Source organism: Semicossyphus pulcher, unplaced genomic scaffold, assembly GCF_022749685.1.
Source record: "Semicossyphus pulcher isolate SPU_LCO1_2020_fin unplaced genomic scaffold, fSemPul1.0.p SCAF_21, whole genome shotgun sequence".
Taxonomy (NCBI): Eukaryota; Metazoa; Chordata; class Actinopteri; order Labriformes; family Labridae; genus Semicossyphus; species Semicossyphus pulcher.
Window position 1 is genome coordinate 20,959,269 of NW_027211695.1, and position 257,484 is coordinate 21,216,752.

Consider the following 257,484-nt stretch of genomic DNA (forward strand, 5'->3'; position numbering starts at 1 on the left):
TGTGGTTGTTGGAGTAGCTGTTGTTGTTGTTGGAGCAGCCATTGTTGTTGTTGGAGCAGCTGTTGTTGTAGTTGGATTGGCTGTTGTGGTAGTTGGAATGGCTGTTGTGGTAGTTGGAGCCACTGTTGTTGTTCTTGGAGCAACTGTTGTTGTTGGAGCAGCTGTTGTGGTAGTTGGATTGGCTGTTGTGGTAGTTGGAATGGCTGGTGTGGTAGTTGGAGCCACTGTTGTTGTTGTTGGAGTGGCGGTTGTTGTTGGAGCAGCTGTTGTTGTAGAAGCGGCTGTTGTGGTTGTTGGAGCCACAGTTGTTGTTGATTGAGTTGCCGTTGTTGTTGGAGCAGCTGTGGTGGTTGTTGGAGCAGCTGTTGTTGTTGTTGGAGCGACTGTTGTGGAAGTTGGATTAGCTGTTGTTGTGTTTGAAGCAGCTGTTGTTGTTGGAGCAGCTGTTGTGGTTGTTGGAGCAGCCGTGGTTGTTGTTGGAGCAACTGTTGTTGTTGTTGGAGTGGCCGTTGTTGTTGGAGCAGCTGTTGTTATCGATGGAGCAGCCATTGTTGTTGTTGGAGCAGCTGTTGTGGTGGTTGGATTGACTGTTGTGGTCGTTGGAGCCACTGTTCTGGTAGTTGGAGCCACTGTTGTTGTTGTTGGAGTGGCGGTTGTTGTTGGAGCAGCTGTTGTTGTTGTTGAAGCGGCTGTTGTGGTAGTTGGAGCCACTGTTGTTGTTGTTGGAGTTGCCGTTGATGTTGGAGAAGCTGTGGTGGTTGTTGGAGCCACTGTTGTTGTTGTTGGAGTGGCCGTTGTTGTTGGAGCAGCTGTTATTATTGTTGGAGCAGCCGTTGTTGTTGTTGGAGTGGCCGTTGTTGTAGTTGGATTGGCTGTTGTGGTAGTTGGAGCCACTGTTGTTGTTCTTGGAGTGGCGGTTGTGGTTGTTGGAGTAGCTGTTGTTGTTGTTGGAGCAGCCATTGTTGTTGTTGGAGCAGCTGTTGTTGTAGTTGGATTGGCTGTTGTGGTAGTTGGAATGGCTGTTGTGGTAGTTGGAGCCACTGTTGTTGTTCTTGGAGCAACTGTTGTTGTTGGAGCAGCTGTTGTGGTAGTTGGATTGGCTGTTGTGGTAGTTGGAATGGCTGTTGTGGTAGTTGGAGCCACTGTTGTTGTTGTTGGAGAGGCGGTTGTTGTTGGAGCAGCTGTTGTTGTTGTTGAAGCGGCTGTTGTGGTTGTTGGAGCCACAGTTGTTGTTGATTGAGTTGCCGTTGTTGTTGGAGCAGCTGTGGTGGTTGTTGGAGCAGCTGTTGTTGTTGTTGGAGCGGCTGTTGTGGTAGTTGGATTAGCTGTTGTTGTGTTTGAAGCAGCTGTTGTTGTTGGAGTGGCCGTTGTTGTTGGAGCAGCTGTTGTGGTTGTTGGAGCAGCCGTGGTTGTTGTTGGAGCAACTGATGTTGTTGTTGGAGTGGCCGTTGTTGTTGGAGCAGCTGTTGTTATCGATGGAGCAGCCATTGTTGTTGTTGGAGCAGCTGTTGTGGTGGTTGGATTGACTGTTGTGGTCGTTGGAGCCACTGTTCTGGTAGTTGGAGCCACTGTTGTTGTTGTTGGAGTGGCGGTTGTTGTTGGAGCAGCTGTTGTTGTTGTTGAAGCGGCTGTTGTGGTAGTTGGAGCCACTGTTGTTGTTGTTGGAGTTGCCGTTGTTGTTGGAGAAGCTGTGGTGGTTGTTGGAGCCACTGTTGTTGTTGTTGGAGTGGCCGTTGTTGTTGGAGCAGCTGTTATTATTGTTGGAGCAGCCGTAGTTGTTGTTGGAGCGGCTGTTGTGGTAGTTGGATTAGCTGTTGTTGTTGTTGACGCAGCTGTTGTTGTTGTTGGAGCAGCTGTTGTGGTAGTTGGATTAGCTGTTGTTGTTGTTGTTGAAGCCACTGTTGTTGTTGTTGTTGGAGTGGCCGTTGTTGTTGGAGCAGCTGTTGTGGTTGTTGGAGCAGCCGTGGTTGTTGTTGGAGTGGCCGTTGTGGTCGTTGGAGCCACTGTTGTTGTTCTTGGAGAAACTGTTGTTGTTGTTGGAGCAGCTGTTGTGGTCGTTGGCGCCACTGTTGTTGTTCTTGGAGCAACTGTTGTTGTTGGAGCAGCTGTTGTGGTAGTTGGATTGGCTGTTGTGGTAGTTGGAATGGCTGTTGTGGTAGTTGGAGTGGCGGTTGTTGTTAGAGCAGCTGTTGTTGTTGTTGAAGCGGCTGTTGTGGTAGTTGGAGCCACTGTTGTTGTTGTTGGAGTGGCGGTTGTTGTTGGAGCAGCTGTTGTTGTTGTTGAAGCGGCTGTTGTGGTAGTTGGAGCCACTGTTGTTGTTGTTGGAGCAGCTGTTGTGGTGGTTGGATTGGCTGTTGTGGTCGTTGGAGCCACTGTTCTGGTAGTTGGAGACACTGTTGTTGTTGTTGGAGTGGCGGTTGTTGTTGGAGCAGCTGTTGTTGTTGTTGGAGCAGCTGTTGTGGTCGTTGGAGCCACTGTTGTTGGAGCAGCTGTTGTGGTAGTTGGATTGGCTGTTGTGGTAGTTGGAATGGCTGTTGTGGTAGTTGGAGCCACTGTTGTTGTTGTTGGAGTGGCGTTTGTTGTTGGAGCAGCCGTTGTTGTTGTTGAAGCAGCTGTTGTGGTAGTTATAGCCACTGTTGTTGTTGATGGAGTTGCCGTTGTTGTTGGAGCGGCTGTGGTGGTTGTTGGAGCAGCTGTTGTTGTTGGAGCGGCTGTTGTGGTAGTTGGATTAGCTGTCGTTGTTCTTGGAGTGGCGGTTGTGGTCGTTGGAGCCACTGTTGTTGTTCTTGGAGCAACTGTTGGTGTTGGAGCAGCTGTTGTTGTAGTTGGATTGGCTGTTGTGGTAGTTGGAGCCACTGTTGTTGTTCTTGGAGTGGCGGTTGTGGTTGTTGGAGTAGCTGTTGTTGTTGTTGGAGCAGCCATTGTTGTTGTTGGAGCAGCTGTTGTTGTAGTTGGATTGGCTGTTGTGGTAGTTGGAATGGCTGTTGTGGTAGTTGGAGCCACTGTTGTTGTTCTTGGAGCAACTGTTGTTGTTGGAGCAGCTGTTGTGGTAGTTGGATTGGCTGTTGTGGTAGTTGGAGCAGCTGGTGTGGTAGTTGGAGCCACTGTTGTTGTTGTTGGAGTGGCGGTTGTTGTTGGAGCAGCTGTTGTTGTTGTAGAAGCGGCTGTTGTGGTTGTTGGAGCCACAGTTGTTGTTGATTGAGTTGCCGTTGTTGTTGGAGCAGCTGTGGTGGTTGTTGGAGCAGCTGTTGTTGTTGTTGGAGCGACTGTTGTGGAAGTTGGATTAGCTGTTGTTGTGTTTGAAGCAGCTGTTGTTGTTGGAGCAGCTGTTGTGGTTGTTGGAGCAGCCGTGGTTGTTGTTGGAGCAACTGTTGTTGTTGTTGGAGTGGCCGCTGTTGTTGGAGCAGCTGTTGTTATCGATGGAGCAGCCGTTGTTGTTGTTGGAGCAGCTGTTGTGGTGGTTGGATTGACTGTTGTGGTCGTTGGAGCCACTGTTCTGGTAGTTGGAGCCACTGTTGTTGTTGTTGGAGTGGCGGTTGTTGTTGGAGCAGCTGTTGTTGTTGTTGAAGCGGCTGTTGTGGTAGTTGGAGCCACTGTTGTTGTTGTTGGAGTTGCCGTTGTTGTTGGAGAAGCTGTGGTGGTTGTTGGAGCCACTGTTGTTGTTGTTGGAGTGGCCGTTGTTGTTGGAGCAGCTGTTATTATTGTTGGAGCAGCCGTTGTTGTTGTTGGAGCGGCTGTTGTGGTAGTTGGAGCCACTGTTGTTGTTGTTGGAGTTGCCGTTGTTGTTGGAGAAGCTGTGGTGGTTGTTGGAGCCACTGTTGTTGTTGTTGGAGTGGCCGTTGTTGTAGTTGGATTGGCTGTTGTGGTAGTTGGAGCCACTGTTGTTGTTCTTGGAGTGGCGGTTGTGGTTGTTGGAGTAGCTGTTGTTGTTGTTGGAGCAGCCATTGTTGTTGTTGGAGCAGCTGTTGTTGTAGTTGGATTGGCTGTTGTGGTAGTTGGAATGGCTGTTGTGGTAGTTGGAGCCACTGTTGTTGTTCTTGGAGCAACTGTTGTTGTTGGAGCAGCTGTTGTGGTAGTTGGATTGGCTGTTGTGGTAGTTGGAATGGCTGTTGTGGTAGTTGGAGCCACTGTTGTTGTTGTTGGAGTGGCGGTTGTTGTTGGAGCAGCTGTTGTTGTTGTTGAAGCGGCTGTTGTGGTTGTTGGAGCCACAGTTGTTGTTGATTGAGTTGCCGTTGTTGTTGGAGCAGCTGTGGTGGTTGTTGGAGCAGCTGTTGTTGTTGTTGGAGCGGCTGTTGTGGTAGTTGGATTAACTGTTGTTGTGTTTGAAGCAGCTGTTGTTGTTGGAGTGGCCGTTGTTGTTGGAGCAGCTGTTGTGGTTGTTGGAGCAGCCGTGGTTGTTGTTGGAGCAACTGATGTTGTTGTTGGAGTGGCCGTTGTTGTTGGAGCAGCTGTTGTTATCGATGGAGCAGCCATTGTTGTTGTTGGAGCAGCTGTTGTTGTAGTTGGATTGGCTGTTGTGGTAGTTGGAATGGCTGTTGTGGTAGTTGGAGCCACTGTTGTTGTTCTTGGAGCAACTGTTGTTGTTGGAGCAGCTGTTGTGGTAGTTGGATTGGCTGTTGTGGTAGTTGGAGCAGCTGGTGTGGTAGTTGGATTGGCTGTTGTGGTAGTTGGAGCAGCTGGTGTGGTAGTTGGAGCCACTGTTGTTGTTGTTGGAGTGGCGGTTGTTGTTGGAGCAGCTGTTGTTGTTGTAGAAGCGGCTGTTGTGGTTGTTTGAGCCACAGTTGTTGTTGATTGAGTTGCCATTGTTGTTGGAGCAGCTGTGGTGGTTGTTGGAGCAGCTGTTGTTGTTGTTGGAGCGACTGTTGTGGAAGTTGGATTAGCTGTTGTTGTGTTTGAAGCAGCTGTTGTTGTTGGAGCAGCTGTTGTGGTTGTTGGAGCAGCCGTGGTTGTTGTTGGAGCAACTGTTGTTGTTGTTGGAGTGGCCGCTGTTGTTGGAGCAGCTGTTGTTATCGATGGAGCAGCCGTTGTTGTTGTTGGAGCAGCTGTTGTGGTGGTTGGATTGACTGTTGTGGTCGTTGGAGCCACTGTTCTGGTAGTTGGAGCCACTGTTGTTGTTGTTGGAGTGGCGGTTGTTGTTGGAGCAGCTGTTGTTGTTGTTGAAGCGGCTGTTGTGGTAGTTGGAGCCACTGTTGTTGTTGTTGGAGTTGCCGTTGTTGTTGGAGAAGCTGTGGTGGTTGTTGGAGCCACTGTTGTTGTTGTTGGAGTGGCCGTTGTTGTTGGAGCAGCTGTTATTATTGTTGGAGCAGCCGTTGTTGTTGTTGGAGCGGCTGTTGTGGTAGTTGGAGCCACTGTTGTTGTTGTTGGAGTTGCCGTTGTTGTTGGAGAAGCTGTGGTGGTTGTTGGAGCCACTGTTGTTGTTGTTGGAGTGGCCGTTGTTGTAGTTGGATTGGCTGTTGTGGTAGTTGGAGCCACTGTTGTTGTTCTTGGAGTGGCGGTTGTGGTTGTTGGAGTAGCTTTTGTTGTTGTTGGAGCAGCCATTGTTGTTGTTGGAGCAGCTGTTGTTGTAGTTGGATTGGCTGTTGTGGTAGTTGGAATGGCTGTTGTGGTAGTTGGAGCCACTGTTGTTGTTCTTGGAGCAACTGTTGTTGTTGGAGCAGCTGTTGTGGTAGTTGGATTGGCTGTTGTGGTAGTTGGAATGGCTGTTGTGGTAGTTGGAGCCACTGTTGTTGTTGTTGGAGTGGCGGTTGTTGTTGGAGCAGCTGTTGTTGTTGTTGAAGCGGCTGTTGTGGTTGTTGGAGCCACAGTTGTTGTTGATTGAGTTGCCGTTGTTGTTGGAGCAGCTGTGGTGGTTGTTGGAGCAGCTGTTGTTGTTGTTGGAGCGGCTGTTGTGGTAGTTGGATTAACTGTTGTTGTGTTTGAAGCAGCTGTTGTTGTTGGAGTGGCCGTTGTTGTTGGAGCAGCTGTTGTGGTTGTTGGAGCAGCCGTGGTTGTTGTTGGAGCAACTGATGTTGTTGTTGGAGTGGCCGTTGTTGTTGGAGCAGCTGTTGTTATCGATGGAGCAGCCATTGTTGTTGTTGGAGCAGCTGTTGTGGTGGTTGGATTGACTGTTGTGGTCGTTGGAGCCACTGTTCTGGTAGTTGGAGCCACTGTTGTTGTTGTTAGAGTGGCGGTTGTTGTTGGAGCAGCTGTTGTTGTTGTTGAAGCGGCTGTTGTGGTAGTTGGAGCCACTGTTGTTGTTGTTGGAGTTGCCGTTGTTGTTGGAGAAGCTGTGGTGGTTGTTGGAGCCACTGTTGTTGTTGTTGGAGTGGCCGTTGTTGTTGGAGCAGCTGTTATTATTGTTGGAGCAGCCGTAGTTGTTGTTGGAGCGGCTGTTGTGGTAGTTGGATTAGCTGTTGTTGTTGTTGACGCAGCTGTTGTTGTTGTTGGAGCAGCTGTTGTGGTAGTTGGATTAGCTGTTGTTGTTGTTGTTGAAGCCACTGTTGTTGTTGTTGTTGGAGTGGCCGTTGTTGTTGGAGCAGCTGTTGTGGTTGTTGGAGCAGCCGTGGTTGTTGTTGGAGCAACTGTTGATGTTGTTGGAGTGGCCCTTGTTGTTGGAGCAGCTGTTGTTGTTGTTGGAGCAACCGTTGTTGTTGTTGGAGCAGCTGTTGTGGGAGTTGGACTGGCGGTTGTTGTTGGAGCAGTTGTTGATGTTGTTGGAGCAGCTGTTGTGGTGGTTGGATTGACTGTTGTGGTCGTTGGAGCCACTGTTCTGGTAGTTGGAGCCACTGTTCTTGTTGTTGGAGTGGCGGTTGTTGTTGAAGCAGCTGTTGTTGTTGTTGAAGCGGCTGTTGTGGTAGTTGGAGCCACTGTTGTTGTTGTTGGAGTGGCCGTTGTTGTTGGAGCAGCTGTTATTATTGTTGGAGCTGCCGTTGTTGTTGTTGGAGCGGCTGTTAGCGTAGTTGGAGCAGCTGTTGTTGTTGTTGGAGCAACTGTGGTTGTCGTTGGAGTGGCTGTTGTGGTAGGTGGAGCCACTGTTGTTGTTGTTGGAGCAGCTGTTGTGGTCGTTGGAGCCACTGCTGTTGTTCTTGGAGCAACTGTTGTTGTTGGAGCAGCTGTTGTGGTAGTTGGATTGGCTGTTGTGGTAGTTGGAATGGCTGTTGTGGTAGTTCGAGCCACTGTTGTTGTTGTTGGAGTGGCGGTTGTTGTTGGAGCAGCTGTTGTTGTTGTTGAAGTAGCTGTTGTGGTAGTTGGAGCCACTGTTGTTGTTGATGGAGTTGCCGTTGTTGTTGGAGCAGCTGTGGTGGTTGCTGGAGCAGCTGTTGTTGTTGTTGGAGCGGCTGTTGTGGTAGTTGGATTAGCTGTTGTTGTTGTTGACGCAGCTGTTGTTGTTGTTGGAGCAGCTGTTGTGGTAGTTGGATTAGCTGTTGTTGTTGTTGTTGAAGCCACTGTTGTTGTTGTTGTTGTTGGAGTGGCCGTTGTTGTTGGAGCAGCTGTTGTGGTTGTTGGAGCAGCCGTGGTTGTTGTTGGAGCAACTGTTGTTGTTGTTGGAGTGGCCGTTGTTGTTGGAGCAGTTGTTGTTGTTGTTGGAGCAGTCGTTGTTGTTGTTGGAGCAGCTGTCGTAGGAGTTGGACTGGCGGTTGTTGTTGGAGCAGTTGTTAATGTTGTTGGAGTGGCCGTTGTTGTTGGAGAAGCTGTTGTTATCGATGGAGCAGCCGTTGTTGTAGTTGGAATGGCTGTTGTGGTAGTTTGAGCCACTGTTGTTGTTGTTGGAGTGGCGGTTGTTGTTTGAGCAGCCGTGGTTGTTGTTGGAGCGGCTGTTGTGGTAGTTGGGCCAGCCGTTGTTGTTGTTGGAGCAACTGTTGTTCTTGTTGGAGTGGCCGTTGTTGTTGTTGGAGCAGCTGTTGTGGGAGTTGGACTGGCGGTTGTTGTTGGAGCAGTTGTTGATGTTGTTGGAGTGGCCGTTGTTGTTGGAGCAGCTGTTGTTGTTGTTGGAGCAGCCGTTGTTGTTGTTGGAATGGCTGTTGTGGTAGTTGGGCCAGCCGTTGTTGTTGTTGGAGCAACTATTGTTGTTGTTGGAGTGGCCGTTGTTGTTGTTGGAGCAGCTGTTGTGGGAGTTGGAGTGGCCGTTGTTGTTGGAGCAGTTGTTGTGGTGGTTGGATTGACTGTTGTGGTCGTTGGAGCCACTGTTGTGGTAGTTGGAGCCACTGTTGTTGTTGTTGGAGTGGCGCTTGTTGTTGGAGCAACTGTTGTTGTTGTTGGAGTGGCCGTTGTTGTTGTTGGAGCAGCTGTTGTGGGAGTTGGACTGGTGGTTGTTGTTGGAGCAGTTCTTGATGTTGTTGGAGTGGCCGTTGTTGTTGGAGCAGCTGTTGTTGTTGTTGGAGCAGCCGTTGTTGTTGTTGGAGCAGCTGTTGTGGGAGTTGGACTGGCGGTTGTTGTTGGAGCAGTTGTTGATGTTGTTGGAGTGGCCATTGTTGTTGGAGCAGCCGTTGTTGTAGTTGGAATGGCTGTTGTGGTAGTTGGGTCAGCCGTTGTTGTTGTTGGAGCAACTGTTGTTGTTGTTGGAGTGGCCGTTGTTGTTGTTGGAGCAGCTGTTGTGGGAGTTGGAGTGGCCGTTGTTGTTGGAGCAGCTGTTGTTGTTGTTGGAGCAGCCGTTGTTGTTGTTGGAGCAGCTGTTGTGGGAGTTGGACTGGCGGTTGTTGTTGGAGCAGTTGTTGTGGTGGTTGGATTGACTGTTGTGGTCGTTGGAGCCACTGTTGTGGTAGTAGGAGCCACTGTTGTTGTTGTTGGAAAAGCTTTGGTGGTTGTTGGATTGGCTGTTGTGGTAGTTGGAGCCACTGTTGTTGTTGTTGTTGGAGTGGCGGTTGTTGTTGGAGCAGCTGTTGTTGTTGTTGGAGTGGCTGTTGTTGTTGGAGGAGCTGTTCTTATCGATGGAGCAGCCGTTGTTGTTGTTGGAGCAGCTGTTGTGGTGGTTGGAGTGGCCGTTGTTGTTGGAGCAGCTGTTGTTATCGATGGAGCAGCCGTTGTTGTTGTTGGAGCAGCTGTTGTGGTGGTTGGATTGACTGTTGTGGTCGTTGGAGCCACTGTTCTGGTAGTTGGAGCCACTGTTGTTGTTGTTGGAGTGGCCGTTTTTGTTGGAGCAGCTGTTATTATTGTTGGAGCAGCCGTTGTTGTTGTTGTAGCGGCTGTTTGCGTAGTTGGAGCAACTGTTGTTGTTGTTGGAGCAACTGTGGTTGTCGTTGGAGTGGCTGTTGTGGTAGGTGGAGCCACTGTTGTTGTTGTTGGAGCAGCTGTTGTGGTCGTTGGAGCCACTGTTGTTGTTCTTGGAGCAGCTGTTGTGGTAGTTGAAGCAGCTGTTGTGGTAGTTGGAGCCACTGTTGTTGTTGATGGAGTTGCCGTTGTTGTTGGAGCAGCTGTGGTGGTTGTTATTGCAGCTGTTGTTGTTGTTGGAGCGGCTGTTGCGGTAGTTGGATTAGCTGTTGTTGTTGTTGTTGAAGCCACTGTTGTTTTTGTTGTTGGAGTGGTCGTTGTTGTTGGAGCAGCTGTTGTGGTTGTTGGAGCAGCCGTGGTTGTTGTTGGAGCAACTGTTGTTGTTGTTGGAGTGGCCGTTGTTGTTGGAGCAGCTGTTGTTGTTGTCTGAGCAGCCGTTGTTGTTGTTGGAGCAGCTGTTGTGGGAGTTGGACTGGTGGTTGTTGTTGGAGCAGTTGTTGATGTTGTTGGAGTGGCCGTTGTTGTTGGAGCAGCTGTTGTTATCGATGGAGCAACCGTTGTTGTTGTTGTTGGAGCAGCTGTTGTGGTGGTTGGATTGACTGTTGTGGTCGTTGGAGCCACTGTTCTGGTAGTTGGAGCCACTGTTGTTGTTGTTGGAGTGGCGGTTGTTGTTGGAGCAGCTGTTGTTGTTGTTGAAGCGGCTGTTGTGGTAGTTGGAGCCACTGTTGTTGTTGTTGGAGTTGCCGTTGTTGTTGGAGAAGCTGTGGTGGTTGTTGGAGCCACTGTTGTTGTTGTTGGAGTGGCCGTTGTTGTTGGAGCAGCTGTTATTATTGTTGGAGCAGCCGTAGTTGTTGTTGGAGCGGCTGTTGTGGTAGTTGGATTAGCTGTTGTTGTTGTTGACGCAGCTGTTGTTGTTGTTGGAGCAGCTGTTGTGGTAGTTGGATTAGCTGTTGTTGTTGTTGTTGTTGAAGCCACTGTTGTTGTTGTTGTTGGAGTGGCCGTTGTTGTTGGAGCAGCTGTTGTGGTTGTTGGAGCAGCCGTGGTTGTTGTTGGAGCAACTGTTGTTGTTGTTGGAGTGGCCCTTGTTGTTGGAGCAGCTGTTGTTGTTGTTGGAGCAACCGTTGTTGTTGTTGGAGCAGCTGTTGTGGGAGTTGGACTGGCGGTTGTTGTTGGAGCAGTTGTTGATGTTGTTGGAGCAGCTGTTGTGGTGGTTGGATTGACTGTTGTGGTCGTTGGAGCCACTGTTCTGGTAGTTGGAGCCACTGTTCTTGTTGTTGGAGTGGCGGTTGTTGTTGAAGCAGCTGTTGTTGTTGTTGAAGCGGCTGTTGTGGTAGTTGGAGCCACTGTTGTTGTTGTTGGAGTGGCCGTTGTTGTTGGAGCAGCTGTTATTATTGTTGGAGCTGCCGTTGTTGTTGTTGGAGCGGCTGTTAGCGTAGTTGGAGCAGCTGTTGTTGTTGTTGGAGCAACTGTGGTTGTCGTTGGAGTGGCTGTTGTGGTAGGTGGAGCCACTGTTGTTGTTGTTGGAGCAGCTGTTGTGGTCGTTGGAGCCACTGTTGTTGTTCTTGGAGCAACTGTTGTTGTTGGAGCAGCTGTTGTGGTAGTTGGATTGGCTGTTGTGGTAGTTGGAATGGCTGTTGTGGTAGTTCGAGCCACTGTTGTTGTTGTTGGAGTGGCGGTTGTTGTTGGAGCAGCTGTTGTTGTTGTTGAAGTAGCTGTTGTGGTAGTTGGAGCCACTGTTGTTGTTGATGGAGTTGCCGTTGTTGTTGGAGCAGCTGTGGTGGTTGCTGGAGCAGCTGTTGTTGTTGTTGGAGCAGCCGTTGTTGTTGTTGGAGCAGCTGTTGTGGGAGTTGGACTGGCGGTTGTTGTTGGAGCAGTTGTTGATGTTGTTGGAGTGGCCATTGTTGTTGGAGCAGCCGTTGTTGTAGTTGGAATGGCTGTTGTGGTAGTTGGGTCAGCCGTTGTTGTTGTTGGAGCAACTGTTGTTGTTGTTGGAGTGGCCGTTGTTGTTGTTGGAGCAGCTGTTGTGTGAGTTGGAGTGGCCGTTGTTGTTGGAGCAGCTGTTGTTGTTGTTGGAGCAGCCGTTGTTGTTGTTGGAGCAGCTGTTGTGGGAGTTGGACTGGCGGTTGTTGTTGGAGCAGTTGTTGTGGTGGTTGGATTGACTGTTGTGGTCGTTGGAGCCACTGTTGTGGTAGTAGGAGCCACTGTTGTTGTTGTTGGAAAAGCTTTGGTGGTTGTTGGATTGGCTGTTGTGGTAGTTGGAGCCACTGTTGTTGTTGTTGTTGGAGTGGCGGTTGTTGTTGGAGCAGCTGTTGTTGTTGTTGGAGTGGCTGTTGTTGTTGGAGGAGCTGTTCTTATCGATGGAGCAGCCGTTGTTGTTGTTGGAGCAGCTGTTGTGGTGGTTGGAGTGGCCGTTGTTGTTGGAGCAGCTGTTGTTATCGATGGAGCAGCCGTTGTTGTTGTTGGAGCAGCTGTTGTGGTGGTTGGATTGACTGTTGTGGTCGTTGGAGCCACTGTTCTGGTAGTTGGAGCCACTGTTGTTGTTGTTGGAGTGGCCGTTTTTGTTGGAGCAGCTGTTATTATTGTTGGAGCAGCCGTTGTTGTTGTTGTAGCGGCTGTTTGCGTAGTTGGAGCAACTGTTGTTGTTGTTGGAGCAACTGTGGTTGTCGTTGGAGTGGCTGTTGTGGTAGGTGGAGCCACTGTTGTTGTTGTTGGAGCAGCTGTTGTGGTCGTTGGAGCCACTGTTGTTGTTCTTGGAGCAGCTGTTGTGGTAGTTGAAGCAGCTGTTGTGGTAGTTGGAGCCACTGTTGTTGTTGATGGAGTTGCCGTTGTTGTTGGAGCAGCTGTGGTGGTTGTTATTGCAGCTGTTGTTGTTGTTGGAGCGGCTGTTGCGGTAGTTGGATTAGCTGTTGTTGTTGTTGTTGAAGCCACTGTTGTTGTTGTTGTTGGAGTGGTCGTTGTTGTTGGAGCAGCTGTTGTTGTTGTTGGAGCAGCCGTTGTTGTTGTTGGAGCAGCTGTTGTGGGAGTTGGACTGGCGGTTGTTGTTGGAGCAGTTGTTGATGTTGTTGGAGTGGCCATTGTTGTTGGAGCAGCCGTTGTTGTAGTTGGAATGGCTGTTGTGGTAGTTGGGTCAGCCGTTGTTGTTGTTGGAGCAACTGTTGTTGTTGTTGGAGTGGCCGTTGTTGTTGTTGGAGCAGCTGTTGTGTGAGTTGGAGTGGCCGTTGTTGTTGGAGCAGCTGTTGTTGTTGTTGGAGCAGCCGTTGTTGTTGTTGGAGCAGCTGTTGTGGGAGTTGGACTGGCGGTTGTTGTTGGAGCAGTTGTTGTGGTGGTTGGATTGACTGTTGTGGTCGTTGGAGCCACTGTTGTGGTAGTAGGAGCCACTGTTGTTGTTGTTGGAAAAGCTTTGGTGGTTGTTGGATTGGCTGTTGTGGTAGTTGGAGCCACTGTTGTTGTTGTTGTTGGAGTGGCGGTTGTTGTTGGAGCAGCTGTTGTTGTTGTTGGAGTGGCTGTTGTTGTTGGAGGAGCTGTTCTTATCGATGGAGCAGCCGTTGTTGTTGTTGGAGCAGCTGTTGTGGTGGTTGGAGTGGCCGTTGTTGTTGGAGCAGCTGTTGTTATCGATGGAGCAGCCGTTGTTGTTGTTGGAGCAGCTGTTGTGGTGGTTGGATTGACTGTTGTGGTCGTTGGAGCCACTGTTCTGGTAGTTGGAGCCACTGTTGTTGTTGTTGGAGTGGCCGTTTTTGTTGGAGCAGCTGTTATTATTGTTGGAGCAGCCGTTGTTGTTGTTGTAGCGGCTGTTTGCGTAGTTGGAGCAACTGTTGTTGTTGTTGGAGCAACTGTGGTTGTCGTTGGAGTGGCTGTTGTGGTAGGTGGAGCCACTGTTGTTGTTGTTGGAGCAGCTGTTGTGGTCGTTGGAGCCACTGTTGTTGTTCTTGGAGCAGCTGTTGTGGTAGTTGAAGCAGCTGTTGTGGTAGTTGGAGCCACTGTTGTTGTTGATGGAGTTGCCGTTGTTGTTGGAGCAGCTGTGGTGGTTGTTATTGCAGCTGTTGTTGTTGTTGGAGCGGCTGTTGCGGTAGTTGGATTAGCTGTTGTTGTTGTTGTTGAAGCCACTGTTGTTGTTGTTGTTGGAGTGGTCGTTGTTGTTGGAGCAGCTGTTGTGGTTGTTGGAGCAGCCGTGGTTGTTGTTGGAGCAACTGTTGTTGTTGTTGGAGTGGCCGTTGTTGTTGGAGCAGCTGTTGTTGTTGTCTGAGCAGCCGTTGTTGTTGTTGGAGCAGCTGTTGTGGGAGTTGGACTGGTGGTTGTTGTTGGAGCAGTTGTGGAAGTTGTTGGAGTGGCCGTTGTTGTTGGAGCAGCTGTTGTTATCGATGGAGCAACCGTTGTTGTTGTTGTTGGAGCAGCTGTTGTGGTGGTTGGATTGACTGTTGTGGTCGTTGGAGCCACTGTTCTGGTAGTTGGAGCCACTGTTGTTGTTGTTGGAGTGGCGGTTGTTGTTGGAGCAGCTGTTGTTGTTGTTGAAGCGGCTGTTGTGGTAGTTGGAGCCACTGTTGTTGTTGTTGGAGTTGCCGTTGTTGTTGGAGAAGCTGTGGTGGTTGTTGGAGCCACTGTTGTTGTTGTTGGAGTGGCCGTTGTTGTTGGAGCAGCTGTTATTATTGTTGGAGCAGCCGTAGTTGTTGTTGGAGCGGCTGTTGTGGTAGTTGGATTAGCTGTTGTTGTTGTTGACGCAGCTGTTGTTGTTGTTGGAGCAGCTGTTGTGGTAGTTGGATTAGCTGTTGTTGTTGTTGTTGAAGCCACTGTTGTTGTTGTTGTTGGAGTGGCCGTTGTTGTTGGAGCAGCTGTTGTGGTTGTTGGAGCAGCCGTGGTTGTTGTTGGAGCAACTGTTGTTGTTGTTGGAGTGGCCCTTGTTGTTGGAGCAGCTGTTGTTGTTGTTGGAGCAGTTGTTGATGTTGTTGGAGCAGCTGTTGTGGTGGTTGGATTGACTGTTGTGGTCGTTGGAGCCACTGTTCTGGTAGTTGGAGCCACTGTTCTTGTTGTTGGAGTGGCGGTTGTTGTTGAAGCAGCTGTTGTTGTTGTTGAAGCGGCTGTTGTGGTAGTTGGAGCCACTGTTGTTGTTGTTGGAGTGGCCGTTGTTGTTGGAGCAGCTGTTTTTATTGTTGGAGCTGCCGTTGTTGTTGTTGGAGCGGCTGTTAGCGTAGTTGGAGCAGCTGTTGTTGTTGTTGGAGCAACTGTGGTTGTCGTTGGAGTGGCTGTTGTGGTAGGTGGAGCCACTGTTGTTGTTGTTGGAGCAGCTGTTGTGGTCGTTGTAGCCACTGCTGTTGTTCTTGGAGCAACTGTTGTTGTTGGAGCAGCTGTTGTGGTAGTTGGAATGGCTGTTGTGGTAGTTCGAGCCACTGTTGTTGTTGTTGGAGTGGCGGTTGTTGTTGGAGCAGCTGTTGTTGTTGTTGAAGTAGCTGTTGTGGTAGTTGGAGCCACTGTTGTTGTTGATGGAGTTGCCGTTGTTGTTGGAGCAGCTGTGGTGGTTGCTGGAGCAGCTGTTGTTGTTGTTGGAGCGGCTGTTGTGGTAGTTGGATTAGCTGTTGTTGTTGTTGACGCAGCTGTTGTTGTTGTTGGAGCAGCTGTTGTGGTAGGTGGATTAGCTGTTGTTGTTGTTGTTGAAGCCACTGTTGTTGTTGTTGTTGTTGGAGTGGCCGTTGTTGTTGGAGCAGCTGTTGTGGTTGTTGGAGCAGCCGTGGTTGTTGTTGGAGCAACTGTTGTTGTTGTTGGAGTGGCCGTTGTTGTTGGAGCAGTTGTTGTTGTTGTTGGAGCAGTCGTTGTTGTTGTTGGAGCAGCTGTCGTGGGAGTTGGACTGGCGGTTGTTGTTGGAGCAGTTGTTGATGTTGTTGGAGTGGCCGTTGTTGTTGGAGAAGCTGTTGTTATCGATGGAGCAGCCGTTGTTGTAGTTGGAATGGCTGTTGTGGTAGTTTGAGCCACTGTTGTTGTTGTTGGAGTGGCGGTTGTTGTTTGAGCAGCCGTGGTTGTTGTTGGAGCGGCTGTTGTGGTAGTTGGGCCAGCCATTGTTGTTGTTGGAGCAACTGTTGTTGTTGTTGGAGTGGCCGTTGTTGTTGTTGGAGCAGCTGTTGTGGGAGTTGGACTGGCGGTTGTTGTTGGAGCAGTTGTTGATGTTGTTGGAGTGGCCGTTGTTGTTGGAGCAGCTGTTGTTGTTGTTGGAGCAGCCGTTGTTGTTGTTGGAATGGCTGTTGTGGTAGTTGGGCCAGCCGTTGTTGTTGTTGGAGCAACTATTGTTGTTGTTGGAGTGGCCGTTGTTGTTGTTGGAGCAGCTGTTGTGGGAGTTGGAGTGGCCGTTGTTGTTGGAGCAGTTGTTGTGGTGGTTGGATTGACTGTTGTGGTCGTTGGAGCCACTGTTGTGGTAGTTGGAGCCACTGTTGTTGTTGTTGGAGTGGCGGTTGTTGTTGGAGCAACTGTTGTTGTTGTTGGAGTGGCCGTTGTTGTTGTTGGAGCAGCTGTTGTGGGAGTTGGACTGGTGGTTGTTGTTGGAGCAGTTCTTGATGTTGTTGGAGTGGCCGTTGTTGTTGGAGCAGCTGTTGTTGTTGTTGGAGCAGCCGTTGTTGTTGTTGGAGCAGCTGTTGTGGGAGTTGGACTGGCGGTTGTTGTTGGAGCAGTTGTTGATGTTGTTGGAGTGGCCATTGTTGTTGGAGCAGCCGTTGTTGTAGTTGGAATGGCTGTTGTGGTAGTTGGGTCAGCCGTTGTTGTTGTTGGAGCAACTGTTGTTGTTGTTGGAGTGGCCGTTGTTGTTGTTGGAGCAGCTGTTGTGGGAGTTGGAGTGGCCGTTGTTGTTGGAGCAGCTGTTGTTGTTGTTGGAGCAGCCGTTGTTGTTGTTGGAGCAGCTGTTGTGGTGGTTGGATTGACTGTTGTGGTCGTTGGAGCCACTGTTGTGGTAGTAGGAGCCACTGTTGTTGTTGTTGGAAAAGCTTTGGTGGTTGTTGGATTGGCTGTTGTGGTAGTTGGAGCCACTGTTGTTGTTGTTGTTGGAGTGGCGGTTGTTGTTGGAGCAGCTGTTGTTGTTGTTGGAGTGGCTGTTGTTGTTGGAGGAGCTGTTCTTATCGATGGAGCAGCCGTTGTTGTTGTTGGAGCAGCTGTTGTGGTGGTTGGAGTGGCCGTTGTTGTTGGAGCAGCTGTTGTTATCGATGGAGCAGCCGTTGTTGTTGTTGGAGCAGCTGTTGTGGTGGTTGGATTGACTGTTGTGGTCGTTGGAGCCACTGTTCTGGTAGTTGGAGCCACTGTTGTTGTTGTTGGAGTGGCCGTTTTTGTTGGAGCAGCTGTTATTATTGTTGGAGCAGCCGTTGTTGTTGTTGTAGCGGCTGTTTGCGTAGTTGGAGCAACTGTTGTTGTTGTTGGAGCAACTGTGGTTGTCGTTGGAGTGGCTGTTGTGGTAGGTGGAGCCACTGTTGTTGTTGTTGGAGCAGCTGTTGTGGTCGTTGGAGCCACTGTTGTTGTTCTTGGAGCAGCTGTTGTGGTAGTTGAAGCAGCTGTTGTGGTAGTTGGAGCCACTGTTGTTGTTGATGGAGTTGCCGTTGTTGTTGGAGCAGCTGTGGTGGTTGTTATTGCAGCTGTTGTTGTTGTTGGAGCGGCTGTTGCGGTAGTTGGATTAGCTGTTGTTGTTGTTGTTGAAGCCACTGTTGTTGTTGTTGTTGGAGTGGTCGTTGTTGTTGGAGCAGCTGTTGTGGTTGTTGGAGCAGCCGTGGTTGTTGTTGGAGCAACTGTTGTTGTTGTTGGAGTGGCCGTTGTTGTTGGAGCAGCTGTTGTTGTTGTCTGAGCAGCCGTTGTTGTTGTTGGAGCAGCTGTTGTGGGAGTTGGACTGGTGGTTGTTGTTGGAGCAGTTGTTGATGTTGTTGGAGTGGCCGTTGTTGTTGGAGCAGCTGTTGTTATCGATGGAGCAGCCGTTGTTGTTGTTGTTGGAGCAGCTGTTGTGGTAGTTGGATTGACTGTTGTGGTCGTTGGAGCCACTGTTGTGGTAGTTGGAGCCACTGTTGTTGTTGTTGGAGTCACTGTTGTTGTTGGAGCAGCTATTGTTGTTGTTGAAGCGGCTGTTGTGGTAGTTGGAGCCACTGTTGTTGTTGTTGGAGTTGCCGTTGTTGTTGGAGCACCTGTTGTGGTTGTTGGAGTAACTGTTGTTGTTGTTGGATTGGCTGTTGTTGTTGTTGGAGCAGCCGTTGTTGTTGTTGGAGCAGCTGCTGTGGTAGTTGGATTGTCTGTTGTGGTAGTTGGAGCCACTGTTGTTGTTGTTGGAGTGGCGGTTGTTGTTGGAGCAGTTGTTGTTGTTGTTGAAGCGACTGTTGTGGTAGTTGGAGCCACTGTTGTTGTTGGTGGAGTTGCCGTTGTTGTTGGAGAAGCTGTGGTGGTTGTTGGAGCAGCTGTTGTGGTAGTTGAAGCAGCTGTTGTGGTAGTTGGAGCCACTGTTGTTGTTGATGGAGTTGCCGTTGTTGTTGGAGCAGCTGTGGTGGTTGTTATTGCAGCTGTTGTTGTTGTTGGAGCGGCTGTTGCGGTAGTTGGATTAGCTGTTGTTGTTGTTGTTGAAGCCACTGTTGTTGTTGTTGTTGGAGTGGTCGTTGTTGTTGGAGCAGCTGTTGTGGTTGTTGGAGCAGCCGTGGTTGTTGTTGGAGCAACTGTTGTTGTTGTTGGAGTGGCCGTTGTTGTTGGAGCAGCTGTTGTTGTTGTCTGAGCAGCCGTTGTTGTTGTTGGAGCAGCTGTTGTGGGAGTTGGACTGGTGGTTGTTGTTGGAGCAGTTGTTGATGTTGTTGGAGTGGCCGTTGTTGTTGGAGCAGCTGTTGTTATCGATGGAGCAGCCGTTGTTGTTGTTGTTGGAGCAGCTGTTGTGGTAGTTGGATTGACTGTTGTCGTCGTTGGAGCCACTGTTGTGGTAGTTGGAGCCACTGTTGTTGTTGTTGGAGTCACTGTTGTTGTTGGAGCAGCTATTGTTGTTGTTGAAGCGGCTGTTGTGGTAGTTGGAGCCACTGTTGTTGTTGTTGGAGTTGCCGTTGTTGTTGGAGCACCTGTTGTGGTTGTTGGAGTAACTGTTGTTGTTGTTGGATTGGCTGTTGTTGTTGTTGGATCAGCCGTTGTTGTTGTTGGAGCAGCTGCTGTGGTAGTTGGATTGTCTGTTGTGGTAGTTGGAGCCACTGTTGTTGTTGTTGGAGTGGCGGTTGTTGTTGGAGCAGTTGTTGTTGTTGTTGAAGCGACTGTTGTGGTAGTTGGAGCCACTGTTGTTGTTGGTGGAGTTGCCGTTGTTGTTGGAGAAGCTGTGGTGGTTGTTGGAGCAGCTGTTGTTGTTGTTGGAGCAGCTGTTGTGGTAGTTGGAGCGACTGTTGTGGTTGTTGGAGCAGCTGTTGTTGTTGTTGAAGAAGCTGTTGTTGTTGTTTGAGCAGCTGTTGTGGTAGTTGGAGCAACTGTTGTTGTTGTTGGAGTGGCCGTTGTTGTTGGAGCAGCTGTTGTTATTGTTGGAGCAGCCGTTGTTAGTGTTGGAGTGGCTGTTGTGGCAGGTGGAGCCACTGTTGTTTTTATTGTTGGAGTGGACGTTGTGGTACTTGGAGCAGCTGTTGTGGTAGTTGGATTAGCTGTTGTTGTTGTTGTTATTGAAGCAGCTGTCGTTGTTGTTGGAGAAACTGTTGTTGTTGTTGGGGAAGCTGTTGTGGTAGTTGGAGCCACTGTTGTTGTTGTTGAAGAAGCTGTTGTTGTTGTTTGAGCAGCTGTTGTTGTTGTTGAAGCGGCTGTTGTGGTAGTTGGAGCCACTGTTGTTGTTGTTGGATTGGCTGTTGTTGTTGTTGGAGCAGCCGTTGTTGTTGTTGGAGCAGCTGCTGTGGTAGTTGGATTGTCTGTTGTGGTAGTTGGAGCCACTGTTGTTGTTGTTGGAGTGGCGGTTGTTGTTGGAGCAGCTGTTGTTGTTGTTGGAGTGGCGGTTGTTGTTGGAGCAGCTGTTGTTGTTGTTGAAGCGGCTGTTGTGGTAGTTGGAGCAACTGTTGTTGTTGTTGGAGCGGCTGTTGTGGTAGTTGGATTGGCTGTTGTGGTAGTTGGAGCCACTGTTGTTGTTGTTGGAGTGGCGGTTGTTGTTGGAGCAGCTGTTGTTGTTGTTGGAGTGGCGGTTGTTGTTGGAGCAGTTGTTGTTGTTGTTGAAGCGGCTGTTGTGGTAGTTGGAGCCACTGTTGTTGTTGGTGGAGTTGCCGTTGTTGTTGGAGAAGCTGTGGTGGTTGTTGGAGCAGCTGTTGTTGTTGTTGGAGCAGCTGTTGTGGTAGTTGGAGCAACTGTTGTTGTTGTTGGAGCGGCTGTTGTGGTAGTTGGATTGGCTGTTGTGGTAGTTGGAGCCACTGTTGTTGTTGTTGGAGTGGCGGTTGTTGTTGGAGCAGCTGTTGTTGTCGGAGTGGCCGTTGATGAAACAGCTGTTGTTGTTGTTGGAGCAGCTGTTGTTGTTGCTGGAGGGGCTGTTGTGGTAGTTGGAGCAGCTGTTGTTGTTGGAGCAGCTGTTGTTGTTGTTGGAGCAACTGTTGTTGTTGTTGTTGGAGCAGCTGTTGTGGTTGTTGAAGCGACTGTTGTGGTTGTTGGAGCAGCTGTTGTTGTTGTTGAAGAAGCTGTTGTTGTTGTTTGAGCAGCTGATGTGGTAGTTGGAGCAACTGTTGTTGTTGTTGCAGCGGCTGTTGTGGTAGTTGGATTGGCTGTTGTGGTAGTTGGAGCCACTGTTGTTGTTGTTGGAGTGGCGGTTGTTGTTGGAGCAGCTGTTGTTGTTGCTGGAGGGGCTGTTGTGGTAGTTGGAGCAGCTGTTGTTGTTGTTGGAGCAACTGTTGATGTTGTTGGAGTGGCCGTTGTTGTTGGAGCAGCTGTTGTTATCGATGGAGCAGCCGTTGTTGGAGCAGCTGTTGTGGTAGTTGGATTGACTGTTGTGGTCGTTGGAGTCACTGTTGTTGTTGGAGCAGCTATTGTTGTTGTTGAAGCGGCTGTTGTGGTAGTTGGAGCCACTGTTGTTGTTGTTGGAGTTGCCGTTGTTGTTGGAGCAGCTGTTGTGGTTGTTGGAGTAACTGTTGTTGTTGTTGGATTGGCTGTTGTTGTTGTTGGAGCAGCCGTTGTTGTTGTTGGAGCAGCTGCTGTGGTAGTTGGATTGTCTGTTGTGGTAGTTGGAGCCACTGTTGTTGTTGTTGGAGTGGCGGTTGTTGTTGGAGCAGTTGTTGTTGTTGTTGAAGCGGCTGTTGTGGTAGTTGGAGCCACTGTTGTTGTTGGTGGAGTTGCCGTTGTTGTTGGAGAAGCTGTGGTGGTTGTTGGAGCAGCTGTTGTTGTTGTTGGAGCAGCTGTTGTGGTAGTTGGAGCGACTGTTGTGGTTGTTGGAGCAGCTGTTGTTGTTGTTGAAGAAGCTGTTGTTGTTGTTTGAGCAGCTGTTGTGGTAGTTGGAGCAACTGTTGTTGTTGTTGGAGTGGCCGTTGTTGTTGGAGCAGCTGTTGTTATTGTTGGAGCAGCCGTTGTTAGTGTTGGAGTGGCTGTTGTGGCAGGTGGAGCCACTGTTGTTTTTATTGTTGGAGTGGACGTTGTGGTAGTTGGAGCAGCTGTTGTGGTAGTTGGATTAGCTGTTGTTGTTGTTGTTATTGAAGCAGCTGTCGTTGTTGTTGGAGAAACTGTTGTTGTTGTTGGGGAAGCTGTTGTGGTAGGTGGAGCCACTGTTGTTGTTGTTGAAGAAGCTGTTGTTGTTGTTTGAGCAGCTGTTGTTGTCGGAGTGGCCGTTGATGAAACAGCTGTTGTTGTTGTTGGAGCAGCTGTTGTTGTTGCTGGAGGGGCTGTTGTGGTAGTTGGAGCAGCTGTTGTTGTTGGAGCAGCTGTTGTTGTTGTTGGAGCAACTGTTGTTGTTGTTGTTGGAGCAGCTGTTGTGGTTGTTGAAGCGACTGTTGTGGTTGTTGGAGCAGCTGTTGTTGTTGTTGAGGAAGCTGTTGTTGTTGTTTGAGCAGCTGATGTGGTAGTTGGAGCAACTGTTGTTGTTGTTGCAGCTGCTGTTGTGGTAGTTGGATTGGCTGTTGTGGTAGTTGGAGCCACTGTTGTTGTTGTTGGAGTGGCGGTTGTTGTTGGAGCAGCTGTTTTTGCTGTCGGAGTGGCCGTTGTTGAAACAGCTGTTGTTGTTGTTGGAGCAGCTGTTGTTGTTGCTGGAGGGGCTGTTGTGGTAGTTGGAGCAGCTGTTGTTGTTGTTGGAGCAACTGTTGATGTTGTTGGAGTGGCCGTTGTTGTTGGAGCAGCTGTTGTTATCAATGGAGCAGCCGTTGTTGTTGTTGTTGGAGCAGCTGTTGTGGTAGTTGGATTGACTGTTGTGGTCGTTGGAGCCACTGTTGTGGTAGTTGGAGCCACTGTTGTTGTTGTTGGAGTCACTGTTGTTGTTGGAGCAGCTATTGTTGTTGTTGAAGCGGCTGTTGTGGTAGTTGGAGCCACTGTTGTTGTTGTTGGAGTTGCCGTTGTTGTTGGAGCAGCTGTTGTGGTTGTTGGAGTAACTGTTGTTGTTGTTGGATTGGCTGTTGTTGTTGTTGGAGGAGCCGTTGTTGTTGTTGGAGCAGCTGCTGTGGTAGTTGGATTGTCTGTTGTGGTAGTTGGAGCCACTGTTGTTGTTGTTGGAGTGGCGGTTGTTGTTGGAGCAGTTGTTGTTGTTGTTGAAGCGGCTGTTGTGGTAGTTGGAGCAGCTGTTGTTGTTGTTGAAGAAGCTGTTGTGGTTGTTTGAGCAGCTGTTGTGGTAGTTGGAGCAACTGTTGTTGTTGTTGAAGTGGCCGTTGTTGTTGGAGCAGCTGTTGTTATTGTTGGAGCAGCCGTTGTTAGTGTTGGAGTGGCTGTTGTGGCAGGTGGAGCCACTGTTGTTTTTATTGTTGGAGTGGACGTTGTGGTAGTTGGAGCAGCTGTTGTGGTAGTTGGATTAGCTGTTGTTGTTGTTGTTATTGAAGCAGCTGTCGTTGTTGTTGGAGAAACTGTTGTTGTTGTTGGGGAAGCTGTTGTGGTAGGTGGAGCCACTGTTGTTGTTGTTGAAGAAGCTGTTGTTGTTGTTTGAGCAGCTGTTGTTGTTGTTGAAGCGGCTGTTGTGGTAGTTGGAGCCACTGTTGTTGTTGTTGGATTGGCTGTTGTTGTTGTTGGAGCAGCTGTAGTTGTTGTTGGAGCAGCTGCTGTGGTAGTTGGATTGTCTGATGTGGTAGTTGGAGCCACTGTTGTTGTTGTTGGAGTGGCGGTTGTTGTTGGAGCAGCTGTTGTTGTTGTTGAAGCGGCTGTTGTGGTAGTTGGAGCCACTGTTGTTGTTGGTGGAGTTGCCGTTGTTGTTGGAGAAGCTGTGGTGGTTGTTGGAGCAGCTGTTGTTGTTGTTGGAGCAGCTGTTGTGGTAGTTGGAGCAACTGTTGTTGTTGTTGGAGCGGCTGTTGTGGTAGTTGGATTGGCTGTTGTGGTAGTTGGAGCCACTGTTGTTGTTGTTGGAGTGGCGGTTGTTGTTGGAGCAGCTGTTGTTGTCGGAGTGGCCGTTGATGAAACAGCTGTTGTTGTTGTTGGAGCAGCTGTTGTTGTTGCTGGAAGGGCTGTTGTGGTAGTTGGAGCAGCAGTTGTTGTTGGAGCAGCTGTTGTTGTTGTTGGAGCAACTGTTGTTGTTGTTGTTGGAGCAGCTGTTGTCGTTGTTGAAGCGACTGTTGTGGTTGTTGCAGCGGCTGTTGTGGTAGTTGGATTGGCTGTTGTGGTAGTTGGAGCCACTGTTGTTGTTGTTGGAGTGGCGGTTGTTGTTGGAGCAGCTGTTTTTGCTGTCGGAGTGGCCGTTGTTGAAACAGCTGTTGTTGTTGTTGGAGCAGCTGTTGTTGTTGCTGGAGGGGCTGTTGTGGTAGTTGGAGCAGCTGTTGTTGTTGTTGGAGCAGCTGTTGTTGTTGATGGAGCAACTTTTGTTGTTGTTGGAGCAGCTGTTGTTGTTGGAGCAACTGTTGTTGTTGTTGGAGCAGCTGTTGTTGTTGGAGTAGCTGTTGTTGTTGTTGGAGTGGATGTTGTGGAAAGTGGAGCCACTGTTGTTGTTGTTGTTGGAGTGGCCGTTGTTGTTGGAGTAGCTGTTGTGGTTGTTGGAGCAGCCGTGGTTGTTGTTGGAGCGGCTGTTGTTGTAGTTGGAACAGCCGTTGTTGTTGTTGGATTAGCTGTTGTTGTTGTTGGAGCAGCTGTTGTTGTTGTTGGAGTGGCGGTTGTTGTTGTTGGAGCAGCTATTGTGGTTGTTGGAGCCACTGTTGTTGTTGTTGGAGTGGCGGTTGTTGTTGGAGCAGCTGTTGTTGCTGTCGGAGTGGCCGTTGTTGAAACAGCTGTTGTTGTTGTTGGAGCAGCTGTTGTTGTTGCTGGAGGGGCTGTTGTGGTAGTTGGAGCAGCTGTTGTTGTTGTTGGAGCAGCTGTTGTTGTTGTTTGAGCAACTGTTGTTGTTGTTGGAGCAGCTGTTGTGGTTGTTGGAGCAGCTGTTGTTGTTGTTGAAGCGACTGTTGTGGTAGTTGGAGCCACTGTTGTTGTTGTTGGATTGGCTGTTGTTGTTGTTGGAGCAGCCGTTGTTGTTGTTGGAGCAGCTGCTGTGATAGTTGGATTGTCTGATGTGGTAGTTGGAGCCACTGTTGTTGTTGTTGGAGAAGCTGTGGTGGTTGTTGGAGCAGCTGTTGTTGTTGTTGGAGCAGCTGTTGTGGTAGTTGGAGCAATTGTTGTTGGAGCGGCTGTTGTGGTAGTTGGATTGGCTGTTGTGGTAGTTGGAGCCACTGTTGTTGTTGTTGGAGTGGCGGTTGTTGTTGGAGCAGCTGTTGTTGTCGGAGTGGCCGTTGATGAAACAGCTGTTGTTGTTGTTGGAGCAGCTGTTGTTGTTGCTGGAGGGGCTGTTGTGGTAGTTGGAGCAGCTGTTGTTGTTGGAGCAGCTGTTGTTGTTGTTGGAGCAACTGTTGTTGTTGTTGTTGGAGCAGCTGTTGTGGTTGTTGAAGCGACTGTTGTGGTTGTTGGAGCAGCTGTTGTTGTTGTTGAAGAAGCTGTTGTTGTTGTTTGAGCAGCTGATGTGGTAGTTGGAGCAACTGTTGTTGTTGTTGCAGCGGCTGGTGTGGTAGTTGGATTGGCTGTTGTGGTAGTTGGAGCCACTGTTGTTGTTGTTGGAGTGGCGGTTGTTGTTGGAGCAGCTGTTTTTGCTGTCGGAGTGGCCGTTGTTGAAACAGCTGTTGTTGTTGTTGGAGCAGCTGTTGTTGTTGCTGGAGGGGTTGTTGTTGTAGTTGGAGCAGCTGTTGTTGTTGTTGGAGCAACTGTTGTTGTTGTTGGAGCAGCTGTTGTTGTTGTTGGAGCAACTGTTGTTGTTGTTGGAGCAGCTGTTGTTGTTGGAGTAGCTGTTGTTGTTGTTGGAGTGGATGTTGTGGAAAGTGGAGCCACTGTTGTTGTTGTTGTTGGAGTGGCCGTTGTTGTTGGAGCAGCTGTTGTGGTTGTTGGAGCAGCCGTGGTTGTTGTTGGAGCGGCTGTTGTTGTAGTTGGAACAGCCGTTGTTGTTGTTGGATTAGCTGTTGTTGTTGTTGGAGTAGCTTTTGTTGTTGTTGGAGTGGCGGTTGTTGTTGTTGGAGCAGCTATTGTGGTTGTTGGAGCCACTGTTGTTGTTGTTGGAGTGGCGGTTGTTGTTGGAGCAGCTGTTGTTGCTGTCGGAGTGGCCGTTGTTGAAACAGCTGTTGTTGTTGTTGGATCAGCTGTTGTTGTTGCTGGAGGGGCTTTTGTGGTAGTTGGAGCAGCTGTTGTTGTTGTTGGAGCAGCTGTTGTGGTAGTTGGATTAGCTGTTGTTGTTGTTGTTATTGAAGCAGCTGTCGTTGTTGTTGGAGAAACTGTTGTTGTTGTTGGGGAAGCTGTTGTGGTAGGTGGAGCCACTGTTGTTGTTGTTGAAGAAGCTGTTGTTGTTGTTTGAGCAGCTGTTGTTGTTGTTGAAGCGGCTGTTGTGGTAGTTGGAGCCACTGTTGTTGTTGTTGGATTGGCTGTTGTTGTTGTTGGAGCAGCTGTAGTTGTTGTTGGAGCAGCTGCTGTGGTAGTTGGATTGTCTGATGTGGTAGTTGGAGCCACTGTTGTTGTTGTTGGAGTGGCGGTTGTTGTTGGAGCAGCTGTTGTTGTTGTTGAAGCGGCTGTTGTGGTAGTTGGAGCCACTGTTGTTGTTGGTGGAGTTGCCGTTGTTGTTGGAGAAGCTGTGGTGGTTGTTGGAGCAGCTGTTGTTGTTGTTGGAGCAGCTGTTGTGGTAGTTGGAGCAACTGTTGTTGTTGTTGGAGCGGCTGTTGTGGTAGTTGGATTGGCTGTTGTGGTAGTTGGAGCCACTGTTGTTGTTGTTGGAGTGGCGGTTGTTGTTGGAGCAGCTGTTGTTGTCGGAGTGGCCGTTGATGAAACAGCTGTTGTTGTTGTTGGAGCAGCTGTTGTTGTTGCTGGAAGGGCTGTTGTGGTAGTTGGAGCAGCAGTTGTTGTTGGAGCAGCTGTTGTTGTTGTTGGAGCAACTGTTGTTGTTGTTGTTGGAGCAGCTGTTGTCGTTGTTGAAGCGACTGTTGTGGTTGTTGCAGCGGCTGTTGTGGTAGTTGGATTGGCTGTTGTGGTAGTTGGAGCCACTGTTGTTGTTGTTGGAGTGGCGGTTGTTGTTGGAGCAGCTGTTTTTGCTGTCGGAGTGGCCGTTGTTGAAACAGCTGTTGTTGTTGTTGGAGCAGCTGTTGTTGTTGCTGGAGGGGCTGTTGTGGTAGTTGGAGCAGCTGTTGTTGTTGTTGGAGCAGCTGTTGTTGTTGATGGAGCAACTTTTGTTGTTGTTGGAGCAGCTGTTGTTGTTGGAGCAACTGTTGTTGTTGTTGGAGCAGCTGTTGTTGTTGGAGTAGCTGTTGTTGTTGTTGGAGTGGATGTTGTGGAAAGTGGAGCCACTGTTGTTGTTGTTGTTGGAGTGGCCGTTGTTGTTGGAGCAGCTGTTGTGGTTGTTGGAGCAGCCGTGGTTGTTGTTGGAGCGGCTGTTGTTGTAGTTGGAACAGCCGTTGTTGTTGTTGGATTAGCTGTTGTTGTTGTTGGAGCAGCTGTTGTTGTTGTTGGAGTGGCGGTTGTTGTTGTTGGAGCAGCTATTGTGGTTGTTGGAGCCACTGTTGTTGTTGTTGGAGTGGCGGTTGTTGTTGGAGCAGCTGTTGTTGCTGTCGGAGTGGCCGTTGTTGAAACAGCTGTTGTTGTTGTTGGAGCAGCTGTTGTTGTTGCTGGAGGGGCTGTTGTGGTAGTTGGAGCAGCTGTTGTTGTTGTTGGAGCAGCTGTTGTTGTTGTTTGAGCAACTGTTGTTGTTGTTGGAGCAGCTGTTGTGGTTGTTGGAGCAGCTGTTGTTGTTGTTGAAGCGACTGTTGTGGTAGTTGGAGCCACTGTTGTTGTTGTTGGATTGGCTGTTGTTGTTGTTGGAGCAGCCGTTGTTGTTGTTGGAGCAGCTGCTGTGATAGTTGGATTGTCTGATGTGGTAGTTGGAGCCACTGTTGTTGTTGTTGGAGAAGCTGTGGTGGTTGTTGGAGCAGCTGTTTTTGTTGTTGGAGCAGCTGTTGTGGTAGTTGGAGCAATTGTTGTTGGAGCGGCTGTTGTGGTAGTTGGATTGGCTGTTGTGGTAGTTGGAGCCACTGTTGTTGTTGTTGGAGTGGCGGTTGTTGTTGGAGCAGCTGTTGTTGTCGGAGTGGCCGTTGATGAAACAGCTGTTGTTGTTGTTGGAGCAGCTGTTGTTGTTGGAGCAGCTGTTGTTGTTGTTGGAGCAACTGTTGTTGTTGTTGTTGGAGCAGCTGTTGTGGTTGTTGAAGCGACTGTTGTGGTTGTTGGAGCAGCTGTTGTTGTTGTTGAAGAAGCTGTTGTTGTTGTTTGAGCAGCTGATGTGGTAGTTGGAGCAACTGTTGTTGTTGTTGCAGCGGCTGTTGTGGTAGTTGGATTGGCTGTTGTGGTAGTTGGAGCCACTGTTGTTGTTGTTGGAGTGGCGGTTGTTGTTGGAGCAGCTGTTTTTGCTGTCGGAGTGGCCGTTGTTGAAACAGCTGTTGTTGTTGTTGGAGCAGCTGTTGTTGTTGCTGGAGGGGTTGTTGTTGTAGTTGGAGCAGCTGTTGTTGTTGTTGGAGCAACTGTTGTTGTTGTTGGAGCAGCTGTTGTTGTTGTTGGAGCAACTGTTGTTGTTGTTGGAGCAGCTGTTGTTGTTGGAGTAGCTGTTGTTGTTGTTGGAGTGGATGTTGTGGAAAGTGGAGCCACTGTTGTTGTTGTTGTTGGAGTGGCCGTTGTTGTTGGAGCAGCTGTTGTGGTTGTTGGAGCAGCCGTGGTTGTTGTTGGAGCGGCTGTTGTTGTAGTTGGAACAGCCGTTGTTGTTGTTGGATTAGCTGTTGTTGTTGTTGGAGTAGCTTTTGTTGTTGTTGGAGTGGCGGTTGTTGTTGTTGGAGCAGCTATTGTGGTTGTTGGAGCCACTGTTGTTGTTGTTGGAGTGGCGGTTGTTGTTGGAGCAGCTGTTGTTGCTGTCGGAGTGGCCGTTGTTGAAACAGCTGTTGTTGTTGTTGGATCAGCTGTTGTTGTTGCTGGAGGGGCTTTTGTGGTAGTTGGAGCAGCTGTTGTTGTTGTTGGAGCAGCTGTTGTTGTTGTTTGAGCAGCTGTTGTGGTTGTTTGAGCAGCTGTTGTTGTTGTTGAAGCGGCTGTTGTGGTAGTTGGAGCCACTGTTGTTGTTGTTGGAGTGGCGGTTGTTGTTGGAGCAGCTGTTGTTGTTGTTGAAGCGGCTGTTGTGGTAGTTGGAGCCACTGTTGTTGTTGGTGGAGTGGCGGTTGTTGTTGGAGCAGCTGTTGTTGTTGTTGAAGCGGCTGTTGTGGTAGTTGGAGCCACTGTTGTTGTTGTTGGAGTGGCGGTTGTTGTTGGAGCAGCTGTTGTTGTCGGAGTGGCCGTTGATGAAACAGCTGTTGTTGTTGTTGTTGTTGGAGCAGCTGTTGTTGTTGCTGGAGGGGCTGTTGTGGTAGTTGGAGCAGCTGTTGTTGTTGGAGCAGCTGTTGTTGTTGTTGGAGCAACTGTTGTTGTTGTTGTTGTTGGAGCAGCTGTTGTGGTTGTTGAAGCGACTGTTGTGGTTGTTGGAGCAGCTGTTGTTGTTGTTGAAGAAGCTGTTGTTGTTGTTTGAGCAGCTGATGTGGTAGTTGGAGCAACTGTTGTTGTTGTTGCAGCGGCTGTTGTGGTAGTTGGATTGGCTGTTGTGGTAGTTGGAGCCACTGTTGTTGTTGTTGGAGTGGCGGTTGTTGTTGGAGCAGCTGTTGTTACTGTTGGAGCAGCCGTTGTTAGTGTTGGAGTGGCTGTTGTGGCAGGTGGAGCCACTGTTGTTTTTATTGTTGGAGTGGACGTTGTGGTAGTTGGAGCAGCTGTTGTGGTAGTTGGATTAGCTGTTGTTGTTGTTGTTATTGAAGCAGCTGTCGTTGTTGTTGGAGAAACTGTTGTTGTTGTTGGAGCAGCTGTTGTGGTAGGTGGAGCAACTGTTGTTGTTATTGTAGGAGTGGACGTTGTGGTAGTTGCAGCAGCTGTTGTTGTTGTTGAAGCAGCTGTTGTTGTTGTTGGAGCAGCTGTTGTGGTAGTTGGAGCAGCTGTTGTTGTTATTGGAGCAGCTGTTGTGGTTGTTGGAGCAGCTGTTGTTGTTGTTGGAGTGGCCGTTGTTGAAACACCTGTTGTTGTTGTTGGAGCAGCTGTTGTTGTTGTTGGAGCAACTGTTGTTGTTGTTGGAGCAGCTGTTGTGGCTGTTGGAGCGGCTGTTGTGGTAGTTGGAGCCACTGTTGTTGTTGTTGGAGCGGCTGTTGTGGTAGTTGGAGCAGCTGATGTTGTTGTTGGAGCAGGTGTTGTTGTTGAAGCAGCTGTTGTTGTTGTTGGAGCAACTGTTGTTCTTGTTAGAGCAGCTGTTGTTGTTGTTGAAGCAGCTGTTGTTCTTGTTGGAGCTGTTGTTGTGGTAGTTTGAGCAACTGTTGTTGTTGTTGGAGCAGCTGTTGTGGTAGGTGGAGCCACTGTTGTTGTTATTGTTGGAGTGGACGTTGTGGTAGTTGGAGCAGCTGTTGTTGTTGTTGTTGAAGCACCTGTTGTTGTTGTTGGAGCAGCTGCTGTGGTAGTTGGAGCAACTGTTGTTGTTGTTGGAGCGGCTGTTGTGGTAGTTGGATTGGCTGTTGTGGTCGTTGGAGCCACTGTTGTTGTTGTTGGAGTGGCGGTTGTTGTTGGAGCAGCTGTTGTTTTTGTCGGAGTGGCCGTTGTTGAAACAGCTGTTGTTGTTGTTGGAGCATCTTTTGCTGCTGTTGGAGCAGCTGTTGTGGCAGGTGGATTGCCTGTCGTGGTAGTTGGTGCCACTGTTGTTGTTGTTGGAGTGGCGGTTGTTGTTGGAGCAGCTGTTGTGGTAGGTGGAACCACTGTTGTTTTTGTTGGAGCGGCTGTTGTGGTTGTTGGAGCAGCTGTTGTTGTTGTTGGAGTGGCCGTTGTTGAAACACCTGTTGTTGTTGTTATTCTTGTTGGAGCAGCTGTTGTGGTTGTTGGAGCGGCAGATGTGGTAGTTGGAGCCACTGTTGTTGTTGTTGGAGCAGCTGTTGGTGTTGTTGGAGTGGCTGTTGTTGTTGGAGCATCTGTTGTGGTTGTTGGAGCAGTTGTTGTGGTTGTTGGAGCAACTGTTGTTGTTGTTGGAGCAGCTGTTGTTCTTGTTGGAGCAACTGTTGTTGTTTTTAGGGCAGCCGTTGTTAATGTTGGAGCAACTGTCCTTGTTGTTGGAACGGCTGTTGTCGTAGTTGGAGCAGCTGTTGTTGTTGTTTGAGTGGCTTTTGTGGTAGGTGGAGCCACTGTTGATGTTGTTGGAGCAGCCGGTGTTGTTGTTGGAGCGGCTGTTGTGGTAGTTGGAGCAGCTGTTGTTGTTTTTGGAGCAACTGTTGTTGTTGGAGCAGCTGTTGTGGTAGTTGGAGCCACTGTTGTTGTTGTTGGAGCAGCCGGTGTTGTTGTTGGAGCAGCTGTTGTGGTTGTTGGAGCAGCTGTTGTTGCTGTTGGAGCAGCCGCTGTTCTTGTTGGAGCAACTGTTGTTGTTGTTGGAGCACCTGTTGTTGTTGCTGTAGGAGTTGCTGTTGTCGTTGGAGGAACTGTTGTCGTTGTTGGAGCGGCTGTTGTTATTGGGGAGGCTGTTGTTATTGCTGGAGCAGCTGTAGTTGGAGCAGCTGTAGTTGTTTGAGTGGCTGTTGCTGGAGCAGCCGTTGTTGATTTTGGAGCAGCTGTTGTTGTTGTTGGAGCCGCCGTAGTTGTTTTTGTAGCAGCTGTTGTTGTTGTTGAAGCAGCTGTTGTGGCAATTAGAGCGGCTGTTGTTGTTGTTGGAGCAGCTGTTGTGGTTGTTGGAGCAGCTGTTGTTGTTGTTGGAGCAACTGTTGTTGTTGTTGAGGCAGCTGTTGTGGTTGTTGGAGTGGATGTTGTTGTTGTTGGAGCAGCTGTTGTCGTTGCTGGAGCAACTGATGTGGTTGTTGGAGAAGTTGTTTTTGTTGTTGGAGCAGCTGTTGTGGTTGTTGGAGGAGCTGTTGTTGTTGGAGCAGCTGTTCTTGTTGTTGGAGCGGATGTTGTGGCTGTTGGAGCAGCCGTTGTTGTTGCTGTTGGAGCAGCCGTTGTTGTTGTTGGAACAGCTGTTGTGGTTGTTGGAGCAACTCTTTTGGTTGTTGTAGCAGCTGTTGTGGTTGTTAGAGCAGCCGTTGTTGTTGTTGGAACAGCGGTTGGAGCAGCTGTTGTTGTTGGAGCTGCCGTTGTTGTTGTTGTTAGAGCAGCTGTTGTTGTTGCTGGAGTAACTGTTATTGTTGTTGGAGCGGATGTTGTGGTTGTTGGAGCAGCTATTAATGTTGTTGGAGCAACTGTTGTTGTTGTTGGAGCGGATGTTGTGGTTATTGGAGCAGCAGTTGTTGTTGCTGGAGTAACTGTTGTTGTTGTTGGAGTTGCTGTTGTTGTTGGACCAGCTGTTGTTGTTGTTGGAGCAACTGTTGTTGTTGTTGGAGCAGCCGTTGTTGTTGTTGGAGCAGATTTCGTGGTTGTTGGAGCAGCCGTTGTTGTTGTTGGAGCAACTGTTGTTCTTGTTGTAGAGGCCATTGTTGTTGGACCAGCTGTTGTGGTTGTTGGAGCAGCCGTTGTTATTGTTGGAACAGCTGTTGTTGTTGGAGAAGCCGTTGTTGTTGGAGCAGCTGTTGTGTTTGTTGGAGCAGGTGTTGTTATTGTCGGAGCAGCTGTTGTTGTTGTTGGAGCAGCCGTTGTTGTTGTTGGAACAGCTGTTGTTGTTGTTGGAGCAGCCGGTGTTGTTGTTGGAGCAGCTATTGTTGTTGTTTGATCAGCCATTGTTGTTAGAGCGGCTGTTGTTGTTGTTGGAGGTACTCTAGTTGTTGGAGCATTTGTATTTGTTTTTTCTGTATTTCGTGCATTTGTTGATCTTGCTGTAGCAGATGTTGTAGCAGCTTTAGTTGTTGGTTTTGGAGTAGTTGTCGTTGTTGGAGCAACTGCTGTTGTTGTTGGTGCAACTGTTGTCGTTTTTGGAACAACTGTTGTTATTGGAGCAGCTGCTGCTGTTGTTGAAGGGGCTGTTGTTGCTGTTGGAGCAATTGTTGTCCTTATAGCAGCTGTTGTCAATGTTTTAACAACTGTCTTCGTAGTTGCAGCAACTGTTGTTGTTGTTGTTGGAGGAGCTAGCGTGGTTGTTGGAGTGCCTGTTGTTGTTGGTGCTGCAGTTTTTGTCATTTGTTCAACTGTTGTTGGAGCGGCTGTTGATGTTGGAGTGGCTGTTGATGTTGGAGCAGCTGGTGTGGTCGTTGGAGTGGCTGTTGTTGTTGCAGTTGGTGTAGTTGTTGTCAATGTTGGAGCTTGTGTTGTTTTTGGAGTGACTGTTGTTGTTGATGGTGCAACTGTTGTTGTTGTTTTTGTTGTTGTTGTTGGAGCAATTGTTGAGGCAACTGTTGTTGTCAGAGCAGCTGGTACTGTTGTTGTTGGTACTGCAGTTGTCGTTGTTTGAACAACTGTTGCTTCTGTAGCATCTGTTGTTGTTGTTAGAGCATCTGTTAATGTTGTTGGAGCGGCTGTTCTTCTTGTTGAAGCGGCTGTTGTTTTTATTCGAGCGGCTGTTGTCGTTGGTGCAGATGTTATTGTTACACCCACAGTTGTTGAAGCTATCGGTGTTGTTGATGTTGCTGCAGCTATTGTCAAGAAAAGAACGTGGCAAACTGTTGACCGTTAGTGACTTAGTGATTAATACTCAAAGTCTCATGGCAACGCCTTTCAAGCAAAGTTTTGTATTATTGTAGTCAATTCATAGTCATACTTTCTCATGCTGCTTTTATGAATTAGTGTTAAGTAAATGTTAAGCTGTTTAAATTATTATCATTATTATTATATTGTTATTATTTTCATCACCATAAATACAAAAGTTGTGCTTCAGAGTATGTTTGAAGGTTATTACCTATGGCACTAAATAATTTTCTTCAAGGCCTGATCAGACAGAGCGTTTTTTTACAGCATGCAAAACGCGAGGTAAAGTTTTTATTCTACTGTTATTAAGGCAACCACCGAATCATTAGCTGTCATTAACCTAACAGTTATATTGTAAACTGACAGAAGCCCGCCTCTCCTTTCATCCGATTGGACAATCAGAAAAACTCCAATGACGTTGGGCGTTTTTTCTGCTTTGAGTTGAAATGATTTCAACTCGAGGCGCTCAGAGCGTTTCCTCTAAAACGCGAGGCGCTCTGCAACACAAAAGCAACGCCCAAAAAGTGTCCATCTCATTGAAAACCATGACAAATAAGCCACCCCCAGCTGCTAAAACACATTCTGTCCGATCAGGCCCTTAGTCATCTTTATTAAGTTTCTTGTATTTTAAAGATAGATAGATAGATTAGATAGCCATAAGCTTACCTATAAGAATCAGGAAAAGTGATATGATCCGTCCGACACCCATTTTTTCTTCCTTTTTTTCTTTTTCCTTTGCTTCTATATGAGATAAACACATAATGCAGAAATTTACTCCCAGAAGCATCATGCCAAAACCTTTTGCACCTCAGTTATCAGTTGTAAGAATGATCAGTTTCTTTATGTATTTGTACCAATGACATTAGTATTTTGTACATTTTACATACAGTCATGGCCAAAAATATTGGCACCCCTGCACTTCTGTCAGATAATGCACCACTTCTCCCAGAAAATTGTTGCAATTACAAATGCTTTGGTATTCACATGTTTATTTCTTTTATTTGCATTGGAACAACACAAAAAAGCAGAGAAAAAAAGTCAAATCTGATATAATTCTACACAGAACTCCAAAAGTGGACTGGACAAAATTATTGGCACCCTCAACTTAATATTTGGTAGCAAACCCTTTGGAAAGAATAACTGAAATCAATCGCTTCCTATAACCATCAATGAGTTTCTTACACCTCTCAATTTTGGACCACTCTTCTTTTGCCAACTGCTCCAGGTCTCTCAGATTGAAGGGTGACTTCTCCCAACTGCTGTTTTGAGATCTCTCCACAGGTGTTCTATGGGATTTAGATCTGGACTCATTGCTGGCCACTTCAGAACTCTCCAGCGCTTTGTTTTAAACAATTTCTGGGTGCTTTTTGAAGTATGCTTTGGGTCATTGTCCTGCTGGAAGACCCATGACCTCTGGTGGGGACCCAGCTTTCTGACACTGGGCCCTACATTGCGCCCCAAAATTCTTTGGTAGTCTTCAGATTTCATGATGCCATGCACACAGTCAAGGCATCCAACGGCAGAAACAGCAAAGCAACCCCAAAACATCTGTGAACCTCCACCATGTTTGACCGTAGGGACTGTGTTCTTTTCTTTGAAGGCCTCATTTCGTTTTCTGTAAACAGTACAATGATGTACTTTACCAAAAAGCTCTACTTTGCAACAATTTTCTGGGAGAAGTGGTGCATTATCTGACAGAAGTGCAGGGGTGCCAATATTTTTGGCCATGACTGTAGATATTCTAGCATTTTGTTAGTTATAACACTTTCAAACTTTTAAACCGCACTGTAAATCTTTGATGTAAATTTACAGTAACAATATTCTACTTTATTAATGTTATACAGTGGTCATACTGTAAACTGCAATGCAATCTGGGAGAAAAAAAAACATTTTGACAGAATCAAATTATTTACAGTATTTAACTCTAAACTTACTTTAAACAGCTGAACATCACGGGAAGGTGAACGAAAATTGTGGGAACTGAAATTTGAAATTCAATTGATGCTACATGAGCATTTTATTTCCTTGAGACGTTAGCTTGAAGCTTTCATTTTTACAATACAATGTTACAATTTGATTTAGCAGATGCTTTTGTCTAAAGCGACGTACATCTGAGAGTTAATACAACACAAGCAACGTAGTAAGTGCCAACAAACAGCTTCAAGTGTGATCTTCCTTTTTTTTTTATAATAATCATCATCAGCAACATCAACAAGGTCAATATGGTCATCATCATGCAAATCCTAATCAACATAAACCACATCCTCAATATCATCATCATCAATAGCATCAATATCAATAAGTGCAGAGGTGTTCATGAAAGAGCTGGGTCTTTAGCTTCTACTTAAAGGTGAAAGGGACTCTGCGGACCGGGGGACTACAGAGGAGAAGAGTCTAGTTAGTGACTTCGAGCCCTGTTGTGATGGGAGTACTAGGCACCTTCCACTGGCAGAGCGTAGTGGGCGGGACGGAGTGTAGACCTGGGGTCCGTTTCAGAAAGCGGGTTTAGTGACAACCCCGAGTTTGTTAACCCTGAAATGAGGGAAACCTCGGGTTTGCAGTTTCAGAAAGAAAGGTAACTTTAACTCTGAGTTGGTTACTATGGTAACTGAGTCTGTGAACCTACCTGGTCGCGAGCAGGTTTTCTTAAGGAAACTCAGAGTTTCGCTCTGTCTCCTCCCTCTAGAATATAAAACCCTCATTCCACTTCCTCATTCATTCAGCCCTTCACGCGTGTGTTTGACCGGTTCCCGAATAAAAGAAGAAATGTTTTTTTTTAAATTTGTAACCGCTCAAACACGCGTGAGACGGGCTGAATGAATGAGGAAGTCGAATGAGGGTTTTTTGTATTCTAGAGGGAGGAGACAGAGCGAAACTCTGAGTTTCCTTAAGAAAACCTGCTCGCGACCAGGTTAGGTTCATAGTCTGTTACTACGGTAACTGACCGAGAGCTTTAGTTACCTCTCTCTGTGAAACAGGCTAGAGTTACCCCTCTTTCTCTGGTTTGAGTTACCTCCCTTTGTGAAATGGAAAACTCAGAGTTTCCCTCATTTCAGGGTTAACAGACTCAGAGTTTTCAATAAACCTGCTTTGTGAAACGGACCCCAGGGGTCAAACTCTGAGTCTTACCCTGAACTGTGAGTCGATGTACTCTGAGATAGGAAACTCTGAGTTTTCGGTTTCAGAACAGCTGATCAGAGTTAGTTCAATCAACTCTGAGTAGGTTCACCCGGAGTTAAGTGCGTGCACGCTGACTGTAAAAAGCCAGCATTAATGGAGCCCCGACACCACGATTCACCATGGCAACGGTACACAAAAAGAGGTCCTCCTACGTCACACCAGTGGAGCTCGAAATCCTCATGCGGACGTTCAGCGAATACGAGCATGTTTTTAGAAAAATAAAGTAACACGGCTGCAGCTGCAAAAGAGAGAGAAGCGGCGTGGGAAGAAACTGCTGCTCGAGTTAATGCGCTAGTTTAAACTGGTCTATTTATTTAATACTTAAACACGACCGGAAGCTAAAATGTATATTAATTTAGGAGCGATGCAGCGGGAGAAAAAAACATACATGGAAGCACTTCAATCATATTTTAAATATTAAACTAATGAAATATAATTCAGTGGCTGTTTTAATGTGCATTAGCTTTATCCCTAACATGATGCTGGCTTCGCATACATTATAATTTATGTTGATTAAACTGAATGTGTTAGTTTAAATAAATAAAAAAATTCCAATAACTTAAGGTGTCTTATTTGAGTGCTCTCGGCAGTGGTGTTGGTAAATCTAAAAATGATGACTTTGACACAGATTTGTGTTTTGATTTTTTTAATCATAATTATAAAAGACTTTTGCAAAGGGATCAGAGCAGCACAGAGACGCAACGTTTCTTCTTTTAATTCGGTAACCGCTTAAACACACGCGTGAGACGGGCTGAAAGAATGAGGAAGTCGAATTGATAGAATATAACAGAATATAAGAGAATATAAAACCGAATCGGTTTTATATTCTAGAGGGAGGAGACGGAGCGAAACTCTGAGTTTCCTGAAGAAAACCTGCTCGCGACCAGGTTAGGTTCATAGAGTCTGTTACTGCGGTAACTGACCGAGAGCTTAGGTTACCTACCTTTGTGAAACGGAAAACTCAGAGTTTCCCTCATTTCAGGGTTAACAGACTCAGAGTTTTCAATAAACCTGCTTTGTGAAACGGACCCCAGATCTACATTGGTGAAAGGTAACCTCCACTGATTAATTTAAGTAGCGTTTATATTCTGCCTTTACCCATCAAAATGTTAAGAAATGGCATACCATTATCCTTTTCAGGAAGAAAAATACAATTTTCTCAAGTTTAATTTTTTGCAATTTAGACCAGTTTTAACAGCTAATGAAAAGCTTAATTTGCAGTGATGTAGTTAACATTAGTACATGTCGACGTTTTGTTTGAGGTGAAATTACCATGAAACAAATACTGCTGCTTTTAATTGACTAATGCAGTAATGTATTAAGTCTAACCTAGTGTTTTGTGTTTTCTACAATTGCAATAAAAAGACATTAATAGCGTCATATGTGAAATGTTTCAGTAATAACTATTTCTATCTTGATTTTATTATTTTTCCTTTTCATTTAACAGTTGAAGTCTTATCTGTTTTCCAGAGGGAACTTTTTGAATTTGGTGGAAAGCTCAGAATAAGAGGTGCTGTGTGAAGATACGTCCTTGTTAGGTATTCTGATGCTGGGTGCACACAGAGGTAGGGCCTTTTTACAGACAAAGCACCACATAGCTTGAGTTGATTGGCTTTTCATGTTGTTCTTTTCCAATAACCTGTTTGTAATCACTGGTGCCTTTGTCAGCAGCGAAAAAACCTCGCTTGCCTACAAACATCCACTATTGTTACAGCTGATACTATGCCCTTTCCATCACATTTTTCTTTTTCATTTTAAAATGGTGTGAATATATATACATACACACATGCTTTGTGAGATGTGACAATGCTTATATATTCAATAACCTGCACTGATATTACAGTAAGCCTGCGAGGGACACAAGCCAGCCATGAGAAGTTGACAGCTCAATTTTTAGAAAGAGTTGCATATCTGTTTTGTGTTTACTTTCTCTAATACAGTCATGCAAACTACAGCCAATGTACAAGGTCATTGTTCAGTGAGCTTCCAAATTTTGTACGCATTGTAATATAAATGAAAATGTCTCACCTTAGAGAGAACGAAACAAAAAACTGTAAATAGGCCGGGCGCCTCAGGCATAGTTTTTTCTTTGCATGAATGTCTTCTTTTTATTCCATTAAATATTTGAAAATCTGGTCACTTTGTATATTGTCTTTATTGTTATCATTTATTAATTTTATTATTATTATTATTGTTAGTAGTGGTAGTACAATATTACCTTCTTTAATTATTATTAAATACAGGATACATACTGTATTGCCAAATACAGCTTGCATTCTGTAAATATAAAGTAGTAGCTTACTGCAATTCTATTTCCAGTACCTGTACTTTTGAAATACAGCAATAAACTGTAACAGTACTTAGCTGGCAAAGCTGTTTCTGGTAAATTGCAGTGTAAAAATGGAAAAACATAAAAATCGAAATGATTAATGTGATATTAAATTAGAAAATTGTTTGTGTTTACTTTATAATAATCCGTAACCTTAACTGTACATAATATAAACTCTCAAATAACACTAATTCAAACGTTTACCTCTGGGAAACTTTCACTATATTTTCAACAACATTTATTTCATGTGCTGTTATCAGAAAAATGCACTAATAATTCACAAAAGGAACGCACGGCTTTTGCGGCTGCTAAACCCTTTAATTTTCAAAGCAGAGGCAAAGCCTTGTAAGCACTCCAAACTTCGCTGCGGAGCAAACAGGGTCTCTGGCTCCGGTGCGTTTGGGACGTATTTTAATAAGCCAGTGTGCTTACATTCGGGGCTAAACTTGCCCAATTCTATCATTCATCATTTAAAATTTATATACATACACATATATATATATAAACGTTTTCAGCGAGTTGCTCCTAACTGCAGCGTTGCCACGCTCAGAATTTCCACTTATCATGACAACAATTCCACCTTTGTGTGATCTGCGGAACAAAAATGCTTTTAACAGCCAACTAGTCGTTAAATAATATTTTGACCAAGAGATAAATCGTCTGGGGCTGTGTGTGCCCCATCTCGGCACACGTTTTCCAGATGTGTTGCGCCAGTCGGGAGCCCTAACGCAGGATTGGAATGGAGGTCTTTTCTTGTCTTTTTTTTTTAATCTTGGCGAGCTGCTTTAACTGGGACATTCTAGAAAGGAGGCTGCGTTACAGACAGGGGAAACATCCTCTCTCAGCTCATTATCTGTAAGTAGATAGGATTCAACTCCGTCAGCATGAGAGTGCGGCACTTTCAGCAGCAGAAAAGAGCTGTAAGCATGTCCACTAACATACGCGCAAGAGTGGCATCGTTGGCGCAATATCCTTTTAAAATTAGACCTTCAAACGAGGGAGATTGCGGTGGAAATGATACGCAGTTCATGATGCTATTAACTGTCGTAATCATCCTTTGTGCATTCACCCCTCTGTGCAAATGTTCACAAATAACCACCATCAACCACCGTCCTCCAAGCAAAGAGCTGAACCCCTCGCTTTCCCTCACATCTATCCCCCTTATGAATAAAAAAAACCAGACAAGATCCAATACTATATTGTTTGTGCATTTATATATTTTAAGTGTCTTATTCTAATTTTATTATACAGTTGTATTTGTACGTAAAACCCTGAGTTTCATCATGCACAATCAAATATTATCAAATATAGATACACATAAATTAAAGTGAAATAGAAATGCCAGTTTGATAAAACTAGGATAGTTTATAGATACACACTAGTTTACATTAGACTTTGAATTGTACTTACCTCAAATCAAAGGTTTTAAGATGAGAAGTTTTTTATTCCACCTTTGTACCTGATTTAGATGTTTTCTTAAATGATAAACATTTCTTTTCATTCAGTTAGGTTAGCCTCTGCGATTTTGTAAACCTTTCACCTCATGTGACAGCCGTCATCTATTCAGGGCTTTATATATTGGATAGGAATATCTGCTCATGACGTGTCTCTTACGAGATAAATATTTCTAAAATGTTGTTACACCTTACAAATGAAAAACACTTAATCCTCAATACAGAATTTCATCTGTCAACCTGTCATATTCTTGGCTTGGTATTGTGGCGTACTCCCTTTTTTTGACCCGGGGAACCAGTTGATGGTGCATTCCACCTATGTGAATGTTGAAAGAAGTTCTACCAGTGTGACACTAAGCAATGACAAATAATGACAGAGCTCGAGTAGAGTGGTGATGCCGATGGAGGAAATGTACCCAAAAATAAGAAGCAATATGATTTGTGTGGCATACTCAAACATGTTGATCAGGTATTGTATACAGTATTTGGAGCTTTAGGGTCAAATTGATAAATAAGTACAAAACAATGGTTACATAAGCAAACCGGCACAAAATAATCTCTGTTTCATTTCCTCATATTTCTCCCATGACACCAACATGATCCATTATGAAATTACTAGCCTTTATGTAATGAATAATTAAGACCTGCCCATGTTTTGCTTCTGATCTAAATTTCAGTGGAAATTAGAGATTTTTAAAGATATCAATTTTATCATATTGTTTTAATATAGATAAGTAAAATGCAGGTGCTTATCCTGGATGCTTCTAGTTAGATTTAAACACTTAAAAAAAACAAAGTACACTCCTTTAGCTGTTCCACCTCTATTCTGGCAAAAGTAAGATGGAAGACCTCTGGGGATACGACCTAATAATGCTATCATATGACTTTTCTTTAAGTATGTCCCAGTTGTGAGATAAATGTGGCCCCCGCCTGGTTAATATTCAAAATGGATGAATGGATGAACCGATGAGAGGTTTTGTAACTAAGTTTTGGATTCTGATGTATTTTGCTTTTGTTAAAGTTGATGTTAATGAGCTTCTGACCTACTTTAGATAATAATAGCAGCAGTGCTTGGTACATGAGCATCTGCTGGTGCCAACTGAAACTCTATTACGTACAATTAAACGGCTTCCTGAACGCTGACTCCTTCGGTCCCAAATATCTGTGTGCCTCCCAATCCCATACAAAAACATTTAATGAGATTACTGCCAGGCAAGAGACAATAATTAGACTTTCATGGGTTACATTTAAGACTTTAAATTAAAAAATATATCATAAGAGAGTTGAGTGATCCTTTTATACAAAGCCACTGATTCGCATTTCATGCAACTACATTTGAATTTCCTCTTCTTTATTGGCTGTGAGTGGAGCATGTTAAAGATGAACATCAGGTTTGTCCGGTTTATGAAAAGTACATTCTCTACCTCTTAAGATAATGATATGCTTCTATTAAATTTCCATTGTTTACTTCAAAGTGAAAATGATCCCACAGTTATTTAAATATAGGGACAATGTAGTTTGCTGCTCAATTTTAGTGTTTATTATCAGGCGCAGTTCTCTGGTGTCTTTGGCAACGTGGTTTTGCATTTCACTTTGAAATCACCCGTCAATCAAACAGTGTTGATCAACCTACCAACATGTGTTTATTCATGCTGGATTTATGTTGTTTTTGTCAAAAATAATATCCGAAAAATAATCATAAAACATCATAAAAACACAGCGATGCACTTTCATAATTTATTTACAATTTGGGTTTGCTACTCCCTCACATAAAGGTTATTGTAGGTCACTGCTTCGCAGGTTCTCATAATTTAGACATGATCATGTGATTATAAATATTATCGCAGCATTTACCTTACAGTCCATTATTGATTTGCATTTATCTTCGGCGTATGTGGAAGATGCTGTTATATCACTTTTTCTTACCGTCTGCCTCTGAAGTAAGAGCTATCAGCACGGTGGAACAACTTTGTTATATTTAGGAAAGTGACACATGGGAAACAGAAAAAATGTTGCATACTGCCTAGAATTATTAAATTTGCTTTTTATTTGGGCTATTTTTGCTTTTATTGACAAAACAGCTGAAGAGAGACACAGGAAATAGTGGGAGAAGAGAGTAGGGGACAGTTCTGATGTACATGTCAAATTCCTTTGAGGAAACAGAATAGTTGCTTGGATCCAGAAGATCTATATCTGTGTTTACTCAACTGAGTTGCTAAAAGATGCGGTATTTAGTCTTTGTTGCTCAGAGGGGTCATTACTCAATCCTTAATCCTCAACAAAGGCAACCATAAAGACTAACACTACTGCACATACACGTGAAACGCACCTGCTGTTTCTGTAGAGACTCCCCAAGGCAGCTTACTGATGAATTGTGAGTAAAATGTACTTGTGAACACCAAATTTTGCTAGTGAACATCACAAGAATTTCTTGGTTAAACTAAATGCTTATTCATATGTGGACTTTACTGAGAATATCCTCTGTTAAATTTACTACAAATTTCTGTGTGGAAATTGAAACCTAGAATTTTAGTAGTAAATGTTAATGGCACTCCCAATTTTTTTCAGTGTATGTCACACCTCTGCCACCCAGCAACCCTGGCGCCAAGAGAGGCATTTCAGAGGCACTAAAGAGACAAAAAGAAAATACCAAAGGGATTACACAGTAAAAGGGCAGGCACAAGATGCTCTTGACATAATATCTGCCACAACATCTTCAGAGCCTATGATGTTGCCAATGTCTAATCAGTAGGATTGATAAAAAAAAAAGAAGAAACTAGGACAGCACACCAATTTGCACTTTTATTGCCACACGAACATTTCGGGCAAGACGCCCTCCTTCAGCGTGTATTCTGGTTGGGAAGCAGTTGTTGGAATGTACTGTAGCGCGGGCTATGGTCATCTATAATTAAACCCACCTGTGCATATTGGATGAAGCTGGTCTCAAGCTGAAATACTTTGTGATAGCTCTAAAGCTAGGGGATATGGGATGATTTATTGGACAACCATCTTAACTAGGTACGCTAAGTACAGCGATCTGATTTACTCAAACGTAGTCCTAGGGACACTGTTTCTCAGGGTCATGCATTTGTATCCACTTATAGTCCCATATCAAAGTCTGTCAACCAACTGGCACATATTGAACAGCGACTCTCAAATTGCAATTTCATTTCAAAATTCACCTAAATATCTTCATAAGAGGTCTTCCAACCCATGTGATAACCTGGCCAAGTCAGATGTACCTAAGAGGCCCAATCATTTCCTATCTCAGATCCCGAGTGGGAATTTTCCTTGTCATAACTACTATTCTATGATTAAGGAATCAATTCACCCATCTGAAGTCTGGTATTGACATAAAGGTTAGGGGCAGAATAAAATGCAACACTAAATATGTAGTTTACCTGTTAAAATGTCCATGTAATTTGTATTATGTTGGGAAACTAAACAGAGTTAAAAACTAGGATCTGTGCTCTATCCGTAATGATAAACCATTAGTGGCTTGACATAACCACAGCTTGAGCCAGCTACACTACATGGGCATTGAGACAGTGATGATGCCACGTAGAGGCGGTAATAGGGACAGAATCCTTCTTCAAAGGGAGGCGCATTGGATACACTTTCTTGATACCCTGATTCCCAATGGGATGAAAGAGGAGATTTAATTTGCCTGTTTATATGAAGTGTATATGATTTACATTTGTGTTGAGTTCAGGTGATTGCAGTATTTTATTGTATTGTTTAATTTTGTCACACTCAAGTATCCTACATCATGAAATAGTGTGCCTAAAAAAAAGGTTGGAGCTCCCCCTGCTGGGATGTACTGGTTGGGAAGCATTTGTTGGAATGTACTGTAGCGCGGGCTATGGCCATCTATAATTAAACCCACCTGTGCATATTGATTGTGAAATTGCCAGAAGGAGGGCTGAAGGAGGGCGTCTTGCCCAAAACGTTTGTGTGGCAATAAAAGTAAAAACTGGAGTGCTGTCCTAGTTTCTTTTTTTTTTTTTTTTATCATTACTTTATTGTGGATTCAGCACCCAGTCCTTAAGGTCTGTCTGTGACGTGAGTGTGTTGTGTCTTTATTCAAAAGGTAGGATTCCGAATACAAACTTTTTCACATCAACCTGGGGTTTGGGCAATGTAGGAATGCATTATTTTTTGTGATCTGTGTAGGCCATCAGAGGTTAAATGGAGATCGAGTAGGCTACCTGCCACAATTGAACTGGTTGAGGTGGCAGATATGGACTTGACTAAGGTAAAAGAATCAGGCTGTGGAGAAGAGATATCCTTGTTTGCATGAGGCTTTAATTGTTTAATTCCACACACATTCTAGTTGTGTACACTTGTGTCTGCATTGATCGTGGTCTAATTCTAAAAGAATACAATTTATAATATCAATATAGGCTACATTGTGGTGACAATCAACACTATCATAATAATAATCACAAGTAAGATATTTGTTGGCTATTAAAGAGGCTAATTTGACTAAACACAGGAGCCATGCAAAATGAGTCGTAGCTGCTCCTGTGATTGATGGAGTTCAACACTAGAGGGCGCAGACAAGCTTTCTAACACAGCTTCCCCCAAATGTCTATCAGGACATTTGTTGTCAGAAAGACAACTGTCAGCAGGATCATCTTCATGATCAAGTTGGGGTATCTTTACCAATTGGGCAACAGGGCAAACATGGGTCCATTCTTGCTCCAGAAAACCAACATGGTGGCAGCCAGTTTGCTGACCGATGGCTTCATAAACAGCTGTTTTTCTCTGGTTCTACTATTTATAGTTTTGTGTTTGTTTAAAATTAACCTGTTTTATTGAATACATTTCTCCCTACATCCAAATAAAATATTCTCATTTAAGGCTTTTTATTTCCAGAAAATGACGACAAGATGCAAAAAAGGTGTTTTTCAGACCTCGAATAATGCAAAGAAAACAAGTTCATGTTCAAGTTTAAACAATAGAATACTAATGTTTTAGGTTGGGAAGAACTCAGAAATGAGAATTTGGGGGAATAACTGTTTTTTAATTACAGCTTTCATGCATCTTGGAAGTCTTAAACATTGTTGTCGGGAACGTTTGCAAGTTTGGCCACTCTTTGTTCGATGGCGTGTAACCGTCCATCTTCCTCTTGATCACATTCAGAAGGTTTCAGGGGTTCAGATCTGGGTTTGGCTGGCCGTCACAATTTTTTAAGAGGGCTGTATATCCAATATATCCTTGATTTTATACAGAGGTGCACAGAAGCAGGCTTTAGTTCATATATATTCGTTTAGTGTGTTATTTTAGTGCTTTATTACTTTACTGTCGTTTTATTTTTCAGTGTTTTATCATCTTATTCTAGTTTATTGTCATGGATAACCTTTTAATGTTTTATTGTCTTATTTATGTTTACTATTTTATTCTGCTATTTTGAGTCTTAACATTTTAATCGTACCTCCAGTGTTTCCTCATTATGAATTCATGATAGCGCTTCCTCAGTTCTGTGCCGCTGCAGAATGGTGTCATAACATGGTAAACTATGTGGAAGGCAGCCCACCTTTCTTGTTAAATAGAAAAGGTGCACTCTAAGGCGAATAAACACAATTAATTCTATTTTCAGACGATTACACCAATGAGAACATAATTAGAGTATTTCATTACTCCCATAAATGCTGCTAAAAATCCACAAAAATGGAGCGACGCCTGTGAACTACTTCGGCAGGCAACTCGAGCTGCCCAAATGTGTTTGGTTACAGTGGGACATTTGAAATGAAAACATCTCATCATCAAAGTGTGCGGTACCAAAAGTGACGTTTATCCATTATAATGAATGGATAAAATAAAGGATGAAACCGATTTACTGCTACAGATATCTGTTACTGAGATTGGGATAAAGTAATTTCTTCTTTACAGTCTCAAGGAATGATGAAAGAATAATAATTTGTTTGTGAATTCATAATTCCTTCTTAAGGCACGCAGATGAAGCAGAGAAATAACTCTGTCCTCACTCTCTGTCAACTAAACTACTCGGAGATATGACATGAATAATCATATTTTAAATCTTTTCTTTTTAAAGTTGTTGTCCCCACCAATGTTACAATGAAAACTACGCCCTTGAATACAAATGTGAGTTGTCTGACTGAACTTAAAGTGGTAATTTTGAAGATTTCAGTTTGTTCTCTTTGGCAGCACCTGTGGCAATAAACGGTAATTGGGTAATTGTGGGAGCACACTTCCCAAATATGTAAAAAGTGTGTGACGTCCACGGTTGGCTCCGTTTGTAACTCTTGATTTTCCTGGCTGACGGTCGCTTTCCCTTTCAGACTGTTTGCTTCATCTGAGCGTCGAGATTGTTTCTTCTTCTTTGGATTTTCACTTCTTGTTGAAGTTGTATCTGTAGTCATCCATCTTTTCTTTGTTTGTTCAGCCATAGTAGATTACTGTTTACTCGCAACACTTGCAGAGAGTGGAAAAGCAGCCGCTTAGCTCCGCCTACCCTCTCTGGCAGACCAACCACAGCTGGCTGATGGGAAACGCGTCACTAACTGGGCGCCGCTTGTGATTTTTTCCACGAAAGTCGCCACAGACACCCAGTCTGTAATACTGCAAATGCAAAGGCTTTCATCAGCGGGCCATAGGCTCAGTCACCATTGTGTTACCTCATTCAGCGATACATAGTGACTTAACAGACATTTATTTACATGAAAATCTTTGAGATTATCACATTAAATAATGGGTCTTTAATTGTTGTTTACATGCTTTTGGGATATTGTTTGCTTTTATTCCCAGCAGTAGTTGACTTCTCTATTAACTTGACAAAAGAACGTTGCATTTAATAAATAAATGTCTTTAGTTTTAAGAAGATTCTTTTGCAGCTTAATTGACTTCTTATTAGAGCGAGAAATCAAAGAAAATTAGGTCTTCAAAAACATGGTTCACTGACACAACAAGGACTGAGACCAACTGCATCTAAGATACAGCAGGTTTCAACAGTGTGTAAACATCACAGGTGCTTATATTAAAGCTCCTGACCTTATTCACTTTGCCTTTCCCCTCGAAATTAAAAAAAAAAAAAAATCACACAGGAGACACATTCTCTTAAAAAACGTTTGTATTCTGGTCATTGTAAAGTTTCTGACAGAAAATGTACAAACAATAAAAATACTCACAGAATACACCTATGCACGATTACATAAATAGTTTGTATAAATAAGGAAAATGACTGTGCATTGTTTTGACATGTATAGTGAACCATAAAATGATTCTTAATAAAACTCAAAGCACTGGTTCAGGGTTGGGATGTTAACTCACTATAAAATAAGTGTGTTCCTTCATGTGATTTAGGGTGCTTGAATTTTTTTACAATATGTCTTATGTTACTCTTTGCCTTTTATGCTGGTATTTTGATGCACCTTTGCTGGTAAAAGTTAAAAAGGACATATTTTGTATTTTGATGAAGAAAAACGTAAAACATGTAATTCAAAATCAACAGCATGAGTCAATAACAATTTCTCAGTAGGCATGTTTCAAAGTAAGCTATGACTGAAGGAGAGTAAATTTACAGTTTGACATCTCAGTGGCCCGAGCTTAATACATTTTTTTTGTTATATTGTTTTGCTAATAATTCTAGTGATGATTAATTGGACCAGAAGTTTAAAATAGGTTTTGTCATTCTGTCCAGCCCAGGATCCTGGAAACTCCCACACAAAGACATGAGCATTTTCTGCAGACATACCTAATCCACGTTCATAACTGTGTCCGGTCAGTACAAAGCTGAATTTCATTGTGAGTTAATCGAAAGCAAAATTGAAGACAATCATGAATGTTTGACACCAAAAGTCCTTGTCATACCAGTATTGGCAGTCATGTTATAGTTGAAATTCAAATGGAAATCAGCACTGATACTATTGCTGGTTTGACAGTAGCCAAGACAATGGTACCAGGCAGAACGCAGTGATGAGACTGATCTTGTGACTCACTCCACTGGAAGCTGTAATGAGGAAAGAAGGAAACACAATTTTAGTTGAATAAACAGTTGTGCAAATTACAATATTATTGATAAAGCAGCACAGAATATTGCTTACTTGTGACATTCATGCCATTCACGAGGATGGAGCTGCCTTCAATGTCAAAGCCATTGACGACTGAAGATGCATTGAACAAAACTAGTGCAATCTGAGTGTTATTAGGAACAGATGTGCTATCAAAGCCAAGCTTCAAATCGTTGAAGATTGATCCACTTCTGCAAAGGGAGAAACAAATAATATTGTTTGACATGCAAGATCAGGCCGTTATTCTTATGTGGTAACTTGATCATTCTTAAAAATTACCTGAAGCGCACCACGTCCAAGGACTTGAACGAGGAGGGGAATTCATTTTGATACAAAGGTGTAAGCTGCAGAAACAGAAAACAATTTGCAGGTTAAATGTGTTTTTGTTTTGTTTTTATTCATGTTAGAATACATAACTGTAAGTGAGATAAGATACTAAGAGACGTTTTATTTGTCTTGAGATACTCCCTTTGGTGTCTCTATCATCTATTCTTATGGTAATTTGAATAAGTCACCTTTTTTAATGGTAATTTATAACAGAGAGCACGGTTGTTGTAATTTTGTTGGAAGCATTCAAGTACTTTAATACTAAACTAAGGGGAACAAGAGGAGTAAGGATTTTTAAGGAAAGAAAAATTTAATTATCATTTAAGGTACTTCTATGAATACTGGTTACTTATAGTTTATAGAACTGGAAAACAAGTCTGGGAGAAATTGATATTGGGCTTCTGTGAAGTTATTATGTACACTCATGACAGTGACAGTAGGGTAAATGTTGTGTTTCCCAGTATTGTAGCACAAGGTAGCCAGGTACCCATTATATACAAAAAATTAATAGTACTTAGAAAATCATTCATTCTTATTTCTTCTGAGATGGTCAGCTATTCTTGTGTTGCCAATAGTCTTGTTTTCTTCGTCTGTATCATGAAATGTTATACTAACATTTCAGTTCTTTGAGTATTGGCTTGAGATCTTCGATAAAAAAAACATGGCACTAGTGTACTAGGAGATTTTGTTGTGCTTTTGAGACTTACCTGTGTCTTTATCATTGAAGAACGATTTTGAGAAGCCGCAGATGATAGATTCAGCAAATCATTTGTAAAAGTAGCTTGAACAGATCTGAAAGACACATTTACAAATGTAACAGCGGCAGTTGCAGGTGTTGCTGTGGAAGGTGCTTGAGTGGCAGGTGCTGGGGTTGTAGGTGCTGCTGTGGAAGGTGCAACTGGAACTGGACCCCCTGCAGAAAGAATTTTTATGGAATAAGTTAATTTAATTTAATTTAATTGTTTGTGCACAAACAAAAAAAATGCTCAGAGTGAAATATTTTGTTATAATCACTTACCTATTGCTAAAATTGAGCTGGGGTTAAAGCTCACAGTAAAGTTATTGTTGGTATTATTTGCAGCTTCTGCAAAGGTTTGAGCAACATCAGCATTCACTGGGAGTTGATTAGTGGGAGTAGTCTGATTGAAGATAATCTCCAGATTTGCTTGAACTCCGTCTGCTCGTGTCGTGGGATCAATACGACTGTATAATAAAACCAAGTGTCAAATAATAACATACGGCAAATATGTTGCTGGATTTAATCTGTGACTCACACCTTTTAACATTGTAAGATCATGTCTCATGTCTATAGTTCTAAAAATATAACAAAAGCAGAGGACCGATGTAAGAAAAAAGTTTACCTGAAATTTTTCACCCTGCATTTGTCAAATAGAGAACCAAAACTTCTTCGGCATATTGTTTCACACTGCAAAAAGAAAGCAAAATTTAGGGACCTTAAGTTGGTTTCAAGAACACATTTCTTAAATTAAAAATACAATGTGCAAAAATGAAAAAAAAATTAATTCTCAGTTTAATTAATTATTAAATCATTAATGCATGGCATGGACACAAACTGTAACCACTATAAAAAACGACTTACTGTATTTACAACTCGACTTTCAAGTTCTTTGAATTTTTGGCTGTTGCGGTCATTGAGGTCGTCTGTAAAATTTTCCCTTTGCAAGTCTGCTCTGACTGTGTAAACAGGTGCAGCGGTAATTGTTGTTGCAGCAGCAGTTGTTGCAGCAGCGGTAGCTGCAGCAGCTGTTGTTGCAGAAGCTGCTGTTGCGGCAGCAGTTGTTCTAGCAGAGGTAGGTGCAGCAGCTGTTGTTGCAGAAGTTGCTGTTGCGGCAGCAGTTGTTCCAGCAGCAGTAGCTGCAGCAGCTGTTGTTGCAGAAGCTGCTGTTGCAGCAGCAGTTGTTCCAGCAGCGGTAGGTGCAGCAGTTGTTCCAGCAGCGGTAGGTGCAGCAGTTGTTCCAGCAGCGGTAGGTGCAGCAGCTGTTGTTGCGGCAGCAGTTGTTTGAGCAGAGGTTGGTGCAGCAGCTGTTGTTGCAGAAGTTGCTGTTGCGGCAGCAGTTGTTCCAGCAGCGGTAGGTGCAGCAGCTGTTGTTGCAGAAGTTGCTGTTGCGGCAGCAGTTGTTCCAGCAGCGGTAGGTGCAGCAGCTGTTGTTGCGGAAGCTGCTGTTGCGGCAGCAGTTGTTCCAGCAGCAGTAGCTGCAGCAGCTGTTGTTGCAGAAGTTGCTGTTGCGGCAGCAGTTGTTCCAGCAGCGGTAGGTGCGGCAGCTGTTGTTGCGGAAGCTGCTGTTGCGGCAGCAGTTGTTCCAGCAGCGGTAGGTGCAGCAGCTATTGTGGCAGCAGTTGTTCCAGCAGAGGTTGGTGCAGTAGCTGTTGTTGCAGAAGTTGCTGTTGCGGCAGCAGTTGTTCCAGCAGCGGTAGGTGCGGCAGCTGTTGTTGTGGAAGCTGCTGTTGCGGCAGCAGTTGTTCCAGCAGCGGTAGGTGCAGCAGCTGTTGTTGCAGAAGTTGCTGTTGCGGCAGCAGTTGTTCCAGCAGCGGTAGGTGCAGCAGTTGTTCCAGCAGCGGTAGGTGCAGCAGCTGTTGTTGCAGGAGCTGCTGTTGCGGCAGCAGTTGTTTGAGCAGAGGTTGGTGCAGCAGCTGTTGTTGTTCCTGCAGCGGTAGTTGCAGCTGTTGTTGGTACCACAGTTGTCGCAGCAGCTGTAGTTGCAGCAGTGGTTGTTCCAGCAGCGGTAGCTGCAGCTGTTGTTGCAGCAGTGGTTGTTCCAGCAGCGGTAGTTGCAGCTGTTGTTGGTACCACAGTTGTTGCAGCGGTAGTTGCAGCTGTTGTTGGTACCACAGTTGTTGCAGCTGTTGTTGGTACCACAGTTGTCGCAGCAGTTGTTGTTGCAGCAGCAGTAGTTGCAGCAGTTGTTGTTCCTGCAGCGGTTGTTGCAGCAGTGGTTGTTCTTGCAGCAGTAGTTGCAGCTGTTGTTGGTACCACAGTAGTTGCAGCAGCAGTAGTTGCAGCAGTTGTTGTTCCTGCAGCGGTAGTTGCAGCTGTTGTTGTTACCACAGTTGTCGCAGCTGTTGTTGTTGCAGCCGCGGTAGTTGCAGCAGTTGTTGTTCCTGCAGCGGTAGTTACAGCTGTTGTTGGTACCACAGTTGTCGCAGCAGTTATTGTTGCAGCATCTGTTGTTCCTGCAGCGGTTGTTGCAGCAGTGGTTGTTCCTGCAGCGGTAGTTATAGCTGTTGTTGGTACCACAGTTGTTCCAGCTGTTGTTCCTGCAGCGGTAGTTGCAGCAGTGGTTGTTCCTGCAGCGGTAGTTGCAGCTGTTGTTGTTACCACAGTTGTCGCAGCAGTAGTTGTTGCAGCCGCGGTAGTTGCAGCAGTTGTTGTTCCTGCAGCGGTAGTTACAGCTGTTGTTGGTACCACAGTTGTCACAGCAATTGTTGTTGCAGCAGCGGTAGTTGCAGCAGTTGTTGTTCCTGCAGCGGTTGTTGCAGCAGTGGTTGTTCCTGCAGCGGTTGTTATAGCTGTTGTTGGTACCACAGTTGTTGCAGCTGTTGTTGGTACCACAGTTGTCGCAGCAGTTGTTGTTGCAGCAGGGGTAGTTGCAGCAGTAGTTGTTCCAGCAGCGGTAGTTGCAGCTGTTGTTGTTACCACAGTTGTCGCAGCAGTTGTTGTTGCAGCAGCGGTAGTTGCAGCAGTTGTTGTTCCTGAAGCGGTTGTTGCAGCAGTGGTTGTTCCTGCAGCGGTAGTTATAGCTGTTGTTGGTACCACAGTTGTTGCAGCTGTTGTTGGTACCACAGTTGTCGCAGCAGTTGTTGTTGCAGCAGGGGTAGTTGCAGCAGTGGTTGTTCCTGCAGCGGTAGTTGCAGCTGTTGTTGTTGCAGCCGTGGTAGTTGCAGCAGTTGTTGTTCCTGCAGCGGTAGTTACAGCTGTTGTTGGTACCACAGTTGTCGCAGCAGTTGTTGTTGCAGCAGCAGTAGTTGCAGCAGTGGTTGTTCCTGCAGCGGTAGTTATAGCTGTTGTTGGTACCACAGTTGTTGCAGCTGTTGTTGTTGCAGCAGTGGTAGTTGCAGCAGTTGTTGTTCCTGCAGCGGTTGTTGCAGCAGTGGTTGTTCCTGCAGCGGTAGTTATAGCTGTTGTTGGTACCACAGTTGTTGCAGCTGTTGTTGTTGCAGCAGTGGTAGTTGCAGCAGTTGTTGTTCCTGCAGCGGTTGTTGCAGCAGTGGTTGTTCCTGCAGCGGTAGTTGCAGCTGTTGTTGTTACCACAGTTGTCGCAGCAGTTGTTGCAGCTGCGGTAGTTGCAGCAGTTGTTGTTCCTGCAGCGGTAGTTACAGCTGTTGTTGGTACCACAGTTGTCGCAGCAGTTGTTGTTGCAGCAGCAGTAGTTGTTGCAGCAGCAGTAGTTGCAGCAGTTGTTGTTCCTGCAGCGGTTGTTGCAGCAGTGGCTGTTCCTGCAGCGGTAGTTATAGCTGTTGTTGGTACCACAGTTGTTGCAGCTGTTGTTGTTGCAGCAGTGGTAGTTGCAGCAGTTGTTGTTCCTGCAGCGGTTGTTGCAGCAGTGGTTGTTCCTGCAGCGGTAGTTGCAGCTGTTGTTGGTACCACAGTTGTCGCAGCAGTTGTTGCAGCCGCGGTAGTTGCAGCAGTTGTTGTTCCTGCAGCGGTAGTTACAGCTGTTGTTGGTACCACAGTTGTCGCAGCAGTTGTTGTTGCAGCAGCAGTAGTTGCAGCAGTGGTTGTTCCTGCAGCGGTAGTTATAGCTGTTGTTGGTACCACAGTTGTTGCAGCTGTTGTTGTTGCAGCAGTGGTAGTTGCAGCAGTTGTTGTTCCTGCAGCGGTTGTTGCAGCAGTGGTTGTTCCTGCAGCGGTAGTTACAGCTGTTGTTGGTACCACAGTTGTCGCAGCAGTTGTTGTTGCAGCAGCAGTAGTTGCAGCAGTTGTTGTTCCTGCAGCGGTTGTTGCAGCAGTGGTTGTTCCTGCAGCGGTAGTTATAGCTGTTGTTGGTACCACAGTTGTTGCAGCTGTTGTTGGTGCAGCAGTGGTAGTTGCAGCAGTTGTTGTTCCTGCAGCGGTTGTTGCAGCAGTGGTTGTTCCTGCAGCGGTAGTTGCAGCTGTTGTTGGTACCACAGTTGTCGCAGCAGTTGTTGCAGCCGCGGTAGTTGCAGCAGTTGTTGTTCCTGCAGCGGTAGTTGCAGCTGTTGTTGTTACCACAGTTGTCGCAGCAGTTGTTGCAGCCGCGGTAGTTGCAGCAGTTGTTGTTCCTGCAGCGGTAGTTGCAGCTGTTGTTGGTACCACAGTTGTCGCAGCAGTTGTTGTTGCAGCAGCAGTAGTTGCAGCAGTTGTTGTACCTGCAGCGGTTGTTGCAGCAGTGGTTGTTCCTGCAGCAGTAGTTGCAGCTGTTGTTGGTACCACAGTTGTCGCAGCAGTTGTTGTTGCAGCAGCGGTAGTTGCAGCTGTTGTTGTTACCACAGTTGTCGCAGCAGTTGTTGTTGCAGCAGCGGTAGTTGCAGCAGTGGTTGTTCCTGCAGCGGTAGTTGCAGCTGTTGTTGGTACCACAGTTGTCGCAGCAGTTGTTGTTGCAGCAGCGGTAGTTGCAGCAGTGGTTGTTCCTGCAGCGGTAGTTGCAGCTGTTGTTGTTACCACAGTTGTCGCAGCAGTTGTTGTTGCAGCCGCGGTAGTTGCAGCAGTTGTTGTTCCTGCAGCGGTAGTTACAGCTGTTGTTGGTACCACAGTTGTCGCAGCAGTTGTTGTTGCAGCAGCGGTAGTTGCAGCAGTTGTTGGTACCACAGTTGTTGCAGCGGTTGTTGCAGCAGTGGTTGTTCCTGCAGCAGTAGTTGCAGCTGTTGTTGGTGCCACAGTTGTCGCAGCTGTTGTTGCAGCAGCAGTAGTTGCAGCAGTGGTTGTTCCTGCAGCCGTAGTTGCAGCTGTTGTTGGCACCACAGTTGTCGCAGCAGTTGTTGTTGCAGCAGAGGTAGTTGTAGCAGTTGTTGTTCCTGCAGCGGTTGTTGCAGCAGTGGTTGTTCCTGCAGCGGTAGTTGCATCTGTTGTTGGTACCACAGTTGTTGCAGCTGTTGTTGCAGCAGTGGTTGTTCCAGCAGCGGTAGTTGCAGCTGTTGTTGGTACCACAGTTGTTGCAGCAGCTGTTGTTCCAGCAGCAGTAGTTGCAGTAGTTGTTGTTCCAGCAGCGGTTGTTACAGCTGTGGTTGGTACCACAGTTGTTACAGCTGTAGTTGCAGCAGTGGTTGTTCCTGCAGCCGTAGTTGTAGCTGTTGTTGGTACCCCAGTTGTAGCAGCTGTTGTTGTTGTAACAGCAGCTGTTGTCGGTACCACAGTTGTTGTTGTAGCAGCTGTGGTTGTCGGCATTGCAGTTGTTGTTGTTGCTGTAGTTGATGTTATGGCTAACACTATTAACAAGGAACAAAAAGTGAAAACAATTAAACTGATCTTAAAAATTACAAAATGTTCACTATTTTATTGTGCCACAAACATAAATATAAAGAAATTTGAAAAGTGAGAGTAAAATACAACTATTCTTTTATCATTTTTTAAAATGATGATCCAAGGGTTTAATGAATATGTCTGACGTGTCTTTGAAAAGGAAATAAAACATGAGGGTTAAACAAAAACTTACCTTTCAGAATCAGGAAAATTGATATGATCCGTCTGAAGCTCATCTTTGCTTTCTTAAGTCTGTAAAACCCAATAATGTGGAGACTTACACACAACAGAAGCATGTCAAATCAATTGGCACTTCAGTTACAAGCAAGTGGAATTAAAACTTTCTTTATTGTGGTGATACTGGTATTTCTGTGAGAAGCAAACCATTAACATTTTTAAATTGACAAAATGACAATCAAAACATTCAAAATGTAATGTTATTTTTTACTTCAGTATTTTAAATTATCGATATGGAACAGCATGTGCCACCTTCATAGAAATCTGTATCTTGAAGCTCATAGATTCTAAGTCTAAAACATCTAATACTTTCACCTTATACTGTACGTTTCTGAATGTTCAATGTACTGTACATCATGTTCCTTAAGTTCTGGTTTAACAGAAATAATAATAGAAACATTGAATTTGATGAAAAAGTCGTGGCAAATATTTTTTTTTCAAATATTCAATACAACTTACAACAGAACATTACTGCAAATTTACAAATCCAAGTCATTGGGAAGAGCCACTGATTTAGCAAAAGGCTAATTCCCCCATCAAAAGACCTTAATACCTGGTTCTTAAGGTTAAACTCTGCAGGTAATTTCACCTCTCTCATTAAATGTTGTCAACAAATGTTTTTGCCTCTGATATTCATTCTAAAATGTCTAGTGTCTTTTCTGTCCATTTCTCCATAAAAAGTTAGATCTCAGGGAATCTACTTCTCTACATGTACAGTACTTGTACTAACAGGTGCACTAAGTGAGTTTACTACACCCTAAACACTCAGTCTGGCAAATGCTGACAACCAACAATCTTCTACCAAATGTATTTGAGCAAAGCACTGAATGCCGGTGCAGGGGTGCTACCCTGATCTCTACCCAAATGATGAAGGGGGAGGAAAAAGACGATTGAGTACAAATATACAATATAATTTCAAATACACATTTTAAATTGAAGTACTTTTTTTTTTTTTTTTTAAATATCTGAATATGATTAAAAGATGCCGCAATATTTGTACCTAAGCTTCAAAAAACTTAGAAGCACTTTGAATGTTAAATAAATGTTAAAAAAACTACACAATTTATAAGGAAACAAATGTATTAACCTTTCTTTACATAAGGAGAGAAACATATTTTTTTAAAAATAGGCGTACGTACAGATTTTAAAATGTACTTACCTTAGCTGAAAGCTGAAATGATGTAAGATGAAAAGTTATAAATTCCCCTTCAATCAGCTCTGGATTTCTCTCTAGCAAAGTTTTTTATTAAGTCAGCCCAGTTCAAGGCTGACATACGGTAAAGGTTTCACCTTGTGTAATTCCCATCAACTAGTGAGGGCTTTATATATTGGAACGGAATAAAGCTAATGACGTGGCTCATAGATGATTAATATTTAAGAAATGTTGTATCACCTGCGTGACAAAACCAAATTACAGGATACATAGGGTCGACTGTGAACCTGTCATTTTCTTGGCTCAGCACTACAGCACACTCCCTCTTTTGTTCTGTGACACATTCCACCATGGAGGAAGTTCCATCAGTGTGACGGTAAGTTATGACGAACAAATAAATTGTGAGGTAGTGAGGTGGAAATCTAGCAGGAAAAGCCATTTAAACATTTATGAATAACATAACCACTGAAACATATTGAACAGGTACTGTAGATGTTGCTTTGAATTGTTAGGGTAAATCTGTAATAAGATAACACAACATAGTTAAGTACAAAACAATAATGTTTGTATGCACACGTCAAACAAAAAGTATCTCAGTTTCATTACATCACATATATTTGCATACGTGTAATACCCTAATGTTAAGGATTCATGATAAGGAATGAATGATGCTAAATCAGTGGGTACAATATGACCTTGATGTTTAATGTCACTCCGGTTATATATATATATATATATATACACACAAGTACAATCGTGTGAAATGCTTGAGCTCGGAGGCTCCATTTAAAAGAGAAAATATTAAATAAACATAAAGACGATACGCAAAAAAAGGATATTTGAGAAAAAATGTACATGTAGAGCTAAATATATACAGTGTATCAAGACAAAATATATACATTTAAGCCAGAGGCAGAAATATAAAAATATACATTTAAGAGTCAGTATTGTGCAGGGGTTGGATTGCACTTGTGTGTTTATGAAGTTTATTTATTTAAAAGTTTAATGGCCTGGTGGAAAAAGCTGTTCCTCAGTCTGCTGGTGTGTGCCTTGAGGGACATGTACCTCTGAACTGAGAGTAGCAGGGAGAGCAGGCGGTTATGTGGGTGTGACATGTGGCTTATCCTTGATTACCCTCAGGGACAAGGGCACGGCTGGGCATACAGCTCTATGCTAGGCAGCTCACACCCTGTGATGTGCCCGGCCATGTACACCAGCCTCTCCAGCGCCTTACGGCCCAGGCTGGTGCAACTGCCATACCAGGTGCTGAAGCAGCCTGCAGGAGGCTCTCTATGAAGTCCCTCAGGAGTTGGGGCCTCACCAAATTTCTTTAGGTACCATGTTGGGCTTTTTTAACAACCACAGCGGTGTGGCTAGCCCATGTTAAGTCCTTGTGAATGTTCACCCCCAGGTATTTAAATCTGCCCACTATCTCCACAGGCATGCCGTTGATGGTGACTGGGGGGTGAGTGCCTCCACTTCTCCTGTAATCCACAATGACCTCCTTGATCTTGGTGAAGTTCAGTGAGAGGCGCCAGAATCCAGTCACACAGTGCAGTGTTCAGGCCCAGATCCCTGAACTTGCTGACGAGCCTGGAGGGCACTATGGTATTGAATGCTGAGCTGTAGTCCACAAAGAGACTCCTCACATAAGTGTCCCTCCCCTGTAATGGTTTGGAGTTCCTGCAAAGGTGCCTGGGGTTGTTGGAGGCAAGGCTGGACTTTAGCAGTTGGTTGTATTCCCTCTTTTGTTGTTGTTCCCCGTTTTACTGTTGTCCTTAATGTGTTGTGTGTGTGTGTTTGCATTCCTCTGGTGATCCTGAGGTAAGGGCTGCTGCGTGAAGAGCTGCATAGACTTCACTGTAAATAAATGTTTTTTAGTTTTCTGTGTGGACTACATTCCCCGTGCATTTTTTTAATGAACTGGTGATGGTGTCCGTGTAGTCAATGATATTGTCCCTGTCAGTCCTGAATGATTCCCAGTCCACGTGATCAAAACAATCGTGCTGGATGGCATCCGATTGGTCTGACCTGGGGTCCGTTTCAGAAAGGAGGTTCAACAAACCCTCAGTCTAACCCCGGACTGTGGTTTGACTTACTCTGAGTTAAAATTCGCTGGCTTTTTGGTTTCAGAAAAGCTGATCAGAGTTAGTTCAATCAACTCTGAGTAGGTTCAGCTGGAGTTAAGTGTGTGCACGCTGACTATAACAAGCCAGCATTAATGGAGCCCCGACACCACGATTCACCATGGCAGCGGTACACAAAAAGAGGTCCTCCTACGTCACACCAGTGGAGCTCGAAATCCTCATGCAGACGTTCAGCAAATACGAGCATGTTTTTAGAAAAATAAAGTAACACGGCTGCAGCTGCAAAAGAGAGAGAAGCGGCGTGGGAAGTAACTGCTGCTCGAGTAAATTTGCAAGTTTGAACTGGTCTATTTATTTAATACTTAAACACGACCGGAAGCTAAAATTTATATTAATTTAGGAGCAATCCAGCAGGAGAAAAAAACATACATGGAAGCACTTCAATCATATTTTAAATATTAAACTAATGAAATATCATTCAGTGGCTGTTTTAATGTGCATTAGCTTTATCCCTAACATGATGCTGACTTCACATACATTATAATTTATGTTGATTAAACTGAATTGTGTTAGTTTAAAAATAAAAAAATCTAATAACTAACTTATTTGAGTGCCCTCGGCAGTGGTGGTGGAAAATCTAAAAATTATGACTTTGACACAGATTTGTCTTTTAATTTTTTTATCATAATTATGAAAGACTTTTGCAAAGGGGTCAGAGCAGCAACGCAACGTTTTTTTTTAAATTTGTAACCGCTCGAACACACGTGAGACGGGCTGAATGGAAAGGAAGTTGAATGAGGGTTTTTTGTATTCTAGAGGCAGGAGACAGAGCAAAACTCTGAGTTTCCTGGAGAAAACCTGCTCCCGACCAGATTAGGTTCACAGACACACCATAGTAACCAACTCAGAGTTAAAGTTACCTCTCTTTCTGAAACGGCAAACCCGAGGTTTCCCTCATGGCAGGGTTAACAAACCAGGGGTTTTCACTAAACCCGCTTTCTGAAACGGACCCCAGTGATGTACGGTCCTATAGGCTGGGGCCTCCTGATTCAACCTCTACCTACAGGAGGGTAGGAGAAGGAGGATGGAGGAGTGATCTAATTTGCCAAATGGTGGGCAGTGGAAGGCTTTGCAAGTCGGAAAGTCTAGCAATGGTCCAGTATGTTTTCTCCATGTGTGTTGAAGTGAATGTGTTGGTAAAGTTTGGGCAGTGTTTTCTTAAAATTGGCCCTGTTAAATTCCCCAACAACAATAAGTGCCGTCTCCAGGTGTGCAATGTCCTGCAGAGCTCTTTTTGATGTTGGAATCGTCCTCTATACCCAGGTCCACTATTCAAGATATTCAGGGGGCCTTTTGTAGAAATAGGAGACTAAACATTTATGATGCACAGTTTATAGAAAAGAGCCATGCATTCTTATTTTTGAGTCTTAGGAGAGCTCTACCACCTCAGGTGAACTGGCTTATTGAGTTAATATGTTTTCATTAATGTTGCTAGTAGTTTGACTGCCATTTCTATCACTGTTTGTCTTTATTCACTCTAGTGGTGAAACATGGTTATCTAATCACCATTGTATTCGTTACTAGGGTGCGGCCTTCATGACATACCAGTGTCTGAGTCTTACGTTGATTATTGACCTTCAAGAAAGCCTGAGGCACAGACGTCATCTGCATTTGGAAACAAAGTGCGAATCCTTCTCTCAAGTTACTTCTGGTAATCAAAAATCCTTACACAATATATTTAAATAATATATATTCAAATGGAGGGCATTCACTGTGCTGAAAGAAATAAAAAACAGGTCTGAATAAATAACACAATTAAACACGAGTGAGTAAAATCCTTATAAATCAGATACATGTTAATGAGATACTTAAAAAAACTGTGGATTAAAGTGCAAACCTGTTAGTCATGTTGCAAGGGTTGGAACAGGACGTTGGTTTATTTTGTTCTCAGAATAGTAATTAAAAGCTGCTTCAGCCTGTGATTCTGACTCATTAAAATTAATGCTAATTTTAGGTTGGTATGTAGGTGGGTGTGTAAGTCAGCTGGTAGGTAAGTTGCGTACCTTGTTTATCTCCGAAGGACAGGCAAAATTTATATAATATATTTGGTTTATTACTATTACTATTACTATGTACAGTAGATCAGAAATGAATCTTGGTCCAAAACTATTGATTGATTTATAAACCAGCAGCAGCTCTGTTAACTTCTTTTTTTTTTTTTTTACTTGAAGCTTAAGATATAAGAACATGAGTTATGTGATTAGTTCTTTAGCTAATTCAGAACACTCCTGCTAGAGTTCAAAGGAGAACCAGAAGTTATTTGTTGGTCTTTTTGGATAGACCAGACAAGTGACCATTACAGTAGTCTACCTAGCTAAGTTGCACTAAATCTTGTCTGAACATGAGACCTCTTATCCTTGCAATTTGATTAGGATCATACAATGCAGATTAAGTGTCTGTTTTGAAGAGCTTCAGAAATGAGTCAATCAAAACACCAACATTTCTAAGAAGTATTTTAGTCTTTACAGCTCTGGACTCAAGCTGAGCATCATCTTTAATATTCTTTCCTATCTATCGCAAATACCGTTTTTTTTCTTTTTATTTAAAAGAAATGTAAATCGCTTCCAGCCATTTCATTTACTTGCTCGAAACAAAAACCTCTTTTCAAGGTTGGGTTATTATGCCTGTTACACCTCATCTTTAATATAAAAAGCATGCAGGCGGAATGGTGGGTCAAAGTGATTCTGCCTCCTAGCCGGCATTGGATGTAGTAACAGAGGAGGTATTAGTGTTACCATCGGAGCAGGCAGAACAGTGCTGTGTGTGTGTATGTGAAGCTCAAGCTGCTTTTTTTTTTATCACATTGCACGCCTATTGCTTCTGCAACACCAGAACACAATGTAAAAACACACACTAGGGTGGCTTTATGTTGGCATTGCTTGGTTCAGTTTAAAATGGCCAGTCAATGTGCCATCAATGGGGGAGCTTGGGGCTATAGATGATAAGTGATTCTTAGTGGCCATAGTGACTTGGTGATAGAGCTATGTAAATCTGAGTGTCTGTATAGCTGTAATACCCAACGTTATTTCCATGTATGATTTTACATTGATGGAACATTTACAGGTTAAATAGGAGTGCCCCAAATATTGAACCCTGGTGGACTCCACATGTTATGGACCTGTCAGATTTATGTTCACAGTCGAAACAACGTAGCCTCTGTCTTTAAAATATGATCTTGTCACAGCCCAAACTGGGTGGAAGCCAGGGGAATGAGGAAGATTGCCACTGGTTTATATGGCAAGCAGCAATGCCAGGTGAGCCAAATGTCCTGATAACCCAACTCTGCCCACCAAGCCTTTGAATGGTGAGGCTTGTTCCCAGAGGGTCGTCACACCTCCCTCTTGAAAAAATGGTTCTACCACAAACTCTGAAACTTGAGAAAACATTCTTACAATTAAAAATGTGCATTTCACATTGAGCCACCTAGTTCATGAAGACAAAAGGCTGACACACGCACACCACAAATAAAGTGCATCTCCCACCAATCTAACCACGACACCCTACTAACACCCCATCTTCAATCCAACAGTTTGTCTGCCCTCAGAAATCCACAACCTTGGTACGAGAGGAATCATTTTTAAGACTAGGAGGACAGACACAATATAGTTACATTAATAATTAGCAGAGGTTAAGTGGAAGAGCAAAACTATGTGGGACAGTACACTAAACAAACAAAGACAATTGTATCATGACAGTGTCTGCGTCAAAGCCCAATTCCTGACTGCATGACACTTACCAACTGGTATGAACCAACTCTTACCATTAAACAAGCCTGATACAAAAACATGAACCTGGAGTGCTACATTCCAAAGTGCATCATCAAATCCAAAGTATATCTCATAACAACAAACTGGAATCTCCCCCACCATAGACTAATTTAATTAACACTCACTACAAAAGCTCAACCCTAGTCTTCCGGCAGCTACTACTACTGATTCACTGGAAAGCAGTGGGTCCAGAATGCCCCTGCTATGCTGTTACCCCCAGATAGCCATGGACGTGATCCACAGTAATAATAATAACAATAATAATAATAATAACAATAATAATAGTAATAGTTATAACTTTATTTATATAGCATCTTTAAAAACAAAAGTTTACAAAGTGCTTTGACAACCAAGCAAAACAAGCAAATCATAAAACCAGCAGATCACAAAACAATCAAGGCACAAAAACAGGCAAAGCACAAGAGCCAACAGGCAACAGGGGAACCCACACAACATAGCCAGACACTAGACCAGTGGGACAAAGCAGGAAGAAGTAGAAACAGTAAATAGAAGTAAAATATCTAAGAGAGATAAAAGAGAGGAAATAAAGCAATAAAAGAAATAAAAGCAATAAGAGATAAAAACTAGTAAAGGCAATACAAACAATAAAACAGCTAAAAGAAATAGAAGCTATAACAGGGAATAAAAATGAGAAAAGCAACAGAAAGAGAATACAGCAATGAAAGAGCTTAAAACAATAGAAGGAAGTAAAGGCACTAAAGCAACAAAGGAGATTAAAGTAATAGAAGCAATAATAATAATAATAATAATAATAATAATTAAAAGCAATAAAAGTAAGAATAAAGTGGAATAACATTTTTTTTGAAAGACGATTAATAGCCAAGAAGAAGAAGAAGAAGAAGACGACATCACTTAAAAGCAAATCTATAAAAGTGAGTTTTAAGAGATTTAAAAGATGTCACTGATGTTGCGAGCCTTATCTCCTCAGGCAGGTTGTTCCAAAGCGGGCAGCTGACAGGATCATTGTCAGTAACAGGTGGCTGGGATAAAACCATTCTGAATTAAACAGCCTTATGATCAGACACCGATATCCTTTGTCTAAAAGTTGTCTTAAACTAGATCTAGAGTGTGGCCCTTTGAGTGTGTGGGTTCCCTTATTGACTGAATGAAGTTAAAAGATTCCAGAGTGTCCATAAAATCACCAGCAAAAGTTTGAGCAGGGCAACAGACATGTATGTTAAAATCGCCTAAAATAAGGATTCTGTCAGATTTAGAAACAAGATGGGATAAAAACTCAAACTCAAAACATGGTTGGGTCTGGGTGGTCTGTAGATAATTAAAATTAGCACAGAATCCTTTAAATGAATCATAAAACAAAGGTGTTCAAATGATGTAAAACTATTATATAAAATCGGGGTGCATTTAAAATCTTTCCTGTAAATGACAGCGACCCCCCCTCCCCTGCCTGACAGCCGTGGGTTGATGGGATAGGGAGTGAGGGAGAAGAAGAGCAACGGCAGTGTGGCAGTGTGGAGTGACAGTGTGGGGCGAGACGGGAGAGGGGGGTTTGGCTGTGGGTCTGTGCGGCGTAAATAGTTACACACATGGAGAGGACTGGACGTGCTGGATGTTGGCCAACATCATTCGGCTACACGCGTGTTGGGATGAATCCCGTCGTTATTAAAAAGTGGAGCACGATTCGAAAACGATACGAATAAAATCCAAGTCGTGAGATCGGCAAGCGGCATGAAGCCAGGTGTGCAGGGCGAGGATACGGCTAAAACGCTCAGGTCTGCGGTTAAAAGTTGGAATGGGTCAGGAGTTAAAAACAGACTTTCCAGTGTCCTTTAAAACATTTAAGGGTTTAAACGTGTAAGAGCTGGTCACCAAAACCTAAGGGGGGGAAAGCTCAAGTTACCACAAAGACACCTGAAACCAAAATGCACGTTGGACTCACACTTGCCAAAAGAGACCAAAAGACCAAAAGAAAAAAAACGACAGACAAAACAGAACTAGAGTATTGCTCTCCCCGCCAAAAAAAAACAAACGTATGTATAATACCCTAAATTTGGAACTAAAGGACAGAGTCTACAATTTTGAAAACTTCCAAAAGAACTAAATGTTTTCAGGTCCGGTCAGGACTGCATGAGTTCATAATGACTCCTCACTTCTCTAAAAATGTCCTGCATGTATTTAATTTTAGAAAATACATCAAAACTTTCAAAGTCTGCTGGGCCCATGCTTGGTCAGTTTGTACCTTCGGGTTTTCAATTCAAACAAAAAGGTAGAGGACCCAGGTGCAGACTTTAAGATGAAGGCAAACAAAAGGCAGAACAAATTAAAAGTTCATGGGGGAACAGCAGAATCCAAAAACTAAAAATGAAGCAAAGTCGAAATCTCAGAGAAACACAAGCAATCACGCAAGTAACATATCCACGAGGATCAAAGGTTAGACAAAGGTTAGACAAGCTGACACTGAAAAAGGGGAACAAAGACTAAATAAACTCAGGAGGTGAGACGAATTAGACACAGGTGAAAACAATAAGGGCAGGGCACAGAATCAAACAAGCGGGAAACACACAAAGGCAGGAAGTAAAACAGGAAATGATATTTGCACCCTAAAAAACACATAAAAAACATAACTAAACTAGAACTAAATCATGACAGAAACACGGAAAAAATTAGATACAAAAGTAAGCATGATAACTCAATAACAAATTAGGTGGGAACAATCGGTGGGAGAGTCTAGGCTACATTATTCGCGGTAAGGAATCCGGATATTACAGAAGTAAAAGTGTTAAGACAGTGAAATGGAGCTTTATAGATTCAAACACTTGGTACAGCCTGTCACCTTCATACAAATGTCTGATACCTCTTTGAGGCTAATTGGTTTAGTTTAAATAGAGGGAACATTTTGACTAAAAGTAATGACTCAGAAGTGATGACTTGATGTTTTAAGTTGTCATCGACTAAAATGTGACCAAAACTAAAGCATTTTCATCTACAGACTAAATCTAAAATAGCTGCCAAAACTAACACAGGTCTATAGTTAAAAGTATTTAACTCTGCTTCACAACAACCTTTAAAGCGTACATGAACCATTAACACAGCCTGCACATCTCTTTCACTGTGTGGCTCTTGTATACTTTGTTCCTCATTCAAGAATGAATTACTGGTTCAGCATTCTGGGCGAGTCATTGTGTTTATGAAAAGGACCAGTCTATTTCACAATAAGTCACAAACCACACCCGATGCCTCGTGCTACGAAGGTGGATTTGACAGTTGAGAAAGGTTATAAATCAAATCAAGTGCACACAGTGTCTCATCATCAGTTTCCACCTGAGGAAATAAGATATTAAAATTGTCTAAGTAATCCATGATAACCAACCAGTGTATGTGACAGGTTGTTTTCACTGTTACCTCTGTATGAATTAGGGTTTGTGTGGATGGTAGCAGCAACACCGTCTCCCCATCAACTGTTAACAAAAGAAAATAACATACCTGTCACCTAATGTGTTTTATTTAAAGCCTAGTAGTTTCACAATGAGTTACTGACACTTTCGCTTACTCTGTACAAATAGCGTCTGTTGAGACTTGCCATAGGCCACGGGTTGGATGAGACGCCCCCCTCCAGCCCTTCCATAAGGGACTATCATCTTTATTGCTGAGGGCCAGCTCCTCAGCAGGAATAAACCCCTGTGAAGGAGGCCCCCTCCTGTCTCTCTCATGTAATTTCTTTGTCCTGTTGGCTGCAGGCAAAGCTGTCATTGTACATCATAATTTATACACATATAATCCTACAACAGAGACATTTTGTTTTACTTGTAAGGGATGAAAGTAGACGTACAGTACTTACCGCTTTGAATTCTGTTTTCATGTATGTTTTTTATTTGCTCCCAAGTACGAGTGACACCACCTGGGTTGCATCAGAAAATACGAGTCTCAAAATGTCATACATACATGTAAGCAACGAAGTAATTTAAGTGTAATAAGAATCAGATTGTTCGTGCCCTCATGATGGAGCAGTGATTTTACAAACCTTCACTTACGCATACACACAGTCTGCAATTTTCCTGAGTCGCTTGCTTTTTCCCCGAATTATTAGTTCACTTCCTCATATTCCTGTAACATTATAGTTTGCTCTTTGTTTGTTAAATATGCTGCTATACTACTGGAAGACATCTCCATGTTTGCGATTTGTCATAAAACTGCACATACCGGCCCTTATTTGAGAATGCACTCATGGCTGGATTAGCAAAACATGGGCTGACTCGCCAAGTTCATAGCCAGCCTTGTTATACCTGCTCAGTGTGAATGCTTTGTTAGTTTAATTGAAGCCAGGTAACGATAAGACACTCTGGGTTTGTTGAACTCACTTTGTAGTACAGGCTTCAGGTTAAAGTACTTCATTCTACTTCAAAACAACCACACAACTGCTGTGGTCTACATGAAGGTAATCAGTGCGGATCTAGAATACTTTGTTACTCATTCAATAATGAATAACTGGTTCTGCATTCTAGGCGAGTCACTGTGTTGTTATTACACCGACTGATGCATTCATCCATGCATTTGTGTGTTTATCTATTATTAGTTGTGTCTGTGTGTAGACTAGACGTTAACATAATGTTGTCGCCTTGTTTTTCTAGCTTTCAGTCACCTTATGAACAGAATACTTTTCAATTTTAACTCAGATTACGTTTGGGTGTTGTCACTCTTGACTGATCACAACATACCAACATAATTATATGCTGACTACAATGACTCTGAAATTGTGCGCTGAATGAATAATTTACAGTCTACAGTTAATCTGATTCATGCTCGACTTTCCCTAAATCAGGGTGACTTTCTCAGCACTCTGGTATACATTTTGTACCTTTTTATTAATAAAACAATAGAGTATCAAAAAAATAGGATTTAAAAAATAATAAAAACACACTTCTAACACACCTAATTGTGGTGCGTTATTACAAAAGTTAGAGAGAAAGTCAATTAAATTAATTTATTCATTACCAACCACATCCAAAGAAGCCATAAGATTTAATATCCCATTTAACCTCTCCATCACTTTCATTGGGCATGTCTGATGCCAAATTCTAGAAGAAACTTTATATAACACTTAGTTCCAGCCAAGTCATCTGACTGGATAACAATCACAACATCACTGGGACTTTTACTGTGGCTGTGTCCCAAACCGCATCCGGGCCGATCTAGTATACATCCGGGCATTTCTCGCATACACAAAATTGCATACCATGAGATGGGAACGCATGACAATTTTACGTCACGGTTAGTATTATTAGTATGATTAGTATACGGTTTGGGACACACCCAAAGTGTCAAAATCCCTCCGCCTCAGCCAGGTGTTCTGAATTCTGTTAGTTAACATCACAGCAGACTGTGTATGTCTACATTGATCAAGCTGGTGCCTCTGAATCACACAGCAGACTCTTATTTCACTGGTTGATGATGAACTAAATCATACAAATAAAAGTACATGATAAAAAAACTGCTGATCGATGGTAAGATAACAGAGTGCAGGACAACGTCTGGGTTGCTTGGCAACAGAAGTCCAGTTTCAGTTAAGTTGTGGAACCGGTTGAGTTGGTGGAGCAAAAAGTAATCTGTTGTTGACTGTTAATTTTTACTACTATTTGCAGCTTGTATAACTGTTGTATAAAAGCAATATCACACTCAAGGTCGTGATGTTGTACTGAATATCATCACGGCTGTGATTATTTGCTGCCTCATGCCTGCGACTGAATCACAATCGTGATGATATTCAGTACAACGTCACAACCTTGACTGTGATATTGCTTAGATAATAATACAATATGAATGCTAGATCTATTGTACATTCAGGGATGCCCAAAACATGTGCCCATGTATATAAAAAGGTTACCAGGGCCTATGAAAAGGAGCAGTCTATTCACAGTAAGTCACAAGCCACACCTGGAATGAATAGTGTACTGTGTGTAATGACACTGATGATGAACAGATTAAAGAGAGATGGCTCCCCCTGTAGAAATATGCGGGAATACTTTGGTGCAAAATGTGTTCCTTACTATTCACAAAACAATATGTACACCAGGGATATCACCAAAGGGTATTAAAAGAGGGTGGATTTATACTAAAGCAATACTGAGTCAAACTAATACATTATGTGCATTTAACAGGTTAAGAGTTAGTCGGTTTCTTTTTATGATTGTGGTATTTCTCTATCGTTAAGAGTGTTTGCAAAGTATATATTGCTAGTCAGAAGTGTGTATCACTAGTTGAACATATTTTATAGTCGTTAATTTTAAGTGTACATGCAGGGATGCTGGGAAACATCTCCCCATATGTCTGATGACGATATTTGTTTGATTGATTATTTGATGACTTCACAAGCAAATAATATACAAAAAGGTTACCAGGGCCTATAAAAAGGAGCACTCTTTGTCACAATATGTCACAAGCCGTAACAAAACAGTTTTTCTGCACTGTGTGTCATGAAACTCATCTTTGAGGAGCAGATTTAAAAAGGAGTGACGGCTCCCCCTATGGATAAACTGGGGTTATTATTCTTTGGTTCACATTCGGTTCCTCTTGATTTACAAAACAAAATGTACACCAGGGATATATTTGAGAGATACTAATGGAAAGTGAATCAATGTAATACATTATGTTAAAATAAAGTATAAACACATCTTCATTACAGCTTTTCTTATTACAAACGGTGAACAGGGAGGTTTGGAGTCATTAAATTAGTCTTTAGGGTTAGGTTAGGCTACTTTATTTGTACCTGTATGTAGATTTGGTTTACAGTGAGTGAGTAAAACAAGGTAAATAAACACAAGATAGAAATAAAATGTGCCATTAGAACTTGCTCTCGCCTTACAAGTGCCCTAGAATCTGATAAAGTTTGTGTGACTTGGCCCATAACCCACAAGTTCCTTGGGGCTGCTTGGAGATGATGTAGCTCCAAATATGTATCATCTTGTACTACTTCTGCTCCATTTCAACATCTCCATCAGGCCACCATGGAAACCACAGGAGGTCAGAGTCGTTGTGTGGTACTCTGACCTGACGGAACATTGCTTCAATGTCAGCCATAAAGGCAACAGGTTTCTGGCATAATCCTTTGAGAATGCCAATGAGACTATTGGTCAAGTCTGGACCTTGGAGAAGTTGAGCATTGAGACTCGTGCCTTGGTATCACAACAATTAAATACCCTCAGTTTCTGTTTCTTAAGGTTGTACACCCCCTGGTGTGGTATATAGGTTTACCAAACTGTCTTTGCTCTGGCTTGCCTTAGCTTTTTCACAGGTGACACAGCGAAGCCTTTGTCCAAAATGTTGGCCATGAACATCTTTCTCACAGAATTTTGTCTTTTTATTCAATTTATTTTTTATTGAACACACATTATTCAACACGCCTGTTTAAAGGAAGTTTTTCCTTGTTGGGTCTCTCTCTAAATAACATAAAAAAAAGAGCACAGTCTAGACCTGCTCTTTCTTGCTCATCAAATTTGATTGATTATACAGAACAAACCACATATAGAAGATGTTTCATGCTCATACCTGTTATCCTTTTCATATCTTCTTACAAAATCGTTTTTTTTTTTTAATGTTTTCTATAATAATGTGTTTTGTTGTACATACAAAATCTTCACATATCAAATCCACAGTCCTCATACAATCACCGACTTAAGAGTAACAGTATACATACTTTGTGTCGGACTTGGCACAAACACTGGACAAAAATGTTCAACTCAAGGCCGTAGAGGTTCAACAAAAACTCGACAAAAGAAGTTCAAACAAGCAGGTAGATGTTCAAAAAGTCTTTCACTAGAAATAAATGTTCAAATGCTAGACACACAAAGGCACTGAGACAAACTAGCACAAAGGGGAAGGAACACAGACTAAATACACATGAGGTAATCAGGACAAGAGAAGACAGCTGGGGGTGATTGATAATTAGAAACACCTGGGAACAAGACACCAACAAAATAGGGTTGGGTGGACGTTGATACATGTGGAAGACACCAGAGGGCAGCAGAGGGCATCTCAAAAACACAACATGAAACAAGAAATTCATTGAAATAAGGAAACAACTTTCTCCGTAGAGAATACATTTTTTACTCTGTCTCTCCATTGCATTATTCAAGGGGGCTGTGGTTTCAGCCAGGATTCTGTAATTGTTTGCTTTGCTATTAAAGTGAGTTCTCATTAAGAAAATCGAATCTTTATCATGAATCGTATCGCGAGGTGTACCCAATATGAAAAGAGATGCATCTAATACATTTATACCCAAAGTTCCTTCTGGATATTCTTCCAAAAATATCCTGACCAATCAACAACCCATCCTACATAGCTCAGATGTATTACTATATATTAAAGTAATGGAAATATATGGTTTGTTTAAGTAACGCATTTTGACCTTCCAGTCAAATTCATTTTAATGATTCCTTCTATTTTTGATCTGTTATGATAATGTTTGTCTCCACTTCCCACTTTACTATGACCTCCATATTGTTGTCTTCCAATTCATGTTGTTATGCTTTATAAAATAATCCCTTTTTTAGTCTCATCTTCTTTAAATGACAAAAGTACTTTCTCTAGTTTGGATACTGTTCTACAAATGTTCCCCTATACCCTATGTTTGTGAAGATAGTGCCTTAGTTGTAGAAATCTATACAATCATGTGCTGGTAGATGAAATTCCTTTTTAATTTGTTAAAAAGACATCATGTTTTGTCTACTGAAAACTTGTGCAATACATTAACCATTAAAGAGCAGCTCCAGTCATGTTTTAAGACATATAAAATGCTCTGCTTGAAATAATAAATTGTGTTTGATGTGTTTTTTCTGCAAAGTACGTTTAATTACCTTGTAAAAATCCTCCCAAGGCGTCTCCTCCTTCTCCCTCATTACAAATCCCTGAATCTGCATAGTCCCCGCCCACAATGCACATTTCCAACCACCCCCTCCATCCCGAAAACAAATCTGTGCCATCGTTTAGTGGCAACTTGTTGAAACTTAGCTAGCTTGAAATTTAGTAATTAGAAGTAGTAACGTTAACGTTAATAGTCAGTAGTGAGTTTGCAAAAATGACGATTACGATGGTTACAGCTGGCTCACGCATCGCCGAAGTGGTTGCCATAGGTTACACATAATGATATGCATAGCGTCACCCCGTCCATTAACGGGATTGGCTCTTTAGGTTTGTGACGTCTCAAACCTGCCAATCTGAAAACGTGTTGTTCAGCCTGTCCTTGGTACGCTGCAGTTTAAAAGCAGACAGGCCCAGCCATGGAGATGACATGCTCATGTTGTCCCTGATATGTCTCGTAGCCCATGAGAAACACCACATACAGATGTTTACAAGGTTAAACACTTTTTTTTTAACTGGAGGGGGAAACTTTAAAGTTTCAGCTGAGTGCTTTACCAGTGTAGGCCTTAGGCTTTATGTTTTTGACCTCATCAGTAGTTATAGCAGTCTCTGCTTTAGGATGGAACCTTGTTATTTTTGTATGTCCTGTATTTGTTTTCTGATCAGCATTCTTATTCAACTTAAGACCTGAGCTTTGTTTTTAAATGTCCACTTTAAGAGGGGGATTTGTATTGGCACAAGCTTGTGTGTATACATTTCTCACATCTTTAAAAAGGTTACTCATTCATCATATCCACTGACAGAGGCACAGTGTATGAGGATTTATATTCCTTGATGAAGCTCAACTTAGCAGTGTTAGCAGTATTGATGATCTGGAAGAATGGGAAGGTTTTGCTGATCATTGTGAGAAAACATTTTTAACTTTGGATACACTGTCCTGAGGTCAAATATTACCATTGCATTCATCAGCATCTGTGCCATCCTCTTCCAAAATTATATTTTTTTTATCCATTCACATTTCTGCTTCTCAGCATCATTGTCAGACAATAAAGCTTGCATTTCTTTACACAGTATGACTGAGCGGCTCCGTCACTGACTGCGGGCAGTGCAGACACGGACACACACACCGACACACATGCACATACACACACTAAACTTTCCCTCTCCGTGTCTCTAATCTCCCTGTAAAACTCTCCATTATCCTTCTTCCCCTCTCCGTTTACGTAGCACGTCCAAGTGTGCACACTTGGAAGTTCTATTTATTTATTTTTTTACCTTTACCTTTTACCACACATTTACACAGCTTTATGTTTCCTTACCTCGCGGGACGCTGCCTATTCGCTCCGCCATCTCCCGTCTGAGTTTGGTGGAGAAACAGAGCGCAACATTTCCGGATATTAAATAGAATATACTCACGCCAATTGGTGATCATGTGAGAGCGTTCGTCTTTTTGTTTGTATCCATAAATTTGCCAAATTTGTTGTTTGGGTTTAAAATGATTATTAAAATGTATTAAATCTTATATAAAAAAAGGTGTTAAAAGTTAAAAAACTCCTACCACTGAAAATATGTTGATTGTAAATAATTATATTATTAATAACGCCCAGTGGGAGGGGCTTCAGGTAGGCTATATAAGGTGCCGCCTTGGACGTAAGAAGGAAGTTTGGAAAGATTAAGTATTTTATTTTTTGTTTTTGTTTTATTTTATTTTATTTATTTTATATATACATTTTTATTATAACTTTTTTGGGGATATATAGTAAAGTTAGATATTTGTTCCACACTCTATATCAGTTGGTGGCGGTAATGCACCAAAATGTTGTTTGCTAACCGCCAAGAAAACACAAGAAGAAGGAGGAAGAAGAAGAAGAAGAAGAAGAAGAAGAAGAAGAAGAAGAAGAAGGAAATCTGGAAGTCTGGAGGTAACTGCAAGAAAAACCTATTATTGCATTGCTGCTATTTTTCGTGTTTTTGTGTCAGTCAAGTGAGTTCATGTGGAACTCTTCCATTATTTTCTTGCACTGTACATTTATTATACAGTATTTTTTTTTTAGTTTTTTTTTTACATTTTCACATTTTTTGTAAATACTCACTGCACTTTGGGAGGCTGGTTAAAAATAAATGACACCATCATCGCATTTTTCAACTACGCCTGTGTTTCTCCCAATTGTTTGGAGGAGTTTGAAAGAGAACCCCACTACACACAGCTTTGTAAACTCAAACTCCATTTTCGATTTGACAAGTTCAACATTGCAAACATTTTCCATCAGTTTTATTAAATCATTTTTTTGTTTTGATTAACAACCCCAATTTAGCTTCTCTTCATATTTTAAGCTGATTAAGTTTTTCCATCAGTGCAGTCTCAATGTCACTTTCCAAACTTTGCAATTCCTCAATTTTTCCTTTTATTTAAACAAATGTCACAGGGAAGAATCACAACAGCAAAATCTTTTTTAATTTTCATTTTTAATTATTCCAATTCAATTCCTTTGTAAATATTCCATGATTTGATTTGATTTTCAAGAGTACATGCTTTAAGACCCATTTTTAAGAAAACAGAAGAAGTTAGTTTGGCATATGTATTCATTGTTTCTTTGACACTTGTGAATGACATTTCAAAGAGGCATGGCCAAGAGCGCTTCATTCACTGAGACAAGAGCTGTTGTAAACAATAGGGACTCTTGTATCTTCAACACTCTGGTAAATACATGTTAGGATCAGCTCTGCGGACATAAACGCCAATGAGATTTAGATAACATTAAACTTTGATTTTCTCTTTTGTGTAACTACATAAATACAGGTTTTATAAATGAGAAAACTGACATCGCATATGTCATCATATATATCTATCATATATACCATTGCCCTTCATAAAATTATATCCAATGGCTCAGGGCTGGGATGTGCGGCCCACTTATGAGCTGCATATGATTCCTTCATTTAATGTTGTTGTTGTTGTTGTTGTTGTTTTTTTGCATTAAATGCATTTGGAGATAAGGGAAATGTTCAGTTCTTTTTAAGTAAAATGACCTAATGATTAATCTTTCCTTTTCAAATTTACAAACAGTAATTTCAAGGATGACAAATATTTTTAAAAAGAGCAGTATTAAATCATGCCTTCAAGTGTCTCACTACTGTGTCAAGTGTCAAACTACTTGTTTGACAAGAAACAAGACAGCATTAAATACTGTGACTATGTTAAATGCTGCCATAGTACAGAGCTCAGTGAAAGAAGATGCATATAAACATTAAAAGTGCAATAGTGAAAAAATATTCTGACAATACAGTGGAAGGAAAGTTTTGTAACATTGATTTGCTTATATTTTACGTGGTTATACACTGGACAATATTTTTTTATAGAAGTCTGTGTTCTGTCTGGCCCAAGATTCCAGATGTTCCCAAACAAAAAACATTTTCAGTTTTGACAGACATACCCGAAAGCCTATCATTAAAGTGACTGGTCATTTTAAACTCCATACAGCACTCAAATCATTCTTGAGTCTTGGATTTTTCTTGTCTTGGATTTTTAACAGCAAAGTCCTTTTTGGTACCAGTAATGACAGACATGTTTTGATTGAAATCTGAATGGAATCAGCACTGATGCTATTGCTGGTTTGACAGTAGCCATGACAACAGTACTAGGCAGAACGCAGTGATGAGACTGAACTTGAGACTTACTCCACTTGAGGCTGTAAATGAGAAAATGAAAGAAAACAGTTTCAGTAACAGTTGTGCAGTGTTTGAAATTTTTCATCAAAAAGTACTTGATATTGCTTACTTATGCCATTTACTGTGATGGCAGTTCCTTCTATGTCAAATCCAACGACTTCTGGAGCTGCATTGAGTAAAACACTCGCAATCTGAGTGTTAGTAGGAACAGATGTGCTATCAAAGTGAAGCTTCATGTGGTTGACGATTGATCCACTTCTGCAAAGGAAGAAACAAATAATATTGTTTCAGATATCTTATTTAGGCCCCTTCTCTTAAAATATAAATCTACTTAAAAACTTACCTGAATGCCACCACTTCCAAGAACTTGAATGAGGACGGGAATGCCCTTTGGAACCTAGGTTGAAGCTGCAGAAACAGAAAGTAAATCGTATTTAATTTTTTTCCCCCTTTACTTTTGCTGTAGAAAAGTGAACTGTGTATTAGTGTTGTAGTTCTTACAAAGAGAAATTCAAATTCTATTTTAAAACTGGTATGGTAAGGGACATCACAAATATGTCTGTGTATTTTATGATTTCAATCATCATTACTCTAACTGGATGCAAAAGATCCTGCTTCCAATGCAGCAAATGATTTGCTTGAGAATCACAAGGATGAGGCAGTCTACACAAAGCTGTAGCTTATGCATAAAAAGTTAGTTTATAAGTTTGCCGTATTACAATGTGAGCCAAAGTTATTTAAGTGGGGGCAATCTGATAAAATAAGTCAGTAGATGTACAAGCAGATTTTCTTAAAAAGTCTGAGACTTACCTGCTCTTTAATCATTGAAGCTCGGTTTATAAAAGTTGAAGATGATGTATTCAGCAATTCTATTGAAAACTGTTGTAGAAGAGATCTGAATGTAACGGTTATTGTTGTGATTCCGTCAGTTGTAGGTGCAACAATTGTAGGACTAGCAGTTGTACGATTTGTAGTTGTAGGTCCAATAGTTATAGGATTGGCAGGTGCATGTGCTGCAGTTGCAGATGCACCAGCTACTGGTGTGGTAGTTTTAGGATTTGTAGTTCCAGGTGTTTTTGTTGTTTTGATTGCAGCTGGAGTGGTTGATTTTAAAGCAGCTGTTGTTGTTGGAGCAGCAGCAGCAATTGTAGTGAGAGCAGTGGTTGCTGTTATAGCAGCTGTTGTTATTTTTGCCATGGTTGTTGTTTCAGCTGTTGTAGTTGTTGTAGCAGATGTAGTTCTTGTTGTAGCAGATGTAGTTGTTTCTGCAACAGTGGTTGTTTTTGGTGTTGCACTGGTTGTTTCCAAAGTAGTTGTTCTTCCACCAGCTGTTGTATGTTTCACAGTGGCTGTTGATTTTGCAGCTGTTGTAGTTGCTACTGCAGTGCTTGTTGTTGAAGTTTTTGATGCTGCAGCACTTGTTGTTGCAACAGCTGTTGTTGTTGGAGCAGCTGTGGTAGTTGTTGTGGCAGCAGGTGTTGTAGCAGGTCTGGTTGTTGTTGGCACAGTGGTTGTTGTTTGTTCAGCTCTTGTGATAGATGTTTCAGTGGTTGTTGTAGAATATGTAGTTGTTGGAGCAGTGGATGTTGGAGTAGCTGTGATAGTTGTTGTAGCACCTGTGGTTGTTGTTGGACCAGTGGTTGTTGTTTGTGCAGCTGTTCTTGTTGTCGCAGACATAGCTGATGCAACAGTGGTTGTTTTTGGTTTTGCATTGGTTGTTGCCAAAGTTGTTGTTCTTCCACCAGCTGTTTTATCTTCCACAGTGGTTGTTGACTTTGCAGCGGTTGTAGTTGTTCCTGCAGTGGTTGTTGTTGAAGTTGTTGTTACTGCAGCACTTGTTGTTGGAACAGCTGTTGTTGGAGTAGCTGTGGTAGTTGTTGTAGCCCCTGTTGTTAAGGCAGCTGTGGTTGTTGTTTGAGCAGTGGTTGTTGTTTGAGCAGCTGTTGTAGTTGATGTTTCGGTAGTTGTTGTGGAAGATCTAGTTGTTGGAGCAGTTGTTGATTTTTCAGTGGTTGTTGCTCCAGCGGCTGCTGTTGTTGTTGTAGTAGATGTAGTTGTTTCTGCAACATTGGTTGCTTTTGGTTTTGTAGTGGTTGTTTCCAAAGTAGTTGTTCTTCCACCAGCTTTTGTAATTTCTGCTGAATTTTCAGCTGTTGTAGTTGGAACTGCAGTGGTTGTTGTTGAAGTTGTTGTTGCTGCAGCTGTTGTTGTTGGAACAACTGTTGTTGTTGGAGAAGCTGTAGTAGTTGTTGGAGTAGCTGTTGTTGTTGTTGAACCTGCTGTGGTTGTTGGAGCAGTGGTTGTTGTTTGTGCAGCTGTTGTAGTTGATGTTTCAGTGTTTGTTGTAGAAGATGTAGTTGTTGGAGCAGTTGTTGTTGATTTTCCAGTGATTGTTGTTCCAGCAGCTGCTGTTGTTGTTGTAGTAGATGCAGTTGTTTCTGCAACAGTGGTTGTTTCTGGTTTTGCAGTGGTTGTTTCCAAAGTAGTTGTACTTTCCCCAGTTGTTGTATGTTCCACAGTGGCTATTGATTCTGCAGCTGTTAGAGTTGGTACTGCAGTGCTTGTTCCAGCAGTTGTTGTTGTTGAAGCAGATGTGCTTGTTTCTGCAACAGTGGTTGTTGCCAAAGTAGTTGTTCTTCCACCAGCATTTATATCTTCTGCTGACTTTGCAGCTGTTGTAGTTGGCACTGCAGTGGTTGTTGATGAAGTTGTTGTTGTTGCTCCAGCACTTGTTGTTGGAACAGCCGTTGTTGTTGGAGCAGCTGTTGTAGTTGATGTTTCAGTGGTTGTTGTTCCAGCAGCTGCTGTTGGAGCAGATATAGTTGTTTCTCCAACAGTGGTTGTTTTTGGTTGTGCAGTGGTTGTTGCCAAAGTAGTTGTTCTTCCTCCAGCTTTTGTATTTTCTGCTGACTTGGTTGGTACTGCAGTGGTTGATGTTGAAGTTGTTGTTGCTGTACCACTTGTTGTTGGAACACCTGTTGTTGTTAGGGCAGATGTGGTAGTTGTTGTAGCAGCTGTTGTTGCTTTTGAACCAGCTGTGGTTGTTGATGTAATTGTTAGAGCGGTTGTTGTTGTTGTTGAGTTTTCAGTTGTTGTTGTTCCAGCAGCTGTTGTTGTTGTAGCAGATGTAGTTAGTGGAGCACTTATTGTTGGAGCAGCTGTGGAAGGTGTTGTAGCAGCTGTGCTTGTTCTTGAACCAGCTGTGGTTGTTGGAGCAGTGGTTGTTGTTTGTGCAAGTGTTGTTGTTTGTGCAGCTGATGTAGTTGATGTTTCGGTGGTTGTTGTAGAAGATGTAGATGTTGTTGATTTTTCAGGGGTTGTTGTTGTTCCAGCAGTTGCTGTTGTAGTTGTAGCAGGTGTAGTTGTTACTGCAACAGTGGTTGTTTTTGGTTTTGCAGTGGTTGTTTCCAAAGTAGTTGTTCTTCCACCAGCTGTTGTATGTTCCACATTGGCTGTTGATTCTGCAGCTGTTGTAGTTGGTACTGCAGTGCTTGTTCCAGCAATTGTGGTTGTTGAAGCAGATGTGCTTGTTTCGGCAACAGTGGTTGTTGCCAAAGTAGTTGTTCTTCCACCAGCTTTTATATCTTCTGCTGACTTTGCAGCTGTTGTAGTTGGCAATGCAGTGGTTGTTGATGAAGTTGTTGTTGTTGCTCCAGCACTTGTTATTGGAACAGCCGTTGTTGTTGGAGCAGCTGACGTAGTTGATGTTTGAGTGGTTGTTGTTCCAGCAGCTGCTGTTGTAGCAGATGTAGTTGTTTCTCCAAGAGTGTTTGTTTTTGGTTGTGCAGTGGTTGTTGCCAAAGAGGTTGTTCTTCCTCCAGCTTTTGTATTTTCTGCTGACTTTGCAGCTGTTGTAGTTGGTACTGCAGTGGTTGTTGTTGAAGTTGTTGTTCTTGCAGCACTTGTGGTTGGAACAGCTGTTGTTGTTGGAGCAGCTGTTGTAGTTGATGTTTCAGTGGTTGTTGTTCCAGCAGCAGTTGTTGTAGCAGATGTAGTTGTTTCTCCATCAGTGGTTGTTTTTGGTTTTGCAGTGGCTGTTGCCAAAGTAGTTATTCTTCCTCCAGCTGTTGTGGGTTCCACATTAGGTGTTGATTCTGCAGCTGTTGTAGTTGGTACTGCAGTGGTTGTTGTTGCAGCAGCACTTGTTGTTGGAACAGCTGTTGTTGTTGGAGAAGCTGTAGTAGTTGTGGTAGCAGCTGTTGTTGTTGGAGCAGATGTGGTAGTTGTTGTAGCAGCTGTTTTTGTTCGTGAACCAGCTGTGGTTGTTGTTGATTTTTCAGTGGTGGTTGTTCCAGCAGGTGTTGTTGTTGTAGCAGATGTAGTTTTTTGAGCAAGTGTTGTTTGTGCAACTGTCGTAGTTGATTTTTTGGTGGTTGCTGTAGAAGATGTTGTTGTTGTAGCAGATGTAGTGGTTGGAACATTTGTCGTTTGTGCAGCTGTTGTAGGTGATGTTTCGGTGGTTGTCGAAGATGTAGTTGTTGGAGCAGATGATGTTGTTGATTTTTCATTGGTTGTTGTTAAAGCAGCTGTTGTTGTAGCAAATGTAGTTTTTGGAGCAGTTGTTGTTTGTGCAGCTGTTGTAGTTGATGTTTCGGTGGTTGTCGAAGATGTAGTTGTTGGAGCAGTTGATGTTGATTTTTCAGTGGTTGTTGTTCCAGCAGCTGTTGTTGTTGTAGCAAATGTAGTTTTTGGAGCAGGTGTTGGTTGTGCAGCTGTTGTTGATTTTCCAGTAGTTGTTTTTCCAACACTTGTTGTTGGAACAGCTGTTGTTGTTGGAGCAGCTGTTGTAGTTGATGTTTCAGTGGTTGTTGTTCCAGCAGCTGCTGTTCTAGCAGATGTAGTTGTTTGTGCAACAGTGGTTGTTTTTGGTTTTGCAGTGGTTGTTTCAAAAGTAGTTGTTCTTCCACCAGCTGTTGTAGGTTCCACATTGGGTGTTGATTCTGCAGCTGTTGTAATTGGTACTGCAGTGCTTGTTGTTGAAGTTGTTGATGCTGCAAGACTTGCTGTTGGAGCAGCTGTGGTAGGTGTTGTAGCAGCTGTGCTTGTTCTTGAACCAGCTGTGGTTGTTGGAGCAGTGGTTGTTGTTTGTGCAAGTGTTGTTGTTTGTTCAGCTGTTGTAGTTGATGTTTCGGTGGTTGTTGTAGAAGATGTAGATGTTGTTGATTTTTCAGGGGCTGTTGTTGTTCCAGCAGCAGCTGTTGTTGTTGTAGCAGATGTAGTTGTTGGAGCAGTTGTTGTTTGTGCAGCTGTTGTATTGGATGTTTCGGTGGTTTTCGAAGATGTAGTTGTTGGAGCAGTTGTTGTAGTTGATTTTTCAATGGTTGTTGTTCCAGCATCTGTTGTTGTTGTAGCAGATGTAAATGTTGGAGCAGCTGTGGTAGTTGATTTTTCGGTGGTTGTTGTAGAAGATGTAGTTGTTGGAGCAGTTGTTGTTGATTTTTCAGTGGTTGTTGTTCCAGCAGCTTTTATCGTGGTAGCAGATGTAGTTGTTTGTGCAACAGTGGTTGTTTTTGGTTTTGCAGTGGTTGTTTCCAAAGTAGTTGTTCTTCCACCAACTGTTGTAAGTTCCACATTGGCTGTTGATTCTGCAGCTGCTGTAGTTGATGCTGCAGCACTTGTTGTTGGAACAGCTGTTGTTGTTGGAGAAGCTGTAGTAGTTGTTGTAGCAGCTGTTGTTGTTGGAGCAAATGTGGTACTTGTGGCAGCTGTTTTTGTTCGTGATCCAGCTGTGGCTGTTGGGGCAGTGGTTGTTGTTGATTTTTCAGTGGTTATTGTTCCAGCAGGTGTTGTTGTTGTACCAGATGTAGTTGTTTGAGCAAGTGTTGTTTGTGCAACTGTTGTAGTTGATGTTTCGGTGGTTGTTGTAGAAGATGTAGTTGTTTCTGCAACAGTGGTTGTTTTTGGTTGTGCAGTGGTTGTTGCCAAAGTAGTTGTTCTTTCACCAGCTTTTGTATTTTCTGCTAACTTTGCAGCTGTCGTAGTTGGTACTGCAGTGGTTGTTGTTGCTGAAGTTGTTGTTGCTGCAGCACTTGTTGTTGGAACAGCTGTTGTTGTTGGAACAGCTGTTGTTGGAGCAGCTGTGGTAGTTGTTGTAGCAGCTGTTTTTGTTCTTGAACCAGCTGTGGTTGTTGGAGCAGTGGTTGTTGTTGATTTTTCAGTGGTTGTTGTTCCAGCAGCTGTTGTTGTTGTAGCAGATGTAGTTTTTTGAGCAAGTGTTGTTTGTGCAACTGTTGTAGTTGATTTTTCGGTGGTTGTTGTAGAAGATGTAGTTGTTGGAGCAGTTGTTGTTGATTTTTCAGTGGTTGTTGTTCCAGCAGCTGCTGTTGTTGTTGAAGCAGATGTAGTTGTTTCTGCAACAGTGCTTGTTTTTGGTTGTGCAGTGGTTGTTGCCAAAGTAGTTGTTCTTTCACCAGCTTTTGTATTTTCTGCTAACTTTGCAGCTGTTGTCGTTGGCACTGCAGTGGTTGTTGTTGTTGAAGTTGTTGTTGCTGCAGCACTTGATGTTGGAACAGCTGTTGTTGTTGGAGCAGCTGTGGTAGTTGTTGTAGCAGCTGTTTTTGTTCTTGAACCAGCTGTGGTTGTTGGAGCAGTGGTTGTTGTTGATTTTTCAGTGGTTGTTGTAGCAGATGTAGTTGTTGGAGCAAGTGTTGTTTGTGCATGTGTTGTTGTTGTTTTTGCAGCTGTTGTAGTTGATGTTTCGGTGGTTGTTGTTCCAGTAGGTGTTGTTGTTGTAGCAGATGTAGTGGTTGGAGCAAGTGGTGTTTGTGCAACTGTTGTAGTGGATGTTTCGGTGGTTGTCGAAGATGTAGTTGTTGGAGCAGTTGATGTTGTTGTAGCAGATGTAGTTGTTTCTCCAACAGTGGTTGTTTTTGGTGTTGCAGTGGTTGTTGCCAAAGTAGTTTTTCTTCCTCCAGCTTTTGTGTTTTCTGCTGACTTTGCAGCTGTTGTAGTTGGTACTGCAGTGGTTGTTGTTGCTGCAGCACTTGTTGTTGGAACAGCTGTTGTTGTTGGAGAAGCTGTAGTTGTTGTTGTAGCAGCTGTTGTTGTTGGAGCAGATCTGGTAGTTGTTGTAGCAGCTGTTTTTGTTCGTGAACTAGCTGTGGTTGTTTGGGCAGTGGTTGTTTTTGATTTTTCAGTGGTTCTTGTTCCAGCAGGTGTTCTTGTTGTAGCAGATGTAGCTGTTGGAGCAACTGTTGTTTGTGCAACTGTTGTAGTGGATTTTTCAGGGGTATTTGTAGAAGATGTAGTTGTTGGAGCAGTTGTTGTTGATTTTTCAGTGGTTGTTGTTCCAGCAGATGTTGTTGTTGTAGCAGATGTAGTTGTTGGAGCAGTTGTTGTTTGTGCAGCTGTTGTTGTTGATGTTCCGGTGGTTTTTGTAGAAGATGTAGTTGTAGGAGCAGTTGTTGTTGTTGATTTTTCAGTCGTTGTTGTTTCAGCAGCTGTTGTTGTTGTAGAAGATGTATTTGTTGGAGCAGTTGTTGTTGTTGATTTTTCAGTGGTTGTTGTTCCAGCAGCTGCTGTTGTTGTTGAAGCAGATGTAGTTGTTTCTGCAACAGTGGTTGTTTTTGGTTGTGCAGTGGTTGTTGCCAAAGTAGTTGTTCTTTCACCAGCTTTTGTATTTTCTGCTAACTTTGCAGCTGTCGTAGTTGGTACTGCAGTGGTTGTTGTTGCTGAAGTTGTTGTTGCTGCAGCACTTGTTGTTGGAACAGCTGTTGTTGTTGGAACAGCTGTTGTTGTTGGAGCAGCTGTGGTTGTTGTTGTAGCAGCTGTTTTTGTTCTTGAACCAGCTGTGGTTGTTGGAGCAGTGGTTGTTGTTGATTTTTCAGTGGTTGTTGTTCCAACAGCTGTTGTTGTTGTAGCAGATGTAGTTGTTGGAGCAAGTGTTGTTTGTGCATGTGTTGTTGTTGTTTTTGCAGCTGTTGTAGTTGATGTTTCGGTGGTTGTTGTTCCAGTAGGTGTTGTTGTTGTAGCAGATGTAGTTGTTGGAGCAAGTGGTGTTTGTGCAACTGTTGTAGTGGATGTTTCGTTGGTTGTCGAAGATGTAGTTGTTGGAGCAGTTGATGTTGTTGTAGCAGATGTAGTTGTTGGAACAGTTGTTGTTTTTGCAACTGTTGTTGTTGATGTTTCGGTGGTTGTTGTAGAAGATGTAGTTGTTGGAGCAACTGTTGTTTGTGCAACTGTTGTAGTGGATTTTTCAGGGGTATTTGTAGAAGATGTAGTTGTTGGAGCAGTTGTTGTTAATTTTTCAGTGGTTGTTGTTCCAGCAGATGTTGTTGTTGTAGCAGATGTAGTTTTTGGAACAGTTGTTGTTTGTGCAGCTGTTGTAGTGGATGTTTCGTTGGTTGTTGTCAAAGATGTAGTTGTTGGAGCAGTTCTTGTTGATTTTTCGGTGGTTGTTGTTCCAGCAGCTGTTGTTGTTGTTGTAGCAGATGTAGTTGTTGGAGCAGTTGTTGTTTGTGCAGCTGTTGTTGTTGATGTTTCGGTGGTTGTTGTAGAAGATGTAGTTGTTGGAGCAGTTGTTGTTGATTTTTCAGTGGTTGTTGTTCCAGCAGCTGTTGCTGTTGTAGCAGATGTAGTTGTTGGAGCAGTTGTTGTCGTTAATTTTTCAGTGTTTGTTGTTCCAGCAGCTGATGTTGGTGTTGTAGCAGATGTAATTGTTGTTTGTGAAGCTGTTGTTGTTGATGTTTCGGAGGTTGTTGTCAAAAATGTAGTTGTTGGAGCAGTTGTTGTTGATATTTCAGTGGTTGTTGTTGAAGTTGTTGTTGCTGCAGCACTTGTTGTTAGAACAGCTGTTGTTGTTGGAGCAGCTGTGGTACTTGTTGTTCCAGCTGATTTTGTTCTTGAACCAGCTGTGGTTGTTGGAGCAGTGGTTGTTGTTCCAGCAGCTGTTGTTGTTGTAGCAGATGTAGTTGTTGGAGCAGCTGTTGTATTTGATGTTTCAGTGGTTGTTGGAGCAACTGTTGTTGTTGATTTTTTAATGGTTGTTGTTCCAGCAGCTGTTGTTGTTGTTGTAGAAGATGTAGTTGTTGGAGCAGTTGTTGTTGTTGATTTTTCAGTGGTTGTTGTTCCAGCAGCTGCTGTTGTTTTTAAAGCAGATGTAGTTGTTGGAGCAGCTGCTGTAGTTGATGTTTCAGTGGTTGTTGTTCCAGCAGCAGATGTAGTTGTTGGAACAGTTGTTGTTTGTGCAGCTGTTGTAGTTGATGTTTCGGTGGTTGTTGTCAAAGATGTAGTTGTTGGAGCAGTTGTTGTTGATTTTTCAGTTGTTCTTGTTCCAGCAGCTGTTGTTGTTGTTGTAGAAGATGTAGTTGTTGGACCAGTTGTTGTTGTTGATTTTTCAGTGGTTGTTGTTCCAGCAGCTGCTGTTGTTATTGAAGCAGATGTAGTTGTTTCTGCAACAGTGGTTGTTTTTGGTTGTGCAGTGGTTGTTGCCAAAGTAGTTGTTCTTTCACCAGCTTTTCTATTTTCTGCTGTCTTTGCAGCTGTCGTAGTTGGTACTGCAGTTGTTGTTTTTGTTCTTGAACGAGCTGTGGTTGTTGGATCAGTGGTTGTTGTTCCAGCAGCTGTTGTTGTTGTAGCAGATGTAGTTGTTGGAGCAGCTGTTGTACTTGATGTTTCAGTGGTTGTTGGAGCAGTTGTTGTTGATTTTGCAGTGGTTGTTGTTCCAGCAGCTGTTGTTGTAGCAGATGTACTTGTTGGAGCAGTTGTTGTTTGTGCAGCTGTTGTTGTTGATGTTTCGGTGGTTGTTGTAGAAGATGTAGTTGTTGGAGCAGTTGTTGTTGTTGATTTTTCAGTGGTTGTTGTTCCAGCAGCTGCTGTTGTTGTAGCAGATGTAGTTGTTGGAGCAGCTGTTGTAGTTGATGTTTCAGTGGTTGTTGGAGCAATTGTTGTTGTTGGAGCAGTTGTTGTTGTTAATTTTTCAGTGGTATTTGTTCCAGCAGCTGTTGTTGTTGTAGAATATGTAGTTGTTGGAACAGTTGTTGTTTGTGCAGCTGTTGTACTTGATGTTTCGGTGGTTGTTGTCAAAGATGTAGTTGTTGGAGCAGTTGTTGTTGATTTTTCAGTGGTTGTTGTTCCAGCGGCTGTTGTTGTTGTTGTAGCAGATGTAGTTGTTGGAACAGTTGTTGTTTGTGCAGCTGTTGTACTTGATGTTTCGGTGGTTGTTGTCAAAGATGTAGTTGTTGGAGCAGTTGTTGATTTTTCAGTGGTTGTTGTTCCAGCAGTTGTTGTTGTTGTTGTAGCAGATGTAGTTGTTGGAGCAGTTGTTGTTTGTGCAGCTGTTGTTGTTAATGTTTCAGTGGTTGTTGTAGAAGATGTAGTTGTTGGAACAGTTGTTGTTTGTGCAGCTGTTGTACTTGATGTTTCGGTGGTTGTTGTCAAAGATGTAGTTGTTGGAGCAGTTGTTGTTGTTGATTTTTCAGTGGTTGTTTTTCCAGCAGCTGCTGTTGTTGTTGAAGCAGATGTAGTTGTTTCTGCAACGGTGGTTGTTTTTGGTTGTGCAGTGGTTGTTGTTGCTGCAGCACTTGTTGTTGGAACAGCTGTTGTTGTTGGAGAAGCTGTAGTTGTTGTTGTAGCAGCTGTTGTTGTTGGAGCAGATCTGGTAGTTGTTGTAGCAGCTGTTTTTGTTCGTGAACTAGCTGTGGTTGTTTGGGCAGTGGTTGTTTTTGATTTTTCAGTGGTTCTTGTTCCAGCAGGTGTTCTTGTTGTAGCAGATGTAGCTGTTGGAGCAACTGTTGTTTGTGCAACTGTTGTAGTGGATTTTTCAGGGGTATTTGTAGAAGATGTAGTTGTTGGAGCAGTTGTTGTTGATTTTTCAGTGGTTGTTGTTCCAGCAGATGTTGTTGTTGTAGCAGATGTAGTTGTTGGAGCAGTTGTTGTTTGTGCAGCTGTTGTTGTTGATGTTCCGGTGGTTTTTGTAGAAGATGTAGTTGTAGGAGCAGTTGTTGTTGTTGATTTTTCAGTCGTTGTTGTTTCAGCAGCTGTTGTTGTTGTAGAAGATGTATTTGTTGGAGCAGTTGTTGTTGTTGATTTTTCAGTGGTTGTTGTTCCAGCAGCTGCTGTTGTTGTTGAAGCAGATGTAGTTGTTTCTGCAACAGTGGTTGTTTTTGGTTGTGCAGTGGTTGTTGCCAAAGTAGTTGTTCTTTCACCAGCTTTTGTATTTTCTGCTAACTTTGCAGCTGTCGTAGTTGGTACTGCAGTGGTTGTTGTTGCTGAAGTTGTTGTTGCTGCAGCACTTGTTGTTGGAACAGCTGTTGTTGTTGGAACAGCTGTTGTTGTTGGAGCAGCTGTGGTTGTTGTTGTAGCAGCTGTTTTTGTTCTTGAACCAGCTGTGGTTGTTGGAGCAGTGGTTGTTGTTGATTTTTCAGTGGTTGTTGTTCCAACAGCTGTTGTTGTTGTAGCAGATGTAGTTGTTGGAGCAAGTGTTGTTTGTGCATGTGTTGTTGTTGTTTTTGCAGCTGTTGTAGTTGATGTTTCGGTGGTTGTTGTTCCAGTAGGTGTTGTTGTTGTAGCAGATGTAGTTGTTGGAGCAAGTGGTGTTTGTGCAACTGTTGTAGTGGATGTTTCGTTGGTTGTCGAAGATGTAGTTGTTGGAGCAGTTGATGTTGTTGTAGCAGATGTAGTTGTTGGAACAGTTGTTGTTTTTGCAACTGTTGTTGTTGATGTTTCGGTGGTTGTTGTAGAAGATGTAGTTGTTGGAGCAACTGTTGTTTGTGCAACTGTTGTAGTGGATTTTTCAGGGGTATTTGTAGAAGATGTAGTTGTTGGAGCAGTTGTTGTTAATTTTTCAGTGGTTGTTGTTCCAGCAGATGTTGTTGTTGTAGCAGATGTAGTTTTTGGAACAGTTGTTGTTTGTGCAGCTGTTGTAGTGGATGTTTCGTTGGTTGTTGTCAAAGATGTAGTTGTTGGAGCAGTTCTTGTTGATTTTTCGGTGGTTGTTGTTCCAGCAGCTGTTGTTGTTGTTGTAGCAGATGTAGTTGTTGGAGCAGTTGTTGTTTGTGCAGCTGTTGTTGTTGATGTTTCGGTGGTTGTTGTAGAAGATGTAGTTGTTGGAGCAGTTGTTGTTGATTTTTCAGTGGTTGTTGTTCCAGCAGCTGTTGCTGTTGTAGCAGATGTAGTTGTTGGAGCAGTTGTTGTCGTTAATTTTTCAGTGTTTGTTGTTCCAGCAGCTGATGTTGGTGTTGTAGCAGATGTAATTGTTGTTTGTGAAGCTGTTGTTGTTGATGTTTCGGAGGTTGTTGTCAAAAATGTAGTTGTTGGAGCAGTTGTTGTTGATATTTCAGTGGTTGTTGTTGAAGTTGTTGTTGCTGCAGCACTTGTTGTTAGAACAGCTGTTGTTGTTGGAGCAGCTGTGGTACTTGTTGTTCCAGCTGATTTTGTTCTTGAACCAGCTGTGGTTGTTGGAGCAGTGGTTGTTGTTCCAGCAGCTGTTGTTGTTGTAGCAGATGTAGTTGTTGGAGCAGCTGTTGTATTTGATGTTTCAGTGGTTGTTGGAGCAACTGTTGTTGTTGATTTTTTAATGGTTGTTGTTCCAGCAGCTGTTGTTGTTGTTGTAGAAGATGTAGTTGTTGGAGCAGTTGTTGTTGTTGATTTTTCAGTGGTTGTTGTTCCAGCAGCTGCTGTTGTTTTTAAAGCAGATGTAGTTGTTGGAGCAGCTGCTGTAGTTGATGTTTCAGTGGTTGTTGTTCCAGCAGCAGATGTAGTTGTTGGAACAGTTGTTGTTTGTGCAGCTGTTGTAGTTGATGTTTCGGTGGTTGTTGTCAAAGATGTAGTTGTTGGAGCAGTTGTTGTTGATTTTTCAGTTGTTCTTGTTCCAGCAGCTGTTGTTGTTGTTGTAGAAGATGTAGTTGTTGGACCAGTTGTTGTTGTTGATTTTTCAGTGGTTGTTGTTCCAGCAGCTGCTGTTGTTATTGAAGCAGATGTAGTTGTTTCTGCAACAGTGGTTGTTTTTGGTTGTGCAGTGGTTGTTGCCAAAGTAGTTGTTCTTTCACCAGCTTTTCTATTTTCTGCTGTCTTTGCAGCTGTCGTAGTTGGTACTGCAGTTGTTGTTTTTGTTCTTGAACGAGCTGTGGTTGTTGGATCAGTGGTTGTTGTTCCAGCAGCTGTTGTTGTTGTAGCAGATGTAGTTGTTGGAGCAGCTGTTGTACTTGATGTTTCAGTGGTTGTTGGAGCAGTTGTTGTTGATTTTGCAGTGGTTGTTGTTCCAGCAGCTGTTGTTGTAGCAGATGTACTTGTTGGAGCAGTTGTTGTTTGTGCAGCTGTTGTTGTTGATGTTTCGGTGGTTGTTGTAGAAGATGTAGTTGTTGGAGCAGTTGTTGTTGTTGATTTTTCAGTGGTTGTTGTTCCAGCAGCTGCTGTTGTTGTAGCAGATGTAGTTGTTGGAGCAGCTGTTGTAGTTGATGTTTCAGTGGTTGTTGGAGCAATTGTTGTTGTTGGAGCAGTTGTTGTTGTTAATTTTTCAGTGGTATTTGTTCCAGCAGCTGTTGTTGTTGTAGAATATGTAGTTGTTGGAACAGTTGTTGTTTGTGCAGCTGTTGTACTTGATGTTTCGGTGGTTGTTGTCAAAGATGTAGTTGTTGGAGCAGTTGTTGTTGATTTTTCAGTGGTTGTTGTTCCAGCGGCTGTTGTTGTTGTTGTAGCAGATGTAGTTGTTGGAACAGTTGTTGTTTGTGCAGCTGTTGTACTTGATGTTTCGGTGGTTGTTGTCAAAGATGTAGTTGTTGGAGCAGTTGTTGATTTTTCAGTGGTTGTTGTTCCAGCAGTTGTTGTTGTTGTTGTAGCAGATGTAGTTGTTGGAGCAGTTGTTGTTTGTGCAGCTGTTGTTGTTAATGTTTCAGTGGTTGTTGTAGAAGATGTAGTTGTTGGAACAGTTGTTGTTTGTGCAGCTGTTGTACTTGATGTTTCGGTGGTTGTTGTCAAAGATGTAGTTGTTGGAGCAGTTGTTGTTGTTGATTTTTCAGTGGTTGTTTTTCCAGCAGCTGCTGTTGTTGTTGAAGCAGATGTAGTTGTTTCTGCAACGGTGGTTGTTTTTGGTTGTGCAGTGGTTGTTGCCAAAGTAGTTGTTCTTTCACCAGCTTTTGTATTTTCTGCTGACTTTGCAGCTGTCATAGTTGGTACTGCAGTTGTTGGTGTTGTTGTTGAAGTTGTTGTTGCTGCAGCACTTGTTGTTGGAACAGCTGTTGTTGTTGGAGCAGCTGTGGTACTTGTTGTAGCAGCTGTTTTTGTTCTCGAACCAGCTGTGGATGTTGGAGAAGTGGTTGTTGTTCTAGCAGCTGTTGTTGTTGTAGCAGATGTAGTTGTTGGAGCAGCTGTTGTAGTTGATGTTTCAGTGGTTGTTGGAGCAATTGTTGTTGTTGGAACAGTTGTTGTTTGTGCAGCTGTTGTTGTTGATGTTTCGGTGATTGTTGTAGAAGATGTAGTTGTTGGAGCAGTTGTTGTTGTTGATTTTGCAGTGGTTGTTGTTCCAGCAGCTGTTGTTGTTCCAGCAGCTGTTGTTGTTGTAGCAGATGTAGTTGTTGGAACAGTTGTTGTTTGTGCAGCTGTTGTACTTGATGTTTCGGTGGTTGTTGTCAAAGATGTAGTTGTTGGAGCAGTTGTTGTTGATTTTGCAGTGGTTGTTGTTCCAGCAGCTGTTGTTGTTCCAGCAGCTGTTGTTGTTGTAGCAGACGTAGTTGTTGGAACAGTTGTTGTTTGTGCAGCTGTTGTTGTTGATGTTTCGGTGGTTGTTGTCAAAGATGTAGTTGTTGGAGCAGTTGTTGTTGATTTTTCAGTGGTTGTTGTTCCAGCAGCTGTTGTTGTTGTTGTTGTAGCAGATGTAGTTGTTGGAGCAGTTGTTGTTTGTGCAGCTGTTGTTGTTGATTTTTCAGTGGTTGTTGTAGAAGATGTAGTTGTTTGAGCAGTTGTTGTTGTTGATTTTTCAGTGGTTGTTATTCCAGCAGTTGCTGTTGTTGTTGAAGCAGATGTAGTTGTTTCTGCAACAGTGGTTGTTTTTGGTTGTGCAGTGGTTGTTGCCAAAGTAGTTGTTCCTTCACCAGCTGTTGTATTTTCTGCTGACTTTGCAGCTGTCGTAGTTGGTACTGCAGTTGTTGTTGTTGTTGAAGTTGTTATTGCTGCAGCATTTGTTGTTGGAACAGATGTTGTTGTTGGAAGAGCTGTGGTAGTTTTTGTAGCAGCTGTTTTTGTTCTCGAACCAGCTGTGGTTGTTGGAGCAGTGGTTGTTGTTCCAGCAGCTGCTGTTGTTGTAGCAGATGTAATTTTTGGAGCAGCTGTTGTAGTTGATATTTCGGTGGTTGTTGTTGAAGATGTAGTTGTTGGAGCAGTTGTTGTTGATTTTTCAGTGGTTGTTGTTCCAGCAGCTGTTGTTGCTGCTGTAGCAGATGTGGTTGTTGGAGCAGTTGTTGTTTGTGCAGCTGTTGTTGTTGATTTGTCGGTGGTTGTTGTAGAAGATGTAGTTGTTGGAGCAGCTGTTGTTGTTGATGTTTCGGTGGTTGTTGTAGAAGATGTACTTGTTGGAGCAGTTGTTGTTGTTGATTTTTCAGTGGTTGTTTTTCCAGCAGCTGCTGTTGTTGTTGAAGCAGATGTAGTTGTTTCTGCAACGGTGGTTGTTTTTGGTTCTGCAGTGGTTGTTGCCAAAGTAGTTGTTCTTTCACCAGCTTTTGTATTTTCTGCTGACTTTGCAGCTGTCGTAGTTGGTACTGCAGTTGTTGTTGTTGTTGAAGTTGTTGTTGCTGCAGCACTTGTAGTTGGAACAGCTGTTGTTGTTGGAGCAGCTGTGGTAGTTGTTGTAGCAGCTGTTTTTGTTCTCGAACCAGCTGTGGTTGTTGGAGAAGTGGTTGTTGTTCCAGCAGCTGTTGTTGTTGTAGAAGATGTAGTTGTTGGAGCAGTTGTTGTTGATTTTTCAGTGGTTGTTGTTCCAGCAGCTGTTGTTGTTGCTGTAGCAGATGTAGTTGTTGGAGCAGTTATTGTTGCTGCAGCACTTGTAGTTGGAACAGCTGTTGTTGTTGGAGCAGCTGTGGTAGTTGTTGTAGCAGCTGTTTTTGTTCTCGAATCAGCTGTGGTTGTTGGAGCAGTGGTTGTTGTTCCAGCAGCTGTTGTTGTTGTAGCAGATGTAGTTGTTGGAGCAGCTGTTGTAGTTGATGTTTCAGTGGTTGTTGGAGCAATTGTTGTTGTTGGAGCAGTTGTTTGTGCAGCTGTTGTTGTTGATGTTTCGGTGATTGTTGTAGAAGATGTAGTTGTTGGAGCAGTTGTTGTTGTTGATTTTGCAGTGGTTGTTGTTCCAGCAGCTGTTGTTGTTGTAGCAGATGTAGTTGTTGGAACAGTTGTTGTTTGTGCAGCTGTTGTACTTGATGTTTCGGTGATTGTTGTCAAAGATGTAGTTGTTGGAGCAGTTGTTGTTGATTTTTCAGTGGTTGTTGTTCCAGCAGCTGTTGTTGTTGTAGCAGATGTAAATGTTGGAGCAGCTGTGGTAGTTGATTTTTCGGTGGTTGTTGTAGAAGATGTAGTTGTTGGAGCAGTTGTTGTTGATTTTTCAGTGGTTGTTGTTCCAGCAGCTTTTATCGTGGTAGCAGATGTAGTTGTTTGTGCAACAGTGGTTGTTTTTGGTTTTGCAGTGGTTGTTTCCAAAGTAGTTGTTCTTCCACCAACTGTTGTAAGTTCCACATTGGCTGTTGATTCTGCAGCTGCTGTAGTTGATGCTGCAGCACTTGTTGTTGGAACAGCTGTTGTTGTTGGAGAAGCTGTAGTAGTTGTTGTAGCAGCTGTTGTTGTTGGAGCAAATGTGGTACTTGTGGCAGCTGTTTTTGTTCGTGATCCAGCTGTGGCTGTTGGGGCAGTGGTTGTTGTTGATTTTTCAGTGGTTATTGTTCCAGCAGGTGTTGTTGTTGTACCAGATGTAGTTGTTTGAGCAAGTGTTGTTTGTGCAACTGTTGTAGTTGATGTTTCGGTGGTTGTTGTAGAAGATGTAGTTGTTTCTGCAACAGTGGTTGTTTTTGGTTGTGCAGTGGTTGTTGCCAAAGTAGTTGTTCTTTCACCAGCTTTTGTATTTTCTGCTAACTTTGCAGCTGTCGTAGTTGGTACTGCAGTGGTTGTTGTTGCTGAAGTTGTTGTTGCTGCAGCACTTGTTGTTGGAACAGCTGTTGTTGTTGGAACAGCTGTTGTTGGAGCAGCTGTGGTAGTTGTTGTAGCAGCTGTTTTTGTTCTTGAACCAGCTGTGGTTGTTGGAGCAGTGGTTGTTGTTGATTTTTCAGTGGTTGTTGTTCCAGCAGCTGTTGTTGTTGTAGCAGATGTAGTTTTTTGAGCAAGTGTTGTTTGTGCAACTGTTGTAGTTGATTTTTCGGTGGTTGTTGTAGAAGATGTAGTTGTTGGAGCAGTTGTTGTTGATTTTTCAGTGGTTGTTGTTCCAGCAGCTGCTGTTGTTGTTGAAGCAGATGTAGTTGTTTCTGCAACAGTGCTTGTTTTTGGTTGTGCAGTGGTTGTTGCCAAAGTAGTTGTTCTTTCACCAGCTTTTGTATTTTCTGCTAACTTTGCAGCTGTTGTCGTTGGCACTGCAGTGGTTGTTGTTGTTGAAGTTGTTGTTGCTGCAGCACTTGATGTTGGAACAGCTGTTGTTGTTGGAGCAGCTGTGGTAGTTGTTGTAGCAGCTGTTTTTGTTCTTGAACCAGCTGTGGTTGTTGGAGCAGTGGTTGTTGTTGATTTTTCAGTGGTTGTTGTAGCAGATGTAGTTGTTGGAGCAAGTGTTGTTTGTGCATGTGTTGTTGTTGTTTTTGCAGCTGTTGTAGTTGATGTTTCGGTGGTTGTTGTTCCAGTAGGTGTTGTTGTTGTAGCAGATGTAGTGGTTGGAGCAAGTGGTGTTTGTGCAACTGTTGTAGTGGATGTTTCGGTGGTTGTCGAAGATGTAGTTGTTGGAGCAGTTGATGTTGTTGTAGCAGATGTAGTTGTTTCTCCAACAGTGGTTGTTTTTGGTGTTGCAGTGGTTGTTGCCAAAGTAGTTTTTCTTCCTCCAGCTTTTGTGTTTTCTGCTGACTTTGCAGCTGTTGTAGTTGGTACTGCAGTGGTTGTTGTTGCTGCAGCACTTGTTGTTGGAACAGCTGTTGTTGTTGGAGAAGCTGTAGTTGTTGTTGTAGCAGCTGTTGTTGTTGGAGCAGATCTGGTAGTTGTTGTAGCAGCTGTTTTTGTTCGTGAACTAGCTGTGGTTGTTTGGGCAGTGGTTGTTTTTGATTTTTCAGTGGTTCTTGTTCCAGCAGGTGTTCTTGTTGTAGCAGATGTAGCTGTTGGAGCAACTGTTGTTTGTGCAACTGTTGTAGTGGATTTTTCAGGGGTATTTGTAGAAGATGTAGTTGTTGGAGCAGTTGTTGTTGATTTTTCAGTGGTTGTTGTTCCAGCAGATGTTGTTGTTGTAGCAGATGTAGTTGTTGGAGCAGTTGTTGTTTGTGCAGCTGTTGTTGTTGATGTTCCGGTGGTTTTTGTAGAAGATGTAGTTGTAGGAGCAGTTGTTGTTGTTGATTTTTCAGTCGTTGTTGTTTCAGCAGCTGTTGTTGTTGTAGAAGATGTATTTGTTGGAGCAGTTGTTGTTGTTGATTTTTCAGTGGTTGTTGTTCCAGCAGCTGCTGTTGTTGTTGAAGCAGATGTAGTTGTTTCTGCAACAGTGGTTGTTTTTGGTTGTGCAGTGGTTGTTGCCAAAGTAGTTGTTCTTTCACCAGCTTTTGTATTTTCTGCTAACTTTGCAGCTGTCGTAGTTGGTACTGCAGTGGTTGTTGTTGCTGAAGTTGTTGTTGCTGCAGCACTTGTTGTTGGAACAGCTGTTGTTGTTGGAACAGCTGTTGTTGTTGGAGCAGCTGTGGTTGTTGTTGTAGCAGCTGTTTTTGTTCTTGAACCAGCTGTGGTTGTTGGAGCAGTGGTTGTTGTTGATTTTTCAGTGGTTGTTGTTCCAACAGCTGTTGTTGTTGTAGCAGATGTAGTTGTTGGAGCAAGTGTTGTTTGTGCATGTGTTGTTGTTGTTTTTGCAGCTGTTGTAGTTGATGTTTCGGTGGTTGTTGTTCCAGTAGGTGTTGTTGTTGTAGCAGATGTAGTTGTTGGAGCAAGTGGTGTTTGTGCAACTGTTGTAGTGGATGTTTCGTTGGTTGTCGAAGATGTAGTTGTTGGAGCAGTTGATGTTGTTGTAGCAGATGTAGTTGTTGGAACAGTTGTTGTTTTTGCAACTGTTGTTGTTGATGTTTCGGTGGTTGTTGTAGAAGATGTAGTTGTTGGAGCAACTGTTGTTTGTGCAACTGTTGTAGTGGATTTTTCAGGGGTATTTGTAGAAGATGTAGTTGTTGGAGCAGTTGTTGTTAATTTTTCAGTGGTTGTTGTTCCAGCAGATGTTGTTGTTGTAGCAGATGTAGTTTTTGGAACAGTTGTTGTTTGTGCAGCTGTTGTAGTGGATGTTTCGTTGGTTGTTGTCAAAGATGTAGTTGTTGGAGCAGTTCTTGTTGATTTTTCGGTGGTTGTTGTTCCAGCAGCTGTTGTTGTTGTTGTAGCAGATGTAGTTGTTGGAGCAGTTGTTGTTTGTGCAGCTGTTGTTGTTGATGTTTCGGTGGTTGTTGTAGAAGATGTAGTTGTTGGAGCAGTTGTTGTTGATTTTTCAGTGGTTGTTGTTCCAGCAGCTGTTGCTGTTGTAGCAGATGTAGTTGTTGGAGCAGTTGTTGTCGTTAATTTTTCAGTGTTTGTTGTTCCAGCAGCTGATGTTGGTGTTGTAGCAGATGTAATTGTTGTTTGTGAAGCTGTTGTTGTTGATGTTTCGGAGGTTGTTGTCAAAAATGTAGTTGTTGGAGCAGTTGTTGTTGATATTTCAGTGGTTGTTGTTGAAGTTGTTGTTGCTGCAGCACTTGTTGTTAGAACAGCTGTTGTTGTTGGAGCAGCTGTGGTACTTGTTGTTCCAGCTGATTTTGTTCTTGAACCAGCTGTGGTTGTTGGAGCAGTGGTTGTTGTTCCAGCAGCTGTTGTTGTTGTAGCAGATGTAGTTGTTGGAGCAGCTGTTGTATTTGATGTTTCAGTGGTTGTTGGAGCAACTGTTGTTGTTGATTTTTTAATGGTTGTTGTTCCAGCAGCTGTTGTTGTTGTTGTAGAAGATGTAGTTGTTGGAGCAGTTGTTGTTGTTGATTTTTCAGTGGTTGTTGTTCCAGCAGCTGCTGTTGTTTTTAAAGCAGATGTAGTTGTTGGAGCAGCTGCTGTAGTTGATGTTTCAGTGGTTGTTGTTCCAGCAGCAGATGTAGTTGTTGGAACAGTTGTTGTTTGTGCAGCTGTTGTAGTTGATGTTTCGGTGGTTGTTGTCAAAGATGTAGTTGTTGGAGCAGTTGTTGTTGATTTTTCAGTTGTTCTTGTTCCAGCAGCTGTTGTTGTTGTTGTAGAAGATGTAGTTGTTGGACCAGTTGTTGTTGTTGATTTTTCAGTGGTTGTTGTTCCAGCAGCTGCTGTTGTTATTGAAGCAGATGTAGTTGTTTCTGCAACAGTGGTTGTTTTTGGTTGTGCAGTGGTTGTTGCCAAAGTAGTTGTTCTTTCACCAGCTTTTCTATTTTCTGCTGTCTTTGCAGCTGTCGTAGTTGGTACTGCAGTTGTTGTTTTTGTTCTTGAACGAGCTGTGGTTGTTGGATCAGTGGTTGTTGTTCCAGCAGCTGTTGTTGTTGTAGCAGATGTAGTTGTTGGAGCAGCTGTTGTACTTGATGTTTCAGTGGTTGTTGGAGCAGTTGTTGTTGATTTTGCAGTGGTTGTTGTTCCAGCAGCTGTTGTTGTAGCAGATGTACTTGTTGGAGCAGTTGTTGTTTGTGCAGCTGTTGTTGTTGATGTTTCGGTGGTTGTTGTAGAAGATGTAGTTGTTGGAGCAGTTGTTGTTGTTGATTTTTCAGTGGTTGTTGTTCCAGCAGCTGCTGTTGTTGTAGCAGATGTAGTTGTTGGAGCAGCTGTTGTAGTTGATGTTTCAGTGGTTGTTGGAGCAATTGTTGTTGTTGGAGCAGTTGTTGTTGTTAATTTTTCAGTGGTATTTGTTCCAGCAGCTGTTGTTGTTGTAGAATATGTAGTTGTTGGAACAGTTGTTGTTTGTGCAGCTGTTGTACTTGATGTTTCGGTGGTTGTTGTCAAAGATGTAGTTGTTGGAGCAGTTGTTGTTGATTTTTCAGTGGTTGTTGTTCCAGCGGCTGTTGTTGTTGTTGTAGCAGATGTAGTTGTTGGAACAGTTGTTGTTTGTGCAGCTGTTGTACTTGATGTTTCGGTGGTTGTTGTCAAAGATGTAGTTGTTGGAGCAGTTGTTGATTTTTCAGTGGTTGTTGTTCCAGCAGTTGTTGTTGTTGTTGTAGCAGATGTAGTTGTTGGAGCAGTTGTTGTTTGTGCAGCTGTTGTTGTTAATGTTTCAGTGGTTGTTGTAGAAGATGTAGTTGTTGGAACAGTTGTTGTTTGTGCAGCTGTTGTACTTGATGTTTCGGTGGTTGTTGTCAAAGATGTAGTTGTTGGAGCAGTTGTTGTTGTTGATTTTTCAGTGGTTGTTTTTCCAGCAGCTGCTGTTGTTGTTGAAGCAGATGTAGTTGTTTCTGCAACGGTGGTTGTTTTTGGTTGTGCAGTGGTTGTTGCCAAAGTAGTTGTTCTTTCACCAGCTTTTGTATTTTCTGCTGACTTTGCAGCTGTCATAGTTGGTACTGCAGTTGTTGGTGTTGTTGTTGAAGTTGTTGTTGCTGCAGCACTTGTTGTTGGAACAGCTGTTGTTGTTGGAGCAGCTGTGGTACTTGTTGTAGCAGCTGTTTTTGTTCTCGAACCAGCTGTGGATGTTGGAGAAGTGGTTGTTGTTCTAGCAGCTGTTGTTGTTGTAGCAGATGTAGTTGTTGGAGCAGCTGTTGTAGTTGATGTTTCAGTGGTTGTTGGAGCAATTGTTGTTGTTGGAACAGTTGTTGTTTGTGCAGCTGTTGTTGTTGATGTTTCGGTGATTGTTGTAGAAGATGTAGTTGTTGGAGCAGTTGTTGTTGTTGATTTTGCAGTGGTTGTTGTTCCAGCAGCTGTTGTTGTTCCAGCAGCTGTTGTTGTTGTAGCAGATGTAGTTGTTGGAACAGTTGTTGTTTGTGCAGCTGTTGTACTTGATGTTTCGGTGGTTGTTGTCAAAGATGTAGTTGTTGGAGCAGTTGTTGTTGATTTTGCAGTGGTTGTTGTTCCAGCAGCTGTTGTTGTTCCAGCAGCTGTTGTTGTTGTAGCAGACGTAGTTGTTGGAACAGTTGTTGTTTGTGCAGCTGTTGTTGTTGATGTTTCGGTGGTTGTTGTCAAAGATGTAGTTGTTGGAGCAGTTGTTGTTGATTTTTCAGTGGTTGTTGTTCCAGCAGCTGTTGTTGTTGTTGTTGTAGCAGATGTAGTTGTTGGAGCAGTTGTTGTTTGTGCAGCTGTTGTTGTTGATTTTTCAGTGGTTGTTGTAGAAGATGTAGTTGTTTGAGCAGTTGTTGTTGTTGATTTTTCAGTGGTTGTTATTCCAGCAGTTGCTGTTGTTGTTGAAGCAGATGTAGTTGTTTCTGCAACAGTGGTTGTTTTTGGTTGTGCAGTGGTTGTTGCCAAAGTAGTTGTTCCTTCACCAGCTGTTGTATTTTCTGCTGACTTTGCAGCTGTCGTAGTTGGTACTGCAGTTGTTGTTGTTGTTGAAGTTGTTATTGCTGCAGCATTTGTTGTTGGAACAGATGTTGTTGTTGGAAGAGCTGTGGTAGTTTTTGTAGCAGCTGTTTTTGTTCTCGAACCAGCTGTGGTTGTTGGAGCAGTGGTTGTTGTTCCAGCAGCTGCTGTTGTTGTAGCAGATGTAATTTTTGGAGCAGCTGTTGTAGTTGATATTTCGGTGGTTGTTGTTGAAGATGTAGTTGTTGGAGCAGTTGTTGTTGATTTTTCAGTGGTTGTTGTTCCAGCAGCTGTTGTTGCTGCTGTAGCAGATGTGGTTGTTGGAGCAGTTGTTGTTTGTGCAGCTGTTGTTGTTGATTTGTCGGTGGTTGTTGTAGAAGATGTAGTTGTTGGAGCAGCTGTTGTTGTTGATGTTTCGGTGGTTGTTGTAGAAGATGTACTTGTTGGAGCAGTTGTTGTTGTTGATTTTTCAGTGGTTGTTTTTCCAGCAGCTGCTGTTGTTGTTGAAGCAGATGTAGTTGTTTCTGCAACGGTGGTTGTTTTTGGTTCTGCAGTGGTTGTTGCCAAAGTAGTTGTTCTTTCACCAGCTTTTGTATTTTCTGCTGACTTTGCAGCTGTCGTAGTTGGTACTGCAGTTGTTGTTGTTGTTGAAGTTGTTGTTGCTGCAGCACTTGTAGTTGGAACAGCTGTTGTTGTTGGAGCAGCTGTGGTAGTTGTTGTAGCAGCTGTTTTTGTTCTCGAACCAGCTGTGGTTGTTGGAGAAGTGGTTGTTGTTCCAGCAGCTGTTGTTGTTGTAGAAGATGTAGTTGTTGGAGCAGTTGTTGTTGATTTTTCAGTGGTTGTTGTTCCAGCAGCTGTTGTTGTTGCTGTAGCAGATGTAGTTGTTGGAGCAGTTATTGTTGCTGCAGCACTTGTAGTTGGAACAGCTGTTGTTGTTGGAGCAGCTGTGGTAGTTGTTGTAGCAGCTGTTTTTGTTCTCGAATCAGCTGTGGTTGTTGGAGCAGTGGTTGTTGTTCCAGCAGCTGTTGTTGTTGTAGCAGATGTAGTTGTTGGAGCAGCTGTTGTAGTTGATGTTTCAGTGGTTGTTGGAGCAATTGTTGTTGTTGGAGCAGTTGTTTGTGCAGCTGTTGTTGTTGATGTTTCGGTGATTGTTGTAGAAGATGTAGTTGTTGGAGCAGTTGTTGTTGTTGATTTTGCAGTGGTTGTTGTTCCAGCAGCTGTTGTTGTTGTAGCAGATGTAGTTGTTGGAACAGTTGTTGTTTGTGCAGCTGTTGTACTTGATGTTTCGGTGATTGTTGTCAAAGATGTAGTTGTTGGAGCAGTTGTTGTTGATTTTTCAGTGGTTGTTGTTCCAGCAGCTGTTGTTGTTGTTGTAGCAGATGTAGTTGTTGGAGCAGTTGTTGTTTGTGCAGTTGTTGTTGAAGTTTCGGTGATTGTTGTAGAAGATGTAGTTGTTGGAGCAGTTGTTGTTGTTGATTTTGCAGTGGTTGTTGTTCCAGCAGCTGTTGTTGTTCCAGCAGCTGTTGTTGTTGAAGCAGATGTAGTTGTTTCTGCAACAGTGGTTGTTTTTGGTTGTGCAGTGGTTGTTGCCAAAGTAGTTGTTATTTCACCAGCTTTTGTATTTTCTGCTGACTTTGCAGCTTTCTTAGTTGGTACTGCAGTTGTTGTTGTTGTTGAAGTTGTTGTTGCTGCAGCACTTGTTGTTGGAACAGCTGTTGTTGTTGGAACAGCTGTGGTAGTTGTTGTAGCAGCTGTTTTTGTTCTTGAACCAGCTGTGGTTGTTGGAGCAGTGGTTGTTGTTCCAGCAGCTGCTGTTGTTGTAGCAGATGTAGTTTTTGGAGCAGCTGTTGTAGTTGATATTTCGGTGGTTGTTGTTGAAGATGTAGTTGTTGGAGCAGTTGTTGTTGATTTTTCAGTGTTTGTTGTTCCCTCAGCTGTTGTTGTTGCTGTAGCAAATGTAGTTGTTGGAGCAGTTGTTGTTTGTGCAACAGTTGTTGATTTTTCGGTGGTTGTTGTAGCAGATGTAGTTGTTGGAACAGTTGTTGTTTGTGCAGCTGTTGTTGTTGATGTTTCGGTGGTTATTGTAGAAGATGTAGTTGTTGGAGCAGTTCTTGTTGATTTTTCAGTGGTTGTTGTTCCAGCAGCTGTTGTTGTTGTTGTAGCAGATGTAGTTGTTGGAGCAGTTGTTGTTTGTGCAGCTGTTGTTGTTGATGTTTCGGTTATTGTTGTAGAAGATGTAGTTGTTGGAGCAGTTGTTGTTGATTTTTCAGTGGTTGTTGTTCCAGCAGCGGTTGTTGTTGCTGTAGCAGATGTAGTTGTTGGAGCAGTTGTTGTTTGTGCAGCTGTTGTTTTTGATTTTTCGGTGGTTGTTGTAGAAGATGTAGTTGTTGGAGCAGTTGTTGTTGTTGATTTTTCAGTGGTTGTTGTTCCAGCAGCCGTTGTTGTTGCTGTAGCAGATGTAGTTGTTGGAGCAGTTGTTGCTGTTGATTTTTCAGTGGTTGTTGTTCCAGCAGTTGCTGTTGTTGTTGAAGCAGATGTAGTTGTTTCTGCAACAGTGGTTGTTTTTGGTTGTGCAGTGGTTGTTGCCAAAGTAGTTGTTCCTTCACCAGCTGTTGTATTTTCTGCTGACTTTGCAGCTGTCGTAGTTGGTACTGCAGTTGTTGTTGTTGTTGAAGTTGTTGTTGCTGCAGCACTTGTTGTTGGAACAGCTGTTGTTGTTGGAACAGCTGTGGTAGTTGTTGTAGCAGCTGTTTTTGTTCTTGAACCAGCTGTGGTTGTTGGAGCAGTGGTTGTTGTTCCAGCAGCTGCTGTTGTTGTAGCAGATGTAGTTGTTGGAGCAGCTGTTGTAGTTGATGTTTCAGTGGTTGTTGGAGCTATTGTTGTTGTTGTTGGAGCAGTTCTTGTTGTTAATTTTTCAGTGGTTGTTGTTCCAGCAGCTGTTGTTGTTGTAGCAGATGTAGTTTTTGGAACAGTTGTTGTTTGTGCAGCTGTTGTAGTTGATGTTTCGGTGGTTGTTGTCAAAGATGTAGTTGTTGGAGCAGTTCTTGTTGATTTTTCAGTGGTTGTTGTTCCAGCAGCTGTTGTTGTTGTTGTTGTAGCAGATGTAGTTGTTGGAGCAGTTGTTGTTTGTGCAGCTGTTGTTGTTGATGTTTCGGTTATTGTTGTAGAAGATGTAGTTGTTGGAGCAGTTGTTGTTGATTTTTCAGTGGTTGTTGTTCCAGCAGCGGTTGTTGTTGCTGTAGCAGATGTAGTTGTTGGAGCAGTTGTTGTTTGTGCAGCTGTTGTTTTTGATTTTTCGGTGGTTGTTGTAGAAGATGTAGTTGTTGGAGCAGTTGTTGTTGTTGATTTTTCAGTGGTTGTTGTTCCAGCAGCCGTTGTTGTTGCTGTAGCAGATGTAGTTGTTGGAGCAGTTGTTGCTGTTGATTTTTCAGTGGTTGTTGTTCCAGCAGTTGCTGTTGTTGTTGAAGCAGATGTAGTTGTTTCTGCAACAGTGGTTGTTTTTGGTTGTGCAGTGGTTGTTGCCAAAGTAGTTGTTCCTTCACCAGCTGTTGTATTTTCTGCTGACTTTGCAGCTGTCGTAGTTGGTACTGCAGTTGTTGTTGTTGTTGAAGTTGTTGTTGCTGCAGCACTTGTTGTTGGAACAGCTGTTGTTGTTGGAACAGCTGTGGTAGTTGTTGTAGCAGCTGTTTTTGTTCTTGAACCAGCTGTGGTTGTTGGAGCAGTGGTTGTTGTTCCAGCAGCTGCTGTTGTTGTAGCAGATGTAGTTGTTGGAGCAGCTGTTGTAGTTGATGTTTCAGTGGTTGTTGGAGCTATTGTTGTTGTTGGAGCAGTTCTTGTTGTTAATTTTTCAGTGGTTGTTGTTCCAGCAGCTGTTGTTGTTGTAGCAGATGTAGTTTTTGGAACAGTTGTTGTTTGTGCAGCTGTTGTAGTTGATGTTTCGGTGGTTGTTGTAGCAGATGTAGTTGTTGGAGCAGTTCTTGTTGATTTTTCAGTGGTTGTTGTTCCAGCAGCTGTTGTTGTTGTTGTAGCAGATGTAGTTGTTGGAGCAGTTGTTGTTTGTGCAGCTGTTGTTGTTTCGGTGGTTGTTGTAGAAGATGTAGTTGTTGGAGCAGTTGTTGTTGATTTTTCAGTGGTTGTTGTTCCAGCAGCTGTTGCTGTTGTAGCAGATGTAGTTGTTGGAACAGTAGTTGTTGTTAATTTTTCAGTGTTTGTTGTTCCAGCAGCTGTTGTTGGTGTTGCAGCAGATGTAATTGTTGTTTGTGAAGCTGTTGTTGTTGATGTTTCGGGGGTTGTTGTCAAAAATGTAGTTGTTGGAGCAGTTGTTGTTGATATTTCAGTGGTTGTTGTTGAAGTTGTTGTTGCTGCAGCACTTGTTGTTAGAACAGCTGTTGTTGTTGGAGCAGCTGTGGTACTTGTTGTTCCAGCTGATTTTGTTCTTGAACCAGCTGTGGTTGTTGGAGCAGTGGTTGTTCTTCCAGCAGCTGTTGTTGTTGTAGCAGATGTAGTTGTTGGAGCAGCTGTTGTAGTTGATGTTTCAGTGGTTGTTGGAGCAACTGTTGTTGTTGAGTTTTTAATGGTTGTTGTTCCAGCAGCTGTTGTTGTTGTTGTAGAAGATGTATTTGTTGGAGCAGTTGTTGTTGTTGATTTTTCAGTGGTTGTTGTTCCAGCAGCTGCTGTTGTTTTTAAAGCAGATGTAGTTGTTGGAGCAGCTGTTGTAGTTGATGTTTCAGTGGTTGTTGTTCCAGCAGCAATTGTTGTTGTTGGAACAGTTGTTGTTTGTGCAGCTGTTGTTGTTGATGTTTCGGTGGTTGTTGTAGAAGATGTAGTTGTTGGAGCAGTTGTTGTTGTTGATTTTTCAGTGGTTGTTTTTCCAGCAGCTGCTGTTGTTGTTGAAGCAGATGTAGTTGTTTCTGCAACGGTGGTTGTTTTTGGTTGTGCAGTGGTTGTTGCCAAAGTAGTTGTTCTTTCACCAGCTTTTGTATTTTCTGCTGACTTTGCAGCTGTCGTAGTTGGTACTGTAGTTGTTGTTGTTGTTGTTGAAGTTGTTGTTGCTGCAGCACTTGTAGTTGGAACAGCTGTTGTTGTTGGAGCAGCTGTGGTAGTTGTTGTAGCAGCGGTTTTTGTTCTTGAACCAGCTGTGGTTGTTGGAGCAGTGGTTGTTGTTCCAGCAGCTGCTGTTGTTGTAGCAGATGTAGTTTTTGGAGCAGTTGTTGTTTGTGCAGTTGTTGTTGAAGTTTCGGTGATTGTTGTAGAAGATGTAGTTGTTGGAGCAGTTGTTGTTGTTGATTTTGCAGTGGTTGTTGTTCCAGCAGCTGTTGTTGTTCCAGCAGCTGTTGTTGTTCCAGCAGCTGTTGTTGTTGAAGCAGATGTAGTTGTTTCTGCAACAGTGGTTGTTTTTGGTTGTGCAGTGGTTGTTGCCAAAGTAGTTGTTATTTCACCAGCTTTTGTATTTTCTGCTGACTTTGCAGCTGTCTTAGTTGGTACTGCAGTTGTTGTTGTTGTTGAAGTTGTTGTTGCTGCAGCACTTGTTGTTGGAACAGCTGTTGTTGTTGGAACAGCTGTGGTAGTTGTTGTAGCAGCTGTTTTTGTTCTTGAACCAGCTGTGGTTGTTGGAGCAGTGGTTGTTGTTCCAGCAGCTGCTGTTGTTGTAGCAGATGTAGTTTTTGGAGCAGCTGTTGTAGTTGATATTTCGGTGGTTGTTGTTGAAGATGTAGTTGTTGGAGCAGTTGTTGTTGATTTTTCAGTGTTTGTTGTTCCCTCAGCTGTTATTGTTGCTGTAGCAGATGTAGTTGTTGGAGCAGTTGTTGTTTGTGCAACAGTTGTTGATTTTTCGGTGGTTGTTGTAGCAGATGTAGTTGTTGGAACAGTTGTTGTTTGTGCAGCTGTTGTTGTTGATGTTTCGGTTATTGTTGTAGAAGATGTAGTTGTTGGAGCAGTTGTTGTTGATTTTTCAGTGGTTGTTGTTCCAGCAGCGGTTGTTGTTGCTGTAGCAGATGTAGTTGTTGGAGCAGTTGTTGTTTGTGCAGCTGTTGTTTTTGATTTTTCGGTGGTTGTTGTAGAAGATGTAGTTGTTGGAGCAGTTGTTGTTGTTGATTTTTCAGTGGTTGTTGTTCCAGCAGCCGTTGTTGTTGCTGTAGCAGATGTAGTTGTTGGAGCAGTTGTTGCTGTTGATTTTTCAGTGGTTGTTGTTCCAGCAGTTGCTGTTGTTGTTGAAGCAGATGTAGTTGTTTCTGCAACAGTGGTTGTTTTTGGTTGTGCAGTGGTTGTTGCCAAAGTAGTTGTTCCTTCACCAGCTGTTGTATTTTCTGCTGACTTTGCAGCTGTCGTAGTTGGTACTGCAGTTGTTGTTGTTGTTGAAGTTGTTGTTGCTGCAGCACTTGTTGTTGGAACAGCTGTTGTTGTTGGAACAGCTGTGGTAGTTGTTGTAGCAGCTGTTTTTGTTCTTGAACCAGCTGTGGTTGTTGGAGCAGTGGTTGTTGTTCCAGCAGCTGCTGTTGTTGTAGCAGATGTAGTTGTTGGAGCAGCTGTTGTAGTTGATGTTTCAGTGGTTGTTGGAGCTATTGTTGTTGTTGGAGCAGTTCTTGTTGTTAATTTTTCAGTGGTTGTTGTTCCAGCAGCTGTTGTTGTTGTAGCAGATGTAGTTTTTGGAACAGTTGTTGTTTGTGCAGCTGTTGTAGTTGATGTTTCGGTGGTTGTTGTCAAAGATGTAGTTGTTGGAGCAGTTCTTGTTGATTTTTCAGTGGTTGTTGTTCCAGCAGCTGTTGTTGTTGTTGTTGTTGTAGCAGATGTAGTTGTTGGAGCAGTTGTTGTTTGTGCAGCTGTTGTTGTTGATGTTTCGGTGGTTGTTGTAGAAGATGTAGTTGTTGGAGCAGTTGTTGTTGATTTTTCAGTGTTTGTTGTTCCAGCAGCTGTTGCTGTTGTAGCAGATGTAGTTGTTGGAACAGTTGTTGTTGTTAATTTTTCAGTGTTTGTTGTTCCAGCAGCTGTTGTTGGTGTTGTAGCAGATGTAATTGTTGTTTGTGAAGCTGTTGTTGTTGATGTTTCGGGGGTTGTTGTCAAAAATGTAGTTGTTGGAGCAGTTGTTGTTGATATTTCAGTGGTTGTTGTTGAAGTTGTTGTTGCTGCAGCACTTGTTGTTAGAACAGCTGTTGTTGTTGGAGCAGCTGTGGTACTTGTTGTTCCAGCTGATTTTGTTCTTGAACCAGCTGTGGTTGTTGGAGCAGTGGTTGTTCTTCCAGCAGCTGTTGTTGTTGTAGCAGATGTAGTTGTTGGAGCAGCTGTTGTAGTTGATGTTTCAGTGGTGGTTGGAGCAACTGTTGTTGTTGAGTTTTTAATGGTTGTTGTTCCAGCAGCTGTTGTTGTTGTTGTAGAAGATGTAGTTGTTGGAGCAGTTGTTGTTGTTGATTTTTCAGTGGTCGTTGTTCCAGCAGCTGCTGTTGTTTTTAAAGCAGATGTAGTTGTTGGAGCAGCTGTTGTAGTTGATGTTTCAGTGGTTGTTGTTCCAGCAGCAGATGTAGTTGTTGGAACAGTTGTTGTTTGTGCAGCTGTTGTACTTGATTTTTCGGTGGTTGTTGTCAAAGATGTAGTTGTTGGAGCAGTTGTTGTTGTTGATTTTTCAGTGGTTGTTGTTCCAGCAGCTGCTGTTGTTGTAGCAGATGTAGTTGTTGGAGCAGCTGTTGTAGTTGATGTTTCAGTGGTTGTTGGAGCAATTGTTGTTGTTGGAACAGTTGTTGTTTGTGCAGCTGTTGTTGTTGATGTTTCGGTGGTTGTTGTAGAAGATGTAGTTGTTGGAGCAGTTGTTGTTGTTGATTTTTCAGTGGTTGTTTTTCCAGCAGCTGCTGTTGTTGTTGAAGCAGATGTAGTTGTTTCTGCAACGGTGGTTGTTTTTGGTTGTGCAGTGGTTGTTGCCAAAGTAGTTGATCTTTCACCAGCTTTTGTATTTTCTGCTGACTTTGCAGCTGTCGTAGTTGGTACTGTAGTTGTTGTTGTTGTTGTTGAATTTGTTGTTGCTGCAGCACTTGTAGTTGGAACAGCTGTTGTTGTTGGAGCAGCTGTGGTAGTTGTTGTAGCAGCGGTTTTTGTTCTCGAACCAGCTGTGGTTGTTGGAGCAGTGGTTGTTGTTCCAGCAGCTGTTGTTGTTGTAGCAGATGTAGTTGTTGGAGCAGCTGTTGTAGTTGAAGTTTCAGTGGTTGTTGGAGCAATTGTTGTTGTTGATGTTTCGGTGATTGTTGTAGAAGATGTAGTTGTTGGAGAATTTGTTGTTGTTGATTTTTCAGTGGTTGTTGTTCCAGCAGCTGTTGTTGTTGTCGTTGTAGCAGATGTAGTTGTTGGAGCAGTTGTTGTTTGTGCAGCTGTTGTTGTTGATGTTGCAGTGGTTGTTGTAGAAGATGTAGTTGTTGGAGCAGTTGTTGTTGATTTTTCAGAGGTTGTTGTTCCAGCAGTTGCTGTTGTTATTGTAGCAGATGTAGTTGTTTCTGCAACAGTGGTTGTTTTTGGTTGTGCAGTGGTTGTTGCCAAAGTAGTTGTTCCTTCACCATCTGTTGCATTTTCTGCTGACTCTGCAGCTGTCGTAGTTGGTACTGCAGTTGTTGTTGTTGTTGAAGTTGTTGTTGCTGCAGCACTTGTTGTTGGAACAGCTGTTGTTGTTGTAGCAGCTGTTTTTGTTCTTGAACCAGCTGTGGTTGATTTTTCAGTGGTTGTTGTTCCAGCAGCTGTTGTTGTTGTAGAAGATGTAGTTGTTGGAGCAGTTGTTGTTGTTGGAACATTTGTTCTTTTTGCAGCTGTTGTACTTGATGTCTCGGTGGTTGTTGTCAAAGATGTAGTTGTTGGAGCAGTTGTTGTTGTTGATTTTTCAGTGGTTGTTGTTCCAGCAGCTGTTGCTGTTGTAGTAGATGTAGTTGTTGGAGCAGTTGTTGTTGTTAATTTTTCAGTGTTTGTTGTTCCAGCAGCTGTTGTTGTTGTTGTAGCAGATGTAATTGTTGTTTGTGCAGCTGTTATCGTTGATGTTTCGGGGGTTGTTGTCAAAGATGTAGTTGTTGGAGCAGTTGTTGATTTTTCAGTGTTTGTTGTTCCAGCAGTTGTTGCTGTTGTAGCAGATGTAGTTGTTGGAGCAGTTGTTGTTGTCAATTTTTCAGTGGTTGTTGTTCCAGCAGCTGTTGTTGTTGTAGCAGATGTAATTGTTGGAACAGTTGTTGTTTGTGCAGCTGTTGTTGTTGATGTTTCGGGGGTTGTTGTCAAAGATGTAGTTGTTGGAGCAGTTGTTGTTGATTTTTCAGTGGTTGTTGTTGAAGTTGTTGTTGCTGCGGCACTTATTGTTGGAACAGCTGTTGTTGTTGGAGCAGCTGTGGTTGTTGTTGTTCCAGCTGTTTTTGTTCTTGAACCAGCTGTTGTTGTTGTAGCAGATGTAGTTGTTGGAGCAGCTGTTGTAGTTGATGTTTCAGTGGTTGTTGGAGCAATTTTTGTTGTTGATTTTTTAGTGGTTGTTGTTCCAGCAGCTGTTGTTGTTGAAGAAGATGTAGTTGTTGGAGCAGTTGTTGTTGCTGATTTTTCAGTGGTTGTTGTTCCAGCAGCTGTTGCTGTTGTAGCAGATGTAGTTGTTGGAGCAGTTGTTGTTGTTGATGTTTCGGGGGTTGTTGTCAAAGATGTAGTTGTTGGAGCAGTTGTTGTTGATTTTTCAGTGGTTGTTGTTGAAGTTGTTGTTGCTGCAGTACTTATTGTTGGAACAGCTGTGGTAGTTGTTGTTCCAGCTGTTTTTGTTCTTGAACCAGCTGTGGTTGTTGGAGCAGTGGTTGTTGTTGCAGCAGCTGTTGTTGTTGTAGCAGATGTAGTTGTTGGAGCACCTGTTGTAGTTGATGTTTCAGTGGTTGTTGGAGCAATTTTTGTTTTTGATTTTTCAGTGGTTGTTGTTCCAGCAGTTGTTGTTGCTGTAGCAGATGTAGTTGTTGGAGCAGTTGTTGTTTGTGCAGCTGTTGTTGTTGATGTTTCGGTGGTTGTTGTAGAAGATGTATTTGTTGGAACAGCTGTTGTTGTTGGAGAAGCTGTAGTTGTTGTTGAACCAGCTGTGGTTGTTGGAGTAGTGGTTGTTGTTTGTGCAGCTGTTGTTGTTGATTTTTCAGTGGTTGTTGTTCCAGCAGCTGTTGTTATTGTAGCAGATGTAGTTGTTGGAGCAGTTGTTGTTGATTTTTCAATGGTTGTTGTTCCAGCAGCTGTTGTTGTTGTAGAAGATGTAGTTGTTGGAGCAGTTGTTGTTGTTGGAACATTTGTTGTTTGTGCAGCTGTTGTACTTGATGTTTCGGTGGTCGTTGTCAAAGATGTAGTTGTTGGAGCAATTGTTGATTTTTCAGTGGTTGTTGTTCCAGCAGCTGTTACTGTTGTAGCAGATGTAGTTGTTGGAGCAGTTGTTGTTGTTAATTTTTCAGTGGTTGTTGTTCCAGCAGCTGTTGTTGTTGTAGCAGATGTAATTTTCGTTTGTGCAGCTGTTGTTGTTGATGTTTCGGGGGTTGTTGTCAAAGCTGTAGTTGTTGGAGCAGTTGTTGTTGATTTTTCAGTGGTTGTTGTTGAATTTGTTGTTGCTGCAGCACTTGTTGTTAGAACAGCTGTTGTTGTTGGAGCAGCTGTGGTAGTTGTTGTTCCAGCTGTTTTTGTTCTTGAACCAGCAGTGGTTGTTCTTCCAGCAGCTGTTGTTGTAGCAGATGTAGTTGTTGGAGCAGCTGTTGTAGTTGATGTTTCAGTGGTTGTTGGAGCAATTGTTGTTGTTGATTTTTCAGTGGTTGTTGTTCCAGCAGCTGTTGTTGTTGTTGTAGTAGATGTAATTGCTGGAACAGTTGTTGTTTGTGGAGCTGTGGTTGTTGATGTTTCAGGGGTTGTTGTCAAAGATGTAGTTGTTGGAGCAGTTGTTGATTTTTCAGTGTTTGGTGTTCCAGTAGTTGTTGCTGTTGTAGCAGATGTAGTTGTTGGAGCAGTTGTTGTTTGTGCAGCTGTTGTTGTTGATGTTTCGGTGGTTTTTGTAGATGTATTTGTTGGAACAGCTGCTGTTGTTGGAGAAGCTGTAGTTGTTGTTGAACCAGCTGTGGTTGTTGGAGCAGTGGTTGTTGTTTGTGCAGCTGTTGTTGTTGATTTTTCAGTGGTTGTTGTTCCAGCATCTGTTGTTGTTGTAGCAGATGTAGTTGTTGGAGCAGTTGTTGTTGATTTTTCAGTGGTTGTTGTTCCAGCATCTGTTGTTGTTGTAGAAGATGTAATTGTTGAAGCAGATGTAGTTGTTTCTGCAACGGTGGTTGTTTTTGGTTGTGCAGTGCTTGTTGCCAAAGTAGTTGTTCTTTCACCAGCTTTTGTATTTTCTGCTGACTTTGCAGCTGTCGTAGTTGGTACTGCAGTCGTTGTTGTTGTTGAAGTTGTTGTTGCTGCAGCACTTGTAGTTGGAACAGCTGTTGTTGTTGGAACAGTTGTTGTTTGTGCAGCTGTTGTTGTTGATGTTTCGGTGGTTGTTGTAGAAGATGTAGTTGTTGGAGCAGTTGTTGTTGATTTTTCAGTGGTTGTTGTTCCAGCAGCTGTTGTTGTTGTAGAAGATGTAATTGTTGGAGCAGTTGTTGTTGTTGATTTTTCAGTGGTTGTTTTTCCAGCAGTTGCTGTTGTTGTTGAAGCAGATGTAGTTGTTTCTGCAACGGTGGTTGTTTTTGGTTGTGCAGTGCTTGTTGCCAAAGTAGTTGTTCTTTCACCAGCTTTTGTAATTTCTGCTGACTTTGCAGCTGTCGTAGTTGGTACTGCAGTCGTTGTTGTTGTTGAAGTTGTTGTTGCTGCAGCACTTGTAGTTGGAACAGCTGTTGTTGTTGGAACAGTTGTTGTTTGTGCAGCTGTTGTTGTTGATGTTTCGGTGGTTGTTGTAGAAGATGTAGTTGTTGGAGCAGTTGTTGTTGTTGATTTTGCAGTGGTTGTTCCAGCAGCTGTTGTTGTTCCAGCAGCTGTTGTTGTTGTAGCAGATGGAGTTGTTGGAACAGTTGTTGTTGATTTTTCAGTGGTTGTTGTTACAGCAGTTGTTGTTGTTGCTGTAGCAGATGTAGTTGTTGGAGCAGTTGTTTGTGCAGCTGTTGTTGTTGATTTTTCGGTGGTTGTTGTAGAAGATGTAGTTGGTGGAGCAGTTGTTGTTGTTGATTTTTCAGCTGTTGTTGTTCCAGCAGCTGTTGTTGTTGTAGCAGATGTAGTTGTTGGAACAGTTGTTGTTGATTGTTCAGTGGTTGTTGTTCCAGAAGCTGTTGTTGTTCTAGTAGCAGATGTAGTTGTTGGAACAGTTGTTGTTTGTGCAGCTGTTGTTGTTGATGTTTCGGTCGTTGTTGTTGAAGATGTAGTTGTTGGAGCAGTTGTTGTTGATTTTTCAGTGGTTGTTGTTCCAGCAGCTGTTGTTGTTGCTGTAGCAGATGTAGTTGTTGGAGCAGTTTTTGTTTGTGCAGCTGTTGTTGTTGATGTTTCGGTGGTTGTTGTAGAAGTTGTAGTTGTTGGAGCAGTTGTTGTTGTTGATTTTTCAGTGGTTGTTGTTCCAGCAGCCGTTGTTGTTGTAGCAGATGTAGTTGTTGAAACAGTTGTTGTTTGTGCAGCTGTTGTACTTGATGTTTCGGTTGTTGTTGTAGAAGATGTAGTTGTTGGAGCAGTTGTTGTTGATTTTTCAGTGGTTGTTGTTCCGGCAGCTGTTGTTGCTGTAGCAGATGTAGTTGTTGGAGCAGTTGTTGTTTGTGCAGCTGTTGTTGTTGATTTTTCGGTGGTTGTTGTAGAAGATGTAGTTGTTGGAGCAGATGTAGTTGTTGGAGCAGCTGTTGTAGTTGATGTTTCAGTGGTTATTGGAGCAATTGTTGTTGATTTTGCAGTGGTTCTTGTTCCAGCAGCTGTTGTTGTTGTAGAAGATGTAGTTGTTGGAGCAGTTGTTGTTGTTGATTTTTCAGTAGTTGTTTTTCCAGCAGCTGCTGTTGTTGTTGAAGCAGATGTAGTTGTTTCTGCAACGGTGGTTGTTTTTGGTTGTGAAGTGGTTGTTGCCAAAGTAGTTGTTCTTTCACCAGCTTTTGTATTTTCTGCTGTCTTTGCAGCTGTCGTCGTTGGTACTGCTGTCGTTGTTTTTGTTCTTGAACCAGCTGTGGTTGTTGGAGCAGTGGTTGTTGTTCCAGCAGCTGTTGTTATTGTAGCAGATGTAGTTATTGGAGCAGCTGTTGTAGTTGATGTTTCAGTGGTTGTTGGAGCAATTGTTGTTGTTGATTTTTCAGTGGTTGTTGTTCCAGCAGCTGTTGTTGTTGTAGCAGATGTAGTTGTTGGAGCAGCTGTTGTACTTGATGTTTCAGTGGTTGTTGGAGCAGTTGTTGTTGATTTTGCAGTGGTTGTTGTTCCAGCAGCTGTTGTTGTTGTTGTAGCAGATGTAGTTGTTGGAGCAGTTGTTGTTTGTGCAGCTGTTGTTGTTGATGTTTCGGTGGTTGTTGTAGAAGATGTAGTTGTTGGAGCAGTTGTTGTTGTTGATTTTTCAGTGGTTATTGTTCCAGCAGCTGCTGTTGTTGTTGAAGCAGATGTAGTTGTTTCTGCAACAGTGGTTGTTTTTGGTTGTGCAGTGGTTGTTGCCAAAGTAGTTGTTCTTTCTCCAGCTTTTCTATTTTCTGCTGACTTTGCAGCTGTCGTAGTTGGTACTGCAGTTGTTGTTTTTGTTCTTGAACCAGCTGTGGTTGTTGGAGCAGTGGTTGTTGTTCCAGCAGCTGTTGTTATTGTAGCAGATGTAGTTGTTGGAGCAGCTGTTGTAGTTGATGTTTCAGTGGTTGTTGGAGCAATTGTTGTTGTTGATTTTTCAGTGGTTGTTGTTCCAGCAGCTGTTGTTGTTGTAGCAGATGTAGTTGTTGGAGCAGTTGTTTGTGCAGCTGTTGTTGTTGATTTTTCGGTGGTTGTTGTTGAAGATGTAATTGTTGGAGCAGTTGTTGTTGTTGATTTTTCAGTGGTTGTTTTTCCAGCAGCTGCTGTTGTTGTTGAAGCAGAAGTAGTTGTTTCTGCAACGGTGGTTGTTTTTGGCTGTGCAGTGGTTGTTGCCAAAGTAGTTGTTCCTTCACCAGCTATTGTATTTTCTGCTGACTTTGCAGCTGTCGTAGTTGGTACTGCAGTTGTTGTTGTTGTTGAAGTTGTTGTTGCTGCAGCACTTGTTGTTGGAACAGCTGTTGTTGTTGGAACAGCTGTGGTAGTTGTTGTAGCAGCTGTTTTTGTTCTCGAACCAGCTGTGGTTGTTGGAGCAGTGGTTGTTGTTCCAGCAGCTGTTGTTGTTGTAGCAGCTGTTGTAGTAGTTGATCTTTCAGTGGTTGTTGGAGCAATTGTTGTTGGTGGAACAGTTGTTGTTTGTGCAGCTGTTGTTGTTGATGTTTCAGTGGTTGTTGTAGAAGATATAGTTGTTGAAGCAGTTGTTGTTGTTGATTTTTCAGTGGTTGTTATTCCAGCAGTTGCTGTTGTTGTTGAAGCAGATGTAGTTGTTGGAGCAGTTGTTGTTGATTTTTCAGTGGTTGTTGTTCCAGCAGCTGTTGTTGCTGTAGCAGATGTAGTTGTTGGAACAGTTGTTGTTTGTGCAGCTGTTGTCGTTGATGTTTCGGTGGTTGTTGTAGAAGATGTAGTTGTTGGAGCAATTGTTGTTGATTTTTCAGTGGTTGTTGTTCCAGCAGCCGTTGTTGTTGTAGCAGATGTAGTTGTTGGAACAGTTGTTGTTTGTGCAGCTGTTGTTGTTGATGTTTCGGTGGTTGTTGTAGAAGATGTAGTTGTTGGAGCAGTTGTTGTTGATTTTTCAGTGGTTGTTGTTCCAGCAGCTGTTGTTGTTCCAGCAGCTGTTGTTGTTGCTGTAGCAGATGTAGTTGTTGGAGCAGTTGTTGTTGATTTTTCAGTAGTTGTTGTTCCAGCAGTTGTTGTTGTTGTAGAAGATGTAGTTGTTGGAGCAGTTGTTGTTGTTGATTTTTCAGTGGTTGTTGTTCCAGCAGCTGTTGTTGTTGCTGTAGCAGATGTAGTTGTTGGAGCAGTTGTTGTTTGTGCAGCTGTTGTTGTTGATTTTTTGGTGGTTGTTCCAGCAGCTGTTGTTGTTCCAGCAGCTGTTGTTGTTGTAGCAGATGTAGTTGTTGGAACAGTTGTTGTTTGTGCAGCTGTTGTACTTGATTTTTCGGTTGTTGTTGTAGAAGATGTAGTTGTTGGAGCAGTTGTTGTTTGTGCAGCTGTTGTTGTTGATTTTTCGGTGGTTGTTGTAGCAGATGTAGTTGTTGGAACAGTTGTTGTTTGTGCAGCTGTTGCAGTTGATGTTTCAGTGGTTGTTGGAGCAATTGTTGTTGTTGGAACAGTTGTTGTTTGTGCAGTTGTTGTTGATTTTACGGTGGTTGTTGTAGAAGATGTAGTTGTTGGAGCAGTTGTTGTTGATTTTTCAGTGGTTGTTGTTCCAGCAGCTGTTGTTGTTGCTGTAGCAGATGTAGTTGTTGGAGCAGTTGTTGTTGATTTTTCAGTGGTTCTTGTTCCAGCAGCTGTTGTTGTAGAAGATGTAGTTGTTGGAGCAGTTGTTGTTGTTGATTTTTCAGTGGTTGTTGTTCCAGCAGCTGTTGTTGTTGTAGCAGATGTAGTTGTTGGAACAGTTGTTGTTTTTGCAGCTGTTTTTCTTGATGTTTCGGTGGTTGTTGTCAAAGATGTAGTCGTTGGAGCAGTTGTTGTTGTTGATTTTTCAGTGGTTGTTGTTCCAGCAGCCGTTGTTGTTGTAGAAGATGTAGTTGTTGGAGCAGTTGTTGTTGTTGATTTTTCAGTGGTTGTTGTTCCAGCAGCTGTTGTTGTTGCTGTAGCAGATGTAGTTGTTGGAGCAGTTTTTGTTTGTGCAGCTGTTGTTGTTGATTTTTCGGTGGTTGTTGTAGAAGTTGTAGTTGTTGGAGCAGTTGTTGTTGATTTTTCAGTGGTTGTTGTTCCAGCAGCCGTTGTTGTTGTAGCAGATGTAGTTGTTGGAACAGTTGTTGTTTGTGCAGCTGTTGTACTTGATGTTTCGGTGGTTGTTGTAGAAGATGTAGTTGTTGGAGCAGTTGTTGTTGATTTTTCAGTGGTTGTTGTTCCAGCAGCCGTTGTTGTTGTAGCAGATGTAGTTGTTGGAACAGTTGTTGTTTGTGCAGCTATTGTTGTTGATGTTTCGGTGGTTGTTGTAGAAGATGTAGTTGTTGGAGCAGTTGTTGTTGATTTTTCAGTGGTTGTTGTTCCAGCAGCTGTTGTTGTTCCAGCAGCTGTTGTTGTTGCTGTAGCAGATGTAGTTGTTGGAGCAGTTGTTGTTGATTTTTCAGTAGTTGTTGTTCCAGCAGCTGTTGTTGTTGTAGAAGATGTAGTTGTTGGAGCAGTTGTTGTTGTTGATTTTTCAGTGGTTGTTGTTCCAGCAGCTGTTGTTGTTGCTGTAGCAGATGTAGTTGTTGGAGCAGTTGTTGTTTGTGCAGCTGTTGTTGTTGATTTTTCGGTGGTTGTTCCAGCAGCTGTTGTTGTTCCAGCAGCTGTTGTTGTTGTAGCAGATGTAGTTGTTGGAACAGTTGTTGTTTGTGCAGCTGTTGTTGTTGATGTTTCGGTGGTTGTTGTAGAAGATGTAGTTGTTGGAGCAGTTGTTGTTGTTGATTTTTCAGTGGTTGTTGTTCCAGCAGCCGTTGTTGTTGTAGCAGATGTAGTTGTTGGAACAGTTGTTGTTTGTGCAGCTGTTGTTGTTGATGTTTCGGTGGTTGTTGTAGAAGATGTAGTTGTTGGAGCAGTTGTTGTTGATTTTTCAGTGGTTGTTGTTCCAGCAGCCGTTGTTGTTGTAGCAGATGTAGTTGTTGGAACAGTTGTTGTTTGTGCAGCTGTTGTTGTTGATGTTTCGATGGTTGTTGTAGAAGATGTAGTTGTTGGAGCAGTTGTTGTTGATTTTTCAGTGGTTGTTGTTCCAGCAGCTGTTGTTGTTCCAGCAGCTGTTGTTGTTGTAGCAGATGTAGTTGTTGGAACAGTTGTTGTTTGTGCAGCTGTTGTTGATTTTTCGGTGGTTGTTGTAGAAGATGTAGTTGTTGGAGCAGTTGTTGTTGATTTTTGAGTGGTTGTTGTTCCAGCAGCTGCTGTTGTTGTAGCAGATGTAGTTGTTGGAGCAGTTGTTGTTTGTGCAGTTGTTGTTGATTTTTCGGTGGTTGTTGTAGAAGATGTAGTTGTTGGAGCAGTGGTTGTTGATTTTGGAGTGGTTGTTGTGCCAACAGCTGTTGTTGTTGCTGTAGCAGATGTAGTTGTTGGAGCAGTTGTTGTTGATGTTGAAGTTGTTGTTGCTGCAGCACTTGTTGTTGGAACAGCTGTTGTTGTTGGAACAGCTGTGGTAGTTGTTGTAGCAGCGGTTTTTGTTCTTGAACCAGCTGTGGTTGTTGGAGCAGTGGTTGTTGTTCCAGCAGCTGTTGTTGTTGTAGCAGATGTAGTTTTTAGAGCAGCTGTTGTAGTTGATATTTCGGTGGTTGTTGTTGAAGATGTAGTTGTTGGAGCAGTTGTTGTTGATTTTTCAGTGGTTGTTGTTCCAGCAGCTGTTGTTGTTGCTGTAGCAGATGTAGTTGTTGGAGCAGTTTTTGTTTGTGCAGCTGTTGTTGTTGATTTTTCGGTGGTTGTTGTAGAAGTTGTAGTTGTTGGAGCAGTTGTTGTTGTCGATTTTTCAGTGGTTGTTGTTCCAGCAGCCGTTGTTGTTGTAGCAGATGTAGTTGTTGGAGCAGTTGTTGTTTGTGCAGTTATTGTTGATTTTTCGGTGGTTGTTGTAGAAGATGTAGTTGTCGGAGCAGTTGTTGTTGTTGATTTTGCAGTTGTTGTTGTTCCAGCAGCTGTTGTTGTTCCAGCAGCTGTTGTTGTTGTAGCTGATGTAGTTGTTGGAACAGTTGTTGTTTGTGCAGCTGTTGTACTTGATTTTTCGGTTGTTGTTGTAGAAGATGTAGTTGTTGGAGCAGTTGTTGTTTTTGCAGCTGTTGTTGTTGATTTTTCAGTGCTTGTTGTAGCAGATGTAGTTGTTGGAACAGTTGTTGTTTGTGCAGCTGTTGTTGTTGATGTTTCGGTGGTTATTGTAGAAGATGTAGTTGTTGGAGCAGTTGTTGTTTGTGCAACTGTTGTTGTTGATGTTTCGGTTGTTGTTGAAGATGTTGTTGTTGGAGCAGTTGTTGTTTGTGCAGCTGTTGTTGTTGATTTTTCGGTGGTTGTTGTAGAAGATGTAATTGTTGGAGCAGTTGTTGTTGTTGATTTTTCAGTGGTTGTTTTTCCAGCAGCTACTGTTGTTGTTGAAGCAGATGTAGTTGTTTCTACAACGGTGGTTGTTTTTGGCTGTGCAGTGGTTGTTGCCAAAGTAGTTGTTCCTTCACCAACTGTTGTATTTTCTGCTGACTTTGCAGCTGTTGTAGTAGGTACTGCAGTTGTTGTTGTTGTTGAAGTTGTTGTTGCTGCAGCACTTGTTGATGGAACAGCTGTGGTTGTTGGAGCAGTGGTTGTTGTTCCAGCAGCTGTTGTTGTTGTTGCAGATGTAGTTGTTGGAGCAGCTGTTGTAGTTGATGTTTCAGTGGTTGTTGGAGCAATTGTTGTTGTTTGAACAGTTGTTGTTTGTGCAGCTGTTGTTGTTGATGTTTCGGTGATTGTTGTAGAAGATGTAGTTGTTGGAGCAGTTGTTGTTGTTGATTTTGCAGTGGTTGTTGTTCCAGCAGCTGTTGTTGTTGTAGCAGGTGTAGTTGTTGGAACAGTTGTTGTTTGTGCAGCTGTTGTTGTTGATGTTTCGGTCGTTGTTGTCAAAGATGTAGTTGTTGGAGCAGTTGTTGTTGATTTTTCAGTGGTTGTTGTTCCAGCAGTTGTTGTTGTTGTTGTAGCAGATGTAGTTGTTTCTGCAACAGTGGTTGTTTTTGGTTGTGCAGTGGTTGTTGCCAAAGTAGTTGTTCCTTCACCAGCTGTGGTATTTTCTGCTGACTTTGCAGCTGTCGTAGTTGGTACTGCAGTTGTTGTTGTTGTTGAAGTTGTTGTTGCTGCAGCACTTGTTGTTGGAACAGCTGTTGATGTTGGAACAGCTGTGGTAGTTGTTGTAGCAGCTGTTTTTGTTCTTGAACCAGCAGTGGTTGTTGTTCCAGCAGCTGTTGTTGTTGTAGCAGATGTAGTTGTTGGAGCAGCTGTTGCAGTTGATATTTCGGTGGTTGTTGTTGAAGATGTAGTTGTTGGAGCAGTTGTTGTTGATTTTTCAGTGGTTGTTGTTCCAGCAGCTGTTGTTGTTGCTGTAGCAGATGTAGTTGTTGGAGCAGTTTTTGTTTGTGCAGCTGTTGTTGTTGATTTTTCGGTGGTTGTTGTAGAAGTTGTAGTTGTTGGAGCAGTTGTTGTTGTTGATTTTTCAGTGGTTGTTGTTCCAGCAGCCGTTGTTGTTGTAGCAGATGTAGTTGTTGGAACAGTTGTTGTTTGTGCAGCTGTTGTACTTGATATTTCGGTTGTTGTTGTAGAAGATGTAGTTGTTGGAGCAGTTGTTGTTGATTTTTCAGTGGTTGTTGTTCCGGCAGCTGTTGTTGTTGCTGTAGCAAATGTAGTTGTTGGAGCAGTTGTTGTTTGTGCGGCTGTTGTTGTTGATGTTTCGGTGGTTGTTGTAGAAGATGTAGTTGTTGGAGCAGTTGTTGTTGATTTTTCAGTGGTTGTTGTTCCAGCAGCTGTTGTTGTTCCAGCAGCTGTTGTTGTTGTAGCAGATGTAGTTGTTGGAACAGTTGTTGTTTGTGCAGCTGTTGTTGATTTTTCGGTGGTTGTTGTAGAAGATGTAGTTGTTGGAGCAGTTGTTGTTGATTTTTCAGTGGTTGTTGTTCCAGCAGCTGTTGTTGTTGCTGTAGCAGATGTAGTTGTTGGAGCAGTTGTTTGTGCAGTTGTTGTTGATTTTTCAGTGGTTGTTGTTCCAGCAGCCGTTGTTGTTGTAGCAGATGTAGTTGTTGGAACAGTTGATGTTTGTGCAGCTGTTGTTGTTGATGTTTCGGTGGTTATTGTAGAAGATGTAGTTGTTGGAACAGTTGTTGTTGGAGCAGTTGTTGTTGTTGATTTTTCATTGGTTGTTGTTCCAGCAGCCGTTGTTGTTGTAGCAGATGTAGTTGTTGGAACAGTTGTTTGTGCAGCTGTTGTTGTTGATGTTTCGGTGGTTATTGTAGAAGATGTAGTTGTTGGAACAGTTGTTGTTGGAGCAGTTGTTGTTGTTGATTTTTCATTGGTTGTTGTTCCAGCAGCTGCTGTTGTTGTAGCAGATGTAGTTTTTGGAGCAGCTGTTGTTTGTGCAGTTGTTGTTGATTTTTCGGTGGTTGTTGTAGAAGATGTAGTTGTTGGAGCAGTGGTTGTTGATTTTGGAGTGGTTGTTGTGCCAACAGCTGTTGTTGTTGCTGTAGCAGATGTAGTTGTTGGAGCAGTTGTTGTTGATGTTGAAGTTGTTGTTGCTGCAGCACTTGTTGTTGGAACAGCTGTTGTTGTTGGAACAGCTGTGGTAGTTGTTGTAGCAGCGGTTTTTGTTCTTGAACCAGCTGTGGTTGTTGGAGCAGTGGTTGTTGTTCCAGCAGCTGTTGTTGTTGTAGCAGATGTAGTTTTTGGAGCAGCTGTTGTAGTTGATATTTCGGTGGTTGTTGTTGAAGATGTAGTTGTTGGAGCAGTTGTTGTTGATTTTTCAGTGGTTGTTGTTCCAGCAGCTGTTGTTGTTGCTGTAGCAGATGTAGTTGTTGGAGCAGTTTTTGTTTGTGCAGCTGTTGTTGTTGATTTTTCGGTGGTTGTTGTAGAAGTTGTAGTTGTTGGAGCAGTTGTTGTTGTCGATTTTTCAGTGGTTGTTGTTCCAGCAGCCGTTGTTGTTGTAGCAGATGTAGTTGTTGGAGCAGTTGTTGTTTGTGCAGTTATTGTTGATTTTTCGGTGGTTGTTGTAGAAGATGTAGTTGTCGGAGCAGTTGTTGTTGTTGATTTTGCAGTTGTTGTTGTTCCAGCAGCTGTTGTTGTTCCAGCAGCTGTTGTTGTTGTAGCTGATGTAGTTGTTGGAACAGTTGTTGTTTGTGCAGCTGTTGTACTTGATTTTTCGGTTGTTGTTGTAGAAGATGTAGTTGTTGGAGCAGTTGTTGTTTTTGCAGCTGTTGTTGTTGATTTTTCAGTGCTTGTTGTAGCAGATGTAGTTGTTGGAACAGTTGTTGTTTGTGCAGCTGTTGTTGTTGATGTTTCGGTGGTTATTGTAGAAGATGTAGTTGTTGGAGCAGTTGTTGTTTGTGCAACTGTTGTTGTTGATGTTTCGGTTGTTGTTGAAGATGTAGTTGTTGGAGCAGTTGTTGTTTGTGCAGCTGTTGTTGTTGATTTTTCGGTGGTTGTTGTAGAAGATGTAATTGTTGGAGCAGTTGTTGTTGTTGATTTTTCAGTGGTTGTTTTTCCAGCAGCTACTGTTGTTGTTGAAGCAGATGTAGTTGTTTCTACAACGGTGGTTGTTTTTGGCTGTGCAGTGGTTGTTGCCAAAGTAGTTGTTCCTTCACCAACTGTTGTATTTTCTGCTGACTTTGCAGCTGTTGTAGTAGGTACTGCAGTTGTTGTTGTTGTTGAAGTTGTTGTTGCTGCAGCACTTGTTGATGGAACAGCTGTGGTTGTTGGAGCAGTGGTTGTTGTTCCAGCAGCTGTTGTTGTTGTTGCAGATGTAGTTGTTGGAGCAGCTGTTGTAGTTGATGTTTCAGTGGTTGTTGGAGCAATTGTTGTTGTTTGAACAGTTGTTGTTTGTGCAGCTGTTGTTGTTGATGTTTCGGTGATTGTTGTAGAAGATGTAGTTGTTGGAGCAGTTGTTGTTGTTGATTTTGCAGTGGTTGTTGTTCCAGCAGCTGTTGTTGTTGTAGCAGGTGTAGTTGTTGGAACAGTTGTTGTTTGTGCAGCTGTTGTTGTTGATGTTTCGGTCGTTGTTGTCAAAGATGTAGTTGTTGGAGCAGTTGTTGTTGATTTTTCAGTGGTTGTTGTTCCAGCAGTTGTTGTTGTTGTTGTAGCAGATGTAGTTGTTTCTGCAACAGTGGTTGTTTTTGGTTGTGCAGTGGTTGTTGCCAAAGTAGTTGTTCCTTCACCAGCTGTGGTATTTTCTGCTGACTTTGCAGCTGTCGTAGTTGGTACTGCAGTTGTTGTTGTTGTTGAAGTTGTTGTTGCTGCAGCACTTGTTGTTGGAACAGCTGTTGATGTTGGAACAGCTGTGGTAGTTGTTGTAGCAGCTGTTTTTGTTCTTGAACCAGCAGTGGTTGTTGTTCCAGCAGCTGTTGTTGTTGTAGCAGATGTAGTTGTTGGAGCAGCTGTTGCAGTTGATATTTCGGTGGTTGTTGTTGAAGATGTAGTTGTTGGAGCAGTTGTTGTTGATTTTTCAGTGGTTGTTGTTCCAGCAGCTGTTGTTGTTGCTGTAGCAGATGTAGTTGTTGGAGCAGTTTTTGTTTGTGCAGCTGTTGTTGTTGATTTTTCGGTGGTTGTTGTAGAAGTTGTAGTTGTTGGAGCAGTTGTTGTTGTTGATTTTTCAGTGGTTGTTGTTCCAGCAGCCGTTGTTGTTGTAGCAGATGTAGTTGTTGGAACAGTTGTTGTTTGTGCAGCTGTTGTACTTGATATTTCGGTTGTTGTTGTAGAAGATGTAGTTGTTGGAGCAGTTGTTGTTGATTTTTCAGTGGTTGTTGTTCCGGCAGCTGTTGTTGTTGCTGTAGCAAATGTAGTTGTTGGAGCAGTTGTTGTTTGTGCGGCTGTTGTTGTTGATGTTTCGGTGGTTGTTGTAGAAGATGTAGTTGTTGGAGCAGTTGTTGTTGATTTTTCAGTGGTTGTTGTTCCAGCAGCTGTTGTTGTTCCAGCAGCTGTTGTTGTTGTAGCAGATGTAGTTGTTGGAACAGTTGTTGTTTGTGCAGCTGTTGTTGATTTTTCGGTGGTTGTTGTAGAAGATGTAGTTGTTGGAGCAGTTGTTGTTGATTTTTCAGTGGTTGTTGTTCCAGCAGCTGTTGTTGTTGCTGTAGCAGATGTAGTTGTTGGAGCAGTTGTTTGTGCAGTTGTTGTTGATTTTTCAGTGGTTGTTGTTCCAGCAACCGTTGTTGTTGTAGCAGATGTAGTTGTTGGAACAGTTGATGTTTGTGCAGCTGTTGTTGTTGATGTTTCGGTGGTTATTGTAGAAGATGTAGTTGTTGGAACAGTTGTTGTTGGAGCAGTTGTTGTTGTTGATTTTTCATTGGTTGTTGTTCCAGCAGCCGTTGTTGTTGTAGCAGATGTAGTTGTTGGAACAGTTGTTTGTGCAGCTGTTGTTGTTGATGTTTCGGTGGTTATTGTAGAAGATGTAGTTGTTGGAACAGTTGTTGTTGGAGCAGTTGTTGTTGTTGATTTTTCATTGGTTGTTGTTCCAGCAGCTGCTGTTGTTGTAGCAGATGTAGTTTTTGGAGCAGCTGTTGTTGTTGATATTTCGGTGGTTGTTGTTGAAGGTGTAGTTGTTGGAGCAGTTGTTGTTGATTTTTCAGTGGTTGTTGTTCCAGCAGCTTTTGTTGTTGCTGTAGCAGATGTAGTTGTTGGAGCAGTTGTTGTTTGTGCAGCTGTTGTTGTTGATTTTTCGGTGGTTGTTGTAGAAGATGTAGTTGTTGGAGCAGTTGTTGTTGTTGATTTTTCAGTGGTTGTTGTTCCAGCAGCCGTTGTTGTTGTAGCAGATGTAGTTGTTGGAACAGTTGTTGTATGTGCAGCTGTTGTACTTGATGTTTCGGTTGTTGTTGTAGAAGATGTAGTTGTTGGAGCAGTTGTTGTTGATTTTTCAGTGGTTGTTGTTCCAGCAGCTGTTGTTGTTGCTGTAGCAGATGTAGTTGTTGGAGCAGTTGTTGTTTGTGCAGCTGTTGTTGTTGATTTTTCGGTGGTTGTTGTAGAAGATGTAGTTGTTGGAGCAGTTGTTGTTGTTGATTTTTCAGTGGTTGTTATTCCAGCAGCTGTTGTTGTTGTAGCAGATGTAGTTGTTGGAACAGTTGTTGTTTGTGCAGCTGTTGTACTTGATGTTTCGCTGGTTGTTGTCAAAGATGTGGTTGTTGGAGCAGTTGTTGTTGATTTTTCAGTGGTTGTTGTTCCAGCAGCTGTTGTTGTTGTTGTAGCAGATGTAGTTGTTGGAGCAGTTGTTGTTTGTGCAGCTGTTGTTGATGTTTCAGTGGTTGTTGTAGAAGATGTAGTTGTTGGAGCAGTTGTTGTTGTTGACTTTTCAGTGGTTGTTATTCCAGCAGTTGCTGTTGTTGTTGAAACAGATGTAGTTGTTTCTGCAACAGTGGTTGTTTTTGGTTGTGCAGTGGTTGTTGCCAAAGTAGTTGTTCCTTCACCAGCTGTTGTATTTTCTGCTGACTTTGCTGCTGTCGTAGTTGGTACTGCAGTTGTTGTTGTTGTTGAAGTTGTTGTTGCTGCAGCACTTGTTGTTGGAACAGCTGTTGTTGTTGGAACAGCTGTGGTAGTTGTTGTAGCAGCTGTTTTTATTCTTGAACCAGCTGTGGTTGTTGGAGCAGTGGTTGTTGTCCTAGCAGCTGCTGTTGTTGTAGCAGATGCAGTTTTTGGAGCAGCTGTTGTAGTTGATGTTTCAGTGGTTGTTGGAGCAATTGTTGTTGTTGGAACAGTTGTTGTTGATTTTTCAGTGGTTCTTGTTCCAGCAGCTGTTGTTGTTGCTGTAGCAGATGTAGTTGTTGGAGCAGTTGTTGTTTGTGCAGTTGTTGTTGATTTGTCGGTGGTTGTTGTAGAAGATATAGTTGTTGGAGCAGTTGTTGTTGATTTTTCTGTGGTTGTTGTTCCAGCAGCTGTTGTTGTTGCTATAGCAGATGTAGTTGTTGGAGCAGTTGTTGTTGATTTTTCAGTGGTTGTTGTTCCAGCAGCTGTTGTTGTTGTAGAAGATGTAGTTGTTGGAACAGTTGTTGTTGGAGCAGTTGTTGTTGTTGATTTTTCATTGGTTGTTGTTCCAGCAGCCGTTGTTGTTGTAGCAGATGTAGTTGTTGGAACAGTTGTTGTTGATTTTTCAGTGGTTGTTGTAGAAGATGTAGTTGTTGAAGCAGTTGTTGTTGATTTTTCAGTGGTTGTTGTTCCAGCAGCTGTTGTTGTTGTAGAAGATGTAGTTGTTGGAGCAGTTGTTGTTGTTGATTTTTCAGTGGTTGTTGTTCCAGCAGCCGTTGTTGTTGTAGCAGATGTAGTTGTTGGAACAGTTGTTGTTTGTGCAGCTGTTGTTGTTGATGTTTCGGTGGTTATTGTAGAAGATGTAGTTGTTGGAGCAGTTGTTGTTGATTTTTCAGTGGTTGTTGTTCCAGCAGCTGTTGTTGTTGTTGTAGCAGATGTAGTTGTTGGAGCAGTTCTTGTTTGTGCAGCTGTTGTTGTTGATGTTTCGGTTGTTGTTGAAGATGTAGTTGTTGGAGCAGTTGTTGTTGATTTTTCAGTGGTTGTTGTTCCAGCAGCTGTTGTTGTTGCTGTAGCAGATGTAGTTGTTGGAGCAGTTGTTGTATGTGCAGCTGTTGTTGTTGATTTTTCGGTGGTTGTTGTTGAAGATGTAATTGTTGGAGCAGTCGTTGTTGTTGATTTTTCAGTGGTTGTTTTTCCAGCAGCTGCTGTTGTTGTTGAAGCAGATGTAGTTGTTTCTGCAACGGTGGTTGTTTTTGGCTGTGTAGTGGTTGTTGCCAAAGTAGTTGTTCCTTCACCAGCTGTTGTATTTTCTGCTGACTTTGCAGCTGTCGTAGTTGGTACTGCAGTTGTTGTTGTTGTTGTTGAAGTTGTTGTTGCTGCAGCACTTGTTGTTGGAACAGCTGTTGTTGTTGGAACAGCTGTGGCAGTTGTTGTAGCAGCTGTTTTTGTTCTCGAACCAGCTGTGGTTGTTGGAGCAGTGGTTGTTGTTCCAGCAGCTGTTGTTGTTGTAGCAGCTGTTGCAGTTGATGTTTCAGTGGTTGTTGGAGCAATTGTTGTTGTTGGAACAGTTGTTGTTTGTGCAGTTGTTGTTGATTTTACGGTGGTTGTTTTAGAAGATGTAGTTGTTGGAGCAGTTGTTGTTGATTTTTCAGTGGTTGTTGTTCCAGCAGCTGTTGTTGTTGCTGTAGCAGATGTAGTTGTTGGAGCAGTTGTTGTTGATTTTTCAGTGGTTGTTGTTCCAGCAGCTGTTGTTGTAGAAGATGTAGTTGTTGGAGCAGTTGTTGTTGTTGATTTTTCAGTGGTTGTTGTTCCAGCAGCTGTTGTTGTTGTAGCAGATGTAGTTGTTGGAACAGTTGTTGTTTTTGCAGCTGTTTTTCTTGATGTTTCGGTGGTTGTTGTCAAAGATGTAGTTGTTGGAGCAGTTGTTGTTGTTGATTTTTCAGTGGTTGTTGTTCCAGCAGCCGTTGTTGTTGTAGAAGATGTAGTTGTTGGAGCAGTTGTTGTTGTTGATTTTTCAGTGGTTGTTGTTCCAGCAGCTGTTGTTGTTGCTGTAGCAGATGTAGTTGTTGGAGCAGTTTTTGTTTGTGCAGCTGTTGTTGTTGATTTTTCGGTGGTTGTTGTAGAAGTTGTAGTTGTTGGAGCAGTTGTTGTTGTTGATTTTTCAGTGGTTGTTGTTCCAGCAGCCGTTGTTGTTGTAGCAGATGTAGTTGTTGGAACAGTTGTTGTTTGTGCAGCTGTTGTACTTGATGTTTCGGTGGTTGTTGTAGAAGATGTAGTTGTTGGAGCAGTTGTTGTTGTTGACTTTTCAGTGGTTGTTATTCCAGCAGTTGCTGTTGTTGTTGAAACAGATGTAGTTGTTTCTGCAACAGTGGTTGTTTTTGGTTGTGCAGTGGTTGTTGCCAAAGTAGTTGTTCCTTCACCAGCTGTTGTATTTTCTGCTGACTTTGCTGCTGTCGTAGTTGGTACTGCAGTTGTTGTTGTTGTTGAAGTTGTTGTTGCTGCAGCACTTGTTGTTGGAACAGCTGTTGTTGTTGGAACAGCTGTGGTAGTTGTTGTAGCAGCTGTTTTTATTCTTGAACCAGCTGTGGTTGTTGGAGCAGTGGTTGTTGTCCTAGCAGCTGCTGTTGTTGTAGCAGATGCAGTTTTTGGAGCAGCTGTTGTAGTTGATGTTTCAGTGGTTGTTGGAGCAATTGTTGTTGTTGGAACAGTTGTTGTTGATTTTTCAGTGGTTCTTGTTCCAGCAGCCGTTGTTGTTGTAGCAGATGTAGTTGTTGGAACAGTTGTTGTTTGTGCAGCTATTGTTGTTGATGTTTCGGTGGTTGTTGTAGAAGATGTAGTTGTTGGAGCAGTTGTTGTTGATTTTTCAGTGGTTGTTGTTCCAGCAGCTGTTGTTGTTCCAGCAGCTGTTGTTGTTGCTGTAGCAGATGTAGTTGTTAGAGCAGTTGTTGTTGATTTTTCAGTAGTTGTTGTTCCAGCAGCTGTTGTTGTTGCTGTAGCAGATGTAGTTGTTGGAGCAGTTGTTGTTTGTGCAGCTGTTGTTGTTGATTTTTCGGTGGTTGTTCCAGCAGCTGTTGTTGTTCCAGCAGCTGTTGTTGTTGTAGCAGATGTAGTTGTTGGAACAGTTGTTGTTTGTGCACCTGTTGTTGTTGATGTTTCGGTGGTTGTTGTAGAAGATGTAGTTGTTGGAGCAGTTGTTGTTGTTGATTTTTCAGTGGTTGTTGTTCCAGCAGCCGTTGTTGTTGTAGCAGATGTAGTTGTTGGAACAGTTGTTGTTTGTGCAGCTGTTGTTGTTGATGTTTCGGTGGTTGTTGTAGAAGATGTAGTTGTTGGAGCAGTTGTTGTTGATTTTTCAGTGGTTGTTGTTCCAGCAGCCGTTGTTGTTGTAGCAGATGTAGTTGTTGGAACAGTTGTTGTTTGTGCAGCTGTTGTTGTTGATGTTTCGGTGGTTGTTGTAGAAGATGTAGTTGTTGGAGCAGTTGTTGTTGATTTTTCAGTGGTTGTTGTTCCAGCAGCTGTTGTTGTTCCAGCAGCTGTTGTTGTTGTAGCAGATGTAGTTGTTGGAACAGTTGTTGTTTGTGCAGCTGTTGTTGATTTTTCGGTGGTTGTTGTAGAAGATGTAGTTGTTGGAGCAGTTGTTGTTGATTTTTGAGTGGTGGTTGTTCCAGCAGCTGCTGTTGTTCCAGCAGCTGTTGTTGTTGCTGTAGCAGATGTAGTTGTTGGAGCAGTTGTTGTTTGTGCAGTTGTTGTTGATTTTTCGGTGGTTGTTGTAGAAGATGTAGTTGTTGGAGCAGTTGTTGTTGATTTTTGAGTGGTTGTTGTGCCAACAGCTGTTGTTGTTGCTGTAGCAGATGTAGTTGTTGGAGCAGTTGTTGTTGATGTTGAAGTTGTTGTTGCTGCAGCACTTGTTGTTGGAACAGCTGTTGTTGTTGGAACAGCTGTGGTAGTTGTTGTAGCAGCGGTTTTTGTTCTTGAACCAGCTGTGGTTGTTGGAGCAGTGGTTGTTGTTCCAGCAGCTGTTGTTGTTGTAGCAGATGTAGTTTTTGGAGCAGCTGTTGTAGTTGATATTTCGGTGGTTGTTGTTGAAGATGTAGTTGTTGGAGCAGTTGTTGTTGATTTGTCAGTGGTTGTTGTTCCAGCAGCTGTTGTTGTTGCTGTAGCAGATGTAGTTGTTGGAGCAGTTTTTGTTTGTGCAGCTGTTGTTGTTGATTTTTCGGTGGTTGTTGTAGAAGTTGTAGTTGTTGGAGCAGTTGTTGTTGTCGATTTTTCAGTGGTTGTTGTTCCAGCAGCCGTTGTTGTTGTAGCAGATGTAGTTGTTGGAGCAGTTGTTGTTTGTGCAGTTATTGTTGATTTTTCGGTGGTTGTTGTAGAAGATGTAGTTGTCGGAGCAGTTGTTGTTTTTGCAGCTGTTGTTGTTGATTTTTCAGTGGTTGTTGTAGCAGATGTAGTTGTTGGAACAGTTGTTGTTTGTGCAGCTGTTGTTGTTGATGTTTCGGTGGTTATTGTAGAAGATGTAGTTGTTGGAGCAGTTGTTGTTTGTGCAGCTGTTGTTGTTGATGTTTCGGTTGTTGTTGAAGATGTAGTTGTTGGAGCAGTTGTTGTTTGTGCAGCTGTTGTTGTTGATTTTTCGGTGGTTGTTGTAGAAGATGTAATTGTTGGAGCAGTTGTTGTTGTTGATTTTTCAGTGGTTGTTTTTCCAGCAGCTGCTGTTGTTGTTGAAGCAGATGTAGTTGTTTCTACAACGGTGGTTGTTTTTGGCTGTGCAGTGGTTGTTGCCAAAGTAGTTGTTCCTTCACCAACTGTTGTATTTTCTGCTGACTTTGCAGCTGTTGTAGTAGGTACTGCAGTTGTTGTTGTTGTTGTTGAAGTTGTTGTTGCTGCAGCACTTGTTGTTGGAACAGCTGTGGTTGTTGGAGCAGTGGTTGTTGTTCCAGCAGCTGTTGTTGTTGTAGCAGATGTAGTTGTTGGAGCAGCTGTTGTAGTTGATGTTTCAGTGGTTGTTGGAGCAATTGTTGTTGTTTGAACAGTTGTTGTTTGTGCAGCTGTTGTTGTTGATGTTTCGGTGATTGTTGTAGAAGATGTAGTTGTTGGAGCAGTTGTTGTTGTTGATTTTGCAATGGTTGTTGTTCCAGCAGCTGTTGTTGTTGTAGCAGGTGTAGTTGTTGGAACAGTTGTTGTTTGTGCAGCTGTTGTTGTTGATGTTTCGGTCGTTGTTGTCAAAGATGTAGTTGTTGGAGCAGTTCTTGTTGATTTTTCAGTGGTTGTTGTTCCAGCAGTTGTTGTTGTTGTTGTAGCAGATGTAGTTGTTTCTGCAACAGTGGTTGTTTTTGGTTGTGCAGTGGTTGTTGCCAAAGTAGTTGTTCCTTCACCAGCTGTGGTATTTTCTGCTGACTTTGCAGCTGTCGTAGTTGGTACTGCAGTTGTTGTTGTTGTTGAAGTTGTTGTTGCTGCAGCACTTGTTGTTGGAACAGCTGTTGATGTTGGAACAGCTGTGGTAGTTGTTGTAGCAGCTGTTTTTGTTCTTGAACCAGCAGTGGTTGTTGTTCCAGCAGCCGTTGTTGTTGTAGCAGATGTAGTTGTTGGAGCAGCTGTTGCAGTTGATATTTCGGTGGTTGTTGTTGAAGATGTAGTTGTTGGAGCAGTTGTTGTTGATTTTTCAGTGGTTGTTGTTCCAGCAGCTGTTGTTGTTGCTGTAGCAGATGTAGTTGTTGGAGCAGTTTTTGTTTGTGCAGCTGTTGTTGTTGATTTTTCGGTGGTTGTTGTAGAAGTTGTAGTTGTTGGAGCAGTTGTTGTTGTTGATTTTTCAGTGGTTGTTGTTCCAGCAGCCGTTGTTGTTGTAGCAGATGTAGTTGTTGGAACAGTTGTTGTTTGTGCAGCTGTTGTACTTGATATTTCGGTTGTTGTTGTAGAAGATGTAGTTGTTGGAGCAGTTGTTGTTGATTTTTCAGTGGTTGTTGTTCCGGCAGCTGTTGTTGTTGCTGTAGCAAATGTAGTTGTTGGAGCAGTTGTTGTTTGTGCGGCTGTTGTTGTTGATGTTTCGGTGGTTGTTGTAGAAGATGTAGTTGTTGGAGCAGTTGTTGTTGATTTTTCAGTGGTTGTTGTTCCAGCAGCTGTTGTTGTTCCAGCAGCTGTTGTTGTTGTAGCAGATGTAGTTGTTGGAACAGTTGTTGTTTGTGCAGCTGTTGTTGATTTTTCGGTGGTTGTTGTAGAAGATGTAGTTGTTGGAGCAGTTGTTGTTGATTTTTCAGTGGTTGTTGTTCCAGCAGCTGTTGTTGTTGCTGTAGCAGATGTAGTTGTTGGAGCAGTTGTTTGTGCAGTTGTTGTTGATTTTTCAGTGGTTGTTGTTCCAGCAGCCGTTGTTGTTGTAGCAGATGTAGTTGTTGGAACAGTTGTTTGTGCAGCTGTTGTTGTTGATGTTTCGGTGGTTATTGTAGAAGATGTAGTTGTTGGAACAGTTGTTGTTGGAGCAGTTGTTGTTGTTGATTTTTCATTGGTTGTTGTTCCAGCTGCTGCTGTTGTTGTAGCAGATGTAGTTTTTGGAGCAGCTGTTGTTGTTGATATTTCGGTGGTTGTTGTTGAAGGTGTAGTTGTTGGAGCAGTTGTTGTTGATTTTTCAGTGGTTGTTGTTCCAGCAGCTGTTGTTGTTGCTGTAGCAGATGTAGTTGTTGGAGCAGTTGTTGTTTGTGCAGCTGTTGTTGTTGATTTTTCGGTGGTTGTTGTAGAAGATGTAGTTGTTGGAGCAGTTGTTGTTGTTGATTTTTCAGTGGTTGTTGTTCCAGCAGCCGTTGTTGTTGTAGCAGATGTAGTTGTTGGAACAGTTGTTGTATGTGCAGCTGTTGTACTTGATGTTTCGGTTGTTGTTGTAGAAGATGTAGTTGTTGGAGCAGTTGTTGTTGATTTTTCAGTGGTTGTTGTTCCAGCAGCTGTTGTTGTTGCTGTAGCAGATGTAGTTGTTGGAGCAGTTGTTGTTTGTGCAGCTGTTGTTGTTGATTTTTCGGTGGTTGTTGTAGAAGATGTAGTTGTTGGAGCAGTTGTTGTTGTTGATTTTTCAGTGGTTGTTGTTCCAGCAGCTGTTGTTGTTGTAGCAGATGTAGTTGTTGGAACAGTTGTTGTTTGTGCAGCTGTTGTACTTGATGTTTCGCTGGTTGTTGTCAAAGATGTGGTTGTTGGAGCAGTTGTTGTTGATTTTTCAGTGGTTGTTGTTCCAGCAGCTGTTGTTGTTGTTGTAGCAGATGTAGTTGTTGGAGCAGTTGTTGTTTGTGCAGCTGTTGTTGATGTTTCAGTGGTTGTTGTAGAAGATGTAGTTGTTGGAGCAGTTGTTGTTGTTGACTTTTCAGTGGTTGTTATTCCAGCAGTTGTTGTTGTTGTTGAAACAGATGTAGTTGTTTCTGCAACAGTGGTTGTTTTTGGTTGTGCAGTGGTTGTTGCCAAAGTAGTTGTTCCTTCACCAGCTGTTGTATTTTCTGCTGACTTTGCTGCTGTCGTAGTTGGTACTGCAGTTGTTGTTGTTGTTGAAGTTGTTGTTGCTGCAGCACTTGTTGTTGGAACAGCTGTTGTTGTTGGAACAGCTGTGGTAGTTGTTGTAGCAGCTGTTTTTATTCTTGAACCAGCTGTGGTTGTTGGAGCAGTGGTTGTTGTCCTAGCAGCTGCTGTTGTTGTAGCAGATGCAGTTTTTGGAGCAGCTGTTGTAGTTGATGTTTCAGTGGTTGTTGGAGCAATTGTTGTTGTTGGAACAGTTGTTGTTGATTTTTCAGTGGTTCTTGTTCCAGCAGCTGTTGTTGTTGCTGTAGCAGATGTTGTTGTTGGAGCAGTTGTTGTTTGTGCAGTTGTTGTTGATTTGTCGGTGGTTGTTGTAGAAGATATAGTTGTTGGAGCAGTTGTTGTTGATTTTTCTGTGGTTGTTGTTCCAGCAGCTGTTGTTGTTGCTATAGCAGATGTAGTTGTTGGAGCAGTTGTTGTTGATTTTTCAGTGGTTGTTGTTCCAGCAGCTGTTGTTGTTGTAGAAGATGTAGTTGTTGGAACAGTTGTTGTTGGAGCAGTTGTTGTTGTTGATTTTTCATTGGTTGTTGTTCCAGCAGCCGTTGTTGTTGTAGCAGATGTAGTTGTTGGAACAGTTGTTGTTGATTTTTCAGTGGTTGTTGTAGAAGATGTAGTTGTTGAAGCAGTTGTTGTTGATTTTTCAGTGGTTGTTGTTCCAGCAGCTGTTGTTGTTGTAGAAGATGTAGTTGTTGGAGCAGTTGTTGTTGTTGATTTTTCAGTGGTTGTTGTTCCAGTAGCCGTTGTTGTTGTAGCAGATGTAGTTGTTGGAGCAGTTGTTGTTTGTGCAGTTATTGTTGATTTTTCGGTGGTTGTTGTAGAAGATGTAGTTGTCGGAGCAGTTGTTGTTGTTGATTTTTCAGTGGTTGTTGTTCCAGCAGCTGTTGTTGTTCCAGCATCTGTTGTTGTTGTAGCAGATGTAGTTGTTGGAACAGTTGTTGTTTGTGCAGCTGTTGTTGATTTTTCGGTGGTTGTTGTAGAAGATGTAGTTGTTGGAGCAGTTGTTGTTGATTTTTGAGTGGTTGTTGTTCCAGCAGCTGCTGTTGTTCCAGCAGCTGTTGTTGTTGCTGTAGCAGATGTAGTTGTTGGAGCAGTTGTTGTTTGTGCAGTTGTTGTTGATTTTTCGGTGGTTGTTGTAGAAGATGTAGTTGTTGGAGCAGTTGTTGTTGATTTTTGAGTGGTTGTTGTGCCAACAGCTGTTGTTGTTGCTGTAGCAGATGTAGTTGTTGGAGCAGCAGTTGCTGTTGTTGTTGAAACAGATGTAGTTGTTTCTGCAACAGTGGTTGTTTTTGGTTGTGCAGTGGTTGTTGCCAAAGTAGTTGTTCCTTCACCAGCTGTTGTATTTTCTGCTGACTTTGCTGCTGTCGTAGTTGGTACTGCAGTTGTTGTTGTTGTTGAAGTTGTTGTTGCTTCAGCACTTGTTGTTGGAACAGCTGTTGTTGTTGGAACAGCTGTGGTAGTTGTTGTAGCAGCTGTTTTTATTCTTGAACCAGCTGTGGTTGTTGGAGCAGTGGTTGTTGTCCTAGCAGCTGCTGTTGTTGTAGCAGATGCAGTTTTTGGAGCAGCTGTTGTAGTTGATGTTTCAGTGGTTGTTGGAGCAATTGTTGTTGTTGGAACAGTTGTTGTTGATTTTTCAGTGGTTCTTGTTCCAGCAGCTGTTGTTGTTGCTGTAGCAGATGTAGTTGTTGGAGCAGTTGTTGTTTGTGCAGTTGTTGTTGATTTGTCGGTGGTTGTTGTAGAAGATATAGTTGTTGGAGCAGTTGTTGTTGATTTTTCTGTGGTTGTTGTTCCAGCAGCTGTTGTTGTTGCTATAGCAGATGTAGTTGTTGGAGCAGTTGTTGTTGATTTTTCAGTGGTTGTTGTTCCAGCAGCTGTTGTTGTTGTAGAAGATGTAGTTGTTGGAACAGTTGTTGTTGGAGCAGTTGTTGTTGTTGATTTTTCATTGGTTGTTGTTCCAGCAGCCATTGTTGTTGTAGCAGATGTAGTTGTTTGAACAGTTGTTGTTGATTTTTCAGTGGTTGTTGTAGAAGATGTAGTTGTTGAAGCAGTTGTTGTTGATTTTTCAGTGGTTGTTGTTCCAGCAGCTGTTGTTGTTGTAGAAGATGTAGTTGTTGGAGCAGTTGTTGTTGTTGATTTTTCAGTGGTTGTTGTTCCAGCAGCCGTTGTTGTTGTAGCAGATGTAGTTGTTGGAACAGTTGTTGTTTGTGCAGCTGTTGTTGTTGATGTTTCGGTGGTTATTGTAGAAGATGTAGTTATTGGAGCAGTTGTTGTTGATTTTTCAGTGGTTGTTGTTCCAGCAGCTGTTGTTGTTGCTGTAGCAGATGTAGTTGTTGGAGCAGTTGTTGTTTGTGCAGTTGTTGTTGATTTTTCAGTGGTTGTTGTACCAGCAGCCTTTGTTGTTGTAGCAGATGTAGTTGTTGGAACAGTTGTTGTTTGTGCAGCTGTTGTTGTTGATGTTTCGGTGGTTATTGTAGAAGATGTAATTGTTGGAGCAGTTGTTGTAGTTGATATTTCAGTGGTTGTTTTTCCAGCAGCAGCTGTTGTTGTTGAAGCAGATGTAGTTGTTTCTGCAACAGTGGTTGTTTTTGGTTGTGGAGTTGTTGTTGCCAAAGTAGTTCTTTCACCAGCTTTTGTATTTTCTGCTGACTTTGCAGCTGTCATAGTTGGTACTGCAGTTGTTGTTGTTGTTGAAGTTGTTGTTGCTGCAGCACTTGTAGTTGGAACAGCTGTTGTTGTTGGAGCAGCTGTGGTAGTTGTTGTAGCAGCTGTTTTTGTTCTCGAACCAGCTGTGGTTGTTGGAGTAGTTGTTGTTGTTCCAGCAGCTGTTGTTGTTGTAGCAGATGTAGTTGTTGGAGCAGCTGTTGTAGTTGACGTTTCAGTGGTTATTGGAGCAATTGTTGTTGTTGATTTTTCAGTGGTTGTTGTTCCAGCAGCTGTTGTTGTTGTAGCAGATGTAGTTGTTGGAGCAGTTGTTTGTGCAGCTGTTGTTGTTGATTTTTCGGTGGTTGTTGTTGAAGATGTAATTGTTGGAGCAGCTGTTGTAGTTGACGTTTCAGTGGTTATTGGAGCAATTGTTGTTGTTGATTTTGCAGTGGTTGTTGTTCCAGCAGCTGTTGTTGTTGTAGCAGATGTAGTTGTTGGAGCAGCTGTTGTAGTTGATGTTTCAGTGGTTATTGGAGCAATTGTTGTTGTTGATTTTGCAGTGGTTGTTGTTCCAGCAGCCGTTGTTGTTGTAGCAGATGTAGTTGTTGGAACAGTTGTTTGTGCAGCTGTTGTTGTTGATGTTTCGGTGGTTATTGTAGAAGATGTAGTTGTTGGAACAGTTGTTGTTGGAGCAGTTGTTGTTGTTGATTTTTCATTGGTTGTTGTTCCAGCAGCTGCTGTTGTTGTAGCAGATGTAGTTTTTGGAGCAGCTGTTGTTGTTGATATTTCGGTGGTTGTTGTTGAAGGTGTAGTTGTTGGAGCAGTTGTTGTTGATTTTTCAGTGGTTGTTGTTCCAGCAGCTGTTGTTGTTGCTGTAGCAGATGTAGTTGTTGGAGCAGTTGTTGTTTGTGCAGCTGTTGTTGTTGATTTTTCGGTGGTTGTTGTAGAAGATGTAGTTGTTGGAGCAGTTGTTGTTGTTGATTTTTCAGTGGTTGTTGTTCCAGCAGCCGTTGTTGTTGTAGCAGATGTAGTTGTTGGAACAGTTGTTGTATGTGCAGCTGTTGTACTTGATGTTTCGGTTGTTGTTGTAGAAGATGTAGTTGTTGGAGCAGTTGTTGTTGATTTTTCAGTGGTTGTTGTTCCAGCAGCCGTTGTTGTTGTTGTAGCAGATGTAGTTGTTGGAACAGTTGTTGTTTGTGCAGTTGTTGTTGATTTGTCGGTGGTTGTTGTAGAAGATGTAGTTGTTGGAGCAGTTGTTGTTGATTTTTCGGTGGTTGTTGTTCCAGCAGCTGTTGTTGTTGCTATAGCAGATGTAGTTGTTGGAGCAGTTGTTGTTGATTTTTCAGTGGTTGTTGTTCCAGCAGCTGTTGTTGTTGTAGAAGATGTAGTTGTTGGAACAGTTGTTGTTGGAGCAGTTGTTGTTGTTGATTTTTCATTGGTTGTTGTTCCAGCAGCCATTGTTGTTGTAGCAGATGTAGTTGTTGGAACAGTTGTTGTTGATTTTTCAGTGGTTGTTGTAGAAGATGTAGTTGTTGAAGCAGTTGTTGTTGATTTTTCAGTGGTTGTTGTTCCAGCAGCTGTTGTTGTTGTAGAAGATGTAGTTGTTGGAGCAGTTGTTGTTGTTGATTTTTCAGTGGTTGTTGTTCCAGCAGCCGTTGTTGTTGTAGCAGATGTAGTTGTTGGAACAGTTGTTGTTTGTGCAGCTGTTGTTGTTGATGTTTCGGTGGTTATTGTAGAAGATGTAGTTGTTGGAGCAGTTGTTGTTGATTTTTCAGTGGTTGTTGTTCCAGCAGCTGTTGTTGTTGCTGTAGCAGATGTAGTTGTTGGAGCAGTTGTTGTTTGTGCAGTTGTTGTTGATTTTTCAGTGGTTGTTGTACCAGCAGCCTTTGTTGTTGTAGCAGATGTAGTTGTTGGAACAGTTGTTGTTTGTGCAGCTGTTGTTGTTGATGTTTCGGTGGTTATTGTAGAAGATGTAATTGTTGGAGCAGTTGTTGTAGTTGATATTTCAGTGGTTGTTTTTCCAGCAGCAGCTGTTGTTGTTGAAGCAGATGTAGTTGTTTCTGCAACAGTGGTTGTTTTTGGTTGTGGAGTTGTTGTTGCCAAAGTAGTTCTTTCACCAGCTTTTGTATTTTCTGCTGACTTTGCAGCTGTCATAGTTGGTACTGCAGTTGTTGTTGTTGTTGAAGTTGTTGTTGCTGCAGCACTTGTAGTTGGAACAGCTGTTGTTGTTGGAGCAGCTGTGGTAGTTGTTGTAGCAGCTGTTTTTGTTCTCGAACCAGCTGTGGTTGTTGGAGTAGTTGTTGTTGTTCCAGCAGCTGTTGTTGTTGTAGCAGATGTAGTTGTTGGAGCAGCTGTTGTAGTTGACGTTTCAGTGGTTATTGGAGCAATTGTTGTTGTTGATTTTTCAGTGGTTGTTGTTCCAGCAGCTGTTGTTGTTGTAGCAGATGTAGTTGTTGGAGCAGTTGTTTGTGCAGCTGTTGTTGTTGATTTTTCGGTGGTTGTTGTTGAAGATGTAATTGTTGGAGCAGCTGTTGTAGTTGACGTTTCAGTGGTTATTGGAGCAATTGTTGTTGTTGATTTTGCAGTGGTTGTTGTTCCAGCAGCTGTTGTTGTTGTAGCAGATGTAGTTGTTGGAGCAGCTGTTGTAGTTGATGTTTCAGTGGTTATTGGAGCAATTGTTGTTGTTGATTTTGCAGTGGTTGTTGTTCCAGCAGCCGTTGTTGTTGTAGCAGATGTAGTTGTTGGAACAGTTGTTTGTGCAGCTGTTGTTGTTGATGTTTCGGTGGTTATTGTAGAAGATGTAGTTGTTGGAACAGTTGTTGTTGGAGCAGTTGTTGTTGTTGATTTTTCATTGGTTGTTGTTCCAGCAGCTGCTGTTGTTGTAGCAGATGTAGTTTTTGGAGCAGCTGTTGTTGTTGATATTTCGGTGGTTGTTGTTGAAGGTGTAGTTGTTGGAGCAGTTGTTGTTGATTTTTCAGTGGTTGTTGTTCCAGCAGCTGTTGTTGTTGCTGTAGCAGATGTAGTTGTTGGAGCAGTTGTTGTTTGTGCAGCTGTTGTTGTTGATTTTTCGGTGGTTGTTGTAGAAGATGTAGTTGTTGGAGCAGTTGTTGTTGTTGATTTTTCAGTGGTTGTTGTTCCAGCAGCCGTTGTTGTTGTAGCAGATGTAGTTGTTGGAACAGTTGTTGTATGTGCAGCTGTTGTACTTGATGTTTCGGTTGTTGTTGTAGAAGATGTAGTTGTTGGAGCAGTTGTTGTTGATTTTTCAGTGGTTGTTGTTCCAGCAGCCGTTGTTGTTGTTGTAGCAGATGTAGTTGTTGGAACAGTTGTTGTTTGTGCAGTTGTTGTTGATTTGTCGGTGGTTGTTGTAGAAGATGTAGTTGTTGGAGCAGTTGTTGTTGATTTTTCGGTGGTTGTTGTTCCAGCAGCTGTTGTTGTTGCTATAGCAGATGTAGTTGTTGGAGCAGTTGTTGTTGATTTTTCAGTGGTTGTTGTTCCAGCAGCTGTTGTTGTTGTAGAAGATGTAGTTGTTGGAACAGTTGTTGTTGGAGCAGTTGTTGTTGTTGATTTTTCATTGGTTGTTGTTCCAGCAGCCGTTGTTGTTGTAGCAGATGTAGTTGTTGGAACAGTTGTTTGTGCAGTTGTTGTTGATTTTTCGGTGGTTGTTGTAGAAGATGTAGTTGTTGGAGCAGTTGTTGTTGATTTTTCAGTGGTAGTTGTTGTAGCAGCTGTTTTTGTTCTCGAACCAGCTGTGGTTGTTGGAGTAGTTGTTGTTGTTCCAGCAGCTGTTGTTGTTGTAGCAGATGTAATTGTTGGAGCAGCTGTTGTAGTTGACGTTTCAGTGGTTATTGGAGCAATTGTTGTTGTTGATTTTGCAGTGGTTGTTGTTCCAGCAGCTGTTGTTGTTGTAGCAGATGTAGTTGTTGGAGCAGCTGTTGTAGTTGATGTTTCAGTGGTTATTGGAGCAATTGTTGTTGTTGATTTTGCAGTGGTTGTTGTTCCAGCAGCTGTTGTTGTTGTAGAAGATGTAGTTGTTGGAGCAGTTGTTGTTGTTGATTTTTCAGCGGTTGTTGTTCCAGCAGCTGTTGTTGTTGTAGCAGATGTTGTTGTTGGAACAGTCTTTGTTTGTGCAGCTGTTGTACTTGATGTTTCGGTGGTTGTTGTCAAAGATGTAGTTGTTGGAGCAGTTGTTATTGATTTTTCAGTGTTTGTTGTTCCAGCAGCTGTTGTTGTTGTTGTAGCAGATGTAGTTGTTGGAGCAGTTGTTGTTTGTGCAGCTGTTGTTGTTGATGTTTCAGTGGTTGTTGTAGAAGATGCAGTTGTTGGAGCAGTTTTTGTTGTTGATTTTTCAGTGGTTGTTATTCCAGCAGTTGATGTTGTTGTTGAAGCAGATGTAGCTGTTTCTGCAACAGTGGTTGTTTTTGGTTGTGCAGTGGTTGTTGCCAAAGTAGTTGTTCCTTCACCAGCTGTTGTATTTTCTGCTGACTTTGCAGCTGTCGTAGTTGGTACTGCAGTTGTTGTTGTTGTTGAAGTTGTTGTTGCTGCAGCACTTATTGTTGGAACAGCTGTTGTTGTTGGAACAGCTGTGGTAGTTGTTGTAGCAGCTGTTTTTGTTCTTGAACCAGCTGTGGTTGTTGGAGCAGTGGTTGTTGTTCCAGCAGCTGCTGTTGTTGTAGCAGATGTAGTTTTTGGAGCAGCTGTTGTACTTGATGTTTCGGTGGTTGTTGTCAAAGATGTAGTTGTTGGAGTAGTTGTTGTTGATTTTTCAGTGGTTGTTGTTCCAGCAGCTGTTGTTGTTGTTGTAGCAGATGTAGTTGTTGGAGCAGTTCTTGTTCCAGCAGCTGTTGTTGTTCCAGCTGTTTTTGTTCTTGAACCAGCAGTGGTTGTTCTTCCAGCAGCTGTTGTTGTTGTAGCAGATGTAGTTGTTGGAGCAAATGTTGTAGTTGATGTTTCAGTGGTTGTTGGAGCAATTGTTGTTGTTGATTTTTCAGTGGTTGTTGTTCCAGCAGCTGTTGTTGTTGTTGTAGTAGATGTAATTGTTGGAACAGTTGTTGTTTGTGCAGCTGTTGTAGTTGATGTTTCGGGGGTTGTTGTCAAAGATGTAGTTGTTGATTTTTCAGTGTTTGGTGTTCCAGAAGTTGTTGCTATTGTAGCAGATGTAGTTGTTGGAGCAGTTGTTGTTTGTGCAGCTGTTGTTGTTGATGTTTCGGTGGTTGTTGTAGAAGATGTAGTTGTTTGAGCAGCTGTTGTAGTTGATGTTTCAGTGGTTGTTGTTCCAGCAGCAGGTGTAGTTGTTGGAACAGTTGTTGTTTGTGCAGCTGTTGTACTTGATGTTTCGGTGGTTGTTGTTGCCAAAGATGTAGTTGTTGGAGCAGTTGTTGTTGTTGATTTTTCAGTGGTTGTTGTTCCAGCAGCTGCTATTGTTGTAGCAGATGTAGTTGTTGGAGCAGCTGTTGTAGTTGATGTTTCAGTGGTTGTTGGAGCAATTGTTGTTGTTGATTTTTCAGTGGTTGTTGTTCCAGCAGCTGTTGTTGTTGTACCAGATGTCGTTGTTGGAGCAGCTGTTGTACTTGATGTTTCAGTGGTTGTTGGAGCAGTTGTTGTTGATTTTGCAGTGGTTGTTGTTCCAGCAGCTGTTGTTGTTGTTGTAGCAGATGTAGTTGTTGGAGCAGTTGTTGTTTGTGCAGCTGTTGTTGTTGATGTTTCGGTGGTTGTTGTAGAAGATGTAGTTGTTGGAGCAGTTGTTGTTGATTTTTCAGTGGTTGTTGTTCCAGCAGCTGTTGTTATTGTAGCAGATGTAGTTGTTGGAGCAGCTGTTGTAGTTGATGTTTCAGTGGTTGTTGGAGTAATTGTTGTTGTTGATTTTTCGGTGGTTGTTGTTCCAGCAGCTGTTGTTGTTGTACCAGATGTAGTTGTTGGAGCAGCTGTTGTACTTGATGTTTCAGTGGTTGTTGGAGCAGTTGTTGTTGATTTTGCAGTGGTTGTTGTTCCAGCAGCTGTTGTCGTTCCAGCTGTTTTTGTTCTTGAACCAGCAGTGGTTGTTCTTCCAGCAGCTGTTGTTGTTGTAGCAGATGTAGTTGTTGGAGCAAATGTTGTAGTTGATGTTTCAGTGGTTGTTGGAGCAATTGTTGTTGATTTTTCAGTGGTTGTTGTTCCAGCAGCTGTTGTTGTTGTTGTAGTAGATGTAATTGTTGGAACAGTTGTTGTTTGTGCAGCTGTTGTTGTTGATGTTTCGGGGGTTGTTGTCAAAGATGTAGTTGTTGATTTTTCAGTGTTTGGTGTTCCAGCAGTTGTTGCTGTTGTAGCAGATGTAGTTGTTGGAGCAGTTGTTGATTGTGCAGCTGTTGTTGTGGATGTTTCGGTGGTTGTTGTAGAAGATGTAGTTGTTGGAGCAGCTGTTGTAGTTGATGTTTCAGTGGTTGTTGTTCCAGCAGCAGATGTAGTTGTTGGAACAGTTGTTGTTTGTGCAGCTGTTGTACTTGATGTTTCGGTGGTTGTTGTTGTCAAAGATGTAGTTGTTGGAGCAGTTGTTGTTGTTGATTTTTCAGTGGTTGTTGTTCCAGCAGCTGCTATTGTTGTAGCAGATATAGTTGTTGGAGCAGCTGTTGTAGTTGATGTTTCAGTGGTTGTTGGAGCAATTGTTGTTGTTGGAGCAGTTGTTGTTGTTAATTTTTCAGTGGTTGTTGTTCCAGCAGCTGTTGTTGTTGTAGCAGATGAAGTTGTTAGAACTGTTGTTGTTTCTGCAGCTGTTTTAGTAGATGTTTCGGTGGTTGTTGTCGAAAATGTAGTTGTTGGAGCAGTTGTTGTTGATTTTTCAGTGGTTGTTGTTCCAGCAGCTTTTGTTATTGTAGCAGATGTAGTTGTTGGAGCAGCTGTTGTAGTTGATGTTTCAGTGGTTGTTGGAGCAGTTGTTGTTGATTTTGCAGTGGTTGTTGTTCCAGCAGCTGTTGTTGTTCCAGCTGTTTTTGTTCTTGAACCAGCAGTGGTTGTTCTTCCAGCAGCTGTTGTTGTTGTAGCAGATGTAGTTGTTGGAGCAAATGTTGTAGTTGATGTTTCAGTGGTTGTTGGAGCAATTGTTGTTGTTGATTTTTCAGTGGTTGTTGTTCCAGCAGCTGTTGTTGTTGTTGTAGTAGATGTAATTGTTGGAACAGTTGTTGTTTGTGCAGCTGTTGTAGTTGATGTTTCGGGGGTTGTTGTCAAAGATGTAGTTGTTGATTTTTCAGTGTTTGGTGTTCCAGCAGTTGTTGCTGTTGTAGCAGATGTAGTTGTTGGAGCAGTTGTTGTTTGTGCAGCTGTTGTTGTTGATGTTTCGGTGGTTGTTGTAGAAGATGTAGTTGTTTGAGCAGCTGTTGTAGTTGATGTTTCAGTGGTTGTTGTTCCAGCAGCAGATGTAGTTGTTGGAACAGTTGTTGTTTGTGCAGCTGTTGTACTTGATGTTTCGGTGGTTGTTGTTGCCAAAGATGTAGTTGTTGGAGCAGTTGTTGTTGTTGATTTTTCAGTGGTTGTTGTTCCAGCAGCTGCTATTGTTGTAGCAGATGTAGTTGTTGGAGCAGCTGTTGTAGTTGATGTTTCAGTGGTTGTTGGAGCAATTGTTGTTGTTGGAGCAGTTGTTGTTGTTAATTTTTCAGTGGTTGTTTTTCCAGCAGCTGTTGTTGTTGTAGCAGATGAAGTTGTTGGAGCAGTTGTTGTTTGTGCAGCTGTTGTTGTTGATGTTTGGGTGGTTGTTGTAGAAGATGTAGTTGTTGGAGCAGTTGTTGTTGATTTTTCAGTGGTTGTTGTTCCAGCAGCTGTTGTTATTATAGCAGATGTAGTTGTTGGAGCAGCTGTTGTAGTTGATGTTTCAGTGGTTGTTGGAGCAATTGTTGTTGTTGATTTTTCAGTGGTTGTTGTTCCAGCAGCTGTTGTTGTTGTACCAGATGTAGTTGTTGGAGCAGCTGTTGTACTTGATGTTTCAGTGGTTGTTGGAGCAGTTGTTGTTGATTTTGCAGTGGTTGTTATTCCAGCAGCTGTTGTTGTTGTTGTAGCAGATGTAGTTGTTGGAGCAGTTGTTGTTTGTGCAGCTGTTGTTGTTGATGTTTCGGTGGTTGTTGTAGAAGATGTAGTTGTTGGAGCAGTTGTTGTTGTTGATTTTTCAGTGGTTGTTGTTCCAGCAGCTGCTGTTGTTGTTGAAGCAGATGTAGTTGTTTCTGCAACAGTGGTTGTTTTTGGTTGTTCAGTGGTTGTTGCCAAAGTAGTTGTTCTTTCACCAGCTTTTCTATTTTCTGCTGACTTTGCAGCTGTCGTAGTTGGTACTGCAGTTGTTGTTTTTGTTCTTGAACCAGCTGTGGTTGTTGGAGCAGTGGTTGTTGTTCCAGCAGCTGTTGTAGTTGATGTTTCAGTGGTTGTTGGAGCAATTGTTGTTGATTTTTCAGTGGTTATTGTTCCAGCAGCCATTGTTGTTGTAGCAGATGTAGTTGTTGGAACAGTTGTTATTTGTGCAGCTGTTGTACTTGATGGTTTGGTGGTTGTTGTCAAAGATATAGTTGTTGGAGCAGTTGTTGTTGTTGATTTTTCAGTGGTTGTTGTTCCAGCAGCTGTTGTTGTTCTAGCAGATGTAGTTATTGGAGCAGCTGTTGGAGTTGATGTTTCGGTGGTTGTTGTTGAAGATGTAGTTGTTGGAGCAGATGTAGTTGTTGGAGCAACTGTTGTACTTGATGTTTCAGTGGTTGTTGGAGTAATTGTTGTTGTTGGAGCAGTTGTTGTTGTTAATTTTTCAGTGGTATTTGTTCCAGTAGCTGTGGTAGTTGTTGTTCCAGCTGTTTTTGTTCTTGAACCAGCTGTGGTTGTTGGAGCAGTGGTTGTTGTTCCAGCAGATGTTGTTGTTGTAGCAGATGTAGTTGTTGGAGCAGCTGTTGTAGTTGATGTTTCAGTGGTTGTTGGAGCAATTGTTGTTGTTGATTTTGCAGTGGTTCTTGTTCCAGCAGCCGTTGTTGTTGTAGCAGATGTAGTTTTTGGAACATTTGTTATTTGTGCAGCTGTTGTACTTGATGGTTTGGTGGTTGTTGTCAAAGATATAGTTGTTGGAGCAGTTGTTGTTGTTGATTTTTCAGTGGTTGTTGTTCCAGCAGCTGTTGTTGTTGTAGCAGATGTAGTTATTGGAGCAGCTGTTGGAGTTGATGTTTCGGTGGTTGTTGTTGAAGATGTAGTTGTTGGAGCAGATGTAGTTGTTGGAGCAGCTGTTGTAGTTGATGTTTCAGTGGTTGTTGGAGTAATTGTTGTTGTTGGAGCAGTTGTTGTTGTTAATTTTTCAGTGGTATTTGTTCCAGTAGCTGTGGTAGTTGTTGTTCCAGCTGTTTTTGTTCTGGAACCAGCTGTGGTTGTTGGAGCAGTGGTTGTTGTTCCAGCAGATGTTGTTGTTGTAGCAGATGTAGTTGTTGGAGCAGCTGTTGTAGTTGATGTTTCAGTGGTTGTTGGAGCAATTGTTGTTGTTGATTTTGCAGTGGTTGTTGTTCCAGCAGCTGTTGTTGTTGTAGAAGATGTAATTGTTGGAGCAGTTGTTGTTGTTGATTTTTCAGTGGTTGTTTTTCCAGCAGTTGCTGTTGTTGTTGTAGCAGATGTAGTTGTTTCTGCAACGGTGGTTGTTTTTGGTTGTGCAGTGGTTGTTGCCAAAGTAGTTGTTCTTTCACCAGCTTTTGTATTTTCTGCTGACTTTGCAGCTGTCGTAGTTGGTACTGCAGTCGTTGTTGTTGTTGAAGTTGTTGTTGCTGCAGCACTTGTAGTTGGAACAGCTGTTGTTGTTGGAACAGTTGTTGATTGTGCAGCTGTTGTTGTGGATGTTTCGGTGGTTGTTGTAGAAGATGTAGTTGTTGGAGCAGTTGTTGTTGATTTTTCAGTGGTTGTTGTTCCAGCAGCTGTTGTTGTTGCTGTAGCAGATGTAATTGTTGGAGCAGTTGTTGTTTGTGCAGCTGTTGTTGTTGATGTTTCGGTGGTTGTTGTAGGAGATGTAATTGTTGGAGCAGTTGTTGTTGTTGATTTTTCAGTGGTTGTTTTTCCAGCAGCTGCAGTTGTTGTTGAAGCAGATGTAGTTGTTTCTGCAACAGTGGTTGTTTTTGGTTGTGCAGTGGTTGTTGCCAAAGTAGTTGTTCTTTCACCAGCTTTTGTATTTTCTGCTGACTTTGCAGCTGTCGTAGTTGGTACTGCAGTTGTTGTTGTTGTTGAAGTTGTTGTTGCTGCAGCACTTGTAGTTGGAACGGCTGTTGTTGTTGGAGCAGCTGTGGTAGTTGTTGTAGCAGCTGTTTTTGTTCTTGAACCACCTGTGGTTGTTGGAGCAGTGGTTGTTGTTCCAGCAGCTGTTGTTGTTGTAGAAGATGTAGTTGTTGGAGCAGCTGTTGTAGTTGATGTTTCAGCTGTTGTTGTTCCAGCAGCTGTTGTTGTTGTAGAAGATGTAGTTGTTGGAGCAGTTGTTGTTGTTGATTTTTCAGTGGTTGTTTTTCCAGCAGCAGCTGTTGTTGTTGAAGCAGATGTAGTTGTTTCTGCAACGGTGGTTGTCTTTGGTTGTGGAGTGGTTGTTGCCAAAGTAGTTGTTCTTTCACCAGCTTTTGTAATTTCTGCTGACTTTGCCGCTGTCGTAGTTGGTACTGCAGTTGTTGTTGTTGTTGAAGTTGTTGTTGCTGCAGCACTTGTAGTTGGAACAGCTGTTGTTGTTGTAGAAGCTGTGGTAGTTGTTGTAGCAGCTGTTTTTGTTCTTGAACCAGCTGTGGTTGTTGGAGCAGTGGTTTTTGTTCCAGCAGCTGTTGTTGTTGTAGCAGCTGTTGTAGTTGATGTTTCAGTGGTTATTGGAGCAATTGTTGTTGATTTTGCAGTGGTTGTTGTTCCAGCAGCTGTTGTTGTTGATGTTTCGGTGGTTGTTGTAGAAGATGTAGTTGTTGGAGCAGTTGTTGTTGATTTTTCAGTGGTTGTTGTTCCAGCAGCTGTTGTTGTTCCAGCAGCTGTTGTTGTTGTAGCAGATGTAGTTGTTGGAACAGTTTTTGTTGATTTTTCAGTGGTTGTTGTTCCAGCAGCTGTTGTTGTTGTTGTAGCAGATGTAGTTTTTGGAGCAGTTGTTGTTTGTGCAGCTGTTGTTGATGTTTCAGTGGTTGTTGTAGAAGATGTAGTTGTTGGAGCAGTTGTTGTTGTTGACTTTTCAGTGGTTGTTATTCCAGCAGTTGCTGTTGTTGTTGAAACAGATGTAGTTGTTTCTGCAACAGTGGTTGTTTTTGGTTGTGCAGTGGTTGTTGCCAAAGTAGTTGTTCCTTCACCAGCTGTTGTATTTTCTGCTGACTTTGCTGCTGTCGTAGTAGGTACTGCAGTTGTTGTCGTTGTTGTTGCTGCAGCACTTGTTGTTGGAACAGCTGTGGTTGTTGGAGCAGTGGTTGTTGTTCCAGCAGCTGTTGTTGTTGTAGCAGATGTAGTTGTTGGAGCAGCTGTTGTAGTTGATGTTATAGTGGTTGTTGGAGCAATTGTTGTTGTTGGAACAGTTGTTGTTTGTGCAGCTGTTGTTGTTGATGTTTCGGTGATTGTTGTAGAAGATGTAGTTGTTGGAGCAGTTGTTGTTGTTGATTTTGCAGTGGTTGTTGTTGTTCCAGCAGCTGTTGTTGTTGTAGCAGGTGTAGTTGTTGGAACAGTTGTTGTTTGTGCAGCTGTTGTTGTTGATGTTTCGGTTGTTGTTGTCAAAGATGTAGTTGTTGGAGCAGTTGTTGTTGATTTTTCAGTGGTTGTTGTTCCAGCAGCTGTTGTTGTTGTAGCAGATGTAGTTGTTGGAACAGTTGTTGTTGATTGTTCAGTGGTTGTTGTTCCAGAAGCTGTTGTTGTTCTATTAGCAGATGTAGTTGTTGGAACAGTTGTTGTTTGTGCAGCTGTTGTTGTTGATGTTTCGGTCGTTGTTGTTGAAGATGTAGTTGTTGGAGCAGTTGTTGTTGATTTTTCAGTGGTTGTTGTTCCAGCAGCTGTTGTTGTTGCTGTAGCAGATGTAGTTGTTGGAGCAGTTTTTGTTTGTGCAGCTGTTGTTGTTGATGTTTCGGTGGTTGTTGTAGAAGTTGTAGTTGTTGGAGCAGTTGTTGTTGTTGATTTTTCAGTGGTTGTTGTTCCAGCAGCCGTTGTTGTTGTAGCAGATGTAGTTGTTGAAACAGTTGTTGTTTGTGCAGCTGTTGTACTTGATGTTTCGGTTGTTGTTGTAGAAGATGTAGTTGTTGGAGCAGTTGTTGTTGATTTTTCAGTGGTTGTTGTTCCGGCAGCTGTTGTTGCTGTAGCAGATGTAGTTGTTGGAGCAGTTGTTGTTTGTGCAGCTGTTGTTGTTGATTTTTCGGTGGTTGTTGTAGAAGATGTAGTTGTTGGAGCAGATGTAGTTGTTGGAGCAGCTGTTGTAGTTGATGTTTCAGTGGTTATTGGAGCAATTGTTGTTGATTTTGCAGTGGTTCTTGTTCCAGCAGCTGTTGTTGTTGTAGAAGATGTAGTTGTTGGAGCAGTTGTTGTTGTTGATTTTTCAGTGGTTGTTGTTCCAGCAGCTGTTGTTGTTGTAGCAGATGTAGTTGTTGGAACAGTTGTTGTTTGTGCAGCTGTTGTACTTGATGTTTCGGTGGTTGTTGTCAAAGATGTAGTTGTTGGAGCAGTTGTTGTTGTTGATTTTTCAGTGGTTGTTGTTCCAGCAGCCGTTGTTGTTGTAGCAGATGTAATTTTTGGAACAGTTGTGGTTTGTGCAGCTGTTGTACTTGATGTTTCGGTTGTTGTTGTAGAAGATGTAGTTGTTGGAGCAGTTGTTTGTGCAGCTGTTGTTGTTGATTTTTCGGTGGTTGTTGTAGAAGATGTAGTTGGTGGAGCAGTTGTTGTTGTTGATTTTTCAGCTGTTGTTGTTCCAGCAGCTGTTGTTGTTGTAGCAGATGTAGTTGTTGGAGCAGTTGTTGTTGATTTTTCAGTAGTTGTTTTTCCAGCAGCTGCTGTTGTTGTTGAAGCAGATGTAGTTGTTTCTGCAACGGTGGTTGTTTTTGGTTGTGAAGTGGTTGTTGTCAAAGTAGTTGTTCTTTCACCAGCTTTTGTATTTTCTGCTGTCTTTGCAGCTGTCGTCGTTGGTACTGCTGTCGTTGTTTTTGTTCTTGAACCAGCTGTGGTTGTTGGTGCAGTGGTTGTTGTTCCAGCAGCTGTTGTTATTGTAGCAGATGTAGTTATTGGAGCAGCTGTTGTAGTTGATGTTTCAGTGGTTGTTGGAGCAATTGTTGTTGTTGATTTTTCAGTGGTTGTTGTTCCAGCAGCTGTTGTTGTTGTAGCAGATGTAGTTGTTGGAGCAGCTGTTGTACTTGATGTTTCAGTGGTTGTTGGAGCAGTTGTTGTTGATTTTGCAGTGGTTGTTGTTCCAGCAGCTGTTGTTGTTGTTGTAGCAGATGTAGTTGTTGGAGCAGTTGTTGTTTGTGCAGCTGTTGTTGTTGATGTTTCGGTGGTTGTTGTAGAAGATGTAGTTGTTGGAGCAGTTGTTGTTGTTGATTTTTCAGTGGTTATTGTTCCAGCAGCTGCTGTTGTTGTTGAAGCAGATGTAGTTGTTTCTGCAACAGTGGTTGTTTTTGGTTGTGCAGTGGTTGTTGCCAAAGTAGTTGTTCTTTCTCCAGCTTTTCTATTTTCTGCTGACTTTGCAGCTGTCGTAGTTGGTACTGCAGTTGTTGTTTTTGTTCTTGAACCAGCTGTGGTTGTTGGAGCAGTGGTTGTTGTTCCAGCAGCTGTTGTTATTGTAGCAGATGTAGTTGTTGGAGCAGCTGTTGTAGTTGATGTTTCAGTGGTTGTTGGAGCAATTGTTGTTGTTGATTTTTCAGTGGTTGTTGTTCCAGCAGCTGTTGTTGTTGTAGCAGATGTAGTTGTTGGAGCAGTTGTTTGTGCAGCTGTTGTTGTTGATTTTTCGGTGGTTGTTGTTGAAGATGTAATTGTTGGAGCAGTTGTTGTTGTTGATTTTTCAGTGGTTGTTTTTCCAGCAGCTGCTGTTGTTGTTGAAGCAGAAGTAGTTGTTTCTGCAACGGTGGTTGTTTTTGGCTGTGCAGTGGTTGTTGCCAAAGTAGTTGTTCCTTCACCAGCTATTGTATTTTCTGCTGACTTTGCAGCTGTCGTAGTTGGTACTGCAGTTGTTGTTGTTGTTGAAGTTGTTGTTGCTGCAGCACTTGTTGTTGGAACAGCTGTTGTTGTTGGAACAGCTGTGGTAGTTGTTGTAGCAGCTGTTTTTGTTCTCGAACCAGCTGTGGTTGTTGGAGCAGTGGTTGTTGTTCCAGCAGCTGTTGTTGTTGTAGCAGCTGTTGTAGTAGTTGATCTTTCAGTGGTTGTTGGAGCAATTGTTGTTGGTGGAACAGTTGTTGTTTGTGCAGCTGTTGTTGTTGATGTTTCAGTGGTTGTTGTAGAAGATATAGTTGTTGAAGCAGTTGTTGTTGTTGATTTTTCAGTGGTTGTTATTCCAGCAGTTGCTGTTGTTGTTGAAGCAGATGTAGTTGTTGGAGCAGTTGTTGTTGATTTTTCAGTGGTTGTTGTTCCAGCAGCTGTTGTTGCTGTAGCAGATGTAGTTGTTGGAACAGTTGTTGTTTGTGCAGCTGTTGTCGTTGATGTTTCGGTGGTTGTTGTAGAAGATGTAGTTGTTGGAGCAATTGTTGTTGATTTTTCAGTGGTTGTTGTTCCAGCAGCCGTTGTTGTTGTAGCAGATGTAGTTGTTGGAACAGTTGTTGTTTGTGCAGCTGTTGTTGTTGATGTTTCGGTGGTTGTTGTAGAAGATGTAGTTGTTGGAGCAGTTGTTGTTGATTTTTCAGTGGTTGTTGTTCCAGCAGCTGTTGTTGTTCCAGCAGCTGTTGTTGTTGCTGTAGCAGATGTAGTTGTTGGAGCAGTTGTTGTTGATTTTTCAGTAGTTGTTGTTCCAGCAGTTGTTGTTGTTGTAGAAGATGTAGTTGTTGGAGCAGTTGTTGTTGTTGATTTTTCAGTGGTTGTTGTTCCAGCAGCTGTTGTTGTTGCTGTAGCAGATGTAGTTGTTGGAGCAGTTGTTGTTTGTGCAGCTGTTGTTGTTGATTTTTTGGTGGTTGTTCCAGCAGCTGTTGTTGTTCCAGCAGCTGTTGTTGTTGTAGCAGATGTAGTTGTTGGAACAGTTGTTGTTTGTGCAGCTGTTGTACTTGATTTTTCGGTTGTTGTTGTAGAAGATGTAGTTGTTGGAGCAGTTGTTGTTTGTGCAGCTGTTGTTGTTGATTTTTCGGTGGTTGTTGTAGCAGATGTAGTTGTTGGAACAGTTGTTGTTTGTGCAGCTGTTGCAGTTGATGTTTCAGTGGTTGTTGGAGCAATTGTTGTTGTTGGAACAGTTGTTGTTTGTGCAGTTGTTGTTGATTTTACGGTGGTTGTTGTAGAAGATGTAGTTGTTGGAGCAGTTGTTGTTGATTTTTCAGTGGTTGTTGTTCCAGCAGCTGTTGTTGTTGCTGTAGCAGATGTAGTTGTTGGAGCAGTTGTTGTTGATTTTTCAGTGGTTCTTGTTCCAGCAGCTGTTGTTGTAGAAGATGTAGTTGTTGGAGCAGTTGTTGTTGTTGATTTTTCAGTGGTTGTTGTTCCAGCAGCTGTTGTTGTTGTAGCAGATGTAGTTGTTGGAACAGTTGTTGTTTTTGCAGCTGTTTTTCTTGATGTTTCGGTGGTTGTTGTCAAAGATGTAGTCGTTGGAGCAGTTGTTGTTTGTGCAGCTGTTGTTGTTGATTTTTTGGTGGTTGTTCCAGCAGCTGTTGTTGTTCCAGCAGCTGTTGTTGTTGTAGCAGATGTAGTTGTTGGAACAGTTGTTGTTTGTGCAGCTGTTGTACTTGATTTTTCGGTTGTTGTTGTAGAAGATGTAGTTGTTGGAGCAGTTGTTGTTTGTGCAGCTGTTGTTGTTGATTTTTCGGTGGTTGTTGTAGCAGATGTAGTTGTTGGAACAGTTGTTGTTTGTGCAGCTGTTGCAGTTGATGTTTCAGTGGTTGTTGGAGCAATTGTTGTTGTTGGAACAGTTGTTGTTTGTGCAGTTGTTGTTGATTTTACGGTGGTTGTTGTAGAAGATGTAGTTGTTGGAGCAGTTGTTGTTGATTTTTCAGTGGTTGTTGTTCCAGCAGCTGTTGTTGTTGCTGTAGCAGATGTAGTTGTTGGAGCAGTTGTTGTTGATTTTTCAGTGGTTCTTGTTCCAGCAGCTGTTGTTGTAGAAGATGTAGTTGTTGGAGCAGTTGTTGTTGTTGATTTTTCAGTGGTTGTTGTTCCAGCAGCTGTTGTTGTTGTAGCAGATGTAGTTGTTGGAACAGTTGTTGTTTCTGCAGCTGTTTTTCTTGATGTTTCGGTGGTTGTTGTCAAAGATGTAGTCGTTGGAGCAGTTGTTGTTGTTGATTTTTCAGTGGTTGTTGTTCCAGCAGCCGTTGTTGTTGTAGAAGATGTAGTTGTTGGAGCAGTTGTTGTTGTTGATTTTTCAGTGGTTGTTGTTCCAGCAGCTGTTGTTGTTGCTGTAGCAGATGTAGTTGTTGGAGCAGTTTTTGTTTGTGCAGCTGTTGTTGTTGATTTTTCGGTGGTTGTTGTAGAAGTTGTAGTTGTTGGAGCAGTTGTTGTTGATTTTTCAGTGGTTGTTGTTCCAGCAGCCGTTGTTGTTGTAGCAGATGTAGTTGTTGGAACAGTTGTTGTTTGTGCAGCTGTTGTACTTGATGTTTCGGTGGTTGTTGTAGAAGATGTAGTTGTTGGAGCAGTTGTTGTTGATTTTTCAGTGGTTGTTGTTCCAGCAGCCGTTGTTGTTGTAGCAGATGTAGTTGTTGGAACAGTTGTTGTTTGTGCAGCTATTGTTGTTGATGTTTCGGTGGTTGTTGTAGAAGATGTAGTTGTTGGAGCAGTTGTTGTTGATTTTTCAGTGGTTGTTGTTCCAGCAGCTGTTGTTGTTCCAGCAGCTGTTGTTGTTGCTGTAGCAGATGTAGTTGTTGGAGCAGTTGTTGTTGATTTTTCAGTAGTTGTTGTTCCAGCAGCTGTTGTTGTTGTAGAAGATGTAGTTGTTGGAGCAGTTGTTGTTGTTGATTTTTCAGTGGTTGTTGTTCCAGCAGCTGTTGTTGTTGCTGTAGCAGATGTAGTTGTTGGAGCAGTTGTTGTTTGTGCAGCTGTTGTTGTTGATTTTTCGGTGGTTGTTCCAGCAGCTGTTGTTGTTCCAGCAGCTGTTGTTGTTGTAGCAGATGTAGTTGTTGGAACAGTTGTTGTTTGTGCAGCTGTTGTTGTTGATGTTTCGGTGGTTGTTGTAGAAGATGTAGTTGTTGGAGCAGTTGTTGTTGTTGATTTTTCAGTGGTTGTTGTTCCAGCAGCTGTTGTTGTTGCTGTAGCAGATGTAGTTGTTGGAGCAGTTGTTGTTTGTGCAGCTGTTGTACTTGATTTTTCGGTTGTTGTTGTAGAAGATGTAGTTGTTGGAGCAGTTGTTGTTTGTGCAGCTGTTGTTGTTGATTTTTCGGTGGTTGTTGTAGCAGATGTAGTTGTTGGAACAGTTGTTGTTTGTGCAGCTGTTGCAGTTGATGTTTCAGTGGTTGTTGGAGCAATTGTTGTTGTTGGAACAGTTGTTGTTTGTGCAGTTGTTGTTGATTTTACGGTGGTTGTTGTAGAAGATGTAGTTGTTGGAGCAGTTGTTGTTGATTTTTCAGTGGTTGTTGTTCCAGCAGCTGTTGTTGTTGCTGTAGCAGATGTAGTTGTTGGAGCAGTTGTTGTTGATTTTTCAGTGGTTCTTGTTCCAGCAGCTGTTGTTGTAGAAGATGTAGTTGTTGGAGCAGTTGTTGTTGTTGATTTTTCAGTGGTTGTTGTTCCAGCAGCTGTTGTTGTTGTAGCAGATGTAGTTGTTGGAACAGTTGTTGTTTTTGCAGCTGTTTTTCTTGATGTTTCGGTGGTTGTTGTCAAAGATGTAGTCGTTGGAGCAGTTGTTGTTGTTGATTTTTCAGTGGTTGTTGTTCCAGCAGCCGTTGTTGTTGTAGAAGATGTAGTTGTTGGAGCAGTTGTTGTTGTTGATTTTTCAGTGGTTGTTGTTCCAGCAGCTGTTGTTGTTGCTGTAGCAGATGTAGTTGTTGGAGCAGTTTTTGTTTGTGCAGCTGTTGTTGTTGATTTTTCGGTGGTTGTTGTAGAAGTTGTAGTTGTTGGAGCAGTTGTTGTTGATTTTTCAGTGGTTGTTGTTCCAGCAGCCGTTGTTGTTGTAGCAGATGTAGTTCTTGGAACAGTTGTTGTTTGTGCAGCTGTTGTACTTGATGTTTCGGTGGTTGTTGTAGAAGATGTAGTTGTTGGAGCAGTTGTTGTTGATTTTTCAGTGGTTGTTGTTCCAGCAGCTGTTGTTGTTGTAGCAGATGTAGTTGTTGGAACAGTTGTTGTTTCTGCAGCTGTTTTTCTTGATGTTTCGGTGGTTGTTGTCAAAGATGTAGTCGTTGGAGCAGTTGTTGTTGTTGATTTTTCAGTGGTTGTTGTTCCAGCAGCCGTTGTTGTTGTAGAAGATGTAGTTGTTGGAGCAGTTGTTGTTGTTGATTTTTCAGTGGTTGTTGTTCCAGCAGCTGTTGTTGTTGCTGTAGCAGATGTAGTTGTTGGAGCAGTTTTTGTTTGTGCAGCTGTTGTTGTTGATTTTTCGGTGGTTGTTGTAGAAGTTGTAGTTGTTGGAGCAGTTGTTGTTGATTTTTCAGTGGTTGTTGTTCCAGCAGCCGTTGTTGTTGTAGCAGATGTAGTTGTTGGAACAGTTGTTGTTTGTGCAGCTGTTGTACTTGATGTTTCGGTGGTTGTTGTAGAAGATGTAGTTGTTGGAGCAGTTGTTGTTGATTTTTCAGTGGTTGTTGTTCCAGCAGCCGTTGTTGTTGTAGCAGATGTAGTTGTTGGAACAGTTGTTGTTTGTGCAGCTATTGTTGTTGATGTTTCGGTGGTTGTTGTAGAAGATGTAGTTGTTGGAGCAGTTGTTGTTGATTTTTCAGTGGTTGTTGTTCCAGCAGCTGTTGTTGTTCCAGCAGCTGTTGTTGTTGCTGTAGCAGATGTAGTTGTTGGAGCAGTTGTTGTTGATTTTTCAGTAGTTGTTGTTCCAGCAGCTGTTGTTGTTGTAGAAGATGTAGTTGTTGGAGCAGTTGTTGTTGTTGATTTTTCAGTGGTTGTTGTTCCAGCAGCTGTTGTTGTTGCTGTAGCAGATGTAGTTGTTGGAGCAGTTGTTGTTTGTGCAGCTGTTGTTGTTGATTTTTCGGTGGTTGTTCCAGCAGCTGTTGTTGTTCCAGCAGCTGTTGTTGTTGTAGCAGATGTAGTTGTTGGAACAGTTGTTGTTTGTGCAGCTGTTGTTGTTGATGTTTCGGTGGTTGTTGTAGAAGATGTAGTTGTTGGAGCAGTTGTTGTTGTTGATTTTTCAGTGGTTGTTGTTCCAGCAGCTGTTGTTGTTGCTGTAGCAGATGTAGTTGTTGGAGCAGTTGTTGTTTGTGCAGCTGTTGTACTTGATTTTTCGGTTGTTGTTGTAGAAGATGTAGTTGTTGGAGCAGTTGTTGTTTGTGCAGCTGTTGTTGTTGATTTTTCGGTGGTTGTTGTAGCAGATGTAGTTGTTGGAACAGTTGTTGTTTGTGCAGCTGTTGCAGTTGATGTTTCAGTGGTTGTTGGAGCAATTGTTGTTGTTGGAACAGTTGTTGTTTGTGCAGTTGTTGTTGATTTTACGGTGGTTGTTGTAGAAGATGTAGTTGTTGGAGCAGTTGTTGTTGATTTTTCAGTGGTTGTTGTTCCAGCAGCTGTTGTTGTTGCTGTAGCAGATGTAGTTGTTGGAGCAGTTGTTGTTGATTTTTCAGTGGTTCTTGTTCCAGCAGCTGTTGTTGTAGAAGATGTAGTTGTTGGAGCAGTTGTTGTTGTTGATTTTTCAGTGGTTGTTGTTCCAGCAGCTGTTGTTGTTGTAGCAGATGTAGTTGTTGGAACAGTTGTTGTTTTTGCAGCTGTTTTTCTTGATGTTTCGGTGGTTGTTGTCAAAGATGTAGTCGTTGGAGCAGTTGTTGTTGTTGATTTTTCAGTGGTTGTTGTTCCAGCAGCCGTTGTTGTTGTAGAAGATGTAGTTGTTGGAGCAGTTGTTGTTGTTGATTTTTCAGTGGTTGTTGTTCCAGCAGCTGTTGTTGTTGCTGTAGCAGATGTAGTTGTTGGAGCAGTTTTTGTTTGTGCAGCTGTTGTTGTTGATTTTTCGGTGGTTGTTGTAGAAGTTGTAGTTGTTGGAGCAGTTGTTGTTGATTTTTCAGTGGTTGTTGTTCCAGCAGCCGTTGTTGTTGTAGCAGATGTAGTTCTTGGAACAGTTGTTGTTTGTGCAGCTGTTGTACTTGATGTTTCGGTGGTTGTTGTAGAAGATGTAGTTGTTGGAGCAGTTGTTGTTGATTTTTCAGTGGTTGTTGTTCCAGCAGCCGTTGTTGTTGTAGCAGATGTAGTTGTTGGAACAGTTGTTGTTTGTGCAGCTATTGTTGTTGATGTTTCGGTGGTTGTTGTAGAAGATGTAGTTGTTGGAGCAGTTGTTGTTGATTTTTCAGTGGTTGTTGTTCCAGCAGCTGTTGTTGTTCCAGCAGCTGTTGTTGTTGCTGTAGCAGATGTAGTTGTTGGAGCAGTTGTTGTTGATTTTTCAGTAGTTGTTGTTCCAGCAGCTGTTGTTGTTGTAGAAGATGTAGTTGTTGGAGCAGTTGTTGTTGTTGATTTTTCAGTGGTTGTTGTTCCAGCAGCTGTTGTTGTTGCTGTAGCAGATGTAGTTGTTGGAGCAGTTGTTGTTTGTGCAGCTGTTGTTGTTGATTTTTCGGTGGTTGTTCCAGCAGCTGTTGTTGTTCCAGCAGCTGTTGTTGTTGTAGCAGATGTAGTTGTTGGAACAGTTGTTGTTTGTGCAGCTGTTGTTGTTGATGTTTCGGTGGTTGTTGTAGAAGATGTAGTTGTTGGAGCAGTTGTTGTTGTTGATTTTTCAGTGGTTGTTGTTCCAGCAGCCGTTGTTGTTGTAGCAGATGTAGTTGTTGGAACAGTTGTTGTTTGTGCAGCTGTTGTTGTTGATGTTTCGGTGGTTGTTGTAGAAGATGTAGTTGTTGGAGCAGTTGTTGTTGATTTTTCAGTGGTTGTTGTTCCAGCAGCCGTTGTTGTTGTAGCAGATGTAGTTGTTGGAACAGTTGTTGTTTGTGCAGCTGTTGTTGTTGATGTTTCGATGGTTGTTGTAGAAGATGTAGTTGTTGGAGCAGTTGTTGTTGATTTTTCAGTGGTTGTTGTTCCAGCAGCTGTTGTTGTTCCAGCAGCTGTTGTTGTTGTAGCAGATGTAGTTGTTGGAACAGTTGTTGTTTGTGCAGCTGTTGTTGATTTTTCGGTGGTTGTTGTAGAAGATGTAGTTGTTGGAGCAGTTGTTGTTGATTTTTGAGTGGTTGTTGTTCCAGCAGCTGCTGTTGTTGTAGCAGATGTAGTTGTTGGAGCAGTTGTTGTTTGTGCAGTTGTTGTTGATTTTTCGGTGGTTGTTGTAGAAGATGTAGTTGTTGGAGCAGTTGTTGTTGATTTTGGAGTGGTTGTTGTGCCAACAGCTGTTGTTGTTGCTGTAGCAGATGTAGTTGTTGGAGCAGTTGTTGTTGATGTTGAAGTTGTTGTTGCTGCAGCACTTGTTGTTGGAACAGCTGTTGTTGTTGGAACAGCTGTGGTAGTTGTTGTAGCAGCGGTTTTTGTTCTTGAACCAGCTGTGGTTGTTGGAGCAGTGGTTGTTGTTCCAGCAGCTGTTGTTGTTGTAGCAGATGTAGTTTTTGGAGCAGCTGTTGTAGTTGATATTTCGGTGGTTGTTGTTGAAGATGTAGTTGTTGGAGCAGTTGTTGTTGATTTTTCAGTGGTTGTTGTTCCAGCAGCTGTTGTTGTTGCTGTAGCAGATGTAGTTGTTGGAGCAGTTTTTGTTTGTGCAGCTGTTGTTGTTGATTTTTCGGTGGTTGTTGTAGAAGTTGTAGTTGTTGGAGCAGTTGTTGTTGTCGATTTTTCAGTGGTTGTTGTTCCAGCAGCCGTTGTTGTTGTAGCAGATGTAGTTGTTGGAGCAGTTGTTGTTTGTGCAGTTATTGTTGATTTTTCGGTGGTTGTTGTAGAAGATGTAGTTGTCGGAGCAGTTGTTGTTGTTGATTTTGCAGTTGTTGTTGTTCCAGCAGCTGTTGTTGTTCCAGCAGCTGTTGTTGTTGTAGCTGATGTAGTTGTTGGAACAGTTGTTGTTTGTGCAGCTGTTGTACTTGATTTTTCGGTTGTTGTTGTAGAAGATGTAGTTGTTGGAGCAGTTGTTGTTTTTGCAGCTGTAGTTGTTGGAACAGTTGTTGTTTGTGCAGCTGTTGTACTTGATGTTTCGGTGGTTGTTGTAGAAGATGTAGTTGTTGGAGCAGTTGTTGTTGATTTTTCAGTGGTTGTTGTTCCAGCAGCCGTTGTTGTTGTAGCAGATGTAGTTGTTGGAGCAGTTGTTGTTGATTTTTCAGTAGTTGTTGTTCCAGCAGCTGTTGTTGTTGTAGAAGATGTAGTTGTTGGAGCAGTTGTTGTTGTTGATTTTTCAGTGGTTGTTGTTCCAGCAGCTGTTGTTGTTGCTGTAGCAGATGTAGTTGTTGGAGCAGTTGTTGTTTGTGCAGCTGTTGTTGTTGATTTTTCGGTGGTTGTTCCAGCAGCTGTTGTTGTTCCAGCAGCTGTTGTTGTTGTAGCAGATGTAGTTGTTGGAACAGTTGTTGTTTGTGCAGCTGTTGTTGTTGATGTTTCGGTGGTTGTTGTAGAAGATGTAGTTGTTGGAGCAGTTGTTGTTGTTGATTTTTCAGTGGTTGTTGTTCCAGCAGCCGTTGTTGTTGTAGCAGATGTAGTTGTTGGAACAGTTGTTGTTTGTGCAGCTGTTGTTGTTGATGTTTCGGTGGTTGTTGTAGAAGATGTAGTTGTTGGAGCAGTTGTTGTTGATTTTTCAGTGGTTGTTGTTCCAGCAGCCGTTGTTGTTGTAGCAGATGTAGTTGTTGGAACAGTTGTTGTTTGTGCAGCTGTTGTTGTTGATGTTTCGATGGTTGTTGTAGAAGATGTAGTTGTTGGAGCAGTTGTTGTTGATTTTTCAGTGGTTGTTGTTCCAGCAGCTGTTGTTGTTCCAGCAGCTGTTGTTGTTGTAGCAGATGTAGTTGTTGGAACAGTTGTTGTTTGTGCAGCTGTTGTTGATTTTTCGGTGGTTGTTGTAGAAGATGTAGTTGTTGGAGCAGTTGTTGTTGATTTTTGAGTGGTTGTTGTTCCAGCAGCTGCTGTTGTTGTAGCAGATGTAGTTGTTGGAGCAGTTGTTGTTTGTGCAGTTGTTGTTGATTTTTCGGTGGTTGTTGTAGAAGATGTAGTTGTTGGAGCAGTTGTTGTTGATTTTGGAGTGGTTGTTGTACCAACAGCTGTTGTTGTTGCTGTAGCAGATGTAGTTGTTGGAGCAGTTGTTGTTGATGTTGAAGTTGTTGTTGCTGCAGCACTTGTTGTTGGAACAGCTGTTGTTGTTGGAACAGCTGTGGTAGTTGTTGTAGCAGCGGTTTTTGTTCTTGAACCAGCTGTGGTTGTTGGAGCAGTGGTTGTTGTTCCAGCAGCTGTTGTTGTTGTAGCAGATGTAGTTTTTGGAGCAGCTGTTGTAGTTGATTTTTCAGTGGTTGTTGTTCCAGCAGCTGTTGTTGTTGTAGCAGATGTAGTTGTTGGAACAGTTGTTGTTTTTGCAGCTGTTTTTCTTGATGTTTCGGTGGTTGTTGTCAAAGATGTAGTCGTTGGAGCAGTTGTTGTTGTTGATTTTTCAGTGGTTGTTGTTCCAGCAGCCGTTGTTGTTGTAGAAGATGTAGTTGTTGGAGCAGTTGTTGTTGTTGATTTTTCAGTGGTTGTTGTTCCAGCAGCTGTTGTTGTTGCTGTAGCAGATGTAGTTGTTGGAGCAGTTTTTGTTTGTGCAGCTGTTGTTGTTGATTTTTCGGTGGTTGTTGTAGAAGTTGTAGTTGTTGGAGCAGTTGTTGTTGATTTTTCAGTGGTTGTTGTTCCAGCAGCCGTTGTTGTTGTAGCAGATGTAGTTGTTGGAACAGTTGTTGTTTGTGCAGCTGTTGTACTTGATGTTTCGGTGGTTGTTGTAGAAGATGTAGTTGTTGGAGCAGTTGTTGTTGATTTTTCAGTGGTTGTTGTTCCAGCAGCCGTTGTTGTTGTAGCAGATGTAGTTGTTGGAACAGTTGTTGTTTGTGCAGCTATTGTTGTTGATGTTTCGGTGGTTGTTGTAGAAGATGTAGTTGTTGGAGCAGTTGTTGTTGATTTTTCAGTGGTTGTTGTTCCAGCAGCTGTTGTTGTTCCAGCAGCTGTTGTTGTTGTAGCAGATGTAGTTGTTGGAACAGTTGTTGTTTGTGCAGCTGTTGTTGATTTTTCGGTGGTTGTTGTAGAAGATGTAGTTGTTGGAGCAGTTGTTGTTGATTTTTGAGTGGTTGTTGTTCCAGCAGCTGCTGTTGTTGTAGCAGATGTAGTTGTTGGAGCAGTTGTTGTTTGTGCAGTTGTTGTTGATTTTTCGGTGGTTGTTGTAGAAGATGTAGTTGTTGGAGCAGTTGTTGTTGATTTTGGAGTGGTTGTTGTGCCAACAGCTGTTGTTGTTGCTGTAGCAGATGTAGTTGTTGGAGCAGTTGTTGTTGATGTTGAAGTTGTTGTTGCTGCAGCACTTGTTGTTGGAACAGCTGTTGTTGTTGGAACAGCTGTGGTAGTTGTTGTAGCAGCGGTTTTTGTTCTTGAACCAGCTGTGGTTGTTGGAGCAGTGGTTGTTGTTCCAGCAGCTGTTGTTGTTGTAGCAGATGTAGTTTTTGGAGCAGCTGTTGTAGTTGATATTTCGGTGGTTGTTGTTGAAGATGTAGTTGTTGGAGCAGTTGTTGTTGATTTTTCAGTGGTTGTTGTTCCAGCAGCTGTTGTTGTTGCTGTAGCAGATGTAGTTGTTGGAGCAGTTTTTGTTTGTGCAGCTGTTGTTGTTGATTTTTCGGTGGTTGTTGTAGAAGTTGTAGTTGTTGGAGCAGTTGTTGTTGTCGATTTTTCAGTGGTTGTTGTTCCAGCAGCCGTTGTTGTTGTAGCAGATGTAGTTGTTGGAGCAGTTGTTGTTTGTGCAGTTATTGTTGATTTTTCGGTGGTTGTTGTAGAAGATGTAGTTGTCGGAGCAGTTGTTGTTGTTGATTTTGCAGTTGTTGTTGTTCCAGCAGCTGTTGTTGTTCCAGCAGCTGTTGTTGTTGTAGCTGATGTAGTTGTTGGAACAGTTGTTGTTTGTGCAGCTGTTGTACTTGATTTTTCGGTTGTTGTTGTAGAAGATGTAGTTGTTGGAGCAGTTGTTGTTTTTGCAGCTGTTGTTGTTGATTTTTCAGTGGTTGTTGTAGCAGATGTAGTTGTTGGAACAGTTGTTGTTTGTGCAGCTGTTGTTGTTGATGTTTCGGTGGTTATTGTAGAAGATGTAGTTGTTGGAGCAGTTGTTGTTTGTGCAACTGTTGTTGTTGATGTTTCGGTTGTTGTTGAAGATGTAGTTGTTGGAGCAGTTGTTGTTTGTGCAGCTGTTGTTGTTGATTTTTCGGTGGTTGTTGTAGAAGATGTAATTGTTGGAGCAGTTGTTGTTGTTGATTTTTCAGTGGTTGTTTTTCCAGCAGCTACTGTTGTTGTTGAAGCAGATGTAGTTGTTTCTACAACGGTGGTTGTTTTTGGCTGTGCAGTGGTTGTTGCCAAAGTAGTTGTTCCTTCACCAACTGTTGTATTTTCTGCTGACTTTGCAGCTGTTGTAGTAGGTACTGCAGTTGTTGTTGTTGTTGAAGTTGTTGTTGCTGCAGCACTTGTTGATGGAACAGCTGTGGTTGTTGGAGCAGTGGTTGTTGTTCCAGCAGCTGTTGTTGTTGTTGCAGATGTAGTTGTTGGAGCAGCTGTTGTAGTTGATGTTTCAGTGGTTGTTGGAGCAATTGTTGTTGTTTGAACAGTTGTTGTTTGTGCAGCTGTTGTTGTTGATGTTTCGGTGATTGTTGTAGAAGATGTAGTTGTTGGAGCAGTTGTTGTTGTTGATTTTGCAGTGGTTGTTGTTCCAGCAGCTGTTGTTGTTGTAGCAGGTGTAGTTGTTGGAACAGTTGTTGTTTGTGCAGCTGTTGTTGTTGATGTTTCGGTCGTTGTTGTCAAAGATGTAGTTGTTGGAGCAGTTGTTGTTGATTTTTCAGTGGTTGTTGTTCCAGCAGTTGTTGTTGTTGTTGTAGCAGATGTAGTTGTTTCTGCAACAGTGGTTGTTTTTGGTTGTGCAGTGGTTGTTGCCAAAGTAGTTGTTCCTTCACCAGCTGTGGTATTTTCTGCTGACTTTGCAGCTGTCGTAGTTGGTACTGCAGTTGTTGTTGTTGTTGAAGTTGTTGTTGCTGCAGCACTTGTTGTTGGAACAGCTGTTGATGTTGGAACAGCTGTGGTAGTTGTTGTAGCAGCTGTTTTTGTTCTTGAACCAGCAGTGGTTGTTGTTCCAGCAGCTGTTGTTGTTGTAGCAGATGTAGTTGTTGGAGCAGCTGTTGCAGTTGATATTTCGGTGGTTGTTGTTGAAGATGTAGTTGTTGGAGCAGTTGTTGTTGATTTTTCAGTGGTTGTTGTTCCAGCAGCTGTTGTTGTTGCTGTAGCAGATGTAGTTGTTGGAGCAGTTTTTGTTTGTGCAGCTGTTGTTGTTGATTTTTCGGTGGTTGTTGTAGAAGTTGTAGTTGTTGGAGCAGTTGTTGTTGTTGATTTTTCAGTGGTTGTTGTTCCAGCAGCCGTTGTTGTTGTAGCAGATGTAGTTGTTGGAACAGTTGTTGTTTGTGCAGCTGTTGTACTTGATATTTCGGTTGTTGTTGTAGAAGATGTAGTTGTTGGAGCAGTTGTTGTTGATTTTTCAGTGGTTGTTGTTCCGGCAGCTGTTGTTGTTGCTGTAGCAAATGTAGTTGTTGGAGCAGTTGTTGTTTGTGCGGCTGTTGTTGTTGATGTTTCGGTGGTTGTTGTAGAAGATGTAGTTGTTGGAGCAGTTGTTGTTGATTTTTCAGTGGTTGTTGTTCCAGCAGCTGTTGTTGTTCCAGCAGCTGTTGTTGTTGTAGCAGATGTAGTTGTTGGAACAGTTGTTGTTTGTGCAGCTGTTGTTGATTTTTCGGTGGTTGTTGTAGAAGATGTAGTTGTTGGAGCAGTTGTTGTTGATTTTTCAGTGGTTGTTGTTCCAGCAGCTGTTGTTGTTGCTGTAGCAGATGTAGTTGTTGGAGCAGTTGTTTGTGCAGTTGTTGTTGATTTTTCAGTGGTTGTTGTTCCAGCAGCCGTTGTTGTTGTAGCAGATGTAGTTGTTGGAACAGTTGATGTTTGTGCAGCTGTTGTTGTTGATGTTTCGGTGGTTATTGTAGAAGATGTAGTTGTTGGAACAGTTGTTGTTGGAGCAGTTGTTGTTGTTGATTTTTCATTGGTTGTTGTTCCAGCAGCCGTTGTTGTTGTAGCAGATGTAGTTGTTGGAACAGTTGTTTGTGCAGCTGTTGTTGTTGATGTTTCGGTGGTTATTGTAGAAGATGTAGTTGTTGGAACAGTTGTTGTTGGAGCAGTTGTTGTTGTTGATTTTTCATTGGTTGTTGTTCCAGCAGCTGCTGTTGTTGTAGCAGATGTAGTTTTTGGAGCAGCTGTTGTTGTTGATATTTCGGTGGTTGTTGTTGAAGGTGTAGTTGTTGGAGCAGTTGTTGTTGATTTTTCAGTGGTTGTTGTTCCAGCAGCTTTTGTTGTTGCTGTAGCAGATGTAGTTGTTGGAGCAGTTGTTGTTTGTGCAGCTGTTGTTGTTGATTTTTCGGTGGTTGTTGTAGAAGATGTAGTTGTTGGAGCAGTTGTTGTTGTTGATTTTTCAGTGGTTGTTGTTCCAGCAGCCGTTGTTGTTGTAGCAGATGTAGTTGTTGGAACAGTTGTTGTATGTGCAGCTGTTGTACTTGATGTTTCGGTTGTTGTTGTAGAAGATGTAGTTGTTGGAGCAGTTGTTGTTGATTTTTCAGTGGTTGTTGTTCCAGCAGCTGTTGTTGTTGCTGTAGCAGATGTAGTTGTTGGAGCAGTTGTTGTTTGTGCAGCTGTTGTTGTTGATTTTTCGGTGGTTGTTGTAGAAGATGTAGTTGTTGGAGCAGTTGTTGTTGTTGATTTTTCAGTGGTTGTTATTCCAGCAGCTGTTGTTGTTGTAGCAGATGTAGTTGTTGGAACAGTTGTTGTTTGTGCAGCTGTTGTACTTGATGTTTCGCTGGTTGTTGTCAAAGATGTGGTTGTTGGAGCAGTTGTTGTTGATTTTTCAGTGGTTGTTGTTCCAGCAGCTGTTGTTGTTGTTGTAGCAGATGTAGTTGTTGGAGCAGTTGTTGTTTGTGCAGCTGTTGTTGATGTTTCAGTGGTTGTTGTAGAAGATGTAGTTGTTGGAGCAGTTGTTGTTGTTGACTTTTCAGTGGTTGTTATTCCAGCAGTTGCTGTTGTTGTTGAAACAGATGTAGTTGTTTCTGCAACAGTGGTTGTTTTTGGTTGTGCAGTGGTTGTTGCCAAAGTAGTTGTTCCTTCACCAGCTGTTGTATTTTCTGCTGACTTTGCTGCTGTCGTAGTTGGTACTGCAGTTGTTGTTGTTGTTGAAGTTGTTGTTGCTGCAGCACTTGTTGTTGGAACAGCTGTTGTTGTTGGAACAGCTGTGGTAGTTGTTGTAGCAGCTGTTTTTATTCTTGAACCAGCTGTGGTTGTTGGAGCAGTGGTTGTTGTCCTAGCAGCTGCTGTTGTTGTAGCAGATGCAGTTTTTGGAGCAGCTGTTGTAGTTGATGTTTCAGTGGTTGTTGGAGCAATTGTTGTTGTTGGAACAGTTGTTGTTGATTTTTCAGTGGTTCTTGTTCCAGCAGCTGTTGTTGTTGCTGTAGCAGATGTAGTTGTTGGAGCAGTTGTTGTTTGTGCAGTTGTTGTTGATTTGTCGGTGGTTGTTGTAGAAGATATAGTTGTTGGAGCAGTTGTTGTTGATTTTTCTGTGGTTGTTGTTCCAGCAGCTGTTGTTGTTGCTATAGCAGATGTAGTTGTTGGAGCAGTTGTTGTTGATTTTTCAGTGGTTGTTGTAGAAGATGTAGTTGTTGAAGCAGTTGTTGTTGATTTTTCAGTGGTTGTTGTTCCAGCAGCTGTTGTTGTTGTAGAAGATGTAGTTGTTGGAGCAGTTGTTGTTGTTGATTTTTCAGTGGTTGTTGTTCCAGCAGCCGTTGTTGTTGTAGCAGATGTAGTTGTTGGAACAGTTGTTGTTTGTGCAGCTGTTGTTGTTGATGTTTCGGTGGTTATTGTAGAAGATGTAGTTGTTGGAGCAGTTGTTGTTGATTTTTCAGTGGTTGTTGTTCCAGCAGCTGTTGTTGTTGTTGTAGCAGATGTAGTTGTTGGAGCAGTTCTTGTTTGTGCAGCTGTTGTTGTTGATGTTTCGGTTGTTGTTGAAGATGTAGTTGTTGGAGCAGTTGTTGTTGATTTTTCAGTGGTTGTTGTTCCAGCAGCTGTTGTTGTTGTAGCAGGTGTAGTTGTTGGAACAGTTGTTGTTTGTGCAGCTGTTGTTGTTGATGTTTCGGTCGTTGTTGTCAAAGATGTAGTTGTTGGAGCAGTTGTTGTTGATTTTTCAGTGGTTGTTGTTCCAGCAGTTGTTGTTGTTGTTGTAGCAGATGTAGTTGTTTCTGCAACAGTGGTTGTTTTTGGTTGTGCAGTGGTTGTTGCCAAAGTAGTTGTTCCTTCACCAGCTGTGGTATTTTCTGCTGACTTTGCAGCTGTCGTAGTTGGTACTGCAGTTGTTGTTGTTGTTGAAGTTGTTGTTGCTGCAGCACTTGTTGTTGGAACAGCTGTTGATGTTGGAACAGCTGTGGTAGTTGTTGTAGCAGCTGTTTTTGTTCTTGAACCAGCAGTGGTTGTTGTTCCAGCAGCTGTTGTTGTTGTAGCAGATGTAGTTGTTGGAGCAGCTGTTGCAGTTGATATTTCGGTGGTTGTTGTTGAAGATGTAGTTGTTGGAGCAGTTGTTGTTGATTTTTCAGTGGTTGTTGTTCCAGCAGCTGTTGTTGTTGCTGTAGCAGATGTAGTTGTTGGAGCAGTTTTTGTTTGTGCAGCTGTTGTTGTTGATTTTTCGGTGGTTGTTGTAGAAGTTGTAGTTGTTGGAGCAGTTGTTGTTGTTGATTTTTCAGTGGTTGTTGTTCCAGCAGCCGTTGTTGTTGTAGCAGATGTAGTTGTTGGAACAGTTGTTGTTTGTGCAGCTGTTGTACTTGATATTTCGGTTGTTGTTGTAGAAGATGTAGTTGTTGGAGCAGTTGTTGTTGATTTTTCAGTGGTTGTTGTTCCGGCAGCTGTTGTTGTTGCTGTAGCAAATGTAGTTGTTGGAGCAGTTGTTGTTTGTGCGGCTGTTGTTGTTGATGTTTCGGTGGTTGTTGTAGAAGATGTAGTTGTTGGAGCAGTTGTTGTTGATTTTTCAGTGGTTGTTGTTCCAGCAGCTGTTGTTGTTCCAGCAGCTGTTGTTGTTGTAGCAGATGTAGTTGTTGGAACAGTTGTTGTTTGTGCAGCTGTTGTTGATTTTTCGGTGGTTGTTGTAGAAGATGTAGTTGTTGGAGCAGTTGTTGTTGATTTTTCAGTGGTTGTTGTTCCAGCAGCTGTTGTTGTTGCTGTAGCAGATGTAGTTGTTGGAGCAGTTGTTTGTGCAGTTGCTGTTGATTTTTCAGTGGTTGTTGTTCCAGCAGCCGTTGTTGTTGTAGCAGATGTAGTTGTTGGAACAGTTGATGTTTGTGCAGCTGTTGTTGTTGATGTTTCGGTGGTTATTGTAGAAGATGTAGTTGTTGGAACAGTTGTTGTTGGAGCAGTTGTTGTTGTTGATTTTTCATTGGTTGTTGTTCCAGCAGCCGTTGTTGTTGTAGCAGATGTAGTTGTTGGAACAGTTGTTTGTGCAGCTGTTGTTGTTGATGTTTCGGTGGTTATTGTAGAAGATGTAGTTGTTGGAACAGTTGTTGTTGGAGCAGTTGTTGTTGTTGATTTTTCATTGGTTGTTGTTCCAGCAACCGTTGTTGTTGTAGCAGATGTAGTTGTTGGAACAGTTGTTTGTGCAGCTGTTGTTGTTGATGTTTCGGTGGTTATTGTAGAAGATGTAGTTGTTGGAACAGTTGTTGTTGGAGCAGTTGTTGTTGTTGATTTTTCATTGGTTGTTGTTCCAGCAGCTGCTGTTGTTGTAGCAGATGTAGTTTTTGGAGCAGCTGTTGTTGTTGATATTTCGGTGGTTGTTGTTGAAGGTGTAGTTGTTGGAGCAGTTGTTGTTGATTTTTCAGTGGTTGTTGTTCCAGCAGCTTTTGTTGTTGCTGTAGCAGATGTAGTTGTTGGAGCAGTTGTTGTTTGTGCAGCTGTTGTTGTTGATTTTTCGGTGGTTGTTGTAGAAGATGTAGTTGTTGGAGCAGTTGTTGTTGTTGATTTTTCAGTGGTTGTTGTTCCAGCAGCCGTTGTTGTTGTAGCAGATGTAGTTGTTGGAACAGTTGTTGTATGTGCAGCTGTTGTACTTGATGTTTCGGTTGTTGTTGTAGAAGATGTAGTTGTTGGAGCAGTTGTTGTTGATTTTTCAGTGGTTGTTGTTCCAGCAGCTGTTGTTGTTGCTGTAGCAGATGTAGTTGTTGGAGCAGTTGTTGTTTGTGCAGCTGTTGTTGTTGATTTTTCGGTGGTTGTTGTAGAAGATGTAGTTGTTGGAGCAGTTGTTGTTGTTGATTTTTCAGTGGTTGTTATTCCAGCAGCTGTTGTTGTTGTAGCAGATGTAGTTGTTGGAACAGTTGTTGTTTGTGCAGCTGTTGTACTTGATGTTTCGCTGGTTGTTGTCAAAGATGTGGTTGTTGGAGCAGTTGTTGTTGATTTTTCAGTGGTTGTTGTTCCAGCAGCTGTTGTTGTTGTTGTAGCAGATGTAGTTGTTGGAGCAGTTGTTGTTTGTGCAGCTGTTGTTGATGTTTCAGTGGTTGTTGTAGAAGATGTAGTTGTTGGAGCAGTTGTTGTTGTTGACTTTTCAGTGGTTGTTATTCCAGCAGTTGCTGTTGTTGTTGAAACAGATGTAGTTGTTTCTGCAACAGTGGTTGTTTTTGGTTGTGCAGTGGTTGTTGCCAAAGTAGTTGTTCCTTCACCAGCTGTTGTATTTTCTGCTGACTTTGCTGCTGTCGTAGTTGGTACTGCAGTTGTTGTTGTTGTTGAAGTTGTTGTTGCTGCAGCACTTGTTGTTGGAACAGCTGTTGTTGTTGGAACAGCTGTGGTAGTTGTTGTAGCAGCTGTTTTTATTCTTGAACCAGCTGTGGTTGTTGGAGCAGTGGTTGTTGTCCTAGCAGCTGCTGTTGTTGTAGCAGATGCAGTTTTTGGAGCAGCTGTTGTAGTTGATGTTTCAGTGGTTGTTGGAGCAATTGTTGTTGTTGGAACAGTTGTTGTTGATTTTTCAGTGGTTCTTGTTCCAGCAGCTGTTGTTGTTGCTGTAGCAGATGTAGTTGTTGGAGCAGTTGTTGTTTGTGCAGTTGTTGTTGATTTGTCGGTGGTTGTTGTAGAAGATATAGTTGTTGGAGCAGTTGTTGTTGATTTTTCTGTGGTTGTTGTTCCAGCAGCTGTTGTTGTTGCTATAGCAGATGTAGTTGTTGGAGCAGTTGTTGTTGATTTTTCAGTGGTTGTTGTTCCAGCAGCTGTTGTTGTTGTAGAAGATGTAGTTGTTGGAACAGTTGTTGTTGGAGCAGTTGTTGTTGTTGATTTTTCATTGGTTGTTGTTCCAGCAGCCGTTGTTGTTGTAGCAGATGTAGTTGTTGGAACAGTTGTTGTTGATTTTTCAGTGGTTGTTGTAGAAGATGTAGTTGTTGAAGCAGTTGTTGTTGATTTTTCAGTGGTTGTTGTTCCAGCAGCTGTTGTTGTTGTAGAAGATGTAGTTGTTGGAGCAGTTGTTGTTGTTGATTTTTCAGTGGTTGTTGTTCCAGCAGCCGTTGTTGTTGTAGCAGATGTAGTTGTTGGAACAGTTGTTGTTTGTGCAGCTGTTGTTGTTGATGTTTCGGTGGTTATTGTAGAAGATGTAGTTGTTGGAGCAGTTGTTGTTGATTTTTCAGTGGTTGTTGTTCCAGCAGCTGTTGTTGTTGTTGTAGCAGATGTAGTTGTTGGAGCAGTTCTTGTTTGTGCAGCTGTTGTTGTTGATGTTTCGGTTGTTGTTGAAGATGTAGTTGTTGGAGCAGTTGTTGTTGATTTTTCAGTGGTTGTTGTTCCAGCAGCTGTTGTTGTTGTAGCAGGTGTAGTTGTTGGAACAGTTGTTGTTTGTGCAGCTGTTGTTGTTGATGTTTCGGTCGTTGTTGTCAAAGATGTAGTTGTTGGAGCAGTTGTTGTTGATTTTTCAGTGGTTGTTGTTCCAGCAGTTGTTGTTGTTGTTGTAGCAGATGTAGTTGTTTCTGCAACAGTGGTTGTTTTTGGTTGTGCAGTGGTTGTTGCCAAAGTAGTTGTTCCTTCACCAGCTGTGGTATTTTCTGCTGACTTTGCAGCTGTCGTAGTTGGTACTGCAGTTGTTGTTGTTGTTGAAGTTGTTGTTGCTGCAGCACTTGTTGTTGGAACAGCTGTTGATGTTGGAACAGCTGTGGTAGTTGTTGTAGCAGCTGTTTTTGTTCTTGAACCAGCAGTGGTTGTTGTTCCAGCAGCTGTTGTTGTTGTAGCAGATGTAGTTGTTGGAGCAGCTGTTGCAGTTGATATTTCGGTGGTTGTTGTTGAAGATGTAGTTGTTGGAGCAGTTGTTGTTGATTTTTCAGTGGTTGTTGTTCCAGCAGCTGTTGTTGTTGCTGTAGCAGATGTAGTTGTTGGAGCAGTTTTTGTTTGTGCAGCTGTTGTTGTTGATTTTTCGGTGGTTGTTGTAGAAGTTGTAGTTGTTGGAGCAGTTGTTGTTGTTGATTTTTCAGTGGTTGTTGTTCCAGCAGCCGTTGTTGTTGTAGCAGATGTAGTTGTTGGAACAGTTGTTGTTTGTGCAGCTGTTGTACTTGATATTTCGGTTGTTGTTGTAGAAGATGTAGTTGTTGGAGCAGTTGTTGTTGATTTTTCAGTGGTTGTTGTTCCGGCAGCTGTTGTTGTTGCTGTAGCAAATGTAGTTGTTGGAGCAGTTGTTGTTTGTGCGGCTGTTGTTGTTGATGTTTCGGTGGTTGTTGTAGAAGATGTAGTTGTTGGAGCAGTTGTTGTTGATTTTTCAGTGGTTGTTGTTCCAGCAGCTGTTGTTGTTCCAGCAGCTGTTGTTGTTGTAGCAGATGTAGTTGTTGGAACAGTTGTTGTTTGTGCAGCTGTTGTTGATTTTTCGGTGGTTGTTGTAGAAGATGTAGTTGTTGGAGCAGTTGTTGTTGATTTTTCAGTGGTTGTTGTTCCAGCAGCTGTTGTTGTTGCTGTAGCAGATGTAGTTGTTGGAGCAGTTGTTTGTGCAGTTGCTGTTGATTTTTCAGTGGTTGTTGTTCCAGCAGCCGTTGTTGTTGTAGCAGATGTAGTTGTTGGAACAGTTGATGTTTGTGCAGCTGTTGTTGTTGATGTTTCGGTGGTTATTGTAGAAGATGTAGTTGTTGGAACAGTTGTTGTTGGAGCAGTTGTTGTTGTTGATTTTTCATTGGTTGTTGTTCCAGCAGCCGTTGTTGTTGTAGCAGATGTAGTTGTTGGAACAGTTGTTTGTGCAGCTGTTGTTGTTGATGTTTCGGTGGTTATTGTAGAAGATGTAGTTGTTGGAACAGTTGTTGTTGGAGCAGTTGTTGTTGTTGATTTTTCATTGGTTGTTGTTCCAGCAGCTGCTGTTGTTGTAGCAGATGTAGTTTTTGGAGCAGCTGTTGTTGTTGATATTTCGGTGGTTGTTGTTGAAGGTGTAGTTGTTGGAGCAGTTGTTGTTGATTTTTCAGTGGTTGTTGTTCCAGCAGCTGTTGTTGTTGTAGCAGGTGTAGTTGTTGGAACAGTTGTTGTTTGTGCAGCTGTTGTTGTTGATGTTTCGGTCGTTGTTGTCAAAGATGTAGTTGTTGGAGCAGTTGTTGTTGATTTTTCAGTGGTTGTTGTTCCAGCAGTTGTTGTTGTTGTTGTAGCAGATGTAGTTGTTTCTGCAACAGTGGTTGTTTTTGGTTGTGCAGTGGTTGTTGCCAAAGTAGTTGTTCCTTCACCAGCTGTGGTATTTTCTGCTGACTTTGCAGCTGTCGTAGTTGGTACTGCAGTTGTTGTTGTTGTTGAAGTTGTTGTTGCTGCAGCACTTGTTGTTGGAACAGCTGTTGATGTTGGAACAGCTGTGGTAGTTGTTGTAGCAGCTGTTTTTGTTCTTGAACCAGCAGTGGTTGTTGTTCCAGCAGCTGTTGTTGTTGTAGCAGATGTAGTTGTTGGAGCAGCTGTTGCAGTTGATATTTCGGTGGTTGTTGTTGAAGATGTAGTTGTTGGAGCAGTTGTTGTTGATTTTTCAGTGGTTGTTGTTCCAGCAGCTGTTGTTGTTGCTGTAGCAGATGTAGTTGTTGGAGCAGTTTTTGTTTGTGCAGCTGTTGTTGTTGATTTTTCGGTGGTTGTTGTAGAAGTTGTAGTTGTTGGAGCAGTTGTTGTTGTTGATTTTTCAGTGGTTGTTGTTCCAGCAGCCGTTGTTGTTGTAGCAGATGTAGTTGTTGGAACAGTTGTTGTTTGTGCAGCTGTTGTACTTGATATTTCGGTTGTTGTTGTAGAAGATGTAGTTGTTGGAGCAGTTGTTGTTGATTTTTCAGTGGTTGTTGTTCCGGCAGCTGTTGTTGTTGCTGTAGCAAATGTAGTTGTTGGAGCAGTTGTTGTTTGTGCGGCTGTTGTTGTTGATGTTTCGGTGGTTGTTGTAGAAGATGTAGTTGTTGGAGCAGTTGTTGTTGATTTTTCAGTGGTTGTTGTTCCAGCAGCTGTTGTTGTTCCAGCAGCTGTTGTTGTTGTAGCAGATGTAGTTGTTGGAACAGTTGTTGTTTGTGCAGCTGTTGTTGATTTTTCGGTGGTTGTTGTAGAAGATGTAGTTGTTGGAGCAGTTGTTGTTGATTTTTCAGTGGTTGTTGTTCCAGCAGCTGTTGTTGTTGCTGTAGCAGATGTAGTTGTTGGAGCAGTTGTTTGTGCAGTTGCTGTTGATTTTTCAGTGGTTGTTGTTCCAGCAGCCGTTGTTGTTGTAGCAGATGTAGTTGTTGGAACAGTTGATGTTTGTGCAGCTGTTGTTGTTGATGTTTCGGTGGTTATTGTAGAAGATGTAGTTGTTGGAACAGTTGTTGTTGGAGCAGTTGTTGTTGTTGATTTTTCATTGGTTGTTGTTCCAGCAGCCGTTGTTGTTGTAGCAGATGTAGTTGTTGGAACAGTTGTTTGTGCAGCTGTTGTTGTTGATGTTTCGGTGGTTATTGTAGAAGATGTAGTTGTTGGAACAGTTGTTGTTGGAGCAGTTGTTGTTGTTGATTTTTCATTGGTTGTTGTTCCAGCAGCTGCTGTTGTTGTAGCAGATGTAGTTTTTGGAGCAGCTGTTGTTGTTGATATTTCGGTGGTTGTTGTTGAAGGTGTAGTTGTTGGAGCAGTTGTTGTTGATTTTTCAGTGGTTGTTGTTCCAGCAGCTTTTGTTGTTGCTGTAGCAGATGTAGTTGTTGGAGCAGTTGTTGTTTGTGCAGCTGTTGTTGTTGATTTTTCGGTGGTTGTTGTAGAAGATGTAGTTGTTGGAGCAGTTGTTGTTGTTGATTTTTCAGTGGTTGTTGTTCCAGCAGCCGTTGTTGTTGTAGCAGATGTAGTTGTTGGAACAGTTGTTGTATGTGCAGCTGTTGTACTTGATGTTTCGGTTGTTGTTGTAGAAGATGTAGTTGTTGGAGCAGTTGTTGTTGATTTTTCAGTGGTTGTTGTTCCAGCAGCTGTTGTTGTTGCTGTAGCAGATGTAGTTGTTGGAGCAGTTGTTGTTTGTGCAGCTGTTGTTGTTGATTTTTCGGTGGTTGTTGTAGAAGATGTAGTTGTTGGAGCAGTTGTTGTTGTTGATTTTTCAGTGGTTGTTATTCCAGCAGCTGTTGTTGTTGTAGCAGATGTAGTTGTTGGAACAGTTGTTGTTTGTGCAGCTGTTGTACTTGATGTTTCGCTGGTTGTTGTCAAAGATGTGGTTGTTGGAGCAGTTGTTGTTGATTTTTCAGTGGTTGTTGTTCCAGCAGCTGTTGTTGTTGTTGTAGCAGATGTAGTTGTTGGAGCAGTTGTTGTTTGTGCAGCTGTTGTTGATGTTTCAGTGGTTGTTGTAGAAGATGTAGTTGTTGGAGCAGTTGTTGTTGTTGACTTTTCAGTGGTTGTTATTCCAGCAGTTGCTGTTGTTGTTGAAACAGATGTAGTTGTTTCTGCAACAGTGGTTGTTTTTGGTTGTGCAGTGGTTGTTGCCAAAGTAGTTGTTCCTTCACCAGCTGTTGTATTTTCTGCTGACTTTGCTGCTGTCGTAGTTGGTACTGCAGTTGTTGTTGTTGTTGAAGTTGTTGTTGCTGCAGCACTTGTTGTTGGAACAGCTGTTGTTGTTGGAACAGCTGTGGTAGTTGTTGTAGCAGCTGTTTTTATTCTTGAACCAGCTGTGGTTGTTGGAGCAGTGGTTGTTGTCCTAGCAGCTGCTGTTGTTGTAGCAGATGCAGTTTTTGGAGCAGCTGTTGTAGTTGATGTTTCAGTGGTTGTTGGAGCAATTGTTGTTGTTGGAACAGTTGTTGTTGATTTTTCAGTGGTTCTTGTTCCAGCAGCTGTTGTTGTTGCTGTAGCAGATGTAGTTGTTGGAGCAGTTGTTGTTTGTGCAGTTGTTGTTGATTTGTCGGTGGTTGTTGTAGAAGATATAGTTGTTGGAGCAGTTGTTGTTGATTTTTCTGTGGTTGTTGTTCCAGCAGCTGTTGTTGTTGCTATAGCAGATGTAGTTGTTGGAGCAGTTGTTGTTGATTTTTCAGTGGTTGTTGTTCCAGCAGCTGTTGTTGTTGTAGAAGATGTAGTTGTTGGAACAGTTGTTGTTGGAGCAGTTGTTGTTGTTGATTTTTCATTGGTTGTTGTTCCAGCAGCCGTTGTTGTTGTAGCAGATGTAGTTGTTGGAACAGTTGTTGTTGATTTTTCAGTGGTTGTTGTAGAAGATGTAGTTGTTGAAGCAGTTGTTGTTGATTTTTCAGTGGTTGTTGTTCCAGCAGCTGTTGTTGTTGTAGAAGATGTAGTTGTTGGAGCAGTTGTTGTTGTTGATTTTTCAGTGGTTGTTGTTCCAGCAGCCGTTGTTGTTGTAGCAGATGTAGTTGTTGGAACAGTTGTTGTTTGTGCAGCTGTTGTTGTTGATGTTTCGGTGGTTATTGTAGAAGATGTAGTTGTTGGAGCAGTTGTTGTTGATTTTTCAGTGGTTGTTGTTCCAGCAGCTGTTGTTGTTGTTGTAGCAGATGTAGTTGTTGGAGCAGTTCTTGTTTGTGCAGCTGTTGTTGTTGATGTTTCGGTTGTTGTTGAAGATGTAGTTGTTGGAGCAGTTGTTGTTGATTTTTCAGTGGTTGTTGTTCCAGCAGCTGTTGTTGTTGCTGTAGCAGATGTAGTTGTTGGAGCAGTTGTTGTATGTGCAGCTGTTGTTGTTGATTTTTCGGTGGTTGTTGTTGAAGATGTAATTGTTGGAGCAGTCGTTGTTGTTGATTTTTCAGTGGTTGTTTTTCCAGCAGCTGCTGTTGTTGTTGAAGCAGATGTAGTTGTTTCTGCAACGGTGGTTGTTTTTGGCTGTGTAGTGGTTGTTGCCAAAGTAGTTGTTCCTTCACCAGCTGTTGTATTTTCTGCTGACTTTGCAGCTGTCGTAGTTGGTACTGCAGTTGTTGTTGTTGTTGAAGTTGTTGTTGCTGCAGCACTTGTTGTTGGAACAGCTGTTGTTGTTGGAACAGCTGTGGCAGTTGTTGTAGCAGCTGTTTTTGTTCTCGAACCAGCTGTGGTTGTTGGAGCAGTGGTTGTTGTTCCAGCAGCTGTTGTTGTTGTAGCAGCTGTTGCAGTTGATGTTTCAGTGGTTGTTGGAGCAATTGTTGTTGTTGGAACAGTTGTTGTTTGTGCAGTTGTTGTTGATTTTACGGTGGTTGTTGTAGAAGATGTAGTTGTTGGAGCACTTGTTGTTGATTTTTCAGTGGTTGTTGTTCCAGCAGCTGTTGTTGTTGTTGTAGAAGATGTAGTTGTTGGAGCACTTGTTGTTGATTTTTCAGTGGTTGTTGTTCCAGCAGCTGCTGTTGTTGTAGCAGATGCAGTTTTTGGAGCAGCTGTTGTAGTTGATGTTTCAGTGGTTGTTGGAGCAATTGTTGTTGTTGGAACAGTTGTTGTTGATTTTTCAGTGGTTCTTGTTCCAGCAGCCGTTGTTGTTGTAGCAGATGTAGTTGTTGGAACAGTTGTTGTTTGTGCAGCTATTGTTGTTGATGTTTCGGTGGTTGTTGTAGAAGATGTAGTTGTTGGAGCAGTTGTTGTTGATTTTTCAGTGGTTGTTGTTCCAGCAGCTGTTGTTGTTCCAGCAGCTGTTGTTGTTGCTGTAGCAGATGTAGTTGTTAGAGCAGTTGTTGTTGATTTTTCAGTAGTTGTTGTTCCAGCAGCTGTTGTTGTTGCTGTAGCAGATGTAGTTGTTGGAGCAGTTGTTGTTTGTGCAGCTGTTGTTGTTGATTTTTCGGTGGTTGTTCCAGCAGCTGTTGTTGTTCCAGCAGCTGTTGTTGTTGTAGCAGATGTAGTTGTTGGAACAGTTGTTGTTTGTGCAGCTGTTGTTGTTGATGTTTCGGTGGTTGTTGTAGAAGATGTAGTTGTTGGAGCAGTTGTTGTTGTTGATTTTTCAGTGGTTGTTGTTCCAGCAGCCGTTGTTGTTGTAGCAGATGTAGTTGTTGGAACAGTTGTTGTTTGTGCAGCTGTTGTTGTTGATGTTTCGGTGGTTGTTGTAGAAGATGTAGTTGTTGGAGCAGTTGTTGTTGATTTTTCAGTGGTTGTTGTTCCAGCAGCCGTTGTTGTTGTAGCAGATGTAGTTGTTGGAACAGTTGTTGTTTGTGCAGCTGTTGTTGTTGATGTTTCGGTGGTTGTTGTAGAAGATGTAGTTGTTGGAGCAGTTGTTGTTGATTTTTCAGTGGTTGTTGTTCCAGCAGCTGTTGTTGTTGTAGCAGATGTAGTTGTTGGAACAGTTGTTGTTTGTGCAGCTGTTGTTGATTTTTCGGTGGTTGTTGTAGAAGATGTAGTTGTTGGAGCAGTTGTTGTTGATTTTTGAGTGGTTGTTGTTCCAGCAGCTGCTGTTGTTCCAGCAGCTGTTGTTGTTGCTGTAGCAGATGTAGTTGTTGGAGCAGTTGTTGTTTGTGCAGTTGTTGTTGATTTTTCGGTGGTTGTTGTAGAAGATGTAGTTGTTGGAGCAGTTGTTGTTGATTTTGGAGTGGTTGTTGTGCCAACAGCTGTTGTTGTTGCTGTAGCAGATGTAGTTGTTGGAGCAGTTGTTGTTGATGTTGAAGTTGTTGTTGCTGCAGCACTTGTTGTTGGAACAGCTGTTGTTGTTGGAACAGCTGTGGTAGTTGTTGTAGCAGCGGTTTTTGTTCTTGAACCAGCTGTGGTTGTTGGAGCAGTGGTTGTTGTTCCAGCAGCTGTTGTTGTTGTAGCAGATGTAGTTTTTGGAGCAGCTGTTGTAGTTGATATTTCGGTGGTTGTTGTTGAAGATGTAGTTGTTGGAGCAGTTGTTGTTGATTTTTCAGTGGTTGTTGTTCCAGCAGCTGTTGTTGTTGCTGTAGCAGATGTAGTTGTTGGAGCAGTTTTTGTTTGTGCAGCTGTTGTTGTTGATTTTTCGGTGGTTGTTGTAGAAGTTGTAGTTGTTGGAGCAGTTGTTGTTGTCGATTTTTCAGTGGTTGTTGTTCCAGCAGCCGTTGTTGTTGTAGCAGATGTAGTTGTTGGAGCAGTTGTTGTTTGTGCAGTTATTGTTGATTTTTCGGTGGTTGTTGTAGAAGATGTAGTTGTCGGAGCAGTTGTTGTTGTTGATTTTGCAGTTGTTGTTGTTCCAGCAGCTGTTGTTGTTGTAGCTGATGTAGTTGTTGGAACAGTTGTTGTTTGTGCAGCTGTTGTACTTGATTTTTCGGTTGTTGTTGTAGAAGATGTAGTTGTTGGAGCAGTTGTTGTTTTTGCAGCTGTTGTTGTTGATTTTTCAGTGGTTGTTGTAGCAGATGTAGTTGTTGGAACAGTTGTTGTTTGTGCAGCTGTTGTAGTTGATGTTTCGGTGGTTATTGTAGAAGATGTAGTTGTTGGAGCAGTTGTTGTTTGTGCAGCTGTTGTTGTTGATGTTTCGGTTGTTGTTGAAGATGTAGTTGTTGGAGCAGTTGTTGTTTGTGCAGCTGTTGTTGTTGATTTTTCGGTGGTTGTTGTAGAAGATGTAATTGTTGGAGCAGTTGTTGTTGTTGATTTTTCAGTGGTTGTTTTTCCAGCAGCTGCTGTTGTTGTTGAAGCAGATGTAGTTGTTTCTACAACGGTGGTTGTTTTTGGCTGTGCAGTGGTTGTTGCCAAAGTAGTTGTTCCTTCACCAACTGTTGTATTTTCTGCTGACTTTGCAGCTGTTGTAGTAGGTACTGCAGTTGTTGTTGTTGTTGAAGTTGTTGTTGCTGCAGCACTTGTTGTTGGAACAGCTGTGGTTGTTGGAGCAGTGGTTGTTGTTCCAGCAGCTGTTGTTGTTGTAGCAGATGTAGTTGTTGGAGCAGCTGTTGTAGTTGATGTTTCAGTGGTTGTTGGAGCAATTGTTGTTGTTTGAACAGTTGTTGTTTGTGCAGCTGTTGTTGTTGATGTTTCGGTGATTGTTGTAGAAGATGTAGTTGTTGGAGCAGTTGTTGTTGTTGATTTTGCAATGGTTGTTGTTCCAGCAGCTGTTGTTGTTGTAGCAGATGTAGTTGTTTCTGCAACAGTGGTTGTTTTTGGTTGTGCAGTGGTTGTTGCCAAAGTAGTTGTTCCTTCACCAGCTGTGGTATTTTCTGCTGACTTTGCAGCTGTCGTAGTTGGTACTGCAGTTGTTGTTGTTGTTGAAGTTGTTGTTGCTGCAGCACTTGTTGTTGGAACAGCTGTTGATGTTGGAACAGCTGTGGTAGTTGTTGTAGCAGCTGTTTTTGTTCTTGAACCAGCAGTGGTTGTTGTTCCAGCAGCCGTTGTTGTTGTAGCAGATGTAGTTGTTGGAGCAGCTGTTGCAGTTGATATTTCGGTGGTTGTTGTTGAAGATGTAGTTGTTGGAGCAGTTGTTGTTGATTTTTCAGTGGTTGTTGTTCCAGCAGCTGTTGTTGTTGCTGTAGCAGATGTAGTTGTTGGAGCAGTTTTTGTTTGTGCAGCTGTTGTTGTTGATTTTTCGGTGGTTGTTGTAGAAGTTGTAGTTGTTGGAGCAGTTGTTGTTGTTGATTTTTCAGTGGTTGTTGTTCCAGCAGCCGTTGTTGTTGTAGCAGATGTAGTTGTTGGAACAGTTGTTGTTTGTGCAGCTGTTGTACTTGATATTTCGGTTGTTGTTGTAGAAGATGTAGTTGTTGGAGCAGTTGTTGTTGATTTTTCAGTGGTTGTTGTTCCGGCAGCTGTTGTTGTTGCTGTAGCAAATGTAGTTGTTGGAGCAGTTGTTGTTTGTGCGGCTGTTGTTGTTGATGTTTCGGTGGTTGTTGTAGAAGATGTAGTTGTTGGAGCAGTTGTTGTTGATTTTTCAGTGGTTGTTGTTCCAGCAGCTGTTGTTGTTCCAGCAGCTGTTGTTGTTGTAGCAGATGTAGTTGTTGGAACAGTTGTTGTTTGTGCAGCTGTTGTTGATTTTTCGGTGGTTGTTGTAGAAGATGTAGTTGTTGGAGCAGTTGTTGTTGATTTTTCAGTGGTTGTTGTTCCAGCAGCTGTTGTTGTTGCTGTAGCAGATGTAGTTGTTGGAGCAGTTGTTTGTGCAGTTGTTGTTGATTTTTCAGTGGTTGTTGTTCCAGCAGCCGTTGTTGTTGTAGCAGATGTAGTTGTTGGAACAGTTGATGTTTGTGCAGCTGTTGTTGTTGATGTTTCGGTGGTTATTGTAGAAGATGTAGTTGTTGGAACAGTTGTTGTTGGAGCAGTTGTTGTTGTTGATTTTTCATTGGTTGTTGTTCCAGCAGCCGTTGTTGTTGTAGCAGATGTAGTTGTTGGAACAGTTGTTTGTGCAGCTGTTGTTGTTGATGTTTCGGTGGTTATTGTAGAAGATGTAGTTGTTGGAACAGTTGTTGTTGGAGCAGTTGTTGTTGTTGATTTTTCATTGGTTGTTGTTCCAGCTGCTGCTGTTGTTGTAGCAGATGTAGTTTTTGGAGCAGCTGTTGTTGTTGATATTTCGGTGGTTGTTGTTGAAGGTGTAGTTGTTGGAGCAGTTGTTGTTGATTTTTCAGTGGTTGTTGTTCCAGCAGCTGTTGTTGTTGCTGTAGCAGATGTAGTTGTTGGAGCAGTTGTTGTTTGTGCAGCTGTTGTTGTTGATTTTTCGGTGGTTGTTGTAGAAGATGTAGTTGTTGGAGCAGTTGTTGTTGTTGATTTTTCAGTGGTTGTTGTTCCAGCAGCCGTTGTTGTTGTAGCAGATGTAGTTGTTGGAACAGTTGTTGTATGTGCAGCTGTTGTACTTGATGTTTCGGTTGTTGTTGTAGAAGATGTAGTTGTTGGAGCAGTTGTTGTTGATTTTTCAGTGGTTGTTGTTCCAGCAGCTGTTGTTGTTGCTGTAGCAGATGTAGTTGTTGGAGCAGTTGTTGTTTGTGCAGCTGTTGTTGTTGATTTTTCGGTGGTTGTTGTAGAAGATGTAGTTGTTGGAGCAGTTGTTGTTGTTGATTTTTCAGTGGTTGTTGTTCCAGCAGCTGTTGTTGTTGTAGCAGATGTAGTTGTTGGAACAGTTGTTGTTTGTGCAGCTGTTGTACTTGATGTTTCGCTGGTTGTTGTCAAAGATGTGGTTGTTGGAGCAGTTGTTGTTGATTTTTCAGTGGTTGTTGTTCCAGCAGCTGTTGTTGTTGTTGTAGCAGATGTAGTTGTTGGAGCAGTTGTTGTTTGTGCAGCTGTTGTTGATGTTTCAGTGGTTGTTGTAGAAGATGTAGTTGTTGGAGCAGTTGTTGTTGTTGACTTTTCAGTGGTTGTTATTCCAGCAGTTGCTGTTGTTGTTGAAACAGATGTAGTTGTTTCTGCAACAGTGGTTGTTTTTGGTTGTGCAGTGGTTGTTGCCAAAGTAGTTGTTCCTTCACCAGCTGTTGTATTTTCTGCTGACTTTGCTGCTGTCGTAGTTGGTACTGCAGTTGTTGTTGTTGTTGAAGTTGTTGTTGCTGCAGCACTTGTTGTTGGAACAGCTGTTGTTGTTGGAACAGCTGTGGTAGTTGTTGTAGCAGCTGTTTTTATTCTTGAACCAGCTGTGGTTGTTGGAGCAGTGGTTGTTGTCCTAGCAGCTGCTGTTGTTGTAGCAGATGCAGTTTTTGGAGCAGCTGTTGTAGTTGATGTTTCAGTGGTTGTTGGAGCAATTGTTGTTGTTGGAACAGTTGTTGTTGATTTTTCAGTGGTTCTTGTTCCAGCAGCTGTTGTTGTTGCTGTAGCAGATGTAGTTGTTGGAGCAGTTGTTGTTTGTGCAGTTGTTGTTGATTTGTCGGTGGTTGTTGTAGAAGATATAGTTGTTGGAGCAGTTGTTGTTGATTTTTCTGTGGTTGTTGTTCCAGCAGCTGTTGTTGTTGCTATAGCAGATGTAGTTGTTGGAGCAGTTGTTGTTGATTTTTCAGTGGTTGTTGTTCCAGCAGCTGTTGTTGTTGTAGAAGATGTAGTTGTTGGAACAGTTGTTGTTGGAGCAGTTGTTGTTGTTGATTTTTCATTGGTTGTTGTTCCAGCAGCCGTTGTTGTTGTAGCAGATGTAGTTGTTGGAACAGTTGTTGTTGATTTTTCAGTGGTTGTTGTAGAAGATGTAGTTGTTGAAGCAGTTGTTGTTGATTTTTCAGTGGTTGTTGTTCCAGCAGCTGTTGTTGTTGTAGAAGATGTAGTTGTTGGAGCAGTTGTTGTTGTTGATTTTTCAGTGGTTGTTGTTCCAGCAGCCGTTGTTGTTGTAGCAGATGTAGTTGTTGGAGCAGTTGTTGTTTGTGCAGTTATTGTTGATTTTTCGGTGGTTGTTGTAGAAGATGTAGTTGTCGGAGCAGTTGTTGTTGTTGATTTTTCAGTGGTTGTTGTTCCAGCAGCTGTTGTTGTTCCAGCAGCTGTTGTTGTTGTAGCAGATGTAGTTGTTGGAACAGTTGTTGTTTGTGCAGCTGTTGTTGATTTTTCGGTGGTTGTTGTAGAAGATGTAGTTGTTGGAGCAGTTGTTGTTGATTTTTGAGTGGTTGTTGTTCCAGCAGCTGCTGTTGTTCCAGCAGCTGTTGTTGTTGCTGTAGCAGATGTAGTTGTTGGAGCAGTTGTTGTTTGTGCAGTTGTTGTTGATTTTTCGGTGGTTGTTGTAGAAGATGTAGTTGTTGGAGCAGTTGTGGTTGATTTTTGAGTGGTTGTTGTGCCAACAGCTGTTGTTGTTGCTGTAGCAGATGTAGTTGTTGGAGCAGCAGTTGCTGTTGTTGTTGAAACAGATGTAGTTGTTTCTGCAACAGTGGTTGTTTTTGGTTGTGCAGTGGTTGTTGCCAAAGTAGTTGTTCCTTCACCAGCTGTTGTATTTTCTGCTGACTTTGCTGCTGTCGTAGTTGGTACTGCAGTTGTTGTTGTTGTTGAAGTTGTTGTTGCTTCAGCACTTGTTGTTGGAACAGCTGTTGTTGTTGGAACAGCTGTGGTAGTTGTTGTAGCAGCTGTTTTTATTCTTGAACCAGCTGTGGTTGTTGGAGCAGTGGTTGTTGTCCTAGCAGCTGCTGTTGTTGTAGCAGATGCAGTTTTTGGAGCAGCTGTTGTAGTTGATGTTTCAGTGGTTGTTGGAGCAATTGTTGTTGTTGGAACAGTTGTTGTTGATTTTTCAGTGGTTCTTGTTCCAGCAGCTGTTGTTGTTGCTGTAGCAGATGTAGTTGTTGGAGCAGTTGTTGTTTGTGCAGTTGTTGTTGATTTGTCGGTGGTTGTTGTAGAAGATATAGTTGTTGGAGCAGTTGTTGTTGATTTTTCTGTGGTTGTTGTTCCAGCAGCTGTTGTTGTTGCTATAGCAGATGTAGTTGTTGGAGCAGTTGTTGTTGATTTTTCAGTGGTTGTTGTTCCAGCAGCTGTTGTTGTTGTAGAAGATGTAGTTGTTGGAACAGTTGTTGTTGGAGCAGTTGTTGTTGTTGATTTTTCATTGGTTGTTGTTCCAGCAGCCATTGTTGTTGTAGCAGATGTAGTTGTTGGAACAGTTGTTGTTGATTTTTCAGTGGTTGTTGTAGAAGATGTAGTTGTTGAAGCAGTTGTTGTTGATTTTTCAGTGGTTGTTGTTCCAGCAGCTGTTGTTGTTGTAGAAGATGTAGTTGTTGGAGCAGTTGTTGTTGTTGATTTTTCAGTGGTTGTTGTTCCAGCAGCCGTTGTTGTTGTAGCAGATGTAGTTGTTGGAACAGTTGTTGTTTGTGCAGCTGTTGTTGTTGATGTTTCGGTGGTTATTGTAGAAGATGTAGTTGTTGGAGCAGTTGTTGTTGATTTTTCAGTGGTTGTTGTTCCAGCAGCTGTTGTTGTTGCTGTAGCAGATGTAGTTGTTGGAGCAGTTGTTGTTTGTGCAGTTGTTGTTGATTTTTCAGTGGTTGTTGTACCAGCAGCCTTTGTTGTTGTAGCAGATGTAGTTGTTGGAACAGTTGTTGTTTGTGCAGCTGTTGTTGTTGATGTTTCGGTGGTTATTGTAGAAGATGTAATTGTTGGAGCAGTTGTTGTAGTTGATATTTCAGTGGTTGTTTTTCCAGCAGCAGCTGTTGTTGTTGAAGCAGATGTAGTTGTTTCTGCAACAGTGGTTGTTTTTGGTTGTGGAGTTGTTGTTGCCAAAGTAGTTCTTTCACCAGCTTTTGTATTTTCTGCTGACTTTGCAGCTGTCATAGTTGGTACTGCAGTTGTTGTTGTTGTTGAAGTTGTTGTTGCTGCAGCACTTGTAGTTGGAACAGCTGTTGTTGTTGGAACAGCTGTGGTAGTTGTTGTAGCAGCGGTTTTTGTTCTTGAACCAGCTGTGGTTGTTGGAGCAGTGGTTGTTGTTCCAGCAGCTGTTGTTGTTGTAGCAGATGTAGTTTTTGGAGCAGCTGTTGTAGTTGATATTTCGGTGGTTGTTGTTGAAGATGTAGTTGTTGGAGCAGTTGTTGTTGATTTTTCAGTGGTTGTTGTTCCAGCAGCTGTTGTTGTTGCTGTAGCAGATGTAGTTGTTGGAGCAGTTTTTGTTTGTGCAGCTGTTGTTGTTGATTTTTCGGTGGTTGTTGTAGAAGTTGTAGTTGTTGGAGCAGTTGTTGTTGTCGATTTTTCAGTGGTTGTTGTTCCAGCAGCCGTTGTTGTTGTAGCAGATGTAGTTGTTGGAGCAGTTGTTGTTTGTGCAGTTATTGTTGATTTTTCGGTGGTTGTTGTAGAAGATGTAGTTGTCGGAGCAGTTGTTGTTGTTGATTTTGCAGTTGTTGTTGTTCCAGCAGCTGTTGTTGTTGTAGCTGATGTAGTTGTTGGAACAGTTGTTGTTTGTGCAGCTGTTGTACTTGATTTTTCGGTTGTTGTTGTAGAAGATGTAGTTGTTGGAGCAGTTGTTGTTTGTGCAGTTATTGTTGATTTTTCGGTGGTTGTTGTAGAAGATGTAGTTGTCGGAGCAGTTGTTGTTGTTGATTTTGCAGTTGTTGTTGTTCCAGCAGCTGTTGTTGTTGTAGCTGATGTAGTTGTTGGAACAGTTGTTGTTTGTGCAGCTGTTGTACTTGATTTTTCGGTTGTTGTTGTAGAAGATGTAGTTGTTGGAGCAGTTGTTGTTTTTGCAGCTGTTGTTGTTGATTTTTCAGTGGTTGTTGTAGCAGATGTAGTTGTTGGAACAGTTGTTGTTTGTGCAGCTGTTGTTGTTGATGTTTCGGTGGTTATTGTAGAAGATGTAGTTGTTGGAGCAGTTGTTGTTTGTGCAGCTGTTGTTGTTGATGTTTCGGTTGTTGTTGAAGATGTAGTTGTTGGAGCAGTTGTTGTTTGTGCAGCTGTTGTTGTTGATTTTTCGGTGGTTGTTGTAGAAGATGTAATTGTTGGAGCAGTTGTTGTTGTTGATTTTTCAGTGGTTGTTTTTCCAGCAGCTGCTGTTGTTGTTGAAGCAGATGTAGTTGTTTCTACAACGGTGGTTGTTTTTGGCTGTGCAGTGGTTGTTGCCAAAGTAGTTGTTCCTTCACCAACTGTTGTATTTTCTGCTGACTTTGCAGCTGTTGTAGTAGGTACTGCAGTTGTTGTTGTTGTTGAAGTTGTTGTTGCTGCAGCACTTGTTGTTGGAACAGCTGTGGTTGTTGGAGCAGTGGTTGTTGTTCCAGCAGCTGTTGTTGTTGTAGCAGATGTAGTTGTTGGAGCAGCTGTTGTAGTTGATGTTTCAGTGGTTGTTGGAGCAATTGTTGTTGTTTGAACAGTTGTTGTTTGTGCAGCTGTTGTTGTTGATGTTTCGGTGATTGTTGTAGAAGATGTAGTTGTTGGAGCAGTTGTTGTTGTTGATTTTGCAATGGTTGTTGTTCCAGCAGCTGTTGTTGTTGTAGCAGATGTAGTTGTTTCTGCAACAGTGGTTGTTTTTGGTTGTGCAGTGGTTGTTGCCAAAGTAGTTGTTCCTTCACCAGCTGTGGTATTTTCTGCTGACTTTGCAGCTGTCGTAGTTGGTACTGCAGTTGTTGTTGTTGTTGAAGTTGTTGTTGCTGCAGCACTTGTTGTTGGAACAGCTGTTGATGTTGGAACAGCTGTGGTAGTTGTTGTAGCAGCTGTTTTTGTTCTTGAACCAGCAGTGGTTGTTGTTCCAGCAGCCGTTGTTGTTGTAGCAGATGTAGTTGTTGGAGCAGCTGTTGCAGTTGATATTTCGGTGGTTGTTGTTGAAGATGTAGTTGTTGGAGCAGTTGTTGTTGATTTTTCAGTGGTTGTTGGTCCAGCAGCTGTTGTTGTTGCTGTAGCAGATGTAGTTGTTGGAGCAGTTTTTGTTTGTGCAGCTGTTGTTGTTGATTTTTCGGTGGTTGTTGTAGAAGTTGTAGTTGTTGGAGCAGTTGTTGTTGTTGATTTTTCAGTGGTTGTTGTTCCAGCAGCTGTTGTTGTTCCAGCAGCTGTTGTTGTTGTAGCAGATGTAGTTGTTGGAACAGTTGTTGTTTGTGCAGCTGTTGTTGATTTTTCGGTGGTTGTTGTAGAAGATGTAGTTGTTGGAGCAGTTGTTGTTGATTTTTCAGTGGTTGTTGTTCCAGCAGCTGTTGTTGTTGCTGTAGCAGATGTAGTTGTTGGAGCAGTTGTTTGTGCAGTTGTTGTTGATTTTTCAGTGGTTGTTGTTCCAGCAGCCGTTGTTGTTGTAGCAGATGTAGTTGTTGGAACAGTTGATGTTTGTGCAGCTGTTGTTGTTGATGTTTCGGTGGTTATTGTAGAAGATGTAGTTGTTGGAACAGTTGTTGTTGGAGCAGTTGTTGTTGTTGATTTTTCATTGGTTGTTGTTCCAGCAGCCGTTGTTGTTGTAGCAGATGTAGTTGTTGGAACAGTTGTTTGTGCAGCTGTTGTTGTTGATGTTTCGGTGGTTATTGTAGAAGATGTAGTTGTTGGAACAGTTGTTGTTGGAGCAGTTGTTGTTGTTGATTTTTCATTGGTTGTTGTTCCAGCTGCTGCTGTTGTTGTAGCAGATGTAGTTTTTGGAGCAGCTGTTGTTGTTGATATTTCGGTGGTTGTTGTTGAAGGTGTAGTTGTTGGAGCAGTTGTTGTTGATTTTTCAGTGGTTGTTGTTCCAGCAGCTGTTGTTGTTGCTGTAGCAGATGTAGTTGTTGGAGCAGTTGTTGTTTGTGCAGCTGTTGTTGTTGATTTTTCGGTGGTTGTTGTAGAAGATGTAGTTGTTGGAGCAGTTGTTGTTGTTGATTTTTCAGTGGTTGTTGTTCCAGCAGCCGTTGTTGTTGTAGCAGATGTAGTTGTTGGAGCAGTTGTTGTTTGTGCAGTTATTGTTGATTTTTCGGTGGTTGTTGTAGAAGATGTAGTTGTCGGAGCAGTTGTTGTTGTTGATTTTTCAGTGGTTGTTGTTCCAGCAGCTGTTGTTGTTCCAGCAGCTGTTGTTGTTGTAGCAGATGTAGTTGTTGGAACAGTTGTTGTTTGTGCAGCTGTTGTTGATTTTTCGGTGGTTGTTGTAGAAGATGTAGTTGTTGGAGCAGTTGTTGTTGATTTTTGAGTGGTTGTTGTTCCAGCAGCTGCTGTTGTTCCAGCAGCTGTTGTTGTTGCTGTAGCAGATGTAGTTGTTGGAGCAGTTGTTGTTTGTGCAGTTGTTGTTGATTTTTCGGTGGTTGTTGTAGAAGATGTAGTTGTTGGAGCAGTTGTGGTTGATTTTTGAGTGGTTGTTGTGCCAACAGCTGTTGTTGTTGCTGTAGCAGATGTAGTTGTTGGAGCAGCAGTTGCTGTTGTTGTTGAAACAGATGTAGTTGTTTCTGCAACAGTGGTTGTTTTTGGTTGTGCAGTGGTTGTTGCCAAAGTAGTTGTTCCTTCACCAGCTGTTGTATTTTCTGCTGACTTTGCTGCTGTCGTAGTTGGTACTGCAGTTGTTGTTGTTGTTGAAGTTGTTGTTGCTTCAGCACTTGTTGTTGGAACAGCTGTTGTTGTTGGAACAGCTGTGGTAGTTGTTGTAGCAGCTGTTTTTATTCTTGAACCAGCTGTGGTTGTTGGAGCAGTGGTTGTTGTCCTAGCAGCTGCTGTTGTTGTAGCAGATGCAGTTTTTGGAGCAGCTGTTGTAGTTGATGTTTCAGTGGTTGTTGGAGCAATTGTTGTTGTTGGAACAGTTGTTGTTGATTTTTCAGTGGTTCTTGTTCCAGCAGCTGTTGTTGTTGCTGTAGCAGATGTAGTTGTTGGAGCAGTTGTTGTTTGTGCAGTTGTTGTTGATTTGTCGGTGGTTGTTGTAGAAGATATAGTTGTTGGAGCAGTTGTTGTTGATTTTTCTGTGGTTGTTGTTCCAGCAGCTGTTGTTGTTGCTATAGCAGATGTAGTTGTTGGAGCAGTTGTTGTTGATTTTTCAGTGGTTGTTGTTCCAGCAGCTGTTGTTGTTGTAGAAGATGTAGTTGTTGGAACAGTTGTTGTTGGAGCAGTTGTTGTTGTTGATTTTTCATTGGTTGTTGTTCCAGCAGCCATTGTTGTTGTAGCAGATGTAGTTGTTGGAACAGTTGTTGTTGATTTTTCAGTGGTTGTTGTAGAAGATGTAGTTGTTGAAGCAGTTGTTGTTGATTTTTCAGTGGTTGTTGTTCCAGCAGCTGTTGTTGTTGTAGAAGATGTAGTTGTTGGAGCAGTTGTTGTTGTTGATTTTTCAGTGGTTGTTGTTCCAGCAGCCGTTGTTGTTGTAGCAGATGTAGTTGTTGGAACAGTTGTTGTTTGTGCAGCTGTTGTTGTTGATGTTTCGGTGGTTATTGTAGAAGATGTAGTTGTTGGAGCAGTTGTTGTTGATTTTTCAGTGGTTGTTGTTCCAGCAGCTGTTGTTGTTGCTGTAGCAGATGTAGTTGTTGGAGCAGTTGTTGTTTGTGCAGTTGTTGTTGATTTTTCAGTGGTTGTTGTACCAGCAGCCTTTGTTGTTGTAGCAGATGTAGTTGTTGGAACAGTTGTTGTTTGTGCAGCTGTTGTTGTTGATGTTTCGGTGGTTATTGTAGAAGATGTAATTGTTGGAGCAGTTGTTGTAGTTGATATTTCAGTGGTTGTTTTTCCAGCAGCAGCTGTTGTTGTTGAAGCAGATGTAGTTGTTTCTGCAACAGTGGTTGTTTTTGGTTGTGGAGTTGTTGTTGCCAAAGTAGTTCTTTCACCAGCTTTTGTATTTTCTGCTGACTTTGCAGCTGTCATAGTTGGTACTGCAGTTGTTGTTGTTGTTGAAGTTGTTGTTGCTGCAGCACTTGTAGTTGGAACAGCTGTTGTTGTTGGAGCAGCTGTGGTAGTTGTTGTAGCAGCTGTTTTTGTTCTCGAACCAGCTGTGGTTGTTGGAGTAGTTGTTGTTGTTCCAGCAGCTGTTGTTGTTGTAGCAGATGTAGTTGTTGGAGCAGCTGTTGTAGTTGACGTTTCAGTGGTTATTGGAGCAATTGTTGTTGTTGATTTTTCAGTGGTTGTTGTTCCAGCAGCTGTTGTTGTTGTAGCAGATGTAGTTGTTGAAGCAGTTGTTTGTGCAGCTGTTGTTGTTGATTTTTCGGTGGTTGTTGTTGAAGATGTAATTGTTGGAGCAGCTGTTGTAGTTGACGTTTCAGTGGTTATTGGAGCAATTGTTGTTGTTGATTTTGCAGTGGTTGTTGTTCCAGCAGCTGTTGTTGTTGTAGCAGATGTAGTTGTTGGAGCAGCTGTTGTAGTTGATGTTTCAGTGGTTATTGGAGCAATTGTTGTTGTTGATTTTGCAGTGGTTGTTGTTCCAGCAACCGTTGTTGTTGTAGCAGATGTAGTTGTTGGAACAGTTGTTTGTGCAGCTGTTGTTGTTGATGTTTCGGTGGTTATTGTAGAAGATGTAGTTGTTGGAACAGTTGTTGTTGGAGCAGTTGTTGTTGTTGATTTTTCATTGGTTGTTGTTCCAGCAGCTGCTGTTGTTGTAGCAGATGTAGTTTTTGGAGCAGCTGTTGTTGTTGATATTTCGGTGGTTGTTGTTGAAGGTGTAGTTGTTGGAGCAGTTGTTGTTGATTTTTCAGTGGTTGTTGTTCCAGCAGCTGTTGTTGTTGCTGTAGCAGATGTAGTTGTTGGAGCAGTTGTTGTTTGTGCAGCTGTTGTTGTTGATTTTTCGGTGGTTGTTGTAGAAGATGTAGTTGTTGGAGCAGTTGTTGTTGTTGATTTTTCAGTGGTTGTTGTTCCAGCAGCCGTTGTTGTTGTAGCAGATGTAGTTGTTGGAACAGTTGTTGTATGTGCAGCTGTTGTACTTGATGTTTCGGTTGTTGTTGTAGAAGATGTAGTTGTTGGAGCAGTTGTTGTTGATTTTTCAGTGGTTGTTGTTCCAGCAGCCGTTGTTGTTGTTGTAGCAGATGTAGTTGTTGGAACAGTTGTTGTTTGTGCAGTTGTTGTTGATTTGTCGGTGGTTGTTGTAGAAGATGTAGTTGTTGGAGCAGTTGTTGTTGATTTTTCGGTGGTTGTTGTTCCAGCAGCTGTTGTTGTTGCTATAGCAGATGTAGTTGTTGGAGCAGTTGTTGTTGATTTTTCAGTGGTTGTTGTTCCAGCAGCTGTTGTTGTTGTAGAAGATGTAGTTGTTGGAACAGTTGTTGTTGGAGCAGTTGTTGTTGTTGATTTTTCATTGGTTGTTGTTCCAGCAGCCGTTGTTGTTGTAGCAGATGTAGTTGTTGGAACAGTTGTTTGTGCAGTTGTTGTTGATTTTTCGGTGGTTGTTGTAGAAGATGTAGTTGTTGGAGCAGTTGTTGTTGATTTTTCAGTGGTAGTTGTTGTAGCAGCTGTTTTTGTTCTCGAACCAGCTGTGGTTGTTGGAGTAGTTGTTGTTGTTCCAGCAGCTGTTGTTGTTGTAGCAGATGTAATTGTTGGAGCAGCTGTTGTAGTTGACGTTTCAGTGGTTATTGGAGCAATTGTTGTTGTTGATTTTGCAGTGGTTGTTGTTCCAGCAGCTGTTGTTGTTGTAGCAGATGTAGTTGTTGGAGCAGCTGTTGTAGTTGATGTTTCAGTGGTTATTGGAGCAATTGTTGTTGTTGATTTTGCAGTGGTTGTTGTTCCAGCAGCTGTTGTTGTTGTAGAAGATGTAGTTGTTGGAGCAGTTGTTGTTGTTGATTTTTCAGTGGTTGTTGTTCCAGCAGCTGTTGTTGTTGTAGCAGATGTAGTTGTTGGAACAGTCTTTGTTTGTGCAGCTGTTGTACTTGATGTTTCGGTGGTTGTTGTCAAAGATGTAGTTGTTGGAGCAGTTGTTATTGATTTTTCAGTGTTTGTTGTTCCAGCAGCTGTTGTTGTTGTTGTAGCAGATGTAGTTGTTGGAGCAGTTGTTGTTTGTGCAGCTGTTGTTGTTGATGTTTCAGTGGTTGTTGTAGAAGATGCAGTTGTTGGAGCAGTTTTTGTTGTTGATTTTTCAGTGGTTGTTATTCCAGCAGTTGATGTTGTTGTTGAAGCAGATGTAGCTGTTTCTGCAACAGTGGTTGTTTTTGGTTGTGCAGTGGTTGTTGCCAAAGTAGTTGTTCCTTCACCAGCTGTTGTATTTTCTGCTGACTTTGCAGCTGTCGTAGTTGGTACTGCAGTTGTTGTTGTTGTTGAAGTTGTTGTTGCTGCAGCACTTATTGTTGGAACAGCTGTTGTTGTTGGAACAGCTGTGGTAGTTGTTGTAGCAGCTGTTTTTGTTCTTGAACCAGCTGTGGTTGTTGGAGCAGTGGTTGTTGTTCCAGCAGCTGCTGTTGTTGTAGCAGATGTAGTTTTTGGAGCAGCTGTTGTACTTGATGTTTCGGTGGTTGTTGTCAAAGATGTAGTTGTTGGAGTAGTTGTTGTTGATTTTTCAGTGGTTGTTGTTCCAGCAGCTGTTGTTGTTGTTGTAGCAGATGTAGTTGTTGGAGCAGTTGTTGTTCCAGCAGCTGTTGTTGTTCCAGCTGTTTTTGTTCTTGAACCAGCAGTGGTTGTTCTTCCAGCAGCTGTTGTTGTTGTAGCAGATGTAGTTGTTGGAGCAAATGTTGTAGTTGATGTTTCAGTGGTTGTTGGAGCAATTGTTGTTGTTGATTTTTCAGTGGTTGTTGTTCCAGCAGCTGTTGTTGTTGTTGTAGTAGATGTAATTGTTGGAACAGTTGTTGTTTGTGCAGCTGTTGTAGTTGATGTTTCGGGGGTTGTTGTCAAAGATGTAGTTGTTGATTTTTCAGTGTTTGGTGTTCCAGAAGTTGTTGCTATTGTAGCAGATGTAGTTGTTGGAGCAGTTGTTGTTTGTGCAGCTGTTGTTGTTGATGTTTCGGTGGTTGTTGTAGAAGATGTAGTTGTTTGAGCAGCTGTTGTAGTTGATGTTTCAGTGGTTGTTGTTCCAGCAGCAGGTGTAGTTGTTGGAACAGTTGTTGTTTGTGCAGCTGTTGTACTTGATGTTTCGGTGGTTGTTGTTGCCAAAGATGTAGTTGTTGGAGCAGTTGTTGTTGTTGATTTTTCAGTGGTTGTTGTTCCAGCAGCTGCTATTGTTGTAGCAGATGTAGTTGTTGGAGCAGCTGTTGTAGTTGATGTTTCAGTGGTTGTTGGAGCAATTGTTGTTGTTGATTTTTCAGTGGTTGTTGTTCCAGCAGCTGTTGTTGTTGTACCAGATGTCGTTGTTGGAGCAGCTGTTGTACTTGATGTTTCAGTGGTTGTTGGAGCAGTTGTTGTTGATTTTGCAGTGGTTGTTGTTCCAGCAGCTGTTGTTGTTGTTGTAGCAGATGTAGTTGTTGGAGCAGTTGTTGTTTGTGCAGCTGTTGTTGTTGATGTTTCGGTGGTTGTTGGAGCAATTGTTGTTGTTGGAGCAGTTGTTGTTGTTAATTTTTCAGTGGTTGTTGTTCCAGCAGCTGTTGTTGTTGTAGCAGATGAAGTTGTTAGAACTGTTGTTGTTTCTGCAGCTGTTTTAGTAGATGTTTCGGTGGTTGTTGTCGAAAATGTAGTTGTTGGAGCAGTTGTTGTTGATTTTTCAGTGGTTGTTGTTCCAGCAGCTTTTGTTATTGTAGCAGATGTAGTTGTTGGAGCAGCTGTTGTAGTTGATGTTTCAGTGGTTGTTGGAGCAGTTGTTGTTGATTTTGCAGTGGTTGTTGTTCCAGCAGCTGTTGTTGTTCCAGCTGTTTTTGTTCTTGAACCAGCAGTGGTTGTTCTTCCAGCAGCTGTTGTTGTTGTAGCAGATGTAGTTGTTGGAGCAAATGTTGTAGTTGATGTTTCAGTGGTTGTTGGAGCAATTGTTGTTGTTGATTTTTCAGTGGTTGTTGTTCCAGCAGCTGTTGTTGTTGTTGTAGTAGATGTAATTGTTGGAACAGTTGTTGTTTGTGCAGCTGTTGTAGTTGATGTTTCGGGGGTTGTTGTCAAAGATGTAGTTGTTGATTTTTCAGTGTTTGGTGTTCCAGCAGTTGTTGCTGTTGTAGCAGATGTAGTTGTTGGAGCAGTTGTTGTTTGTGCAGCTGTTGTTGTTGATGTTTCGGTGGTTGTTGTAGAAGATGTAGTTGTTTGAGCAGCTGTTGTAGTTGATGTTTCAGTGGTTGTTGTTCCAGCAGCAGATGTAGTTGTTGGAACAGTTGTTGTTTGTGCAGCTGTTGTACTTGATGTTTCGGTGGTTGTTGTTGCCAAAGATGTAGTTGTTGGAGCAGTTGTTGTTGTTGATTTTTCAGTGGTTGTTGTTCCAGCAGCTGCTATTGTTGTAGCAGATGTAGTTGTTGGAGCAGCTGTTGTAGTTGATGTTTCAGTGGTTGTTGGAGCAATTGTTGTTGTTGGAGCAGTTGTTGTTGTTAATTTTTCAGTGGTTGTTTTTCCAGCAGCTGTTGTTGTTGTAGCAGATGAAGTTGTTGGAGCAGTTGTTGTTTGTGCAGCTGTTGTTGTTGATGTTTGGGTGGTTGTTGTAGAAGATGTAGTTGTTGGAGCAGTTGTTGTTGATTTTTCAGTGGTTGTTGTTCCAGCAGCTGTTGTTATTATAGCAGATGTAGTTGTTGGAGCAGCTGTTGTAGTTGATGTTTCAGTGGTTGTTGGAGCAATTGTTGTTGTTGATTTTTCAGTGGTTGTTGTTCCAGCAGCTGTTGTTGTTGTACCAGATGTATTTGTTGGAGCAGCTGTTGTACTTGATGTTTCAGTGGTTGTTGGAGCAGTTGTTGTTGATTTTGCAGTGGTTGTTATTCCAGCAGCTGTTGTTGTTGTTGTAGCAGATGTAGTTGTTGGAGCAGTTGTTGTTTGTGCAGCTGTTGTTGTTGATGTTTCGGTGGTTGTTGTAGAAGATGTAGTTGTTGGAGCAGTTGTTGTTGTTGATTTTTCAGTGGTTGTTGTTCCAGCAGCTGCTGTTGTTGTTGAAGCAGATGTAGTTGTTTCTGCAACAGTGGTTGTTTTTGGTTGTTCAGTGGTTGTTGCCAAAGTAGTTGTTCTTTCACCAGCTTTTCTATTTTCTGCTGACTTTGCAGCTGTCGTAGTTGGTACTGCAGTTGTTGTTTTTGTTCTTGAACCAGCTGTGGTTGTTGGAGCAGTGGTTGTTGTTCCAGCAGCTGTTGTAGTTGATGTTTCAGTGGTTGTTGGAGCAATTGTTGTTGATTTTTCAGTGGTTATTGTTCCAGCAGCCATTGTTGTTGTAGCAGATGTAGTTGTTGGAACAGTTGTTATTTGTGCAGCTGTTGTACTTGATGGTTTGGTGGTTGTTGTCAAAGATATAGTTGTTGGAGCAGTTGTTGTTGTTGATTTTTCAGTGGTTGTTGTTCCAGCAGCTGTTGTTGTTGTAGCAGATGTAGTTATTGGAGCAGCTGTTGGAGTTGATGTTTCGGTGGTTGTTGTTGAAGATGTAGTTGTTGGAGCAGATGTAGTTGTTGGAGCAGCTGTTGTACTTGATGTTTCAGTGGTTGTTGGAGTAATTGTTGTTGTTGGAGCAGTTGTTGTAGTTAATTTTTCAGTGGTATTTGTTCCAGTAGCTGTGGTAGTTGTTGTTCCAGCTGTTTTTGTTCTTGAACCAGCTGTGGTTGTTGGAGCAGTGGTTGTTGTTCCAGCAGATGTTGTTGTTGTAGCAGATGTAGTTGTTGGAGCAGCTGTTGTAGTTGATGTTTCAGTGGTTGTTGGAGCAATTGTTGTTGTTGATTTTGCAGTGGTTCTTGTTCCAGCAGCCGTTGTTGTTGTAGCAGATGTAGTTTTTGGAACATTTGTTATTTGTGCAGCTGTTGTACTTGATGGTTTGGTGGTTGTTGTCAAAGATATAGTTGTTGGAGCAGTTGTTGTTGTTGATTTTTCAGTGGTTGTTGTTCCAGCAGCTGTTGTTGTTGTTGTAGCAGATTTAGTTGTTTCTGCAACAGTGGTTGTTTTTGGTTGTGCAGTGGTTGTTGCCAAAGTAGTTGTTCCTTCACCAGCTGTGGTATTTTCTGCTGACTTTGCAGCTGTCGTAGTTGGTACTGCAGTTGTTGTTGTTGTTGAAGTTGTTGTTGCTGCAGCACTTGTTGTTGGAACAGCTGTTGTTGTTGGAACAGCTGTGGTAGTTGTTGTAGCAGCTGTTTTTGTTCTTGAACCAGCAGTGGTTGTTGTTCCAGCAGCTGTTGTTGTTGTAGCAGATGTAGTTGTTGGAGCAGCTGTTGCAGTTGATATTTCGGTGGTTGTTGTTGAAGATGTAGTTGTTGGAGCAGTTGTTGTTGATTTTTCAGTGGTTGTTGTTCCAGCAGCTGTTGTTGTTGCTGTAGCAGATGTAGTTGTTGGAGCAGTTTTTGTTTGTGCAGCTGTTGTTGTTGATTTTTCGGTGGTTGTTGTAGAAGTTGTAGTTGTTGGAGCAGTTGTTGTTGTTGATTTTTCAGTGGTTGTTGTTCCAGCAGCCGTTGTTGTTGTAGCAGATGTAGTTGTTGGAACAGTTGTTGTTTGTGCAGCTGTTGTACTTGATGTTTCGGTTGTTGTTGTAGAAGATGTAGTTGTTGGAGCAGTTGTTGTTGATTTTTCAGTGGTTGTTGTTCCAGCAGCTGTTGTTGTTGCTGTAGCAGATGTAGTTGTTGGAGCAGTTGTTGTTTGTGCAGCTGTTGTTGTTGATTTTTCGGTGGTTGTTGTAGAAGATGTAGTTGTTGGAGCAGTTGTTGTTGTTGATTTTTCAGTGGTTGTTGTTCCAGCAGCCGTTGTTGTTGTAGCAGATGTAGTTGTTGGAACAGTTGTTGTTTGTGCAGCTGTTGTTGTTGATGTTTCGGTGGTTGTTGTAGAAGATGTAGTTGTTGGAGCAGTTGTTGTTGATTTTTCAGTGGTTGTTGTTCCAGCAGCTGTTGTTGTTCCAGCAGCTGTTGTTGTTGTAGCAGATGTAGTTGTTGGAACAGTTGTTGTTGATTTTTCAGTGGTTGTTGTTCCAGCAGCTGTTGTTGTTGTTGTAGCAGATGTAGTTGTTGGAGCAGTTGTTGTTTGTGCAGCTGTTGTTGATGTTTCAGTGGTTGTTGTAGAAGATGTAGTTGTTGGAGCAGTTGTTGTTGTTGACTTTTCAGTGGTTGTTATTCCAGCAGTTGCTGTTGTTGTTGAATCAGATGTAGTTGTTTCTGCAACAGTGGTTGTTTTTGGTTGTGCAGTGGTTGTTGCCAAAGTAGTTGTTCCTTCACCAGCTGTTGTATTTTCTGCTGACTTTGCTGCTGTCGTAGTAGGTACTGCAGTTGTTGTCTTTGTTGTTGCTGCAGCACTTGTTGTTGGAACAGCTGTGGTTGTTGGAGCAGTGGTTGTTGTTCCAGCAGCTGTTGTTGTTGTAGCAGATGTAGTTGTTGGAGCAGCTGTTGTAGTTGATGTTTCAGTGGTTGTTGGAGCAATTGTTGTTGTTGGAACAGTTGTTGTTTGTGCAGCTGTTGTTGTTGATGTTTCGGTGATTGTTGTAGAAGATGTATTTGTTGGAGCAGTTGTTGTTGTTGATTTTGCAGTGGTTGTTGTTCCAGCAGCTGTTGTTGTTGTAGCAGGTGTAGTTGTTGGAACAGTTGTTGTTTGTGCAGCTGTTGTTGTTGATGTTTCGGTTGTTGTTGTCAAAGATGTAGTTGTTGGAGCAGTTGTTGTTGATTTTTCAGTGGTTGTTGTTCCAGCAGTTGTTGTTGTTGTTGTTGTAGCAGATTTAGTTGTTTCTGCAACAGTGGTTGTTTTTGGTTGTGCAGTGGTTGTTGCCAAAGTAGTTGTTCCTTCACCAGCTGTGGTATTTTCTGCTGACTTTGCAGCTGTCGTAGTTGGTACTGCAGTTGTTGTTGTTGTTGAAGTTGTTGTTGCTGCAGCACTTGTTGTTGGAACAGCTGTTGTTGTTGGAACAGCTGTGGTAGTTGTTGTAGCAGCTGTTTTTGTTCTTGAACCAGCAGTGGTTGTTGTTCCAGCAGCTGTTGTTGTTGTAGCAGATGTAGTTGTTGGAACAGTTGTTGTTGATTTTTCAGTGGTTGTTGTTCCAGCAGCTGTTGTTGTTGTTGTAGCAGATGTAGTTGTTGGAGCAGTTGTTGTTTGTGCAGCTGTTGTTGATGTTTCAGTGGTTGTTGTAGAAGATGTAGTTGTTGGAGCAGTTGTTGTTGTTGACTTTTCAGTGGTTGTTATTCCAGCAGTTGCTGTTGTTGTTGAATCAGATGTAGTTGTTTCTGCAACAGTGGTTGTTTTTGGTTGTGCAGTGGTTGTTGCCAAAGTAGTTGTTCCTTCACCAGCTGTTGTATTTTCTGCTGACTTTGCTGCTGTCGTAGTAGGTACTGCAGTTGTTGTCTTTGTTGTTGCTGCAGCACTTGTTGTTGGAACAGCTGTGGTTGTTGGAGCAGTGGTTGTTGTTCCAGCAGCTGTTGTTGTTGTAGCAGATGTAGTTGTTGGAGCAGCTGTTGTAGTTGATGTTTCAGTGGTTGTTGGAGCAATTGTTGTTGTTGGAACAGTTGTTGTTTGTGCAGCTGTTGTTGTTGATGTTTCGGTGATTGTTGTAGAAGATGTATTTGTTGGAGCAGTTGTTGTTGTTGATTTTGCAGTGGTTGTTGTTCCAGCAGCTGTTGTTGTTGTAGCAGGTGTAGTTGTTGGAACAGTTGTTGTTTGTGCAGCTGTTGTTGTTGATGTTTCGGTTGTTGTTGTCAAAGATGTAGTTGTTGGAGCAGTTGTTGTTGATTTTTCAGTGGTTGTTGTTCCAGCAGTTGTTGTTGTTGTTGTTGTAGCAGATTTAGTTGTTTCTGCAACAGTGGTTGTTTTTGGTTGTGCAGTGGTTGTTGCCAAAGTAGTTGTTCCTTCACCAGCTGTGGTATTTTCTGCTGACTTTGCAGCTGTCGTAGTTGGTACTGCAGTTGTTGTTGTTGTTGAAGTTGTTGTTGCTGCAGCACTTGTTGTTGGAACAGCTGTTGTTGTTGGAACAGCTGTGGTAGTTGTTGTAGCAGCTGTTTTTGTTCTTGAACCAGCAGTGGTTGTTGTTCCAGCAGCTGTTGTTGTTGTAGCAGATGTAGTTGTTGGAGCAGCTGTTGCAGTTGATATTTCGGTGGTTGTTGTTGAAGATGTAGTTGTTGGAGCAGTTGTTGTTGATTTTTCAGTGGTTGTTGTTCCAGCAGCTGTTGTTGTTGCTGTAGCAGATGTAGTTGTTGGAGCAGTTTTTGTTTGTGCAGCTGTTGTTGTTGATTTTTCGGTGGTTGTTGTAGAAGTTGTAGTTGTTGGAGCAGTTGTTGTTGTTGATTTTTCAGTGGTTGTTGTTCCAGCAGCCGTTGTTGTTGTAGCAGATGTAGTTGTTGGAACAGTTGTTGTTTGTGCAGCTGTTGTACTTGATGTTTCGGTTGTTGTTGTAGAAGATGTAGTTGTTGGAGCAGTTGTTGTTGATTTTTCAGTGGTTGTTGTTCCAGCAGCTGTTGTTGTTGCTGTAGCAGATGTAGTTGTTGGAGCAGTTGTTGTTTGTGCAGCTGTTGTTGTTGATTTTTCGGTGGTTGTTGTAGAAGATGTAGTTGTTGGAGCAGTTGTTGTTGTTGATTTTTCAGTGGTTGTTGTTCCAGCAGCCGTTGTTGTTGTAGCAGATGTAGTTGTTGGAACAGTTGTTGTTTGTGCAGCTGTTGTTGTTGATGTTTCGGTGGTTGTTGTAGAAGATGTAGTTGTTGGAGCAGTTGTTGTTGATTTTTCAGTGGTTGTTGTTCCAGCAGCTGTTGTTGTTCCAGCAGCTGTTGTTGTTGTAGCAGATGTAGTTGTTGGAACAGTTGTTGTTGATTTTTCAGTGGTTGTTGTTCCAGCAGCTGTTGTTGTTGTTGTAGCAGATGTAGTTGTTGGAGCAGTTGTTGTTTGTGCAGCTGTTGTTGATGTTTCAGTGGTTGTTGTAGAAGATGTAGTTGTTGGAGCAGTTGTTGTTGTTGACTTTTCAGTGGTTGTTATTCCAGCAGTTGCTGTTGTTGTTGAATCAGATGTAGTTGTTTTTGCAACAGTGGTTGTTTTTGGTTGTGCAGTGGTTGTTGCCAAAGTAGTTGTTCCTTCACCAGCTGTTGTATTTTCTGCTGACTTTGCTGCTGTCGTAGTAGGTACTGCAGTTGTTGTCGTTGTTGTTGCTGCAGCACTTGTTGTTGGAACAGCTGTGGTTGTTGGAGCAGTGGTTGTTGTTCCAGCAGCTGTTGTTGTTGTAGCAGATGTAGTTGTTGGAGCAGCTGTTGTAGTTGATGTTTCAGTGGTTGTTGGAGCAATTGTTGTTGTTGGAACAGTTGTTGTTTGTGCAGCTGTTGTTGTTGATGTTTCGGTGATTGTTGTAGAAGATGTATTTGTTGGAGCAGTTGTTGTTGTTGATTTTGCAGTGGTTGTTGTTCCAGCAGCTGTTGTTGTTGTAGCAGGTGTAGTTGTTGGAACAGTTGTTGTTTGTGCAGCTGTTGTTGTTGATGTTTCGGTTGTTGTTGTCAAAGATGTAGCTGTTGGAGCAGTTGTTGTTGATTTTTCAGTGGTTGTTGTTCCAGCAGTTGTTGTTGTTGTTGTAGCAGATGTAGTTGTTTCTGCAACAGTGGTTGTTTTTGGTTGTGCAGTGGTTGTTGCCAAAGTAGTTGTTCCTTCACCAGCTGTGGTATTTTCTGCTGACTTTGCAGCTGTCGTAGTTGGTACTGCAGTTGTTGTTGTTGTTGAAGTTGTTGTTGCTGCAGCACTTGTTGTTGGAACAGCTGTTGTTGTTGGAACAGCTGTGGTAGTTGTTGTAGCAGCTGTTTTTGTTCTTGAACCAGCAGTGGTTGTTGTTCCAGCAGCTGTTGTTGTTGTAGCAGATGTGGTTGTTGGAGCAGCTGTTGCAGTTGATATTTCGGTGGTTGTTGTTGAAGATGTAGTTGTTGGAGCAGTTGTTGTTGATTTTTCAGTGGTTGTTGTTCCAGCAGCCGTTGTTGTTGTAGCAGATGTAGTTGTTGGAACAGTTGTTGTTTGTGCAGCTGTTGTTGTTGATGTTTCGGTGGTTGTTGTAGAAGATGTAGTTGTTGGAGCAGTTGTTGTTGATTTTTCAGTGGTTGTTGTTCCAGCAGCTTTTGTTGTTGTAGCAGATGTAGTTGTTGGAACAGTTGTTGTTTGTGCAGCTGTTGTTGATTTTTCGGTGGTTGTTGTAGAAGATGTAGTTGTTGGAGCAGTTGTTGTTGATTTTTGAGTGGTGGATGTTCCAGCAGCTGTTGTTGTTCCAGCAGCTGTTGTTGTTGCTGTAGCAGATGTAGTTGTTGGAGCAGTTGTTGTTTGTGCAGCTGTTGTTGTTGATTTTTCGGTGGTTGTTGTAGAAGATGTAGTTGTTGGAGCAGTTGTTGTTGATTTTGTAGTTGTTGTTCCAGCAGCTGTTGTTGTTCCAGCAGCTGTTGTTGTTGCTGTAGCAGATGTAGTTGTTGGAGCAGTTGTTGTTTGTGCAGCTGTTGTTGTTGATTTTTCGGTGGTTGTTGTAGAAGATGTAGTTGTTGGAGCAGTTGTTGTTGTTGATTTTTCAGTGGTTGTTGTTCCAGCAGCCGTTGTTGTTGTAGCAGATGTAGTTGTTGGAACAGTTGTTGTTTGTGCAGCTGTTGTTGTTGATGTTTCGGTGGTTGTTGTAGAAGATGTAGTTGTTGGAGCAGTTGTTGTTGATTTTTCAGTGGTTGTTGTTCCAGCAGCTGTTGTTGTTGTAGCAGATGTAGTTGTTGGAACAGTTGTTGTTGATTTTTCAGTGGTTGTTGTTCCAGCAGCTGTTGTTGTTGTTGTAGCAGATGTAGTTTTTGGAGCAGTTGTTGTTTGTGCATCTGTTGTTGATGTTTCAGTGGTTGTTGTAGAAGATGTAGTTGTTGGAGCAGTGGTCGTTGTTCCAGCAGCTGTTGTTGTTGTAGCAGATGTAGTTGTTGGAGCAGTTGTTGTAGTTGATGTTACAGTGGTTGTTGGAGCAATTGTTGTTGTTGGAACAGTTGTTGTTTGTGCAGCTGTTGTTGTTGATGTTTCGGTGATTGTTGTAGAAGATGTAGTTGTTGGAGCAGTTGTTGTTGTTGATTTTGCAGTGGTTGTTGTTCCAGCAGCTGTTGTTTTGGAAGCAGGTGTAGTTGTTGGAACAGTTGTTGTTTGTGCAGCTGTTGTTGTTGATGTTTCGGTTGTTGTTGTCAAAGATGTAGTTGTTGGAGCAGTTGTTGTTGATTTTTCAGTGGTTGTTGTTCCAGCAGTTGTTGTTGTTGTTGTAGCAGATTTAGTTGTTTCTGCAACAGTGGTTGTTTTTGGTTGTGCAGTGGTTGTTGCCAAAGTAGTTGTTCCTTCACCAGCTGTTGTATTTTCTGCTGACTTTGCTGCTGTCGTAGTAGGTACTGCAGTTGTTGTCGTTGTTGTTGCTGCAGCACTTGTTGTTGGAACAGCTGTGGTTGTTGGAGCAGTGGTTGTTGTTCCAGCAGCTGTTGTTGTTGTAGCAGATGTAGTTGTTGGAGCAGCTGTTGTAGTTGATGTAACAGTGGTTGTTGGAGCAATTGTTGTTGTTGGAACAGTTGTTGTTTGTGCAGCTGTTGTTGTTGATGTTTCGGTGATTGTTGTAGAAGATGTAGTTGTTGGAGCAGTTGTTGTTGTTGATTTTGCAGTGGTTGTTGTTCCAGCAGCTGTTGTTGTTGTAGCAGGTGTAGTTGTTGGAACAGTTGTTGTTTGTGCAGCTGTTGTTGTTGATGTTTCGGTTGTTGTTGTCAAAGATGTAGTTGTTGGAGCAGTTGTTGTTGATTTTTCAGTGGTTGTTGTTCCAGCAGTTGTTGTTGTTGTTGTAGCAGATTTAGTTGTTTCTGCAACAGTGGTTGTTTTTGGTTGTGCAGTGGTTGTTGCCAAAGTAGTTGTTCCTTCACCAGCTGTGGTATTTTCTGCTGACTTTGCAGCTGTCGTAGTTGGTACTGCAGTTGTTGTTGTTGTTGAAGTTGTTGTTGCTGCAGCACTTGTTGTTGGAACAGCTGTTGTTGTTGGAACAGCTGTGGTAGTTGTTGTAGCAGCTGTTTTTGTTCTTGAACCAGCAGTGGTTGTTGTTCCAGCAGCTGTTGTTGTTGTAGCAGATGTAGTTGTTGGAGCAGCTGTTGCAGTTGATATTTCGGTGGTTGTTGTTGAAGATGTAGTTGTTGGAGCAGTTGTTGTTGATTTTTCAGTGGTTGTTGTTCCAGCAGCTGTTGTTGTTGCTGTAGCAGATGTAGTTGTTGGAGCAGTTTTTGTTTGTGCAGCTGTTGTTGTTGATTTTTCGGTGGTTGTTGTAGAAGTTGTAGTTGTTGGAGCAGTTGTTGTTGTTGATTTTTCAGTGGTTGTTGTTCCAGCAGCCGTTGTTGTTGTAGCAGATGTAGTTGTTGGAACAGTTGTTGTTTGTGCAGCTGTTGTACTTGATGTTTCGGTTGTTGTTGTAGAAGATGTAGTTGTTGGAGCAGTTGTTGTTGTTGATTTTTCAGTGGTTGTTGTTCCAGCAGCCGTTGTTGTTGTAGCAGATGTAGTTGTTGGAACAGTTGTTGTTTGTGCAGCTGTTGTTGTTGATGTTTCGGTGATTGTTGTAGAAGATGTAGTTGTTGGAGCAGTTGTTGTTGTTGATTTTGCAGTGGTTGTTGTTCCAGCAGCTGTTGTTGTTGTAGCAGGTGTAGTTGTTGGAACAGTTGTTGTTTGTGCAGCTGTTGTTGTTGATGTTTCGGTTGTTGTTGTCAAAGATGTAGTTGTTGGAGCAGTTGTTGTTGATTTTTCAGTGGTTGTTGTTCCAGCAGTTGTTGTTGTTGTTGTAGCAGATTTAGTTGTTTCTGCAACAGTGGTTGTTTTTGGTTGTGCAGTGGTTGTTGCCAAAGTAGTTGTTCCTTCACCAGCTGTGGTATTTTCTGCTGACTTTGCAGCTGTCGTAGTTGGTACTGCAGTTGTTGTTGTTGTTGAAGTTGTTGTTGCTGCAGCACTTGTTGTTGGAACAGCTGTTGTTGTTGGAACAGCTGTGGTAGTTGTTGTAGCAGCTGTTTTTGTTCTTGAACCAGCAGTGGTTGTTGTTCCAGCAGCTGTTGTTGTTGTAGCAGATGTAGTTGTTGGAGCAGCTGTTGCAGTTGATATTTCGGTGGTTGTTGTTGAAGATGTAGTTGTTGGAGCAGTTGTTGTTGATTTTTCAGTGGTTGTTGTTCCAGCAGCTGTTGTTGTTGCTGTAGCAGATGTAGTTGTTGGAGCAGTTTTTGTTTGTGCAGCTGTTGTTGTTGATTTTTCGGTGGTTGTTGTAGAAGTTGTAGTTGTTGGAGCAGTTGTTGTTGTTGATTTTTCAGTGGTTGTTGTTCCAGCAGCCGTTGTTGTTGTAGCAGATGTAGTTGTTGGAACAGTTGTTGTTTGTGCAGCTGTTGTACTTGATGTTTCGGTTGTTGTTGTAGAAGATGTAGTTGTTGGAGCAGTTGTTGTTGATTTTTCAGTGGTTGTTGTTCCAGCAGCTGTTGTTGTTGCTGTAGCAGATGTAGTTGTTGGAGCAGTTGTTGTTTGTGCAGCAGTTGTTGTTGATTTTTCGGTGGTTGTTGTAGAAGATGTAGTTGTTGGAGCAGTTGTTGTTGTTGATTTTTCAGTGGTTGTTGTTCCATCAGCCGTTGTTGTTGTAGCAGATGTAGTTGATGGAACAGTTGTTGTTTGTGCAGCTGTTGTTGTTGATGTTTCGGTGGTTGTTGTAGAAGATGTAGTTGTTGGAGCAGTTGTTGTTGATTTTTCAGTGGTTGTTGTTCCAGCAGCTGTTGTTGTTCCAGCAGCTGTTGTTGTTGTAGCAGATGTAGTTGTTGGAACAGTTGTTGTTGATTTTTCAGTGGTTGTTGTTCCAGCAGCTGTTGTTGTTGTTGTAGCAGATGTAGTTGTTGGAGCAGTTGTTGTTTGTGCAGCTGTTGTTGATGTTTCAGTGGTTGTTGTAGAAGATGTAGTTGTTGGAGCAGTTGTTGTTGTTGACTTTTCAGTGGTTGTTATTCCAGCAGTTGCTGTTGTTGTTGAAACAGATGTAGTTGTTTCTGCAACAGTGGTTGTTTTTGGTTGTGCAGTGGTTGTTGCCAAAGTAGTTGTTCCTTCACCAGCTGTTGTATTTTCTGCTGACTTTGCTGCTGTCGTAGTAGGTACTGCAGTTGTTGTCGTTGTTGTTGCTGCAGCACTTGTTGTTGGAACAGCTGTGGTTGTTGGAGCAGTGGTTGTTGTTCCAGCAGCTGTTGTTGTTGTAGCAGATGTAGTTGTTGGAGCAGCTGTTGTAGTTGATGTTTCAGTGGTTGTTGGAGCAATTGTTGTTGTTGGAACAGTTGTTGTTTGTGCAGCTGTTGTTGTTGATGTTTCGGTGATTGTTGTAGAAGATGTATTTGTTGGAGCAGTTGTTGTTGTTGATTTTGCAGTGGTTGTTGTTCCAGCAGCTGTTGTTGTTGTAGCAGGTGTAGTTGTTGGAACAGTTGTTGTTTGTGCAGCTGTTGTTGTTGATGTTTCGGTTGTTGTTGTCAAAGATGTAGTTGTTGGAGCAGTTGTTGTTGATTTTTCAGTGGTTGTTGTTCCAGCAGTTGTTGTTGTTGTTGTAGCAGATGTAGTTGTTTCTGCAACAGTGGTTGTTTTTGGTTGTGCAGTGGTTGTTGCCAAAGTAGTTGTTCCTTCACCAGCTGTGGTATTTTCTGCTGACTTTGCAGCTGTCGTAGTTGGTCCTGCAGTTGTTGTTGTTGTTGAAGTTGTTGTTGCTGCAGCACTTGTTGTTGGAACAGCTGTTGTTGTTGGAACAGCTGTGGTAGTTGTTGTAGCAGCAGCTGTTTTTGTTCTTGAACCAGCAGTGGTTGTTGTTCCAGCAGCTGTTGTTGTTGTAGCAGATGTAGTTGTTGGAGCAGCTGTTGCAGTTGATATTTCGGTGGTTGTTGTTGAAGATGTAGTTGTTGGAGCAGTTGTTGTTGATTTTTCAGTGGTTGTTGTTCCAGCAGCCGTTGTTGTTGTAGCAGATGTAGTTGTTGGAACAGTTGTTGTTTGTGCAGCTGTTGTTGTTGATGTTTCGGTGGTTGTTGTAGAAGATGTAGTTGTTGGAGCAGTTGTTGTTGATTTTTCAGTGGTTGTTGTTCCAGCAGCTGTTGTTGTTCCAGCAGCTGTTGTTGTTGTAGCAGATGTAGTTGTTGGAACAGTTGTTGTTGATTTTTCAGTGGTTGTTGTTCCAGCAGCTGTTGTTGTTGTTGTAGCAGATGTAGTTTTTGGAGCAGTTGTTGTTTGTGCAGCTGTTGTTGATATTTTAGTGGTTGTTGTAGAAGATGTAGTTGTTGGAGCAGTTGTTGTTGTTGACTTTTCAGTGGTTGTTATTCCAGCAGTTGCTGTTGTTGTTGAAACAGATGTAGTTGTTTCTGCAACAGTGGTTGTTTTTGGTTGTGCAGTGGTTGTTGCCAAAGTAGTTGTTCCTTCACCAGCTGTTGTATTTTCTGCTGACTTTGCTGCTGTCGTAGTAGGTACTGCAGTTGTTGTCGTTGTTGTTGCTGCAGCACTTGTTGTTGGAACAGCTGTGGTTGTTGGAGCAGTGGTTGTTGTTCCAGCAGCTGTTGTTGTTGTAGCAGATGTAGTTGTTGGAGCAGCTGTTGTAGTTGATGTTTCAGTGGTTGTTGGAGCAATTGTTGTTGTTGAAACAGTTGTTGTTTGTGCAGCTGTTGTTGTTGATGTTTCGGTGATTGTTGTAGAAGATGTAGTTGTTGGAGCAGTTGTTGTTGTTGATTTTGCAGTGGTTGTTGTTCCAGCAGCTGTTGTTGTTGTAGCAGGTGTAGTTGTTGGAACAGTTGTTGTTTGTGCAGCTGTTGTTGTTGATGTTTCGGTTGTTGTTGTCAAAGATGTAGTTGTTGGAGCAGTTGTTGTTGATTTTTCAGTGGTTGTTGTTCCAGCAGTTGTTGTTGTTGTTGTTGTAGCAGATTTAGTTGTTTCTGCAACAGTGGTTGTTTTTGGTTGTGCAGTGGTTGTTGCCAAAGTAGTTGTTCCTTCACCAGCTGTGGTATTTTCTGCTGACTTTGCAGCTGTCGTAGTTGGTACTGCAGTTGTTGTTGTTGTTGAAGTTGTTGTTGCTGCAGCACTTGTTGTTGGAACAGCTGTTGTTGTTGGAACAGCTGTGGTAGTTGTTGTAGCAGCTGTTTTTGTTCTTGAACCAGCAGTGGTTGTTGTTCCAGCAGCTGTTGTTGTTGTAGCAGATGTAGTTGTTGGAGCAGCTGTTGCAGTTGATATTTCGGTGGTTGTTGTTGAAGATGTAGTTGTTGGAGCAGTTGTTGTTGATTTTTCAGTGGTTGTTGTTCCAGCAGCTGTTGTTGTTGCTGTAGCAGATGTAGTTGTTGGAGCAGTTTTTGTTTGTGCAGCTGTTGTTGTTGATTTTTCGGTGGTTGTTGTAGAAGTTGTAGTTGTTGGAGCAGTTGTTGTTGTTGATTTTTCAGTGGTTGTTGTTCCAGCAGCCGTTGTTGTTGTAGCAGATGTAGTTGTTGGAACAGTTGTTGTTTGTGCAGCTGTTGTACTTGATGTTTCGGTTGTTGTTGTAGAAGATGTAGTTGTTGGAGCAGTTGTTGTTGATTTTTCAGTGGTTGTTGTTCCAGCAGCTGTTGTTGTTGCTGTAGCAGATGTAGTTGTTGGAGCAGTTGTTGTTTGTGCAGCTGTTGTTGTTGATTTTTCGGTGGTTGTTGTAGAAGATGTAGTTGTTGGAGCAGTTGTTGTTGTTGATTTTTCAGTGGTTGTTGTTCCAGCAGCCGTTGTTGTTGTAGCAGATGTAGTTGTTGGAACAGTTGTTGTTTGTGCAGCTGTTGTTGTTGATGTTTCGGTGGTTGTTGTAGAAGATGTAGTTGTTGGAGCAGTTGTTGTTGATTTTTCAGTGGTTGTTGTTCCAGCAGCTGTTGTTGTTCCAGCAGCTGTTGTTGTTGTAGCAGATGTAGTTGTTGGAACAGTTGTTGTTGATTTTTCAGTGGTTGTTGTTCCAGCAGCTGTTGTTGTTGTTGTAGCAGATGTAGTTGTTGGAGCAGTTGTTGTTTGTGCAGCTGTTGTTGATGTTTCAGTGGTTGTTGTAGAAGATGTAGTTGTTGGAGCAGTTGTTGTTGTTGACTTTTCAGTGGTTGTTATTCCAGCAGTTGCTGTTGTTGTTGAATCAGATGTAGTTGTTTTTGCAACAGTGGTTGTTTTTGGTTGTGCAGTGGTTGTTGCCAAAGTAGTTGTTCCTTCACCAGCTGTTGTATTTTCTGCTGACTTTGCTGCTGTCGTAGTAGGTACTGCAGTTGTTGTCGTTGTTGTTGCTGCAGCACTTGTTGTTGGAACAGCTGTGGTTGTTGGAGCAGTGGTTGTTGTTCCAGCAGCTGTTGTTGTTGTAGCAGATGTAGTTGTTGGAGCAGCTGTTGTAGTTGATGTTTCAGTGGTTGTTGGAGCAATTGTTGTTGTTGGAACAGTTGTTGTTTGTGCAGCTGTTGTTGTTGATGTTTCGGTGATTGTTGTAGAAGATGTATTTGTTGGAGCAGTTGTTGTTGTTGATTTTGCAGTGGTTGTTGTTCCAGCAGCTGTTGTTGTTGTAGCAGGTGTAGTTGTTGGAACAGTTGTTGTTTGTGCAGCTGTTGTTGTTGATGTTTCGGTTGTTGTTGTCAAAGATGTAGCTGTTGGAGCAGTTGTTGTTGATTTTTCAGTGGTTGTTGTTCCAGCAGTTGTTGTTGTTGTTGTAGCAGATGTAGTTGTTTCTGCAACAGTGGTTGTTTTTGGTTGTGCAGTGGTTGTTGCCAAAGTAGTTGTTCCTTCACCAGCTGTGGTATTTTCTGCTGACTTTGCAGCTGTCGTAGTTGGTACTGCAGTTGTTGTTGTTGTTGAAGTTGTTGTTGCTGCAGCACTTGTTGTTGGAACAGCTGTTGTTGTTGGAACAGCTGTGGTAGTTGTTGTAGCAGCTGTTTTTGTTCTTGAACCAGCAGTGGTTGTTGTTCCAGCAGCTGTTGTTGTTGTAGCAGATGTGGTTGTTGGAGCAGCTGTTGCAGTTGATATTTCGGTGGTTGTTGTTGAAGATGTAGTTGTTGGAGCAGTTGTTGTTGATTTTTCAGTGGTTGTTGTTCCAGCAGCCGTTGTTGTTGTAGCAGATGTAGTTGTTGGAACAGTTGTTGTTTGTGCAGCTGTTGTTGTTGATGTTTCGGTGGTTGTTGTAGAAGATGTAGTTGTTGGAGCAGTTGTTGTTGATTTTTCAGTGGTTGTTGTTCCAGCAGCTTTTGTTGTTGTAGCAGATGTAGTTGTTGGAACAGTTGTTGTTTGTGCAGCTGTTGTTGATTTTTCGGTGGTTGTTGTAGAAGATGTAGTTGTTGGAGCAGTTGTTGTTGATTTTTGAGTGGTGGATGTTCCAGCAGCTGTTGTTGTTCCAGCAGCTGTTGTTGTTGCTGTAGCAGATGTAGTTGTTGGAGCAGTTGTTGTTTGTGCAGCTGTTGTTGTTGATTTTTCGGTGGTTGTTGTAGAAGATGTAGTTGTTGGAGCAGTTGTTGTTGATTTTGTAGTTGTTGTTCCAGCAGCTGTTGTTGTTCCAGCAGCTGTTGTTGTTGCTGTAGCAGATGTAGTTGTTGGAGCAGTTGTTGTTTGTGCAGCTGTTGTTGTTGATTTTTCGGTGGTTGTTGTAGAAGATGTAGTTGTTGGAGCAGTTGTTGTTGTTGATTTTTCAGTGGTTGTTGTTCCAGCAGCCGTTGTTGTTGTAGCAGATGTAGTTGTTGGAACAGTTGTTGTTTGTGCAGCTGTTGTTGTTGATGTTTCGGTGGTTGTTGTAGAAGATGTAGTTGTTGGAGCAGTTGTTGTTGATTTTTCAGTGGTTGTTGTTCCAGCAGCTGTTGTTGTTGTAGCAGATGTAGTTGTTGGAACAGTTGTTGTTGATTTTTCAGTGGTTGTTGTTCCAGCAGCTGTTGTTGTTGTTGTAGCAGATGTAGTTTTTGGAGCAGTTGTTGTTTGTGCATCTGTTGTTGATGTTTCAGTGGTTGTTGTAGAAGATGTAGTTGTTGGAGCAGTGGTCGTTGTTCCAGCAGCTGTTGTTGTTGTAGCAGATGTAGTTGTTGGAGCAGTTGTTGTAGTTGATGTTACAGTGGTTGTTGGAGCAATTGTTGTTGTTGGAACAGTTGTTGTTTGTGCAGCTGTTGTTGTTGATGTTTCGGTGATTGTTGTAGAAGATGTAGTTGTTGGAGCAGTTGTTGTTGTTGATTTTGCAGTGGTTGTTGTTCCAGCAGCTGTTGTTTTGGAAGCAGGTGTAGTTGTTGGAACAGTTGTTGTTTGTGCAGCTGTTGTTGTTGATGTTTCGGTTGTTGTTGTCAAAGATGTAGTTGTTGGAGCAGTTGTTGTTGATTTTTCAGTGGTTGTTGTTCCAGCAGTTGTTGTTGTTGTTGTAGCAGATTTAGTTGTTTCTGCAACAGTGGTTGTTTTTGGTTGTGCAGTGGTTGTTGCCAAAGTAGTTGTTCCTTCACCAGCTGTTGTATTTTCTGCTGACTTTGCTGCTGTCGTAGTAGGTACTGCAGTTGTTGTCGTTGTTGTTGCTGCAGCACTTGTTGTTGGAACAGCTGTGGTTGTTGGAGCAGTGGTTGTTGTTCCAGCAGCTGTTGTTGTTGTAGCAGATGTAGTTGTTGGAGCAGCTGTTGTAGTTGATGTAACAGTGGTTGTTGGAGCAATTGTTGTTGTTGGAACAGTTGTTGTTTGTGCAGCTGTTGTTGTTGATGTTTCGGTGATTGTTGTAGAAGATGTAGTTGTTGGAGCAGTTGTTGTTGTTGATTTTGCAGTGGTTGTTGTTCCAGCAGCTGTTGTTGTTGTAGCAGGTGTAGTTGTTGGAACAGTTGTTGTTTGTGCAGCTGTTGTTGTTGATGTTTCGGTTGTTGTTGTCAAAGATGTAGTTGTTGGAGCAGTTGTTGTTGATTTTTCAGTGGTTGTTGTTCCAGCAGTTGTTGTTGTTGTTGTAGCAGATTTAGTTGTTTCTGCAACAGTGGTTGTTTTTGGTTGTGCAGTGGTTGTTGCCAAAGTAGTTGTTCCTTCACCAGCTGTGGTATTTTCTGCTGACTTTGCAGCTGTCGTAGTTGGTACTGCAGTTGTTGTTGTTGTTGAAGTTGTTGTTGCTGCAGCACTTGTTGTTGGAACAGCTGTTGTTGTTGGAACAGCTGTGGTAGTTGTTGTAGCAGCTGTTTTTGTTCTTGAACCAGCAGTGGTTGTTGTTCCAGCAGCTGTTGTTGTTGTAGCAGATGTAGTTGTTGGAGCAGCTGTTGCAGTTGATATTTCGGTGGTTGTTGTTGAAGATGTAGTTGTTGGAGCAGTTGTTGTTGATTTTTCAGTGGTTGTTGTTCCAGCAGCTGTTGTTGTTGCTGTAGCAGATGTAGTTGTTGGAGCAGTTTTTGTTTGTGCAGCTGTTGTTGTTGATTTTTCGGTGGTTGTTGTAGAAGTTGTAGTTGTTGGAGCAGTTGTTGTTGTTGATTTTTCAGTGGTTGTTGTTCCAGCAGCCGTTGTTGTTGTAGCAGATGTAGTTGTTGGAACAGTTGTTGTTTGTGCAGCTGTTGTACTTGATGTTTCGGTTGTTGTTGTAGAAGATGTAGTTGTTGGAGCAGTTGTTGTTGTTGATTTTTCAGTGGTTGTTGTTCCAGCAGCCGTTGTTGTTGTAGCAGATGTAGTTGTTGGAACAGTTGTTGTTTGTGCAGCTGTTGTTGTTGATGTTTCGGTGATTGTTGTAGAAGATGTAGTTGTTGGAGCAGTTGTTGTTGTTGATTTTGCAGTGGTTGTTGTTCCAGCAGCTGTTGTTGTTGTAGCAGGTGTAGTTGTTGGAACAGTTGTTGTTTGTGCAGCTGTTGTTGTTGATGTTTCGGTTGTTGTTGTCAAAGATGTAGTTGTTGGAGCAGTTGTTGTTGATTTTTCAGTGGTTGTTGTTCCAGCAGTTGTTGTTGTTGTTGTAGCAGATTTAGTTGTTTCTGCAACAGTGGTTGTTTTTGGTTGTGCAGTGGTTGTTGCCAAAGTAGTTGTTCCTTCACCAGCTGTGGTATTTTCTGCTGACTTTGCAGCTGTCGTAGTTGGTACTGCAGTTGTTGTTGTTGTTGAAGTTGTTGTTGCTGCAGCACTTGTTGTTGGAACAGCTGTTGTTGTTGGAACAGCTGTGGTAGTTGTTGTAGCAGCTGTTTTTGTTCTTGAACCAGCAGTGGTTGTTGTTCCAGCAGCTGTTGTTGTTGTAGCAGATGTAGTTGTTGGAGCAGCTGTTGCAGTTGATATTTCGGTGGTTGTTGTTGAAGATGTAGTTGTTGGAGCAGTTGTTGTTGATTTTTCAGTGGTTGTTGTTCCAGCAGCTGTTGTTGTTGCTGTAGCAGATGTAGTTGTTGGAGCAGTTTTTGTTTGTGCAGCTGTTGTTGTTGATTTTTCGGTGGTTGTTGTAGAAGTTGTAGTTGTTGGAGCAGTTGTTGTTGTTGATTTTTCAGTGGTTGTTGTTCCAGCAGCCGTTGTTGTTGTAGCAGATGTAGTTGTTGGAACAGTTGTTGTTTGTGCAGCTGTTGTACTTGATGTTTCGGTTGTTGTTGTAGAAGATGTAGTTGTTGGAGCAGTTGTTGTTGATTTTTCAGTGGTTGTTGTTCCAGCAGCTGTTGTTGTTGCTGTAGCAGATGTAGTTGTTGGAGCAGTTGTTGTTTGTGCAGCAGTTGTTGTTGATTTTTCGGTGGTTGTTGTAGAAGATGTAGTTGTTGGAGCAGTTGTTGTTGTTGATTTTTCAGTGGTTGTTGTTCCATCAGCCGTTGTTGTTGTAGCAGATGTAGTTGATGGAACAGTTGTTGTTTGTGCAGCTGTTGTTGTTGATGTTTCGGTGGTTGTTGTAGAAGATGTAGTTGTTGGAGCAGTTGTTGTTGATTTTTCAGTGGTTGTTGTTCCAGCAGCTGTTGTTGTTCCAGCAGCTGTTGTTGTTGTAGCAGATGTAGTTGTTGGAACAGTTGTTGTTGATTTTTCAGTGGTTGTTGTTCCAGCAGCTGTTGTTGTTGTTGTAGCAGATGTAGTTGTTGGAGCAGTTGTTGTTTGTGCAGCTGTTGTTGATGTTTCAGTGGTTGTTGTAGAAGATGTAGTTGTTGGAGCAGTTGTTGTTGTTGACTTTTCAGTGGTTGTTATTCCAGCAGTTGCTGTTGTTGTTGAAACAGATGTAGTTGTTTCTGCAACAGTGGTTGTTTTTGGTTGTGCAGTGGTTGTTGCCAAAGTAGTTGTTCCTTCACCAGCTGTTGTATTTTCTGCTGACTTTGCTGCTGTCGTAGTAGGTACTGCAGTTGTTGTCGTTGTTGTTGCTGCAGCACTTGTTGTTGGAACAGCTGTGGTTGTTGGAGCAGTGGTTGTTGTTCCAGCAGCTGTTGTTGTTGTAGCAGATGTAGTTGTTGGAGCAGCTGTTGTAGTTGATGTTTCAGTGGTTGTTGGAGCAATTGTTGTTGTTGGAACAGTTGTTGTTTGTGCAGCTGTTGTTGTTGATGTTTCGGTGATTGTTGTAGAAGATGTATTTGTTGGAGCAGTTGTTGTTGTTGATTTTGCAGTGGTTGTTGTTCCAGCAGCTGTTGTTGTTGTAGCAGGTGTAGTTGTTGGAACAGTTGTTGTTTGTGCAGCTGTTGTTGTTGATGTTTCGGTTGTTGTTGTCAAAGATGTAGTTGTTGGAGCAGTTGTTGTTGATTTTTCAGTGGTTGTTGTTCCAGCAGTTGTTGTTGTTGTTGTAGCAGATGTAGTTGTTTCTGCAACAGTGGTTGTTTTTGGTTGTGCAGTGGTTGTTGCCAAAGTAGTTGTTCCTTCACCAGCTGTGGTATTTTCTGCTGACTTTGCAGCTGTCGTAGTTGGTCCTGCAGTTGTTGTTGTTGTTGAAGTTGTTGTTGCTGCAGCACTTGTTGTTGGAACAGCTGTTGTTGTTGGAACAGCTGTGGTAGTTGTTGTAGCAGCAGCTGTTTTTGTTCTTGAACCAGCAGTGGTTGTTGTTCCAGCAGCTGTTGTTGTTGTAGCAGATGTAGTTGTTGGAGCAGCTGTTGCAGTTGATATTTCGGTGGTTGTTGTTGAAGATGTAGTTGTTGGAGCAGTTGTTGTTGATTTTTCAGTGGTTGTTGTTCCAGCAGCCGTTGTTGTTGTAGCAGATGTAGTTGTTGGAACAGTTGTTGTTTGTGCAGCTGTTGTTTTTGATGTTTCGGTGGTTGTTGTAGAAGATGTAGTTGTTGGAGCAGTTGTTGTTGATTTTTCAGTGGTTGTTGTTCCAGCAGCTGTTGTTGTTCCAGCAGCTGTTGTTGTTGTAGCAGATGTAGTTGTTGGAACAGTTGTTGTTGATTTTTCAGTGGTTGTTGTTCCAGCAGCTGTTGTTGTTGTTGTAGCAGATGTAGTTTTTCGAGCAGTTGTTGTTTGTGCAGCTGTTGTTGATATTTTAGTGGTTGTTGTAGAAGATGTAGTTGTTGGAGCAGTTGTTGTTGTTGACTTTTCAGTGGTTGTTATTCCAGCAGTTGCTGTTGTTGTTGAAACAGATGTAGTTGTTTCTGCAACAGTGGTTGTTTTTGGTTGTGCAGTGGTTGTTGCCAAAGTAGTTGTTCCTTCACCAGCTGTTGTATTTTCTGCTGACTTTGCTGCTGTCGTAGTAGGTACTGCAGTTGTTGTCGTTGTTGTTGCTGCAGCACTTGTTGTTGGAACAGCTGTGGTTGTTGGAGCAGTGGTTGTTGTTCCAGCAGCTGTTGTTGTTGTAGCAGATGTAGTTGTTGGAGCAGCTGTTGTAGTTGATGTTTCAGTGGTTGTTGGAGCAATTGTTGTTGTTGAAACAGTTGTTGTTTGTGCAGCTGTTGTTGTTGATGTTTCGGTGATTGTTGTAGAAGATGTAGTTGTTGGAGCAGTTGTTGTTGTTGATTTTGCAGTGGTTGTTGTTCCAGCAGCTGTTGTTGTTGTAGCAGGTGTAGTTGTTGGAACAGTTGTTGTTTGTGCAGCTGTTGTTGTTGATGTTTCGGTTGTTGTTGTCAAAGATGTAGTTGTTGGAGCAGTTGTTGTTGATTTTTCAGTGGTTGTTGTTCCAGCAGTTGTTGTTGTTGTTGTAGCAGATGTAGTTGTTTCTGCAACAGTGGTTGTTTTTGGTTGTGCAGTGGTTGTTGCCAAAGTAGTTGTTCCTTCACCAGCTGTGGTATTTTCTGCTGACTTTGCAGCTGTCGTAGTTGGTACTGCAGTTGTTGTTGTTGTTGAAGTTGTTGTTGCTGCAGCACTTGTTGTTGGAACAGCTGTTGTTGTTGGAACAGCTGTGGTAGTTGTTGTAGCAGCTGTTTTTGTTCTTGAACCAGCAGTGGTTGTTGTTCCAGCAGCTGTTGTTGTTGTAGCAGATGTAGTTGTTGGAGCAGCTGTTGCAGTTGATATTTCGGTGGTTGTTGTTGAAGATGTAGTTGTTGGAGCAGTTGTTGTTGATTTTTCAGTGGTTGTTGTTCCAGCAGCTGTTGTTGTTGCTGTTGCAGATGTAGTTGTTGGAGCAGTTTTTGTTTGTGCAGCTGTTGTTGTTGATTTTTCGGTGGTTGTTGTAGAAGGTGTAGTTGTTGGAGCAGTTGTTGTTGTTGATTTTTCAGTGGTTGTTGTTCCAGCAGCCGTTGTTGTTGTAGCAGATGTAGTTGTTGGAACAGTTGTTGTTTGTGCAGCTGTTGTACTTGATGTTTCGGTTGTTGTTGTAGAAGATGTAGTTGTTGGAGCAGTTGTTGTTGATTTTTCAGTGGTTGTTGTTCCAGCAGCTGTTGTTGTTGCTGTAGCAGATGTAGTTGTTGGAGCAGTTGTTGTTTGTGCAGCAGTTGTTGTTGATTTTTCGGTGGTTGTTGTAGAAGATGTAGTTGTTGGAGCAGTTGTTGTTGTTGATTTTTCAGTGGTTGTTGTTCCAGCAGCCGTTGTTGTTGTAGCAGATGTAGTTGTTGGAACAGTTGTTGTTTGTGCAGCTGTTGTTGTTGATGTTTCGGTGGTTGTTGTAGAAGATGTAGTTGTTGGAGCAGTTGTTGTTGATTTTTCAGTGGTTGTTGTTCCAGCAGCTGTTGTTGTTCCAGCAGCTGTTGTTGTTCCAGCAGCTGTTGTTGTTGTAGCAGATGTAGTTGTTGGAACAGTTGTTGTTTGTGCAGCTGTTGTTGATTTTTCGGTGGTTGTTGTAGAAGATGTAGTTGTTGGAGCAGTTGTTGTTGATTTTTCAGTGGTTGTTGTTCCAGCAGCTGTTGTTGTTGCTGTAGCAGATGTAGTTGTTGGAGCAGTTGTTGTTTGTGCAGCTGTTGTTGTTGATTTTTCGGTGGTTGTTGTAGAAGATGTAGTTGTTGGAGCAGTTGTTGTTGATTTTGTAGTTGTTGTTTTTCCAGCAGCTTTTGTTGTTCCAGCAGCTGTTGTTGTTGCTGTAGCAGATGTAGTTGTTGGAGCAGTTGTTGCTTGTGCAGCTGTTGTTGTTGATTTTTCGGTGGTTGTTGTAGAAGATGTAGTTGTTGGAGCAGTTGTTGTTGTTGATTTTTCAGTGGTTGTTGTTCTAGCAGCTGTTGTTGTTGTAGCAGATGTAGTTGTTGGAACAGTTGTTGTTTGTGCAGCTGTTGTTGTTGATGTTTCGGTGGTTGTTGTAGAAGATGTTGTTGTTGGAGCAGTTGTTGTTGATTTTTCAGTGGTTGTTGTTCCAGCAGCTGTTGTTGTTGTAGCAGATGTAGTTGTTGGAACAGTTGTTGTTTGTGCAGCTGTTGTTGATTTTTCGGTGGTTGTTGTAGAAGATGTAGTTGTTGGAGCAGTTGTTGTTGTTGATTTTGCAGTGGTTGTTGTTCCAGCAGCTGTTGTTGTTGTAGCAGGTGTAGTTGTTGGAACAGTTGTTGTTTGTGCAGCTGTTGTTGTTGATGTTTCGGTTGTTGTTGTCAAAGATGAAGTTGTTGGAGCAGTTGTTGTTGATTTTGCAGTGGTTGTTGTTCCAGCAGCTGTTGTTGTTGTAGCAGGTGTAGTTGTTGGAGCAGTTGTTGTTTGTGCAGCTGTTGTTGTTGATTTTTCGGTGGTTGTTGTAGAAGATGTAGTTGTTGGAGCAGTTGTTGTTGATTTTTGAGTGGTTGTTGTTCCAGCAGCTGTTGTTGTTCCAGCAGCTGTTGTTGTTGCTGTAGCAGATGTAGTTGTTGGAGCAGTTATTGTTTGTGCAGTTGTTGTTGATTTTTCGGTGGTTGTTGTAGAAGATGTACTTGTTGGAGCAGTTGTTGTTGATTTTTCAGTGGTTGTTGTTCCAGCAGCTGTTGTTGTTCCAGCAGCTGTTGTTGTTGCTGTAGCAGATGTAGTTGTTGGAGCAGTTGTTGTTTGTGCAGTTGTTGTTGATTTTTCGGTGGTTGTTGTAGAAGATGTAGTTGTTGGAGCAGTTGTTGTTGATTTTTCAGTGGTTGTTGTTCCAGCAGCTGTTGTTGTTCCAGCAGCTGTTGTTGTTGCTGTAGCAGATGTAGTTGTTGGAGCAGTTGTTGTTTGTGCAGTTGTTGTTGATTTTTCGGTGGTTGTTGTAGAAGATGTAGTTGTTGGAGCAGTTGTTGTTGATTTTTCAGTGGTTGTTGTTCCAGCAGCTGTTGTTGTTGCTGTAGCAGATGTAGTTGTTGGAGCAGTTGTTGTTTGTGCAGCTGTTGTTGTTGATTTTTCGGTGGTTGTTGTAGAAGATGTAGTTGTTGGAGCAGTTGTTGTTGATTTTTCAGTGGTTGTTGTTCCAGCAGCTGTTGTTGTTGTAGCAGATGTAGTTGTTGGAGCAGCTGTTGTAATTGATGTTTCAGTGGTTGTTGGAGCAATTGTTGTTGTTGGAACAGTTGTTGTTTGTGCAGCTGTTGTACTTGATGTTTCGGTTGTTGCTGTAGCAGATGTAGTTGTTGGAGCAGTTGTTGTTTGTGCAGCAGTTGTTGTTGATTTTTCGGTGGTTGTTGTAGAAGATGTAGTTGTTGGAGCAGTTGTTGTTGTTGATTTTTCAGTGGTTGTTGTTCCAGCAGCCGTTGTTGTTGTCGCAGATGTAGTTGTTGGAACAGTTGTTGTTTGTGCAGCTGTTGTTGTTGATGTTTCGGTGGTTGTTGTAGAAGATGTAGTTGTTGGAGCAGTTGTTGTTGATTTTTCAGTGGTTGTTGTTCCAGCAGCTGTTGTTGTTCCAGCAGCTGTTGTTGTTGTAGAAGATGTAGTTGTTGGAACAGTTGTTGTTTGTGCAGCTGTTGTTGATTTTTCGGTGGTTGTTGTAGAAGATGTAGTTGTTGGAGCAGTTGTTGTTGATTTTTGAGTGGTTGTTGTTCCAGCAGCTGTTGTTGTTCCAGCAGCTGTTGTTGTTGCTGTAGCAGATGTAGTTGTTGGAGCAGTTGTTGTTTGTGCAGTTGTTGTTGATTTTTCGGTGGTTGTTGTAGAAGATGTAGTTGTTGGAGCAGTTGTTGTTGATTTTTCAGTGGTTGTTGTTCCAGCAGCTGTTGTTGTTGCTGTAGCAGATGTAGTTGTTGGAGCAGTTGTTGTTGGTGCAGCTGTTGTTGTTGATTTTTCGGTGGTTGTTGTAGAAGATGTAGTTGTTGGAGCAGTTGTTGTTGATTTTTGAGTGGTTGTTGTTCCAGCAGCTGTTGTTGTTCCAGCAGCTGTTGTTGTTGCTGTAGCAGATGTAGTTGTTGGAGCAGTTGTTGTTTGTGCAGTTGTTGTTGATTTTTCGGTGGTTGTTGTAGAAGATGTAGTTGTTGGAGCAGTTGTTGTTGATTTTTCAGTGGTTGTTGTTCCAGCAGCTGTTGTTGTTGCTGTAGCAGATGTAGTTGTTGGAGCAGTTGTTGTTTGTGCAGCTGTTGTTGTTGATTTTTCGGGGGTTGTTGTAGAAGATGTAGTTGTTGGAGCAGTTGTTGTTGATTTTTCAGTGGTTGTTGTTCCAGCAGCTGTTGTTGTTGTAGCAGATGTAGTTGTTGGAGCAGCTGTTGTAGTTGATGTTTCAGTGGTTGTTGGAGCAATTGTTGTTGTTGGAACAGTTGTTGTTTGTGCAGCTGTTGTTGTTGATGTTTCGGTGATTGTTGTAGAAGATGTAGTTGTTGGAGCAGTTGTTGTTGTTGATTTTGAAGTGGTTGTTGTTCCAGCAGCTGTTGTTGTTGTAGCAGGTGTAGTTGTTGGAACAGTTGTTGTTTGTGCAGCTGTTGTTGTTGATGTTTCGGTTGTTGTTGTCAAAGATGAAGTTGTTGGAGCAGTTGTTGTTGATTTTTCAGTGGTTGTTGTTCCAGCAGTTGTTGTTGTTGTTGTAGCAGATGTAGTTGTTTCTGCAACAGTGGTTGTTTTTGGTTGTGCAGTGGTTGTTGCCAAAGTAGTTGTTCCTTCACCAGCTGTGGTATTTTCTGCTGACTTTGCAGCTGTCGTAGTTGGTACTGCAGTTGTTGTTGTTGTTGAAGTTGTTGTTGCTGCAGCACTTGTTGTTGGAACAGCTGTTGTTGTTGGAACAGCTGTGGTAGTTGTTGTAGCAGCTGTTTTTGTTCTTGAACCAGCAGTGGTTGTTGTTCCAGCAGCTGTTGTTGTTGTAGCAGATGTAGTTGTTGGAGCAGCTGTTGCAGTTGATATTTCGGTGGTTGTTGTTGAAGATGTAGTTGTTGGAGCAGTTGTTGTTGATTTTTCAGTGGTTGTTGTTCCAGCAGCTGTTGTTGTTGCTGTAGCAGATGTAGTTGTTGGAGCAGTTTTTGTTTGTGCAGCTGTTGTTGTTGATTTTTCGGTGGTTGTTGTAGAAGTTGTAGTTGTTGGAGCAGTTGTTGTTGTTGATTTTTCAGTGGTTGTTGTTCCAGCAGCCGTTGTTGTTGTAGCAGATGTAGTTGTTGGAACAGTTGTTGTTTGTGCAGCTGTTGTACTTGATGTTTCGGTTGTTGTTGTAGAAGATGTAGTTGTTGGAGCAGTTGTTGTTGATTTTTCAGTGGTTGTTGTTCCAGCAGCTGTTGTTGTTGCTGTAGCAGATGTAGTTGTTGGAGCAGTTGTTGTTTGTGCAGCAGTTGTTGTTGATTTTTCGGTGGTTGTTGTAGAAGATGTAGTTGTTGGAGCAGTTGTTGTTGTTGATTTTTCAGTGGTTGTTGTTCCAGCAGCCGTTGTTGTTGTAGCAGATGTAGTTGTTGGAACAGTTGTTGTTTGTGCAGCTGTTGTTGTTGATGTTTCGGTGGTTGTTGTAGAAGATGTAGTTGTTGGAGCAGTTGTTGTTGATTTTTCAGTGGTTGTTGTTCCAGCAGCTGTTGTTGTTGTAGCAGATGTAGTTGTTGGAACAGTTGTTGTTTGTGCAGCTGTTGTTGATTTTTCGGTGGTTGTTGTAGAAGATGTAGTTGTTGGAGCAGTTGTTGTTGATTTTTGAGTGGTTGTTGTTCCAGCAGCTGTTGTTGTTCCAGCAGCTGTTGTTGTTGCTGTAGCAGATGTAGTTGTTGGAGCAGTTGTTGTTTGTGCAGTTGTTGTTGATTTTTCGGTGGTTGTTGTAGAAGATGTAGTTGTTGGAGCAGTTGTTGTTGATTTTTCAGTGGTTGTTGTTCCAGCAGCTGTTGTTGTTGCTGTAGCAGATGTAGTTGTTGGAGCAGTTGTTGTTTGTGCAGCTGTTGTTGTTGATTTTTCGGTGGTTGTTGTAGAAGATGTAGTTGTTGGAGCAGTTGTTGTTGATTTTGTAGTTGTTGTTGTTCCAGCAGCTGTTGTTGTTGCTGTAGCAGATGTAGTTGTTGGAGCAGTTGTTGTGTGTGCAGCTGTTGTTGTTGATTTTTCGGTGGTTGTTGTAGAAGATGTAGTTGTTGGAGCAGTTGTTGTTGTTGATTTTTCAGTGGTTGTTGTTCCAGCAGCCGTTGTTGTTGTAGCAGATGTAGTTGTTGGAACAGTTGTTGTTTGTGCAGCTGTTGTTGTTGATGTTTCGGTGGTTGTTGTAGAAGATGTAGTTGTTGGAGCAGTTGTTGTTGATTTTTCAGTGGTTGTTGTTCCAGCAGCTGTTGTTGTTCCAGCAGCTGTTGTTGTTGTAGCAGATGTAGTTGTTGGAACAGTTGTTGTTGATTTTTCAGTGGTTGTTGTTCCAGCAGCTGTTGTTGTTGTTGTAGCAGATGTAGTTGTTGGAGCAGTTGTTGTTGTTGACTTTTCAGTGGTTGTTATTCCAGCAGTTGCTGTTGTTGTTGAAACAGATGTAGTTGTTTCTGCAACAGTGGTTGTTTTTGGTTGTGCAGTGGTTGTTGCCAAAGTAGTTGTTCCTTCACCAGCTGTTGTATTTTCTGCTGACTTTGCTGCTGTCGTAGTAGGTACTGCAGTTGTTGTCGTTGTTGTTGCTGCAGCACTTGTTGTTGGAACAGCTGTGGTTGTTGGAGCAGTGGTTGTTGTTCCAGCAGCTGTTGTTGTTGTAGCAGATGTAGTTGTTGGAGCAGCTGTTGTAGTTGATGTTTCAGTGGTTGTTGGAGCAATTGTTGTTGTTGGAACAGTTGTTGTTTGTGCAGCTGTTGTTGTTGATGTTTCGGTGATTGTTGTAGAAGATGTATTTGTTGGAGCAGTTGTTGTTGTTGATTTTGCAGTGGTTGTTGTTCCAGCAGCTGTTGTTGTTGTAGCAGGTGTAGTTGTTGGAACAGTTGTTGTTTGTGCAGCTGTTGTTGTTGATGTTTCGGTTGTTGTTGTCAAAGATGTAGTTGTTGGAGCAGTTGTTGTTGATTTTTCAGTGGTTGTTGTTCCAGCAGTTGTTGTTGTTGTTGTAGCAGATGTAGTTGTTTCTGCAACAGTGGTTGTTTTTGGTTGTGCAGTGGTTGTTGCCAAAGTAGTTGTTCCTTCACCAGCTGTGGTATTTTCTGCTGACTTTGCAGCTGTCGTAGTTGGTACTGCAGTTGTTGTTGTTGTTGAAGTTGTTGTTGCTGCAGCACTTGTTGTTGGAACAGCTGTTGTTGTTGGAACAGCTGTGGTAGTTGTTGTAGCAGCTGTTTTTGTTCTTGAACCAGCAGTGGTTGTTGTTCCAGCAGCTGTTGTTGTTGTAGCAGATGTAGTTGTTGGAGCAGCTGTTGCAGTTGATATTTCGGTGGTTGTTGTTGAAGATGTAGTTGTTGGAGCAGTTGTTGTTGATTTTTCAGTGGTTGTTGTTCCAGCAGCTGTTGTTGTTGCTGTAGCAGATGTAGTTGTTGGAGCAGTTTTTGTTTGTGCAGCTGTTGTTGTTGATTTTTCGGTGGTTGTTGTAGAAGTTGTAGTTGTTGGAGCAGTTGTTGTTGTTGATTTTTCAGTGGTTGTTGTTCCAGCAGCCGTTGTTGTTGTAGCAGATGTAGTTGTTGGAACAGTTGTTGTTTGTGCAGCTGTTGTACTTGATGTTTCGGTTGTTGTTGTAGAAGATGTAGTTGTTGGAGCAGTTGTTGTTGATTTTTCAGTGGTTGTTGTTCCAGCAGCTGTTGTTGTTGCTGTAGCAGATGTAGTTGTTGGAGCAGTTGTTGTTTGTGCAGCAGTTGTTGTTGATTTTTCGGTGGTTGTTGTAGAAGATGTAGTTGTTGGAGCAGTTGTTGTTGTTGATTTTTCAGTGGTTGTTGTTCCAGCAGCCGTTGTTGTTGTAGCAGATGTAGTTGTTGGAACAGTTGTTGTTTGTGCAGTTGTTGTTGTTGATGTTTCGGTGGTTGTTGTAGAAGATGTAGTTGTTGGAGCAGTTGTTGTTGATTTTTCAGTGGTTGTTGTTCCAGCAGCTGTTGTTGTTGTAGCAGATGTAGTTGTTGGAACAGTTGTTGTTTGTGCAGCTGTTGTTGATTTTTCGGTGGTTGTTGTAGAAGATGTAGTTGTTGGAGCAGTTGTTGTTGATTTTTGAGTGGTTGTTGTTCCAGCAGCTGTTGTTGTTCCAGCAGCTGTTGTTGTTGCTGTAGCAGATGTAGTTGTTGGAGCAGTTGTTGTTTGTGCAGTTGTTGTTGATTTTTCGGTGGTTGTTGTAGAAGATGTAGTTGTTGGAGCAGTTGTTGTTGATTTTTCAGTTGTTGTTGTTCCAGCAGCTGTTGTTGTTGCTGTAGCAGATGTAGTTGTTGGAGCAGTTGTTGTTTGTGCAGCTGTTGTTGTTGATTTTTCGGTGGTTGTTGTAGAAGATGTAGTTGTTGGAGCAGTTGTTGTTGATTTTTGAGTGGTTGTTGTTCCAGCAGCTGTTGTTGTTCCAGCAGCTGTTGTTGTTGCTGTAGCAGATGTAGTTGTTGGAGCAGTTGTTGTTTGTGCAGTTGTTGTTAATTTTTCGGTGGTTGTTGTAGAAGATGTAGTTGTTGGAGCAGTTGTTGTTGATTTTTCAGTGGTTGTTGTTCCAGCAGCTGTTGTTGTTGCTGTAGCAGATGTAGTTGTTGGAGCAGTTGTTGTTTGTGCAGCTGTTGTTGTTGATTTTTCGGTGGTTGTTGTAGAAGATGTAGTTGTTGGAGCAGTTGTTGTTGATTTTTCAGTGGTTGTTGTTCCAGCAGCTGTTGTTGTTGTAGCAGATGTAGTTGTTGGAGCAGCTGTTGTAGTTGATGTTTCAGTGGTTGTTGGAGCAATTGTTGTTGTTGGAACAGTTGTTGTTTGTGCAGCTGTTGTTGTTGATGTTTCGGTGATTGTTGTAGAAGATGTAGTTGTTGGAGCAGTTGTTGTTGTTGATTTTGCAGTGGTTGTTGTTCCAGCAGCTGTTGTTGTTGTAGCAGGTGTAGTTGTTGGAACAGTTGTTGTTTGTGCAGCTGTTGTTGTTGATGTTTCGGTTGTTGTTGTCAAAGATGAAGTTGTTGGAGCAGTTGTTATTGATTTTTCAGTGGTTGTTGTTCCAGCAGTTGTTGTTGTTGTTGTAGCAGATGTAGTTGTTTCTGCAACAGTGGTTGTTTTTGGTTGTGCAGTGGTTGTTGCCAAAGTAGTTGTTCCTTCACCAGCTGTGGTATTTTCTGCTGACTTTGCAGCTGTCGTAGTTGGTACTGCAGTTGTTGTTGTTGTTGAAGTTGTTGTTGCTGCAGCACTTGTTGTTGGAACAGCTGTTGTTGTTGGAACAGCTGTGGTAGTTGTTGTAGCAGCTGTTTTTGTTCTTGAACCAGCAGTGGTTGTTGTTCCAGCAGCTGTTGTTGTTGTAGCAGATGTAGTTGTTGGAGCAGCTGTTGCAGTTGATATTTCGGTGGTTGTTGTTGAAGATGTAGTTGTTGGAGCAGTTGTTGTTGATTTTTCAGTGGTTGTTGTTCCAGCAGCTGTTGTTGTTGCTGTAGCAGATGTAGTTGTTGGAGCACTTTTTGTTTGTGCAGCTGTTGTTGTTGATTTTTCGGTGGTTGTTGTAGAAGTTGTAGTTGTTGGAGCAGTTGTTGTTGTTGATTTTTCAGTGGTTGTTGTTCCAGCAGCCGTTGTTGTTGTAGCAGATGTAGTTGTTGGAACAGTTGTTGTTTGTGCAGCTGTTGTACTTGATGTTTCGGTTGTTGTTGTAGAAGATGTAGTTGTTGGAGCAGTTGTTGTTGATTTTTCAGTGGTTGTTGTTCCAGCAGCTGTTGTTGTTGCTGTAGCAGATGTAGTTGTTGGAGCAGTTGTTGTTTGTGCAGCAGTTGTTGTTGATTTTTCGGTGGTTGTTGTAGAAGATGTAGTTGTTGGAGCAGTTGTTGTTGTTGATTTTTCAGTGGTTGTTGTTCCAGCAGCCGTTGTTGTTGTAGCAGATGTAGTTGTTGGAACAGTTGTTGTTTGTGCAGCTGTTGTTGTTGATGTTTCGGTGGTTGTTGTAGAAGATGTAGTTGTTGGAGCAGTTGTTGTTGATTTTTCAGTGGTTGTTGTTCCAGCAGCTGTTGTTGTTGTAGCAGATGTAGTTGTTGGAACAGTTGTTGTTTGTGCAGCTGTTGTTGATTTTTCGGTGGTTGTTGTAGAAGATGTAGTTGTTGGAGCAGTTGTTGTTGATTTTTGAGTGGTTGTTGTTCCAGCAGCTGTTGTTGTTCCAGCAGCTGTTGTTGTTGCTGTAGCAGATGTAGTTGTTGGAGCAGTTGTTGTTTGTGCAGTTGTTGTTGATTTTTCGGTGGTTGTTGTAGAAGATGTAGTTGTTGGAGCAGTTGTTGTTGATTTTTCAGTGGTTGTTGTTCCAGCAGCCGTTGTTGTTGTAGCAGATGTAGTTGTTGGAACAGTTGTTGTTTGTGCAGTTGTTGTACTTGATGTTTCGGTTGTTGTTGTAGAAGATGTAGTTGTTGGAGCAGTTGTTGTTGATTTTTCAGTGGTTGTTGTTCCAGCAGCTGTTGTTGTTGTAGCAGATGTAGTTGTTGGAACAGTTGTTGTTTGTGCAGCTGTTGTTGATTTTTCGGTGGTTGTTGTAGAAGATGTAGTTGTTGGAGCAGTTGTTGTTGATTTTTGAGTGGTTGTTGTTCCAGCAGCTGTTGTTGTTCCAGCAGCTGTTGTTGTTGCTGTAGCAGATGTAGTTGTTGGAGCAGTTGTTGTTTGTGCAGTTGTTGTTGATTTTTCGGTGGTTGTTGTAGAAGATGTAGATGTTGGAGCAGTTGTTGTTGATTTTTCAGTGGTTGTTGTTCCAGCAGCTGTTGTTGTTGCTGTAGCAGATGTAGTTGTTGGAGCAGTTGTTGTTTGTGCAGCTGTTGTTGTTGATTTTTCGGTGGTTGTTGTAGAAGATGTAGTTGTTGGAGCAGTTGTTGTTGATTTTGTAGTTGTTGTTGTTCCAGCAGCTGTTGTTGTTCCAGCAGCTGTTGTTGTTGCTGTAGCAGATGTAGTTGTTGGAGCAGTTGTTGCTTGTGCAGCTGTTGTTGTTGATTTTTCGGTGGTTGTTGTAGAAGATGTAGTTGTTGGAGCAGTTGTTGTTGTTGATTTTTCAGTGGTTGTTGTTCCAGCAGCCGTTGTTGTTGTAGCAGATGTAGTTGTTGGAACAGTTGTTGTTTGTGCAGCTGTTGTACTTGATGTTTCGGTTGTTGTTGTAGAAGATGTAGTTGTTGGAGCAGTTGTTGTTGATTTTTCAGTGGTTGTTGTTCCAGCAGCTGTTGTTGTTGCTGTAGCAGATGTAGTTGTTGGAGCAGTTGTTGTTTGTGCAGCAGTTGTTGTTGATTTTTCGGTGGTTGTTGTAGAAGATGTAGTTGTTGGAGCAGTTGTTGTTGTTGATTTTTCAGTGGTTGTTGTTCCAGCAGCCGTTGTTGTTGTAGCAGATGTAGTTGTTGGAACAGTTGTTGTTTGTGCAGCTGTTGTTGTTGATGTTTCGGTGGTTGTTGTAGAAGATGTAGTTGTTGGAGCAGTTGTTGTTGATTTTTCAGTGGTTGTTGTTCCAGCAGCTGTTGTTGTTGTAGCAGATGTAGTTGTTGGAACAGTTGTTGTTTGTGCAGCTGTTGTTGATTTTTCGGTGGTTGTTGTAGAAGATGTAGTTGTTGGAGCAGTTGTTGTTGATTTTTGAGTGGTTGTTGTTCCAGCAGCTGTTGTTGTTCCAGCAGCTGTTGTTGTTGTAGCAGATGTAGTTGTTGGAGCAGCTGTTGTAGTTGATGTTTCAGTGGTTATTGGAGCAATTGTTGTTGTTGATTTTGCAGTGGTTGTTGTTCCAGCAGCTGTTGTTGTTGTAGAAGATGTATTTGTTGGAGCAGTTGTTGTTTGTGCAGCTGTTGTTGTTGATGTTTCGGTTGTTGTTGTAGAAGATGTATTTGTTGGAGCAATTGTTGTTGTTGGAACAGTTGTTGTTTGTGCAGCTGTTGTTGTTGATGTTTCGGTGATTGTTGTAGAAGATGTAGTTGTTGGAGCAGTTGTTGTTGTTGATTTTGCAGTGGTTGTTGTTCCAGCAGCTGTTGTTGTTGTAGCAGGTGTAGTTGTTGGAACAGTTGTTGTTTGTGCAGCTGTTGTTGTTGATGTTTCGGTTGTTGTTGTCAAAGATGTAGTTGTTGGAGCAGTTGTTGTTGATTTTTCAGTGGTTGTTGTTCCAGCAGTTGTTGTTGTTGTTGTAGCAGATGTAGTTGTTTCTGCAACAGTGGTTGTTTTTGGTTGTGCAGTGGTTGTTGCCAAAGTAGTTGTTCCTTCACCAGCTGTGGTATTTTCTGCTGACTTTGCAGCTGTCGTAGTTGGTACTGCAGTTGTTGTTGTTGTTGAAGTTGTTGTTGCTGCAGCACTTGTTGTTGGAACAGCTGTTGTTGTTGGAACAGCTGTGGTAGTTGTTGTAGCAGCTGTTTTTGTTCTTGAACCAGCTGTGGTTGTTGGAGCAGTGGTTGTTGTTATAGCAGCTGCTGTTGTTGTAGCAGATGTAGTTTTTGGAGCAGCTGTTGTAGTTGATATTTTGGTGGTTGTTGTTGAAGATGTAGTTGTTGGAGCAGTTGTTGTTGATTTTTCAGTGGTTGTTGTTCCAGCAGCTGTTGTTGTTGCTGTAGCAGATGTAGTTGTTGGAGCAGTTGTTGTTTGTGCAGCTGTTGTTGTTGATTTTTCGGTGGTTGTTGTAGAAGATGTAATTGTTGGAGCAGTTGTTGTTGTTGATTTTTCAGTGGTTGTTTTTCCAGCAGCTGCAGTTGTTGTTGAAGTAGATGTAGTTGTTGGAGCAGTTGTGGTTTGTGCAGCTCTTGTTGTTGATTTTTCGGTGGTTGTTGTAGAAGATGTAGTTGTTGGAGCAGTTGTTGTTGTTGATTTTTCAGTGGTTGTTGTTCCAGCAGCCATTGTTGTTGTAGCAGATGTAGTTGTTGGAACAGTTGTTGTTTGTGCAGCTGTTGTTGTTGATGTTTCGGTGGTTGTTGTAGAAGATGTAGTTGTTGGAGCAGTTGTTGTTGATTTTTCAGTGGTTGTTGTTCCAGCAGCTGTTGTTGTTGCTGTAGCAGATGTAGTTGTTGGAGCAGTTGTTGTTTGTGCAGCTGTTGTTGTTGATTTTTCGGTGGTTGTTGTAGAAGATGTAGTTGTTGGAGCAGTTGTTGTTGTTGATTTTTCAGTGGTTGTTGTTCCAGCAGCCATTGTTGTTGTAGCAGATGTAGTTGTTGGAACAGTTGTTGTTTGTGCAGCTGTTGTTGTTGATGTTTCGGTGGTTGTTGTAGAAGATGTAGTTGTTGGAGCAGTTGTTGTTGATTTTTCAGTGGTTGTTGTTCCAGCAGCTGTTGTTGTTCCAGCAGCTGTTGTTGATGTAGCAGATGTAGTTGTTGGAACAGTTGTTGTTGATTTTTCAGTGGTTGTTGTTCCAGCAGCTGTTGTTGTTGTTGTAGCAGATGTAGTTGTTGGAGCAGTTGTTGTTTGTGCAGCTGTTGTTGATGTTTCAGTGGTTGTTGTAGAAGAAGTAGTTGTTGGAGCAGTTGTTGTTGTTGACTTTTCAGTGGTTGTTATTCCAGCAGTTGCTGTTGTTGTTGAAACAGATGTAGTTGTTTCTGCAACAGTGGTTGTTTTTGGTTGTGCAGTGGTTGTTGCCAAAGTAGTTGTTCCTTCACCAGCTGTTGTATTTTCTGCTGACTTTGCTGCTGTCGTAGTAGGTACTGCAGTTGTTGTCGTTGTTGAAGTTGTTGTTGCTGCAGCACTTGTTGTTGGAACAGCTGTGGTTGTTGGAGCAGTGGTTGTTGTTCCAGCAGCTGTTGTTGTTGTAGCAGATGTATTTGTTGGAGCAGCTGTTGTAGTTGATGTTTCAGTGGTTGTTGGAGCAATTGTTGTTGTTGGAACAGTTGTTGTTTGTGCAGCTGTTGTTGTTGATGTTTCGGTGATTGTTGTAGAAGATGTAGTTGTTGGAGCAGTTGTTGTTGTTGATTTTGCAGTGGTTGTTGTTCCAGCAGCTGTTGTTGTTGTAGCAGGTGTAGTTGTTGGAGCAGTTGTTGTTTGTGCAGCTGTTGTTGTTGATGTTTCGGTTGTTGTTGTCAAAGATGTAGTTGTTGGAGCAGTTGTTGTTGATTTTTCAGTGGTTGTTGTTCCAGCAGTTGTTGTTGTTGTTGTAGCAGATGTAGTTGTTTCTGCAACAGTGGTTGTTTTTGGTTGTGCAGTGGTTGTTGCCAAAGTAGTTGTTCCTTCACCAGCTGTGGTATTTTCTGCTGACTTTGCAGCTGTCGTAGTTGGTACTGCAGTTGTTGTTGTTGTTGAAGTTGTTGTTGCTGCAGCACTTGTTGTTGGAACAGCTGTTGTTGTTGGAACAGCTGTGGTAGTTGTTGTAGCAGCTGTTTTTGTTCTTGAACCAGCAGTGGTTGTTGTTCCAGCAGCTGTTGTTGTTGTAGCAGATGTAGTTGTTGGAGCAGCTGTTGCAGTTGATATTTCGGTGGTTGTTGTTGAAGATGTAGTTGTTGGAGCAGTTGTTGTTGTTGATTTTGCAGTGGTTGTTGTTCCAGCAGCTGTTGTTGTTGCTGTAGCAGATGTAGTTGTTGGAGCAGTTTTTGTTTGTGCAGCTGTTGTTGTTGATTTTTCGGTGGTTGTTGTAGAAGTTGTAGTTGTTGGAGCAGTTGTTGTTGTTGATTTTTCAGTGGTTGTTGTTCCAGCAGCCGTTGTTGTTGTAGCAGATGTAGTTGTTGGAACAGTTGTTGTTTGTGCAGCTGTTGTACTTGATGTTTCGGTTGTTGTTGTAGAAGATGTAGTTGTTGGAGCAGTTGTTGTTGATTTTTCAGTGGTTGTTGTTCCAGCAGCTGTTGTTGTTGCTGTAGCAGATGTAGTTGTTGGAGCAGTTGTTGTTTGTGCAGCTGTTGTTGTTGATTTTTCGGTGGTTGTTGTAGAAGATGTAGTTGTTGGAGCAGTTGTTGTTGTTGATTTTTCAGTGGTTGTTGTTCCAGCAGCTGTTGTTGTTCCAGCAGCTGTTGTTGTTGTAGCAGATGTAGTTGTTGGAACAGTTGTTGTTGATTTTTCAGTGGTTGTTGTTCCAGCAGCTGTTGTTGTTGTTGTAGCAGATGTAGTTGTTGGAGCAGTTGTTGTTTGTGCAGTTGTTGTTGATATTTCGGTGGTTGTTGTAGAAGATGTAGTTGTTGGAGCAGTTGTTGTTGATTTTTGAGTGGTTGTTGTTCCAGCAGCTGTTGTTGTTCCAGCAGCTGTTGTTGTTGCTGTAGCAGATGTAGTTGTTGGAGCAGTTGTTGTTTGTGCAGTTGTTGTTGATTTTTCGGTGGTTGTTGTAGAAGATGTAGTTGTTGGAGCAGTTGTTGTTGATTTTTCAGTGGTTGTTGTTCCAGCAGCTGTTGTTGTTGCTGTAGCAGATGTAGTTGTTGGAGCAGTTGTTGTTTGTGCAGCTGTTGTTGTTGATTTTTCGGTGGCTGTTGTAGAAGATGTAGTTGTTGGAGCAGTTGTTGTTGTTGATTTTTCAGTGGTTGTTGTTCCAGCAGCCGTTGTTGTTGTAGCAGATGTAGTTGTTGGAACAGTTGTTGATTGTGCAGCTGTTGTTGTTGATGTTTCGGTGGTTGTTGTAGAAGATGTAGTTGTTGGAGCAGTTGTTGTTGATTTTTGAGTGGTTGTTGTTCCAGCAGCTGTTGTTGTTCCAGCAGCTGTTGTTGTTGTAGCAGATGTAGTTGTTGGAACAGTTGTTGTTTGTGCAGCTGTTGTTGATTTTTCGGTGTTTGTTGTAGAAGATGTAGTTGTTGGAGCAGTTGTTGTTGATTTTTGAGTGGTTGTTGTTCCAGCAGCTGTTGTTGTTCCAGCAGCTGTTGTTGTTGCTGTAGCAGATGTAGTTGTTGGAGCAGTTGTTGTTTGTGCAGTTGTTGTTGATTTTTCGGTGGTTGTTGTAGAAGATGTAGTTGTTGGAGCAGTTGTTGTTGATTTTTCAGTGGTTGTTGTTCCAGCAGCTGTTGTTGTTGCTGTAGCAGATGTAGTTGTTGGATCAGTTGTTGTTTGTGCAGCTGTTGTTGTTGATTTTTCGGTGGTTGTTGTAGAAGATGTAGTTGTTGGAGCAGTTGTTGTTGTTGATTTTTCAGTGGTTGTTGTTCCAGCAGCCGTTGTTGTTGTAGCAGATGTAGTTGTTGGAGCAGTTGATGTTTCTGCAGCTGTTGTTGTTGATGTTTCGGTGGTTATTGTAGAAGATGTAGTTGTTGGAACAGTTGTTGTTGGAGCAGTTGTTGTTTTTGATTTTTCATTGGTTGTTGTTCCAGCAGCCGTTGTTGTTGTAGCAGATGTAGTTGTTGGAACAGTTGTTTGTGCAGCTGCTGTTGTTGATGTTTCGGTGGTTATTGTAGAAGATGTAGTTGTTGGAACAGTTGTTGTTGGAGCAGTTGTTGTTGTTGATTTTTCATTGGTTGTTGTTCCAGCAGCTGCTGTTGTTGTAGCAGATGTAGTTTTTGGAGCAGCTGTTGTTGTTGATATTTCGGTGGTTGTTGTTGATGGTGCAGTTGTTGGAGCAGTTGTTGTTGATTTTTCAGTGGTTGTTGTTCCAGCAGCTGTTGTTGTTGCTGTAGCAGATGTAGTTGTTGGAGCAGTTGTTGTTTGTGCAGCTGTTGTTGTTGATTTTTCGGTGGTTGTTGTAGAAGATGTAGTTGTTGGAGCAGTTGTTGTTGTTGATTTTTCAGTGGTTGTTGTTCCAGCAGCCGTTGTTGTTGTAGCAGATGTAGTTGTTGGAACAGTTGTTGTTTGTGCAGCTGTTGTACTTGATGTTTCGGTTGTTGTTGTAGAAGATGTAGTTGTTGGAGCAGTTGTTGTTGATTTTTCAGTGGTTGTTGTTCCAGCAGCTGTTGTTGTTGTTGTAGCAGATGTAGTTGTTGGAGCAGTTGTTGTTTGTGCAGCTGTTGTTGATGTTTCAGTGGTTGTTGTAGAAGATGTAGTTGTTGGAGCAGTTGTTGTTGTTGACTTTTCAGTGGTTGTTATTCCAGCAGTTGCTGTTGTTGTTGAAACAGATGTAGTTGTTTCTGCAACAGTGGTTGTTTTTGGTTGTGCAGTGGTTGTTGCCAAAGTAGTTGTTCCTTCACCAGCTGTTGTATTTTCTGCTGACTTTGCTGCTGTCGTAGTTGGTACTGCAGTTGTTGTTGTTGTTGAAGTTGTTGTTGCTGCAGCACTTGTTGTTGGAACAGCTGTTGTTGTTGGAACAGCTGTGGTAGTTGTTGTAGCAGCTGTTTTTATTCTTGAACCAGCTGTGGTTGTTGGAGCAGTGGTTGTTGTCCTAGCAGCTGCTGTTGTTGTAGCAGATGCAGTTTTTGGAGCAGCTGTTGTAGTTGATGTTTCAGTGGTTGTTGGAGCAATTGTTGTTGTTGGAACAGTTGTTGTTGATTTTTCAGTGGTTCTTGTTCCAGCAGCTGTTGTTGTTGCTGTAGCAGATGTAGTTGTTGGAGCAGTTGTTGTTTGTGCAGCTGTTGTTGTTGATTTTTCGGTGGTTGTAGTAGAAGAAGTAGTTGTTGGAGAGGTTGTTGTTTGTGCAGCTGTTGTACTTGATGTTTCGGTTGTTGTTGTAGAAGATGTAGTTGTTGGAGCAGTTGTTGTTGTTGATTTTTCATTGGTTGTTGTTCCAGCAGCCGTTGTTGTTGTAGCAGATGTAGTTGTTGGAACAGTTGTTGTTTGTGCAGTTGTTGTTGATTTGTCGGTGGTTGTTGTAGAAGATATAGTTGTTGGAGCAGTTGTTGTTGATTTTTCGGTGGTTGTTGTTCCAGCAGCTGTTGTTGTTGCTATAGCAGATGTAGTTGTTGGAGCAGTTGTTGTTGATTTTTCAGTGGTTGTTGTTCCAGCAGCTGTTGTTGTTGTAGAAGATGTAGTTGTTGGAACAGTTGTTGTTGGAGCAGTTGTTGTTGTTGATTTTTCATTGGTTGTTGTTCCAGCAGCCGTTGTTGTTGTAGCAGATGTAGTTGTTGGAACAGTTGTTTGTGCAGTTGTTGTTGATTTTTCGGTGGTTGTTGTAGAAGATGTAGTTGTTGGAGCAGTTGTTGTTGATTTTTCAGTGGTTGTTGTTCCAGCAGCTGTTGTTGTTGTAGAAGATGTAGTTGTTGGAGCAGTTGTTGTTGTTGATTTTTCAGTGGTTGTTGTTCCAGCAGCCGTTGTTGTTGTAGCAGATGTAGTTGTTGGAACAGTTGTTGTTTGTGCAGCTGTTGTTGTTGATGTTTCGGTGGTTATTGTAGAAGATGTAGTTGTTGGAGCAGTTGTTGTTGATTTTTCAGTGGTTGTTGTTACAGCAGCTGTTGTTGTTGCTGTAGCAGATGTAGTTGTTGGAGCAGTTGTTGTTTGTGCAGTTGTTGTTGATTTTTCAGTGGTTGTTGTTCCAGCAGCCTTTGTTGTTGTAGCAGATGTAGTTGTTGGAACAGTTGTTGTTTGTGCAGCTGTTGTTGTTGATGTTTCGGTGGTTATTGTAGAAGATGTAATTGTTGGAGCATTTGTTGTAGTTGATATTTCAGTGGTTGTTTTTCCAGCAGCAGCTGTTGTTGTTGAAGCAGATGTAGTTGTTTCTGCAACGGTGGTTGTTTTTGGTTGTGGAGTTGTTGTTGCCAAAGTAGTTCTTTCACCAGCTTTTGTATTTTCTGCTGACTTTGCAGCTGTCATAGGTGGTACTGCAGTTGTTGTTGTTGTAGAAGATGTAGTTGTTGGAACAGTTGTTGTTGGAGCAGTTGTTGTTGTTGATTTTTCATTGGTTGTTGTTCCAGCAGCCGTTGTTGTTGTAGCAGATGTAATTGTTGGAACAGTTGTTTGTGCAGTTGTTGTTGATTTTTCGGTGGTTGTTGTAGAAGATGTAGTTGTTGGAGCAGTTGTTGTTGATTTTTCAGTGGTTGTTGTTCCAGCAGCTGTTGTTGTTGTAGAAGATGTAGTTGTTGGAGCAGTTGTTGTTGTTGATTTTTCAGTGGTTGTTGTTCCAGCAGCCGTTGTTGTTGTAGCAGATGTAGTTGTTGGAACAGTTGTTGTTTGTGCAGCTGTTGTTGTTGATGTTTCGGTGGTTATTGTAGAAGATGTAGTTGTTGGAGCAGTTGTTGTTGATTTTTCAGTGGTTGTTGTTACAGCAGCTGTTGTTGTTGCTGTAGCAGATGTAGTTGTTGGAGCAGTTGTTGTTTGTGCAGTTGTTGTTGATTTTTCAGTGGTTGTTGTTCCAGCAGCCTTTGTTGTTGTAGCAGATGTAGTTGTTGGAACAGTTGTTGTTTGTGCAGCTGTTGTTGTTGATGTTTCGGTGGTTATTGTAGAAGATGTAATTGTTGGAGCATTTGTTGTAGTTGATATTTCAGTGGTTGTTTTTCCAGCAGCAGCTGTTGTTGTTGAAGCAGATGTAGTTGTTTCTGCAACGGTGGTTGTTTTTGGTTGTGGAGTTGTTGTTGCCAAAGTAGTTCTTTCACCAGCTTTTGTATTTTCTGCTGACTTTGCAGCTGTCATAGTTAGTACTGCAGTTGTTGTTGTTGTTGAAGTTGTTGTTGCTGCAGCACTTGTAGTTGGAACAGCTGTTGTTGTTGGAGCAGCTGTGGTAGTTGTTGTAGCAGCTGTTTTTGTTCTCGAACCAGCTGTGGTTGTTGGAGTAGTTGTTATTGTTCCAGCAGCTGTTGTTGTTGTAGCAGATGTAGTTGTTGGAGCAGCTGTTGTAGTTGACGTTTCAGTGGTTATTGGAGCAATTGTTGTTGTTGATTTTGCAGTGGTTGTTGTTCCAGCAGCTGTTGTTGTTGTAGCAGATGTAGTTGTTGGAGCAGCTGTTGTAGTTGATGTTTCAGTGGTTATTGGAGCAATTGTTGTTGTTGATTTTGCAGTGGTTGTTGTTCCAGCAGCTGTTGTTGTTGCTGTAGCAGATGTAGTTGTTGGAGCAGTTGTTGTTTGTGCAGCTGTTGTTGATGTTTCGGTTGTTGTTGTAGAAGATGTAGTTGTTGGAGCAGTTGTTGTTGATTTTTCAGTGGTTGTTGTTCCAGCAGCTGTTGTTGTTGCTGTAGCAGATGTAGTTGTTGGAGCAGTTGTTGTTTGTGCAGTTGTTGTTGATTTTTCAGTGGTTGTTGTTCCAGCAGCCATTGTTGTTGTAGCAGATGTAGTTGTTGGAACAGTTGTTGTTTGTGCAGCTGTTGTTGTTGATTTTTCGGTGGTTGTTGTAGCAGATGTAGTTGTTGGAGCAGTTGTTGTTGTTGATTTTTCAGTGGTTGTTGTTCCAGCAGCCGTTGTTGTTGTAGCAGATGTAGTTGTTGGAACAGTTGTTGTTTGTGCAGCTGTTGTACTTGATGTTTCAGTTGTTGTTGTAGAAGATGTAGTTGTTGGAGCAGTTGTTGTTGATTTTTCAGTGGTTGTTGTTCCAGCAGCTGTTGTTGTTGCTGCAGCACTTGTAGTTGGAACAGCTGTTGTTGTTGGAGCAGCTGTGGTAGTTGTTGTAGCAGCTGTTTTTGTTCTCGAACCAGCTGTGGTTGTTGGAGTAGTTGTTGTTGTTCCAGCAGCTGTTGTTGTTGTAGCAGATGTAGTTGTTGGAGCAGCTGTTGTAGTTGACGTTTCAGTGGTTATTGGAGCAATTGTTGTTGTTGATTTTGCAGTGGTAGTTGTTGTAGCAGCTGTTTTTGTTCTTGAACCACCTGTGGTTGTTGGAGCAGTGGTTGTTGTTCCAGCAGCTGTTGTAGTTGTAGAAGATGTAGTTGTTGGATCAGCTGTTGTAGTTGATGTTTCAGCTGTTGTTGTTCCAGCAGCTGTTGTTATTGCAGAAGATGTAGTTGTTGGAGCAGTTGTTGTTGTTGATTTTTCAGTGGTTGTTGTTCCAGCAGCTGCTGTTGTTGTTGAAGCAGATGTAATTGTTTCTGCAACGGTGGTTGTTTTTGGTTGTGCAGTGGTTGTTGCCAAAGTAGTTGTTCTTTCACCAGCTTTTGTATTTTCTGCTGACTTTGCAGCTGTCGTAGTTGGTACTGTAGTTGTTGTTGTAGTTGAAGTTGTTGTTGCTGCAGCACTTGTTGTTGGGACAGCTGTTGTTTTTGGAGCAGCTGTGGTAGTTGTTGTAGTAGCTGTTGTTGTTTTAGCAGATGTAGTTGTTGGAGCAGCTGTTGTAGTTGATATTTCGGTGGTTGTTGTTGAAGATGTAGATGTTGGAGCAGTTGTTGTTGTTGATTTTTCAGTGGTTGTTGTTCCAGCAGCTGTTGTTGTTGTAGCAGATGTAGTTGTTGGAACAGATGTTGTTTGTGCAGCTGTTCTACTTGATGTTTCGGTGGTTGTTGTCAAAGATGTAGTTGTTGGAGCAGTTGTTGTTGATTTTTCAGTGGTTGTTGTTCCAGCAGCTGTTGTTGTTGTTGTAGCAGATGTAGTTGTTGGAGCAGTTGTTTTTGTAGCAGATGTTGTTATTTTAGCAGCTGTTGGAGTTGATGTTTCGGTGGTTGTTGTTGAAGATGTAGTTGTTGTAGCAGATGTAGTGGTTGGAACAGCTGTTGTAGTTGATGTTTCAGTGGTTGTTGGAGCAATTGTTGTTGTTGGAGCAGTTTTTGTTGTTAATTTTTCAGTGGTATTTGTTCCAGCAGCTGTTGTTTTTGTAGAAGATGTACTTGTTGGAACAGTTGTTGTTTGTGCAGCTGTTGTAGTTGATGTTTCGGTGGTTGTTGTCAAAGATGTAGTTGTTGGAGCAGTTGTTGTTGATTTTTCAGTGGTTGTTGTTCCAGCAGCTGTTGTTGTTACTGTAGCAGATGTAGTTGTTGGAGCAGTTGTTGTTTGTGCAGTTCTTGTTGATTTTTCTGTGGTTGTTGTAGAAGATGTAGGTGTTGGAGCAGTTGTTGTTGATTTTTCAGTGGTTGTTGCTCCAGCAGCCGTTGTTGTTGTAGCAGATGTAGTTGTTGGAACAGTTGTTGTTTGTGCAGCAGTTGTTGTTGATGTTTCGGTGGTTGTTGTAGAAGATGTAATTGTTGGAGCAGTTGTTGTTGTTGATGTTTCAGTGGTTGTTGGAGCAATTGTTGTTGTTGATTTTGCAGTGGTTGTTGTTCCAGCAGCTGTTGTTGTTGTAGAAGATGTAGTTGTTGGAGCAGTTGTTGTTGTTGATTTTTCAGTGGTTGTTGTTCCAGCAGCTGCTGTTGTTGTTGAAGCAGATGTAATTGTTTCTCCAACGGTGGTTGTTTTTGGTTGTTCAGTGGTTGTTGCCAAAGTAGTTGTTCTTTCACCAGCTTTTGTATTTTCTGCTGTTTTTGCAGCTGTCGTAGTTGGTACTGTAGTTGTTGTTGTTGTTGTTGAAGTTGTTGTTGCTGCAGCACTTGTTGTTGGGACAGCTGTTGTTGTTGGAGCAGCTGTGGTAGTTGTTGTATTAGCTGTTGTTGTTGTAGCAGATGTAGTTGTTGGAGCAGTTGTTGTTTGTGCAGCTGTTGTTGTTGATGTTTCGGTGGTTGTTTTTCCAGCAGCTGTTGTTGTTGTAGCAGATGTAGTTGTTGGAACAGTTGTTGTTTGTGCAGCTGTTGTACTTGATTTTTCGGTGGTTGTTGTCAAAGATGTAGTTGTTGGAGCAGTTGTTGTTGATTTTTCAGTGGTTGTTGTTCCAGCAGCTGTTGTTGTTGTTGTAGCAGATGTAGTTGTTGGAGCAGTTGTTGTTTGTGCAGCTGTTGTTGTTGATGTTTCGGTGGTTGTTGTAGAAGATGTTGTTGTTGGAGCAGTTGTTGTTGTTGATTTTTCAGTGGTTGTTTTTCCAGCAGCTGCTGTTGTTGTTGAAGCAGATGTAGTTGTTTCTGCAACGGTGGTTGTTTTTGGTTGTGCAGTGGTTGTTGCCAAAGTAGTTGTTCTTTCACCAGCTTTTGTATTTTCCGCTGACTTTGCAGCTGTCGTAGATGGTACTGCAGTTGTTGTTGAAGATGTAGTTGTTGGAGCAGTTGTTGTTGTTGATTTTTCAGTGGTTGTTGTTCCAGCAGCTGTTGTTGTTGTAGCAGATGTAGTTGTTGGAACAGTTGTTGTTTGTGCAGCTGTTGTAGTTGATTTTTCAGTGGTTGTCGTTCCAGCAGCTGCTGTTGTTGTTGAAGCAGATGTAGTTGTTGGAGCAGCTGTTGTAGTCGATGTTTCAGTGGTTGTTGGAGCAATTGTTGTTGTTGATTTTTCAGTGGTTGTTGTTCCAGCAGCTGTTGTTGTTGTAGCAGATGTAGTTGTTGGAACAGTTGTTGATTGTGCAGCTGTCGTACTTGATGTTTCGGTGGTTGTTGTCAAAGATGTAGTTGTTGGAGCAGTTGTTGTTGTTGATTTTTCAGTGGTTGTTGTTTCAGCAGCTGTTGTTGTTGTAGCAGATGTAGTTGTTGGAGTTGATGTTTCGGTGGTTGTTGTTGAAGATGTAGTTGTTGGAGCAGTTGTTGTTGTTGATTTTTCAGTGGTTGTTGTTCCAGCAGCTGTTGTTGTTGTTGTAGCAGATGTAGTTGTTGGAACAGTTGTTGTTTGTGCAGCTGTTGTAGTTGATGTTTCGGTGGTTGTTGGAGCAGTTGTTGTTGTTGTAGCAGATGTAATTGATGGAGCAGCTGTTGTAGTCGATGTTTCAGTGGTTGTTGGAGCAGTTGTTGTTGTTGATTTTTCAGTGGTTGTTGTTCCAGCAGCCGTTGTTGTTGTAGCAGATGTAGTTGTTGGAACAGTTGTTGTTTGTGCAGCTGTTGTAGTTGATGTTTCGGTGGTTGTTGTCAAAGATGCAGTTGTTGGAGTAGTTGTTGTTGATTTTTCAGTGGTTGTTGTTCCAGCAGCTGTTGTTGTTGTTGTAGCAGAAGTAGTTGTTGGAGCAGTTGTTGTTTGTGCAGTTGTTGTTGTTGATTTTTCAGTGGTTGTCGTTCCAGCAGCTGCTGTTGTTGTTGAAGCAGATGTAGTTGTTTCTGCAACAGTGGTTGTTTTTGGTTGTGCAGTGGTTGTTGCCAACGTAGTTGTTCTTTCACCAGCTTTTGTATTTTCTGCTGACTTTGCAGCTGTCGTAGTTGGTACTGCAGTTGTTGTTGTTGTTGTTGAAGTTGTTGTTGCTGCAGCACTTGTTGTTGGAACAGCTGTTGTTGTTGGAGCAGCTGTGGTAGTTGTTGTAGCAGCTGTTGTTGTTGTTGTAGCAGATGTAGTTGTTGGAGCAGTTGTTTTTGTAGCAGATGTAGTTTTTGGAGCAAATGTTGGAGTTGATGTTTCGGTGGTTGTTGTTGAAGATGTAGTTGTTGTAGCAGATGTAGTTGTTGGAACAGCTGTTGTAGTTGATGTTTCAGTGGTTGTTGGAGCAATTGTTGTTGTTGGAGCAGTTTTTGTTGTTAATTTTTCAGTGGTATTTGTTCCAGCAGCTGTTATTGTTGTAGAAGATGTAATTGTTGGAGCAGCTGTTGTAGTTGATGTTTCAGCTGTTGTTGTTCCAGCAGCTGTTGTTGTAGAAGATGTAGTTGTTGGAGCAGTTGTTGTTGTTGATTTTTCAGTGGTTGTTGTAGCGGATGTAGTTGTTGTAGCAGATGTAGTTGTTGGAGCAGTTGTTGTTTGTTCAGCTGTTGTTGTTGATGTTTCGGTGGTTGTTGTAGAAGATGTAATTGTTGGAGCAGTTGTTGTTGTTGATTTTTCAGTGGTTGTTTTTCCAGCAGCTGCTGTTGTTGTTGAAGCAGATGTAGTTGTTTCTGCAACGGTGGTTGTTTTTGGTTGTGCAGTTGTTGTTGCCAAAGTAGTTGTTATTTCACCAGCTTTTGTATTTTCTGCTGACTTTGCAGCTGTCGTAGTTGGTACTGCAGTTGTTGTTGTTGTTGAAGTTGTTGTTGCTGCAGCACTTGTAGTTGGAACAGCTGTTGTTGTTGGAGCAGCTGTGGTAGTTGTTGTACCAGCTGTTTTTGTTCTTGAACCACCTGTGGTTGTTGGAGCAGTGGCTGTTGTTCCAGCAGCTGTTGTTGTTGTAGCAGATGTAGTTGTTGGAGCAGCTGTTGTAGTTGATGTTTCAGTGGTTGTTGGAGCAATTGTTGTTGTTGATTTTGCAGTGGTTGTTGTTCCAGCAGCTGTTGTTGTTGTAGCAGATGTAGTTGTTGGAGCAGCTGTTGTAGTTGATGTTTCACTGGTTGTTGGAGCAATTGTTGTTGTTGATTTTGCAGTGGTTGTTGTTCCAGCAGCTGTTGTTGTTGTTGTAGCAGATGTAGTTGTTGGAGCAGTTGTTTTTGTAGCAGATGTAGTTTTTGGAGCAAATGTTGGAGTTGATGTTTCGGTGGTTGTTGTTGAAGATGTAGTTGTTGTAGCAGATGTAGTTGTTGGAACAGCTGTTGTAGTTGATGTTTCAGTGGTTGTTGGAGCAATTGTTGTTGTTGGAGCAGTTTTTGTTGTTAATTTTTCAGTGGTATTTATTCCAGCAGCTGTTGTTGTTGTAGAAGATGTAGTTGTTGGAACAGTTGTTGTTTGTGCAGCTGTTGTTGTTGATGTTTCGGTGGTTGTTGTTGAAGATGTAGTTGTTGGAGCAGTTGTTGATTTTTCAGTGGTTGTTTTTCCAGCAGCTGCTGTTGTTGTTGAAGCAGATGTAGTTGTTTCTGCAACGGTGGTTGTTTTTGGTTGTGCAGTGGTTGTTGCCAAAGTAGTTGTTATTTCACCAGCTTTTGTATTTTCTGCTGACTTTGCAGCTGTCGTAGTTGGTACTGTAGTTGTTGTTGTAGTTGAAGTTGTTGTTGCTGCAGCACTTGTTGTTGGGACAGCTGTTGTTGTTGGAGCAGCTGTGGTAGTTGTTGTTTCAGTGGTTGTTGGAGCAATTGTTGTTGTTGATTTTGCAGTGGTTGTTGTTCCAGCAGCTGTTGTTGTTGGAGCAGCTGTGGTAGTTGTTGTATTAGCTGTTGTTGATGTAGCAGATGTAGTTGTTGGAGCAGCTGTTGTAGTTGATATTTCGGTGGATGTTGTTGAAGATGTAGTTGTTGGAGCAGTTTTTGTTGTTAATTTTTCAGTGGTTGTTTTTCCAGCAGCTGTTGTTGTTGATGTTTCGGTGGTTGTTGTCAAAGATGTAGTTGTTGGAGCAGTTGTTGATTTTTCAGTGGTTTTTGTTCCAGCAGCTGTTGTTGTTGTTGTAGCAGATGTAGTTGTTGGAACAGATGTTGTTTGTGCAGCTGTTGTTGTTGATGTCTCGGTGGTTGTTGTAGAAGATGTAATTGTTGGAGCAGTTGTTGTTGTTGATTTTTCAGTGGTTGTTGTTCCAGCAGCTGCTGTTGTTGTTGAAGCAGATGTAGTTGTTTCTGCAACGGTGGTTGTTTTTGGTTGTGCAGTGGTTGTTTCCAAAGTATTTGTTCTTTCACCAGCTTTTGTATTTTCTGCTGACTTTGCAGCTGTCGTAGTTGGTACTGCAGTTGTTGTTGTTGTTGAAGTTGTTGTTGCTGCAGCACTTGTAGTTGGAACAGCTGTTGTTGTTGGAGCAGCTGTGGTAGTTGTTGTAGCAGCTGTTTTTGTTCTTGAACCAGCTGTGGTTGTTGGAGCAGTGGTTGTTGTTCCAGCAGCTGTTGTTGTTGTAGCAGATGTAGTTGTTGGAGCAGCTGTTGTAGTTGATGTTTTAGTGGTTGTTGGAGCAATTGTTGTTGTTGGAACAGTTGTTGTTTGTGCAGCTGTTGTTGTTGATGTTTCGGTGGTTGTTTTTCCAGCAGCTGTTGTTGTTGTAGCAGATGTAGTTGTTGGAACAGTTGTTGTTTGTGCAGCTGTTGTACTTGATGTTTCGGTGGTTGTTGTCAAAGATGTAGTTGTTGGAACAGTTGTTGTTGATTTTTCAGTGGTTGTTGTTCCAGCAGCTGTTGTTGTTGTTGTAGCAGATGTAGTTGTTGGAGCAGTTGTTGTTTGTGCAGCTGTTGTTGTTGATGTTTCGGTGGTTGTTGTAGAAGATGTAGTTGTTGGAGCAGTTGTTGTTGTTGATTTTTCAGTGGTTGTTTTTCCTGCAGCTGCTGTTGTTGTTGAAGCAGATGTAGTTGTTGTTGTAGCAGATGTAGTTGTTGGAGCAGTTGTTGTTTGTGCAGCTGTTGTTGTTGATGTTTCGGTGGTTGTTGTAGAAGATGTAGTTGTTGGAGCAGTTGTTGTTGTTGATTTTTCAGTGGTTGATTTTCCTGCAGCTGCTGTTGTTGTTGAAGCAGATGTAGTTGTTTCTGCAACGGTGGTTGTTTTTGGTTGTGCAGTGGTTGTTGCCAAAGTAGTTGTTCTTTCACCAGCTTTTGTATTTTCCGCTGACTTTGCATCTGTCGTAGTTGGTACTGCAGTTGTTGTTGGAGCAGCTGTTGGAGTTGATGTTTCGGCAGTTGTTGTTGAAGATGTAGTTGTTGGAGCAGTTGTTGTTGTTGATTTTTCAGTGGTTGTTGTTCCAGCAGCTGTTGTTGTTGTAGCAGATGTAGTTGTTGGAACAGTTGTTGTTTGTGCAGCTGTTGCAGTTGATGTTTCGGTGGTTGTTGTCAAAGATGCAGTGGTTGGAGCAGTTGTTGTTGATTTTTCAGTGGTTGTTGTTCCAGCAGCTGTTGTTGTTGTTGTAGCAGATGTAGTTGTTGGAGCAGTTGTTGTTTGTGCAGTTGTTGTTGTTGATTTTTCAGTGGTTGTCGTTCCAGCAGCTGCTGTTGTTGTTGAAGCATATGTAGTTGTTTCTGCAACAGTGGTTGTTTTTGGTTGTGCAGTGGTTGTTGCCAACGTAGTTGTTCTTTCACCAGCTTTTGTATTTTCTGCTGACTTTGCAGCTGTCGTAGTTGGTACTGCAGTTGTTGTTGTTGTTGAAGTTGTTGTTGCTGCAGCACTTGTTGTTGGAACAGCTGTTGTTGTTGGAGCAGCTGTGGTAGTTGTTGTAGCAGCTGTTTTTGTTCTTGAACCAGCTGTGGTTGTTGGAGCAGTGGTTGTTGTTCCAGCCGCTGCTGCTGTTGTAGCAGATGTAGTTGTTGGAGCAGCTGTTGTAGTCGATGTTTCAGTGGTTGTTGGAGCAATTGTTGTTGTTGATTTTTCAGTGGTTGTTGTTCCAGCAGCTGTTGTTGTTGTAGCAGATGTAGTTGTTGGAGTTGATGTTTCGGTGGTTGTTGTTGAAGATGTAGTTGTTGGAGCAGTTGTTGTTGTTGATTTTTCAGTGGTTGTTGTTCCAGCAGCTGCTGTTGTTGTTGAAGCAGATGTAGTTGTTTCTGCAACGGTGGTTGTTTTTGGTTGTGCAGTGGTTGTTGCCAAAGTAGTTGTTATTTCACCAGCTTTAGTATTTTCTGCTGACTTTGCAGCTGTCGTAGTTGGTACTGCAGTTGTTGTTGTTGAAGTTGTTGTTGCTGCAGCACTTGTAGTTAGAACAGCTGTTGTTGTTGGAGCAGCTGTGGTAGTTGTTGTAGCAGCTGTTTTTGTTCTTGAACCACCTGTGGTTGTTGGAGCAGTGGCTGTTGTTCCAGCAGCTGTTGTTGTTGTAGCAGATGTAGTTGTTGGAGCAGCTGTTGTAGTTGATGTTTCAGTGGTTGTTGGAGCAATTGTTGTTGTTGATTTTGCAGTGGTTGTTGTTCCAGCAGCTGTTGTTGTTGTAGCAGATGTAGTTGTTGGAGCAGCTGTTGTAGTTGATGTTTCAGTGGTTGTTGGAGCAATTGTTGTTGTTGATTTTGCAGTGGTTGTTGTTCCAGCAGCTGTTGTTGTTGTTGTAGAAGATGTAGTTGTTGGAGCAGTTGTTGTTGTTGATTTTTCAGTGGTTGTTGTTCCAGCAGCTGTTGTTGTTGTTGTAGCAGATGTAGTTGTTGGAGCAGTTGTTTTTGTAGCAGATGTAGTTTTTGGAGCAAATGTTGGAGTTGATGTTTCGGTGGTTGTTGTTGAAGATATAGTTGTTGTAGCAGATGTAGTTGTTGGAACAGCTGTTGTAGTTGATGTTTCAGTGGTTGTTGGAGCAATTGTTGTTGTTGGAGCAGTTTTTGTTGTTAATTTTTCAGTGGTATTTGTTCCAGCAGCTGTTGTTGTTGTAGAAGATGTAGTTGTTGGAACAGTTGTTGTTTGTGCAGCTGTTGTTGTTGATGTTTCGGTGGTTGTTGTTGAAGATGTAGTTGTTGGAGCAGTTGTTGATTTTTCAGTGGTTGTTGTTTCAGCAGCTGTTGTTGTTGTAGCAGATGTAGTTGTTGTTGTTGATGTTTCGGTGGTTGTTGTCAAAGATGTAGTTGTTGGAGCAGTTGTTGATTTTTCAGTGGTTTTTGTTCCAGCAGCTGTTGTTGTTGTTGTAGCAGATGTAGTTGATGGAACAGATGTTGTTTGTGCAGCTGTTGTTGTTGATGTCTCGGTGGTTGTTGTAGAAGATGTAATTGTTGGAGCAGTTGTTGTTGTTGATTTTTCAGTGGTTGTTTTTCCAGCAGCTGCTGTTGTTGTTGAAGCAGATGTAGTTGTTTCTGCAACGGTGGTTGTTTTTGGTTGTGCAGTGGTTGTTTCCAAAGTATTTGTTCTTTCACCAGCTTTTGTATTTTCTGCTGACTTTGCAGCTGTCGTAGTTGGTACTGCAGTTGTTGTTGAAGTTGTTGTTGCTGCAGCACTTGTAGTTGGAACAGCTGTTGTTGTTGCAGCAGCTGTGGTAGTTGTTGTAGCAGCTGTTTTTGTTCTTGAACCAGCTGTGGTTGTTGGAGCAGTGGTTGTTGTTCCAGCAGCTGTTGTTGTTGTAGCAGATGTAGTTGTTGGAGCAGCTGTTTTAGTTGATGTTTCAGTGGTTGTTGGAGCAATTGTTGTTGTTGGAACAGTTGTTGTTTGTGCAGCTGTTGTTGTTGATGTTTCGGTGGTTGTTTTTCCAGCAGCTGTTGTTGTTGTAGCAGATGTAGTTGTTGGAACAGTTGTTGTTTGTGCAGCTGTTGTACTTGATGTTTCGGTGGTTGTTGTCAAAGATGTAGTTGTTGGAACAGTTGTTGTTGATTTTTCAGTGGTTGTTGTTCCAGCAGCTGTTGTTGTTGTTGTAGCAGATGTAGTTGTTGGAGCAGTTGTTGTTTGTGCAGCTGTTGTTGTTGATGTTTCGGTGGTTGTTGTAGAAGATGTAGTTTTTGGAGCAGTTGTTGTTGTTGATTTTTCAGTGGTTGTTTTTCCTGCAGCTGCTGTTGTTGTTGAAGCAGATGTAGTTGTTTCTGCAACGGTGGTTGTTTTTGGTTGTGCAGTGGTTGTTGCCAAAGTAGTTGTTCTTTCACCAGCTTTTGTATTTTCCGCTGACTTTGCAGCTGTCGTAGTTGGTACTGCAGTTGTTGTTGGAGCAGCTGTTGGAGTTGATGTTTCGGCGGTTGTTGTTGAAGATGTAGTTGTTGGAGCAGTTGTTGTTGTTGATTTTTCAGTGGTTGTTGTTCCAGCAGCTGTTGTTGTTGTAGCAGATGTAGTTGTTGGAACAGTTGTTGTTTGTGCAGCTGTTGCAGTTGATGTTTCGGTGGTTGTTGTAGAAGATGCAGTTGTTGGAGCAGTTGTTGTTGATTTTTCAGTGGTTGTCGTTCCTGCAGCTGCTGTTGTTGTTGAAGCAGATGTAGTTGTTTCTGCAACAGTGGTTGTTTTTGGTTGTGCAGTGGTTGTTGCCAACGTAGTTGTTCTTTCACCAGCTTTTGTATTTTCTGCTGACTTTGCAGCTGTCGTAGTTGGTACTGCAGTTGTTGTTGTTGTTGAAGTTGTTGTTGCTGCAGCACTTGTTGTTGGAACAGCTGTTGTTGTTGGAGCAGCTGTGGTAGTTGTTGTAGCAGCTGTTTTTGTTTTTGAACCAGCTGTGGTTGTTGGAGCAGTGGTTGTTGTTCCAGCCGCTGCTGCTGTTGTAGCAGATGTAGTTGTTGGAGCAGCTGTTGTAGTCGATGTTTCAGTGGTTGTTGGAGCAATTGTTGTTGTTGATTTTTCAGTGGTTGTTGTTCCAGCAGCTGTTGTTGTTGTAGCAGATGTAGTTGTTGGAGTTGATGTTTCGGTGGTTGTTGTTGAAGATGTAGTTGTTGGAGCAGTTGTTGTTGTTGATTTTTCAGTGGTTGTTGTTCCAGCAGCTGCTGTTGTTGTTGAAGCAGATGTAGTTGTTTCTGCAACGGTGGTTGTTTTTGGTTGTGCAGTGGTTGTTGCCAAAGTACTTGTTCTTTCACCAGCTTTTGTATTTTCTGCTGACTTTGCAGCTGTCGTAGTTGGTACTGCAGTTGTTGTTGTTGTTGAAGTTGTTGTTGCTGCAGCACTTGTAGTTGGAACAGCTGTTGTTGTTGGAGCAGCTGTGGTAGTTGTTGTAGCAGCTGTTTTTGTTCTTGAACCAGCTGTGGTTGTTGGAGCAGTGGTTGTTGTTCCAGCAGCTGTTGTTGTTGTAGCAGATGTAGTTGTTGGAGCAGCTGTTGTAGTTGATGTTTCAGTGGTTGTTGGAGCAATTGTTGTTGTTGGAACAGTTGTTGTTTGTGCAGCTGTTGTTGTTGATGTTTCGGTGGTTGTTTTTCCAGCAGCTGTTGTTGTTGTAGCAGATGTAGTTGTTGGAACAGTTGTTGTTTGTGCAGCTGTTGTACTTGATGTTTCGGTGGTTGTTGTCAAAGATGTAGTTGTTGGAGCAGTTGTTGTTGATTTTTCAGTGGTTGTTGTTCCAGCAGCTGTTGTTGTTGTAGCAGATGTAGTTGTTGGAGCAGTTGTTGTTTGTGCAGCTGTTGTTGTTGATGTTTCGGTGGTTGTTGTAGAAGATGTAGTTGTTGGAGCAGTTGTTGTTGTTGATTTTTCAGTGGTTGTTTTTCCTGCAGCTGCTGTTGTTGTTGAAGCAGATGTAGTTGTTTCTGCAACGGTGGTTGTTTTTGGTTGTGCAGTGGTTGTTGGCAAAGTAGTTGTTCTTTCACCAGCTTTTGTATTTTCCGCTGACTTTGCAGCTGTCGTAGTTGGTACTGCAGTTGTTGTTGGAGCAGCTGTTGGAGTTGATGTTTCGGCGGTTGTTGTTGAAGATGTAGTTGTTGGAGCAGTTGTTGTTGTTGACTTTTCAGTGGTTGTTGTTCCAGCAGCTGTTGTTTTTGTAGCAGATGTAGTTGTTGGAGCAGTTGTTGTTTGTGCAGTTGTTGTTGTTGATTTTTCAGTGGTTGTCGTTCCAGCAGCTGCTGTTGTTGTTGAAGCAGATGTAGTTGTTTCTGCAACAGTGGTTGTTTTTGGTTGTGCAGTGGTTGTTGCCAACGTAGTTGTTCTTTCACCAGCTTTTGTATTTTCTGCTGACTTTGCAGCTGTCGTAGTTGGTACTGCAGTTGTTGTTGTTGTTGAAGTTGTTGTTGCTGCAGCACTTGTTGTTGGAACAGCTGTTGTTGTTGGAGCAGCTGTGGTAGTTGTTGTAGCAGCTGTTTTTGTTCTTGAACCAGCTGTGGTTGTTGGAGCAGTGGTTGTTGTTCCAGCCGCTGCTGCTGTTGTAGCAGATGTAGTTGTTGGAGCAGCTGTTGTAGTCGATGTTTCAGTGGTTGTTGGAGCAATTGTTGTTGTTGATTTTTCAGTGGTTGTTGTTCCAGCAGCTGTTGTTGTTGTAGCAGATGTATTTGTTGGAGTTGATGTTTCGGTGGTTGTTGTTGAAGATGTAGTTGTTGGAGCAGTTGTTGTTGATTCTGCAGCTGTTGTACTTGGTACTGCAGTGGTTGTTGTTGAAGTTGTTTTTTCTGCAGCACTTACTGTTGTTTTTTGAGCACCTGTGGTAGTTGTTGTGGCAGCAGTTGTTGTAGCAGGTGTGGTTGTTGTTGCTGCAGTGTTTGTTGTTTGTGCAGCTGTTGTAGTTGATGTTTCAGTGGTTGTTGTTCCAGTTGCTGCTGTTGTTGTTGTTGTCGCATATGCAGTTGTTTCTGCAACTGCCATTGTTATTGGTTTTGCATTGGTTATTGCCAAAGTAGTTGTTCTTCCACCGGCTGTTGTGTCTTCCACAGTGTATGCTGACTTTGCAGCTGTTGTTGTTGGTACTGCAGTGGTTGTCGTTGAAGTTGTTGTTGCTGCAACACTTGTTGTTGGAACAGCTGTTGTTGTTGAAGCAGCTGTGGTTGTTGTTGTTGTTGTTGGAGCAGTGGTTGTTGTTCCAGCAGCTGTTGTTGTTGTAGCAGATGTAGTTGTTTCTGCAACTGTGGTTGTTTTTGGTTTTACAGTTGTTGTTGCCAATGTAGTTGTTCTTCCACCAGATGTTGTATTTCCCACATTGGCTGTTGATTCTGCAGCTGTTGTAGTTGGTACTGCAGTGCTTGTTGTTGGAACAGCTGTTGTTGTTGAAGTTGTTGCTGCTGCAACACTTGTTGGAACAGCTGTTGTTGTTGAAGTATCTGTGGTTGTTGTTGTTGTTGGAGCAGTGGTTGTTGTTCCAGCAGCTGTTGTTGTAGTTGTAGCAGATGTAGTTGTTTTTGGTTTTACAGTGGTTGTTGCCAATGTAGTTCTTCTTCCACCAAATGTTGTATGTTCCACAGTTGCTCTTGATTCTGTAGCTGTTGTACTCGGTACTGCAGTGGTTGTTGTTGAAGTTGTTTTTTCTGCAGCACTTACTGTTGTTTTTTGAGCACCTGTGGTAGTTGTTGTGGCAGCAGTTGTTGTAGCAGGTGTGGTTGTTGTTGGGGCAGTGTTTGTTGTTTGTGCAGCTGTTGTAGCTGATGTTTCAGTGGTTGTTGTAGAAGATGTAGTTGTTGGAGCAGTTTTTGTTGATTGTTCATTGGTTGTTGTTCCAGCAACTGTTGTTGTTTCTGCAACAGTGGTTGTTCTTCCACCAGCTGTTGTGTCTTCCACAGTGTATGTTGACTTTGCAGCTGTTGTTGTATCTTCCACAGTGGTTGTTGTTGAAGTTGTTGTTGCGGAAACACTTGTTGTTGGAACAGCTGTTGTTGTTGAAGCAGCTGTGGTTGTTGTTGTTGTTGTTGTTGTAGCAGATGTAGTCGTTTCTGCAACTGTGGTTGTTTTTGGTTTTACAGTTGTTGTTGCCAATGTAGTTGTTCTTCCACCAGATGTTGTATTTTCCACATTGGCTGTTGATTCTGCAGCTGTTGTAGTTGGTACTGCAGTGCTTGTTGTTGGAACAGCTGTTGTTGTTGAAGTTGTTGTTGCTGCAACACTTGTTGGAACAGCTGTTGTTGTTGAAGCAGCTGTGGTTGTTGTTGTTGTTGGAGCAGTGGTTGTTGTTCCAGCAGCTGTTGTTGTTGTTGTAGCAGATGTAGTTGTGTCTGCAACTGTGGTTGTTTTTGGTTTTACAGTGGTTGTTGCCAATGTAGTTGTTCTTCCACCAGATGTTGTATTTTCCACAGTTGCTGTTGATTCTGCAGCTGTTGTAGTTGGTACTGCAGTGGTTGTTGTTGATGTTGTTTTTGGAGCACCTGTGGTAGTTGTTGTGGCAGCAGTTGTTGTAGCAGGTGTGGTTGTTGTTGGGGCAGTGTTTGTTGTTTGTGCAGCTGTTGTAGCTGATGTTTCAGTGGTTGTTGTAGAAGATGTAGTTGTTGGAGCAGTTTTTGTTGATTTTTCAGTGGTTGTTGTTCCAGCAGCTGTTGTTGTTTCTGCAACAGTGGTTGTTCTTCCACCAGCTGTTGTGTCTTCCACAGTGTATGTTGACTTTGCAGCTGTTGTTGTATCTACCACAGTGGTTGTTGTTGAAGTTGTTGTTGCGGCAACACTTGTTGTTGGAACAGCTGTTGTTGTTGAAGCAGCTGTGGTTGTTGTTGTTGTTGGAGCAGTGGTTGTTGTTCCAGCAGCTGTTGTTGTTGTTGTAGCAGATGTAGTTGTTCCTGGAACTGTTGTTGTTTTTGGTTTCACAGTGGTTGTTGCCAATGTAGTTGTTCTTCCACCAGATGTTGTATGTTCCACAGTTGCTGTTGATTCTGCAGCTGTTGTAGTTGGTACTGCAGTGGTTGTTGTTGAAGTTGTTTTTTCAGCAGCACTAGCTGTTGTTTGTGCAGCTGTTGTAGCTGATGTTTCAGTGGTTGTTGTAGAAGATGTAGTTGTTCGAGCAGTTTTTGTTGATTTTTCAGTGGTTGTTGTTCCAGCAGCTGTTGTTGTTTCTGCAACAGTGGTTGTTGTTGATTTTGCAGTAGGTGTTGCCAAAGTAGCTGTTCTTCCACCAGCTGTTGTATCTTCCACAGTGGTTGTTGTTGAAGTGCTTGTCGCTGCAACATTTGCTGTTGGAACAGCTGTTGTTGTTGAATTAGCTGTTGTTGTTTGAGCCAGAGTGGTTGTTGTTGCTGTGGTAGTTGTTACATCAACTGTTGTTGGTGTAGCATCTTTCGATGTGTCCATCAAAGTTGTTGTTGCAGTAGCTGTTGTTGCTTGCTTTGCAGTGGTAACTGTTACAGAAACTGTTGTTGGAGTAGCAGTTTTTGCTGGTTCTCCAGTTGTTTCTATCACAGTTGTAGAAACAGGTGTTGTTTTTACTGCAGGTGGTATTGATGTCAAAGTTGTTGTTGTTGTGGTTGCCTTTGTTGTTTTAGCAGTTGCTGTTGATGATATTGCAGTTGTTGATGTTGCCCAATCCTTTGTTGTTTGCACAGCAGTTGTTATTGGAGATGTTGTCCTGGTTACCAATGTTGTCGTTGTTGCAGCAGCAAAAACTGAAAGGTATGATGAAGGTAAGATGTCGTAACTTTCAGTATAAAAGGTATGACATCTGGTAAAATGGATCATGTCGTACTTTAAATAAAGTACACTGCAACACCCATGTGTAACATAATTACATTATTTATTATATTATTTCAGCATCCTTTGCACTCCTCACCATTGCACTATTGTCTCTCCTAGCATGTACGTATTAGTTAAATATTAAATGTCTAAGATAGGCTTGTAGTTTTTAGTTTAATATTTAATGCTTAATGCTTGTACATGGATAGCGAAGTTAAACCGGAGTTAAATTCCTTGTATGTTTTCATACAGCACCTGGCCAGTATAAGCTGATTCTGATTCAGATTCTGCAAAAGCCCAGTCAAATCATGGAGCATGACTGACAAGGTAATGAACATAAATACAGATTAAATAATATATTTGAATGAAAGTACAGGGATCCAGATGTTAAACCAAATATAACAGATACTGTCTATGATTGTCGTCCTAGTAATATTGACTTCACTTATCAGCAGGCTGCTGTGTATGCAGGAAAAACAGTCCGTGTAGACAGCAATAGCAGGTGGAACGTAATGCGCCTTAATGACATCCTGGCTCCCATCAGGCAGCTATCTGACGATGATTCAGCTTCTTATTAGTCTCTGTAAACAGACATCAGCTGACAATTTGTCTAGATCTAAAATTCAATTTCCCGGACGCGGTGTTTATGATTTCCCAACTTCAGCAAACAAGCATTTTAAAAGTAGTTTAAAAGAGTTATCTTCTCCTCTTGATGATGGACCTGACAAAGCTTCATTTTTACTATTTACAAATCTGCATCATGATGTTATAATTTCAGCAGAGGTATGACCCGTTAATTACAAGTAAATCTCAGGAAAAACGGTTTATTTTTCTGTAAACAATACAGCATGCGGAAAAGGAAGTTTTGATTGGAAGTCGTTTATCGCTAACTGCCGGCTACACGTCCGGCTATATCGTTGTGAGACTATAGCTGATGGGATCTGAGATTAATCATTATCTAACAGTGATACTTGTGTGCCTGATATGTCTTTTTAAAAGAAACACTGGGTGAGGTGCAGGTAAGAAGGAAGTCTTTAGTATGTACATTATTTAGCATGTAGACACTTTAAGGCAGTTGATTTAATATTACCTGGCTTACCTATTAAAATCAGCAAAATTGATATGATTCGTCCAACACCCATCTTTTCCTCCTTTGAATCTATTAAAAAAAAAGCAATACAGAGTCTTATTCACAGAAGTCTTTTTGCAGTACAGTTAGTAGCTTTTAAAATTATTTCTTTCTCTGCCATGAAATACAATTTATTACATTTTGTTCAAATAGCTAAAACAATTATCAAAACAATCAAAAGCAGCAGCATAAAGCAGAGGTGGAAAGTAATTAATTACATTACTTGGATCCTTTCCCGACCACCCTTTTAAAAAATGTCTGAGGTACAAATTATTAACTGCTCTCTTCATTTCCTACGTCACTTAAAGCAATTCTTACCTTTCTGGCATGTCCCTTAACACTTAGTTAAAATTTGAACAAGAACAGCTTCGCCTCCCTTCAAATTCCCACCCTCTTCCCCCTGCCTGACCTCTGACGCTCCCCTCCCTCCCTCCCTCCTCCTCCATGCATCCCTGACACGTGCGGTGAGAGAAGCAGTGCGAGTGAAACGGGTCAATGGAGTCGGAGTCAGAGTCAGAGGCACAGGTAAGTGAAAACTTACCAACAGTAATTAAATAATATTCAATTCTGCATGTGGTATAAAATAAAATTCCCTCCCTCGTAACGTTGAGTTACCTTTTGTAGTCTGACGAACTACCAACGTTACTATTGTAATTATAGCATTTCATCGCCTGTTTGTTTACAGTCAAATGCGTCGTCTTTGGGCAGAATTAATATTTTCTTGCTGTCATAACGTCTTACCTTGCCTGAATTGTCCCGGTTTGTCATAAAATTAGGAGCAGTTGAAGCAGTTTTGTTTACAGGTTAACTTTGTTGAGAACCTGTTTTGTCAGCTAACGGTAGCTAACTTTAGCCCTCGTTCAGACGTTTAGCTTCAACATTTTTTTCTTTTAACTTTATGTTATATAGTCACAAAGTAAAAGGCTCTTTCTTTTTTTAAATTGTGGTGCTTCTTGGAGGAGAGTGTGGTTGGAGATCCCGACTACGTTCCGGATCTTCAGAGGCCGGGTCCGACAGCAGCAGCCTACAGCAGGAACCAGCACAGGAGGTGTAAGAGCCCCAAGAAGGGCAGGTCCTTCCAGGGGCTGCCAGGGTAGGAGCAGCAGGGGCCGTGGGGTGATGCAGAGTGGGGAATCTGCTGAGGAGAGGCCCGGAACCAGCAGACATGCTGCCCCAAGATCCACAACAAGAGCCAGAGGTCGGAGGGCACGTGGACCTGCTGTATTCAGTCCTGACGATCTCATCCGAGTCCAGCAGTTCATATAGTTTTGTATTTTTTCTTATTCACGTTGTTCAATAAAACCTTGCATTGTATAATTGCCTTTGTCTTTTTACTCACATAAAGTAATGTTTATTATGCTTTACTTCCATTATGACCCTTTTTTCATATTCCCACTTCATCTGAATGAACTGCAGTGAATTACTAAAATCAATTTTTTAGAAAACATTTATTATTGTACACAGCTTATCATTTTTTTTTTTTTTTTTACAGCTGTCTTCTATCACAAATTAGTTATTTGGTCCCAATAAAAAAGCAAATAAATAACATAAGGCACTTGCCTTAAATATAAATAAATCCTTGCCTGACTTATTTGACCAAATTCTTCAAATCTAACTGACAAATATTTTAACTCCAATATTCCACTTTCAGCTTCTAGTCTTGACACTCCAATGTTCACATCACATCTAGCTCAGTTAAAAGAATACACATGTCAACATGCACTACATCAACAAGCACAGCACATCTACTGTTCACAAGCATCAACCATGCTACCTCTAACTACAATACACACACTCTCATAGACACACACACACACATCTTGTATAACTACAACAGTGTACATACAAATTTAAAGATGTACTTACCAAAAAGGAAACAAGATGAAAAGTTATAACCCTCACTTTCTTTCTGCTTTAGTGGTTTTATTTAACGTGTCCCTCTTTCACCTTTCACACGAACAGACCAGCGCCATCTATTAAAGCTCTTATATACCGGAACAGAATAAAGGCTTGTGATGTGACTCCTACCTGATGAATATTTCAGAAATGTCACGACACCTTACGGATGAACAAATTAAATCCCACAATATATAATTTCATTAGTCAATCCGTCATTTTGTTCTGTCATTTTGTTGGCTGCAACTCCAGCAGCATACTCCCTTCTTTTGTCCTGTGAAACAAGTTGCTGGTGCATTCCACTTAAGTGAATGTTGAAAGAAGTTTAACCAGTACGATAATAGGTTCAAGTCAGAAGCTACCTGACTGGAACGACATGTGAGAAAAACACAATAAATATAATTGTGGAATTGCCTTATTTCACATTTAATGGCATTACATTTGATAGTTGGAGTCATAGATCTGTAAATAAGTGAAATATTCCAGTAAAAGAACCAAACAAAAATATTTATATTGGTCCAGATCTGCTCTGAATGTAAAGTGTCCTGAGATAAACTGCTGGTGCTTCGTCAGAGTTCATGTCAGTTCAGTAAAAATCTTTCTGACTGATTTTTTATTATTTATATTTTACTGTGAAAAAATGTGAACACCACACAAGTGTTACACACTACAACACATACAAAACGTGGTGTTTTAGAACAGTAAAGACAGTTACAAAGTGATCTGTCATTATCAAAGCAGAAATCAAACAAATAAACAAAAATCTAGAAGAAACAAACAGAAGAGAATATAGAAAGGGAAAAAAAGACGGAAGAAAACAAAAGTTCTGTGTGTAAATATACATTTGTAAGTGTGTGAGTGTATGTCCATGTTGTGGTGTGGACAATTGTAATGGGGTTAAGTGAGGTTGGGGTTGCAGATTGGAGTGGTTTGGAGCTGCAGTAGGAGTTGCAGACCGGAGCCAAACTGCCGATGATATGAGATGTGTTGGACGGAGGGGCTGAGGAGCTTGTTTGGATGTTATCTTGTTGGACAGGCCCAACAACAGCAGAGCTTCAACCTTCAAAAAAAGTAAACATAAGTGACCTGGACCCAGATAAGTTGCATAAAATGTAGGTATACATTACCAAGGAATTATTATTAATTTATTAACTCTTTTGATTTTTTGCGGACATTGACAGCCACCTTATAATAATAATAATAATAATAATAATAATACATTTTATTTAGAAGCGCCTTTCAGGACACTCAAGGTCACTGTACAAAAAAAACACAAACAAGAGTAAAAACACCAACAAGAGTAAAACAAACCAGATAAAATACATTAAGAGTGGGTGAGGGACAGTGCTTAGAGTTAGGGAGAGTAGGTGAGGCGGAACAGATGAGTTTTGAGATTGGATTTAAAGATGGGGAGGGTGGTACAGTTTCGGAGGTCAGAATTCCAGAGCTGGGTAGCAGAGCGGCTGAAAGCTCTGGCCCCCATGGTGCTGAGGCGGGCAGGGGGTACGGTGAGGTGGATGGAGGAGGAAGACCGGAGGGTGCGGGATGGAGTCGCAATGTGAAGGAGGTCGGAGAGGTAGGGAGGGGCGAGGTTGTGAATAGATTTGAAAGTATACAGAAGGATTTTGTAGGTGATACGTTGGTTGATTGGGAGCCAGTGGAGTTGCTGTAGGATGGGGGTGATGTGGTGGGAAGAAGGTGTTCTGGTGATGATCCAGGCGGCAGAGTTCTGGACAAGCTGAAGTTTATGGATGGCTTTCTGGGGGAGGCCGAAGAGAAGGGAGTTGCAATAATCGAGGGGGGAGGTGACGAGGCTGTGGACAAGAATGCCAGAGGTGTGGGGAGTGAAAGAGGGGCTTATACATCAATGAGCTGCCTCGATGCTAAAGCTATTCATAGCAACATTGTTTACTTGTATGTATGATTATGCTGTCTAAAACTCCATTAAAAGAAATGAAGCCCAGTCATATGCAAAAGAGAGTGCACCAAATGAAACTCTATTGTAATAAAAACTTGCTCGCTCATACACATAGCAGTATAATTCCATCAGTATAAGTTGACACGCACTTGCTTTCAGTATCGACTGTATGAATGTTTACTTCATGTCAACTATTATTAACCACCAGCCTCTGATAACAGTTGGGAGGAGCACAGCAAAGGTTGTTTAATAACCCACTTTTTTCAGCCATTACTTAGAGGATTGATTTGTGTATTCAAACCATTATCCTGTTGTTCTCCTGTGCTTTGATGGATTTTCTAATGCGCTTTTGTTTTCTCTGTTGCATTTGAGGCTATTAACAACTTTTAACTGCACCGTAATCTGCACTGTAACTGTATTTTAAACATTATAATCCATTATAAAACATTTTTTAACATTACACTTATTTCAATCTTGATTGATTTGATTTTCTTTTAAATGCTAATTATTGTGCGGCATATGTAAAGCACTTTTAATTGCTCCATAAATAAAGTAACCCTGCCTTGAGAAATCCACTTCCTTCAGTTCTAGCTTCTTAAAAGATGGCCTCATATTCTCCTCAGGCACTTACTTGTATAACAAATAACAAAGAAGAACAAAGAGTGTTGATTGGATAATCAAAGGTTTACCAGGCCCCGAGGCAGCAACGCAGACATGATTTATGTCCATTCATTTTTAGATTTGGTTTACGCCCTTGCCAGGCTTACACCTATCTAAAACATTTTCCTTTGACTTGACGTTGATTTTGACTTGAGGTTCAAATCAGACAGAATCCCCCAATTAACTCTGTCTGGGTGGTCTAATAATTGAACCTGATCTGCTGTGCCTGGTTTGTTGAATCCTTTATACAAAGTCATACTTACTTTTTCCAAAATTCAATTTTAGTGGTTACTAAATACCTCTATTTCTAAATGTGTTAAAGAAGTCACATTTCCTGGGTTTTACTTGTCTCATGACTGTGGCCTCCTAAAGGACATATTCTGTCCACTTGCCATCAGATATAAAAAGATTGTATAACTAATGTTACCACCTACAACAGGCAGGAACAATTACTAAGGACTTTCCTTAGTTAAAATAAAACTTTAAATACTTCTTGGTCCTTTTTTGTTAGAAATGTTTTAAAGAATGTTAAGGCTTCAGATGCTAAATCTTGAGTATTGCATTTTCTGCCTCACAACTTTAATACAAAACATGTGATTAGCCTTTTATGCAAATGTATTTGCATATTCCCTCTCTATTCACAGGCAGTCAAGCATGTTAAGGATGTACTAATGTAAGGTGAGATTTTCAGATCTGTTTTTGCAGAGTTCACTTTCAAGTGTTAACCGCTTAGAAATAATACAGTAGGATACATTGCCCCTGCATACCAATATATAAGTGTTTATTGTTATGATGCATACTTTTGAGTTAAGTGACCTCTGTGGCAATCCCTATGTTGTTTTTGAACTGAGAGCATTTGTCAATCACACAATACTTGATCCTGTTAATTTGGTATTCGTTCATGGCAGATTAGGTTCTTTTTGTACTAGAATGAGATTGGCAGGTGGATTGGTGCAGCATCAGCAGTAATGCAAGCGTTGTACCGGACCGTCGTGGTGAAGAAGGAGCTGAGCCTAAAGGCAAAGCTTTGGTTTTACCAGTCGATCTACGTTCCAACCCTCACCTGTTGTCATGAGCTCTGGGTAGTGACCGAAATAATGAGATCGCAGATACAAGCAGCCGAAATGAGTTTCCTTCAGAGGGTGTCCGGGCTCAGGCTTAAAGATAGGGTAAGGAGCATGGATATCCGGCGGAGCTCGGAGTAGAGCCGCTAGTGCTTTGCAACGAAAGGAGCCAGTTGAGGTGGTTCGGGCATCTAGTTGGGATGCCTTCTGGGTGCCTCCCTTTGGAGGTTTTATCGGGCACGTCCAACTGGGAGGAGACCCCAGGGCCGACCCAGAGCTCTCTGAAGGGATTATATATCCCGCCTTGCCTGGGAACGCCTCGGGATCCCCCAAGAGGAACTGGAAAACGTTGCTGGAGAGAGGGACGCCTGGGTCACCTTGCTGAGCCTGCTGCCACCACGACCCGGCCCCGGATAAGCGGAAGATAATGGATTGATGGAGAATTTTCTCACTCTCACAAGCACAGCATGTTTTCGTAATCACACTTAAGACATTAATCCAACGGCTCAAATATATCCACAAAACTCCAAACCAACCAGAGTTAGCATCGACTTCTGTCGACCACTCATCCTGCTGCTGTCAAATTTTAAAGCTGTTCTCCTCTCTCCGTTGTCAGTGTGTCGTTTCAGTTCCATCATTGTGACCCTCCTCCATCCCGTTCACCTCCAATCCATCTCATCTGTGTCCAAGTCCAGCCCCTCTGCTCGACCTGCATCCTTTCTTCACCACCACCACCACCACCACCAGTGTCTCGACTCCATCGGGGGTGTCTTATCCTGAAGAGTAATGAAGAAATCACAGGGGGTTTAATCTACATTGCACATTTCTCATCTTTCCAAACTTGTAAATAAAGTCTCTCCTGATTGAAACAATTGTATGCAGGATAATATAGTTACATTTCAAATACAAATAAGTAAACTGCCCAGGAGTTTGAAAGGGACCAGTCAATTAAGTGCCTCCTATTTGGTTTTCGATTGAACAACCCTCCCAGGTTGCTAAATTTTGCAGGTCATAACGTCAGTGATGTCAGGGGTAGTGACAAAACCCTGCTAGTGAGTTTTCATGCTCCACCAATTCAATACAATATTTGACCAATATCTAACAGTGCTTACCAAATTTTTTTCTAATTAAAATGGCTTGTAGTGCTTTTGCATGACAATATTGACAATAAAAAAACATACAGTATATCTGCATAAAAATGATATGCAAGTAACACAGCAAGTGGCGGGATGCAATCAGACGTAATGCAATCCTAGAACCCATCAGCTCTCCCCTGAACATGAGTTGGCTTTTTACTTAACAGATGTAAAACACACATCTGCATGCAAGTGCAGCTAACAATCGAGACGTTGTATCTCAACTCCAACTTTGTTCTTGCTTCTCAAGTTGCGAGTCAAATTGATCTAAAAAAAGAGATCACAGCTAGAAGTCCTTTATCGCTAGCCGCTGGCTACGCTGGACGCCTCAAAAAAGTTGCCGTTCACAATCGTAGTCGGATGATAGCCAGTGGGTACCAAGATTGTTGCCAATAGTAACTAAACTGTATCTCTCTCGGATTAAACCTACAAACCAGCGCACAAGCAGCTGTGTGACGTGCTCTCAATTTTTTTTTGAATGTGTATAACTCCTGGTATTATGTCAATATGACTCACCATATATCATTTTCACAGTAAATTGTGGCCGAGAACCACGCGGCTCAGGGTACAAAGCCTTCTACTTTATAGATCTTTGATGCTGAGCTATCCCTGAGTTGCGCATTAGCTCACGTGGGCAGTCTGTTGCTGCTCAAATCTGTTAACATACCAGCAAAAAAGGAAATCTGGGAGCGCTGGTTTGACTCAGTAGATAGAGTGAGAGCCACATGTACAGAGGCTGAGTCCTCACTCCACTAGTCCTGGGTTTGACTTTGACTCTGGGCCCTTAGATGCACGTCACCCCCACCCTCTTTCCCCGTACTTCCTGACTATCCTGTCAAATAAAGTCAAACAGCCATAAAATAATCTTTAAATAATATAGAAAATCAAAAGGTTCCTTGTCCATCACACACTGCTCAAGCTCAAGTCTTTTTCAACATAGTTCACCTTTAAAATGCTTCCTTCTCTAATCTAAACTGTCTGTCCGGCTGTTTTATAACAATCTTATAGCCGCAGTAAACTATGACACTCCCAGTTCTCTCTCTGACAAAACCTGTTTTACTGACACGGGATGCGACCAGCTGACAAACACATAGCAGGGATTGGTTGTCAAAGCTGTGTTATGACATTAGTTAACCCAGAGTGTCAGGCCTTTACACACATACAGAGACCCAGAGGAAGAGGAAACAGTGTAAAACATTTGTTGGGAATTACAACTCTGTTCTTTCAGGCCAAAAAGTTTTCAGTTTTATTTTCTCAGGTGGAAACAAACGATGATGAGACACTTTTGAAAGGAAGCTTTCATAATTTACAACAAATATTTTAACATCTTAACACAGGTTGTAAGAGTGGCTGTAATTATTTTATCTTTAATTATTATATATTTCTAAGATGTTGATTTAAAAGGAGGAGGGACTTCTTCCTTCCCCTGAGCCTGTGACCTCCCATTTGAGAACAAGAGGATCACTCACAAGAGGTAATGAATTAACATTAATATGAACATGGTAGTCAGTGTGACATTTGCACCCCTTAAGTGAGTGTTGCAAAGGGACAGTGCTTTATTATTATAGTAACTGTACTGTGTTTCAGGTTGGAGCAGACAATTTGAGGACTGGAGGTGCATGAGAACATTAGAGCTGGATATTCACCTGAAACGGCTTGATGGAAAGTACAAAAAATCAATTAATAAAAAAACAAACAATTAAACTTAAGTTTTAGTCATTCAAAGGAACAGGACAATTATTACAAAACGAGATAAACAAAAGAAATGTCAATGAAAAGGGGGCTTGTTTTGCTGTTCTTTCGTTAGCCAAAGAATTGCTCCATGATGGCCGCTCTCACTGCCCTGCCAGTTAGGTGTTCCAGGGGGTTGGGGGGTCAACAGACAACATAGGCTGTAATTATCCTGCAATCCCAGTCTAGATGCCACTCTGGGTAAATCGAGCTTTAAGGACACCAAAGGTCATTTATATCCTGACCCTGGTTTTTGTTAAGGCCACATTCAACCTATTTTTTCACTCCTCATCGAGGTCACTATAGTGTAATCCTGTCACCAAGCAACACTTCACTGCGAAACTGCCCTGGAAAAAAAAACAACAACAATATTGACACCAGCTCAAGAATGCAGTTTAAAGAACAGCGAATCATGGACCTGGGGGTCGCTGCTCTGTAGTGATTTGTGTCCAATGTACTGTTGGTTAGCCGTCTCTTTTGTGTTTTTATGTGAAGCAGCTGTGCCCATTGCAAACTTGCCCTCGGGGACAATAATGTTTTGTCTGTTCGTCTCTCTCTACCTTTCAAACTGGTTTGTAATTGAGATTTAAAATTTAATTGTGTGCTAAGCTGAGCTCAACGGGCGGATTTGCGGCTCCATTAAAAAAACATGTATAAATGCAGAGCAGGTTGTACAAATTAGTGGAATAGTATCTTAAATCTGATAGTAAGTTAATTATAATTTCCTTCATATCAGGATATTCAATTCAGTTGTCAATCTTATCTATATCACAACAGTAATATATTATCCATGTGCATTTAGAAAAGAAACCTCCATGGTGGACAGATTTGTGACACCATCGCCGTGGGAATGCTTCCGTCTCTGCTAAAGGAAATGGCCTGCAGGCACTTTGCTTTATATCTGTTCAAGCGAGCCTTAGCTCAATGACAAAGTTCACCTGAGAAAGAGAACCCACACTTAAGATGAATCGTCATGAATGTTTCATCTTTGCAGTGAGGAAAGTCAAACAAGGACAGAATCAATTGCACTTCGTACAGCCCTGCATTGTGTGAAATAGAAATACTTAAAATCCAGAATCAAACTCTTTTTTGGTTCTCTGTGGCTACGTTCACACTGCAAGCCTTAGTGTTCAACTCTGATTTATTGCTCAGATTTTTTTTCTTTGGCTGTTCACATGATTTTTAAAATGTGGCCAATATCAGACTGCAGTGTGAACTGGTCACGGCCCTGAACTGACCCACATGCGCAATAACAAAGACTACGTGCAGCACGCTGTCGTACTGAACAAATGTGGGTGCCATGGAAGTCAGCGTTTACGGTTTCAGGTATAAACTGACGTGCCATGGTAGCCAACGAATTGGACAGCAGATGATAACAAGGATGAGGATGAGGAGAAAGAGAGACACATTTTTAATTATGGCTTTTTGTGGAGCAATGGTTGCTACTTCAGTTCTGAGGTGTGTATGGACGCCTAGTCGGATCCAAGATTCCTTCCATGTTTATATTTACAGTTTGACATCCGCCAGCGCAGAACTGTGACAAATTTTGATTGCAAGTGACGTAAAAGTCGCATGAATTCCGTTTTGTTTTTTAAATAATGTATATATGTAGTTATATTTATATTAATACTTTGTAATATATATTTGTATCCATAGGCCTGTATATAGTAGTTTTAGTTTTTAGTGTCTAAGTGTCTGTGTTACCTTGTCTAACCTGTCTTTGTTTTAAGTGTAGTATGTCGATTTGTGTGTCTGTTCATTGAGAGTTAAGAAAAAAAACAGAGTCAAATTCCTTGTATGTGCCCACATACTTGGCCAATAAAACTGATTTTGATTTAGGACCACATATAAAGTGGCTTAAATCAGATTTGAAAAGATCAGATTCCATGTGATTTGTCCTGTTCACACTGTCATGAAAAAAACGTAGGCTGTCCTCCCACGCTGAATCTGCTGTCACTTGATCTTCAATAACGTTCAATGAACGTTGAGTCTGTGAAGACCTGTTGAGTCACAAAATCTGACAAGACAATAGCAACAATAACATCAAACAGACTTTGTCCGATTCAACCGATTCCGAAATTTGAGTTCTCATATGCAGCTCCTCCTCCTTTGAGTAATATCCGGACATGTTCAGGAGTGCAGTGCAGGTGTGAAAGGGGTTTTAGTGTCTTTCGGTACCAGTATATTTAGTATGTGAATAAGAATGTGCCGATATAATGAATTACTGTATATAATTGTGATGTGTTTTTATCATCACCAACTTGGTAGGAATTGGCTTTATTCCGAATGTTTTTTTCATGACTTAAGCTGCATGCAATTAGCTTCAGGTGTGTTCTGGCGAGCTCTGGCTTAATTACTGGATGCACCTGTTGAACAACCCATATTTAGAGTGACTCATCTTGTAGGTTTCATTTTTGCACTGAGGAAAGTCCAACATGGACAAAAACATTGGCCCTCTTTGCATATTCTTAACTGTCTACTAGTGCTAGTCTATTTAGTCTGAATTACAATAATAATATTATTTATAATTGTTCTCTATATTGGAGTCCTCTCTTTGTTCTTTACTTCTTCCTTAATTAAAGCACCAGAGAGTACGGAAACACTTCAAAGAAAGTAGTGAAGAAATATTTTCTTGGCATGGTTTAACCTTTTTTAAAAGTGGATAACAAAATGCATTTGTTATAGCTACAGTAGACTGCACCCATGTGTGTATCTAGGCCCCACCTGGACCTGTTGAGGTAGAATATGTGAACAGGAAATCTTTCCTTAGCCTAAATACACAGGTATGTAAAAGGGGAGGCTTACCATAAACTGTAAAAATAGTAATAATACAGATGGAATACAAAAATCGAGGTTTCAGCGCCTAAAAAGCCTAAGAGGGAATCTTGACATGGCCGGTGACATCACCATTGAATGGGCAGTCTTATACAACATAGCACTCTACGCCGTGAGAAAAACAGAACAATGGTGAAGGAGCAAAGGAAAGATCCTGACAGATCGCTTCAGAAACAGAAACCATGATCTTCTGCTGTTTAATTTAATCCGCTAATTACATCCTGCTCCGGTTACTTTATCTCCGACTTCTTGTTTTCTATCCACTTCTGCAGTATAGGCCAACCATTAGTGTAGGAAAATATAAATATTGTTTCAGCTCCATTTCAGTGGCTGCTCCAACACTGTGCAGTGGAGACAGATGTTCACAGCAAAACTTTGATAACCTCTCTCCCACATTGACCTGTCTTGGAATACTTTGGGTTAGTGCAGCATTTCAAGAAAGTGCTTTACACGGTGAAAGAGAGTGCTGGACTACAAGACCCTACATGTTCCTTTTTGGGAATTGATTGAAGATCCTAATGTCCTTTAAGCACTGACCACAAACCCCCACTTGCAGCTCAAAGCAAAACCTCTTCTACCTGCTTGTTCTGCAAGAGGTTGTTGAAGGATTCACAGGATCCGCCTCCGGCACATTCCATGTGCGCCGCGACCTCCAGAGTCGATCGCACCCATTCAAGTCAGTGATCGTGATTCCACAGCACGCGCCGCGGTCCGTCTCCGCTAAAGATATGCGCTGGCTCTGTTTTTTACGGAGGCCGCTTCAAACACGCGTCAAGCTGAACAGGATTCATTCCAAACAGGAAGTCACACACGAAAACAGCATACAGCATCCGGTCATTTCAAAATAAAACACCATGTACAGACCGGTACAGACTCCTTTTTTTCTGTTTATTTTAAGATCAACAAACTGAAATCTCGAAAAAACAACACTTTTAATTAAGTAGTGTACTCAGCCATGGTAGAAGCACAAAAATTACGGAATGATTTCCAAATGAGCAGATAATCAACCTCAGATGTGCAAACTGAACTGTAGTTTGTGTGTTAGCATTGATGTTATTGCGTGATTTCTCAAATCTCACGCGATAATGTAGTTCTCCCGTGATCTCGCAAATCCAGCTGCTTGGGCCAGCGCGTCAACATTCATCCATTGACAAACACATTTATACACTAATGACCATTCCATGCAACAGTCATCTTAAAATTGAATACACACTCATATACACATAAACACACCTTCAGGAGGAGTTTGGGGTTCAGTATCTTGCCCAGGAGCATTTTACATGGGGACTGGAGGATTGAACTACTGCTCTACTGAGACATGTATGATGTGAAGCATTTAGCATTTATGATTCATTTAATATAAAAAGTGTGATTGGTTAATTTTGACATTATATCTATAATCAGGTTTTAAATAGGGGGCACACTATTTCCAGAAGTGTGGAGGGTCTGGAGCATTTTATACAGTTTGGGGATGACTGGGCTTTTTATGATTGCTGGCTTACTCAAGGGTAAAAAATATATCATATCTGTTCATTCATGTTCATTCATCACAATAACGTAGAAAATGCACTAAGCTGCAAAAGTTGTGTTATGTATGTGGGCATACGAGAGGAGGCTGGTCCACACGGGATGTTTCTACTCCTCTATTTGTTAGTGGCAAAATATATTATGGAGGAATTGGTTGAAGTAAAGTATTAAAATACTTCAGCAGAAACAACTGCAGGGCAGGTGACAAAAGCTTAAAGGGCTGTCTGTGTAAAGTGGTGATGAGGTGCAAATGAAGATGAGCTCTTACTGTCCTATCCAGGAGGGATCTCTGACTCCATTTTCATGCTAATCTTTTATTGGCCAAGTCACTTAAATTAAAAGGGAGGATGTCCTTCCTAACCACCAAGCTACAACCAAAAGTCAATACTGACATCTTGTGGTCAAATGATTAATTCAAAATTTCATTTTTAAATGTTTAGGCAGTCATCGATAGTTTTGCAGTATAGTTTTGTGTAAATATCTGGACTGGATATTCAGATTTTTTATCTTGTTTTATTCAATTTCAATGTGTAGCGATTATCAGATTTTATTTTGAGCCCTATTTATGTGATTATATCCCAAAAGGTCGCATACACCCCTCTACTGATAGTTAGTCCATCCAAAAGTCGCAGGATGACAATGATGATGCTGATGGTGATCGTCATCAAGCAGT

At 42.2% G+C, this 257,484-nt stretch overlaps 43 protein-coding genes and 2 pseudogenes across 43 annotated transcripts; all 45 read right to left on the reverse strand.

Moving 5' to 3' along the window:
• Positions 1–400: 400 nt before the first annotated feature.
• LOC138600453 (probable serine/threonine-protein kinase clkA) lies at positions 401–844 on the reverse strand (the record flags this gene model as incomplete). Its single annotated transcript, XM_069671874.1, has 1 exon — positions 401–844. A coding segment is annotated over one exon (444 nt), but the record flags the coding sequence as incomplete, so codon positions are not given.
• Positions 845–4,876: 4,032 nt separating this feature from the next.
• LOC138600454 (probable serine/threonine-protein kinase clkA) lies at positions 4,877–5,557 on the reverse strand (the record flags this gene model as incomplete). The annotated part of the gene is made up of 1 exon (XM_069671875.1): positions 4,877–5,557. A coding segment is annotated over one exon (681 nt), but the record flags the coding sequence as incomplete, so codon positions are not given.
• A 1,872-nt stretch (positions 5,558–7,429) lies between these two features.
• On the reverse strand, positions 7,430–16,462 carry LOC138600455 (probable cyclin-dependent serine/threonine-protein kinase DDB_G0292550; annotated as a pseudogene).
• Positions 16,463–17,482: 1,020 nt separating this feature from the next.
• Positions 17,483–31,550, reverse strand: LOC138600456 (GATA zinc finger domain-containing protein 14-like; annotated as a pseudogene).
• On the reverse strand, positions 22,214–22,549 carry LOC138600610 (dr1-associated corepressor homolog; the record flags this gene model as incomplete). The annotated part of the gene is made up of 1 exon (XM_069672069.1): positions 22,214–22,549. A coding segment is annotated over one exon (336 nt), but the record flags the coding sequence as incomplete, so codon positions are not given.
• A 17,972-nt stretch (positions 31,551–49,522) lies between the features above and the next one.
• On the reverse strand, positions 49,523–56,993 carry LOC138600458 (prestalk protein-like). Its single transcript, XM_069671876.1, has 3 exons — positions 56,979–56,993; positions 56,738–56,877; positions 49,523–54,125 (listed from the first exon to the last, which is right to left on the reverse strand). Exons 1-3 carry the CDS (start codon positions 56,991–56,993, stop codon positions 49,523–49,525), a joined length of 4,758 nt encoding a protein of 1,585 aa, XP_069527977.1.
• Positions 56,994–77,274: 20,281 nt separating this feature from the next.
• LOC138600459 (uncharacterized) lies at positions 77,275–87,830 on the reverse strand (the record flags this gene model as incomplete). Its single annotated transcript, XM_069671877.1, has 2 exons — positions 77,275–77,865; positions 87,237–87,830. Coding segments are annotated over 2 exons (1,185 nt in total), but the record flags the coding sequence as incomplete, so codon positions are not given.
• Positions 87,831–94,781: 6,951 nt separating this feature from the next.
• Positions 94,782–95,375, reverse strand: LOC138600607 (integumentary mucin A.1-like; the record flags this gene model as incomplete). Its single annotated transcript, XM_069672066.1, has 1 exon — positions 94,782–95,375. A coding segment is annotated over one exon (594 nt), but the record flags the coding sequence as incomplete, so codon positions are not given.
• Positions 95,376–106,181: 10,806 nt separating this feature from the next.
• On the reverse strand, positions 106,182–107,747 carry LOC138600586 (uncharacterized; the record flags this gene model as incomplete). The annotated part of the gene is made up of 2 exons (XM_069672045.1): positions 106,182–106,702; positions 106,853–107,747. Coding segments are annotated over 2 exons (1,416 nt in total), but the record flags the coding sequence as incomplete, so codon positions are not given.
• Positions 107,748–108,377: 630 nt separating this feature from the next.
• On the reverse strand, positions 108,378–114,173 carry LOC138600460 (mucin-22-like; the record flags this gene model as incomplete). The annotated part of the gene is made up of 2 exons (XM_069671878.1): positions 108,378–109,037; positions 111,021–114,173. Coding segments are annotated over 2 exons (3,813 nt in total), but the record flags the coding sequence as incomplete, so codon positions are not given.
• A 1,464-nt stretch (positions 114,174–115,637) lies between these two features.
• Positions 115,638–117,710, reverse strand: LOC138600579 (mucin-22-like; the record flags this gene model as incomplete). Its single annotated transcript, XM_069672037.1, has 1 exon — positions 115,638–117,710. A coding segment is annotated over one exon (2,073 nt), but the record flags the coding sequence as incomplete, so codon positions are not given.
• A 2,103-nt stretch (positions 117,711–119,813) lies between these two features.
• On the reverse strand, positions 119,814–120,728 carry LOC138600596 (mucin-22-like; the record flags this gene model as incomplete). Its single annotated transcript, XM_069672055.1, has 1 exon — positions 119,814–120,728. A coding segment is annotated over one exon (915 nt), but the record flags the coding sequence as incomplete, so codon positions are not given.
• A 384-nt stretch (positions 120,729–121,112) lies between these two features.
• On the reverse strand, positions 121,113–128,225 carry LOC138600462 (mucin-22-like; the record flags this gene model as incomplete). Its single annotated transcript, XM_069671880.1, has 3 exons — positions 121,113–122,003; positions 122,508–123,194; positions 126,438–128,225. Coding segments are annotated over 3 exons (3,366 nt in total), but the record flags the coding sequence as incomplete, so codon positions are not given.
• Positions 128,226–129,725: 1,500 nt separating this feature from the next.
• LOC138600463 (mucin-22-like) lies at positions 129,726–132,863 on the reverse strand (the record flags this gene model as incomplete). The annotated part of the gene is made up of 3 exons (XM_069671881.1): positions 129,726–129,751; positions 130,151–130,832; positions 131,718–132,863. Coding segments are annotated over 3 exons (1,854 nt in total), but the record flags the coding sequence as incomplete, so codon positions are not given.
• Positions 132,864–133,784: 921 nt separating this feature from the next.
• Positions 133,785–134,798, reverse strand: LOC138600590 (uncharacterized; the record flags this gene model as incomplete). Its single annotated transcript, XM_069672048.1, has 1 exon — positions 133,785–134,798. A coding segment is annotated over one exon (1,014 nt), but the record flags the coding sequence as incomplete, so codon positions are not given.
• A 5,569-nt stretch (positions 134,799–140,367) lies between these two features.
• Positions 140,368–143,441, reverse strand: LOC138600464 (uncharacterized; the record flags this gene model as incomplete). The annotated part of the gene is made up of 2 exons (XM_069671882.1): positions 140,368–140,431; positions 142,381–143,441. Coding segments are annotated over 2 exons (1,125 nt in total), but the record flags the coding sequence as incomplete, so codon positions are not given.
• A 3,990-nt stretch (positions 143,442–147,431) lies between these two features.
• Positions 147,432–149,417, reverse strand: LOC138600580 (mucin-22-like; the record flags this gene model as incomplete). The annotated part of the gene is made up of 1 exon (XM_069672038.1): positions 147,432–149,417. A coding segment is annotated over one exon (1,986 nt), but the record flags the coding sequence as incomplete, so codon positions are not given.
• Positions 149,418–149,660: 243 nt separating this feature from the next.
• On the reverse strand, positions 149,661–150,494 carry LOC138600602 (uncharacterized; the record flags this gene model as incomplete). Its single annotated transcript, XM_069672060.1, has 1 exon — positions 149,661–150,494. A coding segment is annotated over one exon (834 nt), but the record flags the coding sequence as incomplete, so codon positions are not given.
• Positions 150,495–153,794: 3,300 nt separating this feature from the next.
• Positions 153,795–154,409, reverse strand: LOC138600465 (integumentary mucin A.1-like; the record flags this gene model as incomplete). The annotated part of the gene is made up of 1 exon (XM_069671883.1): positions 153,795–154,409. A coding segment is annotated over one exon (615 nt), but the record flags the coding sequence as incomplete, so codon positions are not given.
• Positions 154,410–154,649: 240 nt separating this feature from the next.
• On the reverse strand, positions 154,650–155,624 carry LOC138600593 (uncharacterized; the record flags this gene model as incomplete). Its single annotated transcript, XM_069672052.1, has 1 exon — positions 154,650–155,624. A coding segment is annotated over one exon (975 nt), but the record flags the coding sequence as incomplete, so codon positions are not given.
• A 2,322-nt stretch (positions 155,625–157,946) lies between these two features.
• LOC138600598 (uncharacterized) lies at positions 157,947–158,822 on the reverse strand (the record flags this gene model as incomplete). The annotated part of the gene is made up of 1 exon (XM_069672057.1): positions 157,947–158,822. A coding segment is annotated over one exon (876 nt), but the record flags the coding sequence as incomplete, so codon positions are not given.
• Positions 158,823–161,108: 2,286 nt separating this feature from the next.
• LOC138600583 (mucin-22-like) lies at positions 161,109–163,004 on the reverse strand (the record flags this gene model as incomplete). The annotated part of the gene is made up of 1 exon (XM_069672042.1): positions 161,109–163,004. A coding segment is annotated over one exon (1,896 nt), but the record flags the coding sequence as incomplete, so codon positions are not given.
• A 510-nt stretch (positions 163,005–163,514) lies between these two features.
• Positions 163,515–164,249, reverse strand: LOC138600605 (uncharacterized; the record flags this gene model as incomplete). The annotated part of the gene is made up of 1 exon (XM_069672064.1): positions 163,515–164,249. A coding segment is annotated over one exon (735 nt), but the record flags the coding sequence as incomplete, so codon positions are not given.
• A 2,076-nt stretch (positions 164,250–166,325) lies between these two features.
• Positions 166,326–168,248, reverse strand: LOC138600582 (mucin-22-like; the record flags this gene model as incomplete). Its single annotated transcript, XM_069672041.1, has 1 exon — positions 166,326–168,248. A coding segment is annotated over one exon (1,923 nt), but the record flags the coding sequence as incomplete, so codon positions are not given.
• A 507-nt stretch (positions 168,249–168,755) lies between these two features.
• Positions 168,756–169,328, reverse strand: LOC138600608 (uncharacterized; the record flags this gene model as incomplete). The annotated part of the gene is made up of 1 exon (XM_069672067.1): positions 168,756–169,328. A coding segment is annotated over one exon (573 nt), but the record flags the coding sequence as incomplete, so codon positions are not given.
• Positions 169,329–170,705: 1,377 nt separating this feature from the next.
• On the reverse strand, positions 170,706–172,361 carry LOC138600584 (mucin-22-like; the record flags this gene model as incomplete). Its single annotated transcript, XM_069672043.1, has 1 exon — positions 170,706–172,361. A coding segment is annotated over one exon (1,656 nt), but the record flags the coding sequence as incomplete, so codon positions are not given.
• Positions 172,362–174,269: 1,908 nt separating this feature from the next.
• LOC138600603 (integumentary mucin A.1-like) lies at positions 174,270–175,010 on the reverse strand (the record flags this gene model as incomplete). The annotated part of the gene is made up of 1 exon (XM_069672061.1): positions 174,270–175,010. A coding segment is annotated over one exon (741 nt), but the record flags the coding sequence as incomplete, so codon positions are not given.
• Positions 175,011–175,394: 384 nt separating this feature from the next.
• LOC138600592 (uncharacterized) lies at positions 175,395–176,384 on the reverse strand (the record flags this gene model as incomplete). Its single annotated transcript, XM_069672050.1, has 1 exon — positions 175,395–176,384. A coding segment is annotated over one exon (990 nt), but the record flags the coding sequence as incomplete, so codon positions are not given.
• A 552-nt stretch (positions 176,385–176,936) lies between these two features.
• LOC138600466 (mucin-22-like) lies at positions 176,937–181,265 on the reverse strand (the record flags this gene model as incomplete). The annotated part of the gene is made up of 2 exons (XM_069671884.1): positions 176,937–177,614; positions 179,976–181,265. Coding segments are annotated over 2 exons (1,968 nt in total), but the record flags the coding sequence as incomplete, so codon positions are not given.
• A 2,094-nt stretch (positions 181,266–183,359) lies between these two features.
• LOC138600591 (uncharacterized) lies at positions 183,360–184,373 on the reverse strand (the record flags this gene model as incomplete). The annotated part of the gene is made up of 1 exon (XM_069672049.1): positions 183,360–184,373. A coding segment is annotated over one exon (1,014 nt), but the record flags the coding sequence as incomplete, so codon positions are not given.
• A 1,023-nt stretch (positions 184,374–185,396) lies between these two features.
• LOC138600581 (mucin-22-like) lies at positions 185,397–187,880 on the reverse strand (the record flags this gene model as incomplete). The annotated part of the gene is made up of 3 exons (XM_069672039.1): positions 185,397–185,472; positions 185,593–185,745; positions 186,091–187,880. Coding segments are annotated over 3 exons (2,019 nt in total), but the record flags the coding sequence as incomplete, so codon positions are not given.
• A 1,434-nt stretch (positions 187,881–189,314) lies between these two features.
• Positions 189,315–190,019, reverse strand: LOC138600606 (uncharacterized; the record flags this gene model as incomplete). The annotated part of the gene is made up of 1 exon (XM_069672065.1): positions 189,315–190,019. A coding segment is annotated over one exon (705 nt), but the record flags the coding sequence as incomplete, so codon positions are not given.
• Positions 190,020–191,504: 1,485 nt separating this feature from the next.
• LOC138600587 (mucin-22-like) lies at positions 191,505–192,860 on the reverse strand (the record flags this gene model as incomplete). The annotated part of the gene is made up of 1 exon (XM_069672046.1): positions 191,505–192,860. A coding segment is annotated over one exon (1,356 nt), but the record flags the coding sequence as incomplete, so codon positions are not given.
• A 1,050-nt stretch (positions 192,861–193,910) lies between these two features.
• Positions 193,911–194,762, reverse strand: LOC138600599 (uncharacterized; the record flags this gene model as incomplete). The annotated part of the gene is made up of 1 exon (XM_069672058.1): positions 193,911–194,762. A coding segment is annotated over one exon (852 nt), but the record flags the coding sequence as incomplete, so codon positions are not given.
• A 1,182-nt stretch (positions 194,763–195,944) lies between these two features.
• Positions 195,945–198,290, reverse strand: LOC138600467 (mucin-22-like; the record flags this gene model as incomplete). The annotated part of the gene is made up of 2 exons (XM_069671885.1): positions 195,945–196,691; positions 196,929–198,290. Coding segments are annotated over 2 exons (2,109 nt in total), but the record flags the coding sequence as incomplete, so codon positions are not given.
• Positions 198,291–199,616: 1,326 nt separating this feature from the next.
• On the reverse strand, positions 199,617–200,969 carry LOC138600588 (mucin-22-like; the record flags this gene model as incomplete). Its single annotated transcript, XM_069672047.1, has 1 exon — positions 199,617–200,969. A coding segment is annotated over one exon (1,353 nt), but the record flags the coding sequence as incomplete, so codon positions are not given.
• Positions 200,970–202,019: 1,050 nt separating this feature from the next.
• Positions 202,020–202,871, reverse strand: LOC138600601 (uncharacterized; the record flags this gene model as incomplete). Its single annotated transcript, XM_069672059.1, has 1 exon — positions 202,020–202,871. A coding segment is annotated over one exon (852 nt), but the record flags the coding sequence as incomplete, so codon positions are not given.
• A 1,269-nt stretch (positions 202,872–204,140) lies between these two features.
• LOC138600468 (mucin-22-like) lies at positions 204,141–207,296 on the reverse strand (the record flags this gene model as incomplete). The annotated part of the gene is made up of 3 exons (XM_069671886.1): positions 204,141–204,810; positions 205,078–205,961; positions 206,814–207,296. Coding segments are annotated over 3 exons (2,037 nt in total), but the record flags the coding sequence as incomplete, so codon positions are not given.
• A 2,010-nt stretch (positions 207,297–209,306) lies between these two features.
• LOC138600577 (mucin-22-like) lies at positions 209,307–211,688 on the reverse strand (the record flags this gene model as incomplete). The annotated part of the gene is made up of 2 exons (XM_069672036.1): positions 209,307–210,541; positions 210,656–211,688. Coding segments are annotated over 2 exons (2,268 nt in total), but the record flags the coding sequence as incomplete, so codon positions are not given.
• Positions 211,689–212,771: 1,083 nt separating this feature from the next.
• On the reverse strand, positions 212,772–213,710 carry LOC138600594 (uncharacterized; the record flags this gene model as incomplete). The annotated part of the gene is made up of 1 exon (XM_069672053.1): positions 212,772–213,710. A coding segment is annotated over one exon (939 nt), but the record flags the coding sequence as incomplete, so codon positions are not given.
• Positions 213,711–216,887: 3,177 nt separating this feature from the next.
• On the reverse strand, positions 216,888–220,739 carry LOC138600469 (mucin-22-like; the record flags this gene model as incomplete). The annotated part of the gene is made up of 2 exons (XM_069671888.1): positions 216,888–219,101; positions 220,206–220,739. Coding segments are annotated over 2 exons (2,748 nt in total), but the record flags the coding sequence as incomplete, so codon positions are not given.
• A 1,197-nt stretch (positions 220,740–221,936) lies between these two features.
• LOC138600585 (mucin-22-like) lies at positions 221,937–223,568 on the reverse strand (the record flags this gene model as incomplete). Its single annotated transcript, XM_069672044.1, has 1 exon — positions 221,937–223,568. A coding segment is annotated over one exon (1,632 nt), but the record flags the coding sequence as incomplete, so codon positions are not given.
• A 372-nt stretch (positions 223,569–223,940) lies between these two features.
• On the reverse strand, positions 223,941–224,417 carry LOC138600609 (integumentary mucin A.1-like; the record flags this gene model as incomplete). The annotated part of the gene is made up of 1 exon (XM_069672068.1): positions 223,941–224,417. A coding segment is annotated over one exon (477 nt), but the record flags the coding sequence as incomplete, so codon positions are not given.
• Positions 224,418–225,074: 657 nt separating this feature from the next.
• LOC138600470 (mucin-22-like) lies at positions 225,075–227,801 on the reverse strand (the record flags this gene model as incomplete). The annotated part of the gene is made up of 2 exons (XM_069671889.1): positions 225,075–225,958; positions 226,862–227,801. Coding segments are annotated over 2 exons (1,824 nt in total), but the record flags the coding sequence as incomplete, so codon positions are not given.
• A 2,907-nt stretch (positions 227,802–230,708) lies between these two features.
• LOC138600471 (integumentary mucin A.1-like) lies at positions 230,709–234,607 on the reverse strand (the record flags this gene model as incomplete). Its single annotated transcript, XM_069671890.1, has 2 exons — positions 234,601–234,607; positions 230,709–231,286 (listed from the first exon to the last, which is right to left on the reverse strand). Coding segments are annotated over exons 1-2 (585 nt in total), but the record flags the coding sequence as incomplete, so codon positions are not given.
• Positions 234,608–257,484: the final 22,877 nt, after the last annotated feature.

Excerpts from the sequence above, each read along its gene's own strand:
- LOC138600458 (XM_069671876.1), bottom strand. Across the intron at positions 54,126-56,737 it reads ATGGCCGGGCACATCACAGG|TGTTAGCCATAACATCAACT; the intron begins GTGTGAGCTGCC and ends CCTTGTTAATAG.